This window comes from Aptenodytes patagonicus, chromosome 5, assembly GCF_965638725.1.
Source record: "Aptenodytes patagonicus chromosome 5, bAptPat1.pri.cur, whole genome shotgun sequence".
Classification (NCBI taxonomy): Eukaryota; Metazoa; Chordata; class Aves; order Sphenisciformes; family Spheniscidae; genus Aptenodytes; species Aptenodytes patagonicus.
Window position 1 is genome coordinate 51,397,182 of NC_134953.1, and position 253,981 is coordinate 51,651,162.

General features: G+C 51.3%; 1 protein-coding gene across 2 annotated transcripts; it reads left to right on the top strand.

The window, feature by feature from the left end:
* Positions 1–78,629: 78,629 nt before the first annotated feature.
* PBX1 (PBX homeobox 1) lies at positions 78,630–214,704 on the top strand. Of its 2 annotated transcripts, XM_076339736.1 has the most exons (9): positions 78,630–79,144; positions 81,705–81,778; positions 184,918–185,162; positions 188,176–188,366; positions 189,320–189,455; positions 193,154–193,313; positions 201,160–201,272; positions 202,747–202,836; positions 209,814–214,704. In XM_076339736.1, the coding sequence occupies exons 1-9, from the start codon at positions 78,954–78,956 to the stop codon at positions 209,904–209,906; spliced, it is 1,293 nt and encodes a 430-aa protein (XP_076195851.1). In that variant the 5' UTR covers positions 78,630–78,953; the 3' UTR covers positions 209,907–214,704. The 2 variants fall into 2 exon arrangements, with proteins under 2 accessions (XP_076195851.1, XP_076195852.1); XM_076339737.1 differs by lacking the exon at positions 201,160–201,272 and having other exon boundaries at positions 78,631–79,144; positions 209,814–209,888.
* The last annotated feature ends 39,277 nt before the right edge of the window (positions 214,705–253,981 follow it).

A 253,981-nucleotide genomic window follows, 5' to 3' on the forward strand; every position in this document is an offset into this window, starting at 1 on the left:
AAGGTGTTTGTCACGGCTGGGACTGTCCTCGCCAGGCTGAAGGTAGCTGGATGATAGGATACACAGGAGAGGACACATTGTTCCTCGTCTTGGCCATTACGGCTTTACAAATGACTATTCCAAGCTTAGTTCCAAAATGGTGTCGTGGCTTTCGCTGCTGTCATCAATTGCCATCAACACTGCATTTAGCTGACATAATTACTTATTGTTACAATCAGTGCCCATTAGGTTAAAGCTAAATTACAGTCTCAGTCCTTGGGAACTGCCTATTACATCCATATGAATACGCAAAGTTCATCACTCATGATTAACGTTGCTACAGTGAATACAAAAGGAATTAGTGAGGACCTGTCACTTATTGTAAAGTGCTGCCAGATTATGGTATCAGAAATGATGTGTCAACTGTTAAAACTTAATAATCCATGCTGGAGTGCTGTATCTGATTATAACACTGATCAAAGAAGAGGCCTGATTGGCACTTGGAAACCGAGGCTGTGTGGTTATGAGACCAATAACCTACATGGGTCAGGAGTCGTTGACCAAATGCCGGAGCTGTGGCTCGGTGTGCTCACCCCCCGGCCCCGAGAGCTGTGAGGGCCTGGGGACCCTCCTGGGGGCACGTGCCCGGGTGCTGGCTGTGGTTGGGAAAGGATCGATGGGTTTGTGGTCCATGGGCACGTGTCTGAGCCGGGAGGGTGGATGCGGCTCCCGGCTGGGCACCTCCTTATTCTGTCAGGAGAGAGCCTGGGGGTCCCAGGCTGGGATTCAGTTGTCCTCTGCTCTGGCTGATGGTGCAAATCACGCTGCCGTGGCCAGGACTGCCATTTCCAGACCCTCTCTCTTGCACTGATGAGGCCCGAGTGGGGTGTGGGAGCACATTTCCCCCCATGTGGGGTGGGAGGACCCAGGAGATCTCATCATTTGGTTGGGTTTCGCTGGGTACCTTCCCATGGGGTAAAAGCAGTGTGCAATTGTGTATGTATTGGTGAATGTATATATACCATATATGTGCATGTGTGTGTGAATCTAGAAAAAGTCCTAAGATTTTGTTTTGACATTGCTCAAGGGGACTGTCTGATTTTTCTAATACGAAAAGACTTTTTATTTTGAAATTGATTTTTTTGCATTTTTCTTTCAAACTCTCAAGACTGAAGAAAATGTTTTACTTAACCTCAAACACTGTAATACCGGGGTTTTCTTCCCCCCCCCCCCCCCCCCCCCCCAAAAGCAGCCTACAAGCAAACATAAAGATCTGTTGTTGAACTCTGCTAACAAAGTCCTTCTGGGAAGAAGAGCTGAACCACACAGGCTGAAGCACATGGGCTTGACAGAGGTTGGGTAGCTGTAAATCTGCATCTGGCCCCTGCTAGCCCCCTGAGGCAGGCTCTGGCTGAGCCAAGGGACGGTGTCATCCCTCTGAATACAAGGCGTTGTGCTCCTCATCCAGTGGTGTGCCTGGAGCCAGGATGCTGGGAGGTCCCTCTCCACAGCTGGGGTTTGTGTGGGACTGTTACTGGGTTGTGAGCCACACACCAAAAACCCTGCGTGGACTCTTCCTCACAGGTCCTCATTTTTTTTTGTGGCTACTGGTTGCAGATGGCTGGTCATGACTTGATTCGCAGCTGGAAGCTGGCTACTTCATACCAGCACATTTACACTATCCCTTAACCAGCTTAGGTTTCCTGAAAGCATTTTGCATCTCTACCAAAGAGTATTTAAAACTCTTTTAGGTCTTTGGTCAAAGGCTCCTGGACACTTTGCGTGACTTCTCGCAAGTGCTGTGCTTTCTGCTGTTGCTGTCATGATCGCAGCGCTCCAGCAGATGACAGGGGCACGCTTGTCCTTTTGATATGGGGGTCATCCTTGCTACTAGACAGACCTCGCTGTCTGAGCAGCCGGCAGTAAGGGTTGTAGTTCCTCCGGTTGTAGCCGGTTGTGGCCGGCTCCATCGGTGCATGGGAGCTGGAGGTTGCCCGTGTGCCTCCGGGTGGCTTAACCATTTCTGTTCTTTGGGGAAGGTTCATCTCTATTCCCTTCAGCAGATCTTCCTAGCACCTTCTCTGCTGAAATGGGATGCAACATAACCATCTGGTCTCACTAGTACTTCCGAGCGGAAAGAAATAGCAAGTCTGGGGGGCTTCCAGGGGAGACTACGTGATTTTGTAGTGATAACAATATAATGTATCACAAGCCACTGCAAATCCACCCTGATTCCCACAGTGTCTCTTGGTTTTCAGACCCTTTGTTCACTTCTATCCTTGCAGGCCTTGGAAACACTCAGCAGCAGCAATACCAAAGCAGAGGAAGAAAAGCTGTTCTCTGGAGACCGCCAGCTCTGGAGGGAATGGGGGAAGATCTGTTTGCTAGTGATTTCAATGTCTTTGCTTAAGACCTCTCTGCCACGGTACCTGGCTGAAGGTAAGTCAGGCTGCTGGTGATCTGTGCCAGTGTTTTCCATAGCTGTCCACACCGTGGGCTGCGAAACCACCCAGAGCTGGGCTGCTCCGCTCAGGTTTCTCTACCCAGGACCTGTGTGTCCACCGTAAAGCCACATGGGTTCACAAATGGGCCACGCTGGAAGGCCACGGTAGGTAAATTGGTGCTGCTGCTGGGGTGTCTGCTGTGCTTGTGGATGCTCCTGGCTGTGTGCCCAGGCTGCTGCATGCTGCCTGATGGTGCCCACCACCGGCAGCTTTTCCTGAGATCTCAGCTTTCCCAGAGGTTGTTTGGGCTATGATGTCTTATGCATCCGCCACTGACAACACGAAGGAAAGCCTTTGGTGTACTCGAAGGTGTGTTTGTGTCGTGTCTCCCCTCCGTATTTGTTGTGTTTCCCAGACCTCCAGACATCCTCACCTCTCTCCTCCAGGCTTGCTCCAGTTGTGCTTCATCTTGTTTGAGGATCAGTGGCCTTTTTTGCACCAGTTTGAATCTCCTTTGCCTGCCTGTGGTCCAGTGTGACCCTCGGCTGCTCCTCTCCTGCTCATTGCTTCCCAGCTGGCCCTCGTGCTGTGGAGCTGTTGGACACCCAAGGGAAGAAACTTCACCCCACCTCTCTTGAATAGCATCCTAGCTTTTGGTGACCATGTCTTCTCCTGTTCCCTGTTCCGCCTTGCGCTAGGTACACCTATGCTGATATATATGTTTATGTGGCATCATACAGGGATTGTCCTTTCTAATATATTAAAGGGCCTGATAGCAGTATGAAGGGTCTAAAAAATAGTCTGCAGAACTGAAAAGTTCAGGCAAGCTTTATGTAGCTCTTCCACACTAAAACCTTTCTCTTGCACTGACTCTTAGAGGTTTTTTTTCTTCTTTGGTTGCCTAACTGTGATGGCAAGAGCTGGATTTCTTTCTTTCTTTTCCACTGCAGCTCCAACAAAGCAACATAACTAAAAACACTTGTTTGGGCTAAACTGAAAACTTAAAACACCTTGGGTGTGAACCTGCAAACAAGACTTCGCAAGTCCCGCTCTGTTGTGGTTCAACCAATATATCTGATCTCTGGAAAAAATAATGAAACATTTACTTATCCTAGGCAAACAAAACTCCCTTTAGAGGACCTGAAATGCAATCTGTCATTTCCATTTCAAATCATTTTAGATGTCTGTATAATTTTAACCACAAAATGGAAAGTGTAACTGGCCAGTCACTGCAAATGGAAATGTTCCTTTTCAAAGCATTCAAATTAAATCTTTCATTTATTTTCTTGAAGGTTTCCTGTTTGTTGGCTGGTTTGGAAGTTGGCAATTCAGCGAGATGAAGTTGTGCAAAGTTGGCTGTTGCTGAATTTGCAGTTTTTCCCAGAGGAGAGAGATTTAGAGTGAAAAACATTGCTGTGCTGCATCATTGGGAGCTCCACCCCCACCCCTGTGGGTCACCCCCATCATGCAGGGAGGCACAGGTCTGTCCTTCCTCATCTCTTCCCCCTCACCAAAGTCCTCGGGTGGCGATTCCCCTTGTCCCTGCTCTGGACACAGGATTACAGCTCCGGCTCCTCTTCCCAGTGCATCATCAACATGTTGTTTCCAGGGTCATAAATTTGCACTGTGATGAGACACAACCAGATGTTAGGATACGTGAAGCGACTGGCGAAGCAGCCTGCCTGGCGCAGCCCCCACCTCCGGAGTCAGCCACCCGCTAATGAGAAGCAGGTCTCTCGCCTCGAGCTGGGCCAGGACAGACGGAGAGCATCCCCAGGAGCAACCGCAGAGCTGCCATCTTGACCCCCTTCCTGCTCTCGGTGCCCGGGGAGCATCTCCAGGGCCGGATTCAGGCGCTTTGGTGGCTATTGGCTTCTGGCAGCCATCTGGAAAGATAGTTTGGCCTGGTACAGGAGGGGAATGCACAAGGCCATGGTCCTCCTTGCTAGCAAGGAAGCCGGTTACGATGCTGTGTGATGCTTTATCATGTAAAAATACTTCTGAGATGCATGTTTTGGATTGTTTGTGTGGCTGAACAGGTTTTTAATGGAGAGACCCATGGGGAAGCAAGGTCTTAGCTCAGGATGCTGAACCAGTACCCTCTGCCAGGAGCCAGTGTTGACTTGGGATGCCTGTTTCCAGGTGGCTCCAGCCCATGTGTCCCCATGGCTCTGAGGTGCCCAAGTCCCCTGGGTGGGCAGGGAGCTGGGGCTGGGGAAGGTTGCACTGAAAAGCAAGTGAAGGGCTGCTGTGGGGAATGTGTCCCTTGTGGGCTGTGAGAGTCCTCAGGATGGCTGCAGCTTTCAGCCAATGTCCTCTGCTCATGCTACCGTTTCAGCCTACATCCTCGTGTCCCTTGGTGTATGCTCACTGGGTGATGTTTTGGGGTATGCAATAAGCATCAGGCGATCCACACGCTGATTACAGTGCCTGGGCACAACCATCCTCTGAGTGCTTTCTCAGCGTGTTCTCCTCCTTCCACTGCTGGTGGTCCCTGCTGCCCCAGGTGCGAGGCTGAGCCCTGCATGGGGCTGGCATGGCTCCGTCCACTCCTTTGCAGCATCAGGTCAGCCCCTGCATCGCAGGGTGAGTCTAGGCTTAAAGATGATCCAGTGTGGAGGTCTGGCCTTACAGCTACTTCTCTTTTTCTTCGCTATTCCCTGGCCCATGGGGGCACTGGTGGTACTTCCTCATATACATGCTCCCATTGCACAGGGATGAGCAGGTCTCCTCTCTCCTTTTAGCATCCAGGTAAGCACAGAGGGGAGAGAAGAACTATTTGTAGCAGAACGAGAGTGTTGGTACCAGATCTGAGGGCTAAATGTTGGCCAGGACATCTTCAGGGGTTGCTTCTCACTCGGAGGTTCAGAAATAGCCTCCAAAGTGGAGAAGGAGACGGAGCTTGGTAAGTCCTTGGAGGGGACAAAACACCACGGTGCCCATGACCACGAGCATCCCTTGCAGTCCCAGCTCCAAGGGAGGGGAAGCCCAGCTGTCCCTGGAGGTCTTGGCCACCAGCCCAAGGTATTTTCCCAAGGCCATGCAGGAGGGATGGGATCAGACAGTCCTTGGGCACGTTCCCACCAGCCCTTTCCAGTGATGTGAGAGGGAGAGCAAGCGCTTGTGGCTCTGCTCAGCCTCCCAGGAGGAGCAGCCCATGCACTGGCTGCTGAGCCCCATCTGACCGGGAAGGGTTTCACCACCGTCCAGGAGAGCCGCTGCCCTTCCCATAGGAAGGCCAGGTGAAACAGGGCTGCCTGCCAGCAGCTCCTGGGGTTGCACCTCACCACCCCGAGCGTGTACAGGGAAGGAGGGGACGCCCCGTTACACGGGGTGCGGAGACCTCCGCGTCCCTACCGTGGCGTGGAGCGTCTGCTCCTTTGTGTGGCAGCACGTTGGGAGGGAGTTTGGGTTAAAAGGGGTTAACAGCTCTCTGCTGTAACACATGATTGGTCTTTATGAGGTTGAAACTCTTGTCTGTTTGAGGCCTACAGATGATGCTAAAGAGCACAATAATGACAGCAATTCAAAGCAATCTAATTATGCAAACGGGAGGCTAAACAATTTCATCATCCTTAAATTAGATTGTCCTAATGAGATAAAGACACCAATTAATCCTGAATTAATTTCAATAGCCTATTTCAGGCAAACACTTTAATATGCAAATGTAAATGAGAAACAAAGCCTACTGTAGAATGCCAGAGTTCAAAACCTCTCTCTGCACAGCTGCAGCGGGTGTAAATAGTGTCTAATGAGTTTGCATGGAAAGACACAACCAGTTGAAAATTTTAGACTTCATAAAGCACAGCCGGTGCCTCAGGTACGTCGCGGTGCCGAGCCGGCCGGGAGGAAAGGGAGGACTCACTCGGCTGACGCTGGGAAGGCCATCAGCCGCTCTCCGCAGGCAGGCGCGGGATGGGTCCAGCCGCCGCCGGCACAGGATGAAGGGCTTTAACAAGATGCTGCTCCGTAAAGCCAAACGCTTCATGCTGAGTACCTGGCCAGTCGCCTTTCTAGGACGCAGAGATGATTTTAATTAGCTGTTGCATAATTGTTTTAAATTAGCTATTTTGCTATGCACTCAAAAAAAAAAAATCCACTTCCGTTTTTTTCTCCTAGGCACTTGGCAGGGAAAAGGGCAGAGCCTGGGATTTAGGTTGCAGACAAAAGCAAACATTCTCCCGAGTTTCTCTTGCCTTGCTCCCCTGCCGTAACAAAGTACCATGAGCATTTGCTTTGAGCCATCTAGGAAGCAAGCCCTCACTCCCAGGGCTTGACTGAGGTCTGACTTCCAATCTGCACTTTGTTTTAATTATGGGCACTGGGCAGGTGTGCTGTGTAGGGGTCTGCAAAAGCGACTACAGGAAATGATGGCATCGATGGTGAGGCTCAGATCTGAGTTATTCCTGCTGCTGTGTCTCGTCTCCAGCACGTCCCAGGAATATGCTCTGGAGGAAGCTGTGAAAAAACCAAACAAACAACAAAACCAAACTGTCCCAGAATGAGCATCTCTTGGATAATTTATCCCTCTACCCCTCCTTCTGCTAAATCCATCCTGGGCTGCTGTTAGGGGATAACGTAAGCCCAGAGAGGGTTTGTGTCCTTCCAAAAGTATTTCTTCATATATGGCAACCCTAGATGTCTTCCCCTTTAAAATGCCCATTCCCTCTTTGAATTTCCCCAAGGTTTATCTTCAGCATCACCCTGTGGAAGCTCATGCCACAGGTTAAGGGGGCGGCCTTGGGAGGAGGTGCTGCCTGGGGACTGTCCTGCGCAGAGACAAGGTCCCTCTTGTCCTCCCACCTTCCCCTGCAGCCTTTCCAACAAGCCCTGACAAGCCACCAGCCAGGCTGGAAAGCAGTTACTTTTCTTCTTGACTTCACCCATTGGCTGTTATCAAATGCACTGGGTTGGAGGAGGTGGCGGTGACATTCCCGGGGCCACCAGTGTCAGGATGCACCCTGGGCAAACCCAGCAAGCTGAGCTTGGCTGCTCGAGTGGTGTCCAAGGCTGAGATAAGTCTAGACATGCTGTGAAAGTCTGGGGACAAAGCTGAACATCACTGGTTGGCATCCACCAAGCAGACACCTCTTATCTTCCCTGTGCATTGGAGGGAATTCAGTCTGTGTTTCGGCACCGCATGGTTTTTGCTCCATGTTTCATGGAGCAGCAAGATCCTATCCCAGTCACATCACCTCTTGCAGGGGCTTTCTGGTATGAAATAATGTCCCTGCTGTTTATTATCCCTCCTGCTTCGCTTAGGAGGGCAGCGTGAGTCACGATCAGGAATTTCAGCACTTCTACTGGGAAATCTTGAGTAACCATCATTTGTGCAACATGGCATTTAATCCTTCCTGGGTGGACCATGAACATCCCTTTCCATTTCTCCGGCCTTAATGGGCATGGTGGTTTATTGACAGATGAATTGAGACAGTGAAAGGGCTGATGGCCCAGAGCTTGCAGCATGCCAGCAGATCTGGAGATCTTCTGTCACACATGTTTGTCCTTGGAAAAAAGACAATTGACTCAGTAAATTGCTTAATCTCTGGCACGCTGGGTACCAGCGCCGCCTTTTCCTCTGGAGCCTGGGAGATTTTTTTTTTCCCAAAGCATTTGGCGCTGCCTGGGCTCTGCTGTTGGATCCATCAGCAGGGCAGTGCAAGCTCTGGCTTGGCTGGAGATGCCGTGCCATGGATTGGGACCTGGGCGAGAGCTCACTGCTCAATGCCGCCGCTGCTCCCCAGCCCGCTCCCGGCCAGAAGAGCAAATCCCTCCTAACTGGCACCACGGAGTGCAGGCATGCCCAGGAGCTCTTGGAGACAAGGTGCTGTGTTAGCTGGGTCTTCGGTCCAATTCAGGAGAGTTGGGGGTTACCCAGACCTGGGATGGTACCTGCCAGCAGAAAGGGGGGCAGGCCAGGGGGGAACCCAGGGTGGGGAAGCCATTAGCAGGCACAAGCTGCATCCAAAAGAGGATGACAGATCGCTGCCTAGGGCTGTGGTTTCCCGTTAATTAATACCAGATCTGCGCATTACCCGGTCACCCCATGGGAGGAATTGGGTCTGAATCAGGGGTGAGCACATGATCACATTTTTGCCAAATTACCCGGCTCGTACAATATGGTGTGTATCTGGCTCCCTGCCAGTGGCGGGAGCACAAAACAATACCTGATTCAGCAGAAAGTCTTCCTGGCCCCTTTGGAGATCTTGTGAAGCAGCAGAAAGAGTTTATATCTGTTCAGTGCTTTGCATTGTTTTCAAGGCTTGGACTGGATGCCATAAAATTGGATTTATGGTCACGGGGAAGCATGGCCAAAGGAGCACAGCCTCTCATGCCAGTGCAGTTTAAAACTAGATGTGGGGATGGGTCCAAAAGCAAGTCCTCCTAACTTTCCATCCAGATGTGAGCTTCGTTGCCTGGATCCATCTGTCATTGAAGCCTGGTGATCCCCGGAGGAGCTGGGTGTGCTGCTAAGATCCCGAAACGGGGACACTCAGTCATGTTCTAGTTAAAGGCCTCTAACAGTCAGCCAGGGGACTTGTAAAAATGTTACCACAGGGTCTCCTGTTTATTCTCGCGCTCTCCGTACTCCGCTCACACATTAAAATATGGTATTTTTTTAGCTGCCAGTGCTGCTGTCTGACAAATCCAGCTGTTTTCTTTCCCCCTCTGAAATCATGACATTTATAATCGGCGTTTAGTGGAAAGCCACCTGAGCGGTGTGCTCTGCCCTGGTACTCAGAGAGGCTGGGTGGGCTTGTGGGGATGCTGGTGGGTGCGTGCCCTCCACCTCCTCCAGCCTGGGCTCACCCAGCCGGGCTGGTGCTCAGGCTGCTGTGCTGAGGATGAGCTCGCACCCTGGGCGATTCTCTACCCAAAAAGCATGCAGCCAGCCGGGATGGCAACGGGCTGTCATTTAGCTTGCCAGGGGCATGGGCGTGAAAATCAGCCTCAGATTTGCAGCTGCCTGAGCAAGCTGAACTCTCCTCCCCTTCTTTGTGCACCCCTCTGCCGGGGGAAGGAGGCAGGGAGACCGGCTTGGGTGCCCAGTGCTGCCTGTCCGCTCTCTTCGTGCCTGCCTGGAAGATCCCAAAGGGAAGGCAGAGGGAGCTGGGGATTTCTCTGTCCTGGCATGGTTTTTGGGAAGAGATGGCTGGGAGTAAAAGTCTGATGCAGACTAATGGGGGTCTCCTGATCTTCCTGTCTTCCAGAGGAAAAAAACGCCTATCTCCATTCTAGCTCTCCCCAATCCCTCCCAAAACCCCCCTTGAGAGCAGCACAGAGCAACCTTTGCTCCCCACCTTGCACCTGCCTAAGGAAAAGCCCTTACATTTTATGCATGTGGAAATCCACTTTTTTACACCTGTAAAAGGGGCGAGGCTGGGGCGGAGGGAAGTGGTGAGGACGCAAAAGGTGGGCTCAGAGGAAATAAAGCCACACAGCGCTAGCAGCAGGTTGGTTACTGATGAGCCATCTGAGGCGCAGCGGAGAATCTGCATAAAATATTCCTTGTGGAGCTCGGGTAGCCGGTTCCAGCCCAGATAACAGTCTGACAGTCACCGAGGAAGGATGCCTTTAACCTTCACAAAACTGAGAGGACAGCAGAGAAATGAGCCAGGCAGCAGTGTCATGAAAATCACAGCCTCAGTGGTTTGGATGTGTTTCGCTCTGCAGCACAGTTTTGTGCGGTGGAGGGAAAATAAGAAAAATGCCGGGAGGAAGATGTCTGGTGGGACAGGGGCATGTTTCTATGAGAGCTGTAAAAGTCCCTTGCAGAAGGAGATCATTGCAGAAGTTTGCTGCTGGTGGACCCAGAGAGGTGGAGATGCAGTTGCTGCTGTATACTCACTCTATGGCGCACAAAGGTTATGGGTTTAGTGAAAGACCAGCCAGCGAAGGTCCAGTGAGACCATAACGTGGTGGTCCAGCCCCCATGGGATCAGACCGACCAGCTCTGCCAGGTCTTCAGGGGCTGCTGCTCACTAGCATGAGATTTAAACCTTTTGGGACAACCATTTCTATCATAAAAAGGGTCTCTGGATGCACAGAAGGGTTCATGTGTTGGGCTGCATGCTTATGGTTCAACTTCTGCCTCGTGATCCCTGCCCAACCTGGTCTGCAAAGGGTCTGCATAGTTCCTGGCTGGCTCTCCAGGGGCCTGTTTACAGTTCGCGGTGGCTGCGTCAGCTCCTGCACGGGGCCCCACAAGCAGAAGAGGTGCTAATTCGTGTGGGGATACGGTGCAAAGAGGCTGGAAGGGACCAGGAGCACGGTAACACGCGTCTCAGCCTTCCATCGCACCTGATGAGCTCCTCTCTGTTGGCCCCTGCTGCAGCTCTAGCATCCGTACTGTTTCTTGTGCACAACCCTGTAGTTTTCTTCACCCTGCCTTGTTGGGGTTTGGTGGAATGGGGAATCCACAACAATATTTGGGAAACCCCAGTTTCTTGTGAGTTGTACTGCAAACAACAATCCTTTCCTTGCAGCAAAAGTTTTCACTGGGCTCATCACACCAAGATAATTTGACAACCAGTGTGGGACACCCAAGTGCGTGCTCAAAGGCAAAAGCCCTCTTCTGTCTTCACAGCTTTTTTTGTTTGCCAAACTATGTCCGTGCCTCAGAGCAGAACTCGCCAGGGCAGGCATGCTGGGCAGCTCCCACTCCACAGCCCTTGCACTGAACGATCCAGTATTCGCAGCCAGTTTCCAGCCAGGCTTTTCCTGCAGAGCCCTGGCATGGTGGCATCTGGCTGTCCCTAGGCAAGCTGCTTCCCACCAGCACCAGTGGAAGGCAGCGCTTTGGAGACCGTCTTGTGACACTGAGACACCAAAAAAAACCCCCAAAGGAAAAAAAAAAAGAGGATGATCAGCTCTTCATCTGGAATGGAAATAAAGCTGGTGAAAGGATTGGATGTTTTCTCTTTTGCCTTGAGGTTAGAAAACAGCAGGAAATCCTTGCTTGAAGAAAAGGCACATGGCCACCAGTATGACTTCTGCAGGCTTTGCTGCCTTGAAGTCAGTCTAGAAACAGAGTTTTGCGGTGGATAAAATTTCACAGACTTTCCATGGTTTCTGACTGCAGCTTTTCTCGTGCCTGGTTTGCAGCTAAAGCTAAATTTTTGCCACATTTGCACTAGCTTGGAAGGCGGTGTTCATGCAATTGGTATCACGTAGCTGGACGAAGCAAATACTGGTTTATCTCAACAGCTTTACATGCGGCAAGACAAAATACTGATGTGTGCAAGAGTTTGCAGAAGCAGCCTTAACTGGAGCCTCTGTTTTTGTCCAGGCACCCACCCCCACAAAGTATTTGCAAAGTAAGCGATCCCCTAACCGGTGACCCCACAGCCTGCAGAATTAACTTTGCCTTTCTGGCTTATTAATAAGCATCTTTTCTGAGTAACCAAGATGTATTGAGTTGGGACTCCCCAAGTACGAGCAGTCAGAGATAGCTTTGACTTCTCCTTTTTTTTAATTTACCTTGTGGGGCTGTGGGAAATGAGCAATCCTTCTGGCTGTCAATATTGCCAGCGGCGCTACCATCGCCATGACAAGGAAAGGGGGGTCGGCAGGGGGCTGAAGAAATCAGGCATCCCGGGACCGGCATCTCAGCCTCGCGCCCAACCAGAGCTGACACGTCTGGTGTGACGAGACTTGAGTCAATGGCGTTCTTGCAACTCCCAGAAAATGTCTTTTGCTTCAGCTCTTTCCCCTTCCCAACTTTCCCAGACAGATTCTTCCTTTTATTTATCCTTCCTCAGCCCTTCTCTCTCCTCTCCCTGCCTGAAGGCTCCTCCTGGGGGCTCAGCCACTTTGCAGAGGGGGTCCTTTTCACATCTTGCCTCTTTGCAGAAGAAACCTCCACGTTCACAAAATGCTGATGGTAGCAGGGAGCAGGGTGGCCGGGGGGGGGGGGGGGGGGGGGATCTGCTCTGCCCACTCATGTAGGAGCTGCCATCTTGCTCCACATCCCTGCCTCTCCCACCACTCTCTCCTTTGCCTTGCAATAGCAGCCAGGGCTCTTGCTGGAGGTGGTGCTTTTGGGGTGGCCTGGCCTTGGTGGTGTCTTCTCCCATGCTTTGAGGGCAGGGAGAAAGCAACCTGGGCTGCCGGGTGGCCAGGGAGGGAAGGGAATCACCTGTATCTCAATTAAGTGATAATGAAGCGATATAATACAACTCAGCTTGGTGTGGCTGGAAGGAAGGAGATGGGAAGGTAATATAATGAGCTCTCAGTGGCTACCTATTTTTCTCTGCCTTCCTCTTCTCTGGGGCACTGAGGGGTGCCCTGACGTTGCTCAGTGTCCTGGGACCCTTCTCTGTGCAGTGTTGGAGACCTGAGGGAGCATAGCTATCGGGCCCCATGGGGATGACTCTCCTGCTTGTGGGTCACAAACTGTGACTGGGGTGTTGTGGGGACCAGGGGGTTTGCTGTGGGGTGCTGCTTGGTTTGGGAGGTGGGTGTTTTGGGGGTGCTGCCCAGGTCCCTGTTGCTCCGGTGCTGCTTGTTATTCACCTAGTGTTTTCCAAGCAGGTGATATTTTTCTTGCCTGTTTTAAACTGTTGGATTCCCTGCTCAAATGTGGAAGGATTTGGTACTGTTTGGGTTTCTCTGGTTGCGAGCGGGGTGTGAGCCCTCCTTGCTGGCACTGCCCTGCCTGGGCTGGGCTGGGCTGATAGGGGCGGCTTTGCACTGCTTTTGCTCGTGCTTTGAGACCCTCTTTGAGCTCTCTGGTACCCTGTGGTGTGCTCAGCTCCTGCATGGGCTCCTGACAGCCTTTCCCTTGCACCTGGTGTAGGCAGGAGCTTGTTCCTCTGCCTGTGCTAGACAGGCCGTGGCTTGTGCGAGAGTTTTGGGGCAGCTCAGGTTTGGCTTTGTCTGATGTGCAACAGGACCAACAGCAATAAACACACAAAGGGTTTTCTCCTATTGCATCTCTCTCTCTAGCAATGTCACATGAGAAATCCTTTAACGTGAGCTCATATCTCACTTTGTGTTGCACAAATGTCTTTTCAGAGACTGCTGTGCTGCAGATCCAGTCAAGTGCTGAAGCAGACAGGCATGTGCTTTGCTGTCCTCCTTCTGCTGAAGCAGAAATCACCCCTGTTTTGGGGATGGGGGTAAGAGAAAGGACGGAGGGTGCTGCAGGGGCTGGATGCTGACCCCGGGTATAGTGTTGCTCCTGGTCCAGCCTGGGGCAGGGTGGATGGGGAGGAACCCGGTGGATAGAAGGAAAGGGGCTCCTTGGTGTCCCACCACAGCTTGGTCAGGGACTCGGGAAGCAGAGAGTTAGGAAGGACCTCCTGGTTTGCCAGGTCAGCTCCCAGATAGCATTGCTGTTGATTCCCGCAGGCAGGCTGCAAGGCAAAGAGCTGATTTCCCATTTCTTTCCCATCCTGGTTCTCCACACCCAGCTGCTGGCAGCCGCCTGGGCAAAACTTGTTGCCCAGGTGGCTTTGGGCACCTCCTCTGATGGCTCCTGCAGGAAAAGGCAATGTGGTTTTTGGGTGTTTAATTGTTTTACGTGGCCACTGCAGCCAGGTTGCTCCTGTCTCATGTCCCACGCGTGGTGGGAGGCTCTGTCCTAGTGCCATTTGTCTTCGGTACGTTCCATTTATCTACGGCGAGAAGCTTCAGACCCAAACCATCTTAAGTGATCTACAAAAGACAGTGATAAGTACCTTCCTCCGTCATTACGGCTCCATTTTATCACGGTGGTGATAGCAATAATGGCGGTTATAACCCCCATCAAGTCCACTTAACATGGTTCATTTTCAAAAGTCACTCAATGCCTCCTGACAGTCCGGCCGGGTGGTATGAAAAGATCATTTAACCCTGATGATCCGAGGGAGCCAGTGAGTGGGGGAAAAGGAGCCCCAGCAGCCGGAGAGGAGCTGGTGCGGGGTGGGCAGGGGAAGACCATTGATTTTATGACAAGGGGCAAAACCACTGTCAGCGTGGAGCGGCACGGATCGGGGGGACGTTTCAATTAGCGCTGGCGGGAGAAATCCCAGGGAAGGCAGAAAAGCCTGGGCTGCCTCGCCTATTATTTTTTTAACAGTGAAAAATGAACCCAAAATTAGAATCCCTATTAACAATTAGCGTAATTAAAGGCGACACGTTATAATTTCAGCAGAAAGGCACTTTACGATGATACGGTGGCCTGAGATAATTACACCCGGCGCTTGGCTGAGGCGAGCGGTAAATGGACGGCGCGGCGGCCCACCTGCCACTCACGCAGCCCTGCTATTATCCTGCCTGATGCTGCTCCGGTCCTGCCTTGTTGTTAAAATTAAAGCCATCCCCTCACGACCTCAGAGTCATTTAGAAATTGCTCCTAAAGTGCACTTGGTTTTAAAAGGGCGGGGGGTGGTGGTGGTGGTGGAAATGAGCGCTCTGGTTTGCAGCGGGGGTGCAAGCTGCCCCACGGGCGGTCGCTGCTGTCCGAGCTGTGTCGATGGCTGGGTTTGCAATCATGGAGGAGACCCGTGTCAATCCCATAGCTCTGACTTGCCACCATGTTCAATGCAAGCTTCTCCATGAAGGCATCCAGCCCTCTTGCAAATGCTGTATCTCAGCCCCAGAATCCTTCCATGCATTTGCTGTTCCTCCCCAAATTGAAAGGGCTGGGGCGGGGGGGGGGGGGAGGGGGGAGGTTATGCCTTGGGTTATGAGCTGTCCCCACTTCCTCGCCTCCCCTGGGGCTCCCACTGGGGACAGCTTGGGGACTGCAGCCTGGCAGCTGTCACCTGTGATGGGGGAAGTGCCTACCGATGCTTTGAAAACAAAGTCGCTCAAATTTGGCAAACAAGCAGCACATGCTCTCACTTTCAGGTTAGCTTATCTGAATAATTACATGAGTGAAGCTATCCCAGAGTGTCTTGGAATATGCAGAAATATATTCCATCTGTGTATGCCACAGCATCAAAGTCAAAGAGCTCTCTGAAAGGAGGTCAGTCTTGCTAATATTTGAATTTGGGGTGGGGGATGGTGGAAGAAACACTAAAAATCAGAATCATATGCTGCCAAAATGACCCATTTGGTTTTAGGTCCAAAAGCTTGAATTTTGAGGGCTTTTTTTTGATTTGAGATCATTTTGGATTATAGTTTACATAAGACAATGTGAACCTTGAAAGCATTCAGCTGGAAGCAGAGCTGTCAATTCTGTGGCAAAGCAGCACTTTGATCACCGGGAGAGGAATTTTTTTGAGTTTTTCCTCCACTGAGGATCTAGAACTTGCTGGGGAGGTTTCCTTTGCATTTGGAGCAAAGTCGGGAGAGCGGCTTTTTGCAGTCCCTGCCCCTCCGGTCACCTTCCCTGGTTTGCAGGAGGATAAATACAGGAGCTCTCAGGCTCCTAGTGCAGGGAGCATCATTGGCTGCGGTGCTGCTCCATCCTGAGGTGGGGAGAGTGGGACCATGCTGGGGCTGGAGCCGTTTGCTGCCGGTGGAAGGCAGTTACTGGCAATTTACGGCGTGTTCGAGGAAGTCCCCTGGAAGCGGGTTTAAGAGTCGTTGAGGCAACATGAAACGATATATCAGTTAATGAAGTTTAATAGCACTGAATAAGAACTGCACTGCGGCTCTGGGATCCTCTTGCAAATGCAGTTACGGTCTGAAAAAGAGAGGCTGGAAAAGCAGTCCCTTGCTCCTGTCCATATGTTGTTCCCTCCGTGCTTTGCAACTCAGATGCCTTTAATCGCAAGCCAGTCCCACAGAGGTGATAACAGGAGCTGGCTGGCATCTCTTGTGCTCCTGCAGCATCAGCAGGAAGATGAGTCCTGGGCATTTCAGAAGAGTGAGTCAGGCCTTTTCCAAATTAGCTCCAAAACCAGCTTTTCAACAGTAAGGCCTAGGGTGGAGCTCTGCTCTCTTCTCTAATTCCTCTGAAGGTCTTTGAGCTTTGCAGGAAAGGAACTTTTCTAAAATAAAGTTTTTCCCCAGACATGTGCACTCAGGAATGAAGATCTGGGCATCCCAGACAGAGATTTGCTGGTGGCAATTTCTTTCTTGTGAAAATCAGGGTATTTTGTGAAAATCTAAAGATGTCTTGGGACATCTGCAAAACTAGGGGGTGGAGGGCTGGATGGGGAGGAAAATGAGAGAGGAGACAAAGAAACTGCAGAAGTGTTCCCAGGATGGCAGATCCTTTTTCTATACCCCATAGCCCTGCCCTGTGCCATCACATGCGACTGCTGACTGCTACGATCCTGAAGGGATGGGGCTGGTGGCACCACCTGGAGTGGGAGGGCAGAAACAAGCCCTGAGCACAGGCTCTGAGTTTCCTAATGTTTGGTGGTTTTTTTAATTAAAAAAAAAAAAAAAGGCAAAAGGGGTTATGGGATGTGCTGGACTGCAGAGCTGTGCAGGAGGGAGTGTGTGCATCCCTCCCATTCCTGCAGCCCACCTGGGGCGAGAGGGCTGGATCCTGCTGTGAGAGCGTCTGGGCAGTGATGCAGGGAACAGCTCATGGTCTGTGCTGGGAGGTGTAAGGAGTTGCTGTCTGTTGACAGGCTGTGTCGAACCCACATTGCTCCTGCTTGCACAGCAACGAGGGTGCTCAGGGGAGCTGCAAATGCAGGAGCTGCCCAAATTGCTCTGCAGCCATGGGGCAGGGTGTGATTTAGGGGCTGAGCGGGGCTGTGTGAGATGCCTTTTTTGGGGCCCCATAATCCAACACATCTAAACTAGACCTCTGAGGATCTCTCTCTGTGGCTTGTCATGGTAAGCACCTCAGCACCTGTTTACACTATCATCCTTCTGCCCAGGATGGTGCACAGTGATGCAGGATTCACTGCATCCCATAAGGTGCTTGGCACGGAGCAAGGAACAGACCAAATCTTCCATGTGATGCTTGAATAGTGACTCAGCCTGCTTTTTCAGAGGCACACATGTTGGTGGGAATTGCTGGGTAGGTAGTGGCTCTGCTGCAAGCACCAGGCATCCTTGGAGCACCTCTGGCTGAGGAGAGGAGGAGGATATCACAGTCCCTCTCTGACTGCTCCATCATGTCTGGCTTCTCCGAGGGCAGAGTCCCACTGTCTCTGCTCACGTCCTGCTCTGCTGGGATGCTGCTTGCTGCGACAGGGAGGCGAGTGTTGAGCTCCCGTCTTTAGAAAATCTTGACCCAGTTTTCTCTGGATCACTCGGAGGCAACGCGTTTAACGAGTGCTGTGTCCCTGCCAAGCTTCCCTGTGCCGCTCTACCAGCAGCCGCCTGGCTCAAGAAAACGCTGCAAGAATTTGTCTGTCCTGAGGAGGGCATCACATCTCCCAGCCTGGCCTCGGCTCTGGGAGGACTGGACTGTTCTTGCAAGAAATGCAACCAAAAATACCACAGTTGGGCAGGTCTGGTGGGGGAGGGGGGGGAAGCAATGACGGGTGTTTTGGGTTGCTCTGGTTTGAAAGCATCTGGGACTCGAGCGCGTGCAGGTGCAGGGGGCTCTTTCCAAAGTCTGTAGCTTGTCCCGGCATCTCTTTTTCCACTCAGCGCTCCTGTGAGCTCCCTTGGAGGGAAAACTGGCCCTGGCTTGTCACATCTCACTGCCGCTATTCAGTGCAGGGGAGGGTGGCCGTGACAGTGACAAAGCGAGTCCCCATGTGCTGTGTCCCTGCTTGGGAAATGCTGACTAAGCAGGTGCTTGCAGGGCAGGGGGCTCGCAAGAGGTGGCCAGACCCCTGGGGAGGGCAGCAATGGGAGTCTCCCACTGCTGCTGCCCTTGGGATGTGGGTGGGAGCAGCACCTCCTCTCCAGCACCTCTCTGTGCCAGTGTCTGCAATGTCCCCTGGCCATTCCCTCATCACCAGGACAGGAGACACCTCCAAACTCACATGGCCACCATCTCTAACCCCCTCTGTCTCGTGCAATACCCTCAGCCTCCCCATGAACACTGGCAGCGGCTAAGAGGTGCTGCAGAAATGGGGGGGCAGAGTCAGTGCCTCACACCCCCCTTGTTTCCCAGCCCATGGTGGGAGGTGGGCAGTGGGCTCCCCAGCATGTGCACCTCTGGGGATGGTGCCAACACCTGCAGTGGGTGTCCCCGCTGCAAACTGGCACCAGTCTGGAGGGGAAGGTAGAAAATTCAGCAGGGCTGAAAGCCCCTGGATGTGTTTTGCTGGTGCTGCGCAGGGTGGGAGGAGGGTGTGCTGGACACAAGGGAGGCTGCGGCACATCCAGCACCCCGGCAGTTTCAGGTGCATGTGTGTATTGGAGAGAGGACATACCCCTTAGTGCTCTCAAAGTTCAAATATTTAGAATAAATTATGTCTGACCCTTTCTCCCTCTCTTCCCTTCCCTCTCTCACCTTCCCCAGTGCCAGTTCCCAGTAACCCAGGTCCAATAATTCGGTTGTAATAAAATGTGACTGCTGGGGCTATTTTTACGGAGCTGGCACTCATTTGCATGCCGGCTCTGTGTGGGGCCCCAGGCAATCTTTTTTTTTCCCTCTCCCTTCCCCCTCCTCTTCCCCCCCACTTCCCCCAACCCTCTGGCATCCCTCTGATCAGAAGTGACAACAGAAACACAGCCGTATTTCCCGGAGATTTACAGAGTTAGACGATGAAAGCTTGGAGAAACAGTAACAATAGGAAGGGGAACGCAAAGGAAAGCGGTGGGGGGAAGTTCCTAAACTGATCGTTTTCAAATGTCAGCTCCACTCTCGGGGGCTCTGGCAGCTCTGGGAGTGAGCCCCTGGCTTACAGAAATGCTGGGAGGCAGTCGAGGCGAAGGCATGTGGATGAAATAGGCCAGCTTGGTCCTACTCATCCCCCAGGGCTGGAGAGCCTTTGCTCCTTCTGGGTAGCTCCATGGGTTTTTGTCCTTGACCCAGTGCTGGTGCTGCCACCCACCTCCTTGGGGGGCTGCTAGGTGCCTCAGGGGGTGCTGCCTCTCTTCCTTTGGGTGCTGCATCCCTCTGCATCCTTTGAGCAGCCCAGGAGCAGCTCCTTACTTGGGAGCTCTGGCCTTCCTCATCCTTCTCGGCTCTGGGTTGTCCCCTGGGGACTGGGTGGAGGAGGGTGGTGGGGACCAGGTTGGGACATGGCAGGAGCAGAGGCTACAGGAGCGGCAGTGGCTGAATTTTTTTCCAAAACTTGCTTTTTGTTGTGATTGCCCCCCTCTCAGCCTGAACAACCCCCTGCTAAAAGCAGGCTTGGGAAACGTGTCGCTCTCCTGATGCCTGAGGCATCTTGGAGCAGGGCTTCAAGCTCCACATCTAAAGGTGCCAAGAGGCTCCCTGAGCTGCTGCTGCCACTGGGCTGCAGTGGATCGGATGGGGGGAGGTGGTACGGGGGGTCCCTGGTGGGGATTGGGGCCAGGTACTGCAACAAGCCCCACCGGTGCATGGGGTACCAGGCAGCCCATGCTGGGGAGCACGGAGGAGTGGGAGCAAGGTGTGTTTGCAGTGCCTTCTCCTTCCACCCTACCAGCTGCATGTGGGTGCCCAACACTCTCAGGCCAGCTATTTTATCAAGGAGCTCTGCTGGTGATGGGGACAAGTAGGACCCTCCCAGCCAGGGCCTGTAATACAGGGTGCTTGGTCGCCCCCGTCCTCCCGCCTGTCCTCGCCCCCCTTCACTCCCTCTCTCTCTTTCTCTGTTTCTCTCCTCAGCACCACTGTCAAGCAACTTGATCACCTGCCAGCCCGTATTGATTTTTGCTTCCCAATCTCCAAGCTGGATGGAAGGAAAAGATTAAAAACAGTTTGTCAGTTTGAAGTTGAATAAGAATTCAGCACAAGGGATATCGCAGTGGCTTGGGGGGTGGGGAGTGTAGAAGGGGTCAAGGCCAAAGATGGTGTCGGGGAGAGCATAACCCTTTTGGCATCCCCCGCTCCGGTGATGCCCCCATGGCGGCCTGATCCAGCACACCTAATACATCTTGATGACCTCCCGGCTGCTGGTGGAAGTCTGCCTTCATCCCTTGCCCTCTGGGCCTGGGCATCCTGTGTGTGTTGCTCTGGGGGTCCTGGTGTCCTGGCACCCCCCACTGCAGCATCTCGGCTGCCTCTTGCTCCTCATCTCCCCACTGCTCCGCCAGTGGCGCCCAGCCCTGGTGCTCCTGTCCCCACGTGTCCCCGCTGCCGGTGCCATTAGTATTCATGTGACGGGTCTCCTGCTGTCCTTGTCAAGACTGAGTGGGCAGACTAAGGAAATTTGCCCTTCAAAAAATGAGAATCATTTGAGTCAGGGAAGCTCTTCCCTTGTGCGTGTGGTTTCCTTGCCAGCCCAAGGGATGACGAATGGTTCACAGCCATCCCTGTGCAGCGAAAAAGGGCTGTTTGGTTGAGATTTGGCAGGTTGTGCTGGGTGCAAGCAAGGGTTGCGTGTGGGCTGGGAGTGGAGCTGCATGCTGTTGGGCCGTGTTGAATTTGGGCTGTGTGAAGGGGATGGTGCGTGCTTGCCCGGGGTACAATACTCCATTGAGCGATGGAGGATGCTCAGAGGCAAGAGGGAGCCTCGCAGGTTGGTTCCTGCACACTCTGAGGTGTTGGCACAGCCGGGCTCAGGGCTGCACCACTTGCCATGCACTCAGAGCTGCTGAGCCCATGGGGTGGGACAGAGGCATGGCAGTCAACGCCAGAGGCACAGTCCTGGGCTCGTGTCCATGCAGTCGTGAGCCTGCGCTGCTGCTGTGGGTGAGAGTTTCTTGTGCTTTTCCCACACTGCCTCCCTGTTTCTGTAAGGGAGGATGAGCGCTGCATCCTTGCTGCTACCATCTCTGGGCTGTATCCAGTAAGGAACTGTGGAGATATATTTGCCTACATAAAAAAAGTAGGGTGGATTTACTTCCATTTATACCTGCAGGTGTATTTCCTTATCTAAATAATAGATGGTTATGTCCCCAGCCAGAGTAAGCTGGCAGAGTTCCTCCAAGGTCAGCAGAGCTGTGCTGGCTGACTTCCAGAGGGGAGGACCTAGTCCTTCCAAGAAATAGCAGTGCAGTGGCTGTGTAGGGTGAGGATGGAAAGGAAGGTGGCCCTGTTCATGGAAGGTTTGGGAGGTCTGGATTGCAGCTCCTGCCTCTGTCCTGGGAGACAAGGGACAAGTTACCTCAGCCACAGGTGGGATCTGCACCTGCCGATGGAGGACCACCACTTCTTAGTCAATGGGCAGAGAATGGCACCTCCTAAGGGCTCTTCTGCCTGTCCTAGGTGGTGTGGGAGATGAGTCAGCTGCTGGCAGCACCACTTGGTCTTTTGATAGTCTGTTTTGCTCTCTGGTTAAATCAAGGTGGTCTTTGGGGAGCACGGGATGGTGGTGGAGGACAAGCTCTCTTCCCTTCAACCCCTGGATCCAGCACCCACCTCCTGCCTGGGGCGATAGGTACCTGAAGATTTTCTTTCCTCCCATACCTCCACCAAGCAGACAGCTCCACTGAGGGTGATGCCCAGTGGAGGAGCAGGGTTGAGCACAGCCAGGGGAGTGCTGCTTGATCTGCAGGACATGATGTTTTCTGTTACCATCTCAAGGCTTTTGGAGGGAGATGATTATTCTCATTCCTTCCTGAAAAAACAAGGCGAGAGAGGTGCCAGCTGAGGCTGGTGGGATGGGCAGATCTGGCTGCAGACTCCCAGGGCACAACAGCTCCAAAGCTCTCGTGTTCCTTCTGCATGCCAATGCCCAGACATGGCACAGGAGGGCTGCCCCAGCTGCAGTGCTGTCCCTGCCATGTGGCTATGAGCTGATATTCCCCCTGTCTCAGCAGCATGCAGAGCTCGGGGAAAGCTGTGTTGCCTCTGCAGCTGCTGCAATGCTAGAGGAGCTGATTTACCATCTGAGACCCAAACCTCTGCCCTGCCCAGCCCCACATTTCCCAGCGAGGGGACTGGCGTGTGGGAGCTGCTGCAGGTGTGCTCTCCTGGGGTGCCCATCAAAGCTGTGTGTGTGCCTGTTGGGGCCCCAGGTGAGTGCATCAACTAATGTGCACTGGCAGGTCGAGGGATCCCTCGGCCCGGGGAGCTGCGGGGCATCGTTAGCTAGCTAATGGTGCTGGCACCTGGGAAGAGGCAGGTGGACTTGCTGCTGGCCTCTGCCACCTGCCGCCCCTCTGCGTGCAAACCAGGGTGCCAGGGTGGGCTGGCTGTTGGCCAGGAATGGCCAGGTGACACTGGCTGAGCTGGGAAGCAGGGCAGCGGGGTAGTCTGCTGCTTGGCCCTGTGCCTGCATCCACACTGCAGCCCTGGCCCCGGGGGAAGGAAGGTACCACGATGCAGCATTGCACTGGGGAGGTCAGCTCGTCCTCCCCGCACTGCTGGCAACCAGCAGATAAAGGCGGACCCCAAAAAGCCAGGGCTGGCCTTGGTGGATGGAGCCCATGCCTCCCCTTCGCCCCAGGGTGAGAGCAAGGTGCTCCCAGGGGGTGGTGGGCAGTAGATGCCAGAACAAGTGAAGCACAAGAGGCTCACAGGGAAAGGTCATGAAGAGTTTTAAGTAGAAATGTCATTGTTGTTCTGTCAAAAGGATAACAGAGCCAACGTGCATGCAGCAAAGTGGCTGCTGCTGCAGTGGGGAAGGCAGGCTCACCGAGCTGTGGCTCACCAGCCCCCCCTTTGCCTAGCCCTGGGGAAGGGGCTTGGTCGGGGTCAGTCCCCTCCAGCCATCACCTCCCCTTTCCATGCTCTCTTCCCAGCACAGTCCGTTCTGGCTCCATCATCTCAGAGTCCCAAGGAGATTGTGGCACCATGGGGAAACCCCATGTTTGCCAATGCCAGTCAGATCATGCCTGGCTAGGAAAGACCAGCTTTCCCCCATACGAAGCATGGCCAAGTGAGCCATCACCCCTCTCTGCCGTGCTGTGACTGTGCCGGTGTCCCCTGCCTGGCTTGCTGGCCAGCCTGTCACCTCCTCTGGCTGCAAACACTCCTCTCCAGCCCTGGGGCCCTGCTGTCATGAGTGGGGAGGGAGAGGGGAGCTGCAGGCTCCAGTGTGGGTACCCGGTGGTCTGGGAGGAGGGGGCTGCTGAAGCTTGTGCATCCCCTCGCCTTTGCAAGGCCCTGGGGTGTGGATATGGGTGGCACAGGCGCCAGAGCAAGCTGCTGCCTGACCCTTTGCTCTACACACTGGGGTCCTCTGCCATCATCCCACCACCCAACAGCAAGGAGGGGATGGGGCTGTGGAGCTGCCGCATGGCCAGCACCGGCTCTGGAGCCTGCCTCTGATTTTTTTCCCCAGCCTTAATTACCAAATTTCCGTATCATCAATTCCCTGCGAGTCAGCACTTGACAGGGAAGGCTGTGGCTACTGTCCTTGCTGCTGCCATCAGAGAGCACCCGCTCCGTCCAGGGGACAGCTCTCAAAACGTTATTTTTATCTCTGTCTCATAAAGCCTGTTCTGTATAAATATATTTTAATTAATTAATAAATGGGATGTAATGAATTCTGGCAGGGTGACATTTGAGCATAAAGCGAGGCTTAAACAGATCCTGACATGTGTTAGCTGGGAAAACACAACACACCCGCATGTGCACCACACGCACACACATATATATGTTTCTTTACTTGTCAGGACTGTTATGCAATGTGGGGGGAGATGGGTTGTGAGGATTGCTTTTAGGAAGCAGAGGTGAGAGCTGCAAGCGGTGGCTCTGCCGGAAAACCACGTAGGCGGTCCCCTGGGTCGCCTCTGTTCTGAGACTGAGAGGAGGATGGAATAGATTGCTTCCTCTCCCAGAGACTGATGAGATCTCCAAAGAATGGGGCTTGCTGGAAACGCCTTGTCTCATCCAGCCTGCGCCATTGGCTCCAGAGGGCCCCGTGGCTCTGCTGCAGGTTGGAGCAGGGGGGACTTGAATTTCTGGCAATATCTGGGATATGAGTCTCAGGCTCCTGCTGGGTTGTGGTCAGTCTCCAGCCCAAGCCAGAAATACAACCTTGTGGTGCCACATTTGCCTGGGTAGGTGATGATGCTGTGGTGCACTGCATGTTTTTTTGTTTCCCTAAAATCGTGTTTTGCAAAAGAATATGACTAAAAAGGACAGGGCAGGGCTGTGCTGGGGCTCCCTGCCAGCCCTGGCACTGATGGGACCTTCCTATGGATCCAAGGGGTGGAGGGGCACCCCAGTGCTGGCCCTGTTGTGGACCAGGGATTGGAGGCTTGAAGAAGCAAGGAAGATCCTGTGACCATCCTGGTCAGGGTGATGTTTCTGACCTGACTTAGTTCTGGTGGCACCCGACGAGGAGAACACAGCAAGAGGTCCTGTGGTCACAGGAAGGGGTGCAAGAGCTGGCACCCACTCGGGCGTACTGGAGTAGTGAAAACTTCACCCATTTCTTTCTAGTACCTCTGCACCATCTGAAGGTCGCCTTTCCTGCACAAAGCCAGTAGCAGATTTGCTCTTACATAGCTGGGATCCAGGTTTTGTTCCACATGTGGACTCTGTTTCTCAAAGCCTCTTGTAACTTGTGTGTCAGGGTCTCGGTATAGCCCACTGGAGGAAGAGTAGGGTCTAATGGTGAACACTGTCCAGTCTCTGATCTTAAAAATAGAAATATTCTCCCTTCCCAAATTTGGGGATGTGAATTTATGGCTCTGCTCTGCTGCAGCTCAAGGAAGAACTAGTCAGAAAATTATGTTAGTACCAATCGTGTGCTCTAGATGAAAAGGTTGCACCTACATATATTACAGTGTGTGTGTGTGAAGGTAAATGCAGTGCAGATGAGTCCTTCAGCAGCACGGAAGTGTTGCCCAAAGACCTATAAGCCTGATAAAACGTTCCTCTGCTCTGCAAACGGCTGCTTCTGCAAGCCCACAGCAGATCTCCCTCTTCATGCAGCTGCCCTCGGTTATTGCCTGCAATGGTGCCCACTGGCTTTTCATTCCTCTGTCTAAGCCCTTGGCTGTCAGGGGACCCAGTGGGCTTCGCTCAACTCTCTGCCTTAGGCTTTTCATTGACAGCATGACTTTTCTCCATCATGTGTTATCCTAGCATGATGCCTGCATCCTGATTTGCCTTTGGGGAATTTGGGGAGATTGGAAGATGAAAGGGCACAGCCAGGACACTTTGACCTATTATGATTGTGTATGTACATATATTTGATCAAATAGGAAGGGCGTGCTGTTTGTCGTTCAGCTCTAGTTATGAGCTTTGGCTGCTGGAAAGATCATGTGGAAGCAGATTTGAGGTTGGTCCCCATGTGGGAGGGGGTGGGTGGGTAGACTGGGGGATTTTAGTGTTTTCCTCTGTAGAACGGGTCAATATTCCTCCCCGCTTCCTCGAGTAGCTAATAATATAGTGGTTGGCTCTTCTTCACCCAGCAGGGTTATTGTCATCCTTGCTAAAGTTTGACATTTTACACTTTAACTAAGCACAGCCTTAGGCAAGAAGCTGCTAAGAGACAGATTTCCTTATTAAAAGAAGATGTCACCAAAAGAGCAAGTCAACAAATATGCCACTGCCCAGAAACAGCCATGCGGCTGGGGGAGCCGAGGAGGGCAGTGGGTGGAGCCGCCATGGCTGATGAGCTGTGGAGTAGACAGCCCGAGCCATCTGGGGACATGAGGTGCCTTCACCCACTGGTCCTGGAGTGGGCACCGTTTCTTATGCCCCATACGTATAGCACCTATTGTGATGAGGCTCTGGGGACCTCATGCAACGTGAACCATCCCCACTGTTGTCTGTTAGCTACAGGGCATTTGTCTGGGTGTCTGTGTGCAGAGGGTTTCTGAGTCTGAAAACATTTTCAAGGATTTTTCACAATATTGCAATTGCAAAATGCCAAACACACACAGAAAGCTGCAGGCAACTGCTCTTTTTTTTTTTTTTTTTTTTTTTAATAATCTGAGCATGCCTGGTAATGTGCCTTTTCCCTATGCTGCTGACAATGGGTTTTTTTGCTCCCCTTTATGGAGTTTAAGTATAATACACTTAATAGCAGTTAGTGATGTCAGTGCTCTTTGGTATAGCAAATCTCTGGTGTGAGATAATCTTAGTTAATGATCAGCATAAAACAGATAGAGGTCAGTATTTTAGCATCGCTATAAATCCCGCATTTACTGTGATAGAGTTGGAAGGAGGCGATCCCATTAACCTTTTCACTGTATTGATAGGGTGTGCATCCCGCCGTGGTCAGTCGGGGTGGAGAAGCAGCGTGGTTCAGCCCTGTGGACCTGCTGCCATCCTCCTCCTCCTCAGGCTCACGGTCACCTGCGAGGCTCAGCTGGGGCTCAGGATCATGTCCACGGGGCGGATGCCCCATCTCCTGCTGCAGCCTAACTCAGAGTGACACCGTGTAATGGGAGAGCTGCGTCTGCTGGACCAGGAGGGGATGGAAAGATGCTGGCAACTTTTACCCCCTGCAGGTCCCACATTGGAAAGGGCAGTGCAATATGCACACAAGCCAGGCACCGGGGAGGGGGGGAGCCCCACTGGTGCCAAAACCCCTGGGATAGCTCTGAACTGTGGTCCAGGTTGGCAGCCACTGTGGATTTTGGCGAGGTGGCGCTGGGTCTCACCAGCTGTGAATCCACCCCGGTGCAGTCCTCTAATAACCTGGAGATATAGGCAGTGTGGAGAGGAAAAAAAATAAGATAAGTCAATGAAGCATTATGGTTAAGAATCAAATTGCATAAAAGTCAGGAAATAAAACATTTAAAGCTCCTACAGGAACGTTAAATCAGTGAAGACTGTACTTGCATAGCATCGGCCCTGTTTTCCCTGGATGTTGGTGCTGCCCCTTTCGTCTGCATGATGGGCAGTGCCTGGGGTAAACCTCACTGCTCCCCATGCTGGCATAAGGCTGGAGTAGCTCGGGGTTTTCTCTGCAGAGCCAGGAGCCGCCCTCTGGCCTTGCTGTGGAGACACTGGCTTTTGGGTTACTTGCCGAGCCTTGGATGCACGTTCCTGGTGCATTTCAGAGGTCCTGGCCTCAGGGAAGGGCCTTTTCCTGAAAACCCCCCAAGGCTGGTCTGAAAGGGCACACGTGTGCCACCTTGGAAGTATTTTGGCAGCTGCCATTAAAAGAAAAACATTTTGACGCGGTCAGTGTGCCTTCAACACACTCAACCTGTGCAGCAGAAGGCGGGCAGTGGGTATTAGTTTTCTTGCTGTCAGGATAGTTTTTGCTTCTCAGTCTCAATTTTTAGAATAAGTCATCAGGGTGGTGGTACATGGTGTGGGTGGGCGATGTGTCTCTGGAGGGACTGCGCTTCTCCAAAAGAGCATCCATGCTCCCAGTTCCCGAGGACTGCTGGCAACCTCGGGGCGCATAGGGAGGGATTTGGGGGAAGACGGAAGAGACCTGCGCAAGGATGGAGGGAGGTGCTGGCACCTTGTAGCCATGGCCAGGAGTGGTCCACAACAGGTTCCATGCAGCACTGTCTTCTTGCAAAGCCTCCCTCCCTGCCTCTTCAGTCCTCTCTCCTCCTAGTTGCTATTAACAGCGAGGATTTGTCGTGCAACATTACTCAGAGACCCAGGGTTTTGCTGCACTTCAAACCACACCTTCTCCCCGATGTCCTTGATTAGTTGCCTTGGTTGTAGGGTAGCGCTAATTTGATCAGCGTTAGAAATCAGTGCGGTGCTGGAACTTTTTCCCTGTCTTTCAACTGAATGGATAGAGAGGGCAGAAATAAAGGCTCCCTCGGGTTCTGGTTCATATGTCACCATGAAGTGCATTAATGAATCACTGGTCCCAGAGCACATTTGTGGCTTGTTACTAGCAGATAATCCTGCACTGTGACCCAATTGCTACTTGGCTGCCCAAGAGGAGATCTTTCTCCACAGCCCCGAGGAGCAAAGATGGGCTGGGCTGGAAGTCGCCTTCAGCTTTGGAGCCGAAGCTGATGCGTTCATTAGGGAGGTTTTTCCTGGCTAGTGCTTGGGTTTGGTTTTTTGCTTTGTTTTTTTTTTTTTTTTTAACGGAGAAAGCTTGGAAAAATAGCCCCAGAAAACTTGCTACCATATCATCCTGCCACTGGAGGATGTCCCCTGCATTATTGTATAGCTTTGCTGGATGTCTCATGCCTTTGATCAGCTACAGAAAGGCTCCCCGATGGTCCCAGTCGCTTCAGGCCTCCGTGGCATGGGGAGGTGGGGTGTGCACAGAGAGGAGGACCCTGGGCACAGGAGGGAGGTAAGGGCTCCTGTAGCAGGAGAGGTGGTGACGGTGCTGGGGCGAGGAGACCACGGGACATGTGGACTCCAGAGGTGCTGAGGGGCCATCAGCAACTGCAGCACAGCCGTACCCGCCTCACTCAAGCTGTCCCCAGGCTATTTTACTTGGGAGGGAGCTGCCACGCATCGTGCCACGAGGCTGGCAGCACATGCCCAAACAACTGCGCTCTGGTCCCAGCAAGCTGGCAGATAATTCAAGGCAAGTCTGAGTGATGCTCCTCCTCCCTGCCCTCCAGAAAAACAGCCAGGCACATTCTCTAGAAAAAGGAGACAGCGTTTTCAGCAAAGGCATTTCTAATCCTGTAATCAGATGTTTTTATCTGGCTCCTTATTTTGCTGAGAAGGATGATGTTATCTCCGGCCCTTGCAGGGAGATCTGGGTGCATTTCCCAGACCTCAGGCTTCTTCTCTGACCTTGAGCAAGGTCACTTCAGCTCCTCTCACCCCAGTGCCCTGCCTGAGAAAAGAAAAGGGGACATGGATGCTTTATTTCGCCCACTCCTCGTCCTGCCTGGCCGACCCACGGGCTCCCCAGAGCTGGCCATAAACTGTCCGATGCACCTGAACTGTGGTGGCCATGGCTCAGCAAGCTCCTCCAGCCCTGTGACCTTCCTCCAGCTGCACTCATCAGCAGGAGCAGGGCAAGCAAGTCCTCCTCCAGCCTCCAGGGAGGTGGCTTGTCAAAGACGACTCTTACTCCACTAAAACCGGAGGAGCTCTGAGGAGATAGAGGTGTGCAAGTCAAGATTTGCTAGCTGGCAGATAAGTTAATATTTTCTTTTATAAGAAGCATCTTTATGAGCACTTTCTCTGTGCATAACGGTTCAGTGGAAGTGACTGTGCAGGTCAGGAAAGTCATCAGGAGTCAGCAAATACGAGCACCCCTTATTTATTGGAAAGTTTATCTCTGCATTAAATTTTTGCTGAAGAGGGTTTCATTAGGCCCACAAGACTGGTATAAACGGGGAGCTGGAACAGTGTTTTTTGCAACCCCAGAGCTAATTTCTTGCTCTGTTTTTTCGTTCCTGTTGTTTGCACGCTGGGGCTGCCAAGAGCATTGAGAGAGAAGCCTGTATTCAAGTCAGATTTTTTTTTTTATTTCCTGCATTTGAGCAGGCCAGAATTTATATTGCTCAGGTCTCCTTAAATTAGTCCGAGAGGATTTCATTTTACAGGCCTGCTTGACTGGGATCCTTTTGGCACGATGGGCTCAGCTTTGTATACAACTGAGATTCATATTTTATGTGTGTATAAAAATCCCAGCCATGAATCTAGCGGCTTAAAACTTCACCTTCATTCTTTACAGCTCAATTCAGAGCACTCTGTGCATTTTCAGCCACTTGGTCTTGCACGCGACTGAGCTGCAGGGAAGTGGCAGGAGATGGGGGAAATGGCTCCGAAGGGCCGCTTTGCTTTCCTTGGTCACCAAAGGTTGCTTGAGAGAGCACTGAAAGCCCGCGGCTATAGCAGGTCTCCAGTTCATGTGATGCCTTTCCCCCATTGGGAGTCCAATTCCAAATCTGAAGTGAGACCTGGGAGATATTCTTGGGAATTAGGGTTATGGCAGCAAACTAAGACTCAGGGGAACTGGGTTCCATCTGTATCTTTGCCCCATTACGGAATGCATGGAGAACATCTGGAGCTGTTGTTCTCCATTGGTGCTTGTAGCAAATCTCTTCTGATTGACCGTGACCCATCAAAGTCGGATGTAAGTGGTGCAGCAATGTAGATATTGGTCTGCAAAGTCCAAGTACCAAATTCAGATCTGGGTCAACAGGCCAACTTGAATGTCCTGGCTGGGAACAGAGAGGTTCTCTGCTGCCCAGGGCCACAGAGGGCTGGAAAAATGAAGGTGCAGAGGATATGGATGGTGGGAAGTGCCAGGACAAGACAGTTGGGTGGTCCTGCATGGACCCAGCCTAAATGCTGCCAGGCTAGTCCCAGCAGGGCTGGTTGTCTTGGGCTCAAGGCTAGCTCTGTGCAGTCAGACTGCCCAGCTAACACCCCCTCCCTCAATGCAGTTCCGTGGGGAAGATGTGCCAGGGCTAACACAGCGGCTGGACTGTTGCCAGCTGCATCTGGTACTGCACGGGTGGCCGTGGTCTCCGTTTCCCTGCACTCCTTATTCTTGGATCCATGTAGAGGGTGTCTCTGCCTTTTCCCTGCATGAGTACAGTGGTGTGGCTGGATCAGGCTGGCAGTGGTGGCTCACCTCTGGAATTACGTGGCACAGCCAACTGGATGGGGAACACCAATGAGCTCGGTGTGGGGATGCCAAAATTGCTTCCGTGTGCAGACAGCAAGGATCCTGCAGGGTCTTCTGTGACATAGTGATGTTCCAAGTCTGCCTCTGTTATGGATAATAGGGTGCTAAGGGACGTTGCTCCACAGGTCTTGCTGCTGGGATAAGCAGAGCTGTGTCCTCATCAGTCATTTTCTTAGAGGTTTTCCTCTTGGCTGTGACTTCCAGCAGGGTTCAGCAGAATGAAATTTTAAAGAAGACAGAATTTAAGAATATGGATGTCCAAATGTTGGGTTTTACTTCAGGCTTCTTGGCAATACCTGGTCTGCGTTTGGTTGGCAAGCGAGTCTGTGATGCTGTGCTGCCTTCCAGAGTTAGTGTGGTTTGGACTGGTAGGTGTGAATCCCCCAGGCTCTTGTCAGCCTCGGCAGATTCATCCTGGTCCTGAGAGAACTGCAAAGGAAACTGGAACAAGAGTGGAAAAGGGATGGGGAGCAAGCCTGGAGAGCAGGTCCCTGGCTTCACCTTGCCGGTGTAGGATGGCCGTAGCAGGAGCATCGCTGCCACATGCTCCAGGAGCAAGCAGCTGAGGAGGGCTGCAGCCTGCTCACTCCCAGCAGCCCGGCTGGTGATCTGGAGCCATTTTCCCACCGTGAGTGAATCGCGCTCCTGCTTCGGTTGTGAATCCGAAGCACATCCACTCCCTCCCCAACCCATGTTTGGCTTTCCAGTGGTTGGGTTTTATCGAGCAGTTCTTTATTGGATTTATCATGCCAGTTGTTAAAGCTTCCAGCTGCTTAAATTTACTTTCTTGTTTTCTCATTTTCTCATCTGTCTTTTCTGTGTTCTTTACAACAAAATCCACACGGCCCTCTATATCATTAACTCCACGGGCAAGTTAATCAAATTTACTGTCAGGCACAGCTATAGCTGTTGGAATGTTTCTAATTTCTTTGGAGGGGGATATTGGGCTTGCAAAGAATCAGCCAGCGCCTCCATTTCTGCCGGCTTTCTCCGTAACGCACGCTGGAGTCACTGCAATTCCCAAGCCAGCTCAGACACTCCGTTTCCCACTGTGGTCTCTCCTATTTCTGCTTTCTCCATGCCACTGCCAGCTGAGTGCAAATTTTGGGTTGGGTTTGTGTGATCTTCCATGGGTGCCACATCTCGGTTGGGGTGATCTAGAGGACTGTCCAAACTAACGACCAACTCTTGTGCAGGAGGGCTGGAAGGTTTACATGAATCAGGACATCCTTCATGAGTGGAAAGAGGCTCTCCAGCCCTCATCCTAGGCTAGCACTTGCTGTGCTGAGGTTGCATGGGGAGCATCATTGAATAATCTCTGCAGCGTCCTTGGGAAGTGGGCCACATCACTGCCTTGGAAGCTACATGGCAGTAAAGATGTTTATGGGCTCTCCAGCCATGTTTATGGGTCACAGTGGGATCTGGAGGCAGAATGGGGTCTCGAGTGTCACGAGTGCTTGGCTGCAATGTGACTGTTTGCTGTTTGCCTGCCCTCAGCGTCCAAAGGCACATTCTGGAGCAAGGATTGGCTTCGGTATTGTGGCAGTCACAGAAAATGGGGGGACCCACTACCGAGGGGCAGATCAGAGGGACCTTACAGTGCTGCGGCAGACTGCATGTCCCCGGGCATGGCCGCTGGTGTCGGAGGGGAAACGTGCTCCTGCACTGAGGCAAAGCTCGATACTGATTTGGGTAGTGCTGTTGTGCAAACACAGCATGCAACCATGGTTGGCATGCTGCTGTCTCAAAGAAAGATGCTTGGGAGACTTACAAATGTACCTGAGGCAGCAGGCCAGGAAAAGGTTATAATTAACCAATGTCTGCAAACGCCTTCTACCTTGGGAGCAGGGTGGTGGGGCTATCAGTGCAATAGGACAGGAGCGGTATGTTTTAGCTGGGGCTGACCACGCTGCCGGACATGCACAGTCCTTGGTGACCCAGCTGCCCCTGCCCTGGGACCGGGCTGCAGCATGGCTCTGCCTCCAGCCCCCTTGGGAGCAGCCATCGGTGGCTGGTCCCCAAGCCAAGCCCCACCTCTGCGTAAAGAGAGTCAAAACCCCGGGGGGGTTTCTCTTTAGGTGTGTGGGCTGTGTTTTTTTGAGTGGGGTCGAGGCACCTGTGCACGTGTGGAAATAAACAGCGTGCATGCAGCGAGAACATGAGACCTTGGTGCATCTTATACATGTTCGCATTCGAGGTGCGAGACAGCTGGTGCATGTGTTGCAGGAGTGGCGTCCAGGGCTTGCGTTCCAAATCACTGGGGGACGGTGGGGAAGGGAGGAGCGGAGTAGGAACGGGAAAGGGGCTGAGAACAGGTGAAGGAAAAGGAGGAAGGAGGGAGGGAGGGGGAGCCTGAGAGAGAGGGCAAAGGGAGGAGGGAAGGGGAGAGAAGTAAACAGGGATGAAATTGCAGGTAAAAATAAAGCCGAAGAAGCCCAGGTGGAATTCATGCAAAGTCTCCTCATCAACACTGCGACTCCCTCCTGTCACGGGAACTGTCATCCGGGCTCGGCTCGTAATGAAAGGGAAAATATTTTATTCAGATTTATTAATTTGAAAATGAAGCCCGCCTGTCGAGAGGGGGACAGTTCTTCTCAATCTGTCATCGTTGAACCACACGCTCTTGACACCGGGATTCATTTGTCTTGTCGGCTCTGACAGTCGGATTCTCCCAGAGCTGTTCCTGGTGGATCGCCCTGGGATTTTAAACCGGATGAAACACATTCCGACAAGGAACAGCCTCTTTATTAATGCAAATTACACGAGAAGGAAAGAGCGCAAGGGAGGGAGAGAGGGAGGGAGGGTGACGCCAGCAGACGCTCTGGTTCCTCTCCTGTATCAGTCATTTGTTATTTACATTTATATGCATTTTTCAGGTTTAATAAAAGGAGACCGGGATTTTCATTGACATTTATGGACGGATTGTTTAAAAAAAAAAAAATGGTACCGTCACCACAAATGTATGCAAAAATACATATATATATATTTATATGCATGTGTGGAAGCCCCGTCTCCCACGGGCAGAGCCGGCTTTGGCCAGGGTGAGCATGTGCATTTTCCCGTGGTGCGGGAGAGGCGTCTCTGAGCTGGGAAGGAGACCTGTGGCAGGCAGCATCGGTCTGGCGAGGCTGCTGATGTGGCCGATGGCAGGGCTGTGGCATCTCCCGGGGTGCCCGTAGGACCCCTCCTCGGTCCCTGGTGGGGGTGACCGGCTGGAGAGGGCTCACTTGGGTTTTGCGGGGTAGGGAGTGCTGCCTGTGCCGGGGTGTGTGTGTGCGGCAGGGGGTGAAGGCAAGGCAGTCCTCCTTCCTGCACCCTGATGTCCATGTAGGATCTCTGGGGGGATGATGGTGGTGGGACCGTGGCTCCTGGGGGTCAGCGTGACTTCCCGGGGCAGGGTTGTCCCTCCAACCTCTGCTGGTGCTCTTCCACGGGGAAGATAATGTGCCTTAAACATCAGCATCTCCCAAACTCACCTACTCCTGCCTCCCTCGTACGGGCGGCATCAGGGCTTCCAGGATGGGTTTTTCTTCACAAGCCATACTTGCCCCTGTGGAGCCCGGCTCTACTAACGGGGGCTGGCACCAGCTCCCCTGAGGTCCCCTCAGCTCATCAGTGCAGCATAAAACAAATGCCAGAGCCAGGAATATGGAGCGTCTGAACGTATGTGTCTAATGATGTCTCCGCAGTCTATAGAATGAATATTTAATAGCGCTTGTCAGCAAGATCTTATAGAGGGATTTCTTCCCTAAAATGCTCGTTAACTCTTGTGATTTCCGTGGCAGCCTCGGTGTTTCTGGTGGCCTCTTGCTGGTTTGTCACCATCCCCCTGGGTTCACCTCCTCGGGGTCCCTTCCACCATCCCTCCTCAGCCACAGCTCGGCAAAGACCACTGTCACCACCCTCAGCAGCCCCATCCCTGGCGAGGACAGAGGTGTGAGGCTGCGGATGAGCAAGTGGGAGCTGATGGATGCCCTTCTCCCCAGGGGCAGGTGGGACCCCCTGTTTTAGGGTCCCAAAGACTCTAAGGTGACCTTGTGTGTCCTGCAGCCCCGTGTGGGTCCGAGACCCTCGCCCCCAAATTTCCCCACCCTACTAAAGCTCTGTTGGAGAGACGTTCAGGCTTGACTTGAAGGCTGCAAGTGATGGAGAATCTACCACGTCGTTAGGCAAATTGTTCTGCTGGTTAATTAGCTTCACTTTTAATGTGCTTGGAGCAATGAGAACAGTAATTCACAGTAGGAACAGGGACATGCAGTGAGGGCCTGGAGAGGTGTGGGAGAGGAGCGTGGAAAGCCAAAGAAAAAGGACTCAAAATTAAGGCAGAGACATTTTCCAGTGAATCTTTAGTCTGTGAGAGGGGCAATGAGAAAAGAGAGGAGGAAAAAGAAGAGAAAAGGGGAGAGAAGAGAAGGAAACATTTCAAAGGCACCAATGTTATTTTTGAATTTGGGTTGGGTTTTGTGAATGCTATTTTTATGACAGAAAACTAAAGAGTAGAAATGCCAAAATGCCATTTGGTAACATCCTTGAAATGCACTCTTCCACTTTTCATTCTGAAATGGCAAGTTTTAAAATTTAAATCTTGGTCTAAAAATGCTTTAAAAAAAGCGGGGGGGGGGGGGGGGGGGGGGGGAGCTTGATGCTTGAAACCTTCCCCGAATGTTTTCCTAAAGTCAGTTGGCTCTTTTTGGCTTGCCTACCCCTAGCTGGAAATGAGACAGATGCCCACTCAAAAAGGAGCCCACAGCAAAAAGGTCTTTGCTTCTGCAAGCTTCCTTCTCCAGATGGACCCATAAGTTGTTCTGAGAGCAAACTCTGTGTTAATCCTCATTATGCAGGTGCATTAACCGAGCACAGGTGGCCACAGAAAAGGAGACCTCGCTGTCTACGGAGCACGGGGCTCATTGGAGCTGTGCCTCATCCATGCTTCCCAAAATCGAGGTTCAGAAACCAGGGGGGATGCATTTGGTGAGATGTCCCCAGAGCTGCTCCATTGCAGGGGTGAGGAAAGCCACGGATGGGGAGATGTTTCTGCACTTTGGTGGATGCAGCTGCCACAAGCCCTGGGCGCATCTGCACCCAGCTGGCAGAGGTGATAGGGTCACGGCCCTGAGAACAACCTTGGGAGCACCTTGAGGAGCCACCTGGAGCCCTGGCCCAAACCCCAGCCTGGTCAGAGCACCTCTAGATGCTGCTTTTAACGACCTTCCCACCTGGTCTACGGGGACTGTGAAAAAATCACTTCTGTCCTTGAATTCCTATTTCCTTGCAAACTCTGTGGCTAGGGCTCAGCCCTGGTGTAATAGGCATCTGCTTGTAGTAATCTCAACACCCCTCCCCAAACCTACTTATAAAATAATGTACCTTGCACCAATTTTATCTGTGACATTGCATAAAAAAAAAAGATCCATTAAAAGAAATAAAAGCAGGTGCAGCCTGGTGCTGCAAACACTCCTTCACTCTCATTCTCTCCCCTTCGTTCTCCCTCTCCTTCACTCCCGCTGTTTGCTAGTTTGTATGATTAATTTTATCAATTTTCCTGACCTGCTTTGCCACTGAAATAAATATGACAGCTGCAGTGCTGCCTCAATTCGTTCTCTTGCCAAGTGAGCTGCTGAGATGTGTTTTCTTGTTGATCGCAGACTTTGGTAAATATCAAGTAAATAGACTGAAGAGGATTCATTTCAGCAGCTTGGATTGTCAGGACTTCAGCCCGAGAGCACATCCTTCACTGGGGAGACAAAGGGAGAAGGAAAGCTCCTGTCCCTCCCCAAAAAAGCAATCAGGAAATTCTTGCGGTGCACCAAGCCGCTGTCAGCCCGGCCCATAATTAGTGGTGTCAGCAGATGTCTTGGAGGAGACTCCTAAAGTCTGGGTCTCAAAAAAGGAGCCCCGTGGCCAGGCAGCCACTGCGGTGTACGTGGGTCAGGGTGGCAGCAGAGATCAGTGCGTTGGGCACTGCCATCCTGGTCCTTTTCTACATCTCAGTAGCATCACGGAGATGGTCCACCAGCAGCTTTTCCACTGTCTTGGTATTGTCTCCTGTCCCTGTGTGGAAGAGAGACATCCTGTCTCTCCTCAGCAGAAGGTGGCCCAATGGGCCGCGGGTTTATGGAGCACCAAAATCATGGCCAGGGCTGGTGACCCAAGCAGGGAATATTGATGACAGGGTGACAACCTGGCGTTGCAACCTGTCTTCAAATGGATCGGCTGTGTCTAGTACAGCAGCAGAGTAGTGTCCCCCTACCCTCCTCTTGTCTCATCCTGCATGTTTTTTTTTCTTTTTTTGTGGTGATGTTCACAATCTGCCTGCCCCTTTTCTTTCACCTTGGCTGACCTCTGGAAACACCCCTGCAACAGAGCTGCGTGCAGACCTTGCACTTGGAAATTGTTGCCCAAATACCTAATTTTTCAGTCCCGCCTCTCCCAGTGAAATTCAGCCAAGAGTGAGCTGAAGGCCTCCCATCTTGCAAGGAGTCTCTCCAGGAGATCTCCTTCTCTGGTGAGGCTGCTCGAACACAGCTATGGATGTAGCATCTTAATTACCACGTCCCCCATCCTGGTGTAAGGTTGTGAGTATGGTCAAAGCAAGTCTTCCAGCCTACACAGATGTTATAGGTTGGTACATACCCTGCACACCTGAGCACCCTGCATGGGGGCATGGGGGGCATTTAAGCCTGAAGCAGAGGACCTGGGTCTGGACTGGTGCTGGCCTTGCACATGGCTTCTCACAGGCAGTGCAGGTTGCTGCAGGGCTGTGCCGGCATGAGGTTTGAAGGCAAGATCCGGGCTCTCTTGAAGCCTAGAGGACTTTTATTGTTGGTTATATGTTTGGTGTATTGTTATGGGGAATTTAAAACATTAGGAGGGAAATTCTTGTGTTAGCATCTCTCCTGTATGGCCTATTTGGCTGATGTGGCAGGAGCGAGAAAGGGAAGGGACTGAAATATCATTGCTCAGTGTTGGTCTTTCAACCAGCAGTATCTCTAACAACGGTGGTCCTTGCCCTGAGGACCTTTAGTCACCTTTCAGAGACATTTGGGAATCCCCCTTCCTATCTCAAAACAGCTGCATCTCCCCTACATGGTGGCTGTGCTTTTTTTGGGTAGGGGTCCCCACAGAGTGCCTGGGGGACCAAAAAAAGTCAGAGCCAGAGCATCCAACCAGCATATAGTGTTGAGGATGTGACATGGGCATACTTTCTGGAGCAGGTCTTGGTGGCGATGTGGACAGGAGTGATATTGCTGGGGCAGCATTCAAGCACTGTGTGCTCTGCCCTCCTGCACGAGGGACTTTGGTCTGGCTCTTTGGAAGTATTTAAGGCTATGCCTATGAAAGTCAATTAAGCAGTGCTGGAGAAGAGTGCTGAGCACATTTTATTTGTTAGTGTAGAAATATTTACTAGCATAGTCTAAGCATCCAACTGCCCAAAAGTCCCTCAGTGAGGACTGCTGTGCTGGGAAGATGCTCCCAGTGTTACCAGCCTCACCTGTGCAAAAGCCTCCAGTGTGCCTACTCTTCCTCAAGAAATTATGAGATTTTTAGTTTAATTCAATTCAGGGACATTGGAGAAAAATCCAGGGGTTGTTTTGTGCCTTTGCAGACTTTAACTTTTGGGTGCAGGCATTTGGCCTTCCCGTGTTTTTCTCAGCAGCTATATAAGTTTATATATAAGCTTTATTTCTATAAACAAAAGCTTTTTGCTGATTTCTAGCAGAATTCTGTATCTTTAAAGACTCTATCAGTAAGGAACACCGTCTTGAAGATTTTTGCAGTCTAATCGAAGATAAGCATTTGCTAGTGTTCATGATCTAGTTAACCGGCAAACAGTAATTACCAGTACAACCCAACGGCCGAGCTCTCTGTATGCTGCAGATCTTAGCAAAGCTGCCTTCAGCTGGCACATACAAACAAGGGGAGAGAGGGAAAAAATAGAAACTTCCAGCCTCTAAAACCAAAAAGAGAATTTGTAAATGTGACCCAGATAAACATGACACAGGATGGCTTCCTTGAATCAGCAGAGAGCCTAAAATACTGGCTCGTGCAACCTCCTCCACCCCAGCGTGTCAGAGAAGCCTGCAAAGGCTGGGAGGCTGCTGCAGCACCCCATCATCCCCCGAAAACTGCCACAGCTTGCAGCGTGGTTGTGCGTCGCTGAGCCAAAGCTCAGCAGCTTGAAACCAGGGAAGAGGAGGAGGAAGGGGGCACCGTAAAATACCTCTAACTGAATATAAAACCAAAGATGTAGGGCTCCCCTGCTGCCTCTGCTCCAATTTCTTGCAGATTGGCTGTGGACCCCTAGCTTTACTGTTTGGAATTATTGTATTATTACCATTACTAAGGTGATCATTTTCATTAATGACTTACTGCTGGAAGCTGCAGCAGTCTAGGACTTTCCATCAGAAAGAAGGTCTAGCTGGCTGCAGGGTGCCCCTGGGGCCATGCAAGGACTCCTCTCTCCTCGTGTTTGAGTTCTGATGGACTAAACTGGCCAAGTAGGTGCCTTCTACCCTCCGCAGAGGGAGACCAGCACTCTTTTAAGTCTGCTTAGCCCAGTGATCTGGGACTCTGACCTTAGGACAGGCTGACAGCCCTCTGGTTGGGTCAGACTGCACCAACCATGGATGAATCAGAGATGACCAGGGCAATCAATGTTGAAATATCTATAGAAGACCATGGGGCACCCACCAGCTGGGGCACTTGGGAACGAGGAGCTAGGGAAAAGTACGTCCCTGCGTTTGCTAGCCTTGGATAGAGTTATAGATATGTGGTGGTGGGTAAAGTGGTGTCATACTGCTGTCACTCCTTGCATGGACATGCTCTTGGACAGAAAGCCTAGCCTGCAAGTACAATGTCCTGTGCAAAGGTTCTGTGCTGCTGCCGGCCCCGGGCTGTCCCTGGTGAAGCCACTCTGTTAAGATGCACATTTTTTGGGAGCGGAGGCCACGGCCCACTGCCAGGAGGAGTTGGACTTAGGTGGGCTGAGTTGCTTTGTGAGTTGTGCTGTTGTCATCCTTGACCGGGTATTTAATCCAGCCAGCTTGGTGCTGCCCAAAGCACGGCCATGCAACCTGGGAGGTGTCCCCAGGGCAGCCGAGCATGGAGCTTGCACTCAGCGTGCCTATGCCAAAGGTCTCCAAACCAGCTCCAAATTTCCCTGGGCACCACGAGCTCCTGGGGTCACTTTTGGCTGTTGGTAGAGCTGCCTGAGGGATGGTAGTGCCACAGCGTGGTGCTTCCCAACAAAACCTTGGTTCAGCAGCATCCATCCCGCTGCCAATCCAACGGGCTGTGTTGGCTGGCAGGAGCTGGGAGCACGAGTGCCTGGGAGCATCACCAGCCCACCGGGGTGTGAAGGGTGGCAGCACTCCCCTCCTTCCCATCAAGATGGTCAGAAGCCCAGCTGTGTTGAGTGGGCATATTTTTTACCGATGCAGATCACCTTGGTCCAGCAAGGAGTGCATGCAGCAGCCGCTCGTCATCAATTCAGATATCCCCCTCCCCTCTTCTCAAGGACTTCTGAGAGCAAAAGGCTTGTGGCTACAAAGATTTACACCCCCTCGGCAAGGGTTAACCTCATCTGGCAGCCACTATTGTCTCAGGACAACTTGTCAGTCTGTGAGAACGTGCCGTAATGGATTTGAAGTGGATTGCTCAGCCCACGGAGAGGGTGATGCTGTATTTATTGAATAGACATTAAAAAGAACATTTCTCAATTTCTCAGCACTGAACTCGAGGTCAATGGATCTTTTTGGCACTGACATGCTGAGTCAACTCCTAGCTTAAAGCTTTTAGAAGGACCAGGGTTAGATGAAAGGATTAGACTCCATCTTTAGCGTTTCCCTGGCAAAATCGTTGGGTGCTAAATCATTTATGTTGCTTTGCTTGGCCTCTCCCTGTTACCTTGGAAAAGAAAAAAAAAAGTCTTCCCTTTTTTTGGATTGAAATGACACAAGTTGATTATTTCCACTGTGCCGCACTGAGATGAGGTGGATACAAAGTGTGTTGGGCTCCTAACGCCGCTGGGCAGTTGCTGAAAGGGCTGCAAAGCCCTTTCCCCTTCCATCTGCAGCGAGATGTGGTGCCACCCCACCAACCCGATGCCAAGAGGGCACACAGCTCACTGCGTGCTAACAAATTCCTTGTGCACTAGTGAGACAGCTTTTTAATAATGAACTAGCGATTGATTACAGCAGCCCTTGATGGTGGTCACTGGCTCAGCAGTCAGCCCAGAGCCGATGTCTGTGGAGGCAGAGGCATGGGCTTCCCTCTGCCCCTGCCTATTGGGCAGGGCTCCAGGGAGCGCTCCCCCAGCGTCAGGGGGATTTTTGCCTGTGTGCCGGGCAGTAAGTAGGAGCCGTCCGAGGGGTTTGGAGTTAAGGGGATGAGGTTATACTCTGCTCACTGTTACAGTAGGGTAAATCTGGAGCAATGCACTGACTGCGATAGATGTTTTCATAGATGCTGACCTCCTTGGTGTCACGCACATTGCTACCATTCCCTGTGGTTTCTGGCAATTTTGTTAAGGTACGTTAGTGTCACACTAAAGGCAGTGCTGGACAGGCGGGTTTGGACAAGCCTGTCTAGTCTGAGAGCAAGCCTTGGGAAAGGCATTTTTGGGAAGGGTACCGACCACAAAAAGAGTGGTGAGCAATGAGAAACTGCCGCTGTGTTCCTGCTGTGCATCCCTTGTCAATCATGCTGGCTGCCAGGGAGAGAGGCACAGCTCCCACATCGATCCCAATCCCTCTCGGGAGGAGCCGGGAGGACCACGGGGCGGACAGAGCAGCATCTCCTCCAGCAGAGGAGGAGGAAGGCAGCCTTCCTCCAAAGCACTACCTTCTCCTGCAGCTGTCCTGCTTGCAGCCAGCGTGTCCCATGCCGGCAGCTCTCCTGGGGTCTGCGGAGCCCCATCATGCAGCCCTTTCTCAAGGCAAATCCCTGTTGCAGCCAGCACTTACCTACCGTTTCAGGCCTTCTGGTAGCGGTGCAACAAATAAAATGCAATCCGCCTGTATCATAAAGTCCAATAAAAATGAAACTGAACATCCACTTTGCAGACAGCAAGTACACTGTAAATTTATGAGATCATATCTCGTGGAGGACAGGGTAGTTAAGGGGGGAAGGAAGGGGCTGGCAAAAATGGAAGAGAGTGGCCAAGGGGTAGTAAATATGTTTTCAATAATGAAGAGGCCCGATTACCCTCTTTGCAATAAAAACGTGCACAAGGCAGAGCTGCTGTAAAAATTACTCCTGAGCAGCCTGGCGTATTTGCACCTTGTCATCTTGTCAGCTCCATGCAAATTTGCAAGGCGCCCGCAGTCGGCATGGGTCGGCTCTGCAGTGCGGGGCTGCTGAGGACTGGGTGAGGGCCCTCCCTCCTGCAAGAGCTGTTTCATTTACAGCCCCCGTCACCCTGGTCCTGTCCGACACCCCCTCCCACCCTTCAAAACACACCGATTTGCCCGTAACCGTAGCAACCAGCACAGATGCAGGATGCGGGGATGGAGCGGAGGATCGCCGGGGTGCCACGTGTCCTGGGCTTCTCCCCAGCTGGGTGAGGGCAGTGGGGAGCACAATGGGATTTGGGATGGGGCTCCCGCAGGCTCCACGGTGCATGGCTTTCTCCGGGCAGGAGCCCTGGCCCCAGCCTCGTGCCCTGGCCTCATCGCCAGGTGGCATTTCTCTTTTTTGGGGTGCCTTACACATCCTCCCTGAGACTGATGGTACCACATGCTGTCTAGGGCACACCAATAGCACTGGGTGCAATTGGGCTTCATGTATTTAAAGCAAAAAATAAGCATTTTGTTTTCTCCCAGCACAAACCAGAGCAGAGGCTGAGACCTCACCTCTTTGAAGATGCTTTCTCAAGAGGTGTTGGTTTAAACCTATTTAAACGAGGTGATGTAAACAGCACAGGAGCAGCTTCGAGTCATCTGAAAATCAGCCTGAGCTGTCCTCAAATAAACCACTGCTGGGCCCAGAAGAAAGCAATTACACAGGGGCTTAACCGAGCTGATTTAACAATGCTGCAGTAATTAAACCTCATACACTTCAGGCTGGGAATTCAGCTCCAAGTGCTATCAGGATCCTGCCTCGGAAGGTAAATCCTTTTGGTATGAGCAGCTGAGTGGATTTAAACCAGGGTAATTCTCCCTTCTCTCTTCCCTGCCTCTTGGCTTAGACATCGCCCTCGTGGGTGCTGGTGGGGTTAGCAAGGATTTCTCTTGTAGAGCAAACCCAGAGTAGAGTAAAACTCCCAGATCTGTTGCTTTCTGCACCAGGACATACAGCCCAGAGCTGTGTTATCGGAGGGCCCAGCAGGCACCTGACTGCTGAGGACAATTTACTAACTTGATCTGGCAGCCTTGGTGTAAAAAATACTGTCCTCCATGGTTCATGAACCCACTCCGAAGCCTGCTGAAGCTAATGGGAGCCTTTCTCTGGCCTTCAATGGGCTTTGAATTGTGCTGCTGAGGCGGAGGGAAAGTGCTGAGTGTCAGGGCCCTATTAAGGATGGAGGCAGCCGGGGATGGGTGCTTCCCTGCGGAGGCAGCCAAGCAGCCCACTGGGGTGTGCGAGCCCTGGCCTGCCACTGGAAGCGCTGTCCACTGGCACTCAGTGTGCCAGCCATCACCGCCAGAGTCACAGGCTTTAAGGATGGAAGAAAGAAATTGTGGTCGTGTAGCTTGACCTCTTCTATTCAAAGCAAGATCAAAGGAGGGCCAAGAAAGAGCAGAGGAGGCTGTTGCGCCCAATAGCTGAATGCAAGATGAATGGGAGAGGAGCGGGGGGAGCTGGGGGCTTTGGCTTGCAACAAAGCAACAAGATGCAATTAGCGGGAGAAGTTGTATTCTGGAATCGCAACATTAAAGGGAAACGGCTGGAGCAGGGAAGGCGGGCAGGGGCATCAGGGAGAAGGTATGTTTTGTGTGTCAAGGGTGCATGTGTTTGCATGGTGGGCCAGGAAATGAGGGGATTAGACTTGCTGGAGGTCTCCAGCTGGTGGTTAAAAGGGAAAACACCAGGACAATTACCACAGAAGTGGGTCTCCAGCACACCAGGTAAAGGAGGCTTTAGTGAGCAGCTGGCAGCATCATTTAGTTAATGTGGGATATCTGTTCCTAGGGAAAGAAGATGCAGAGGACCCAGCGAGTCTTGGGGGTGTGTGGGTGACCATCTCCATCACTAAGGGTGGGAGAACAGGGAAAAGCCTGTTTCTGATGGTAACTCCTGCAGGAGAAGCTGGCTAGGGATGTGGAAGGTGACCTGTTAGAGTTGCTGGGAAATGACTGAACTGGTGCTGAGGAGCAGGAGGGAGGAAGGAGAGTGCTGGATCCATGTGCAGATCTGGTGACTCCGGTCAGTCTGCACCGGCCAGTCATGCACAGGCAAGGCCCCCTGGGAAGCTTATATTGTGGGGGGAAAAAGTTGTTAATGAGAGCCAGTCACAACTTCTTGTGGGCACAGTTCAGGCTATGGTGTTGCAGGAGAAAGGGAGCATAGGGAAAGAGCTCAGATCTGAGAAGGAAACCTGGGGAAAATGAGAAGTAGGTCAGGCCATGAAGATCAAGTAGAGAAGTGCAGCATGCACATGCAGAGACAAGATCAGATAAGCCAAGGCATGTGGTGAGATGCAATTAGCAGGGGACATCAAGTGTAACGAGAGATGACTCTAGCAGTACATCAGCAGTTGCAGGAGGACCACAGAGGTGTTGGTTTGGTACTTGGGCACAGGGAAAGCACTCAGCAGATAATGCCAAAGAAGTGGCATCACATTTGTTTTTGCCTAAGAAGGTCGGCTGTGATCCTAGTTAAGTACTAGGGAAAAATACACCTACCTTTAAAAAGGGAGAAAAGGAGGAGTGGGATAATTATGCAGCTTTCAGTCTAACTGCAGTTCTCAGAAAAGCACTGGGACCTGTAGTCAAGCTTGTGAAAACCTAGGAGGAAACGAGGGCATGAGAACAGGTAACACAGGTGGCTTCAAAGGAAATTGTATCAGCCCGGTAGGATCTCCTTGCATTACTGAGTAGCAGGTCTTGTAGAGTGAAGGCAAACAGCAGAAGCTGAGTATCCTGGGTTTACCAGGTGTGGTTGACAGAGTGGTCTCATAAGTGGGGGACAATCATCTAGATGAAATGCTAGAGGCTGCAAAAGTGGCCAGAAATTCGAACTTGGAGAGCACCTACCAGAGGTTCACTGTTGCACTGAAAGGGTTTGTTGAGTAAGTGTGCACAGGGCGACTCTGGCATCTGGTGATGCTCCATGTTTTCATTAGTGACCCAGGATGGTGGAATGGGGCTACAGGTGTTTCCAGATGACACCAGCCTAGCTGAGAGGGCCAGTATGTTGGAGAACAAGACTAGCATGCAAAATAACTCAAATAAATTGGAGACGGGGTCTGGGAAAAAAAGACGTGATTGGAGCAAGTGTTGTTTGGGGCTTTTAGAAATAAGCTTAGTGGATGGTTTGGTCTGGCAAGTGCAGATGAATAGGTGCTGCTTCCATCTAGGTGAGCAGAATGAGACAATAGACTAAAATAAATAAAGGCCTCCTAGAGGGAGGCCGGCTGAGAGAGAAAGAGGATGCCGTATGGAGAGAAGAGCAAGTGAGAATGGACATGGTCAGTTAGCAAACAGGACAAGGAAGGTGGCTCAGGTATCCCACCTGCTCTCTCCTACTTTGGGAAGGCCTGGGGAAAAAAGGTGAAACATCTGCAGCTCGTACAAGGAAATGTTGTTAATGTTTTGTACTCTTGAGCTGTGAAAACTCACTGCAAGGTCATACAGAAGTACAGCAGGTTGTGCCTTATCTTAAGGCTGCAAAAGCTTGGGGCAGGGGGAGCTCCAATGGTTACGCAAGCAAATATGGTACATGGTTAAGGGATGGAGTTCTCCCCTTTCCCATTGTGACCTTGCCAAGAGTAGGTCCATCAAAACTGATGGAGATACTGTAGTATAAATGTAGAGCTGGTAAAAGGAGTGAATGTCCATTGCAGAAACATTGACAGCCAGCATCGAGAAACACTGAGAACTTAGAAGATGTGTCCCAAGTTGCCAAGTTATTAAAAACCTGCATTTCATAAATGCTACACCATCCTCTGAAGCTTGTAGAGATTTCATGAAGCTGAAACATCCCTGACCAGGTACTGGTGATGGTGTCTGTGTGCTGGTACTGTCTCAGCTGAAAACAGATTGGAAAATAATTTCATGAAAATAGCTGTTGGTTGCAATATCAAGGCTGGCAAACCTTTGGAGGTGTAACTTTGGAATTCTGAAATTAAGAGAGAAAATCTGCCTGGCCCTTCTGAAGCTGAAGCACACTGAAGTGAATGAGGATACCTGTGCCAAATTTATTCATGCAAATGGAGGGTTTTTTCAGGTTCAGCCGGTAAATGGCTAGTTTACCTGCCCCTGCCCCTCCTGTTTTTCACAGTGGATGCAACAGGGTCACAGTTTTTGTTTGTAGTGTGGGCTCAATATGGTTTTATTTGCCTGCACCTCACTCACATGAATTGCAAAGGCGTTTTGGAGGGAGAGAACAGAGAGAGGGATCTTCGGAAGAAGAAGGAGGTGGCAACAGGTTACTGAGGTGCAAGAACAGCTTCATGGTGGACCTTGCCAGCATCTGGGCTGCGTCCCTCCTGGGACGCAGATCTCCTGTACAGCTTTGGCCTGGTCCCCTGGTGTTTTTCAATCCCCTTGCCCCAAGCAGACAAGGGCTCTTACCTCTGCCTTGCAGGTAGGAAAGGACCTGGTGTGAAGACCATCCCTTGCTTGTGGTGCACCTGAACCAGAGGGGTCTCAGCCACTTCTGGGGCTTTTTGTTCTTAAGGTGTTGAGTGGATAACCCCCGTGTTATGGGAGAGCCTGGAGAAGCAGTTTTCACCAGGACACAATTATGCCTGTTGCAGGGAGAATATTTAATTTCAAAGCCCAATAGATCAAATGCAGCTGGGAGGTGGAGCTGTGTCTTATCTCTCGCCTTGTCCAGAAGTTTGAACAGCAGAACAAATGATTTGATCATGTTTTTATTGTGCTTCTCCCCCTTCCTTCTATCAGGGAACTATAAACCAGAGATAATCTACAATTCTCCCTGTCTAATTGTGCTACCCGGCCACCTGAACGCCATTGCCTCACGGAGAAAATGCCCTCCATCTTCTTGTCTCTCCCCGTGTCACTTGGGGAAGCGGGGTGTGCGCCGGCTGCCTTCGCAGCTGGCTGCTGAGTCCTGAGACTGGAGTTTTCCCTGAGGTAATAATTTACTGGGATGCTAATTGGGCCGTCCACAGAGTGAATTAAAAGGACGTTCCTCCACCAGCTCGGGAGCTGTGGGAATCCTGTGGCCGTGCCCAAATGGTAGGGGGGATCTCACGGAGAAGTAACTGGAGCCTGGGAGCCTGTTTGCAGCAAAATTAAACTAAAAACGTGTAGAAAAACAGCCGTTGGGTTTCACATTTCAAACCCAGAGTGGTATCCAGTAGGTCTGAAAAGTTGTTTAACACTTGAGCACTGGCAGACTGCAGAATCTTATTTTTGCTAAAATATTAGCTTTTTTTCTCCCCTTCATTATAATAAAATTAAATGGAAAAGTGACCATTTGCAATTTGCTTGATTCAATCCAACTAAAAACCGACTGCAAACACCCAGTGCTGGGCAGAGCATTTCTCTCCCTGTTCCTTTTTTCCCCCCTCTTGCAAAACATCTACTTCCAATAGATTTAACCCGGAGCTGCCTGTTTTGCTGTGAGGGGCAGGAAAAAAAAAACTCAACAAAAACCACAAGAACTTCAAAATCAATACTTTATATTGTCTGGAATTTTTTTTTTTTTTTAAAAGCTCAACACTTTTGATGAAAAGATGTCAACCATGCCTGGCTCCCCGAGGAAGCTCCCTCTACGGGCAATGCTGCAGTAGCGTTGTTCCAGCTCCGTGCCACGGCCACGTCCTACGCCAGAATCCCGTGGGTCGGCCCCACACAGCGGGCATTAACACTGCAGGAGCAGCTGAGACTTCCAGACTGTGAAACTTTTAGATTAAATTGTCTCTTTTCTTTTCTTTTTTTTTTTTTTCCACTCCCCTGGAAAAATAGGGATTAAAAAATAATCACAGAAGTTTTTCATTTTTATCCAAAGGAGTAGGATGCTCTGGTAGCACTAGAGATGGTATCAGCATGGGGTGCAAGGGGCTGTGCAAACACAGGGCGAAGGGATGGACATGTTCAGCTCTGAATGAAAATTTTCATCTTGTGTTTTTACAGCTAAAAGCTGCAAACCAGCTTATTTGATTAGGAAAGTGCTTCTGAATTTCTGCTCATAAAGGAGATGGGGGTTCGGTGCCTGGTGGGGAAAGCTAAAGCCATTTGCACACTTTCCTCCTCTGCACTTTGGACTCTATCCGGTGGGTTTGCAGCCAGGCACGTGCTAAAGGGCTGAAGGCACTGACGGTGAGCTCAGTCTGCCTTTCCACCTCAGCCACGGTGGACGACCGGCGTCTCGCTTTCACCAGAGCTCCCACCAAGCAGCAGGGGTGGCAGGATGGAGCCCGGCAGTAAGGACACCAGTGGGTCTTCTCCCTCATTGATTGCAAGGGGCTCTGGCAAAATTTGTGGTGGCTCCAGATGTTCAGTTTGGTTGAACCAAATCAGATGCTGATCTCCCAGGGCAAGGCAGGGGCTGAGCAGTGGCAGCCATACGCTGCTAGCATTGCTCAGGACAGCAGATAGGGCAATGTGGGGTGACAGCAACCCAGCTTCCAGCTGTGTGCTGTCCTAGAGACATACCAGTTTTGACTGTTCAGTCAAAATTTAACAGACTCATATGGAATACACTGAATTTTCCACCCCAGGTGCTAGCATGAACTCTGTTAGGGCAGCTGTTTGCTAGGCGGTGTTGGAAAATGATGAATTTTAATCCCATATAAAGGTCTGGAAAATGCTTCTACTTAGCATTGCGATGAAAAGCTGAAATTTCAGAGTCGCCATCAGAATGGGCATAAAATGCTATAGAGATATTTTGATTCTGACATATTGGCGCATCCTTAGAGCAAGTTCAGGGTCAAAGGGAGAAACGTGGCTGTGAAATCTTGCCTTCAAAATTCCCTGCTTTTGTGGAAGATTTGGAGTTTGCAGAGGGCAGGAGGTCTGTCAGAGCACTTCGCAGTGCAGAGCTGAGGCTCAGCAAGCTGAAGCAAAACAGTTGATGGTGGCAGAAGGTTTGGTCTTTTAGAGCAAAGAAGGTGTTGGTTTATAGGTTTGTTGGTACTGAAGAGAAAAGTTGCTGCGTTTTCCTGATCTGTTGTTGTTCTTCTCCAAGAGATGTTTCCTCTAAGTGGCAATGTGATAGCGTGGGCTGAATCTGTGCTCACTGGACCAGAGCTCCTTTGCAAGGTGAAGGCTGATTGTGGGCCACGGCAGGCTGGACGTGAAATACAGGCTTAAATCTGTGACTGCCAGTCCAAATTTTCCCCAAGTTATTGGGGTGTTAGGGGAGGGACATCAAAACCCAGAACTCTTTAAAATGCATGTCACCCGCTCTTGGTCAGCACGTGGCCCTGGCAGTGGCAATGATGGGACAGACCAGACGGTGTCTGAGCTCAAAGATGTCTATGACAACTCTGCAAAGCTGAGTTATGCAGAGTCGTCATGTTAACGTACAGTCAGCAAGAAAGATAGGAGAAATACCGCCACACAGAGATCCATATTTTTCCCCACTGAGTAAAATACTGTGTAATTTTATCTAGTTACTATAAAAAAGTTTATACTCCTTGTTTATAAAAAAGGGGGAAAAAAAACATATTTCACTTCCTCTACTGACAGGCTATGGAGGAAAAATAGATGGTTTCTTCTGCATTTAATATTTCAAACCAAGTAGACCCAAAAGAAAAGGCAGCAATTAACCACAAGTACCAGCAATGTGTTCCTTGTGTTTCTTCTCTCTGGATTCGGCTACAAAGAATCAGTTTGGTACAAACTTATTTATAGTCATGTTAAATCTTTTAGTAATAATTTTCCAAGCTAGACAAGAAAGCAATGCAGCTGCCATGTTCACCTTTCCGGCCACAGACCTCCGAGATGAGACCTGCATCTCACATTTAGTCAGGATTTAAATCCGTTACACTCAGCCAGTTAGAAATGGTTAGAAAACGTAGATTAGCACGTATCTGACCATATGTTGGAGTAAACTTATACACAGGGAAGTAAATTTTATAAGCCCAGCAGAACCCAAAAAAGGGGCCAAATGGTAAAAAGGGTATTGACTGTGGTGCAGGTTCTCTGTACCTATGAACATACACGTGCTTGCACACACAAAGGTACGCATTGCACGTGCAGGGCTATATATTTTCCTTCTTCCACTGTTCATTCCGCGCAAGACCTGCCCTGTGGCTCCAAGTGACAAGAGGAGAGATACCTGAGCATCATCTTGCCCACGTCTCCTGAATCACCTTGCCATCGCTGCTTGGGCTCTTGCCGCCTAAATAGCACAGGCTGTAAGACCAGAGTTAGCTGAATCCTCAGCAGGAATCCAGCAAGGATGCAGGGCTCCTTGCCTGCCACCTCCTTCTCTGTGTAGCCTGCACCCAGGCTGGCAGCATCCTGTGACTAACTCTTCTAGACTGGATTTCTTCAAGGGAGGACCAGGGCTTAATTTGGCTGACTCTGCGCTCTGTGGGAGCTCTCATCCATGCCGGCTTGAGTCCTAGCAAAAACCCATCATCATTAGTCCTGGAAAGGAACAGCTCGGATATTCTCCACCCCTGTTCCTGCAGGCTGGGATATACTGCACGTTCCCACAGAGCAAAATTCCCCTGGTAGGCTCAATTACAGCAATCAGCCTTCATGCTCTTTTCAGTGGCACTTCTGCCTCTGACTCCGTGAGGCCACCATGGTGGGGCCAGAAGTAGCAGCTTTCCGGCAGGTGTTGGGGGAGATGACACCGCTAATTTGGCTACACCAGACCTGCGGGCAGGACTCTGTGGGGTGGGCATGCAAAGTGGGGTATGGGGCCCATGGGCTTGTCTCTGAGAGGGTTGCCCTAATCGGAGCTATTTGGGATGTACCCTGGCTCTGTCCTCTACCAAGGTGGTTACAGCAGAGAGCTGAGCACATGCTCTCCTTCAGCAGGGTCTTCACTCCAGCTTGCAGCAGATTTGCTCTGGTGCAAGGCAGGGCTGGGGTGGTGAGAATCAGGCCAGTGTGCATTTCTCTTTGCTAACACATTGGCAGCCTCTCAATGAATAAGCCACTAGAAAACAAATCTGGAGCAGCCCTCGGCTGCGGTGGCCAGACCTCATCTGTTAACTGGGCTGAAGAGTACCAGCTGCTCTGCTCCTGCCCCGGGGAAGAGAGGCCCTTCTGCTGAGGTCTGGGGACTAGAAATGAGCCTAAACAAACCCCTGCAAACTGGGATGGCTTTTAGACTCCAGCTCCGGATCCAAATCCAAATTTCATGGCTTTACATGCTGCTTGAATGTCTTGGCTCCAAATACCTCCCCACTCTAAAAAGGCAAATAATATGGTGGTGACAAACTTTTTTTCTGTCCACGGCTCTGTATAATGCAAACTTTGAGGTGCTCTGGCTTGGGCTTCCCCAGCTGCATCACTGCAGCCAGGACAGTGCTTGCATTTAAATCCCTTTTTTCACCCCTCTGGCAGCGGGTGCTGACTTGGCAAAGTGACCTGCATGGTTTTGTGCAGCAAGTCGGGGACGTATGGCTTGTGGTTCTCGACCCATAGGTGCTTCCCCATGCCAGGCTATGTTGCAGGAGGAGCTGTGCTCATGGGGGGCAAAGTCTCCCTTGCACCGGGACGGGGAGTCGAGGTGGCAGAAGAGCAGCATGTAGGGTAGGTAATGCTGGGGGTTCCAGTCCCAGGAGCAGCTTGGCAAGGGGGGATGAGGACAGAGGAGGGAATGTATTATTTTGGCTCTTGCAAGGCATTAACTAACCCTTCCTCAGAAAAGGACAGCCTGGAAAAACTCTTGCTCTTCCTGTGTTTTCTAGTAGCGTCTGTGCAGCAGCAGTGTAATGCTGGTACTTCGACACCAGCTGCGGTCAAGCAAGGGATCTGTGTCTGCTGGGTAAAAAAAGAAATATCCCGATTGTAAATGGGAAAGATTTGGTAGAAGGAATTTATTTTCCCATTTGTCTAAATTTTACTGGTGTTTCATAGTTCAAAGAGGTGTTGTCCAGCCTTGCTGTAGGTTGTGTCACCAGATATTTTCTCCATCCTGTTCAAATGGGACATGTTGGATTAATTGCTCACAGTGGCTTTGTCCTGGGTTTGCCCTTTGTGACTGCAGTGGTCCCCAGCCCTCAATGGCCGGTGGGCTGTGATAAGCAGCAAGAAACATTCAGGGTGTCACAATACCCCTGCCCTTCCCTAGTGGCTGAGGACACAGTTGTCCCTGGATGAAAGTATCCAGTGGCGCCGAGCAATGGCAGAGTATATATTGCAGATGTGTTGCAAAATCTCAGGAGTGGGGGAGGAGGTGGGTCAGCCGAAATCCTGAGCAGTCCCCAGCAGCATCTCTGAGCTGCCATCATGACCCCGAAGTTACCACGGTAGGTGGGCTTGTCCCTTGAGCCATGTTCCCTGAGTAAATTGGTGCTCAGCTCTCACCCTGCTGCTGTCTCCCACCTCTTCTCTCCTCCTAGGATTCCCCTCTTAAAGCTGCCTCAACCTGCTGTGGCACCTTCTGTCAAACGCTTCACACGTTTGTCACCAAAATGTTTTGGCAGCAGCAGCATCTCTAGGTTTTGACATAATCCCGACAGGAGACTTTCTCAATTATTACTAATGGAACATTATGCTCCTCTTTGGGAACTCCTGTATGAATAAAAAGGGTCATTAATGACATCTGCGCAGAGCCCGGAAATTATTAGTCAATGCTAATACAATTTTATTTTATTTTTTTAATTTTTACATCTATATTTTCTTAAGCTCCTGGTAATTTCCCACCTTGCCTCCCACCCCCTTCTCCAAAGACTCCTGTGCAAACCGGAGCTGAGCTGGGTTATTGTCAATGTTCTTGCTTTTGTGCAGGTAAATGCTATTCCCCTCCCACCCTTCCTTCCCTTTTATTCCCTCTTGGCTTCTTTAAAGATAGTAGCTCTCATTTCACTCCCAAGAGATGCCGTCGCACCTTTCTATGGGCTTGATTTTATTGCCAATCAAGCTCAAATACTTCTTGGACTTGGAGAAATCAATATTGCCCTGGTCCTACCAAGGTAGTGCTGGAGGGGGAGCAGTAGGACCGTGTCCTGCTGCCTGTGGCCATCAGGGTGGCATGTCCCCCGTCCCGTGCAGGATGCTGGTGGCACACAAGAGATGCTGGGAGAGGGACTGGAGGCATTCTCAAGTGCCACATAGTATCATGCAACAGGGAAGCTCAGCTTGGATCATTTTAGAGGACTTTCTAGACAGCAAACGATTGTTTTTTCTGTCTTTCTGCCAGGTATTCAGTTCCCTCTGCTCAATACTCCTAAAAATGGCCCAAAGTAAGCTGTTTGTTTGTTTGTTTGTTTGTTTTTCCCCGTCCCTCCAGAATAATGCATCAATTTGAGAAACTGCTACTTTGCAAGGCAGCGGACCCAGGCAGTGAGCTCTCTCCCTGCTGGAAATTCCCTGCTGGAAAGAGGAGAGCTCAGGACTAGCCGGGAAGATGTGAGCTCCCCCACCACTCTTGGCCAGCAGCTATTGCAGCTTGAGGGACTGACTGACAATGTGTCCCCATGAGCGCCCGAGATGTAAGCTGCATCTCGCCGGGTGCTTCCTTTCTCTCACCGAAGGAGCTGGGTGCCATGGAAAGACACTGTCTAAAGAGTGGAAATGTTTGGAGGAAGGCAAGGACCTGCCTTCACGCCAGCTCTCCTCCCTGCTAGCAACTGTCTCCTCTCAGATGAGTCATCTTCTGACCCAGCCTCCCCCCCAGTCAGTCTATCTACTAATGAACCATAGCTGGGAATACCAACAGACCTGGATATGAAACCTCACTGTGATAGGGCCGTACGGAGATGTGACAAAAAAAGGGGTCTCTGCCCTGAACCATGTCAAATGGGTCTGCAACTCATGACCGCTGAGGAGGTGACTGCTGCAGGGCTGTGCACAGTGGGTTGGAGGCTGCATCTGTCCCATGTCCTGTGTTGATAACAACATGTGGGTACCAGCCCTGAGCCAATGGTAGTTTCAGTGGCATGTCTGACAGAACAAAACCCTGAGGTCATTCCTTTTGCTGCATTGCTGTGCCAGCACATGTGGTTTGGAGGCACATGTTTTTTTTCCAGAGGGAAGGGAGAGGTTTGCGTTGATGGTTAGGCTTTCGGAGGGATCTCTCATGGCCTGTAGAACACGAGAAAGGCTGATGTCTTCAGTGGTTCAAAGCTTGTTTTTATTTTCTGGGTTGGTATCAGTCAAATAAGCTGCAGAGAAGTTGAAGATGGTGTTGCTCCATACCCAGCGGGGAGGATCTCTGCTTCTTGCACCTCCTACGAGCATGTTATGTCCAAGATTCTTCCCCAAGCCATAGTCTGTAACTGGAGGAGACGTGGATGCTGTGGGGCTTAGCTCGCTCAGCAAGGCACACGCAACGCAAGGGGTTCTACCTGGGGCAAGGGGTTTGGGGTGGGAGATGTGACTATTCTCCCACGGGACGCCCAGGCCCTGGATTCATTGCAGATCTGATGCATGTCCCCAGGGAAGGTCAAGCAGGGATCGCCGGCCGCGATTCAAACCTGGCACTTGGGGTAAAAGGTCGATGCAGTAACTCTAAAAAGAAAACTGCTAAACAAGAAATAGACTCCTTTAAAAAAAGTCCCTTGGAGAAAAGATATTTCAACCCCTTTTTGATTTATGACCTACTATAGGATATTGAGACATTATTTACAATCGATATATGCTCCTGCAAGACTCCCGCTGGAGCCATAGACCCTGCCTATTAGAATGGAGACCGGTCAGCTTGCTCCACTGGAAGTGCCAGCCATGTCCTGCTGGAACAGGCTATAAAGCTGGACGCAGCTGTATATCTTTCAGAAAATGGACCTGGTTACACATGTCTTTGGGCAGCTGACACAGGGATATAGTTTAGGGCTAAGACAGCAGTTCAGTAGCAGAAATCAGCATTCCTCAACCTTGCCAATAATGAAATCTCTTGCGCAACACAGATAGCTCCATGGCCTTAAAGGTGCAAAATGGAGTTGTTCAGTTGACTTATAATGGAATTGGGCCAATTTTGAAGCAAGCGCTGGATTTTAAAGATAAAATCCTGGAATAAAGGGGGATTTGCAAACACTTTAAGCGGGGGGGGAAATTCATTCAGCGTAAAATTGCGCCCTGGCTGACTTCCAGTTTTGGTAATTACATTCTCTTTCTGTAGTGGCTGCAGGACAAAGGGCCATTCATCACGCTCCAAAGTGCTGCAAAGGGCTCCCGTGTTCCACCGGAGAAGTGCCTGCGTTCGAATCCAAGCAAGAAAGTTTTCTCCCCGTGCTCGAGGTCACTCCAGAGTAATGGAGCTTGGCACTGCTTTAGGATCCTTTGGGTGAGATATAGGGGCAAGCGTCTTGTCATGTGCTGCTCAGTCTCCAGCAAATCTGAGTAAGTAGGGCGCTCAGCAAAATATATTCCTTCCAGCTTCCTGTGGCTTGCCTTTCACCCCAAGGGCACGCTTGGCTTTGCAGAGTGCCGCTGGAGCTCCAAGGGATCTCGCTGGAGCAGAGGAGCTGGATTTCCTCTCTGCAAACCTGCCATTTTGGAAATGCCTATAGGCAAGAGACTGGGTTGCATCCAGCTGAGCGGGACTCAAGGACTTGGGGTGCATTCAGAAGTGGTGCTGGGGAGCCTGGAAGGATGCGGGTACTCTGTCTTCCTCCTCCCAGGTCTCCGTACAGCCAGAGAAGAAATTTTCACAACCCTTCCTCCAGCATTCCAGCTTAGAGAGCATCACACTTAAATAGTGGACCACAGTTGTCAGCAGAAGCAATTTAGCAGCAAAGAATAGAGCATTGCTTCCTTATCTCCCTGGTAGCTCTCTTTGCAGCCACTCTCTGTTTGTTGAGGCAGAGTGAGGCTCCGTAGTGGCAGCCCCGGTGCTCAGGTAGAGGCCATGCGAGGAGGCAGCAGCAGCAGCTATGTGGGGTGAGGGAGCATGTCTGCATGCCACCCACCAGCTGACCTGCCAGGGAGCATCCTTGGCCTATGTGCCTTGAGAGTGTCCCTTTAAAGCAATTTGTAGACTGTTATCCTGTATCATTAACCTAATTAGTGTAATTGCCACCATTTATGTAATGAGTATAAATACTGGAGGAATCCCATAATTAGAAGATGTAATTAGGTAATTAATAGATGACATGGTAACAAAAATCCAGGGGAAACTTTGCAAGGTGGACACTGTGTGTGTGTGTGCGCATGTGTGCACGTGGCTATTCAGACACACTGGTCCCGCCGGGGTCTGTCGCAGATGTGCTCTGTGGTTGGCTTCAGGCTGGAGCCCCTCTATACTACACTGCCAATGTAAAGGGACCTTCAGGTGATGTGAGAAGGCTCTCTTAGATCTCTGCAGATCTTGCAGAGGGGCTCTGGAAAGGCAGCTTTTGCTTAAGAGGGAGAGCAGAGCTGTGGCTGTTGCCTTGCCATACAGACACTCTTTGCTTTCAGATCCTGGGAGAAGCAAGGTGAATTAAACAGAGGTCTGAGACTTTCCCCAGCCCTAGGCTGGAAGGTGGCTTGAAGTCATGTTTGCCCCATGGTGCCTGTTTGCTACAAGCAGTGCTGGAATAGCATGAAGGCCAGCTCCTGCACATATAACCCGCCTGGCTGGAGGGATGAGGAGGAGCCCCAGGGTTGTGCTCAGCTGCGTGGTAAAGTCCCATTTTAGTTCTCTTGTGGGTTTGGCTTAGAAAAGTGATCGGAGCTGGAAATTGTGTTTGTGCTGTGGAGAGCTGATAAGGTTCCTTCTGTGCCCAAGGAGCATTTTTTTTAGAGGTTTGTGAGTTGTGAGTGTTTTAGCTGGACCCTTTGTAGTCATTGAAATGTTGACTTTTTCCTGCTGCTCTTTGGCTCTTGCTCCTCATAGCCTGTTTGCACTTCTAGAGTACTTACATGTCCAGATGCATCTGAGGAAAACAAGTCGCAGTTAAGGAAAGGTTTTTTTGGGTTTTGGTTTTTTGTTGTTGTTGACAATCATTTGGATTCCCGGCTGGCATCTGCCAGGAGGAGTCATTACCGCTGGCTTTGTGGCAGGAGAAGTCTCTCCTTCACACGCACATACCTCTCCAATGTTGCTAAGCAGTGGCTGGCTGAAGGGACCATCAGGCTAGGATTTGCACAAGTTTTCCCCTTCCAATCTGAACATACAAGGAAGAAGCTGACTTGGAAATGCCAGTGGGACCAGAGCCAGGCCAACTCTGACCCATATGACAAAAGACATCTTTCAGTCACCAGACTCCAGCTCCCTAAATCAAGTCTCCTCTCCAGTTCTTCAAAAACTAAAAAGGCTTTGCATCCTCCCAACAAAGCAGCTTCCTTTGCCACCCTGTGAGGCATTACAGAGTGGCTGAAGCTCCCAGTCTCCCTTCTGGCTGGCTCTGGAAGGGACCCTCTCCTCCAGCCATTCCCCCAGGAACTGCAGATGGACACTGTGGAGGAGCCAGTTCCCTTCTCCCTCTGACCCTCCTTCCTACTCTTTGCCTCCTAAGAAGATCCAGTGATCTTCAAGCAACCTACCTCCAAGGACCCAGGGATGAGCTCCTCCTCTGGGATTGCTCTTGCTGGGACATTTTGGAGATGATGGTGGCATTTTGATAGCAAGCTCTGGTGCTAGCCCTGAAGATGCAGGTAATGTGGCAACATCATAATGGCAGGTTGGAGACCTGGGGCCACTGGTCTGGGGAACATGTCTCTGGGAAGGCCTGTCTGATGCTGAGCACTGCTTGGATCCTGCTATATGCCGGAGGGAGAAACTTGACTTGGAGGTGTTTTTTGTGGATTTTAGCTGGGCTAAGAGGGGGGATAAGCCACAAGTATCTTGGCTGTAGGATGTCTCCTCTGCAGAGGGTCCTGGGCTCTCTGCAGGCCATGTTGACTAATCCAGCTGGTTTATTTTGAAGAAGCCATTGACCTTGTGGCTTTTACTCTTGGCCTTTCTACCTCCTTTTTGGAATATGTTCTCCCCAAAAGTTGAGCTATTTTGCACTCCTTGGAGAAGCACTGCAGCCAGCAAGAAGTGACCCCAAGACTGCAGCACTGGAAGCGCTGGCGTGTAGGAGAGGTTGGAGGGGAGCTTGTGCAGGCCTTGGGTGGCCAAAGGCTGCTGAGTCCCCAGGACCAGCAGCTAGAGGGAGATATGACCTCACGCTGAGGGCCAGCCTTGCCTATGCCGTGGATTCCTGTCCTAATGCCAAAGAAAATCTTCTTTCTTTCCAGTGTTTAGGGTCCATGTAATGAGCAGCCATAATGCAGACTTCATTACATGGCATAAGTAATACTTGAGATTAAAGATTTTTAAAATGGCTCCTGCTGGAATTTCTGCTGAAGTATTTCTTAGTCCCTGTCTACATGGGAAGTTTTATCAGGTGTATCGCCATCAGTATGTATGGTTCCAGTTACACCACGAAGGCTCTGTCTAGACATTTTAATTCCAGTATAAAAAAGGCCTTCTTTTCCTTTAACTTAAAATCGCTTGCAAATGTCCTTCACAAAATCAGGGCCTGTTTCATCCCTGTAAGAGCCTCCCTGGATGTAGCACTATGTTTAGATCTGTTTGAATTCCCACCCTGGACTGCACCAAAACCCACTCTGCCCTGAGGCCAGGCGTTTCTGCTCCTGCAGTGGCCCTGGCTCATGGACGTGGAGGTAGACTGGGGTTTGGCAGCCACTGGGCTAGAGGCGGCTCTTCATGCCCGAGGGAAACACATGGTCTTGCATGGCACTTCTGCAGTCCTTCAGCTTAACCCTACTCTGCCCTTCTCTGCTTCCCACTCCATTGAACTAAACATTCCCATCCTTGAATTAACCCACATCTTCCTGCCCCAATGGGATGTGTCCCATGGGGCACCATTCAGTGAAGCCTTCCCCAGCTGAACATCCTGGGTTTCATTTAGGAAGCTGGTTTGGGAATTTGCCCACTAAGACCCAAATTTGCAAAAGCCATGTTGCGCTTTGGCTCATTTTCCATGTAGTGAGCTCTGAGTCCCAAATGATCCCAGCTTCAAAACTTGTTCTGAGGCCTTGCAGGCTCTTGAGATCAGCCCACCAGCTTTGCAGAGCTGAGCGGAGGTGCTACGTCTCCTACCCCGCAGTCATGGAGGGTGACTCCTGGATGCTGGTTCTCTGAGCAATGGTCAATGAGGACTATCTGCCTCCCTCTGCTCTGGACCATCACACAGGTGAGGATCGTTGCCATTTCTACATGTGCTTTCCTCGCCTTTGCCTTTGCCCTCACTAGGCACCAAGCATTGATTTATTCTTGCGGCCATGTCCAAACTACCCTAACGCAGACCTCCACCATGAGTGTGGAGCAGCCGTACTTTGTCACTTGCTCTCATTTTATGATGAAAACCCTTTTTGCAGTGTTTCTGTCTCCCCTTCAAGGTCTAACTCTGCCTGAGTCCTGCCAAGTTTCATTTTGTTCCTGTATTTCTCAATTTCCAGATGTGTCTTCCTTTGCTGATCTCTCCTCCAGCTCATCTTTTTTCCTTTCTAGTCCTAATGCTAAGTGTGAATACCCTTTTTCTGTTAAACATGGTTCCAGGCTCAAAGCTTTGCTTGTATGGTTGTTCCACCTGCATTTCACACTCTAATTAAAAGAAAAAAAAAATCTGAAATTTCCTCCATATTCAAGTCCTTAAGCTCTTCAGTCATGTTGAGCATGTTAATAGTGTTGTAGTTCTGGCCTGGCTTTGTGCATCTTCTCCAGTGGATTTGATTTATCAATCTAGGATCAATCTTAAGTTATCTTCTAGAAATGGCCAGCTGATTGCCAAAGCTGTGGCTAAACAAGCATCAGAGGAAAGCCCCAGGAGTGGGTAGAGGCTTCAGTGTAAGGAGCAGCCCCAGTTGGCCTGTTGGGAGCAGCTGTCTGGAGGAGGAAGAGGGTGTGAAGCTTTAACTGGGAGCAGTTAATTATGTTCCTCTGTAAGATTTGCCCTGGTTCAAAGCAAAATGTATCTGAAGAAGTCACATGGCTTGTGTTAGGCGAGAGGACCCCAATGTTGTCTATTTTTTTTTTTCTTCGTAACTATGTCTGTCTAGCGATGTATTGGAAGTCAGGTTGCCACGAGACCGTTACTGAATAATTATCCTGTGCAACCTTATGGTAACCTTTGCAAGAAAGTGTTTAGGTAGAGAAACCGTGTGAACTAGTCATTAATATCTTATAGGTCAGAGTTACGGATGTTGCATTGTGATGAAATATGTATTTCTTCCTATTTCTTAGGAAAATGGGCTTGTGAGACAGAGTAAGATTTATGATGATCTTAATTAGTTATTTCCTAGCTTTCAAAACGTTTGGGTTTGAGAGATGATATGATAGATAATTAACTTGTTGTCACACAGTGACTTTTAAAATGAAATGTTTGTTCTCAAAGTATTATTTATCTCAATATGCATCGTATGCATGCCATAGTACATACACGCATGTATATATAAATACATGCATATGCATCTCTGCAGCATTCCCCCCACCAGCCTCAGGAGTAGGGATCACGGGGTAATGCTGCCATGTTGGGCATCGTCCTGGGCCCTGCGTCAGGCTGAGCAGAGGGTGCAGCCGTTGCAGCCCTGCAAAGGGGATTGCTGCCACACAGCTGCTATTCTTGCTGTGCTTGTCCTTACTCTCCTGCTGGAAGGGGGACCCACAGAGGGGATGGGAATTGGCATTCTGCCCTGCCCTGCTCTGTCCTGTGTGGGTTTATGTGCTAAGGCGAAGGCCAGAGATAAAACATCTTCCTTGGTTTTTTGGTTCACCAGCAGACACAAGACGCCCACATCAGCTCTGGGTGCTTGCTCTCATCCCAGTAATGGGGCAGTCAGGAGGGATGTATTTGTGACACTTTTTTTCTCTGCTTTGCCCTACAAACAGGAGGGGACAGCAGCCCAGCCCCTCCAGGGTCCTGCGCTAACAGTTTTTGGGAAGTCCTCCAGACCAGTAAGCTCCAGGGACACCTGCCAGTAACACAGCACTGCTAAGAGGTAGGGGTTTGTGACATTTTTTGCTGAACTAGTAAACTCTAAATGAAGGGAACTGTATCCCTCATTGCTACATCCCTCAGGGCCAGAGGGGCTTGGAGAGAGCCTCCAGAGAAGGCAGAGGGCAGGTTTGCGTTGACCCCAAAGAATGTTGGATGTGGTCCCTGAAGCCATGGCTGCCGCAATGCCTCGTCGCTGCAGGGAGCAGATTCTGCGTCGCTGCAGAAGAGGAGAGGTCACCTGAAGTTGATTTTTTTTTTCTTTCCCTTTCTTTTGTATTTTTCATCAAAGCTTTATAAATAACAGACAAAACCTCTGGGGAAAAACCTCCCAACCAGCTGCCTGTTGCAAATACTCCAGGAAACGGGAGGCGGGGGGGAAGAGGGAAGGAAGGCTAAATTTGGTGGCTTTTATTTTTAACAAGGGCTATTTCAATCTGTTTTAAACGCATGTAAAGAAATTTAGAGCCATGAGAAACTTTTGCCAGCACTGTAGGAGTCTGTCGAGCTGAGCACTCGCTCTGGCCGGCACGGCACAGACGCGGTTGTCTGCGCCAGCCCCTGCTCCAGGAGATGACGGCTCAGACACTGCCAAGGCCGTCATAGGGACAGGGAGCTCAGGGACAGAGATGAAGCAATGTTTTTTCAAGGCCTCACAAGATTTCTCTAGCAAAGCCAAGAGAGGCTCAAAACTTTCCAAAGCCAACTGAGGGATGCATCTGCAAGCCCTCGCTTTTCTGCAGTGCTGTTATACTTGGGTCTCTGGTGCAGCACAGTAAAGTTTAAGTTAATAAACCCAAACAGCCAAGCAGAAAGCAACCCCCTGCTTTTATTTTGCTTTTTAAAAAATTCCATGATGACCCTTTTCCTTCTGACTGGCCTTTGCTAAATCTTGCTGTTTGCAACACCTGAAGACGAGGCATATAAAGTGACTTGGCAGCATCCCTCTAACATTCCCCTGGCACTCTTCGAAGAGTGAGGGTGTTAACCTTGGTGTCCTGGCAGTGTGCCAGGGTAAGTAATTACATTTGACCTCTATAAATTAGCCCCGTGATCGCAGCCGGGGAGCTGCAGTGTCATTTCCTCCTGGCTGTGTGGTGGTGCACGATGCCTGACACGCTCCACCCCGGTACCGGTTGCATCTCGGTGCGCAGGGTGGCGTGGAGGACGGGCACGGGGAGCAACGTGGACTTGCTCATGCTAATGCTCCATTAAATTGCTCTGGTGCTACAGGTGCTATACAACAGGTCTGGTTCTGGATGCTCCTGCTCCCACGTTCAGAAAAGGGAGAGCGGAGAGGGCAGAGCCGAGTCGGATCAGGCTCCCTACCCCAACAGGGTGACCTGATAAATTGCCACCAGTCAGCTGAACCTCGGTAACAGCCTCTCAGCTCGCAGCTAAAATTAGCTGAAACGGCATGAAGAGAATTGCTGAAACCTCCATGAAAGTGATTTAAGCTGAGGCACGTGACCTTGCATTTGTCATGGGCTGAAGTATGCGCGGGCCTGTGAGCACAGTGCAGGTGATGCACGGTAGCGTGTTAAGCCGTGTAGGCTTGAGCTGTAAGTAACTCTGCGGTTGGATCGCATGTTCTACCTGTGTCCTGGTCCCACGGTTCCCCACCACTGACTCAGGTTAATACCTTCTGCTGGGACCCAGTCTTCAGCTGGTGTCTAGTTATAGCTGGAATGGACCTTGACATGCAGGAAGGGTTAATTTAAGATTAGGTACAATGTGTTGGCCAACTGTGTTGTATTTCCCAGTGCAGATGCCAAGCTAACCCTGCCTAATCAAGTCTGAGCTGAGATGGAGTGTGTCTACATGGAAGAGAGAGATGATAAAGCAAACAGGGTTGGAAGGTCTAAGCAGGAGGAGGCATGGTGGCACGTTCCAGACTATCTTGTCATTGTCCCTTTCAAAGGTTGGCTCCTTGGTCTTTAATTTCCGAGGTGGGGCACTAAGGGGCTGTGGGATCACTGTGCCTCCTCTTCTGAGCATCCAGTGGCCCCAGCATGTGCACCCTTCCCAGGCTGGCAGTGCAGGCTGTAGCTCCCAGGGTTGCCCATGGTGGAACGGTTCCACCTTTGCATGGCTGTTCTGTGTGTGGGAAAGGATTTCAAGAAACAATTGACCAAATGAAACCTCCGTAATGCTTCTAAATACTCAAACACATTAGACATGCCTGCCCAGCTCAGAGATAAATTAGAGCTATTATCACTAGAGCCCAGACAAATAAACGGAAGGCTCTCTCCAAACAAGCCATTCACTCAAGAGACTGGATTTACAAGGGTCACGGAAGCAGCATGAGCTGCAGGCACCTGCTTTCTTCTGAAACCTCTTTAAATTGGCCATATTGACTGGTGCAGAAGGAGGGGCACAGCTCTGCCCCTTGGATATGGGGAGTCACTTCCATGCAGGATTGTGGTGCCGTGACGTGCTAGCTGGTGTTTTGCTCTCCATGTCCGCAATCAAAGCTGGAAGTCAGACTCCGATCCATTTTGCTTTTCTCCCACGTGATGGTTGGGAGATCATAGAATCATAGAATAGTTTGGGTTGGAAGGGACCTCTAAAGGTCATCTAGTCCAAACCCCCTGCAATGAGCAGGGACATCTCCAACTAGATCAGGTTGCTCAGAGCCCCGTCCAGCCTGACCTTGAATGTTTCCAGGGATGGGGCATCCACCACCTCTCTGGGCAACCCGTGCCAGTGCTTCACCACCCTCATTGTAAAAATTTTCTTCCTTGTATTAAGTCTATATCTACCCCCCTTTAGTTTAAAGTCATTCCCCCTTGTCCTGTCACAACAGGCCCTGCTAAAAAGTTTGCCGCCATCTTTTTTATAAGCCCCCTTGAAGTACTGATAGGCTGCAATAAGGTCTCCCCAAAGCCTTATCTTCTCCAGGCTGAACCATCCCAACTCTCTCAGCCTTTCTTCATAGGAGAGGTGTTCCATCCCCCTGATCATTTTCGTGGCCCTCCTCTGGACCTGCTCCAACAGGTCCATGTCTTTCCTGTGCTGAGGGCTCCAGAGCTGGACGCAGTACTCCAGGTGGGGTCTCACCAGAGCAGAGTAGAGGGGCAGAATCACCTCCCTCGACCTGCTGGCCACGCTTCTTCTGATGCAGCCCAGGATATGGTTGGCCTTCTGGGCTGCAAGCGCACGTTGCTGGCTCATGTCCAGCTTTTCATCCACCAGTACCCCCAAGTCCTTCTTGGCAGGGCTGCTCTCAATCCCTTCATTCCCCAGCCTGTATTGATCGAGATGCTGGAGCACATCAGGGATGCCAAGGCTGCTTTGCTTTGCCTTGCCCTTGGATTTTTGTTTCCGCTTCCAAGGAGGGATGGGGAGCTGAGTTGGTCATAAGGTGGCGTTGAGAGAGAGGTCAGTTCAAATCAGCGTCTTGGGCATCAGGGAAACTGCCTGAAAGGGTAAACAGAAGCCAGAGCGTGTATTTTGGGCTTGGTTTTGTGTGGCAGCTAAAGGAAGGAAGGAGCAGATGCAGAGACTAAAAGGAGTAAAGGAAAAAAAGAGGTCATTATTCTGCTTCCCTGGCTGTGTTGAGCAGTCAGTGCTCTGGTGCAGGGAGCATGGCGGCACAGCTTGCCACAGTGGCCAGGAGCACCATGCTGGGGTTGAGCGTGACGGAGGCTAGGTCTCAGAGCCTGGCTCAGGTGGGGTGTCTGGACAAGGGCCATGGTCCATGCAGGGTTTTGGTGCTTGGCTGGGCCCCATGAGCCAGCCTTGGTGTGACTGGGGGGAGCCAGGCTGGGAGGAGAGGCTGAACTGCGAGGCAGGGACTCTGCAGTACCGCAACCCTCACCTGCTCATCTGGCAGCTCAGGCCAGCATCACCTGCGGAGGCTGTGACAGAGGGTGTTATTTTCCTCTGAGAGATGCTCTTGAACCCAAAAACTTGATCCTGAACCAAAGTGTTGCGTTTTGGAAGACCTCCAGTCTCCATGCACGACCTCTGACTGATGATGAATTTGCTATTTCCCTTGGTAACCGGACCTGGTGATTAACTACCCTCACTGTTCAAAATTGCCTTTTATTTCCTATTCAAGGTTCCCTCACTCAGTGTTGTCAACTCTCACTATTTATTTTGGGTTTTGCTGCTTACTGTGCCTTTTACCTGTGAGCCTAACGAACATGCCAATCTCAGCTATTTTCACTCTGTGGGTATCTGGGATCAAGTCACGACAAAGATTTTCTTTGACTGCTGAGCAGACAGAGCCCTTTCAGTCTTTTGCAGGGTTGAGCACAGGCAAAGCAGAAGCTGTGCTCGCCACTGCCTTGAGCATCTCCCAGTGTGTGGGATTTTATTTAAAGTCCCAGCCTCTGGACTCGCACCATTACAAGGACTTTTCACTTTATTTTTGCAGAAACCTGAAAACGTGACCCAAAAGACAAACAAAAATAATAATAATTTGGGGTGTTTTTTTTTTTTGTTAATGCATTGAGAGTTTTGTGATGTTTTGGTTTATCGTGAGCAGAAGGGGTGGTGGGTGCTGGCTTGGTGTGACTAATTAGCAAAGCTGCGAACTCGCCAGGGAGACACCATGGGGCTCAGGGGGTCTCTCCTTGCATGTGTGTGTGGTTCCTGCAGGCAGGGTAGATATCGACCTGAAATTCCCACAGCTCTTCCACCTGCACAGTACCAGAGCAGGTTTAGTTCATGTGGGTGGCCCGTCTGGCCTCAACAGCTCTGAATTTCAAGTCTTCATCATCTGCAGGTTCTTCTGCATTGCTGGCCAGGCTGAAGGGCGCAAGTGGCCTCGCCATCAGTGTCATGCACATGGAGAGAGGAGGAGTTTGTTTTCCTGCTTCCTTCGAGGGTCAGAGGTCTGCTGTGTTGTGTCGACCTCCCTCTGCTGAGCTAACATGCTTCAGTAATCCCATGGCTTGGGCTTTGTCTTCCACCACGTTTATCGCCCTCCCCGTGTCTCCTGGCAGTGTTGCTGGATGGAGCGCTGCGGTGGCCACCTCTGCATGGCTGTAGGGGTTAGGGATGGTGGTGGCAGCACACTTGGGGAAAGCTGGCAGGTTCTCTGAAAGGGGCAAGTATAAACCAGGAGCATTTCAAACTGAAACAGCAAGATGCCTGGTTTAAAAATATTGAAATTATGTGTTTCCCCTTTCTTCATTCCTCTCTTTATATTTCTTCCCAGGGAGAAAACTATTTGTGAAGTTGGATCCAGAGCAATAGTAGCTTTGGTGGCTGAACCCCAGCTGGTTTTCTGTTGATTTAAAACTTCAGCAAGCCCTACTAATTGCAGCCTGCCCCTCTTAAGTTTCTCCAGTCCTTGCAGTGAAGCTCTACCTCATTCACCATTTCCAGGCTTCAAGATTTAGGTACTGTTACCTGCCATTTCTGCTTCTAAAAGGACTCCGGAGGCTGGGAGTTTGGGAGCATGCTTCTAACCACTGTGGATATTGTGCATATGTGTTATCCCTTCCATAAAAGAATCAAGCTGGTGGTCAGGCCCTGAAATGCTTGTGTATTTATTAAAAAAATAAAATAAAAAGCTGCAGCAAATAGGGGTTGATGTCTTAGGGGCTGGGAGAAAAAGAGGGAAGGATGTGTGTGTACATGTTACGCACGCACAGGTTCATGTGGCATCCTAAAAGGTAAAAGACAGACCCGTTGGTAACATAACGCCCATGGTTATTGTGTTTGCTTCTCAGTTATGAGGCCTAAATGAGGGCGTCAATAAAATATTCTATGATGGGCATGTAAGACAGTGGTGACTTGTGTTTTATGAAATGATCTGAGGAGCAGAGGTAGGTTGTGTCCATCTGGCACAACCCAATGAACCGTGGAGAGGCTGCTTTGCCCCAGTTTTCAGAGAGATGCTTGAAGAGGCCCACCTCTGCTCCCACCCTGGTACCCAGGTGCTAAGGGTCAGGAGAGATACTGCTGGGGGCTCAGTTCCCTGGAAAATTATCTTGCTTATTTACATGATGGCGAGGAGAAGTTTGTGTTTAGATGTCAGTGAACTAATGAATTGGAAGACAAAGAATCAAAGTAATGTTCTTTACTTTCTGAAAAGCAGACACAGTCTTGGCTTTCATTTACTGCAGGAGTAATTGAGAGGTTTTCCTAGCAGACATCAGAGCTCCAGCTAGTGAAACCCTGTAAGAAAGAGTCCATGCCTCAGGCAGGAGGCAGACAGACAGACAGTGCAAGGGAAACAGAAGCAGTGATTGGTATTTCAGCACACTTACAGGAGCCAAAGAGCAGAGCTGGGACCATGGGGCCAACCCTGGGAACCCCAGGCCATAGAACTGTCCTCCTTCATCCCACAGCAGTGCTCTTAACATTGACCAAGTCACGTTTGTTCATGTGTTGCCCCTGGAGTCACTGGCTGAAAAGCACTTTATGAGGCAACAGAAACACAATGTGCTATTATTTTTTAGGCTATAGCCATTCACATGTTTTCTCTGCAAAATGGGTACCCTCCCTCTTTTTTTTGTTTAGCTGTTTGTGCTTGCCTACTATTCCCTTGCCTACTATTCCTGATCTTGTCTGGAGAGGTAAAATACTGCAAATTACCCTCATCTGGAAACCCTTTGTGTTTGAACCTGAGTGCTGCGCCTGTGCTGTAGCTCTGTGTCCAAACCAGTGGAGCTAATGACCTGAAACTGTGGGGAAGTTTGGACACTGGCTGCAACTCCATCTCCTGGTAATGCACTTCTCAGTGGATTAGAAGAAGCTTCCCTGGCAAACTGGGAAGGAGTCCAAGCTGGGGAACTGGTGTGATAGGAACTGGCAGGGCTGGAAATTTGATTTCTGACTCTTTGTGCGTGTATTTCTTGTGAAAGAAGAAGAGGGAGAGGGAGCCAGGAGTACTTTGAATCCTGCAATCATTAAAACCAATTCCACTTTTCCTGCCCCTGCCCACCTCCTGATGTGCGTGTGAAACAATCTTTACAGCTACACAGCCATCAGATGGTATCGACCCAGTGGTGGAAATTGCTATTGACTGCTGCTGGTGCTGCTCTCTGCACTTCCATGGCTTTTAAAGCGACACTCTTCAGGTGATTTCACTTTGCACATGATAAAGCCTGGGAAGCTGTGCCTCAAACGGGCCGGGAAGAGCATGTGTGGGATTTGCATGTGCATGCAACAAACACCGCCACTCCTCTTTAGCCAGGAGGGGAAGGGCGTTAGAGTAAGTGGGAAGAGATGCTTGCTCCAGAAGCACTTGCCTAATGAGAACATTCAGAAATTTGACTTTTTTTTGTCTTTAGTCCATCATGAAGGGATTCTTGTGTCTCACCACAGATTTTTCTTGCTGCAATTCCAGCACCAAGCCAAGACCATTCTTCTACCCTTATGAAGGATCCATCTGGTCCTACATCGGCTGAGGACTAGATACATATTGATTTCTTGTTTTAAGGGGCACCTCTGATTCCACATCATGAATTCTCTCTCATCTGCTCTTGGTTCCAAAGAACCAAACCAGGAAGTAATAATATTTGCCTTTTAATGCAAGTGGTTTGTGCAGCCTGAAGAACTCCTTTCATCATGAAGCATGAGAACAAGGCTCCAGCTCTGGACTGTAAAAATGCACATTTTGTTTTCTCTGAGGCAATTTAACTGATGGTGTTTGGTTATTCCAGTGCTTGGGGTTGGAGGTAAGTGGTGGTGAGGGGAGAGGATAAAAGACCTGTGTGAAAGCTAGGGTTAGAATCTGATCCCAGCTCCACAGAGTAAATCTAATGCAATGCCAATCTCATGTCACTGGTATCGCTTGAGTTTCTGGTGTAGAAAGACCTGTGACTGCATCCAGCTCTGGAGCTCTCAGCACAAGAAAGACGTGGACCTGTTGGAGTGGGTCCAGAAGAGGGCCACGAAAATGATCAGGGGGATGGAACACCTCTCCTATGAAGAAAGGCTGAGAGAGTTGGGATGGTTCAGCCTGGAGGAGAGAGGGCTCTGGGGAGACTTTATTGTGGCCTTTCAGTACTTAAAGGGGGCCTATAAGAAAGATGGGGACAGACTTTTTAGCAGGGCCTGTTGTGATAGGGCAAGGGCTAATGGTTTTAAACTAAAAGAGGGTAGATTTAGACTCAATATAAGGAAGAAACTTTTTACGCTGAGGGTGGTGAAACACTGGCACAGGTTGCCCAGAGAGGTGGTGGATGCCCCATGCCTGGGAACATTCAAGGTCAGGTTGGACGGGGCTCTGAGCAACCTGATCTAGTTGGAGATGTCCCTGCTCATTGCAGGGGGTTTGGACTAGATGACCTTTAGAGGACCCTTCCAACCCAAACTATTCTATGATTCAGTGACTGAATGGAGTCAGCCTACCCATGTCTACACAGGGCGGGTTGCTCTAGCTTGCTCCAACATTGAAATGACTCACTTTGATAACTTGACATCAAAATGAAAGTATGTCTTCATCGCTGTGAACCAAACTTTGATCCTGGTGAAGGTGTCTCCTGCTGTTGCTTGTGTCCATCCATTCATAGATGAACAGTGCACTGTGCAGTGAAGGTCTCTGTCCTGCTTGCAGTGAAGATCTGGCAGAGGCTATCTTCTTCCAGAGCAGGCTGTGATGGTGGAGTGTCCCAGGAGTTGTTTTCTTCTGGGATGTTACTCCAGGACTGACGGCAGCACTGCAAGCTCTACCTACGGCTGCCGGTCCACATGTAGTCTATCTGCCAAGCACTGGCTTGGAGAATGCTATGTTATATAGGCTATGAAAATAGGCTGAACATGCTTTGGTAAATAACAGTTCTTTGGTCAAGGAGTAAAGCAGGGTGCTACCTGCAACAGTCTGCCCTGTGCTCCAGACCTGGCTAAGCTTCCATCTTTCTTTTACCAGCAGAGTCGGAGGTGATATTTTAAAAGGAATGGATGTTGCTGTTTCTCTTAGAGCTCTGCCTTTGCTCTTCCTCCAGACTCATGCCTTTGACTTCAACCACATGGCAGTGCCCAGGAGCAGCAGCTGGCCAGATGTGTCCAGAGTACACATGCAAGGAGTCCCCTTTCTTGTCATCTGGAACAGTGACTGCCTAAAGCTTCCGAGCCAGCCCCTTAGCTCAAATGCAAATAACCACTGCTATTAGCTCTGAGCAGTCCCTGACTGATTTTGGTATCAAATCCCTTGATTTCAGGTCACAAGACTGGGAAGCTGCTGAGGCTTAGGAGACATGCCTGCCGTTTCCCCACTCTCCAGCCCAAGCCCTGGGAACTTCTATCCCTGGTTTACATTGAGCCTTGGGGTTCATGTGGTGAGTCTGACCCTTCTCAGCCTGGCTCTGTCTGAGCTGAATGGGAGGAAGAAGTGGAAATAGAAAGGGCTGGATGTTGAGAGCATGTCTTAGTGGGATGGTTTGCATTCCCAGCTCCCAGCATTGAGCAGGCTGGGAAGGGAGATGGAGTAGGACTGGGAGATGGGGTTAACTGGGAGCCAGCGGACTGTGGGCAGTGCTGAGAGCTTTGCAGTAGAGGCAGTCTGAGGTCTGGCCCAGGGGTGGTTTAATGTGCCAAACACTGCCCTGCATGCTTGGGGCAGTTCTCCTCTGAGGAGAAGGTGCAGGCCATCTTTGGGTGAGCACGTGTTCTTTTGCTGCCTTTGCATCTGCTGCCCACCCCTGGGTTGGTCACAGCTCATGGATTTCAGCTGGGGGCGGGGGTTGATGACTGTAAAACACCCACATTCCCTTCCCTGCAAAACCAAAAGGCCGTGGCTTCCTTTGCCTCTCCTCCCTTTCCCCTCTGCTCATGGTGGTCTACATCTTCCAGGACACTGTTCCCATTTCTCTCCTCCCACACCGTCCCCATCCAGCTGCTGGGAGCCTGACACTGCCTGTTCCATGGGTACAGTGGGGACCTGGGACGACTCTTCTCCCTGCTCCTACTTGGACTCTGCCGGTGTCTTTCTACCTTCCCTAATTCTTGCATTGCTCCAGAAATAGATTATCCAACTGGGGAAGGAACAATTAGCTGGAGGAAGGGGCTGAGCAGCCTGGAACACAGGAGGAGTTTTGGCTTTTTTATTTGAGGCCAGGGCAACATGAGCCAAGTGGGGTCTTCCCAGCCCAGGCCTTGAAATTCAGTCTCCCGTGCCACACCCACTTGGGGCATCTAAAATTTGAAAGCCAGGTCTTTACTGTGAGTAAATTGGTACTGCTTCAAATGAGGTTTATTGATTTACATCCTTTGGGGACCTTCCCCAGTATAAAACTGGGGGAAAAGCAGCACGTTAAAAGTTGTTGAAAGCTTTTTGAGTTTTACATGTCCTTTTGTCTTCCCCATTGCCACAACCATGGCGTTCTCATCCTTTTTCCAGCCCTCTGGCAAATATCTTCCACCCCCCCCCCCCCCCCCCCCCGAGAGCCCCATTCCTTGGACACCTTGACTTTTGCAGTTATTAAATGGAGGGTAGGAAGGTTGAAGCTGCTGCTAAATAGACCAGTGTGGGAGGCTGTGGGCTCGTTCCAGAGCAGTGTCTAAGACTTCCACCTCCTTTGGCTCAACAGGACCTCCTTCCAAAGCCACAATCCCACTGAACCTGACTTTCCATTCTCAGGGCTGTGGCTTTCCCTCCCTAACAAGGTGCTGAGCTGACGGGGTCGGTGGGTCACCCATTGAATGTGAGTGCTTAGGTGGCTTTGAGCTCACTGCAAGATGCGAACAGTTTTTGCTCTGCAGGCTTTGCTCTCATTCAGAGCTAGTGACAACTTGTCCTTTCTGGCTTCCCCTCTGGAGAACGGTGCCTAGGGAGGGCAACCTGCTCCCCCAGCCCAGCTTCCAGCTCCACATGTCCCACAGTAACCAGGTGCCACTGGAGTATAGATGTGCCCTTATCAAACAAGCAGCCTTTGAGAGTTTATCTTTCTTCTAGGCTTAACCTGCCTAAGTCTTTTTGGGGTGAGATATGATATGTGACTTGACAGCAATTCTAGGTGAGATTTTTTCCTCCTGGGAAAGCGTGGTAAGAAATTAAGCTTTGCAGGTTTTCTGCCCAGTCGACCAGGGAAAGTAAAGTCCTTGGTGAACTTGGGTTGGGTCTGGGGGCAGGACTGCTGCTGCTGTGATTTGTGGTTATCCTCTCTGCAGCACTGCCTCCTTACCCACAAGTGAGAGGCAAGTGGTTCTGACACCTCTTTATGACCTGGGAGCCACAGGGAAGTGGTGGTGACTTGTGTTCTGGAAAAACAAGGTCATCAACGTGGGTGATGCAAGCATCTTTGGTTCCTCTGACCATACGAGAATTTTCAATCCATAGGAATTAAAATGAACATCCTAGTTTTAGGTTGCTGGCTATTTGAAATTGGGTGCTTCCCAAGGTGGTGTGCAAAATAGGGATATTACTGGGAAAGCTGTTGGTAAGAGCAATAGTGAAAATGGATGTCTGGTTGTGAAGCCTATCTGTCCTACAACCTTCAGGGCCTGCCAGGGGACATGTTTCCTGGGCTGTGAAGAACCAATATGGGACGCAATCATATATCAGTGATTATATCGATCACTGTCTCGGACCCATTCAGTTAAGGGCACCAGCACCTTTTGGAGAGGAAGTGTCGCTCCTGCTCTGGGAGTCTGGGGAGGGTGTTGAATGTGTGGCAGTGACTGCATGCAAGGGGAAGTGACTCTGTTTTAGGAAATGCTGGACCCACGCTCGAACCAATTAGTAGAATGGAGCTGAGCAAAGTACAGGAGGGACCAGACTGATAATAAGCGAAGTGCTCAAATATGAGAAGTTGGGGAAGAAGCCAAATGAAAATGAAATGAAAGGCTAAGGTCCAACTTTGGCAGTCGTGTAGAAAGGATGGGACAGCTGATAATAGGAAAGCCTGCAGGAACACTGGGTCAAAACCCCTGCGAGAGAGACTGGAGAAATCTGTGAGCAAGCCAAGGGGGGCATTTTATCGAAAAGCGAGTCAGCAAATTTGAGCTGTTGGCTTGCTTACCGCCATAGAGACCTAAGTCTCTCACTGTGACCTCTTTGCTCACTGCTTTGTGGTGATGGCCAACTTGAGAGATGCATGGGATGGTAGGGCTCTAGCTCAGAGAGCAGCAAGGGTCTTCTTGGCAGACCTTTACATGGGGGAACACTTCCCACCAACTTTACTTCTGCGGAGTGGCAGAGGGCGTTTGCTCTATCCCTTGATTCAGGGCTGGTGAGAATTGTTTTTAGCAATAGCCTTAAACCCCTCTTTTATGAAGGTGAAATTGGAAACCTGTAGCTGAGCCTCTTCCTTCACAGCCTTTCTCAGCGTTGGAAATCTGTGGAAAGCTCAAGAGAGGAAAACCAACTTCTGCCTGCCAATGAACTCCATAAAGACCACTTGAAGGTAGATGACGTGGTGGAAAACATCCCAAAACCGTGAGTCTGCATCTGAGACACAAAGAAAGTAATTCTAGATACTTATAGTTCACCTGAGGCAGCAGGGATTTCTTTCACTATGCTCAAAGTAGATGCTACGTGATCACCTTTGGGTGATAACCTCGGCTCTTGCTAGTGGTTCACAGAGGTAAGGCCCTTTTTCTTCTTGCTCCTCCATTTCCTCATCTGTAAAAGAAGGCTAGGGGTATGCTGCCTTAGTAAATCATCTGAAAATGGGCTTACTACAAAAGTGAGCCCATACTGCTGGTGGTGAAGAGGAGGTCTCATTTTGAGGCCTGACTTGTGAGATCTCATGGAGAAGCTGTGGAATAGAGTCATGTGTTTGTCCCTCTAATGTGGCTTTCTCTTTTTAAAAGCACTGTGCAGAATGTGAGACACACTAGATAAAAGTGAATTTAACGGCTATTTTGTATCCTTTGAGGAACATCAGTATTGGCTGAAAGAAGGAAAAAGACCTTTGTTGTTGAGTCCGGAATGGACCTGCTTTTATTGGATGATTCTATGACTGCTTTTGTTGATATTTCCTCTGATAGCTTTTACCTGACTTGTTTTCAAAATCCTTGTTGGATTTTTTCAGTCTTCAAAAACTGCATATCCTTGCTGAAATTCAAGTTTGGGGTCTGGAAATATGTCCAAAATGATTTTGCAGATGGCTTGCTGCGATGTAGAAGTCACAGAAATAGGACATTCTGTAAGGGAAGTCACCTGTTTATTTCCAGGAGGGCACAGAATTTATTTTAAACAATGCCATTTTCTTTTCAATTACAGATGTTTTTGTGGAAAAAAAATGGCAACAGTCTGTAAGAAAGAGTATGTGATTACGATTAAAGATGTGTTGTGCTGTATCAGAAGGTAGCACTTAAACCGGGGAAAGACTGAATATTGACTATAACTCATTGTAATTATACCATCTATTTCAAACATGTAAATATGTTTGGTAGCACTTACATGTTTATGTCAGCTATTGGGAAAAGCCGTTTTTTCCTTTTTGGTAAACTTCTGATGGTAAGAATTTTGTTACTTGCATTTGAATAAGCAACAAACAACAAGTTTAGATGCAACAAATTTTTGCGTGAACAGAAGTTGATCCCCTCTCCTGTGGTTGTAGTATTTTACCCGTGTTCAGGTTGTTTGTAATAATTTTGTGAATAGGAAATATTAATAAGCAATGCATTAATCGAAGACATGCATTTCTGAATAGAATACACCATGACCGTGGTAAAGTCGGTGGGATGCAGGGGATTGAGCATGAGGCTGGGAATGGGGTGAGTGGGAATCCATTTCTGGCTCTCCCACTGCCTGGCCAGTTCTTCCCACCTCCTTTAACTGGGATCAGCAGTATTGAGCTCCTTTTGAAAGGGCTTTGAGATCTACAGATTGAGATCACTCCAGAAGACCCAGGTACTTTGCTCAAGTCTAACGCACAAACCCTGCAAAAAACTTGAACACTGATTTAACCTGGCACCGTGAGTGAAGCAGTGTCTCTGCTAAAATTGATGAGAAAACTCCCTTCGCTTCTGGGGACTGGGATCCTTCGCCAGGGGAAATCATTCTGAGCCTGTTTCCCTTCCCTTTGACATTTTCTGTCTTATCAAAAGCCAGAGGAGTAAGGAAGACGGTAATGACTAAATTGACAAATAAACAATCAGTTCAAAGCAGCAACACAACATTTCTGGGAAAATTTAAGAATCTCCTCTGAAAACCAGTTTGGAATTTAAACTCTGCCGCACTTCAACCCAGGAGAGACCATCCATATGGAGCTCACTGTGTTATGGGGGCTGCGGCTCGTGGGAACTAGGAAGGGCTTTGGTTTTTCGATGGAATACATTAGAGGAAAATTGCAGAAGAGGGAGGAAAATCAATTTGGTCAGGGTGAATGGAGAAGGGCATTGCCACAGAGTTGTCTCAGGTAAAGCCCCTCCAAAGGTGTTATGTACAATCTGTACACTGTCTGACTCTGGGATGTTGGGTTTTGGACAGCAAAGCAAAAGAGTCCGTGGCTTTTCTCACCAAAAAGAAAATGTTTAAGGAGTCACAGGCAATGAGACTGCTTTTCAGCCCATTGCGGTGTGAGTGACGATGATGGGGAGATGCTTCCCTCGCGCTCAGAGAAACAGAGTGTGTTTGGCCTTTGTTTTCAAGGGCTCCACATTGCCACAGTAATGGTGCATTAACAACAGCTTGATTTTCATTTAATAAATAATAGGAATTATGCTGCGATGGAGCCAAGATTTTAAACAAGAGGATCCCGTAAACATTTTCTTCAGGAATCTGCGATAAACCAAAGATAGCATTAGACGTACTCGGAGAGAGCGGGGACGCCAGACTTGGAATCTGTCCATCTGCTTCACCATTGAAACAAAAACACTTTATAACAACCACAGAGGAGAGGAAGCGATGCAGCTTGGCACATACACTTACACTATGTGTGGTGGAAATGTTTATTCTTTATTTCAGAAAGATTTAGTGGGTGTAGAGATAATAGAGCATAGCGCTCGCTTGTGTCTTGGGGAAGGAGGGGTGATGGTGTTTGGGTTTTAAGGGAGTCCAGTGTCAGCTCCCATGGGGAGTATTTTCGGTAATACCTATTGCAATCTCATGCACTTGGAAGGCAGGAGGAGACGGTGGAATGAAATGTGCTTTTCAGGAGAGGTGTTGTAAAGGCCCCAGGATTAGTTATCTCTGACAGGAAGGATTTTACAGACTCCAGCAGACGGCAGAGGTAAAGTCCTGGCCATTTCTGCATTGGCCCGATGGCTCCTCCAAGGCCCCATGCTGGGATGCTTCCCTTGGAGCAGCTCGGATCGCTCTGCCCCTTTCCCTGTGAGACACCATGGGGCTGCCTGAGGCTCACTGAAGCTACAGACAACTCGCCTTGCCCCCATGTGTGTCTCGTACCCTACCCATACCGGCTCCCTGAAGGGTCTTCTGCCTCCTGCTCTCTCATGTCTACCTGATGCGCTGAGGCATCATGTTGTGACTTGGGAAATGGGGGAAGGATCTGCAATACAAGAGTCTGCGGGGTCAGCAGGCCACCACATCCCATGGTCCCCAATGTCCCTGTCTGTCCCCCCCAGCCACCATTCCCTTTTCCGCTGTGCACGTTCAGCTCTGCTGCTCTGCCTCTCCTCAGAGCTGCTCAAAATCAAACCCAAAAGACCCTGGATTGACCTCCGGGGATGGGAGAGTCCCTGCCAGAGTTTGAGACAGTGTATGTCTAGACTTGGTGTGTGAGCAAGCGAGTGAAGGGATGACTAAGTGTCTGAAAGTTTGGAACTTTGGAGAGGAGTCCCTTGGCTCCTTGTTTCTTGGATAAAGTTCTGCTTCCTGTGGAGCCGTGGAGATAAAGGATATTTTTCTCCCTTTTTTTTTTTTGCCTTTTCAAAAAGTAAAAAATATATAGATACATCTTGGGTGAGAAAGCAGAAACCTTTGAAAAATTTTGGCAAATCAAGAAACACAAAGAATGTGTTGAGTGAAACATTTCATAGCGACAAAAATCAAAACATCTCACTTCGCCTTCAACCGCTTTAAAACATTTTAATGGTTCGAAAGGAAATTTCAAAATTAAAAGTCATGTTTTGCTTAAAACACTGGAAAGTGTTTCATTAAAAAGGAAGAGTGGAAGCAAAACAATTGCCTTTTTTTTTTTCTTTTTGCAGTCAACCTGATGGCTCTTTCCCCAGCCTGTGCTGAGGTCAAGGGACTGGGGCTGGGCCTGTCTTCCCTTGCATTACGAGGGGCCTGGAGCTGGCAACCCTCAGATCTGAGAAAGGGACGATCTGATGAAATCATCTCCCACGCAAGAAACTCTTAATATCACCATAACTACCTTTTATTTATTATTTTTTAAATATAAATTTGCAGGCAAGCCTGGTCCCTGGGCCATCCCTGCTCACCAGCCAACGCCTACAGAGGTCTTTTTGGCCACAGGACAGTCTCAGATCCTGGGGACTGCAGAAAGGGGCTGGGGAAGTGCTTCTCCTCCGGCGTGCCATGACACTGGGACACGTAGGTCTGAATGGCAGTCTTGGTGGCCTCGGGACCTCTGCTAGCTTCCCCTGCCCTGTTTGAGCAGGCGTGAGACCATCAGGTGTGGGATGCGGCACCGCCAGCCTGTGTGATGTGCTTGGGAAGGCCCTGCTTGCCAGACAGCGTGGGTCAGGGAAGAGGAAGTAGAGAAACAGCACTGTGCGGAGATGCCGGTGGCTCAGGTGAGAAGTAAAGAGCTCCCTGGGGGCTACAGCAGAGGGGGTACCCTGCTCCCACCTGGGGTGCGGAGCTGATGTGGGGACGCCGTGGGGGGAGCTGGCTGGCTGGCGGGGGGCAGCAGGGAGGCACAGAGGCTGCCTGAGGGCGTAAGGGGGGCTGTGGGGAGGCGGGAAGGTTGGCTGAGGAGAGGTTGGGGGGGAGGGCTGAGGGGAGCCTGTGGAGCAGCGGGGGGGAGCCGAGATGAGCCTGAAGGGGCAACGCGAGGCTGAGAGGAGCCTGAGGGGCGGCGGGAAGGCTGAGGGGCACAGCTCTGAGTGGAAGTGGAAGGCGGGCCGGGGCCCAAGCTGGGGCTGAGGAGAGACACGCAGAGCAGAGTATGGCTGCCGCCGAGCCCCGGCCGCGCTGCCCCCTCCCCCTCCGCCCGGCGGCCGAGGCCGCTTTAAGGCGCGGGCGGGGCGCGGCCCCCGGCCCACCTCTGAACCCGGAGATTGACGGGCGGCCGCGGAGGAGGCGGGGCGGCCCGCGGGGGCCGGCCTTCCCGCCGCCGCCGCCAATGGGGCCGGGGGGGCGGGGGGGCGCCGCTGCCCCTTCCTCCCCCCGCCCCCCGGGCTCCTCCGTGCCAGTTTGAGGAGTCCGGAGCCGAACAAAAGCAGGCGGCGAGGGCCGGGAGCGGTGCGCGTAGGCCTGGCGGAGGGGGGGCCCCCGCTACCGGCCGCGGAGCGGTGCGGGCCGCCAGCCAGCCCCGTGCCCGGCCCGAGGGTGGGGGAAAGTTTGGAGCCCTCCCCCGGCGCGCGGGGGCTCCGCCGCGCTCCGGCCCCGGCAGCCCCGGCGCTGCCATCGCAGGCGGCCGCCCCGCTCCGCCCCGCCGCGGCCGTTGCTGCTGCTGCCGCCGCCGCCGCCTCCCCGGGCGCAGCCCCTGCCCCGCCGGCCCCTGCCCCCGCCGGCCCGCCCGCTGCCTCCCCGGGCGCGGGGCTGAGCTGCCCTGCTTTTGGAGTCGCCGCCGTTTCCCCTCCCTTCCCCGGAACCCCCCCCTCCTCCCTCCTCCCTCCTCCTTCTCTCCCTCCCTCCTCCTCTCCCTCCTCCTCCAGCAGCCAAAGGGATTTTTTCCCCCCTTTCTTTTCTCTCTCTCTTTTTTTTTTTTTTTTCATTTTTCCCCTCCTCCTCCTCCTCTTCCTCCCCGCCGCGGAGCCGGGCGCCAGCGTGAAGGATAAATAAAAAGCGAAGAGGAAGAGGCTGGGGAGGAGGAGGAGGAGGAGGAGGGGGGGGAGGAAAGAAGAAGAAGAAAGCGAGCAAGAAAAGAAAGCGAGGAGCCAGGCGGTCAGCCCAGCCGCGCCGCTCCCGGCAGCCAGGGCAGGAGGAGGAGGCGGCGGCGGCGGCGGAGCGGGGGCCGGGGGCCGGCGATGGATGACCAGCCGCGTCTGATGCACACGCACAGCGGGGTGGGGATGCCGGGGCACCCGGGCCTGTCCCAGCACATGCAGGATGGACCAGGCGGGGCGGAGGGGGAGGCAGGCAGGAAGCAGGACATCGGAGACATCTTACAGCAGATCATGACCATCACGGACCAGAGTTTGGACGAAGCGCAGGCCAGGTGAGAGCGGCAGCCCGCCGGCGGGGGGGGGGGGGGCAGGTGCCGGGGAAGTTTCCCCCGCGCCCCGGCCCGGCCTTTGTTGTCCGGCGGGGGGAGCGCGCCCGGCCGCGGGGCGCATCGCGCGGGGACGGGGGTTCCTGCTGCCAGGACATTAGGGACATGGGAGGGAAAAACAGGGGACGGGTCAATTTTTTTCCCTCCCCCAACTTCGTAGCGGTTTCTGGGGGTCGCAGCGCCCACAGCCCGCGCTCCCCCCCCCCCCCCCCCCCCCCAATCCCGCCTCTCCCCGGTCCCTTCCCCACCGGGGGTCCCAAACTCGGGCTCGGCCGGGCAGGCGGCCTGGCTTTTCCCAGCCTTTTTGGGGTGGGCGTTAATTCCGGAGGGAGATGGTTGTTGGAGCAGGCTGGGCGTGCGGGGGGCTCTGCTTTGGGCTCTTCCGAAAGAAGCACAAAGTGCTGCTCCATTTTTTTAGGGGCGTTAATAATGTTATTTTTTTAGGGCCCTGTAGCGCTGTTATTTTTAAGGCCGTGTTTTTGCGCTTAGAGAATGCACATAGAAGCTTTTCCTTTTTTTTTTTTCTCCTTCTTAATTGCAGAGGTATTTAAAAAAGAAAGAAAAGGCTGTAAAAGCCGGTAACCGAATTGCCCCCGGCTTCAACGAGCACAAACCTAATGCACACCTTCAAAGGCGCTAGCAAAAGTTGAGAGGGGAAAAAATAATAATCCACAAATTGAAGGCACAGTTGAAGGAATAGTAAAGAAAAAAAGTTGTCCTGAATGCCTGGGGAACACTTGAAATTTCTTCTGGGCTGCAGAGCTGCTAGGTGTGGTGTCCTTCCCCCTGGCATTCATGCCCCGAGCTGGAGCAGATTGCTCGAATACATTGTTCCTGGAAAAACACACCGCAGAGCCCCAAAACTCGCTTAATAAGAACTTCCAGAAGGATAAACGTATCCCCCAAACCTCGGCTTACATCCTCCCTGCCTCCCCAGCTTGCATAAAGCTCCCGCTTACCGAAAAGGCTTGTTGCTGGGCTGATCTTACTAATTTTCTTATGTTCTTGCAGGGGCAGAGTAGCTGTTAGGAGGAGGAAATCATGCACTTTCTCCCTGGCCAGACCCGAGGCAGTGAGGGGATCTTCCTTCGGAAAGTTGCAGGAATTGTGCGTGTTCCTGCCTGGATAATTTAGTGTAGTTGTCAAATCAATAAAACCAAAGCAGAACAGAGCTGGGAGAAGACTTTATGGGTTTGCCTTGCTGGACTGTTTCAGCTGCTTCCTTACAGTACTTTTTCTTATTATTTTTAATTCTGAGCTGCCAAACATGCCGTATTTATCAGTGATGTTTGGCTTTGCATTTCCTCCATCCATCGCACAGTTGTTTTGCTGCCTCTTTTTTTTTTTTTTATTAAGTTTTAGGAAGATGCAAAGTGCCAGTATTATTTGTAAGTGGGCCTCTACAGCATATGTACGTGATTTGTGTATACCCAAATGTCTGCACCCTTCTGGGTGTGCTGATAAGGGGACTCTGTGGTTCTGCAAGGGTACATACCTTTGAGAGACTTCATCAGATATATAAATCTTTTTAACATGTTGTGGGTGGTGGGGTAAGTAGTGTGAATGTTTGCCAGATGTTCACATCGTCTTCGCGTGTAATTTCGGTTGGTAAACAGAAATCCCGTAACTGGCGCCTGATAGCAACAGCCCTTTATACAACTAGACCCTTGGCAAAATGATTGTATGGCTTAGGAGAAAATATAAAATCATACTGTTTCTTTGCCTCAGCCGATTAAAATCGTGTCCCCCCCTTCCCCCCCCCCCCCCCCCCTTTCTTCAAAATCCACAGGAGAACAGTCAGCTCTGAAATAACGGCAGCTGAAAAGAAAGGCGTTGTATAGCATGCCCTCCCCTTCCCAGAAGCAGCCGGCTGTGTTTTTAAATGTGTTTACTGTCCCAATTGTAAAGAATTAAATTTTAACACCTGCAAATAAGCTGGATGTAAGTAGGATGGAGGCAGAGGAGTGGGTTTCTCTCTCCATATGTGTGCGTGCGTCTCTGCGCTCCCAAGTTGGGCGCTGAAATTCCCCGAATTGACAGCTCCAAGCAGAGGATGTTTCCAGCGCTGGGGCAAGGGGGGCTTTATTTCCCCTCTGCCTTGTAGGATGAACCTAATAAAGCACATGGCTGGGTTTAATATTGGAGGTGGGGGTCGGAGAGAGCCCAGTGCTCTCTCTGTATTGAATAAGACAGTTGAACCAAGCTTGGCTCCCAAAAGCTGCTGGCTTGGGCTCGGCATATCGCTTGGCTCACACCGGCGGTGGGAGACACTCGGTGGCAAAGGCGATTTTCAAGCCATTTCTAAATTGGCGTAATTCATCTCTTCTATGTTAGGTAGGTGGCTCAAGTCCTAGTGGCAGGGGATGGTGGCAGGGCCAAGGGGGCTCAAATGTGTCCCTGTGCCCTCCCTAGCCTCCGGCACACACGCCAGCCGATGTGAATTTGGAAAGTTGTTCCCTGTGGTGACATCCTAACCTCACCCTCCCCTTTTTTCTTTTCTCTCCAGGAAACATGCTTTAAACTGCCACAGGATGAAGCCAGCCCTCTTTAATGTCTTGTGTGAAATAAAAGAAAAAACAGGTAGGAAATCAATGCTGTTGGTTCTGTATTATTTTTCTTTCTGCTCTTTGAGGGTTTTATTCCACCAGGTTTGTGCCCCCCCCCCCCCCCCCCCATGTAGCAGTATTTAAGTGGGGAGAAATAACTCGCTGGTATTTAATGCTTCTGGCAGTGGACTTGCATGATGTGGTTTGTGTCTGGAAGGGAAAATATCGTGGTTTAATTTCTATTGTATAGCCTCTTTTTATTTATTGCTTTTTCTGGGGAGAAGAAAAAATCAAAACGCTTGCAATTTCTCTCTTGCTTTATTTTCTTCTTTAAGACATGGCACTCTTTAAAAAAAAAAATCTAAGTACAGAATGGGGGGGAAAAACCCCCAACAAAATGAAACTGTGCAGTTTTACTACTATTACTATTCAGGTTAACATAAAGGTTTCTTTGTTTTGAAGAAAGGGTTAAAATGCTCTTGTCTGCCAATCATCCAGGCTAGCTCATGTAAGAGCGAGTTGTCAGTTGCCTTTAGTGAAAGCAATATATTAGATTGTTAGTTACTTTAGGGTACTGTTGTTTTATGGCATGGGGTGTTCTCAGGCTTCTAAAGAAGCTAATGGCATGAGAGCGTTGGTTCTGCTGTTTCCCACTTTCCAGACCTCCTACCATGTACTAACACACTTATAACACATCCCAGGGGGGCATTTAAATTTTAAAAGCAACAATTAAAAAATAGCAGTCATCAATCAAGGGTGATCTTAAACAACAGATGCTCAGGGAAGGACATTTAGCAACATGCACCACTTATTTATTTATTTGTTGGAATCTCTTTTTTTTTTTTTAATTAAAAAATGGGGAGAATGATGGAAGTTTGACCGGGGGGGTGGGGGTGGTGGGGTGGTGGTGTTTAATCTCTGCTGTTGGCTTTCTGAGCCGACCAGAGGTGATCGGCGGGCTTTTCCGTGGCGATCCAGCTGCCTTGTTTTAGCACGCTGCAAAGTACTTGACTTCTCCCCCCCCCCCCTTTTTACAACAAGGACTGTAACAGTCAATAATTCATATCTAAACCATATAAGCAAGGGCATGACATGAATGAAAGTGACAATAAATATGATTGCACACCCAGTTGATATACATTGATAGTTACACATAAAAGGGGAACAGCTTTTGGAAACCTGAATCTGGGTCTTTTTTTTTTTTCTTTCTTAAATATATATATAAAACCTCCTAGCGTGAGCAGCTGATTGAAAATACGATTACTTGACTCTTGCAATATATATAAAATGTCTAAGGGGGCCCTTTGTTAAACGTTGTTTGTGCAGCGTGTAGCCCAGACAAAGCACCGACCGATGGCATTCGGCTTTCTGAAGTCCTTGCGGCTGCGTGGCCGGGTCTGACCTTACTGAGAGGTCCTTCCTTATAGAGTTGCCATAATATCAAGCAGCGGGTTCGGTATGGGAACCTCCGCAGAGTTCATGTGACGTAACATGAGGGAGTCTGCTTAGAGATAAATTTTATGGGTGCTTTTATAGTCTTTCCCTGTATGCCACCCCAAAAAAAGGAGCCACCAAGTTCCTTTCCTTCCTCTCTTTCTCCATTTATTTTGTGTGAGCCAAAGAAAATGTTTGTCTGCCTTTTCTCCGCATGTATTTGGTACTGCGTATGGTGTCCGTGCGGGCGTACTTTTTGGCAGGGTAATGGATTAATCCTGGCTCGGCTTTGCCGTCGGTGCAGTCACAAAGTTAGGGGATGGGGAATCCGCTAGGACCAAACCTGATGGGAAATCTGGGCGACCTCCTGGATCCTTGGGGGTGCCGTGGGGTCCCGGCAAGCTGGGGAGGGATGGCGAGCTGTACATACCCACAGTGACTGGGTGGGATAATTCCTGTTTGCTAAGGAAAATTGAGAGATGGTATAGGGCGAAGCATGCTGCTGGAAATAAAGGATATTCAGGTGTGGACTGGGGCTGTCTTACTTTTTTTTTTTTAAATTTTATTTGTTGCTGTTTTGCCTGGTTTGCTTGACTACAGGGCGGCTGTACAGAGGTCTCTGAAGAGGTTGAATTGAGATGGCTTTTGGAGTGTTGTTTATCTTCCCTCAGATAGGTTTACGGTGAATTATTTTACTTTGCAAATTCAAAGACCTCCTCCCCTCTTCCCCATCTGCATCCCCAAAAGTCACACTTTGTAAGGAAGCAAATGGCCAGATGGTTTTGTTTTATTTTTTTTTTTTTTTTTAATTACTGCTTTGTGGGCCCAATGCTAGGAGGAAGTTAGCCTTGTTTTTTTCTGGGGCTGAGGGTACTGCCTGCTTCTGTTTGCTTACTCCTTCCTTGTGGGCAGCGGCGTGAAAGTTGAGCCAACTTCTTTCTTCCCACTTTCCATTTTGCTTCCCAGATTTTTGCATGTGTCGCATTTGAAATCCTGGTGATTGTTTGTGGTCACTGGTGGGTGTTTGAAAGTGTGTGTGTACATCTTCCCCCCCGGTGTTACGATGTGCAGAAATGTGCGTTCGGTTACCCTGCTGCCTGATTTAAGTGACTCCAGAGCCTTACGGAGACTTTACCACTGTCTCTCGCAACATTATGGCTAATATTTCATAGTGTTAACGTTGTCTTGAGCAAACCCAAAGTGTCCATAAAGTTCTTAGAAAAAGAGGTCATCTGTATTGGCCGAAGAGTTCCCTTTTGTACTTGGGCTCTTCAGTTATTTTAAAGCATTTATAAACACTTTTGAAAATAATAATAATAATAAAAAAAGCTCAGTGGGTTGTCTTTTGTCTGCAGCCTGGACATTGCTGCTTTTGGGGTGATGTCTGTTTAACAGTAATAAAAGTTGAGAGGTTTGATCCGAGCAGGAGCACGTAGGGGGAAAAAAATTGCTGCTTAAATATATGTATAAGTTGTCAGCGGCGTTCATTTGGTGTGTTTTCACTTGCTGTTGGTCGCTTTGTTGCGAGGGAAGGGGCAGGACTGCCTTCAAATGGCTGGCTGGCTTTTTGGAATAATAATTATGGAAATAGCAGGCATTGTTGTCCTAAATACAATTGATTCCTCCGTCAATAGGGATTGAAATCGGAAATTGCATTGCTGATTTATAAAAAGTTTGAAGGCAGGGGTAGGGGCTCTGTCTTTATGGCCTTTTTTTTTTCCCCTCTCTTGGTATTTATTTTTTTTTAAGCTGTTCTCTGCATGAGCAGAATAGCTAAGCAGAAGAATCAGGCAAGGCGTACGCAGACGTGGGGTCCTTGGATGGCAAACTGGAAAATATCTGCTGTCAAAATGCAGCAGCATCTATTTCAGCTGTGAACCTTTCCCAACTCCCATCTTGTTCGGCGGGGACTGGCGGGGAGAGGCTGAGCGCAGGATATATGACCATTTAATCTGATTCCTCCTCCTTAAGAGCTTTTCCCATCGTTTCACTTTCTCTGCTCTTTTGGGGGAGGTGAGGGCACGGGGCAAATTCTACTTCTTAAAAAGACCCTGACTTTGTATTTGAAATCCCCCGATTTTTATTTTCTTACCCTCCTTGCCCTTCTGTGTTGAAGGAATTCAGGGTTGAAAGAAAAATGTACGTACCACCAATGGGGGGAATTTACGAAGTGGAATATTTATAGACAGCACTGATTAGCTGTGCAATTGTTGTTGAATAATGGTGTGGTTTTTTTAATTTTAGAACATAATAGCTATATAAGGTGCCTCTTAGCTACCTTTCCCTGTGCATTATCTTCACAAAACTTAACTCAAATCAGATCTTTGGAGGAGGTAGGATTTTTTCCCCTTCTTTTCTTCCTTAACACCCCTTTGTTCTCTCCAGCTCTGTGTTCAATTAACACCCCCATCACAGAACTGTAGTCTTTTTTTTTTAAATGTCTGTTACTGTATTTCACTTCTGACACCTCTCTTATTATTCTTGCCTGCTATTTCTCTTTAATATAGCAATTACGATATATTTCTTCCTCCCTCCCTTCTCTTCCCCCCCCTCAACTAAAACCCCACCAAGAGCGGTACGGGGAGAAGAGGGGCAGCCGTAGTGTGTGCAGCACCGGTGTTTTTGGGGTGTGGGGCAGAGCTGTAAGCAGGGTATGCTGGCAAGTCCAAGGCCCCTCGGATGAAGTTTTTTGCAGGGCAGGATGGGGCAGCTTGCTTTCCTTCCTCCCTAGCCCTTCTCTAGGGTTTCAAACCCTGCCCTCCTTCTTATCCTGCGTTTCCACCGAGAAACACCCCGATTTGAATTTCAATGCAATGCTTGCACCTAAGGCTTCATTCTGCCTCTGCAAAAGCTCATAATGAAAGTGCTCGCACTCCAGCCCCAGAGGATTGGGGTCCCCGCTCTGTTCTTGGCAGGTCTGGCCCTCGCCTGGCTGCTCTCCCTCCCGCCCTTCAAAGGGGAGGAAGCCTTTGCTTTGATATTTATTATTATTATTTTTTTTCCTCCAGTTGAAAGGCTTTGAAGGCAAAAGTGGTGCTTCTCTTTCCCAGCTGGGCAGGCTCCCTATAGGGGCAGGGTCTGCCAGGTCCCTGGTGTGACTGCCCTGGGGGCAAACGAAACATTTTGGGAGAGCAGGGCCTCCAGCCGGCCAGCACTGCCCAAGTAAGCCTCTTTGCAGCTCACAATTAAATTGCTTCCAGAAACCTGATGTCTTCAAGGGAAAGGAGGGAAGGGAATGTGCAGGGGGCTGGAAGATAGGGGTGGTTTGGGAGGGAAGGCACCATCTGGGAGACCTTGGCTTGGTGGAGGGCTGTATTACCGCAAGAGGAGCGGCCACCTCTGGGGACTGGCTGGGAGGGGATGGAAATGAGTCACCCTGATGGGAAGGGGGACATGTCTCAGTAGGTCCTGGTGGCTGGAAGGAGCAGGGTCTTCAGGATTGGACCTGTGTTACTGCAGCAAGTCCTTTTTCTGGGCTTTCCTCTTCCAGTGTGGCGTTGTCCATCAGGGATCTGCTGGGGATGGATAGCTTTGGAGGAGCGTGCTTGCAGGGGGACTTTTTCCTTTTTAATTTTATATTTTCTTCTTCTCCCCTGGTAGCGTGTGGTTGGAGCTCTTTGAATGGAGCAGGCTTAATTAGTTTAATCAAAATTGGCCTCCTGCAATCCTCCAGGGGAGGAGGTGGGAAGCACGGGGCTGCCAGCGGGCTCTTCCTCCCACCTCCTCCCCCTCGGCCCTGCCGGCAAAGCTGAGAAACCAGGCCCGGCCCCGGCATGATGTTACTGCTCCTGAGGGACTCCCCACAACTTGGGGAGTACAGGAGCAAACCTGTTTGGTTTTGTTTCAAGGCTTGTTTTTTGTGGGTGCCTGATGTCGAGTAAACTTTGCTGTGATTGCAGCAGACCAGGAGGATGCTCTTGAGGGGTCTGCTGGGTCCCATCACTCCCTGCCCCATCTGTTTGCTCCTGGGGGATGGATGAGCTTGTCTTCCTGCCCCAGATCCCACGTTCCCAAGTCTCCCAGCCTTTGCTTGCACCAGCCTCCCCTGGTAGCAGGTTTTGGGTAGTGGTGGCTGTTGGGTGCTTGCGTCTGGGGAAAGAGGGCGCTGGGAAGGTGCTGTGCCTGCAGCCTGCTCTTTGGATGCTGCCTCTTTGTGCTTAATTAATGCATGCCAGAAAAATATCTATATTAACCTGGTGTGTTCATAAATAACGGCTAACCAGAGCATCCTCTTATGTGAACGTGTTAGGTGTCTTCCCCACTGCCACAGGTGTCTCTCTGCTCTATCTCCCCTTGCCTCCACATAGTCTTGGCACCAGTCAGAGTGTTATGGGTGAGTCCAGGGAAAGAGATCTTGTTATCGGGCCTTGTAGCTCCAAACGAGAAACTCGGAAGATTTTTCAGGCCTAAATTTCTCCAGGGAAAAATGGTTCAAGTTCCCTTATTTGAGACCTGCAAAGGGATTTCCCCCTTGGAGCGCTGACTGTCTGCGAGCAGAGCTTTTCTAAATGATCTCAAATGCTAGATTTATTCCTGTTAGCAAGCTCGCGTGCTGCGTGCCAGCCCTGGGTTTGGGGGCAGTGGCTGTAAACAAAACGCAAAGAAACTGAGACAATTTCATCATGGCTTTTTTTTTTCCCCCGTCACAAGGAAATTACTGCATGCAGCAACTCTTTAGGGGAGTAGGGAGGTGGTTTAAACGTAAATGGTTTCGTTTGCAGTGAGATACACTCGGCTATGCCGCTGTTGTTGCTTCTGCTGAATCAGAGCTGGGGATTTTGGCGGGGAGAAGGGAGTAATACGGGATTCCTCCTCCTCCTTTGGTTCAGCACCTTATTCCCCAGTTCCTCCTTTAATCCGGGAGCTGCTGCCTTCTCTGCTAATGAAGCTCTGCAAAGGGTTTCGTGATCTCTTGGAAATCTGCTGTGAAGCATTTTACTACTATTTTTTTTTCCTTCCTGCACTTGGAGTTGGGGTGCTTTGAGAGGCAGGAGAGCCTGTCCTATTTGCTCTGTGCACTAGAGGGGTCGTTGCAGCTGGTGCAAAATACCAGCTACCCAGTGGGAGCAGGGGGTGAGTTTGTGTCTGAAGATATGATATTTTCTTTTTTTCCACCTTTTTGATTTTTTTTTTTATTCCTGCCTTGCATTCCCATGGCAATTTTCCTGTACAGTGAGTTTTACCCTCCTGGTAACATGTGCTTTGCTTTGTTTTGGGAGTTGCTGTGGGGAATATGGGCTGTGCAGCCCTGGCTCCATGGACCCCAGAGCAGGATGCTCCTGCCGGGCTCCACAATTCTGGGCTGAATCTTTGGGCTTTTGGGTGCCAGGCAGGGAGAAGTGATGCTCCCTTGCGCCCCCCTAGCACAGGGAGACTCGGTGCTGGTTTGGGGTTTGGAAGGAGGTAATGTGATTTACAGCAATGGATCTGGTTAATAATCTCCAGCAGCTTCTGTATACTCAGGGGCTGCTTGTATTCCCAGCCAGGTGTTTGCAGACTGGATCAATATGGCCCTATTTGCATGGGGCTGTCCATAATCTAATAAACCAACCTCAATCTGCGTCCTTTGCTTTCCCCAAACATCCACCCAGAGATGATCCTGATGTGGTTGGACTGGCAAGTGTTCCCCATGGTGGGAGAAGCTGTTTGTGAACAGTGCCTGGCTCCTGGACTGCCAGCCTGGGGTCACACGTGGCACTCCAATGCTGCCAGCAGGTACCGGGTGCCAAGGCTATACCCTCCACCAGAGCCTGGGCTAAGTGAGCAGCCCTGCTTTTTAGGAGCGCTGGATGTTTGTAGGTGCTGCATGGTGCTTTGCAGACCATCAACTCCCCAGCATGCTCCAGAGGCATCGACATCAGGGGTTTTCCATGAAATCCCTCCTTGCCATATTGCCTTTGGGGATATATGGTTCCATCTGCTGGGAACCCCGTTTGAAACCAAAAGTGTTGGTTTTGCGGGCCGGGTGGTCGGCAGCTTCTGCTGAAAACTGTCTTGGAGGTGTTGCGTCCCCTGGTGACTTAATACAAGGTGGTGGGTGGTATAGGGATAAATTATAGAAAGCCGTGGCCTGAGGAGGCTGTGGGCTTTATACATTAAAGTGTGGTGGTGTCAGGCCGGCGGCAGGGCTGGGGAGGGACTCGGGTGATGCTTTCTCCTGGTGCTGGGGGATTGGTTGGGCTGGAATTACTGGTTTGCAACTGTCGATTTAACAAAAAAAAAAAAAATTAAAACACTGAAGAATTAGATCTCTTGGCCTTGTGTTTGTGAGCTCTGCCGCTGTATTTTTTTTTTTAAGCTGGAACAGAAAGCTGCCTTCACCGGCTCCTTTTCCTGGTGGTGAAGGCAAGGCGGCAGGAGAAATGGCAGCCCGATGGAGGGGACGGCTGGTGGGGGAAGCCACCTCGCCGGGCTGCTGTGCCCGCTAAGGAGTGGTGTGCTGTCACTGCTTGTCGGCGTTTTGGGGCAGTCGCCAGCATGGATAACAGAAATGCCCTGACACCTTGAGCGAGCAGCATGTTGTCACCGTCCTCTCCCTACCCAGCCTTTTATTTATAGGAGAAGCCTTACCCAAAATAGCTTTTTTGCTTGCCCTAAGCTGATGGGCTGTTTTCCACACCCCCCTTTTTTTTTTTTGTAAATATACTGATAAATTGAAAAACCTCGGAACAGCCAGTGCTGTGAGGAGGCACACTAGTCTAAAATAACTTTGCCATTTTACGTCAGCCTTAGTGAAAAACGAGTGGAGCTGCCTTTGCAAGTGGGATCAGTCTGTCTAAATGCTGGTGGCTGGATTTTTGTTTCTCACCCGAGTGCAAGCCCAGAAACTCAGTTCATCATTTCCATGTCCCATTTTCAGTTTCACAGGCAGCGTTTTCTAATGCCACGTTTGGCCCAGCCGGGCTGATCTGCCTGTCCTCGTTATCAGAAGAGGAAAATCAAGTTTCTCTCCTGGTTGGATAACGTTTTCAAATTCCAGAGTGATGTTGATTAGCAAAATTAGCAGTGGCAGGTTAACTGGCAAAAATACCCTTCCAGTTGTGAAGTGTTTGTTGCTGGTCGCTGCTCCTTTCCCAACTCTAGCGGTCCTGATCTTGGACACATCTCTGCAACATGGGGATTTTTCTCTCTTAATTCAGCACGATTGTTTCCTTTGGCATTTGATATTTACAAGGCTGGAGCCAAAATGAAAGCGAATCTGCCCATAACTCTCTGAAATGTGCCTTTTTAATTTCAACATTAATGTTTCAAAACCCAAGTGGCTGGTGGGTGTATGTTTGCTTGTTTACACACAGCCACCTTTTTATTTTTTTTCCCTGTGCAGTGATTCTCTGGTGAAACATTAAGAATGATACAATACCTGGAGCCTCTGGACAGATCAGTCTCTGGCTGTAAGCTTTGAATTTGGCCTTTAACGCTAAGTCTCTAATGTTAAAAGGTTGCAAGTGTTTTTAACTTAGTTTTTTTTTGTTTGGGAGGGGGATGTTTATATGCAAAATTATTATTGCAATAATAATATTGCAAATATTGCAATAATATGATTAATTTGCAATCATTTGCAAGAATATGATTGATTTGCAATAATATGATTATTGCAAATCTCTAGACAAAAGGCACAGTTCACAGGGTAAAAGAAATGAGTTGGAAGCAGTCGCAGCCATCAATCCTGACTTCACAGCACAGGACATGGCCTCCCCGGTACGTTTTGTGTGAAGCTTGTGCTTTCCAGAAAGGGGTTTGGTCTCGTGTAGGAAAGTTGCAGGCAGTGGGACATGTTCCACCACCCTGGCGGAGGTGATGTTTTGAAGGGTTTATGACCCTTGCTTTGCAAGGGGTCACTCATTTATTTCTGATATGAATTTGTGAAGCTTCTGGCTGCTGCGTTGTGCTGTGCATGTGCCTGCTGAGAGCAAGGAGCCTGCCACGGCCCTGCTCCTGGTGCAGTTGCGTGTCTGGGGGGAGCAGGTGGCAGGAATGGTGTTTTAGGCGAATGTATTATTCCCCCGGAAAATCCTGGCTGTTAGATCTGGTCAGCAGATGTGAAGTGTCGATCGGTATCGGTGGTGGGAAGGGGAGTTGCAATCTACTTTGCTAATGGAGAAAAACCCGAGGAACAATTCCCTGATTTACGCTTTCGGCGATGTGAAATGAAGCCGTCTGAAGCGCTTTGCTCAGCAAGCTCTTAGCAGACCGCTTCTTCCTCCCTACTTCATGCAGATTTTTCAGAAGAGGCTGTTTCTCGGCTTTGTCGCTGGGTGGGCAGAGGTGGCTAGGACGGCACGGACCCCTTAAATGCATCTGGAGGCACATAGCATCAAGCATGGGAGCAGGGAGCGAGCGGCACCCGCTGTAGCTTGTTCCAAAGCCCCAGTGCAATTCTGTCCCCAAGCGGCTGAAAAGGTCATTTAGCGCAATAGCAAATGTTTAATTTATTTTTTTTTTTGCACTTCCTCAAATAGTCAAATTAGCATTCTTCCTTTGCTACAGGAGCTTCTGGAGGGGGCGTCCCAAGAAGGATTATCGGTAGGAGCGCCTGGGCCTGGGCTGTTCCTCTCCCGAAGGTCCCCAGCTGCTATTTGCACATCCTGGGGTCTGACTGCGGCTGGCATTTCCCCTGTTCGGTGGAATTTACTTTCTGCCTGGCGAGGGCATTGGGTAACATTTGCGCACCTGGGCTGCTTAAGCTGTGGAGGGGCTGGGGGGACATGGTGGAGAAGGTCAGGGGTCTCTGCTTTCCTTATGGGCAGGAGGGAGCAGGGAGAGCAGCTGATGGGTACTGTGTCCTCTACCTAGGCAGCAAGCAGGAGGGGGAAAACGATGTTATGTAGCGTGATGGTACCTGCGCAACGATCTGGACCCTGATCCAATGTTGGGTGGATGCGGGGTTGGCACTGGGTGTGGAGAGCTCAGACCCTGCTCAGTTTCTTCTTGTGCTGGATGGATCAGTTGGGCAGCTGGGTCTGGGCAGTGGGTGCTTGGTGGGTTTTTATTGTGGCAAAGGGTGCTATATTTCCATTTGGATAGGTTTGCAGCGCGTGCCCGGGAGGCGTGCAGCATGGGGTGGGATTTTTCCTTAGAAATGGCTCTTCTGCATCTAGGTCTAGAAAGCCATGGGGTCCTGACTTGTGGGCTCTTGGGGGTAGGACGACATGTGCATCAGTACGATGGCATGGGTGGAGGTTTAGGGAGACTATTCCAAGGGCAAATGGGGATTGTTTACCGTGAAAAACCCACGAGCAATACGGAAGGAGGTAAGACATAGTGAGGGGTGGTGGTAGGGGAAGTCCCCGGTCTTTCCATGCTCCTGAGGCAGGTGGCAAAGTCCACACAGGTGGAAGGACAGATTTTTATTTCCCTTTTTCTGTCGTGTTTGGTTAGGCTTTGGAAATGTCCTTCAGCAAAGGCAGCGTGCCAGGCTGGCTGGGTGCTCGGGGGGCTAACAGCCAGGGGTCAGGGCAGAGGGTGAGTGCCAGGATGGCTGTGATGGCACGGTGCTTCCAGCCTGGTTGGGAACTGCGGGCACGGCTGGTGGAGTGCGCTAGTCCTGCGTGCTGAGGCACATGGCTGCGGGCAAGGGCGGCAGACGGACCTGCTTCATCGTATGTAGGCTGCGATGAGAAGGGAGCTGCGCAATTAGGAGAGGTCCCTGCGGTTTGTGTTTGAAAGGAGCTCCATTAGGATAATTTTTAAGCTCCTGTTTAATCAGAATGTCGTCTGCTGATGAAGAGGGAAACTACTTGCGCAGGCTCTGCGAGTTGCTGGGATGTGCAGTGGGTCTCTGGTCCCTTTTGCTTTTTTATTGCTTTTGTTTTGCCCTTTGGGGATGCTGGGTCTGCTGCCCCGGAGGCAGCTGGGCTCACATCCAGCACCCTTGGGTAGTGATGCTCTCCTCCCTCGGGCAGCTCTTTCCAAGGATCTCCTCGGCCTCCTGGCCATCACACATAGTCAGCAGCCTGCTGCCTTCCTCTTGCCACATCTCCTCCCTCTATGCAGGCACTGGTGCTGGGTCTGACCCTGATCAGCAATTGCCCTTGCAGACTCCCAGGGGAAGCCTGGCCCTGTGGCTCTCTGGAGGGCTCTCCTAGGCTAAGTGAGGAGCGTGGAGGAGACCTAAATGAAGAACAAATGAGAACCATATAGAGACAAATGGGAATCAGATTTAGGAAGCAGACGAGACAACCCTTTGGAAGGGGCAGGGGGGCTGTTTGCTTTAATCAGTCTCCTTGGGTTTCAGGCAATAATAAAGCAGACTTGTTTTCTTTTACCTTCTCTTCCCCCAGCTCCCTCTTTCCCTCTGTTCCTCTTATTTGCTGTTCTCAAAACAGCCCTGGATCCAGCAGCACCAGCATCTCCTCCCCAAGATACCACCTTCTGCAAATGGGATTACTGGCCAATCCAGCAGACATCTTGTGCATTTTTTCCCTTCTCCTTCGGTCTGGTTCTCCTTGTTGGGAGCTTGTTGCCTCAAGCTAGGCTGCCTTAGCTGGACTTCTGGGGATGGGTCCCTACCACTGTCAGAGGAGCTTTTTGGCCTTTCTGGAGCGAGCAGTGGAGCAAACTCCTCCAAATGGGCTAAGGGTTACCTGCAGAGTTGATTTGTCCTGGCATGCTCTGCTGTGTAATTTGGAGGCAGTCCCCAGGGACTGGTCATGCTTGGAGGAGATCAAAGTTTCTCTGTTGGAGGTCTTGTGCAGTGCCTCCGAGATGCTCGAGTTACCTCCTAACGTGCGCTCCTCCAGGACATGGTGGTGGCTGTAAGGGAGGACCCTGTGTTCCCGACCTGCAGACAGGTTGTTTCCCTGCAGAAATGTGCTTCCTTCCCCTTCTTCCCTCTCTTCTTCCTGGTCATCGTCTCGGTGCGCAGCAGGTTGATCTTGGGAGAGCTGGGGCCATACGTAGCTGTGGGTCAATGAAGCCGAGCCTTTGATCCCTTCCACTTTCAAGAGTCCTGGCGGTGAGTAGTCATCTTCCCAAGCAGAGAGGCCAGACTGGAGCTGGTTTTAGCGGTTCCCGTGACCATCTCTGCAGCTCTCCGTCTCCTGTGCTGGGCACCTCATAAGGAATGAAGTTTCTCCCACCTTGAAGGGGAATGTGTGTCCTGCCTGCTGCTGTGTGCCCGGTTGGGGAGGTTTCACCAGTGCCTTCTGCAGCTGGGCTGCTCTGCCCACTGCGCAGGGCTGTTGTGGTGGTGTCCCAGGCAGAGCTTTCTCATACAGAGTTATTTTTCTATTTGCTGGTGGCTAGTAAAGGGGCAAGGGGTGCAGGGTAGCCTCTGGCATGTTATAGTGGATTGCTTTCAGGTGCTCTTGTGGGTTACGAAACCCGCTCAGTCTTATGTAGGATTCCTCATCCTGGAGAGTAAGTTCAACCATTCTGCTAGGATGTGCTGGGAAGAAGGCTGGTGTGAACGGCCTGGAGTATGGCCCTTGGATTTCCAACTGCTCGTGCCTAAGGCAGAGATGATCAAGGTGGCAGAGCCAGAACTGTGTTCCCAGCTGGCCCGTGGGGCTGTGGGTTCCCTCCCGTGTTCAGTGGGCGATGCTGGTGCAGCATGGTGGGGAGGTTTGTCAGAGGCACCCTTCACCTCCAACACTCAGCAGGTCTTTTGTGAACACTGCAGAATTGCATATACAATTGCAATCATTTTCCTGTGTGGCTTGGCACATCTTGCGCGTAGGCTTTGCTGATAATCCTTGATGGAGGCTGTGTCCAGTCCCAGTGTGGGCATCTTAGCTGCTTGGCAAGAGCCATTTGGGAGAAAGCTTGTGGTGGCTTTACTGCCCAGGAGGGGCTGATTTAAATAATGTTTACAAGACTACCACAAGGTTTTCCCGTTGTAAACTGGTTTGGCTTTGCTCTGAAAAGCAGAGTGAAGCAAAGGAGCCAAGTGTGCCCTGCGGTGGCTTTCCCAGGTCCCTGAGGTCGGCACAAGGAAAATCACCTCCGTTGCAGTGTAGGGTGAGCCTCCTCCCTTGTTCAGCATGGCAGAAGTCATGGTTGTAAACCTTCACCGCCGGTATGTAACCATGCTGTGGGCAGTTGTCTCCCCCAGCTTGTGCAGGTGGGTGCCTTTGGGGCCAGGGGAGTACATGGGTGCTTCGGCACCCTGGATGCACCCCAAAGCTCCACGCCCTGTGCTGCATTTCATCTTCCTGTGCTTCCAGAGAAGTCTGTGCATAAGATACTTCTTGTTGCTGCCAGCAAGCTTCCCTTTAACCGTGTCACGGTGGGGCTTTTTTTAAAATTTTATTTCATTAGGAAACTCCCATTTGGTTGCTTTAAAAAGCAAGCCCTTGTGGCTGGCCCCTGGCCCGCCGCTAACAGATTTGTTTGAGAAAAGGCTGCGTTGGCATCCTGCTTTATTGAACATGCCTCCTGGGAAGGCGGTTTGAATATCCTTCTGTCTCCTCGGAGCAGGGAGCTCTCAGGACTGCCTGCCGCCATGGGGATGGGGAATGCTCTCCTCTCCTCTGCCTTTCCCTCCCACCCCTTCCCCTTGTTCAAGCCTCCCTTTTCTTTTTTTTCTTTTTTTTTTTTCAGAGGAGAGAGAGTGCTATGCACGGTGTGTCCTGCTCCATGCAGCTTTTCTCTTTCCCCACGGAGTTCATCCAAAGTTCGTATCCAGACGATGAACAAAGTAGCTCAGACCTTTTCCTGACTCCTCACCCTTTGTCCTCATCACTTAGTGACAGACAGGAATCAAATGCCACAGACAGGCTGACGGGACAGGGCTGTGTGAAAGTCCTTGGAGGAGGAGGAGGAGTGGAGCAGTGCTGGGTAAATGGGGGACTCATGTTTAAACTCTTCTCCCTCTCCCTGGGTAAAGAGCAGAGCTGCTTTTACTTTGAAGGGCAGAGGGGAGGTGCAGCTTGCTTTTTTTTTTTTTGGCAGAAATCAGATAAATTTTTAGTGACAATAGATGTAGGGAAGAAGGACCGGATGGAGTTAGCCTCAGTGTTTAGCATTGGGTGTGCCTCCCGTCGGGAGCAGGGGAAGGAAGGGGCTATGGGCTGTTACGGATCGGAGGGATGGAGGCTGCTGGTCTGCCTGTATCCTCTATCTGCTGGAGCGGGAGGCTTTGCCATAGGGAAGAGGGGGTGCATGGTCCCGGTCCCTATCCATTTATAAGGGCTGTGTTGCCCTGGCTTGGTCTTCCATCTCACCAAGGTGGCTTGGTCTGGTCTTGGCTTGGTCTTCCATCTCACCTGGTTTCAGGGCTCCCCTCTGGGCGATGGGTGGTACCCCAGTGGGCGTGCAGGGGAGTGGGGTTTAATGTTGGAGGCCTCCCTGTGCCAGTGGGCAGCATGTGCAGGCTGGTTTAGCTGGGTAGCTGCCCAGGTTGGGCTTCTCGCTACTACCAAAAGCTGGGAAGGGACCATTTTCCAAACTGGTGTTTGGGGTGCTCAGGAGACTTGATTCAGCCTGTCAGGAAGGAAAAAGACAAGTGCTAATGAACAAACAGGCTAAATTGCTCCAACTCATTCAGCTGTCAGAATTGGGATGACTCCTGATAGGTATTTATCCATCTTCCAGATGTCCTCCCCACCATTCACCTTCTTTCCCTTTTTTTTTGTGAAAGGTAATGACAACTAGAATGTCTGGAAGTCCCAGACGAGGAAAGGATGGCAGCACCTCATGGTAGAGATTTTGTGGGGGCTTTTATGGACGCTGGGTTGGCTGTAGCACCAAGTTTAGCAGAGGTTGGAGAGTAAGGATCTCATAAGCCTCCAGGCAGAGGAGATCTCCATGAAATGTATGGTGACCCTTTGCTCGGGGCTGTTCCTCAAGAGGTGCTGTGATCCTGCAGAGATGTGCTGGGCCAGGGCTCCGCTTCAGTCCTGGATCTTCTCGTGACTGAATGCCTCACGTCTGTCTCCGGAAAGCAAGGACCTTCCCCTTGGTCTCCGAAGGGGATCCTCCTGGTGCAGACAAGTGGCTGCAGCCTCCCATAACATGTTATCTGTTAAAGTCTCTGGGACAAGCTCCGGGGATGTGATTGCGCAGGGAGGGGAAACGCTGCTGTCAGAAAAGGACTTGAAAAGGAGCATTTATGTTTGGTCCTTAAATCCTGGGAAGTGCCCTGGAAACTGTGGGTGAGAGGAGGATCTCTTGGGTTCAGTCTGCACGTGGAGGGAGACTGCTCACGGCTTAAATGAGCAAGAGCAATGTTGTCTCCTCTGGCAGAGGAGAAACCAACTTGCTCAGCGAGTCCCAGGACTGAGCAGGGAGCTGGGGTGATCAGCTCACCCCAAGGCGCGGCAGGTTGAGCCTCTGTCCCCAGCCCTGGCTGCAGCATCCCACGTGGCTCCAGCCACTCTCATCAACTCCGCTGCTGGCTGCCAGGGCCGCTTGCAGGGGTCATCTCTGAGGCGGCAGGAAGGGGCTGGGGAGGTCCAGGTTTTGCCCTCTTTTGTTTGCTGATTTTGCAGAGCTTGCTGATCTGGGCCCTGGCCAGCTCTTCTGACTCACAGGAATCATCTCATGAGTCTCCTACACCCTCCATTACCTGATCCGAGCGCTTCCCAGCGTGTCAGCTCTTGCTGCTGTGCCATTGCAGAGCAGTGGCCGTGAAGGGAGCTGTGCATTTGTGCAGCATGTGTCCACTGCCGGCTGCCGCAGCATGCGGTGCTGGAAGGGACTGGGGCCTGGGTCTCCCCCTGTCACCCTTTGTGATGCATGCTTCCTTTGCTAGTGACCGTCTTTCCTGACCCCGCAGTCTCTAAATTGATTGCGAGGCAAAATAAAAATCTCCTTGCTTGTTAAGAGGAGCAAGCTTGATGGCTTTGTTTTTTCCCTGTCCCTTGTGCTGTGTTGCTGGTAGCAGCAGTACTGGGTGCTGTAGGGCTGCTGTGTTTCTGTTCATAAATGCAACAAGTCGGACCTGGGGGAGGATTACGGCGATCTGCAGGCTCCTTCCAGCACTCCCTATCTCTGGTAAGTGCAGTGGGTCAGCAGAAGGTGACCAGAGTCGAGTCAAAACTCCATGTGCCGATGCTGCAAACTTGAGGTCCCTGTTGAGCAAAAGTGGGTGTGAGACACGCTTGGAAATCCCCCGCGTTGCAAGCTGGGAAGTCTCCTGGAGTTCCCGACTTGCCTGTCATGCTGTGAATTTTTTGCACGCGGCTTTACCTCCTCACCCCTGCAGGGAAGCAGCTGGGGCGTGTTCACATCCCAACCTCGTACCCCTGTGAGGTGCTTGGTTTGGCAAAGGGCTGCTGTTGCATCAGGCTGGGCTGTGCCCAGCGGGTACGGGGGGAAGGTGCTTGTGGCAGGAGCATCGCTCAGAAGTAGTTTAGTATTGTGGCTCCTCTGGGGGCTTGGGTAGGTCTGTGTTTTTGTGGCTTGTTTCCATGTGCCACATGTGAATTTCTGTCTCATGGGTCCTGGTGACTTGCAAGATTTGGGCGTTTTGGTGCCTTTCTGGCCTGTGTGTGTCTGCCAAGCTGTGTGTGATGTTGTGCAAACGGTTTGCATCTTGTGTTAAGTTTGCAGGTACCTCGTGGAGAGCTTAAGAGAACAGGGAGGTCCTGGTTTGATACGATCAGGGACTTGCATCCCCAGCAAGCTATGGAGCAAACCTCTCTTCCGGACTGGGTGCCCATGAACAGCCCGGCTTGGTACGGTGGCAGGGAGGCATTTTTGGGCTCTGCTGAGCAGTGTCAGGGTGGCTCCTTGTGTGACAGGGAGCTGTTGAGGTGCCTCACCTGGCTGGTCACCCACAGAGAGGGGAGTCCTGGGTGCCCCCGGGTGCCTGAGGAGTGGGAACAGCCTTGTGCAGGACTGGGTGGTGGAGAAGCAGCGCTCTCCCCTCTTGCAGAAGGGTTAAGTGAGCAGTGGGGTGTGCTCTTCTAGGATGGCAGCTGAGGTTTGGGTCTCCCCTAGCCTGAGCCTTCCACTTGCAGGGCCTCAGTGCAGCCTCTTGCTAAAAGGGGAAGGTGATGTTCTGAAAATGCCCTCCCAGGTGACTTAGGCACTGATGTTTTACCACCTTTTCAGCAGAGCTGGAGTCCCAGAGCTGGTAAAAATTAGCCACTTGTTTGTGGTTGTGGGTTCCCCCCTTGGCAGGAGTCTGTGTGCATGGGTCCTCCCCATCAGAAGGGATTTAGGGTGCAGGTGGCTTTGCCGTCTGCCTTGATATGTTCCCTATCGTATGTCCCAGCCTCATCGAGCACAGCAGTGTCCCACAAGATGTGTGATCTGTGCTGAGCTGGCCCTGGAGCTGAGCTCTCCTGCCCTCTCCCCCTACCCCTGCTTGCCTCCTCCATGGCGGTGCCTTTGTCAGCCGGCCAGAAACCCGCAGCGCCGCAGCCAGCCTCCCTGAAGTGCCAGCGATGCGGCGTTTGGGTCCTAGCCCCTCTCCCCACCTCTGCCCCAGCATTTATCTGCAACCTCCCTTCCCTCTCAGCCGCCAAATTCTTTCTCTGTGCCGTCATCCTCCGGCCAGAAGCCGCCCCATCCCGCTTTCCCTCCCTCCCTCTGAAACCAGCCCAGAACTGCTGGGCAAACATTTTGCCTGTTGTTATTACAGTATTCCCATCTGCATACTTAGTCATAAACCCCTTTTAATTCCAGCCTTTTTCTGGGGCGGGGTTAAGAGTTCAAACCCATCATTTTTCTTTTGGGGCTGGAGGCTTACAAAAGCAGCCTGCGGCGAGATTGTTCGGGAGGACGGGGCTGAGAGTGAATTTAGGGGGAGGGGAAAGGGGCGGTGGGGAGGGGGGTTGCACACAGGGGTGCTGGCTGTGCAGTCCCCCCTCCCGGGGGAGGGCTTTGGCTGAGGTTTGTGTGGGGCTGGCCATGGCAGGGGGGGTGCTCTCTGCCAGCCCCCCCCCCCCCCCTTCTTTCCCTTTCCTGCGGCTTGCTGGGAAGCCAGAGGTGGATGGGGCTGGCCCCTTCGCGGGGAGGCGTCAAGTCGTGCCGCTGCTGGCCTTGCCTCGTTTGCCGGAGTCTTTGGATAATGGAGCACTGAAAGCTGGAGAGGAGCATTCCCAAACGTGCGGGAAGGGGAGCAGCCCTGGCTCTGTGCGAAGGCCCCTCCAGGAGAGCCTCACAGGCACAATGTGATGCTGCTGTTGCTTTAGCGGTGCAAAGGATGCTGCAGGGCTCCCTTCGCCCAGCTCACAATGTCCTTACTTTAAAAGGCTGTCCCCTCCTCACTTGGGGTGGTGAGGGTCCTGCTCCAGGAGCACTGGCAGTCCCTGTGCTCACCTCCCACCCTGTCCAGGCATCCCTAGGGCTGGATGAGCCCAGGTATCTGTGCATTTTTCCCAAAAAAACACTGGGGTCTGTTGCTTGTGACCCTACCTGGACTTGGTAGGTGGCTGTAGTAACTCTTCCATGCTCCCCTTTGGAATCTGGCTGCTTTCAATTCCCTCCGTGGCAACGGTTCCTGCATGCTGGCACTTCCTACGAGCTCGATGCCACTCCATCATGAGGTCTTCCTGCCTTCCATCCGCTTTTCTGTGACCTGGGTGGTATGGGCAAGGCAGTGGGAGGCAGAGGGCTCACAAGGGCAGTGCTTAATTCCTGTGCCAAGGTTAGGTGCCTGCGTCTTGCCCGTGCCGCTGCTGCAGAGCCCCCAGACTGGATGCTGACCTGGGTCCAGTGGGAGATGCTCCCTCCTCCCTCTCGCCTGTTGCGGGTGGCACGCTGCATCCCTGCAGGATGGGGTATGGACTGGTTGTTGTTGATGGACTTGAAAGGCATTGGCATCTTCTTTGTGTCTTTAGGCAAGATGAGGTCTTCCCCCACTCTCCCCCGCCAAATTAAAAGGTCTTGAGGAGGAAAAGAAATTATAATAATGTGTGTTTGGGTTGACAGAAACATTGTACAAATTTTTGCAGCTCAATTTCCCAACATGTTTCAGTAAAGACGACTCTCTTGCTTTGCTTTTGGGAAGCATAAAAAAGGTGGAAAAGTCTCATATTTACATTTTTGAAATTAAGGTTTTGCCTTTTTTATTAAAAGTATTTCTCTGAAATTTGACTTCAGTTTTATATTACAAATACCTTGATGACAAATCCAGCTCTCAAGTGGTGCTGTTTTAAAAAAAAAAAAAAAAAAAATTCCTGAAAGAACAGGTATTTGGGCAATTCTGTTTGAAAGTTACTCAAAGGCGGGAATGCCAAAGTGAAGTTTGCAGGAATAACCTCCACTTCTCTCCCTGCATATCCCACCATTCAATCTGTGGTTGTATGATCACACAGTTACCCCGTTTACACTGTGTGATGGCTTTTATTGTATGTAGTTTTTTTCCCCTCTGGTTTTCTTAGATGCGTGGTCTGAGGGTTTCGTGCTGCTATGGATATTGAACAGCCACAGGAAAATAATCTAAACAACATGCCCAACGTTTTTAGCGGATCAGGTGGAGGTTTTCTTAAAAGCTTGCCCCAGTGTAGGTGGATACCATGATCTTGCAGGCCGGTGGAGTTGCAGGGCTATCCCAGGCAGGATGACTGGTCTGAATTTACATCTAAATTACCTTTACTGCATGATCCCCTGAATTGCTTTGAGACTGCACTTCTAGGTGGAGAGATTTTAAAATTTTTTTTTCTATGTGGATGGTGGATGGTTATTAAGCTGCGGTAGAGGGAAGAGAGCTTGTCACACAAGAAATTTAGTCTGGTTTAGTCCCCAGTAAACTCAGAGGCATTCATCCTTCTGGCCTGAACTTGATGTGATAAAGAGCCTGCACGCATTACACCTGCACTTTGCTGTTTGCAAACACAAGGATGGAAGGGGAAAGGCCCTGCTGTGAGCAAAAGCGGCTTGCGAGCCTTTCCCCATGCCTCTGCCGCAGGGAGCAGGAGGGGGAACGGGTGGAGCTGGAGGGCTGTGACGGCTTTTTCCAGCTGTGAGCACGCTCAGGATTGTGTACTTGGAACGTGGGGCTCTGCCTACCTGCCCTCTGCGTGCTTGGCAAGCCGTGGCTTGCAAGGCATGGCGGGTCCTGTGCGCGGGCTGTGTTGCTTGCTGCAGCCTTCCCCTCCTGCTTTGGAGTGGAGCTGGGTGGGTCAGGGCCAGCCACCCGCTTCGATTGCCTTTCTTGAGGGGTGCTGCTCAGCTTTGCAAAGCTGGGTGCAGCTCTTTCTACCCTGCTGCATGGAGTTTTGGAAAGGAGTTTTTCTCTCTTGTGGTCAGAGGCAGTGGGTGCTTTGCTGAGCTGTGCTGGCTGCTTGGAGATGCCTGAGCAGAAGCTTTGCAGAGTGCATGCGGTGTTCATTAGACCTGTTTAGCAGGAAGCTTACATCTCGAAAAAGGACTGGCTGGCGTGCCTGGTGTGGGACAGGAGACCAGGCTCAGCCCTTGCGTGGGAGCCAAAAGAGGTGTAGGTTTGGTTTCTGGGCACTACACGTTGTTGAGTGATGCTGGTCAGGTCACTCTGCTTCCTTGCTGGCCTGCCTGTGCGGCAGGGACATATGCATCTGCAGATCTTACGGGTCTTTGATCGATTAAAGCAGCTCAGGTTGTTGCAGAAAAGGGAGCCTGCCAGTTGTCCTCTGCCTGCAGCCTCGTGTTGTGCAGCAGGGGTCTGGCTGGGTGACACAAGTCCCACACCTTTACTAGTAGGGACTGGGTGGGATACTGGGCAGGAGAGGAGTACTGGTAGAGTTAGTTTTGAGTTTCCTTCTGGGGAACAGAGACCGCTGATCTTGGAGGTGTTTGAAATCTTTCCCGCTTTCACATCTCCATCCTCAAGGTAGATACATCCTCAGGATTTGGGTATTTGCAGGCATTGCTCACCCAGGGTGCCAGGGCTGCGCATTGTAACACCGTCTCCTATCTCCCGCACAGAGCTGCCTCCAGCAGGAGGAGAGCTGGTGTGTGGAAAGGCACTGGGGTTACGTGACCTATGTCTGAAGATTTCATTAAATCAGGATGAATTTTCTGCTGTTTGTGTGTGCGGTTTCCTATTCTCCTGTAAACAGGGGCCTTGCCTGCCCCAGGAGTTGGAAATGTGGAATATGCATGCTCCTCCTCTTCCCGTCTTTTTTTTTTTTTTGTGTTGAAAACGAGAGGGCTTGTGAGATTTCTCCCTCCCCATGCTCACCTGTGCCTTTTGCCTTTCTGCTGCCGAATGCCTTAATTACAGCTGACAAAATGGCGTGCCAGTAAATCTTGGGAGAGGTCGCCCCTGTCACATGCCAGCTCGGGATGGGGAATGCACCATCCCCACTCCCTCCCGACCATGAGCACGTTTCCATCACTGCTCCTTCAAGCTCTCTCCCTCTCTTCTTAACGTGCTGCTTGTGTAATTGTTGGCTGTTTGTCCACTAATGATTATAAATTAGCGGCTGAGTGTATAAAAAGTTAATGAAGTTCTGTCGGTGGAACCATTACGCCTTCCCAGGCTGGCACGTACAGGTCGGCCGAGCCGGTAAGAAAAGCCAGACACTGAGTCCGGCCTTTCAGGGGATCAGGTTTCAGCTTGCTCGCTCTTTCCTACTGGATTTTTTTCTTGCTGGATGGAGCCAAAGTTGAGTGCTGGGAATGCCAAAAGGTGGCAGGTGATATTTTCTCTGCTACAGAGTGAAAAATAACCAAAATACTTGCATGCCCCCCATCATTACTTATTTCCAGCCCTCTCATTCCACTGTACCAAGGGCATATCCCCTACTTGTCCCCCTTCCTGGCTATTTCAGGCCCAGGGTCTAAGGGCTCCCCAGACCCCTCAGTTCTGCCCCATAGCAGTTTTTCTTCTGCACGTTGGCTTCTCGGGTGGAAACCAAACATCTCAGACCCCTTCAGCTTCTGCTGCTTTGCCTCTTGAGCATTCGACCATGACATGGCAAGAACAGCTTCTTCCACTGCAAGCACTCGGTGCTCATGGGCAAGGTGTAGGAAGGGTGTTGGAAGAGACAGCATGATCCTACAGGTATAAATCTTCCCGCTATAAACCTCCCCCCCTTATTTTTTCTCTTTCCTTTTTTTTTTATTGCTCAGAACTTGGCAGGACTCTGTGTGCCCTGGATTTTCTCTGGGTGGAGGCAGGTTTAGTGTAGGGCTTGCTAAAATGAGCCGAGTGGCTCAGAAAAAAAAGCAATGCAGAAAAAAGAAGGCGTCCTCCTCACAGCGTGTGCAAGCAAGATTTTGGAGGTGCCTCTCCGCCTCTGGCACCCTTCCTCTCTGGAAGACCTGTGGAAACTTGGCAGTGGGGCTGTCTTGTGTCATCCTCATGAACATTCAATTGAATTGGGAGCAGATACCCGTCTGCTCGGCAGGTTTCCGAGGAGCCTGTGCAGTGTTTTGGCAGCCAAGCCCTGGAGAGCGGCTGCTGGCCCAGGGCGCTGCAGGCTGGGCATCCTCTCTGGCCCTTCCTTGGTGGAGACTTTTCCTGGGCAGCAGCTGCCGTGGAGTGGGAACGGGGGGAAAACGTGGCTCATATGGAGCTCTTGGGAGACAGGACAAGGTGTTGCAGGATCAGAGAGACCATGGGACCCGGTTTGGGACGACCTGTGGCCTGGCCGTGCTATGTGGTGCTTGAGTGCCTCAGAGAAGGTGCCGTCTTTTCCACCAGGCTCAGTTTTTTCCCAGATGGGACTATCTGTGCTCTCATGGTGCTTTTCCCGAGTTTAAGGGTGTGAACACTAGTCTCCTGGCCACCTTCCAGGCTGAACAATTGCTTTCGGCATCCCTTATTTTTTCCCCCCTGCTGCTAGGTTGTGCTCAGCATGGCTCCTTCCTGGGGCTGGTGGGCTCCCTCCCTGCAAGAGTAGCCCCATCCTTCTCTGAGGAAGGTGCTTGCAAGGGTGCTGGGAGGATGGCAGGAGGAGCATGAGCCTTGCCAGACCTCTGGGATGTGTTTCAGGGTGGGCTGGAGCTGCCAGCCAAGCTGCCTGGCTTGGCCTGGGGCAGGCTGGATGGTGTTCTCCCTCTCCCCTTGACCTGTGCGTGGCCTGGTGCTGTGCTGCCTGCGGGCAGTGGCAGCTACTTTTCCCTCTGCTGTGGGTTTGCTTGGTGAGCCAGGGTGCTGCTGGTGAGCACGGTTTAAGCAAGGCATGCTTTGCTGGGGTGCATGCTCCTGTTCCCCCATCTGGATAGCTGGCGCAAGGGGGGAGGCAGGCTGCTTGAAGTCAGCAGGAGCCTTCCCTTTGATTTGGCTGAGGCTTGTATCAGCCCCTGGATTTTGGGAAGGGCTTGGCGAACCTCCGTGTCCAGCTGCCGGCACGGGGATTAACGCTGGGAGGCGTGGGTGAAAGCTGGAGCTGTGAGCGGTGTGGAGGGGGCCTGGTGGCCTTGGGCACGTGGTGGGGATTATGGGCAGACGTCCTCCCTGCTGCCTGCAGCCCCGGTGCTGGCCATGCCTTTGGGGCTGGGATGGGGGGGTTTGGGGTCTGCACATCCCTCCCAAAGCAGAGGAAACCCCCCTGCTGTGGGTGAAGGAGGAGGGGGCCTGTAGATCTCTGGTTTCGGGTGCAAACCCCTTGCTGGCGATCCTGCAGAGGAGACGACAGCCGGGAGCTGCTGCTCGCTGCTGGGGACCTGCCCTGTGTGAGCTGCCGGCGGCAAGGAGGGGAGGCTGGTGGCAAGGAGGGGAGGCTGGGGAGGGCCCCCAGCCCCTGAGACAGATGCGTGCCTCTGCCCTGCCCGGGGCTGGTTTTCGGGGGTGCAGGCATTCCAGGAATTTGTAAGGAATTAGGGGGCGGGCGGGGAAGAGCAGGAAGACTCCTGCAACACGAACCATCTGGCCTCCTCGGTCTCTCCGCGCTGCAGTGTCTGGGATAAAGGAACTGATCGAAAACAGACATTGTTTGAGGCAATAAAACCGTATTACACGTTAATGAGAAAATACATTTGAGAGCTGAGGGCCTGGGGCAAGCTGGGTGTTCTCCTCCCTCTCCCCTCGACCCGTGCATGGCCTGGTGCTGTGCTGCCTGTGGGCAGCGGCAGCTACTTTTCCCTGTGCCATGGGTTTGCTCAGCAAGCTGGGATGCTGCCAGGGAGCACGGTTTAAGCAAGGCATGCTTTGCTGGGGTGTGTGCCCCTGTTCCCCCATCTTGCGGCGGAGGAAAGCATGATCACAGCAGGGAGGCAGAAAGTACCCTGCAACCCTGCCCTGCACTGTGCATGGTCCAGGGGGGCTCGCTCCATTTACACCCTCTTCATTCCCACTTGCACACTCAGCCTGGGAGCCTGTGGGGCCTCAGGCTCGTGCAGCTCCTCTCTCCCGGTACGTAAAGCAGGTTAGGGCCTGTTCCCTGGCCGTGGGGCGAGTGGCACAGCCTGCCTCCCATCCGCCAGGCACAATGCTTCCCAAGCGGCCGCAGGAGAGCCCTGCAGCCTGCGCCCGGCCCTGCTGAACTCATAGCCTCGGGGACCCTAACGCGGTGCATTGCTGATGCTGGTTATCAGATCTTGTGGGCCCCCATTTCCTTCTCTCTCCTCATTGGCTCATGCCCGTCCCCAAGGGATGGGCAGACACTCTCTGCCTCTGCTCCGGTGGGGTGTGCGGGCTCACTCAGGTGGTCGGGCTTGGCCGGACCCTGCCGGCTCCCCTTCTTGCTGTTCGGGTCCTGGCCTTCCCCTATTTCTCCTTCCTGGAGCTGGGTGTGGCTGTCCATGCATCCTCTGCTCCGCATCCTCTCCTGTGAGGGAGTCGGGTGCCCTTGGGAAGAAAGCCAGGATGGATCCTCACCTGGAGGACACTTTTTGAACCCATGGGTTGACTCATCCAGGCTTAAAGTCAGGCTTTAGTAATCCTATGGCTGGGCTTTCAGGCTTCCTGGCACCCTGGTTTTTCCACGGGGCTGACTTTTGCCAAGGGGTCTGGGGGAGAAGGGAGCTCTGGATCAATTCCTGGTAATGGCAGAAGTTTTTAAGTAAGGGAGAGGCAGGCGTTTCAAAGGTGGGGAAGGAAAGGGGCTGTGGGGGGAGCGCGCCTGGAGTCTGTACCTCCCAGCTTAACATTTTCAGAGATCTTTCTTCACCTCAGGCAGGAGCAGGGAGCTGATGGTCCACGACAAAGGCCCCTTTTCTTCTCTGGGCTGGTGTTTTCATAGTGTTGGGTTACATCCCCCTCGCTTTGGGGGTGGGCGGGAAGGGGGCATTGATAGAACCTGACACAGCCTACATGATGTAATGTTATTTTTTCAGTACTGAAACGAGGCAATTTTTCATTCGAGGTCAGCAGAATTTGTCGAGTCCTACTGGAGGGAGGGAGCCTGGGCTGGGGGTACGGGATGGGGTTTCCGACCCTTCCCTATGCACCCCAGCACCCCCTCCAGCCCTGCTACAAACCCTGCTGCCTGCGCAAAGGTAACAAGCACATCACCCCCGGACCTTTCCCCGCTCCCCCTACCCCTCGCCTCGTGCTCGAACAGAAATATTTTAATTAAAATGGATTCTGTCGGGATTGTGGAGCCAGGGAAGCCTGCTGCAGACCCTGCTTTCGGTGCTCAGGCCCTTGACATCTGTTTCCTATTGAAAGCTCTTTGGAAAGGAGAGCTGGCCCCTCCTCCCATCCCCAGTTTCAGTCCCTTTGGAGACCAACATGCAGCCCGGCTTTCCAGGGGTTTATCCCCCTCCCAACCTCCCCCCAGCCTATGTAAAGTTTTGCTCAAATAAAAATAAACAAATGAAGTTGATTGCGGGCAGCAGGGAAGCTCACATCTCCCTGCATGTGTGAGGCTTTATCAACGTGCTCGCCCCCAGTGCGGCCAGGGGGTGAGGATGGGGTCTCCACAGTTGCCCAGCAAGGAGGGCAAAAAATCAGTAGGCTTGCTGCTGGGGGAGCTGCAAAAGTAGGGTTTGGTGGTGGTGATGTGCATAGGAAAAGCTGTTTGTGTCCTGTAAAGAAAAGCTCTGCATGTTCCTCCGGCTGGGAGCAAGTGATGCCACCAGTGTGAGCCCTTCTGCTTGTTGGTGTTGTGACTGTCCTGAGTCATGGTTTGCATCTTAGCCGTTAGCATCTGTTCTGCTTTCTGTCATGCTCTTTCTAGCCGAGATGGTACAAGGCATGAGGAGCTCCGGGTTGCCTTGGGTGGCTGTGGTCTCGGTGGGAGGATGTTTGGAAAAACCATCCCAAGTGAATGGAGTGGTTGGTTGTGGGCCCTGTTGGGATGAGGTCTCCTGTTCCACAGGAGCATGACTGTGGTCTTCCAGCAATGCGTCAATGTGTTAAAGTTGTTGGTATTTTGGGAGAGGCAGCTCCCATGGAGAAATGTGGCTGTGTGAGTTGCGGGAAAGCTGGGGCACATAGAGGAGGGAGTGCTGGACCTGCATGGGAAGGGGACACGATGTGGTATCAGTGACCGTCTGGTTTGGCCCATGCGTGGCTTGGAAAAGCCAGAGCAGGGACCACCTTGTGCTGGACTGGCCAGGGAAGGCTGAGGCACATTGGTATGGCTGTGGAAGGCAGTGTTTTACTCAACAACCTGGTGAGATCTGGTGGACTCGCGCAGCACAAGAAGGAAGAAGACCCACCAAGGCTTTTCCACTGCACCGATAGATGTTGATGGGTCTGTAACCTCTCCTGGCTGGTTGCACGATAGATGTGCTTGATAAAGGCAGTCTGCGGTGGCAAGCGCTCTCCAGGTGATCACAAGTGAAATGGCTCTAGGATTTGAACGGATTTGTTGCTGTTGAGGCTGTTTGCTTTAGTTAGTTAAATCTGGCTGATTTGCAGTCAGGATTCTCTTTCTCTTCTCTCTGACCCCCTTCAATCTCCCAAGCAAATACGCCCTGGATTTGGGCCCGTGAGAGCTGTCAAGGCCCTGTCTGGAGAAGTTGCACCCCATGTGAGATAGTGCTGTGTCCCCAGCCTGGCCAGGGTGGAGGGTGGTGGAGTTCAGCGGAAGGACGGGAGATGGGTGGGTCAGAGAAGGGAGGTCAGAGGACCGTGTTTCCGGGAAGGTCGCTGTGCTGCTGGCATTTGCCATGGAAAGCTGGAGGTTGCAGCCATGTCCAGATGTGGAGAGGTCAACCCCGTGCCCTCCTGTACAGGGAGGGGAGAGGTTCCTCTCTGGCCATTTTAATAGAGCGCTGCCGCCATTTGGGAGTGCGGGAGGGAGTGGGAAGAAGATGGAGCATGGAGCGGGGGGGTAAAGATGGTTGAAAAACTACAGGGAAAAATACAAACCTGTAGCCTGTGAGAGCTAGTTCTCACTGCATTAAAGGGTTTAAAAGAAGGTTGTTTCTCTTCCCTTTCCTGGAACTTTTTCCTGACCCCTTTCAAATCAAAAAGCTGTATCAACTGTTAGTGGCTTTTTTTGTGATTGTTGCTTTTGGCTTGAAAGGCAGGAAGCAAACAAAAGCAGTATGTGCTGCGCTGACTGCTATAACCCCCTCTCCCCAAAACAGTGGATGCTTTCCAGTGTCCATATTTCAATGCAGTGTTATGGTTGGGGCGGCAGGGAAGGGAGGCTTCTCGGCTGTGAACAAATACATCTGCTTGCTTAGGGACACCTCCTGGTCCTGCTCTGGGGTGTTGCTGACCTCCTTGCAAAACGCCTGGGTGAGCGTGGTACCTAGTTGTGTGGTGACTTAAGGGAGATTTGGCTAAAATGATGGTGTGATGAGCAGGTCTTGCTTTCCTGGTCCCCCTCCATCTCCTGGCTCAGGTTAGGCACCTGTATCACCATCCTAATGGCAAAAGGTGAGGCACAGACACCCTGTGACTTTCCCAGAGCCTTTCCCAGATAGGGGTGGTAGGGAATTAAGCCCCTTCCCCAGGATTTCTGTTCCTGTAGGCTACCAACTGATCCCGCACACTCCTGCCCTGTATTTTATCTTCCTGGTGATAGTTTCCTGGCTGCGATGCTCCTCTGGTATCGGGACCAGCTGCTGCACAAAGGCGCCGCGCATGTGCAGGACACAAAGGTTGTGTGTATGAATGAGTAAAAACTCGGAAAGAGTCTTAACACCGCATTTGTCTCATGGAAGAGGAATTTTTTGATGAAGAGTCGCAAAATCATCCATCTTCCCTCTGTTGTTTCAGTAGTGGTGGTGTCCACGAGGATGCATCCTACCTGTTTCTTAGGGGTGTGTGTGTGGATGTCTCTTCAGATGCGTGGGTAAAAAGCCCATGGTCTGCCTTTGCCGAGCTTGTTTTATGTCTTTGTTCTAATAAAAAGTTGTGTGTTGCTTCGTATTTCCAAGCTGTTGCTGCGGTGGTGGTGGTGTTCACTCTCAGCAGCTGAAGAAAAGCTCTTGGTTGTTTCCTCCCCCCCACCTTTGCATTAACATCTGGACAAAGATAAATGCATATGCGGGTTGTTTTCACTTGCTTTGACATCCTCACAGCCTTAATGAAAAGATTTCTAGCGTGGAGGGGCGGTGGCCCGGATTGCAGTGGGGTTCACTCCCCACCTCTCCCCAGACAGAGCGCGGCGTGTTGGGAACAAATTCTGCAAACTTGGCGCAGGAAGTGTAAGTGAAAGCTAATTGGAAGCAGCCCTGACTCACACTCTGCTGGAGCTATTTACAATATCTTTCATGCGGTGACTTATTGAGTTATTCACTCAAAGGAGAGAAAAAAAAAAGTCCCCGCTTATTTATAGCAACGGTGGTAACCACTGATACATGAGCTCGCTTGGACATGGAAGCGTCTGTCCTGGTCAAACCTTTGGCTGTTAGTTCACATCTTTCACCTCCCAGCCCTGGATGCATTGAAGCACATACGCAAACATTGGGGGTCACATTTGGGTGCCGGAGACCTTTCAGGCCTTTCTTTTACGTTCCTCACCAAGGTCCTGTGTCATTGCACCATCCTGGGCTGCTGTCTCTAACACCCTTGATCTCCCTCTGTGTAATGACTGGTGGGTGGTGGTTTTTCGTCATTGGTTTAACTGGGGTGGTTGCTCAACGAGGCGTAGTCTGAGCTGGCTGGGTGAGGGTGGTGCCTGGCATTGCATTGGACCTGTTTTATCTTGGGGCTGGGGAAAGAGAGCGCTCAGTGTTGGTTTCGGAGGGAGGAACGTGCATGTGTCTTGCATTGGATTTTGGGTGCAGGGCGTTTTTGTGTGGAGCAGGGCTGGGCCAAGTAGGTGTGAGGGGTGTCCTAGGGTCAACCAGACAGGGAAGGGTTCAACTGGGGACACAGGTCTGTGCCACGGGGCTCGGGGCTGAAGTCCCGTGTGGACCCTGACCATCACTGCCATTTTATTCAGACCCCGATGACGGTGTGTTCAGGTTTGCAATCCTGACTCATCCCTGACCTGCGCCGTACCTGGATCATGGGGATGTTATTTTAGTCTGGGGAAGATGCGCGGTGTATGTGAAGTATCTGCCTGCCTGGAGATGCTTGTTCTACCTTCCACGTCACCCCAGTTTCCCAGCGATTGGCTTCTGCCCTTGCCTCTTGCTGATCTTGTTATTTTTTATACGCCTGGCACTGATGCTTTTGATGTTCCCAGCCTCCTATCTCTGCACGGCTCCTGCAGTACCAGCCCCGTGCCTTTCATTACCGCATTAACAAACTCGAGTCGTGCCTAACGAGGACGCCTCATACGTTATGCTAATGATCAAGAGACATGTTAATGATATTTTAGAAGCCTAATTAGTGGAATATATAACTATATGCAATTTGGTAATGGACTGTGACAAGAAGTTGTTAAAAGGGGGCTTGACAAATCCAGTTGCATGTGGCCTCAGACAAACAGTTGCTGAGAATAGATGAAGAGAAGCGGGGTCTCTGTGTGCGTATGCTTGCGTCTTGCCTCCCCATGCTCAGGGGTGTGTTTTTTGGCGCCTGTGCTCATCAGCCTGACTGACACAAGCTGGTTTTTTGGCTCTAAATTTTCTATTCTGCTTCTTGAACTGACGTGACCAAAGCTTCGATTTATGGGCACAGTAATTTTCTCTCTCCATCTGTCGATATCTGCACGCATACGTATAAAATACAGTTGGTCTGTCTGCGTGGGGAGGCTGCACTGTGTACGGCCGGAGCTGTGGTGGACCTACTGTTCTCCACCGCTTGGGAGGAGCCAGAGGAGTTGTCAGAGCAGCACCAGGTCTCTTGTGTGCTGTGTGTGTCCCTTGAACATCTCACTTAATGGCAGCTCTTCCCAAGATAGATACACAGCTGTGCATGAGCATGCATGACTTCTGTCAAGCAAATCCTGAAAGCACCACCTTAGATGTTAATGTTAGCAGGAGGTGGGCTCCTTGGTACCTGTTTCTCTTCCCTGAACAGTGGAGAGACCAGTCTGGCTGTAGATACCTCTCCATGGACTTCTCAGGTTTTTTTGGTCGACGTGCTTTGTACAAGGCTTGAAAGCTGGTTGCCTGGTTCAAGGCCAGGGCTGAGTGTTTGGAAATCTGACCTCCTGTCTTGGCTTGGCCAAGGGTGGTTTGAGCCTTAAAAAACCACGCTGGATACGGGCTTGAAGACGTGCCAGCTGGAGGGTGTGATTTGATGGTCAGCATCTCTGATGATTGGACTCCATGGCCCGTCTAGTGGGGATGTGAAAAACACAGATCTGTGTCTCATGCTTCCCATGTCATGGATGGGAGCAGAGGTGACCTGCTAACAACAACAGGGTTGTTATCCATCCCGTTTCAGATTCCCTGAGGTTATAGACTGCTTCTTTGTGTGTCTGGCATCTCTTCTGCTTAGTAGAAGAGGAGCCTTCTTTTGGCATCCCATGGGAGAGGAGAAACCTGATTTCTCTTCCAGGCTCTGCTCCATCACTGCTGCATGACCTCGGGCAACTTGTGTTGCTGCTGTGCTGGAACCTCTCATGTGGGGATAAGGTGACTGTCCTTCTCTGACAGCAACCAAAAATAAGTTGAAGAGTGGGGGCGAAGGGTTAATAGTATTAATTCCCGTTGCTTATGAAGCAGTGCCAATTATTAGATCTTATTTCTTGATATGAAGCCTAATTTTTGTCCGTCCTTAATGACTTTCCAGTTTTCCCAGCTGTATCCTGAGAGCTGCACCGTTTCATTACTTTGTGCCTCTTTGTATGTATGACTTACGTACCTGCCCTAAAATCAAGACTTTAATAAGATTAAATTCCCATTTAAACTCTCACTTTCTTATTATATGAATATATGCACAATACCTCTCTCTGGGAAGGAGGCACTGAATTGAAGGGACAGGGGAAGATGTACGTGACCTTTCGAAGGGTTTCTAAGTGGAGGGCTGGGTGAGAGGAGTGGGATCAGATGGTCCTGCTCGGTGTGGAGACGTGCTCCTGTCCTGGGTGTCCATCTGGGCTGTGTGGGCGTCTGTGGTCCGGGGGACACTGCCTGTTCTGGCCAGGAGCGGCGATGGGTCTGTGATGGGGAGCTGACCCCAAGGCAGCTCGCTGCCAGTGGGGCTGCCTGAAATGTTTGAATCGAGAATTTGCAACTGCTTTGAAGCTTGGAGAACTTTCATCCTGTTGATTTTTCTCCTCCCTTTAAATATTTAAAGATGTTAAATTTTTTACTTATTTGTTTTTTTTTTTTCTCCCGGCTAATAAGTAAATTATAATGAGGTACTCAGTGGGATTTAAAAATATTAAAAAAACACATAAAAAACCCTGTAGAAATTATTCCCCCCCTTTTTTCTTTCCAGTGCAATCCATTCTGCATAATAGCTCTTTGTCTCGCTGGTGGATAGGCACGGGGGAGGCCAGGAATCGGCGGCGAGGCAGCGGTGGCGTACAGAAGAGTTTTGTGCTGTCCTCGGCCAAATGGCACAAAGTTCCCCTGGGGGGGGGCGATTGCAAACTGTGCACCCCCAAGCCCCGGGCAGCACGTGGACTTTGTGCCTGGGTACCACCCTGCCTAGTTTGTGCTGGGGCTCAGATGAGCTCACCTCGCCCAGCATCCCTGCCGTGAGACAGGTATAATAAAGCAGGAGAATCTTTACACTCCGCGATTTCATTCCACGGATCAAAGATCAAAGCAGAGGAATACACAGTGACCATAAAATTAACTGCTTTTTCAATTTTACAATGCTTTCAGTGATAAAGAATCATATAAATTTAATATTAATTAAACACTTAGCTTTTAACCTCGTCCTGCATCTACTTTTGGCTCCTTGTTGGGGAAAAATTAATTGGGCATCTTAAATCTTGCGTTACTAAATGCTTTGACAGGGGGTTTCAAAAGCACTTAGAACTTGAGCAAAATGTATTTGCACCATTCGTCCTTCCACTCACTTAATTGAAAACCTTAGAGGGGAAAGGGAGGGGGCAGGGAAGAAGAAAGGAAAAAAAAAAGTACCATTCTATGCGTTTGTTTCTTAAAAGGGAAGAAAAAGGGGGGAAGGAAAAAGGCATAACTTATAGCTGCTCTTATGGTCTCGGCTTTAATTCAATCCTCGTCACACTTAACACCTCACAAAATGGAAGCGATTGATCTTCTATTACAGATGGCCTATTGATCCGGAGACGGGGTGCTCGCGGTGTGCTGCCGCTCACTCCTGTGGCGTGATCGTCTCACGCACTTCCCGCTGTCTCCAAATTCTGCTCCAAAAAAACCTGTCCGCGTTGTGCGTTGGTTGTGTGGGGAAGATATAAACATCAGTGCACGTCTCTCCCTGCCTACCAGTATGGTAATGTATATTATTAGCTTCCCGACCATTGAAACGCAGCTGCCTTTGGGGTAGAGCCCAGCAAGTGGCTTTTTAGTGGCAAACAGCAACACTTCATGAATGTGTGAGGAAGGAATTGCAAAATACTACCGTCACGATCCAAACCGGAAAGATTCAGTGGGAGGAAAGCTCTTGGAAATCAGTAATGTTGCAAAAGACCTAAGGAGCACAGCGGAGAACAAATTAGATGTGTTATTTGCAGTGTGGTTTGGCAAAAAGGGTAGCAGTGGGCTTTCTGGGCTGCAGAGGCCACACTTGATAGAGCAGGAGAGATCTTAGTTCCTTTTCCTAACTGGGTATAGCATGTGTCTCCAGACATCTTATTAATGCAACGATACTGGTGAAATAAAGGGAGTTTCAGGAACTCCAGATGTATGGGATCGGAGCTAGGGGGTTACAGAGAGAAATTCTCCCTTTGTGGTGGAGCCTCATTAATTTCCGTGGCAGACCAGGCGACCTACCAGCAGCCACTCTCCGAGGGGCTGTTAGGTGCTAGCACATGGTAGGAAACACCTGGATCGAGAGAAACTTAAGAAAATAAATGAATGAGTGACTCCAGGATGCTGAGTAGAAGCTTGTTCGATGAATGGCGTTTTACCTATTTGTACCATTTCTTTGCACAGCACCCAAGTTTCATGGGGTCTTTTGTAAAACCAAAGAGTAATAGCAGCAGAAGACCTTTTAAAGGCTTCTCTCTTGTGGTCTTGGCTGCAAATTACAGAGAGCTGGTCTCTCTGAGCGCACGTTAATGGAGCTGTGCAAGCACGATGCGGGTAGCTTGATGGTGAGACCAGCAAATTAGAGGCACCCCTAAACCAGGTTATGTGGGTGGACGTGGTCCAGGGCTAAACTTCTGGATCGGGATTTTTGAGCAGTGTGCAATTAATGATTGTCTGGTTGGTCCTCTATTTGGGATTCTTGATCTGAGTTTGAATTCAGACTTTCCCCTTGATTTTGGGGGTGGTTAAAGAATTTTTTTTTGAAAAAAGAAGCTCCTTCTTGCCAAGTTCAGGGAGCAAGTATTGCCGCTTTGCTTCTCCCTGGAGAAACTGATGAGGGGTGTGGGTGTCAGATGGTGAGGAACTATTGAATGGGTAACACAAAGCTGTCCCTGGACTAGGAACTGGGTGGTGAAATTCAGGATGGACAAGGGATGAATCGAAAAGTGAGGCCAAAAACAGGGTCTAAATAGCATTGCTGGGGATTATACTGCAGGGGGCAAAAGCTGTAAGGGGCTGGAGGGATTTTGCAGCATACTGTGTGGTTGGTGCTGTTTTACATACCTCTTCTTCTATTTTGAGCTCCCGATTCTTTGCAGGGTTCATTTTAAACTGAGGAAATTGGGGGAAGCAGAATAACCTGGTGCAGATCATCATGGACAAATTCCAGGAGGCTGTTCTGTTGGTTTGTTTTCTTCTTCTCTTTTACATTTCTTTGAGGGTTTCCCCATCCCGTTCTTGGCTGGTTGGCCACTTACACTTTTATCTCATACTTGATGCTGTCCCTGATGAGGATGCTGAGAACCATCTGGTCTAGCAGACCAATTTAAGGACTAATCATTTAAAGGACCAGTGTGACATAGTGCCTGAAGTAGGCAAGGATTTTTGCTGGAGGGACACAGCTTCTGCGCACAGCAGCATTCAGATAACAAGGTAGGGCCAACAGGATCTTTTCTGTACCATTTTAGGCTGCTGGAAAAGCACCTAAATCATGGCATTGGTCCTTTATGGCCAAGCAGTGCCCCGTTTTCTCTCTCCTGGGCCATACACCTTGGAAAGCAGGGGCTGTGCCTCTTCCCATGGTGACCCTGGATCCCTCAATTCAGCCCTGGGAAAATGAGCTGTGACGTGTGTGCGCACTTTGCCTGCTGGGGTCTCGCCCTTTCCTCATGAGCGAAGGGGCTGACACTCAGACTCAGTGTTTTGATGGATTGATTTATTCTAAAATCTCTTGGGTTAGATGGAAGGTGTTAGTGAAGGACCGGGTAGTGTTGGTGCTGCAGTGACTCCACAGGGGCTCTCACAGATGGTATTTGGGAGGGATGAGGGATGTTCCCACCTTCAGGTGTGTAGATAAATCCCAGGCTCTGCATATTTTGGATTTGGGACTCAGTCCTTACTTGTAGACCGATTGTTGGTATGTTTAATAAACATGTTGCAAGTCAGGATGTATTTTCAAACAGGACTAGATGAAGAATGTGCCAATATCCAAAGACACCTCTGAAGTTTGGTGCGAAGCATTCTATGTCACCACGGGTGCTTGCTCGCTTCCGTCTTCCCCCTAAAAACTACCGGTGCTGGTCTAGAGGCTGGCAGTTGCTTAAATAAAAGGCTTAGGTTACCCCCAGCTCTCTGTATGCAGCTGTGGAAACGCTTTGATATGGCTTATCCTCCAGGATCCATAAGAAAAGTCATTGAGAAACATCATTACACCAGTGAGGGTTTTCTAAGTAGTCCTTTGTGCTTCAGAGTGTAAGATATGTTAAGGGGAGGACACCGCACTGTGCTGCTTGCCTGCTGTCCCCAGCAGTGGCAATAACGAGAGGAGGAAAGTGCTGCGGGGCTGTGCTCTGCTTCCCTCTCCCCGATGGCTCCAATTTTAAAGGTTTCCATTTCTTTAGGATTGCCAGCAGCAGAGGAAGGTCTTGTGGGTGAGAGGATGCCCTCGAGGCATGGGTGGAGACCGTGCTGTACGCTACTATGGTACAGAGAACATAGAGGGACCTGGCATGATGGCACAGCTTGTGCCCAGGGCGTTGCATGGTTAGAGGGGCAATGCTGTGAAGGACGTGGGGCGTTTGTTGAGACCTCAGAAGATACTGGGAGGGATTGGCAGTGGGCTTAAACCAGGGTATTCCTGCTGATGATGGAGGAGCTTTGCCCATTTATACCACCTGGGACTTGTCTTTGTTTTTCTGCTGCATGCCTGCAGCTGCGTGCGGGGCAGTGGGTGCAGAATTGCTAGGTTTGGCTTGTGTTTAAACCTCTTTGGTAATGTTCCTGGATTGTCCAAGTCTTGCTCTTGGGAGAAGCTGGGAAGCCTCATTCCTAGCCAGGTTTGAAAAGCAGACTTGGGGTCTCGAACAGCTGGAATGCTTTTAAAAATGTTGGTGGTTCTTCAGGATCTTAATTCTCAAACAGATGTGTGCAGAGTGTGTGCCTACAGCGTGCCTATGTGCACGTGCAGCTTGTGGTGGGTGTAACTCAAGCTTCATCAAAATGATTTCATGCTTTAATGAAACTTAGACAAATTCAGGTTTTGGTAAGAAGAGGAAATGTTTCAACTTCAGTTGGTGCCTGAAGCAAAGCAACTTTGGGTAGTGGAGCTGGGAGAGGATTGCGAAGGTGCCAAAGAGGCCGCGAGCAGCATGGGCGATGGGGATGTTCAGGGCATGTTTGCAGATGCAAGAGCTGTTACAGTAAGATTTAAAAAAAAAAAAAAAAAACCCAAAACCTCTTGAATTCAGTGGGAGCAGCATATAGACCAAGCCTGAACCTTCTTGGCAAGGTGATCCCACAGTACGCAGACCACCTGGTATGAGTGCTTGAAAACGGGGCACGGCTCACCCCACCAGCTTTTACCCCGGTGGGAGCCTGCCGTCCTGGCAAAGCTCTCCCGGCTCGGCATATCCCCGTACTTTTTTGTTCTGTGGGGTGTGTGGTTTATAATGAATCCTGAATTGTTGGTTTTCTCCCTCCTGTGTTCAGGCTTTTAGCGGTGCAGCGCAGCAGGGGCCTGAAGGCGGATACGGCTCAGTACTGGTCACTTTGCCAGCGCTGGCAGGAGGAAGAAAGTGTTTGAATTTGGGTCAGTCACTCACCGGTGCTCCTCGGGGAGGCTCTGGTTTCTTGTTCATACGAGAATGGGATCGCCCTGTTATGTTCAGAAAGGCTTGCAAAATGTGCAGGAGCTCTTGTTACCTGCTCCAGCCATGGAAAATTAACTCTGCGCATGCAGTTTGCTCTGGGGAACTTTGCAGTCTTTTGTTCTTAATTCACGGTATTTTCTCTAGCTTCTCCCTCTAGTCCCTCTTCCATAAAAGTAAGTAAAAGAAAAAAAGAAGGCAGGCAGTGGAGAGGAGAAAGTGGCTGCAAAAGGGCCGATCCGCCAGCAAGGGGCATAGACCTGCTTGTGAAGCCCTCGGTCCCGCTGGGAGCAGGAATGGAGTGTAACCAAGCCAGGACCGGCAGCACAGGCAACACCTGCCCATGCTGCTGCCTGCTGCTGAAGGAGTGCTTCATTCCTCCACGGTGAGAGTGCGCACACTCCTTGGCCAGCCAGGGCTACTGAGCCCTGAAAGGGGAGTTGAAACCAGCCTTGTCCCAGCACCGGCAGCACCTCCAGCCCTGCCTGTGGTGGGGCTGCCTGCACCCTACCCCTGTGCCTGCCTCCTCAGCTGTGCCTCATCTCCATCCCCATCCACCTGAGGCCCATTTCTCCTTGGCCCCAACATGTGAGGCATCGTGTCCCTGTCATATCCTGTGTCTCTGTAGGGTGCAGAAAGCTCCATGCTGCGGCTGGGCGCACAGAGAGGGAAGGAGACCCTGCCACCCTGCTTGGGCAAAGCCCCATCCCCAGCTCATGGGACATCAGCGCCAGCCTCCCCTGTGTGCTGCTCATCCCCCCTCCCGCTCTCCTTCCTGCCATCGGAAGGAGGGAAAGAAAAGGAGGAACAACCATATGAAAAAAATGTTAATTTATTAATCACGGAATATATAGTAGTTCATCTGAAATGCTGTTGCTATGCCAACACCCTGGGAGTTTATTTTCTTAATCCAGGAGCGAAGCGTTTGGTCCCCTGCTCTCCTGCTGAGCTATTTGAATATGTTGCCGCCGCCGCCGCCGTATCTGTTTAAAAGGGGGAAGGAGGGGAAAAAGGGAGGGGAAAAAAAAAAATAAAGTAGGCTAAACCACCAAAGCAGTCAGATGCAAAGCAGTAAGAAGCCTTTCTCAGTACGACTTAGTAAAAATGACACAAATTAATATACTCTACTTAAACCAGACCAAGATTAATGCTTCTCTTTCAGAGCAGCTTAGTCCAACTGTCACTCGACAAGCGTTCGTTGGACAAAATCAACACTAATCAACATTTATTCCTCTCTTGCCCTTGGGTCTGAGGAGCGTAGAGCGGGCTGCGCCATTCTCCGGCTTGTCTCGCCACGCTTTTCACCCTCTATCCAGCTTTGCCATATATCACCCTTCCTCTCTGTGCTTCTGCTTGTACGGATCCACACGCTCAGCTATCAGGCTACATTAGAGGCATGATAGATTTTCTGTTTTAATTTACATCTATTATATTACAACATAACAGATCTTGATTCAGTGGAGACCAGTGTCTCCTATAGCCAGACTCTTTGGGAAGATTTCTGTGTTAACTTATTAAGGCTGGTTGGAAAGTGGCTTCAGATAGACTCTCCTTCTCCCTCCTCTCGCCTCCGAGTGCTGAGCAAAGGTGTCGTGGCACACTTTGCTCAGGGAAGCCTTTGGCTTTCTCAGCCGGCTTGCCATGGAGCTGGGAGGCGATGGCTTCGGAGGGGATGGGCTGTCGAATGCTGTCAGCTGCTGTTGCTGCAGGTTGGACACCAGGCTGCTTTGTAACCAAAGCCTGGAGGAGACCTTGCCCTGCCTTGTGGTGCTGCCCTATGCCCTAGACCCCATAACAGGGTGGAGGGGAGAAGGCCTGAAACCAGCTGTTGATGTTGGGAGGATGAGGTCCCAACATACCTGTAGTGCATCTTCCCATTTCTTGTGCAGGGATGCTGAAGCCATGAGTGTCCGGCACGCATAGGGTGGCAGGGTTTTGCTAAGATTCACGGTTCATTTCTCGTGGCCAGGGTACCATTTCCTGCTGTACTTTCTCAGCAGGGAAGGGATAGGTCTGATCTAAGGTCTGGCTTAAGATCTTGGCGGGGCTGTGCTCCAGCTGACTTTCTCTTTGAGCATTAGGTCTGTCTTGTCTGGTTGTCCAGAGGGTCTGTGAGGAACAGAAGAAAGCAGAAGAGTGGAAGAAACTGGAGCATGTTGTGTTCATTTCCTCTCCGATGAGCAGAAAACCAGTGAAGGTCCCAGCTCGGTGTAGTTTGAAGAGCTCTTCCTGTCCTTGCAACCTTGAGTTATTAAAATGGAAGGGAGGGGAATCCCTCCTCCATCTTCCCATTTTTGCACCTTGTGTTCAATGCTTTTTTCCCTGATTTACCTGGCAGAACACTCGCTTGGGGTTTGGATGATCTATACTTGACTTTTTTCCAGTGCCACAGACAAGACTTTGTCTTACAGTCTCCTAGAGGGGAGTCTGCTCTTGGGCAGACTAAAATCAAGGTGGTTTTTGCTCTCTTTAGTCCAAAGAGGACAGCAAACATAGTCTTGCTTCACAGACTGGAGGAGTAAATATAAGACCAAAAGCCGGGTAAGAAGTAGTAACAAATGCAACGTTCAAGCAACCTTTTCTTCAGGTTGTGTGTGCAAGTGTAAATCTGTCTGGGAAGGTGGTAGACTCACCTTTGTGATGGGTGTCCAAGAACAGGTTAGAAGAATATCCGACAAGGATGCTCTTGTTGCAGTATTGGAGAAGGGGTCAGTCCGTACGCCCACCCATTCTAGCCTGCTGATTTGGGGTGTGAGGGGCCAGTCTGGTGTTGGGTCTCCCAGTACAAGGTTGGTGCTGATGTGGTTAGCATTCGTTCTGCTCCTGCCAATCATGGCTAAGAGGCCGAGGTCGCCCTATATATCAATGGTGTGTGGGGTAGCCCTAAGTCTAGCGATCGCTCTCATGGGTTCCCTGCACCTGGGGGTCCAACACATGATGTCCCCGTTGCTATTGCTAAGCTTGTCTCCATAGCATGCTGTGGATGATGGATCAGTGGTCCCAGGGATGGGATCCAGTTAGAAAGTTGTGGTCAGTCTCTCAGGTCAAAGCACAGCTTGATGATTTTGCTGGGAATGCCATGGCCCTCTTCTGCCATAGGTCCTTTTTGCCCGTGTTGCTAAACCTAGTTTGGAGAGTTGTAACTTCTCCTTTCTTCCTGGGAACACTTAGGTCTGTGAAAGCTGCAACACAGAGGCTTTTGCTGCCCTTTTCTGCCGTCGTGGTCTCCGTCACATTGCGTGGAGGCTGCTGCCTGGCAAAGTACTGGAGCGTGCTTCTTCCCAGCCCAGGTGGACTGAAGGCTGGGCTTGGGTAGCTGGTGGGATCTCTCTGCATTTCCCTCTCTGCTGGTGTGAATGAAGATTTGATTAATGTGGGCACTTTAGTACAAGTGCCGTTTTCCAGGCTGTAGCTCTTGGCACAGGGAGCACTGCCGGACTGGAGCAGAGGAGAACTGTAGGCAGTATCTGCGTGCCTGCGCGTGCCGGGTGCTTTACGGCATGCTGGGAGGGGAACGCCCTGCTTCCCTCCCCAGTCCTCATTGCTCAGCAGTAAAGTAAATGACGCTTGGTATAACTTTGCACTTACAGGACTGCAACTCAATTTAAAAACACGCTCAAACTCCAGGAACGGGAGGGGCTTTGTAGCGAGCTTGTCTCTGCAAACCCACCTTGTTAATTTTAATGGTGGGAGAAATTCTCCAGCTGGGGAGAGAGACGAGGCAGAGATGCTGAAGTTGGAGGGCCAGCAGCCCTCGGGGTGGGAGGACAGCAGTAAGTCCCAGCCTGTGGGAGACCGGCTGGGAACAGACCTTGCTGGGGATTCCTGGCCCTTTTGATGACTTGTAAATTAGCCAGGCTCCCACTCCAGCTCCAAACAATGGTCTTGAGCAAAGGCACGGTGGGAGCCTAGATGCGAGCGGGGGACCACGAGGCTGGGTGGGGTCTGCTCACTCCAAGGCTGCTCCAAGCTGTGGGGCTTTGCCGGCTCTTCAGGGAGGTTTTTGGAAAGGAGATAACATGCGCAGGAATTAATGCTGTTTGTAAAGCACTTGGAAGATGGGAAGAGTTATAGAAGTGCTGTAATTAATAGAGGCTGGCTAATTTAATGTTCTGCCTGGACACCATCTCAGCTGATATATATGTAAGGAAAAGCACCTCTATTAGTGCTAGGGAAAATCATTCCCCCTTCCCTATTAGTGCTGGGGCTAAAGCAACCAGATTTATTTCTCTTAATTGTCTCCAGGAACCGAAGTCCAAAAGTCCCTGAGCCTTGGAGTGCCTGTGAGACAGCAAAGCTTTGCAGAGTGTCCTTGCTTTTGACAGATGCCCAACTGCCCCTTGGTTGAGATGCTGTCACCTCTGTGGCAGAGGACAGCCCGGGTCGGGACTGGCAGAGAAGTTTGGGGCGAGTATGATCCATGAGCTCTTAAGGAACACTGCACAGGTCTGGAACAAACTGGTTGTTACTGGGAGGAGGGGGCAAGTTTGCCATCGGGATGGCTCTGTGCCAGGCCTGAATGGCCATGGGAGTGAGTGCTTTGTTTGGGTCCTGGGGAAACTGAGGAAGAAGGCATCTCCTTAGTGGTAGTGTATGAAGTAGCAACTGAGAGAAGATGTTTCTGCTCCCCCGGGTGGGATACCCAAGGAGATTCGGAGGCAACCAGTATGAAATGGCTAAAAGGGAACTGGTCCTGTCTACTGGGCATGGATTGGGATCCTTGCAAAACTGAAAGATTGAGGTACTGAGCGTTTTCGAGCTTGGATGTCTCAGGTTAATCCAGATCTGGGCTGTTGTGAACATCTGCTGCTGCAGTACTGTTTCTGAGAGCTGTGCTTTTTAATGACATATTTATACTGCAGAAAGTCTTGCTTTTGTTTTGTTTGAGGATCTAGCATAAGCTGCTTCTGTTTAATTCGTGCTTTCATTTACCTCGCTGTGCTGGGAATGGGGTGAAGTGAAGGAGACCTCCACCTTTTGCTTTTCTTTTTATTTCAGTTTTCTGGTAACGTGTTTCTGTAGCCATGTCTCAAGAGTGCTGGTCAGCACAGCCCTCCTGGCCTCTTCTCCCAGTGTGAACTGGGACGGGGCTCCAAAATCCATATATAGCTCTTGGAGAGGTTTTCTGAGATGCTGGCTGGTTTCTGTCCAGCTTTGGATGTGCTTGGCTCACTGGGAAGCCGGCTTATTCCCTGCGCCTGAATATGGTGTTGGGGTCTGCCCAAGTCTGAAGGCATTGGCCTTATATGCATAGGAACAGGCAGTTTCTATATAAATGTTTTTATAAGGGTTATGAACCGCGGTGCTTTGGAGTGTGAGCCAACCGCTGCATGCTGAGCTCAGAGGAAACTTCCCTGCGAACATCTCGTCCCGAGCTCCTTCTCCACCAGGCTTGTTGTGATGGTATCTGCAAACTCGAGAGCTGCCTGCACCAGGAAGGGGATGGCAGGGGATGGGCGAGCCAGGGCAAGGCTTGCCCTGCTCCTGCCGGCGGCTGGGTGCTGTTGGCGTGGGGAAGCAGCCCTGAAGGAGCTGTGGTGTGAAACCAGCCATCTCTCCTGGAAAGTTTGTGGGTGTCTGTGTGTGTGTGCACATACCCACGCCCCGCCAAGGGCGTCAGCTCCCCCCCGGCAGCCGGGGTGACCTCAGAGGCAGCAGATAGCACAGCAGGACTCGATAAGTGACCTTCTCCTGGGTCGCTGCCTGCCAGGGTCAGTTGGCTGCTCAGCTGCATATCAGGGATGCTTTTCCCTGCTGGTGAAAGAGCAAAGGAGAGATCCTGCTGGCGGAGGAGGGGAGGGCTGGCGGAGGAGGGGAGGGCTGGCGGAGGAGGGGAGGGCTGGCGGAGGAGGGGAGGGCTGGCGGAGGAGGGGAGGGCTGGCGGAGGAGGGGAGGGCTGGCGGAGGAGGGGAGGGCTGGCGGAGGAGGGGAGGGCTGGCGGAGGAGGGGAGGGCTGGCGGAGGAGGGGAGGGCTGGCGGAGGAGGGGAGGGCTGGCAGCCCCCACGGACCTGACGTCCTGGGCCAGCTGTGTCTGGAGCTGGTCCAGAGGAGGTGAGGGAGGAGCCGGGGTGGAGGGGAGAGGGAAGGGGGGCAGATGTGCAGCAATTGGGTTGGTCAGTGCTGCATTTCATGAGCCTGAGCTGGTCTGCGAGGGTTGCCTGTGCCTCAGTTTCCCCAACTGTAAAGCAAATGATCTTGCAAGCCCTTTTTTTTTTGTGCAAAATGCTGTTGAGCCTTGGTTGAAAGGTGCCAAGGGGGCCTATGCAACATGTGGGCAAGGAGTGACAGGCTAGATAGAAAGCCTAGTCACCAAGGCTGACTTTTTCATGACAGGGATGCAAAGCCACGGCTGGAGCAGGTCTCCCCACAGGAGGCAGTCCAACCCATCTGTGTTTAATGGGGACCACACAACACGGCAGCTGGCCCCAGGCCCGGAGATATTCTTGTGACTTAATAGTGCCCTGCAGAGACAAACAGGGCTATAAAGGGGGTACAGATTTTTTAAAAGGTATTTAGGAGCCCCGGGCTACAGAGAGGGGTCCTGTGGACTGTTTAAAAGCTGCATGCTGCCCACCTTGATCGTCTGTGCTTATATATTCCCAACCTACCGGGATCATGTTCCTCCAGTGAGTGCCTGGCTCAAGGCCACAGGGATAACAGGTGCTCTCCTCTGCTGAGGTCTTGCCTCCGGGCAGGGGGTGACTCAGCCCCGAAAGGTCTCCGAAATCTGGGTCAAAGTGCCTTGGGAGCATGCGATCTAGGGTTTCCAGCAGGACGGGCGCTCCGAGTCACAAGGGCTCCTCATCTGATGATTTTGCCTAAGACGTGTTGGGGGCTTGTTGACCTTGCACAAGGTCTTCTCCACTGCAAGCGTACGGTGTCTGATCAAGGTGATCCACCAGGGACGGTGCTCAAGGGCATGTATTTCTCCTTTTTGTTAAACAGGGCAGGGGGACAAGCCTTCCTCGGCGGAGGGGCTCTGTGGAAGGGGTTTGATAGAGCTCCTAAGTGTGCTTGGGGTTTGCAGGGGGACCTGGCTCTGCCTGGTAGCCCAGCACAGCTGCTGTGGGCCATGTCCCCTGAGTCTGGAGGGGGATGGCTCTCAGGAGGAGCTGGAAGGAAATGTGCCCGGTCTGCCAGGTGGGGACGTGGGGAGTGCTGGGGCTGGGAGCTGCAGGGACATCCATCAACCTGCCCAGCTGGCTGCTGGAGAGGTGTCAGAAGGCAACAGCTTTCTGTTGCTGCTGACCTGGGCTGGGGTTGAACTTCTGACCCGGAGATAAAAGCCTTTCCCCTCCCTCCCTGGCTCCAGTGCCCTTTTCCTTGAATTGCCCAGGCTTTCCCGCCTGCATCCAGCCAGGCTTACAATGGAGAAAGGTCATTTATTGTGCTGCTGCCCTTCTGCATCCTGTTCCCTTTGGTACCTTCACCATGAGGCCATCTGGCTCCACCAAAAGCCTACCTGCCTCCTACTTTCCTTCCTCGTCCTCTGTTCGCCATGACTTTCGCTCTCAGCCCACAGAAACGTGCCAGCGGATGTGGCGTGCCAAGGTGAAAGGAGAAGGGCTGGTGGTCCTTTGGCTTTAGCGGGAGCTGTTGGAGAGCCCTGATGGACAATGTAGCAGTGCTTTCACCAGCCCTCCATGCCGCAGAGGCAACTTCATGAAATCCATGTGGATTTTGGGTTTTGTTGGGTCCCCAGAGCCCACAGAGCTGGAGGGGCTTAGGCATGGAGTTGGGAGAGGTCTCCCCATGCTTCTCCTCCCTCCCCACCCTGCAGAAGGGAGAACTGAGCTGGGGAGGGAGGAACAGGGTCTGTGCAAACACACGTTAACGTCTGCCACTAATTTTGTGATTGGAAACGAAGCAACAAAGGGAGGTGGTGCAGCATGAGGATGGTTTAACCTTGATAAAACAGTGATTTCACCAATGATGATGTTCTCCCATCTATCTTCATCCATCAAGGCGCCGTTGAAATATGCTGATGAAGCCTGTGGATAGGAGTACAGTGCAGTTAAATGGGGCGTTGCAAACGCTCTCTGTACCCCCATGACAAGGTGGCGTTACTTACTGTCCAAATTTAGTACAGGGAACAGCATGAACTGCTGCCTTTTGCTTTGTGGGCTGGGGCGGGATGCAGCCAGGGCTGTGTCCCCTCTATGGAGAGTTGGAGACGGCAGTGGCATCTCAGCACATCGCTTAATTTTCCCCTTTTCTTTAGTGCCACTGAGAGTCATGAGTGCAGAAGCAGTAAACAAATTCAACGTCACTATACAAATGCCTTCCCCTCTCTAGCAGAGGGAGAAATTTGGTCATGAAAGATGCCAGGTTTGCAGGTAAGGCAATGGTCTTGTTGACTTTGGTTGAACATTGGCTGGAGGGTCTGGTCTGCGGAGGAGTCAGGAAATCCCAGGGCTTTGCTGTTTGTTTGGCTACCGCACGTTTTGCCTGTGTGTGCTGTGTCGGAGTAGCAGCAATTAAGCTTTATTTATATGGGTTTCTCAGCTTGCAAGGTGGGAAGTGACGGTACGTGGGTGTGAGCGCTGCGTGCGAACTTCTCCTCAAGTTTGGGGATTAGCAGCACAGGCCAGGTGCCACAGTCTTTTTTTGGTCAGGTATCTGAAGGCGGTTTACTGGCTGCATGCGAGTGTAAATGTCGATAGGTCAGCAGTAAACCGAGCCCTGTAACCCAAGCTGCTGTTGTACCCGATCCCGCTAGGACCAGCGGCATTCTGCTGGGGCTACGGTGTTGCACGTGGCTCCAGCACTCCCAGTTTGAGTTTCAGTGATGGTGTCCCCGTGTTCGAGCTGGGCTGTGCCGATGCTGGGGTGAGCCGGGATCTCCTCGCCTTGGGAAGGAGCAAGGTGGAGCTGGCAGGGAGAGTTGCTCTGTTCCTGCTGTGCTGTGAGAGCTGGAGGGAAATAAAAGACTGGGTGCTGCTGGTGGCATCGGCCCATCCTGACACTAGGAGGAACTGGGGGTTCAGAGTGCTCTCTGAGTGCAGGCATGGCTCATCTCCAGCCAACTCTTCCTCTTGCAACTTGGTTTATCTTCCTGGATTGTCCTTCCAAGAACTGACAAGGTGTGAGTGTTACCTCCAGGCCTCCTTCCAGACTTGTGCTTGCAACAAGGTAAACCTATCTGCAAAGCTTCTGCAGTCAGCAGGGCTCTGATACGGCTCCAGAGCTCTCCTCCATAAATAACCCAGACAGGCGGATGCCTCCTTACAGACAAAACGCATGGTGAAGGCTGGATAGCTCGCTCTGAACCCAGAAAGGATAACTGTTGAAGGACATGTCCATCCAGCGCAGCGCAAGGCCGGCATAATCTGCTATGAGGAAGACAGAAAGCCTGATTGGAGGCTGCCACCCCCTTTGATTCAGGGACCAGAGCGCTGTGATTTCATGCCTTCAGAGCTCCCTCCATCTTTGGTCTTCTGGGCACTCTGGTGCCCCTGCTCCGTGCCAGCCCTGGACCACTCTTTGGGCTCTCAGTTGTCACTTGAGATGCTGCTCAACTACAGCAAGACCATCCTCAGCTGGACTACCTCCAGGTATAGACAACAACATAGACATAACACAAACTTTCAGCCCACAGGTCTTCTCTGTCCTACCAGCAAACTCACTGCTTATTGGAAGCTCAAACTTCGTGATGGCCTCCCTCCCCCTCAGACATCTTGTGGGACACCTTGCGAGCCGGGGGTTGGAGTGATGGGCTGGTACAGGGCATAGGCTGGTCAGCTTATAGCAAGGCCACTTCTTCCCTCCCTCAGCCTCTTGTGTTCCCATTCTCCCATTGCTGCTTCCACTCCTGATGCATTCGGGAGCATTTGGGCAGGGGGGGGAAGTTGACAAAAGAAATGAATTATGCATAAGGAATTAATTTCCTTGATGAATAGGGACTTACAAACTCAATTGCCATTCGCTTTCAAGGGATGCTTGGGGGAGCAGGGGAAGGGAATAAAAGCAGAGGATGGAGCAGAGGGTGAACGGCTGAGCCTGGAAGTGTTCCTTGGCCTTTGAGTGGACTTTGGGAAACAGCCCTGGGTCATTTAAACCATATGATGGGTCCAATATTCCCGTCAACGTGTGGGGTTCTTTGCTGGGGTGAAAATCAGGGTGGTGAAGATGCAGCAAATCTGGCAGTGCATCTGTCAGTGAGTGCCATTCTTTGCTCAGAATAGGAGGAGAAAAGGGCCAGATGAGGATTTGGCTATTTTAACAGGTGGAGAAACTGAGGTAGGTGTGTACGTGTGACTTGTTCAGATCAGGTACAGGCCAGGGGCCAATACAGGAGTAGTGCTCGGGGCTCTTGTGCTCCAGAAGTTTGCCTGTTTTTTCCCTCGTGTGCCCTTCCCTCCTGCATACTGCTGTGTCCTGGGAGCAGAGCCAACAACTGGGAGCACTAAAAGCACTGGAGTGAAGATGCTGTAAAAGAGCCTTCTGGAAATTTTGCCCAGCCAGAAAAACTTGCCCCCAAACCCAAGCAGAAAATTAAGATTCCTGATGGGAAGAGAGCATGTGTCAACCCAAGTGATTTGCCTGGCATCGAGCAGATGAGCTCTTCTGCTGTGTGTTGGTGGGCATGGGAAGAAGTCTCTTCCCTTAGTGGAGGGATGGGGCAGGTCAATGTTTTGGAGGAAAGAAGTCTGCTTGTGATGCCAGTTGCTCTTGGGTTGAGAAGTATTTCACCTTGCAAAGCATCAAGGGTGTTGAAGGAAAGTCTGAGCTGGCTGTTGCACTGGCTGATGAATTGGAGAAGTGGTGGGCAGAGCGAGGCACAAAGGGGAGCCATGCTGGGCCCTTAGCTCAGCCTGACATCGGGCAGAATTAATGCTGGGCAGGTTAGTTCAGTGGCCCTGTCTTCCCCAAGATCTGGTTTCTCAAAGCCCCACATGGCTCTTTCTGATTCACTGCAAGTAATGCCTGCTTCTCTGATCCTCCTGTCACCTGTGCAGCTTGGAGCAGCCCTATGATAACAAAGAGCCTCATCCTCCTGAAGAGTACCTTCAGGAGAGGGGACTAGGAGCTGGGTGAGGAGGGTGCTGGAAGTGGTGTTTGGAGTTGGAGGACAGGCTGTGCCATGCCGGGGGCTGTGCCAGAGGCTGAGCTGGGCTCCGGCTCCTTGCTGGTGGGCAGTGGTCCTGCAACCATCCTCTCGCATTTTAGACGCAGTGGAAGACCTCAGTATCGCCTGCTGGTCCTGCAGGCGCAGATTCTGTGAGGGAAGCAGGCAGGGACCATCCTGGCCTGGTGTTCCTGCAGTCCAGCGTCAAAACTGGTGAGCTCATGTAGATAGTTTTGTCCTAGAGCCTGCAGTTTTTCTGCCCTTTGCAACTTGCATATTGCCCTTTAAACGTTGCTGTCAGTAGGACTGACGTACCTGGGTACTCATGGAATTGGGCTGAAGGTTTGCAAGTGAGCAAAGTAAGGTGTTGCTGGCTGCCTGGGTATTTCCACAATCAAAGAAGATGGTGAGTGTTGGCAGAAGTTGTGCTAGAGCCACGGTGCCGGGTTCGTATAGCACCGTGGCATGCCAGGAACACCGTCTGTGCCTGTACACGTGCCCCTGTGCTGCACATCAACCCCGTGGCACACTGGAGCTTGGTCCTCTCCAGCTTGTTCACTGGTGTGATGAGCCTGGGGGATTTGTGCAATACTTGTCTCACCCTGCTCCCCCTTTCCCTGTGCTGTTAGGGAGAGGGAGAGGTGTACCCCAGGCAAAGATAGCATTCCCAAAACCCCCACCCTGGGAGCAGCTGCACGGAGTTTGGGATTGCGCTGGCTGGCTGGAAGGAGGTGGCACGAGTTCCTCCTGCTGTGGAAGGGGACTGAAGGAGTGCAAGTGCCTGGGGAAGGGTGGTTTAATCGTGGGAAGGGTAGTTTAATCACGGGAAGAGTGGTTTAATCACAGCTTTTCTTTTCCATCCTCTTCTTGGCCACCCTCCCCTTTTCCAAGCAGAGGGCAGAGGGGATCCACGGGCAGGGGGCTTTGGAAGCTGTCGCTTTGCATTGCGTGGCTGGGCGTCTCTACCTGCCTTATTTTGTCCCTTTTGCTGTCAGGGCTGACAGTGCTCATGTTTATTTCATCCAGCGTGGCGGCTGTCTCGTTTCCCTATCCTCCGATGTCATTAGCGTGCCGAGAGCGGGCCCTGCAGTGCTCAGCCTAATGAATTCCGCTGTGGCTCTTCTCTCCCCACCTCGTTACCAAAGCTCAAGGTGTCAAATTAAACCCAGCCGAGGAAAGGAGAGAGAGAACAAGGCGCAAAAGGAGGAGGGGAGAGGGAGGAGGTGTGTTGTAGGGGTTCCTTTGGTTCTAGGGTTTCCCCTTTTCCAGCTATTTTTTCCTTTTAAGCTGTTTCCTTTGCAGCTGGGGTTTCCCTTTGAGGCTGGGCATGCTGTGGCACCGGAGGTGGTGACTTTGTCTATGGCCCTGGGTCCTCTTCTGTTGGGGTGGGAGGAGGGATGTCCTCTTTTTTGTCCCTGCTGCAGAGCACATCTTGGCATCCTCTGCCCCTGCTCAGTATTGTCCACGCTGTGTGGCCACGTGGGAGACAGTGGTGGGTGGGAAAGTGCTGTTTTAAAAACCAAGTGGCTGTTTCTCAGCTCCTAGTCTACCTCCTGGGTTGTGCCCTCAAGCTGGGATGAGTTTTGCAAGTGGCTTTAAATGAAAGCTGCCATCCCCCATCTCTGGAAGCTGGTGAATTTGGAGTGAGCTGCTGCCCGTCCTGAGAGTTGGGGCACCAAAAGCCATGCCAATGGTCCACCACCATCTCCACGGCTGTGCTCTTCTGGGCCATGTTTTGTTTTTCTTCAGTATTTCTCACCCCTAGTTTGTCCAGCCCCTGGCGCAGGAGGCTTGGGAGTCCCCTGCCCCCCGGAGCCAGGGAGTCTAGCCTTCGGAGGTGGCCGGACTGTGGCAGGACACTCAGAGTGACGGCAGCCCGTCCCCAGCACCCCCCTGCCCATCCGTCTTGGCTCTCATTGATTTAAAATAGTTTTGTAATGTAATTATCTCCTTGTGGATGGGCTTTTTCATTACGTCGGCTGCTTGAGCTGTGGTGAGCATATTAATGTGGGATTAGTGCCACGGCGGAGCGTGTGTCAGCGGTGGGGAGGGAGAGAGGGACAGCCTGGGGATGGGGACCAGCCTTTCGAGGGCGTTGGGACCCTTTTGCACCCCGGGTTTGGCATCTCAGGGTTGTTGGTGGGTGCTGCTGGGAGGATTTGGCTTGGAGAGCACCAGCCTGGGTGACAAAGTGGCCCTGGGGTCCCTCCAGCAAGCTCCTGTCCTGCAGCCCTCTCTTGGGGGGGGAAGCCGTAATGGTGTGTCGTGTTCATTTTTGCTTTGCTTCGTTTACTAGAGGGGATGCATGGTGAGAAGGGGGGACAGATGCCTGTCCCTCTGCATGGGATGGAGCTGCGTCGCTGCTTGCCTGGGGGAACCTAGGTCTTGGTCCCCCAGCCAGGGGAGAGGAGCAGGGACCCCAGATCTGCTCCTGCCTCCAGCTCCGCCACCCACACCAGCAAATTCTGGGTGAAAGGAAGAAGACGCAGAGGAGGGAGAAGCCAGATGTGGCTGTCCCCTCCTCCTCACAGCTCGCTGGAGGAGTGAGTGCAGGACATGGGGCCATTCAAGCGGATGGGCTCAGGCTACAGACTGGACTGGTGGCCTGGAGCTATGGCTTATGGTGGGGGCTTTTAACCTTTGCGGGCAGCCAGGACGCAGCTGGGTGCGCCAGGAGGTGAGGAGCAATTTCATGTGCAATTGGAACTGCAAAGGGAGAGTGGAGGGAGGCGCGATTTAATCACCTCGGCTGGCCCTGGGCCAAGACCACCAAGGTTCAAACACCTCTCTGTTGCAAGAGATGCTGGGGTAGTATTAATTGGCATAATTTGTCAACTGTTTGGTGTCTCGTGGTGTGTTGTCCACGCAGCGTCCCCGGTGCTCCGGGCCGGGGGGATTTTGGGGAGCTTTGAAGCTTTTCTGGAAAGCGGGTGAAACCTGCTGGCCTGGGTGGCTCCCAAGGCGGTGGCTGTGGTGTTGGGGGTTGGTGGAAGGGCCTCCAAAACCCCCTGCCTGCAGGTGAGGAAGGGAGACCTGGTGGGTTTTGTCTGCGGCTCCTGGTGCATCGGCTGCTTCCTCGACAGGTTGGCACAGGGGTTGAAGGGGTGTTTCAAGCCCAGCCCAAAGGCCCTCCTTGCCTGACCCCGCTTGAGGACTCGGTGGCGAAGATGCTGCGGAGGCCGGACAAGCCTCTCTGGCAGCAGGGTGGGCCAGCGCGTGGCTTGCTGGCTGCCGTGTTTTGCATGGCCTCAGTGAGCTCCCTGGACCGGTATGGCACTGAAGATCTGAAGAGGAGTTAAGCGATGTGAAAGCTTGCTGAAGGGCAAGTCTGCGATAAAGAAAAATTGTTTCCCCTGCACTGTCCTGAAAAAAGGCAAGAGAGAAAGAAAAGCAAGCATCCCCTCTGATACAGCTCTCTGTTTAAAGGCTCAGCCTGCTGAAAGAATGAATGACTCCCTGTGCAGCAAAAAGGGGTACGTGTGGCCTAAAATGGACTCAATGTGAGTATCAACCTGGTACGTAGAGATACTGCCGCTTTTCCCGACCATGGGAGGCGTTGAAATGCAGCCAAGTCATCTTGATTTGAGTGGTTCATATCGCGTCCTCTCAGTTGGCTGGGAGTGGTGCAACTGTCTCCTCCTCCCCTGAAGACCTGGGAGATCAAAGGCTCATGTGACCTGAACAGCCTCATTTATTGGGAAAGCATGAAGGTGTTGCATGGCAAGTACCTGTGTGCTGTGGGTATCTCCAGGGGTTTCGGGGTGGCTGTGCCAGGCCAGGCTGAAGGTGTACCCAGCTGGGCTGCCCTCATTGCCAAAGCCTGGTGGCAGGTGCCAGGGGAAGGAGCAAAAAGGGAAAAGTCAAGAGGTAAAGTGCCCCTTCTCCGATGTCTCTCCCAAACCCCAGCAGTGGGCAGCGATAGAGCCAGCAATGCTCAGCACAAGTTCCCTCACCCAGCTGGGGGGCTTTTGTTTTGCTCTGTGTGTAAAGCTTCTTGTGTGGCAGGGGACAGGTCTCCCTGCATTGTGCCTCAGTTTCCCCATCTGGGCAGAGGGGTTGATAGGCGATTGTTCCTGCTCTGGAGTGTGGTGGAGACAAGTTCATTCAAGTACTTTGAAGTCCTCTGATGAAAAGCGCTGGAGAAGGACAGAGGCTTATTAATTGTTGTTGAGAATATCTGTCAGCCCCATGTGAGGAGCTGCTGGCTGAATTTCTGCTGTCTGCTCTGTCTAGGAGATAGTGACAGTACTGAGACAATGAGAGTGGGGCTGTCATTCTCATGGAAATCAGTCCTGCAACCTCTAGGTTTATAGGAGCAGTATATCCAGGTTGTGATGAGAGATAAGGCTCTGTGCTGGTGCGTTGCTGTGGAGGCCTGGCCAGCCTTTGCTTTCAGGCATGTTCTACATGAACATGTAGACACTATTTGCTTGGTGGTGGCCTTCCTTTTCTGGGAAGGAGCTGCTAGCTGGGTTTTGGGTGCTTGATGTTCCTGTTGACACCAGCCCTTGGGAGACTTAAAAGACGCAGATCAGTTGGCAATAACGGGGAGTTGTCATTGTGTGTACAAAACTGATGGCTCTTTGGGGTGATGGATTTGTGTCTGACCAGTACCCAGACTCAGTTACCTGATAAGCCTTTCCAGAGTACTAAAACATAAGTTTCTCTGAGCTATTAGACCCATGTTGGAGCAGTGGTTAACCTCTCAGCTGTCTCTCACTCTGGTTTGATTCACATGCATCTCAGGGTCTGCAGCTCTGCTGCACAGGCGGTTGGGGTGGGAGTTGCGGGCGCAGAGCTTGCTGGGTGCTGGTGTCCATGTTTGTGATGCTTGCCCAAAAAGCCTGTCCCTTACGACTTGGGGAAGGAGGTGACTCGTCTTGGAGAGCCATGGAGGAGGAAATTACTGGGGGACAGAAAGCTTTCTTCCCTCAAGCCAGCTCATCGTCACCTCTGTGCTTTCACCCTGTTGAAAGGCTGTAGCACTGGCTTGTCTCATAGGGTCTGACCCTTCTGATGGGTGGTTTGTCTTGCTCAGTGTGAAGTGGCCCAGAGTGATTTTGGTGCTGGGAACTTGACTGTTGCAGATGATGTGTCTTGTAGTTTTGAAGCAGGGAGATCTCCATGCTCTGAGGTTGAGGCAGACAGGGAGAGCAGGAGTACTCCCTGGTGACAAATCTTGGTGGGATAGCACAGTGTCCCTGCCAATGAAGCCCATGGAGAACCGGCTGACCTCAAACATCATGTGTGGGTGAGCACTGACCCTGCGATCAGAGCCTGCACTGTGCCCCTGGCTCTGCTGAAACGCCACCTTCCTCCTGGATGCTGCTGTGCCACCATGCATCCCCACCCACTGCTCCAGTCAGGCTGCGGGGTGCTCTTCTGCTGTGGATTGGGATCTCCCAAACTCATCTCCTCATTTGGTGATGGGTGAGAGCCTTCAGAGCTGTCTCCTTTCCCCAGCCCCGTCCCGCACTCTCCCACCCCTGCCGTGACACTTAACATCTTTCTTGTGGATGAATTTGGCAGTGCTGGGCCGGGCTTTCTTGCCAGTGTGGCAACATCCACGGCTCCCAGCTTGTTAGACTGAAAGAATGTGCCGTTTTAATTAATGATATGTAAATATCCTTGAATGGGCCACATTTGCATATTAAGAGAGATTTGCGGAATCTGCGGAGTAATATATTTTAATTAAGGATTAATTAAAAATAATGGGAATTTCATTTCGCCTGGCAGAATCCGTTTAGATCTTCGCACACGTCTGCTTGGGAGCCTGGTCGGAGCGCACTGCCGGTGCCGTGGTCCACAGCTGGGGCTGGTCGCCAGTGCCGCTCCTCTCCTGGCCGGGTCCTGAAACCACCAGTGGAGCCAAGTGGCCGGTCCCCTTGGCTGCACAGCCCGGCTGCTGGTTTTTGGGCTGTTTTTTGATATTCTTTATGGCAAAATAAGCAAATGGCTGTGAGACACGGAACACTAGTTGTGTTGGCAATTATGTTAATAGCATGCTATTAGGCTATGATTCTATATGAGCAATTGGGGAGAAGAAATGCCTTACTGAGAGAGAATGATACAACAGACGTCTGTCTTATTGATATAGCTCCGGAGGAGCTTTCTGCGTAATTACACTCGGCCACTTTTCGGAGGTGGGGAAGAGGCTGCGGCCACGAGATGGAGGGGAGAGCGGCCCCCTGCATGTGCCTGCATCCGAGGCAGGGATGTGTTGGGATGCCCTCGTGGTGCTCCCAGCAGGGATTTGGTAGCTGCCTGTGATAGGCTGAGTGTCCAGGCGTCCTGCGAGCTCTTTGTGTTGCTCTGGATGGTCTTGCAGAAGGGATACGTCCTTCATAGGTGGCCGAAGGGCCACTGTAGTGCTCTGGGGACCTCGGCAGGACCCCAGGGCTTGGTGGCTGGAGCCCAGGGCTTGGTTGCTTGAACCACAGTGATGGAGAGCATCAATGAGGAGCCTTACGGCTTCTTTGGGAAAGTTGGTGTGACCGGGTCATGCCAAGCCGAGAGACAAGTGGCTCCATTGGCAAGGAGTGGGGGGGCTCTTGAGGGGTTGAGATGGGTGGGAGGCAGGAGGGGAGAGCAGGGGAAGGGCAAGGGTGCTGGTCCCTCCATCCCGCCTGCCTTTTCCCAGCGCTAAGCCGGCTGCAGCATATCGAATGCAAATGGAGAAAATGCAGTTTGTGGTAAGTGTCCGCTAATAAATAACCTCCGAGTCTTCTCCCTATCAGGCAGTGACATCCTGCATTTCTCTTCCCTGCCGCACCAGCCCAAGACATTTAATGATGTGGTGCTCCTTACGGGATGTGCCGCCCATGCTAAATATCTCCAGCCTTCACAAAATGGTGGGCAGAGAGCCCAGTCCGGCTCTGGCAGCCCTGCGCCTCTCCCCTGCAGCCCTGGGCAGAAAGGGTGGCGGCGCGGCATCCCCCTCCCCATCCCCGGCGCCGGGCGCGGACCCCTCTGCTGTGGTCACTGGAGGATTTCATTAACTGCATGAAGTAAAAAATAATCAATTTCAGATGTTCCCAGTGTTTGTGGTAATGGCCTCTCTAACCATTCTGATTAGCCGAGTGAAATGGAATTTTTCTTTTAAATTACAGCGCGTTGACATTAAATATAGGCAAACTTTGTGTGCGCAGGGGGAGGGGACAGGCTTTTTACATTCATCCCTGTCCTTCTCCCTCCCCGTCCATCACTCGCCTTATCTTTCCATCACCCCCTCCCCAGTCACGCCGAAATCTCCAGCGACTTCTTTCTGCTGCCCACCAGACTGGGATTTTATCTCCCCCCCCCCCGACTTCGTGAAATGTTTCCTGGGGTTGCAGGCTGGTGGGGGTGCATTTTTCCCTTTTTTTATAAATTTATTTTTTTAATATTTTCCATGGCGTTTTGGGCTGGGACCAGTGCTGCTACGAGGCTGGGCTTCTTCCCCCCATCCTCCTGGCTTCTTCCCTCCATCCTTTCGGCCACGTGCGCGGTTTCGCTTCGGTTTTGCCGCTCTCCCTTTTTGCTTTGCGGTTTCCTTTTGGCATCCCGAGCGGCGCAGTCCGCAGTGAAATCGATAGCGAGAGCTGTGGCCGCGTGCCTTGGGGAGCAGGCTGGGCTCCTTCCTCCTCCAGCTCTCTCTCATACCTACCTCTCCTCCCTGCACCCCTTCTCTTTCCCCAGGCTGAATTTTTTTAGACTCCGAACAAGACTGCAGCAGCCCTTCCATTATTAATTTTTTTTTCTTTTTATTTATTTTTCATGCATTTTCCCCCTACCTTCCTTTATTCCTCCTCTCGCCGGTGCATGGCAGTGGCTGCAGGCGGGCGCCGGTACGGCGCAGCCCTGCCCAGGCTTTGGACTTCTCCTTTTGATAAGCTGTCATCCCCCGGCCCCGCACCGGGATTTGATCAGAGCGCTCTCTCGACCCTGTGGAAGACATTAAACACCCTCCCAGAGCCTTTTCTCTGTCTCCATCTCTGAACCTTTCACTCTCCTTTAATGAGAATTTCTCCTAATTATTTCAGTGGCTGCAGCACAGGGACCGCAGTGTAGTTAGATCTTGATACCAGGACGTGACTGTTATGCTGATAAAGGCAAAAGATCAATAATTTAGGCCCTAGCATTAATGGCAGAGCTGAGAGCTTAAGTGTCGGTATTCAGGTTTAGTCCTGAAGGTTCCTGGAGTATTAATGATTTCCAGAGGAATTTCCCCCCCTTTCCTTGTGCTGCCGTTGCTTTTTCCCCGAGTCCTGTCTCTTTTTAAAACCCCTCTCTCCTCATTTTTTATTTTATTTTTTGGGGGGTTTTTTTGGTTGTTTCCCTACTCTGCAGCCATTCTGCTTTGCTTTTGGGTTGCCCCTGACTTGCCCTTACACAATTTATGTGGGGATATGGCAGTGGTTAGAAAGCAAAGGGAGGGAGGGGAACCTGGGAGGGGAAGTATTGAAGGGGGGGTTAAAAAAAATACCTATCTCTTTCTGTTTTGCTTTGGAGACTGCAGGATGGGCCCCGCTCGGGAGGTGAGCAGCATGGCTGCGTCTGGGCGATGGCTTGGGTCGGTTTGCCTTCTGCAGGAGCTGGAGGCCTCCATCTCCGATGGAGGTGCCGTGTAGCATGGCGGTGCAGGTGGGGTTACCTTCAGCCCCGTGGCCATGCTCCGGTCACCCACGCCGTCTCCCTTGCCACCGTGCCCATGGATACATGCAGAGGGGGAAGACCCCCCCGAATGTGAAACACTGCTGTTCCCTGTTTTCTTGTCTCTATTTCCATATACACCTGCCAAGCCCTCAGTGCAGCCCCTCTCCCTCTCCTCTGTGCCCTGATAGACCCATTTTTGCTGCGGAAACTCATGTCCCTGCCCGTTCATGTCGGCTTGAAGGGGGCAGCTGGCAGAGGGGGGGATGTGTGCCGCCTGTCCTGCATGGAGGATGCTCCAGCATCATGATCCCTAGCAGCTTTCCTGCCTTTATCCTTTGGGAAAGGTCCTGGCAGAGGGGGGGATGTGTGCCGCCTGTCCTGCATGGAGGATGCTCCAGCATCATGATCCCTAGCAGCTTTCCTGCCTTTATCCTTTGGGAAAGGTCCTGGCACCGCTCGGTGCAGGGCTGGGTTTATCCCAGGGACACTGGGCTGATTTCGGGTGGGATGGGGAATAGGAAATGCGTCTACCGGAGATCCCAGTGCTTTGTGCTTCTTTCTTCCCAGCACTGTAATCCATCTGCCTTCTTGCTTGCTGCCTTTCCTCCCCCAGGCCAGCGCATCTGAGCCGATCCGTGGCTGTCTGGGAAGTGTTTGGAGGCCCAGGGTGGAAAGGGGGAAGTTTGAGAGGAGAAGGGAGAGGGGTGGGAAACATTAACCAGTTCTCTAGTGAGTCACAAGCACTTTCCTCCTTGGGTTTGTTTTTTTTTTCAAGCCTGTTAGTACTTGAGGGTTCAGGAAATACTGAGTTGATTTGAAAGAAGGTGACAAATGATGAAGGGAAATTGGGGGATAAAGACTGTTATTTAGCCACGAGGAGCCCTGGCTGGGAAACACTGCTATACGCATTAGCTGGTTAATGGGAATTTTGCTTGGGTTATCTCCGTCCTGATTAGGGGAAAGAGGCTGGGGGTGCGTGGATTTTGTGGCTTTTTGGTCCATTTGGCACCCCAGGCTGTCCTTTGCTGCAAAGGGAATGGGAAGGATTTCTTCAGCATTGCAGAGCATCCCTTTCTTCCAGTGCTCTGGGTCTCTCCTGAGGATCACTGCCCTTCCAGCTCGACATTGAGCTCACCAGTCCTCTGCTGCTGTCCCCAGTCCCCGATCTGGGCTGACGTGATGCAGGCAGGAATTGGCAGAGCATTGTCTGTCCCTAGCAGTGTCAAGAAGCATGTGGTGTGTCCCAAGTGCCACCAATCAGACCCCACAGGGAAGCTGGAAATACTGATTTGTGCTTTCTAAGAATGTCTTAAGCAATGGGGGAAACCTCACTGTTGAGGCTTGGTCTTTCCTGAGGATTAGCATTACTTTGTGTAGTGCTTTCTTTTCTGATACCAAATTCTGTGAGTCTCATTGCTCCCAAGACTCCTGGAGCTTTGAGGGGAAAAAATGACCAAAAAAGCGAGTATCCCACTGAAGTGGAAGCTGGCAGTACTGCGAGTGCCATGAGCTCTTCCGTCCCAGTGGCAGATCTGAGATATCTTCTGGTTTCTTCCCTTTCTCTTTGCTAGCAGCTGAAGGGTCATGCTGGGGACATCATGCTGCTTTGTATACCTGTGCCTTTGCTGGGCTTGGACAGGCAGGACAGGCTGGGGCTTGGTAAAAGGTCCTGTAGCTCCACAGTCCAGGTGGCTCCTCCTAGCCAGGTCGCCCTGGCAGGCCTAGCCAGGGTATAAATTAGTTTCAGCTTATTGTAGTCACTGAAGTATAGAAATATAGCTGAGGACAGGCGGGGAAAACATCTGGGCAGTGCAAAAGGGCTTGTTGGCTTTTATGTGATGGCATTATTTGGGGCTGGGCGTGAAGAATCTTAAAAGCAGATTTTTTTCAAAGAATGAAAAGGTACTTCAATGCTGCCTAGTTACATGCTGTTTACAAAAATACATGTTTATGTATACAAGTGTATGTATGCATATATCTGTGTATGCACACATATAATCACATATATAGAAATGCAAATGTGGGATGATGGGAATCTGAGCTGTTGGCCTGGTAGATGCAGGCTCTGTTGTAGAGGTGCTCCAGGGAGTAAAGGAGCCCCATGGTTACATTTCTTCATGCAAGGTAGGGACCATGTGTCCTCACCCAAATCCTTTCTTTTGATTATTGAAAAAACGGAGACTGACCTTGCTGGATGTGTGGCCATGTGGGACCCAGGGCCAGTTCCCTGGTGTCACAGGTGGTCGTCTCCTGTTATCCAGGCAAGAAACTTGAGCACCGTCTTCAGGTTCACTTCGGCTTTCCTTCTTGCTTTTCCCAGTGGGTCTCCATTTATTCTCCTGGGCAGGAGGTACAACAGCCACCTGATGTTCCTACCTGAGTGTTTCCCGGTCGGGTTACGTGTTTACACCCAGGTGTTTGGGTGCCAAATTCAGCTGACTTCAGTAGGATCTTTCTTATCCAAGGCTGCCCAAGGCATGTGTTGGATTTGCCAGGCTTGTTTAGGAGGTTGATTTCTGGATGCTCTGGCCTTAGGCTGTGTGGGTTGAGTATTTGCAGCGCTTGTCTCAGCAAGCTTTAGAGAGGAGAGGACTTTAGCTACTCGTATTTGTCCCTGTAGGTTTTTCTGGCCACCAAACTGGTGGTGAAGTATTCCCCAAAGCTCTGCTGATATTTGTTGCGGGTAGCCCTGGGGAGCAGGTATTTGTATCTGAAATGTTAATAGAGAGACTCAATTGAATCGTGCATGCTGTCGGGGGAGCGGTAAAAGCCATTTACAAAAGAAGCCAAGAGAAGATCAGTAGAAACACACACAAACTCTAAAAATCCCAATGTGATGCCTGAATAATCACCCATTTGTCTGGGGAAAGAGATTAATCCAGCCAGGGTTCAGTTTAACAGGATTATTGGATGGGGGGGGGGGGGGGGGGGGGGGCAGAGGGAGGGAAGGCTCTGGGATTTTCCATATGACTTCAGACCATGGATCTTTCTTTTCCAGTGGCCTCAGCAGGATGGGGAAGCTTCAGGAGTTGGTGTGGCTTTGCTGGATGTCAATGGGTGAGCTGTAGTGGGACAGTTGGGATCATGGAGGTCTGACCTGGTCCTTCCCTCCATTGCCCTTCTCTGTCCACTTTGGTTAGACAAGGAGCTCTTTGGGGTAGAGACCAGGCCTGATGGTATGTGCTCCTTGTGGGGAGCTGAAATTGGAAATTTGGCAGTTTTTAACCCTACCACAAAGAAATATATTTTTCATCCAACCAACAGCACAAAGTCTGACTGCATCTCCATGACCTGCCATCAGGTCAGTCGTGTCCGTTGCAACGCTACTGGAAAAATCTCACTTTGGAGAAGTCAAGACAGAGGTGTGGGGGGAATTTTTGGGAGCGCCATAGACCCTCATCAGCCTCTGATGAAGGGTGAGGAAGAGAATTCTGATGGGGCTGGATTAGCCATTGAGTACCAAGGGACAGTCCTGCCTCCTGAAGCAACTGGTGTTGATGAAAACCCTTTCATTGGGATCATACTCCAGAAGGTGTTTGGGTGCAAGATGGTTTCTGTCCTTGTGGCAACTCTCCTGTTGTAAACTCCTTTCTAGGCATTAATGTGTTTTCTTCTTAAAGCAGCTTTTTACTCTGAAAAACAAGGAGATGCATAGATGAGAAGGGAGACAGTGCTGCTGCCTATACAACATCCCCACAAAGCAGATCACACAAAATAAAGCGAAAGGAGAAATGTTTTTATGGCATTGCCTGCATTTATGTGGAGCTAGATAGGAGCGTGTATGTGTGTCTCTGTCTCTTTGTGCGTGCTTTATAATATAAAGCAACCGCAATGTCTCTACGGCGTTCCCAGAGAGCTGTTGATATGTTGTCAGATACTGTAACTTCTTTTAAGTCTACCCTGTGTGTAGGGTATCTTGCATATTTGGTGATCAGAAAAAAAAGCAGGAGAATAAAGTGGGAGGAAAAACAAGGGGGCAGCTCTGGCTGTCCTGGTGTGCGGTGTCTCCCTCCCTGCCCTTGCCTGCCTTGGCTCTTCAGGTGAATATTTGTTAGTCTTTTGATGGGACCTCTCTCTTTTTTGGAAGGGGGGAAACTGTGCTGGAGCTCCCCTCTTCCTTTTGGGTGGTGGTGAGTGTGTTCAGGGAGGGGTGGGATAAGCAAAACCCTTGGCATTCACATAAACAACATGTCACTATTTCATAAAGGCATCATTTTCCTATTTTGCTGTTTCTGTGCGTCTTAACCCACAGATTATTTGTTAAAAGCCTTTCTGCAGGCAGCACTGCCTCTTATAGATACGAGAGTAATAAAAGCGGTGTTGTCTTTCCAACCACTCTTTCTTCAGCCTGTCCTGCTCTCATCCGCTGTGCAGCAGGACCCCATGTCCTCTTCCAGGCCATATTTGCTTCCCATTTTCCCACTCTTGGATGTCCCCACTCTCCATGCCCTGGCCCCTCCTTGTTCCCTCTGCTGCACAGTTTCTGCCAGCTCCATTTATTTAGTGGTGCATGCGAGGAGCCAAGGGCCAGGGATGGAGAGAAGACGCAGTCACCTGCAGCCGTACCTGCATTTCCCTGGGGAATGCTGTGAGCACTTTCTCATGTATAGCCTGTGCATCTCCAAAACCCTGTTGAGGGGTGCAGGCTACTGATGAGCAAATCTGCCCAAACAGTTGAAGCCAGGACCTGGCTGCAGGTGTTACCCGAGAACAACGTTTGGTTTGGAAAGAGATACATGCGATAGGTCATCACCAGCACATCTGGTTTTCTGTCCCTGCAAGGCAAGTGTATGGACCGGGCAGGCTGTTTTCTAAGCAAGGTCTGGCTTTTGGTACCGGACTGAGAAGTCTTTAAGAGACTGCTCTGCAGCACCCCCCTGAGAAAAGCACTGCTGTTACTTTCATTTAATGGGGATGCAGAGGTGGAAGGTGCAAGCAAGAGAGGGCTGTGAGGAGTCCTGGAAGATCCAGGAGCCTTCCAGCACAGACGTTCTCCTTCCATCCCTGGCACATCCTGTGGTTCGTCGTAGCTGCAAATACTCATTGGAGCCTGTTCTCCAGGGACGGTATTTCCCCAATGTAGGCTGGGAGCCTTTCTCTGATGATACATGGGATGGCTGAAGGCTGCACCCCAAGGCAAGCAGCCAGGTAGAGCCACCTCTTTCCTAACGTCTGGTCCTTCTTAAGTAATTTAAATAGCAAATAAACTCCAGCAGGCTCTGCAGGAGGGTGATGTTGAGGCTCTGCTTGTCCGTTGTTTCCCTATGCCCGGGCTGTGCTGAGCCAGGAATGAATGATTGGGACTCAACAAAGTGTTTAAACACCAGAATTGAAATTAATGTCCCCTCATTGCTGGTGAGGCTGCCAATACATTACAGCGAACACCTTCCCAAAGTGAAATGAATGTTTGTTTATCCTCATGAAATATACATCAAAACATGTTGGTGGGAGAGGCTGCTAACGAGGGTACGGGCCGGCTCTCCATTAATTCCCAGCTGGGAGCAGACACTGCTCCTCTCCTCTTTTCTTTCCTCTCTGGGCTTTATTTTTGAAGCCTAACCCGTCCACAGCTGTGTATCCAAAAGCATTAATATGGCTTTAATGAAAACTCCGGTTGATCTGTCCAAAGATATTGATGAGTGGTCCTCAATCGTATTAATCTTCTCGTTGCGGGAGGAAATGAAGGCAGCAAGCGGGGCCATCAGGTGCCACTGGAAGAGGAGGGTGAGCTGGGAGCAGGGATGGTCACCGCCACCTTGTCCTGCCTCTAGGGTTGCACCTTTTCCTGGCTTGGGTTGATTTTTTCCAATTTTTTGGTCCTTTTTGAAACTGGAAACAGCGACCACCCCTTGGCTGGACTGCACGCTGCAATTCCAGGCCGGTTTTTAACATTCAAATCATTAAGTTTCCGCCAATAAATCCACTACTGTTAATTATATTGAAGAGGCTAACGATCCGTCGACAGTATTCTGCCATCGATTTCCATTCGCGTCGAATGGCCGCCTCACCTTCAATCCATGCCGGGATGCATTTTGAGGGGTCCCCCCTCCTTTGCAGCTTTTGCAATGGCGTGATGCCCCTGCCATCCCCTTTTCCCCGAGCACAGGCTGCTCCTCGATAGGAACACGCTACACTTCTTTATGGCTTATGGCAAACTGCCTTGATTACTTCTACTGTTGTACCCATTATGTGAATTAAATATGTATTCAGTTGCATGCTGCTTGCGTTGTTATTGCAGGGTGACATATGGTAGTGACTCAATTAGAATGAAACTAGCATTAGATAACCCTTCTGATTACATGCATCCCAGCCCGCTCAGCAGCCTGGCTGCTGCCGCCACCACCGCTGTTTTGCCTGATCTCCCGTTATCGGCGGGCCGTGGGTTTCATTAGCCGTTATCATCTCCAGAGATGGGCTTTAGGCAGGAGCATGGCAAGAGGAGGGCGTGCAGGATGAGGCCGCGTCCTGTGGGTGCTGTTGCACTGCCCACAGTTCAGCTGGCCCTGTGGCCTCTTGCAGGCAGGCTGCGGGAGGGATGCTCGTAGCGATGCTTGCAGCAATGCATTGCTTGCATGCTGGGCCTCCCACACGGCTTTCCATCACAACCCTCTTTACCTTTCCTTGGCAGTAGCGCCTGGGTGAAGCTTGCACTGTTTGAGGATGTCCTCAAAGCAGCAGCAAAAAGGGCTTAAGTTTGGTTTGGTACATGGCTGCTCCTGACTCTGGTAAGCGGCACCAAGCTTGCTGTAAAGGAAAGGGATCAAATGGCTGGTGATTTTGTTTTCCTGCCTCCTATTTCTCCGTCTAAAGTGAGTGCCTGGTGAGAACTGTCTTGATAGGAACTGGGCATTTTCGCCTCTGCCGGGTGGTTGGGGGTTGCAGGTTGCAGGGCAGTGGTGGGTGGCTTTGGCACTGCTGCCCTCTGGTGCGCATGCTGGCTGTTCCCCAGGGAGCCCCGGGGCTCTGAGCCTGGGGTGCCGTGGAGGGCTGCATTTGCTGTAACTGGAGGATTTTCTGCTTCCTCAGTTCCCTTCTGCCCTGCAAAAAACAGCCCAAATCTTATGTTCTTGAAGCTAGAAAGGATGGATTTCCCTGCCCCCATGCACTGCTGCTTCCGTCATTTCTGGCCATCGGAGGACTCTGCTGCGAGCACGAGTGGAAGATGCTGCTAGTCCTGTGAGCAAGTCTCCAGCCTTGAAGTTTGGCAACAGCAAACCTGGAAGGTTTGGCTGTTCCACACAACAGCCAAACTTACCGTGTCTATCCACAGGGCGTTGTATCTCCCTAGAGTTTAGGGAGTAAATAAAACAAGTTGTGAGCCCTCCCCCCTGCTCCCAAACCCACCACTTTTACTTTATAGCTTTGTGAACTGTTTGTCAGCAAATCCTGATGCAAAAGTAAATAGGAAATGGATTAATTATATAAATGTGATTGGGTTCCAGAAACAAATCTCAGCCTGTGAACTGTTTGCAAATGTTTCTTTCCAAGGGCTGCTCTCCGGTCACGCTGTGATCGGTTCCAGTGCCCAGTTTCTCCTCTCGTGTTGGGCACAGGGAGTTTTTTTTTAAAATCAAATAACGACAGCGATCAAAGAGCAAATAACACACTTCCCGGTGACAGGGCTTACCTAAATACAAATTCTATTTGGGTACGTATATAGCTATTGAGGGGGATATTTATGAATGGAAAATAATACAGCTCGACAAAAAAAAAGCATTTGTGCGTTTTTTCACATCAAAGCTTGGAGTTTGGTTTGCACCTTTCATTGCTCCTTAATTCTTTGTATTTCTCTTGCATGTTCCCCTTGCGAGCGTGCCTGTATAGGGGGGGGTGTGTACACATGGGCCTGCATGCATATTATGCTGTCAGACCTCTGTGGGAAGCTTTATTCTTGCTTTTGCAAGTGGGAAGTTTCTTTTCGCAGCGGAATAAAGGCCCTTCCCGGCGGAGGACCAGGAGTCTGTGGCAAAGATAGTTGCTTCTGGAGTCCTAATCCTTTATCCCATTCCAGACGGTAGCCCAAATCCCATTAGCATCCTTCCTGGCTCAGGGTTTTCTGAGCGGCTCTGGGGGCTTTACAGCAAAGCCCAGCTTGTGGTGCGGAGGACAGGCAGGGTCTGGCCAGCGAACCTGAACTGTGGTGGGTGCCACATGAGCCACCCCTCTCCAGGTGAATCCTGGAGGGATGCTCAGGTGCAAACGTCCATCTCTGGCTGAGTTCTTCAAATTTCGGATGCTCAGCAGAGCTGTGTTGGTGTTCCTCAAGGATCCCTCCTGCAGTGGCGATGCTTTCCCTTGCAAGGGGTCAGAGCGTGCAGTTCATTCTCCAAACCCAAAGCCTTTCTGGTTGCTCAGTGTGTTTTCCTCCCAGAGCAGAGTTAGCAGGGTGAGCTGAGGGAGTGGCGTGGGGCTCTCAGGGCAGGATCTGTCCCTTTATTGCTTGCCTTGCTATCACCTGTGTTGCTTTCGGCTAGAAAACCGTCAGCTCATACAAATGACTGACAGCAGCCAGCGTCAGCCCTTGGCAGGTATGTAAACAAAGGAGGGAACCGTTTTCTGCTCGCTCTTTTTTTTTCCTTTTTTTTTTCTTTTTCTTCTTCTTTTTTTTTTTTTTTTTTTTTTTTACTTGCAGTCGTTTCAAGTAGGCATGCGAGATGCGGGGTGGTGTAGCCCCATGCATGTCCCCATCTGGGGCTGGCCCTGTCTGGTGTTAAGCTGGAGGGTGTCAGCTTGATTTCAGAGCTGCTTGACACAAAAGGGACTGGGGAAGTGAGTAACTGGGGGGGCTGCGAGGATGGTTACCTGCTGTCCATGTTTTCCGAGTCCTCCAAACCTCTCTCTCCTCTGAGCATCCCCTCTGGCCCTTGCACGCGTTTCCTCCTCATCTTTCTGCTGCGGGCGGGTGCATCCCTGCCGGTTTCCGTAAGCTGCCTGGTGAGCACAGCCCTCATGTCTGCAGGGCTGTCAAGGGCTGTGTCTCTCTCCGATTGACTGGAAAAATTCTTGTCCATGTTTTGGTTTTTATTTCCCCCCCCCAATGAAAAACACCACCTGAGCAGGTCTGTTTGTCGAGCCTGCGCGGCTCATGCAGAAGGCAGGTGAGCTTGCAGACAGTGACTTAAAATAAACACCAATGTAGTCCTATCAAGGAAAAGCAAAAATATTGAAAAGAAGTGGAGTTTTTTCTTCCTGATTTTCACTTTCTAAAGCACCAATTTCTTAAGGTGTTTATTATTATTTGCTGGCGATACTTATTTGGGTGTGGTTCCCTTTCACCCTCCCTACTGCTGGGTGCTGGGGTCGCCCGTGCAGCTGCAGAAAGGAGCAGGCAAACCCCGGAGCTGCAGCCGTGTGCCTGATTCTGGCTCCAGAGAATTTCACAGGAGTGAAAGGAGATGGAAAACACTGTGAGGCCACTAAGCCACGAGCCAGAGTGGATTATTTAAGTGGATTAGTGATTTCTGACTGGGGGCTGGTGTGGAGCAGATGGGGTTTTGCCTGCCATTGCTGCGGGGTCTGTGGGGGTTATGGTGGGCAACGGCAGGTTGAATCTTCCATCTCTGAGAGCTGCAGCATCTCTCCCCCTTGCTGCCCGGTCTCCGCTCCCCCAGATAGCCTCTGCAAGCGCTGCCCAATACATTCCTGCGCTTGGGTGCAGGCAGCTGCCGGCCTGCCTGCCTGTGCTCACCCTCGGCTGGTGGAGGCAGAGCCGGCATTGAAGAGGAGCCGGTCCCCTGCATCCCCCTCCCCTAAGCCACCGTGTCCCAGGGGTGAAAGGGGTGGCAGGGTGGGGGCAGCGGGCTCCCCCTTCCTCTGCTTTGGAAGTGCTGTCCTCATCTCCGAGGGTCTCCCAGCCCTTCGTTTGGGTGGGAAGGAAACTCCCGCCTGTCTCTCTCAGCATGTTACATGCCTGCACTTTTTTTCCCCTTTCTCTCTCGCTCTCCTTTTTTTCCCTTCCTTTCCCTTCCTCAAAAAAAACCCCAACAAAACAAAAAAAAAACCAAAAAAACCCAGCAGAAAGCAAGCTGTGATACTGTCGGGCCTGGCGTTGATGTTATTTATTTTCCTCAGTTGCTGCTCTGGAAGCCCGGAGTTGACAGAGCGGTTTTGTAGAATAGAAACATTATAGACTGTTACTGTCAGAGTGTTAAATGTGATGGATAGAGAAATACAGGGGAGGGAGGGGACTTTACACTAGCCATGTCTGCCAGCGAGGGTGCTCATGGGAGAATAAACCATCCGCATATAAGAAATGAATGAGGTAATGTGGCGGGAGGTAATGGACTCTTGCAACAGAGATGTGCCTTGCCGGCTGGACTTAACCCTCGCCACTCCACAGGCGGGATGGGGGGGGTGCATGCCCCACTCACCCGAGGCCCTGAGATCTGGCGGGTTCAGGGCCCAGGATGCTGAGGTGTGGTGGAAAGAGCTGGGTTGTCCCCATGGAGCAAGGGGAGCGCTGCCCAGCTCCCTCCAGCACAGCTGGGCTTGCCACAAGCCCGGGATGGAGCATCTTCATGGTGAGCACCAAGAGATTTATTCATCACTTGTTAGCAAAGGGGCTTGTGCTGCTCAGGAGGTACAAAGGGATGCAGGCGTTGGCAAGCAGCAGCCCGATGGCTTGCTTGGGGTGGCTCTGGGTTTGGGGTCCTGCTGAGGGTGGGTGCAGAGGTCTTGGGGGCTCAGCAGGTGAGGTGAGGAGCACAGGCCTGGAGCAGGGCAGGAGAAGAGGTGGCCCGCGACCTGGCCTTTCTCTTTTGTCAGTGACAGGGGTGCTGGGAAGCTGAGGGGCTTTGTCTTCATTCATGGCTGGTTGTGCAAAGTACTAAACTGGGGTCCAGAACTGAAACCCCATGGTTACAGTGCTCAGTTTGTGTTTCAAACATCATTTCTTGTGTCTGGAGGGATGGGATGAGTGGGGAGAAGCCGTGGCGGTTGGTGCCCCTCCAGCTCTGTGGTTAAACCCAGGGAGGGCAGGCTGCGTGTGTCTCTGACCTCTTCTTCTGGTTCACATCAGTGGCTTTTCCAGTTGTCCATGTAACTACCAAATTGTATTTTGAAGGCTAATGAGAGTTCAATGCTTGTTTTTGTCCATCCTCCTTTCAAAGTCTCTCTGGAGCTTCCTCATGAGGGGACCCCATGGGCAGCATTATCTCCTGCCTGCGGGACCACAGAATCACGGAGTGGTTTGGGTTGGAGAAGGGACCTTCAAAGATCATCTAGTCCACGCCTTTGCCATGGGCAGGGACATCTTTCACTAGATTAGGCTGCTCAAAGCCCCATCGAACCTGACCTTGAACGCTTCCAATGACGGGGCATCCACAGCTGCTCCGGGCAACCTCTTCCAGTGTCTCACCACACTCATCCTAAAACATTTCATACTTATATCCAATCTAAATCTACCCTCATTTAGTTTAAAACCATTATCCCTTGTCCTAGCATTACAGGCCGTGCTAAAAAGTCTCTCTCCATCTTTCTTACAAGGATGATGGGCTTGCAGGGGGTGAGAAGCCTCAGGGCGAGGGGCAGCCTGGATGCGGGGCGTCGTGCAGCCCTGGCAGCTCTCACCGCCCCTTCCCTTCACGCTTCACTAGGCGTCCAGCCTGACCGCGCAAAGTTTGTCATAGTCAGTGTGTGTGAGTAATTGAATTACTTCCTTGTGCATTTTACCCTTGCTGACTTTTACCCACCATCTTATCTCCAGCTCATGGAGCTTCGTTCACACATCCTTGGAGGAGTATCTCAGCCTTCGCGAGTCCTTACTAATCCCCGTTGTTCATGTTCTCAAACCTACTGCTGCTCATGCTCTTCTCCTGGCAATAAACTAGTAAGCAGCAGTGAGCAAACCTTCTGCATTCATGGCCTTGTTCAAAAATCCATTTATTTCTACTCTCTTCCATCTGTTAACCAACCTTTAGTCCTTGCTTTTGCTGGGAGAAGAGTTAAATTTGTCAACTGATGAAACTTTGGGGGAATCCAAACAACACCGACTGTGCTTCGTGCCTCCTGTTGCTGGGTGCGCAGCAATTGTAATAGATTAGTGAGGTACGTTTTCTTCTTCCTTACGGGCACTGCTAGTTAATCTCAGTGGTATCGTGTCCATCTCGAGGCTTTATCCTATCTATTTATCATCTTAGCCGGTACTGAAGTGAGACTCACAAGTCGGTGAATCTGTGGCTCATCTCACTCCATTTTTTAAAAATAGGGTATGACACTTTGTGTCCTCTAGTGTAATGAGAGATTGAGCTGCTAATGAAAATATGCAATCATTTTATTTCTGAGTCCCTGCAGAACTCTTAGGCAGGTATTATCTGGTCCTGGTGACTCCTCATTTTTCATTTTCCAAACGTGCTTTAACATCACTTCTTTTGACATCTCAATCTCTGATTGAGCCTCATCTTTGCCACCTGAAGGATGGCCCACGGTCGGGTATCGCGTGGTGTTAGATTGCTGAAGGCTGAGGATCGGGTTCCCCTGTATCCTTGCATCCTGGGGCTGTGGCTGCTTGCAGCGACTCCTTCAGAGATCAGCCCTGCATGGGCGATGCCGAGGTCCAGGCTTGCTGTAGGTCTCATGACAAAATTCATCCTCATCTTGGTTTGTGAGCTCCCAGCTAGTTAAAAATTGCAACCGATTAAAGCATCGTCCATTTGTGAAATGGATGAGTTTGAGGAACTTCCTTGTATTTACCTGCTGCTTCTTTGGGGTCTGGATCAGATCTCTTTGGGATTCAGCGAGAATCCCCAAAACATTTCTGTCCAGGAGGCATCTGGGTGCTCTGACTCCAACCGCTGAACTTGGGGATGCTGGTGCTGGACCTGCCATCGCCTTCAGACGGTGGCGGAGAAGCAGGAGGAGCCAATCTTGAACCAAAATCTTTTTGTTATGAAAGAGCAACAGGGAGCTGCTGCCACTTCAGGATGCTGTCTGCCCTGGAGATGCAGCCACGGTGTCCCAGGGAGCTGTGGAGACAGCAGCATCCCCAATCGGTGGCAGCACCTCTTACCCCTGGTGCCTGCTGCCTTGAGAACCAGTCCACAAATCCCTGGTTTTTTTGAGCTTTGTGCTCCAGATCAGCTTGATTTGGTAAAAGGCTTCCATCGCAGCACGTCACAGGTAATTTATTCCCGGGTGCTGTAATCTGAAGAAAAGCAGAGTGAAGGACCTCCAGTCACAGCCGCGCGCGCACGCACGCAAAAAGTTAAGTATTCTTGCTTTCGCTGACAGTACAAAGGTGTCATATACGAGAAGGATTGACACAGACCAAAGGGTCTTGTGGGAAATATGATAATAACTATAAAGAAGACAGATTATTCCCCAGTTGCCAACATTCAAACCTTTTTACAGTCAGTTCAAACATATAAAACTTTATTGCTGTAGCAGAAAGGGGAACAATTTCTGGTTGCACAGCTTTCCCAGGGCTGGGTTTATACTGTCTGTGTTATTGCTCTATAGTGGCATTTTAAAGTTTATTGAACAAGACTTTTACAATTGAAGGAAGTATATAAAACTGTAAATTTATTAGATTTTTCAGGATAAGTGCCCTTTCTAGTTGTGCTCAAGAATTCGGAGCTACGAGAAACTGCTAGTTACAAGACTTATTAATATTAAAGACTGAGAGAGCGCACATTTTATACCTTAACTGATCTAAAAAATAATATTATGATATTACTGAAAATCTGAGCTGTCACCGAGCAGGGTGCGTAGAGTATTTGTATAGTTTGTGTATGTATAAATAGTCTATAGACTGTGCAGAAAAGTATTTATGTATGTGTCTGGGTATGCCTTATGGGGCCGTATACACACGTGCTGTATGAGGGTGTATGCACATATGTTATGTAAACAAGTACATGTGTGTGTTTGAGCATATATGTATATATAAATCTATGTGTTCCTATGCAGTATTTTATTTTTATATGGATTTATTTTCTATATTGTGCAGTGCCTTCTAGTATGGAATCTTGGTGCACATGTAAGACTTTTAGGTGATGTGGAAATACAATTAATAGAGTGCCTGGGTAGATTTGATGGTTATATTGTGGTTGGTTGTGTGTGGTGTTCACGGGCATCTCTGTGTAACTTACGTATGAAGATCTGCAGTATGTAAACTACACAATTTATACCACATTCAACATTCATCTGATATTTTGTGCCTAAAGCTAGTGAGAACGTGAGTGATGGTGGGATGGTGTGTTCCAAAGGGCTGGGTGTCTGCCCTTGTCCCCTGCCTCCTCCTTGGGGCTGTGGCCATGTAACACTGATCATAAATTCACAGGGACTGGATTCTCTGGTCCGCACTTTTGCTCGGGGCTGCTTATGCAGCAAAACCAGGCTGCAATGCTGCCGGAGACAGCCCTCAGAGAGCTCATTGCGTGTACAGTCCAGGGGGAAACCTGCTCTTGAGGAGTCCCTGCTGTAAATTTTCTTTTTTCCAGCTTGGGGATGATTTCACCTAAATGTATGACTTGAATTAAAATAACTCATGAATCTGCTCTTCTGCCCGCTGTGCGTGGAGCATTACCTGCTTGCCACGGTAGCCAGTGCTGCCAGAGTGGCTGTGGGGACATCTAAGAGGGGATTGTTCTGGGGTGGGGATGTCCACTGGAGCAAAAGGTCTTCTGAAGCACCTCTCACCAGGGCTGGGGACTGGGAATACATCCCCCAGGTAGGGAGAAGAGCCTTCCTCCACCGCTCCGCTCTACCGGTCCAGCACAGCCGCCAGAAGTAGATATCTTCAACTTTGGCATCTGTGATGGCAACTTGCAAGGGGTGGCGGGTGCTTTGGAGGCTGAGCAGGAGCAGGCAGGAGAACCACGAGCTGGCAGCGAAGGCAGGGAAGTCAATAAGCCCTGAATCTTTTATGAGACCTTGGATATTCTGATCACAGCTCCGCTGGCACCGCGATAGGAATACAGATTATCTGAGAAAGCGTCCGTGACTTGAAACTTAGTCCTGGGTCTTCCTAAGGCTTTTAGCTTGCCTCCCCATATTAACATTTTGCTGTTGGTTTTGGGGGGGGTTTCCCCTTTTTCTCCTGCTTTTTCCCTGCAGGGGGGATGGAGCTCAGGCGCAATTTCTGGGAGCCGGGGCTGGCTGGAGAAGAAAGTGGGAAGAACGTTAGTGCGGCTAATGGGGCTAAGAGCCTTATCCCTGGGTATTGTTAATAAAAAAACCAAGCAGCAACACTGCATGCCGTGAGTCAGAAGAAAAGGAAAACCCTCAGATCCCTTGTAATCCCACGTTGCGCAGCGCGACGGTGCTGGAATTGCAAGGGTTCTCGCTGAATTCATTTCGGGTTTGGAGAGAAAAGGAGAAGGGAGGAGAAGAAGGAGGATGGGGAGGAAAAAAAAAAGAAAAAAGACCCCTTCACTGAGATGAATTTATGCCTAAGCTTGTCTTGGGAATGCAAATGTGTTTAAGACTCTCTGAGCTAAACCACCCCTTTTGGGAAGAGGGAGGGGGGAAAGGGGGAAAAAAAAAAAGAAGTATGACACAGAAGGGACACCGGGAGAATGTGAAATGAGGGTTTGCTGCCCCTCCTCCCGCACCCTGCCTGCTGCCGAGCTGGCACCCGGGCAGGCAGTGAGGAGCCGCCGGGATGCTGCATGGATGGGGGCCCCAGGCGCGTGGGTGCTGCGCTGTCCAGTGGGGACCCATCACTCTGCTTCCATCCCCCGCAGAGAGGCGGGCATAGGTGCCTCCCCGCCATCGCAGTGGCCTCACGCACCCTCTTGCTCCCTGCTCATGCGAGCCAGGCCGCAAGCACATCAGGTGTGATGTGGCCACACTTGTGCCGCCACTACTGAGCACCCGTTTTCCACCTGTGGAGATAAGGAGGGTGCTGCCTGCCCGCTCCCCCCTGGCCCCATGGGGACTGGGCAGGGCTCTCCCCGCATTGCAGGGATGCTCACCCAGGGGTCTGCAAAGCCGAGGGGAGGAGGGCTGCGGGGAGAGGAGAAAACTGGCGGCGAGCAGGAGGGAGGAGGGATGCAGGAGGAGATGCGAACCCACTGCCAATTGGGCAGTTGTGTCTGTTGTCTGGAGGCTGCTGCTAACCACTCGTTACAATTAAAATGAAGTGTCCGTCAGCGGCTATCTTCGCTGTGTGGCCCATATGTTTCTGAGCTGATACTGTCCGGATTATTCTGTTTGGGAGAACGATAATGGCTGTTTATAACCTTGGCAAAGACTGAGCCCTAATCAGGCTGGAGCACATTTTCACCGACTGGCTGATAACGGGCTGTTAGCTGCCTTATCGCTGGGGAGAGATAGGCCAAAATAAGCAGATCTGTGAGCACAGGAGCCCAACCAAGAGGCACATGCTCTGGCCTGGCCTTTATTTTTAGATGCTCTTTTCTTTTTTTTTCTTTTTTTTCTCCTTTTCCTGGCTGATTTCAGAGAGAAGGGGGGATTATTTCAGCAGAAGGGGAGGGAGGCGGCAGGTTTTGTTCACATCAGTAAATGGGGTGGCAAGAAAGGCATGCAAAAATAATGCAGGTGTGTTGTATCGCTTTCCGTGTGCCCCTCAATTACCCTATGGCCCCCCCAAACCCCTGAGGGCATCTCCATCTTTGGGAAGAAGGGTCAAGTGTGTCTGTCCTCCCTTGCAGCATCCCTCCTTCCCTTGTCTTCTGCTCGCTTCGTCCTCTTTTCTCTAGGGCTGGCTCTCTGAAACAGGGGAACAGGCTGGTTTTGGGGTGGAACTGGTTTTGTGTGGAGGAAAGGCATTTTGAAAGAGGGCAATTGTGCTGAGTTTTCTCCCCAAAATGGGGTTACGTGGAAAAGATTATGTTCCTGCTGCAGACGCTACCTTGGGCCAGAGCATCTTGAAATCATGTGTGGTTGGATACCTAACGAGCCCAATTTCCTTGAAGGCAGCCTCTCAAGGAGGGTGGTTAGAGCATCTTCCCAGTCTGCACTGGTACTCAGCTATTCCCAGCAGCTGGGTTAACCTGGTGCTCTTTGTGGTGTAGGTGCATGATCCCGGCCGTGCCATCCTCTTCCTCGGCATAGCCTGAGCCTTGCTCCATCGTGCCCGCGTCTCTGCTCTCGAATCTTCCAGTGGAAACAGTCCAGATCTCCTGGTGCCACTCCTTCCTCCCTCCCTCTGCTGCTCAGGCTCCGTACTCTGCCTTGAAGTCTCAGGCAGGTGTTCAAATAAATAATGCAGCTAAAAATACCTTTTGGCAGCAGCTGGGAGTTGTTGTGAGCGGTGCTGCCGGAGTGGTGGGAATACAGCATCCCGGCTCCGCGGGCAGGTGTGTCTGCGTGCTTCGGAAAAGCGAGAGCAAGCGCTGCAGGAACAAGGGTCTGCCTGCCTCCTGGGTCCACTGTAGCCCTGCCGACAAGCCGAGGCGTTGATTCTGTTCTCCCCGGCTTTGAAGTAGGCATTGCCTTCTCCGAGGTTGGCTTTCAGTGGAAGGATGCTGCCGAGAGGACCTGCCAGCTGCATCCTAGCTCGTGGAGGAGTGTCACACCGGCCCCATGCTCCGGTTGCATCGACAGGCGTCAGGAAAGAATTGTTTGCCCTGCGGTAGCGTCTCAAACCATTTCCCCTTTGGAGAACACTTTGCAGGCTGGATTGCGCAACTGCCTCTGGGGAAGGATGCCAAGCCCTTCCCAGCCACCCAGGTGCTGCAAGAGCACTCGGCACCTTGGGCTTTCGGTCCAGTTTGCTGGAACTGGTTGTTTTAAAATGTCCCCCAAAACCCTTCTGCTGCCTGCCCTTTCCTGGGGAGTTGTCCCAGATGAAGGCAGCTCCTGGTGGCTTTTCCTCCTCCCTTCATCTGCCTGGGCCTGGACGTGGCAGCCCGGACCCCAGTGGGTGCAGAGGGCTCCGTCTCCACTAGCACTCATCTCCTGGCTCTGCTTGGAGTCCTTTTGAGAACTCCCCCGGCAGCAAATTGTCGGACGACAGATTTAATTATTGTAGCAGGAATGTTGCTGGGGGCAGAGCATCCTTCAGCTGGCCACAAAGAAAACTGACCTTGGTTTTCCTCTCACTCGACTGATAGCAAACCCTTTGCTGTGGGTCAGAGCTGCTCTCACTCCAATGCGCAGAGGAGGAGGGATGCTAGGCTTCTCCTGTGCTTGTGGTGCGCTGGTCACCTTCTGCACCAGCTGTGGGCCTTTCAGTGGGTTGTCCTCATGCACCTCAGCTTGGAGAGCAAAGTGGCTTGGTTAATGAGTCCCAAAGCAATTGTGCCAGAGTGAAAAGATAGGGGCTGGGGAGCCGGGATGCTCCTGAGCTTTGTGGTGCTCTGCGTGGGCTGAGACCTGGTCCTGCTCATAGTGCTGGCCGAAACCATGGCATACCTCAGTACTGGCTGCCCTTGCTTTGCCCTTCCTCTCTAGGAGCAGGGGGAGGGTGTTGGTGGGGCTGGCGTGGTGGCCGAGGGTCACCCGTGGTCTGAGCGTTGCTTGAATGATGCTTGAGCCCCGCAGTGCCACTGCCTCATTGCAGTTTTGGCCACAGCTCCCTTTGAGGCCCAAAAAGATGAAGCCAAATGGCGTGCTGGAAAACCTTCCCGACTCTGAGAGAGATGCTATCTAGGAATTGCTGGCTGCCTTTCCGTGCTTTTTGGGTGTATTTGGCCTGTTCTGACAGCAGAAGTGTAAGCGCAGTGCAAAATCAGCTAAGGGTTGGACAACTTTTGGAGTGAAAACATGGTCCAGCTATTGTGTGGTGGTCCAGCGCGTGCCCCCACAAGCGCATCCGCGGTGACTTATCTCAGTCCCCAGGGCTGGGGGGTTTGCTGTGGCTCAACAGCCTGCTGCTGGCCTGTGAAATGCAATCAGAGCTATGCAGATGCCATGAGCCAGGGCAAGCTGACTCTTCCCATCTCATCCTGTGGAGAACAAACAGAGCTCAAGGTAAAGCGCTGAAATTTCACCGTGACCTTTTCTTAAAGCATTATAATCAAGTTGAACGTTTCCAGTTGTCCCACTAATGTTTGCCCCATGGGAGAAGGCGTCCTGCTTTGAGGGAGGATGTTTGTGGCGATGACTGCGCCTGCCCCGGGACCTCGTGGCGCTGGATGCCAAATGCCTGCTGGGGGCCAGGGAGGCGGGGGGCAGAGGGCCGGGGCTGCTCCCTGCCTTCTGCTGTAATGCAGCCAGGGGAAGGAATCTGCTGAACGCTCTGCATCTGCTACAGACTTTGCTCAGGGCCCTTCGACACATGGATTGTAAAACACACACCGCCTGGCGTGTCGCTGGGCACCCGTAAGGCCTCCCAAGTGTGATTTCAAGGCATTGCTGTTGGCTCGGGCTGTGGGATTGGCAGCTCCTGCCTGGGGGCAGGTTGGGGTTGGCTTGAGGGAACTTGGGGCTGGAGCTGGAGGGGCTTGATCCAAGGATATGCAGAGACCTGGGGCAGAGAGAGCCTTCAAAGTCCAGCCTGGACACAGAGGAAGCCTTTCTGGGGAGAAAGGACGAGCTGTGTTTATGCTGCTGCATCTGCTAGACCCATCTTTCTCATGAGGTCATGGCCTCTTTATGCTGGTGTCTTCTTGTGCTGGGTCTGGGGACATGGTGTTCAGCCTTCTGCTTGCAGGAGCATCTCACTTCAGCTTGCACAGGCAACTGCCCAGCCTGTGTCCCCTGGTCCCTGTGGCTTGCCTGGCATAGAGACCAGGGTTTCCGTGTCCCTCAACCAGCAATGGAGAAGGTGACACTGTCTTCCTCAATGATGAAGGGGACAAGGTCCACTTGGTGTCCTGCTCTGTCTTCCAGAGCCACACAAGAGGGGTGACCCAGATGCTCTGTGGAGGTTGCCCATCCAAGCACAGCTGTGTGTTTCCTGCAGGATTGGGAAGGTGGCCCAGCTTGTGCTGGGGAGGGAAGATGTTTTTGCAGACCCTTCCCCAGCCAGGATACTCTCACTGGGGTTGGCTCAAAATGCCCATGACCTTCAGGCATGCTTTTTTGGTCCCCACCAGATTTTTGAAAGATATTTAAGGGATGAAGGATGGAGATACTCCTCTGTGTGTGGGAGTGGTGGTGATGGGAGCGGCAGTGCTGGGGTGGGGGCACAGGGGCTGCCGGACCCATCCAGGCACCCACGGGGCTGCAAACAGCCCTTTGCTGGAAGCGTGCTTCGATCTCACCAGCCTTGCTAGCTTGCAACTGCCTTCTGAAGCAGCTGGGTGCCCATGACCGCATCCATGTGTAGGGTGAGCCCTTCTCCCCCCTGAGCCCGGCCGGTCCATGCCTCCTGTACCCCAAAGCGCCTGCCTTTGTCCTGCGAAGCGAGGGTCCCCTCTGGCTGTGCGCTTGTGCTGGCACTGCTGACATTTAGCTTGTGCTGGCTTGCAATGATGCATATGTATGAGGAGCAGGCAGGAGGTTGATGGGGGGCTGGTCCCGGCCCCGCGTCCTCCACAGACATGGAGCTGCTGCCACATGTGGCTCCAGGGGGTTTGGTTTTATTTTTGAAATTTCTCATTGAAATGTTCCAACAATCCCAATTCAGTTTTGGCCGGGAAGGCAGGATGGCTGGGTGGGGTGCTGCTGTGTCCCAAGGGTTTCCTCTAGGCAGCAGCTCTGTTTGCACAAAGCATTGGATGCAGCTGTAACATTCCCAGCGAGGATCCGTTTTAAGCATGAAAAATTGAGTTCACCATATTGCTGAAGTCTTGCCTGAACCGTCTGCCATGCCATTGGGTACCCTGGGTACTGTCGTCTGGGCGATGCTTGGGACCTCTGGAGAAGCACGTCTTGTCTGTGGTTGGTCCCGAATGGTGGCACAAGTGTGGTGCTAGTGCTGCACGGGTGGGTGGCTGCATGCTGGGGGGTTTAAGGGTGACACCTCCCAAGTGATCGTGCTTTATCCCCCTCCCGTACATACCCAGAGTGTCTGAAAACATGATCATGCCCTACTTGTTTCCTTCCTGAGGGTGGATAGTGCTCACCGGCAACCTGCCCCTGAATGCAGCGTTGCCTGCTGCTGCCTGCAGCTGCCCTTGAGAGGAGGGTCCAGCCTGGCTTTCGGCGGCAGGTAGCTGCGCATCCTGGGGCTGTGCTGTGAGCAGAGCGACCTTGGGAAGCTGCTGCCACGTGAGCATGGTCCGAGTGGTGATGGTGCCTTCCGGGGCTCGGATGTGGTCATCCCATGGGAGGTGGGATGGTTGGGAAACCAAAGTGCTAAGGGGCATAGGATTACAGGCAGTGGTCTCCTTGAGAGCCCATGGCAGGGCAGAGAGGTGAAGCATGGTCCGGAGAGCCCTGTGACAGGCAGGCAGGCAGCGCAGGCAGGCAGGTAGGCAGGTCTAGTCTGTGCATATGTGTCTGCTTGGGCTGCGCCTCGTTCCCAGGCATTAACTGTTTGCTGATGGAGTGGCCTCCCAGGCCAGCGTGCAAGTGTGCCCTCCCCACCTCACTGCCCACCCCCATGTTCCCCCATCTGGCACCAGCTCTGGGTGCCCCCCTCCACCTTCCTCACCAGGGTGGGCAGGGGACACCACTCCCTCCTCCTGGGCAGGTCTCCTTTGCACAAAATGGCTCCCTCTGAGATGCCCCCTCTTCCCCTTCCTCCCCCTCCCCAAAACTTTCTTGCTCTGGGGTTCGCTGCAGAGCTGTCCTCCGTCTCGGTTGTTCCCGGCTGTCAGAGGTTATATATATCCGCTCTGCTCATGCTCATCCTCTGTAACCATTTTCTGCTACAGAATCTTCTGGCTGCTCGTTGAAGCCTTAATCCGTAATGCAGCGATCAATGGGTGTGCGCCTTTACCACTCGGATGCTCATTTTTTAATCCCCACTGCCTCCTTCAATGTCATCCCTTCCCATTTTTCTTTATAGAATTTCAGGTCTACTGTACCTGCTGATTACTTAGCGGAGACTGCTGGACATCTCCCTTAATTAATTCCATCGATTTCTCAAATCCCACAAGGTTTGGGGTCCTTAGATTTCTGAAGCAGCTAAATGGAATGTCTAAATTCCGACATTTTCCCTCTATAAATTGTTTTGCCAGGGAGACGCTGGGAGGCAGTGCTCTGGCTTTATTTATTTGGAGGCAATGTTAGCCCCGGAGCCTTCCCCGTCCTTGCTGCGGGCGCCAAGGAGGGCGTTGGGAGGGGGATGCCGCTCACCCTTATCGCCTGGCCATGCCCCCCGTCCCAGGGATGCTCTTGCACGGTCCCAGTCCTCCGCTGCCATGCATCCCGGGAGCAGCATCCTCCCAGCAAGGGAGCAGGGTGGGACCAGCCTCGGGAAGGGAATAAAGCTACTGGAAGGGACCTATTTACCAGTTGGGCCCTCACCACATACGGCTGGGGAAGACTCTGTTGCTATGCGCAGGGAGCTTAATTTTATTATTACTCTCTGCTATTTAATGTCTGTCTCTCAGGCAGCTGGTGATGTTTTAATGAAGCTGGAATTGCATAGTCTGTAGCGCTGGATAATCGTAAGCTGCCGAGTCAGAATCAAATTAATAATTCATGAAATTAAAGTGTATAATTAATTTGAACTGTGCAGATGAGGAGGGACCCAAGTCTTCGGCCTGAAAGGAGCGCACACATGTCCGTAAAACGTGCGTGTGTGCGCGCGTCCGTCTGCAATGACAGGTGCATCCACGCTGGGTCCCTGGCAGGGCTGGGCAGATCTGCCGCCTCTTGCCTCCCCAGCCCCAGGTCCTTGGGCCATGTTGCCTTCCTGGACTGTGAGGCATAGAGGCTTAGTTTTAAATGGTTTTATTTGGGAACTTCCCAATGCACACATTCTGTTTTCAGGTTAAAACTTCCACACTCGCGTTTGGTCCAAAAATGGTGATATTTGATGGCTGGGGAAGCCCACCTGGCTGTGTTGCTGGGTATGGCCACATCTCCCTTGCCCTGGAGAGAAGAGAGATGTGCCTCCCCCTTCACAGCATCGTTAGTTTTTCTGTGGTTTTATTTGTTTTATCATTTGACCTGGTGCGAAACTACTGGAAGTGGAGAAACCACTGGGTTTCTCTTTGAAGGGCTTCTGCAGTGAAAAGCCCCGAGGGGCTATTTGGGCTTTAAAAGGAGGACAGAGTCAACTTGGTGGAGTTAACAGTCACCCCACCAACGTGGGAGGGATGTTTCCCTTGGTGGTTTCCCAGTAATTTGTAGCGCAAAGAGCAGGAACGTGTATTCCCAGCCACATAAGTAAAAGCCAGAGGGACTCATGTTGCTACTTACGCAGGTTGGAGCCACCATGAAGGACGTAGGCTTGAAAGTTTGAGATGTACCAGTTGCAAGCAGGTAGGGCAACTGGGCTGAGCACACTGGAGGTTTAGGGAGCTTTTAGCTTTGGGTCTAGTTGGACCCAATGGCAAAATTGCTGATCCATCTTGTAGGAGGCACTGACCTAGTCCTCATATTCTTGCAAGTCTTCACCAGCATTGAGAGGAGCAATGGGCAGGTGATCAGAGGAGACTGCACCACTTCACCCGCGCTGTCTCCTGGGGAGAGGGGTCTCATCACATCCCAATCCAGGCTGGGACAGCTGGGAGTTGTCTTGGGAGCCGTTTCTCTTGAGCCTCTCAATGCTTGGGGAAGGGACTTCCTTGTGTGTGCAGAGATGAAGCCTCGTAGCCAAGTGGGATTGGAGGAAATTTGGATACAAGGACATGCACAAGCTGAGATGAAACTTCTGCTTGGGTCCGAAATGACTGTCTTCTCAAGAGTGTTGAGTTGCCCATGCACTGAAAACTTGGTTATTCACCCAAGTTGAGAAGTTGAATATTTTGCAGCTTTGAAGGCCACATCTTTAGCATCTATGGTCTGTACAGATAGCTGTTGGGTGATACCTGCGGAGAAGGAGGCCCAACCAGGCTCTCCTGCCTCCACCATTAAACCATCTGAGGTCATTGCTGCTTCTGTAGCGGAGCGATGTCCTGCACTCTTTCTGCCTGGCTGGAGCAGGCTTTGCTTATTTGGCTACAGCTTCCCAATTCACGTTATTTTTGTGCAAGGCAAAATGTTGGCATTGTGGATTTGGGGGGGTGTATTTCTTGAAGACGTTTGTGAGGAATCTTTTATTCATATGAATTTAATTTTTTTTTTAGCCAAAAATCTGGCTGCAGCAAGATAATGTGATTTGCTGTAAATGCCATAGCTGTGAAGGATCTGAAGTACAAAGCTGATGGAATATCTATTTAGAAAACTATTGATTGAAAGCAAAATTGCACTGAAAGGACAGCGTGAGTTCATTTTGGGGATGTGAATCAGGAACCCTCCCCACTCTTTTAAGTTAACTGCAAAATTCTTTCCCCTCCCTGGTGGGCACATGTTGTTCTTGTACCAGGCGCAGCCATCTCGAGGTAGCATCCGTGTTCAGAGACCTGCCTACTTCAGGAAGGTGAGATTTGGAGGAGCATCACTTCAGCCTACTTAATTTTTCCTGCTCCGTTTGGCAGCTGTTGGCCCTGGGGGCTGAGGGACACCTCGTTTCTCCTTGGGAGGAGGGAAAAGCTTTGAATTCCCCTTTCTCCAACCAAGACTTCGACGGCAAAGTGCATTTCTGGGGCAGACAGGCATTGGACGTTGGCTGGTTGGTGGCTGTTTCAGGGCTTGGCTGGATGTCAGCAGTACGGGGGAATCCTGCCTGATGCAGAGTCAAAGCGGAGGTGGGGAAACCACATTTTTTCTGCAAGGCTCTTCTGTGCGCAGGAGATTCAAAAGGTTGCTTTTATTTTGCAGTTAGGGGCAAATGTAGCTCTTTTCCATGTTTCATAAAATGAGGTTCTTCTGATTGTTTCCGGGGCCTGCTGCAGCTGTTGGCTTTGGCAATTCTGTACAGTTTTAGTTCCAGAGGAGAGACAATATTTCAGTATCAAAGGGTTTTTTAACACTCCCTGCCTAGGCTTCGGGAGCCTAGGTACACCACCCATCCACCCTGTACTGTATGATTAAAAGGCAAGATACACAGGACCTTCATGCTCATTAATTGAGTGCAATTAAGCCCTGAAGCTTTTGCGATAGCTACTGAAATTGGGCAATTGCATTTGGACCATCACAGTTGCAGTTCTGCTCTTGAAATCCCATTGACATCTCCCTATCTTGATGGAAATCCTTGTCCCAGCGTTTGGGGTACTGGTGACTGGCGCAGTTTGAGGACCAGAAGAGTGCCAGATATTTTCGTGAATTTTCCCCAGTATTTTTCTAATAGCTCAGAGCCAACCATGCGTCCTGGCCACGTGGGATAAGGCCACAAAACCGAGTCAGGACGGCACCATTTGCTCCCTGAGCTCTTTCTTTCAGTATTCAAACCTGACAAGCTGTAGCTGAGCCTCTCGTACCGTTTCACCTCTTCGTCTCGTGGTTTCTCCATTGTAGGAAGAAAGGGAAGGGAAGGATTTCCCCCTCCCTGTGAACGTGGCTAGACATCAGCAAAGGCCTCCGACGTTGCACGGCACTGGGTAAATGCTGAGTGGTATTAATAATAACCTGCCCATTTTTGCTAATGTGCTCCCCTTTGGAGTCCAGATCTTTTATTATTATTATTATTATTATCATTATTATTGTAGCTGTTACGACGTGGGACGCGGGGAAGCTGAGGCGCAAAGCTGGCTGCCTCCATCGCTCTTCCTCCATCCTGCTCCGTCATCCCCTGCCCGGTGCCTGCCTGTGGGGTGGGTTGTTTATATACCACCCCCTGAGCAGCTCCTGCTCTCCGGAGGGTGCGAGGGAGCCTGGCACCTCTCTAGCCCCGTGATGGCTCATCCCCACTGCCCTGGGGTAGCCTGGGCTGGTCGGGGGGGACGGCTGGGAGACCCTTGGCTCTTGGGTTGGAGCTGCTCCCTCCTCCTTGCAGATCCACACAGCTCTTGGGGGGGAGATGGGGAAGTGGGGAGGGCAGGGGGAGCAGAGGTTGGGGGTGGGAGCCCGGCTGAAAGGGTTACTGCCAAATGCAAACAAAAACACGATGCAAATGAGCTGCTTGCAACAGGTAGCCTTAATCAGATGCTGTCAGATGAATTCAGCATCTCTCCGATTGTCGCCTGCACTAGCCTCCCGTTCGGAAGCCCTCATCTGCTCCAGATGTGGTTTAATTTACTGCGACTTGGCTAATTACTGTAATTAAGGATTAATTACTGTTAATTACTTTCACATAAACTCAACGCCAGTCAAAGAGCGGAGCCTTATGAAGCCTGCCACAGCAGCGAACACAAGCACGGCAGCCTGGGTGGGCCGGCCGGGTCCTTGGGACAATCCCGAGCTGGTACCCACCACCCAGCCAGCCCCTGGCCCTAGCACTTGCCCCGCAGGGTCACCCCCTTCCCAGTCCTCCCAGGGCCGGCGAGCACGCGTGGCAGGGCTCCAGATGGCATCCAGCAAGCCAGCCACCGTTATTATCATTAATAATTAGATAGAGCGGGGATTTGCTGTGCAAACCCTGGTTAGGAAGGGGAGGCCAGCAGCGTCTCTGACAGGCTCTTGAAAGATGCAACAGATTAACCACCTTTCCCATCCCCAGCCCTTCCCGATGCTCCCACTCACCTTGTCCTCCACCACCCTGTCCCCAGCTGGGGACCTTGCTGGAGATCCTTAATATGGGAGAGTCACAAAATTGTTATGCTTCCCCTGACATCATGCATGCAAAAAGGTGCGTTAGCAAACAAGGGAAAAAATCAACTCTGTATCTAAGGGAACGGGAGCTGCGTGGAAAACCTGTGGTGGGTGCAGGAAGGAACGCCAAAATGATTCATGGACAGTATGGCATGCGGTATTCCTGTGGGAAGCAGGGGTCTGCTGGTGGTGGAGGGCCTGCCCTGCTTCCCTGGCTCCCTTAGACTTGTTAGGCTTGGTATCTATTGGGCTTATTAGTTTTAAAAGTCCTGGGGCTTTTTCCACCGCAGCAGAGGGAGGAAGACCCTGGCATGGGGCGGGGTGAGGTGTGGCAACGGTGGCAAAGCCAGGAGCAGGCCGTGCCCCATCCTCATCCGTTGCCTGCGGCCCCAGCTTGGTCTTGTGGTCGCGCGTGTAATATGAAGGCAGGACGGGGAGAGAAAAATCGGCATGATTAGATGGGTATTGTTCTATTAGATCTCTGCCTGCTTGCTGTTGTGTCTCAGCATTTGAAGATGAAACATATTCATTTAGCTCCCAGGATGAATGGTTTTAATAAGGGGAGCAAGATGAGGTGGGGTAGTCCTGATGACTTCAGAGACCCATCAACTCTCCCCCTAAGGCCATTTCGGTGATGACATGGGCCACACGACCATTAATGCCGCAATCAGGACAAGTTTTCTGTGTCCTTGCGAATCCTTCAGCTGGGAAGAGTGTGTTTTGGAGCCCAGGAGATGTGTATCAGCAGTAATCGGATTGAGCCTGCGGGGAGGGCAGGCAGGGGGTGAAGCAGGGGCTCCCGGGATGCGATTCCCGGGAGGAGGCAAGGGAGAGCAGAGATGCAGGCTGGCCACCCGGGGGGGCTTTGGGGGACGAGTTGCCAGCCGATGTCTGCTGGATTACCACCTTCCCTGCATCCCAGCACCTGGCTGATGCCATCCTGCATAGGAACTGAGACCTTGCAGCGCTCATTAGTTATTTCAGCACGATCTGGCGCCTCTCTCTGCCATCCCACCCAGCCCTGACTGCTTTGCTGCTGTCCGCCTCCAGGCTGGCCATGGCCTGCTTAAGTCCCAAATCATGATAATTCCCATTATTGGGAGCATTTCTGGGAGCAGGGGAAGGGACACCATGCTGCTGCCGGTATCCGCATGCCCTGGCCTTGCCGGTTTGGAGCCGGGGGTGCACAGGGGGAGCATGCTCCGGTGAGCGAGACAGGGAAGCCAGCCGGCGCTCCAGCTGTCAGCTCCGCTCAGCCCGGCTGTCAGGCACAGGGATGCGGAGGGCCTCATTGCTTTAATTGACACCTTCCCCTTGCATCCCACGCTCAGCCGTCCCAGCCTCATCTTTCCTTTCATCTTCCTTCTCCTCCCCAAGAGGAAGCGGGGTGTGGTCCAGCCCTCCTCCTTGCCCCTGCACCCCTGGAGCCAAGGCTGGGGGAGTAGTGGGGAGACCAAGGGCTGGACCAGGCTGGGTTCAGGAGCACGGTTGGCATCCCTCACATGACAGTTTTGTGTGCACTGATCTTCCTGAACGTCGGAGCATCCCATGTGGATTTCCTTGCCCCTGTCCTTTTCCAAGGCTCTGCAGAAATGTTTCATGGCAGCCCTCCTGGGTAATTGCTACCCACAGAAGGACCAGAGCCTGAAGACCTGTAGGATTTCTGGTCATGCCTTGCTCTTCTGGAGGCATCTCTGTACATTTCGTCAGCAAGAGGGAGCAAGGGCTGATTGATTTGCGGAGCATGTACTGGCCGTGCTGCAAGGCCCTGTGAAGCCCAAAGGGGAGGGCGAAAGGTGGGGGCCGGAAGAACTGACAGGATCATCTTCCCCGATCATCTCCGATGCAAATTGTGCCTGGCATGTCAGGATGTCCTACTGAAAGCCAGGAGAGTCTGCTGCTTTCTGGGCCAGGAGGGGGGACAGAAGGCCATGGGGTGCCAGTGGTTTGGGGCTGGTGCCCCTTTCCTGGAGGGGACAGCAAAGACATCTTCTCTCTCTCCCAAATGAATGGGAAGCAGCAGATCTTGGGTTTCTTGTCCATCAGGAGCTGCAGGTGCAGGCTGTGACTCGGCCCGAGCAGGGCCAAGGCTTCTTCTACAAGGTTGCTCTTTAGAGTGAAGAACCTGTTTAGAAAATCCCATCTCAGGAGCTCCAGGTGCAATGGGTGTATTCAGCTCTGGGGAAACTGAGGCACGCAGTGCCCGGGGCTGGTGCTCAGACCAGCTGTGATGGCAGCCACCACTGCCTGGCGTGTGGCAGTGACTCCTGTCCCATCCTCTCCCATAACCTGACCTTGGCTGCTCCATCCAGCGCCCCACAGCTTGCCCACCCCAGCTAGCAGACAGGCTTCATAGTTGGTCCTTCCCTTGGATGGAGGCCTCAGAAAGCTTGGCTGCGACCATGGCTGGTCCTGCAAGGACCGACGCCCCCCCCCCTTGCCTGTGCCTGCTGGGAACGTGCCATGCAAATAAAAACTAGCTGCCCCCCTCTTCCCCTGGCTTTTCTTGCTGGGGATCTCATGAATCGAGTCACCTCCAACGTTCAACCCAGGCAGCCAGCACAGATGACGGGGAGAAGTCTCCCACAGACTGTGCCATCTTTGCTCTCTTTTAAAGTTGGGAGCCCTTTGATGTCTGCCTTTGCAGCTCGTATTCTGCCAGGAGGCTCAGAGCATCCTGTGTAATTAGCCCAGAAAAATGCCGCTTTCATGTGGGTCGGGGGACCCAAGTGGAGAAGAGATTTCCAAGGGCTTTGTTCTGCTGCGGAGAAATGTTGTTTGGGGTTTGGTGGGTTTTGACAGAGCTCTTCTCGCCCTTCCCTTTTTCTCCTACTGTAGGGTGGAGCTCGGGGTTTTGGCAGGGAAAGCACACGTGGCAAGCTGCTGCTCTACAGAAGATGGGCTTGTCGGTTCTGGGCTGGGGTTTCGGGTACGTGCAGAAGAGTCTCACGCTTGGGCAAGGGATCAGCTAGAGCCACACTCCAGCTGGCCCAGGGGAAGAGTCAAACAACCCAGATATTGCAGGATCATTTCCCACAGCTTCAATTTTTTCTTTATTCCCCCTCAAAAGCATCCAAGGCAGGGCACTACTCTTTCCCAAGCTCCGTTGGTCCCTGCCTGCAGGCGTTGCTGTCTGCACAAGTGCACGCGGAGGGGTGTAGAGCAGACTGATGCAATCCCTCGCTGGCAGTGAGTCTGTGCTCTCAGTCGGCTCTCAAGCCAGTGATTGCCACAGGTGGGTTGTGATCAAGGACGACAGGTCCGTGTTTGCTGTCCTCCTGCTGGGGTGGCAAGAGCTGCTGCGGTTGTGCTGTGACTCTGGGCATCCTTTCTTGCACCAGGGGTTTGCAAAAACCCTTTGGGTTACCTTGGCACAACAGGTTGCAGTTTCAGCCTTGCCTTTTACCTGCCTTTCCCTCTGCCCATAAATCAGCGGTGGCAGGTCCGTGGCCCTGGGGAGCTTTTGCAGCAGGGTGGGTACAAGGTGCTGAGGTCTGTGTCGCTGCCTGCGTGGCGGTTACCCGTGTCCCTGTCTGCACAGAGGTTACTCGCATCCCTGCCTGCATGGCAGTTGCCCACTGCTCCACTTGTCTCACTGGCACCTGGCTGCAGCATGCTGCCTCTGCTCAGGGTGCTTCCCATGACGCCGAGGCTTCCCAGTGAAGCAGTTTTCATTCCCAGTTGTTAGTGCACACAGCCCTGGTGTCTTTTCTCCCCCTGCCTTTATGTCCTGCCCTCTGGGCACATGGGATGTTTGCAAATAGGCCATTTGCTTTCCTCTAGCTTTTTGGTGTGGGTAGGGCACTGCCGACCTTACCGCACCACCATGTCCACCAAACCTTTTAGCTTCATGCATCATCCTGGATGGTCCTGGATCAGCACAAGAAGCATCTTCCTGCAGCTGCTGCTGCCCTGGAGGTGCTTTTGCCCCTTTCCTGCCTTTTCTGGGGGGCAGATGAGTTGCTTTTCACATCTTTTCTGGGACCCATCCAGGTCCTCCCAATTGCAGTGGGACCAGCAAAAAGGGGCCAGAGATGCGCCAGCGGAAAAGGTAGAGATGTCCTCCTGCCCTAGGAGGTTGATGCATTGGCAAACTGGTTTTCAGGATCCTGGGGACTTGGCTTGGGAACATATCTGTGTCAAGGTGATGGTGAGGGGGTGCTGTGATCTTCCCTGTGTGATAGGATCTCCCCATCCTGAAAGCAGCAAGAGGCACAGAGCACATTGGAAAATGAGCAGCGAATGGGTTTTATTTTTTCCCCCACTTTTTCTCCCCTGGAACTTAAAAAAGTCCCACAACAAGCAACCCCAACCACCCAACAAACCCTAAGCCAACAGATAATTACACTTCCTCCCAAACCAGGGTCAACGTGCAGAGCTAGCTGCTATGGATATGGGCAGAGGTCTTACCTTCTCCCTGTTATTTCTCATGTATCTCATGCTTAAAGACCTTGTGCCATCTTCCTGCCTTGAAGGGAGCCATGGGGCCTCCTCAGGGAGCCCCCTCCTCTTCCCGGGTCTGATTCCTTCAGCTTACGCCTGGGGGATGAACGGATGCAATGGAGCCCCCCACACATGGGGCATGGGTCCCCGACGCCTGCACGTGCCGTGCGTGTGTATGTGTAAAGTGCGGGTTATATATGGGAGTATGGTATTTAGACCACGTTAATGAGCATGCAGGAGAGTGGGGAAAATGGATCATTTATGGTTATGATCTGGCTACTGTCAAAATACAGTGTTATTTTGACGGTTGCTTTGTCTTTGCTCTCCGAGCAATATGAAGGTAGTTTCTTAGCAACAAAACTGTTTTCGCAAACAACACCGGTGAAAAACAACTCTCCAGAAGAAGAGGAGGCGGCCTCGAGAGCACTGCTCGCGTGTGTTCCCTGGCCACACCAAATTAGATGGAGAATGTCTTACTGGATGGATGGCAGGCTCTTGCCCATGGTGGTGGTGCCGTGCAAGCGCTGCCCTGGTCCCCCCTGGGGTGGGTTGCTTGGGATATGATCACTGTCCCTTTTGCAGATGGGTAAACTGAGGCAGCCTGGGGGGGAGGAGTGTCATGGGATGGTCTTTAGGTGACATGGGAGGGTTTGAGCTTCTGCTGAGTGATGCTTGCCACATGGTGGCTGGCAGGCACTGTCTCAGACCTCTCTTGACCAAGGTCTTCTCCAGGGTCTTGTCCCTGCACCTCAGATGGATCCCAGAAGGAGGGCGGGAGGGAGCTGCCTGCAAACGATTTTGGCAATGGTTCTCCCGTGCAATTTGGAGTGTCTCTCCTTTGAAGGCGGCGCTGGGCCTGGTGTATGTGCTGACGTTGGAGTCCATGAGAGCAAGTGGTTCCTCCAGCCAAGTATCTGCCAGGCTGTGTCGGGAGAACTTTTATCATTTCTGTCACAGACATCACAACTCGCTTGTCTTACCATACATCTTCCTAAATGTGACAGAATATTCAGCTGTTATTAATTGAATACTCTCTAATTTAACTGCTTAGCACGAGGGAGAGCGACTGGTTCGTCTCAGCACGGAGAGCTGCCATCGGGCGCACAGGAGGTTTTGGGGTGCGGAGAGGTGATTTGGGGAGCGAAATGGGGCTTTTGGACTTTTTAGTATGGGTGGCTGCCCCCTGCATGGGCCTGATCCTCATCCTGCCAGAGAAGGGCTCCAGCGTCTGTTGTGGCTCCTGGTCCTGGGGCACATGGCCAAGCCCAGGTTGGAGATGCTGAGGACATCGCTGCCTCTCCATCCCCTCCTGGCGCTACCGTCTGGGGATGGAGGGAAAGGGGCACCCCGGGAGCATGGCCAGGAGCTGGTGATGCTCCCTGGGTGCCCGGGAGGGAAGAGCGGTTTGGACCGGGTTGTCCCAACCTCCATTCAGGTGCCTGGAGGTGATACCTGTGGTGGGTAAATCCCTTCTTCTCTGCTGAGCTGCTGGAAGCATAGCTCAGCCCCTTTGGTGGGCTCCTCGCCTGAATCGCAATGCCTGTCGTGGCCTGGCCATCCCCTCAGTCCCCAGCAGATCCCAGTTACGGCTCCTTGTCTTCCTCCTCCTTCTTAACATCCACCTCCAGAAGCTCCAGAGATGTCCTATGTGCAGACTGGTTGTTACTGTAGGGTTGCGGAGAAGCTCGGCTCCTTCGGAGGACATGGGAGGCAGCCCTCCTCACTCTCACCTGGGTGGCAGGCTGGTGGGGGACCATCCTCTCCAGCCACCCCAGCCCCGTGCCTGCTTGCACACGCGCGTGCTCACATCTCTCTCTGCCACTCTCCCAGAAAGTTCAAACCTGGAGTCAAGTTTATTGTTTCTATCTCGTTTATTTTAAGTATAGTTTTACACTTTATTATATGCTGTGACATCTTAAATGGAGCCTGTCACTCTATCTTGACTACTGCTAGGGGCTACAGCCACTTACTGTGTCAGGCTTTTCGGCAGCCCTGATTAACGATATCAAAACGAATGGATCCCGGTGCAGGCACAAGCATGAAAATCAAGGGATGATTTGCATATTCAAATTGTGCACAGCATCGAAAGGCTACGGCTCGTGCAAGTATTGCACCGACACACCCCATTGATGTACATATGTGCTGCCATGCATTCCTGTGTATGGGACCTGTACGTGTTGGTAAGGTTCGTGCACACCTATGTCTGTTTATTTAGTATCTTCAGCCAAAAGGAAAAAGCCTTGCCCTTTTTTCCCCGAGTTTTTTCATCTCCCCGGACAATATATCAATTAGGATAGCTAAATGGAGTAATATTTTTTTTTTTCTCGTGAGCCTGTTGGGATATGTTGCAGAATTACCCATGCAAATGCTTTTTTTTCCTGAAAGTAACATTTTGTTAGGTTAATTCACACACTGGAAAAACAAACTTTCTGTTCTTCCAGTCCAATCTCCACTTACAAGTCAGGTTTTTGTAACCCTGTCATTAAAATGCGAGGTAGCCTACAGTAATTTGAATATTTCATTCTGCCGGCTGCTAATGCACTCTGCATTACAGATGGTACTTGCTCCATCCTTCTGGACTGGGTTCAATTATAAATGAAAGTAGGGAGCTGAGATTTGTCTTTTTGTCTCTGCTTAGTTGGAATAACACAATAAAGCTTGATGGGTAGGAATTCCTCAAGCTGCCTCCTCTTTGCCTGCGACATCTCCCGTGTAGCTTTCTCCTCTCGATAGCAGATCCCGCTTGCCTTTCAAGTCGAGCCTGAAGTATTTGGGTTGGCAACGGTCGGGGTTTTTCACAAGTCATTTTTGGCTCAGATGTATTGTATCCCCTTTCTGGAAGCACTCAGTTCAGTCCTCCTCTTTCTCTCTGTTTATTTGCTGACCTCTGCATCCCCTTTTGCATCCCAGGCAGGGAGTGGTGGTAGGAGAAACCTGCTTGAGCTGGGGAAGGAGGGTGCTGCATGGCTTTTGTGATGGTGGGGACATCTTCCCTTCCCAGTGTGTCCCTTTCTAAACTGGGACAGGGACGACAACCCAGTCCTCAGCTGGAAAGAAGCAATGGGGATGCAGAGCAGCCGTCCTCCATCCCAAGGTTGCTGCTGTGGGCTCTTCCCAAAGCCCCTGGGAATAACAGGGCCCCTGGAGATCCAAAGAAAACATTTACCTCTGCTTCATGATTAACAAAAAGGGGGGTCGCAAACCTATAGCCCAGCTGCACAGGGGCTCTATATTACATACAGATGCCTTTTGCGAGCTCCTTCCCCGTCCCCAGCCGGTAAAAGCAATATTGCCGAGGGAGTCGGAGGAGGTGAGGGCAGGGCTTTCAATTTGGTTTTACATTTACAAGGACCAGATGGCCTCGCTGGAGATGATCTTTGATCTGGGACGCAGCCGGAGTTGGGCAAAGATTTTTTTTTTTTTGCTCCCTTTTTAATCTCCTCTCTGTTTATGGCAGGGGCCTCTCTTGCAGGAGCAGGGGGGAGCTGTGCGTCTGTCTGTCTGGCCAGCACTTCATGAGGCTGGGTGTCAGCCCCCCTCTGCCTGAGGGTGCTGCCGAACCATGTGAGCGGGTGGGCTTGGTGGTAAAGCCCCAAGCGGGGTTGTCCGGGGTAGAAGGCAGAGCCGGATCCTGTTACACCACCGCGTCGCAGCACAGAAATCTGTGTCAACAACCTCTTGCATGGAATATAATTAAACACACGCAGACGCCTCAAAACAGAAATACCACTAATTGATCCTTTTTAATTATTTTTCCCCATTTTCTCCGGTGTCTCGCACCCTTCCAGCACTGCGGAGGTGTAGGGGCTCTCTCCTCCCCTCTTGCCTTGCCAGTTTTGGGTTTCTTTCTTCCCCCCACATGTTTTGAATGGAGTGGGAGCAGCCGATCCTATTTCACAAGCGCTTGGACTCTTGCAGCACTCTCCCTCCTGTCCAAACAGATCGTTTACAGAAGGGGCCTCTATTTAAAGAAGGAACTGAACGTTCAGAGCTGTTTTCTGGCCTTAAAACGCTGCCGACCGGCTGTTGCCTTTCAAAGAGTCAGGCTTTGTCTGGTGCGCTTGAGGACCAGGTTTGATGCCGGGCTCAGCAGGTTGGCACGGTGGTGTGAGGGACTGAGCATCGTGCAAAAAATGTGCTCATTTATTTGCCCGAGATCATTGAATCCCGGAAAAATTGGGTTCAGGATTGTATGTTAGCCATGCGAGATTGATGGACTATCTAGGCTTGGGCAAACTTGACCTCTCTGTGGTGCTGTGGGTGGGACAAGCTTGGAAACCAAGCAAATGGAAGAGGAACATTCAGGTAGGCTTTGGTGTGATCTATGTGTAGCATAGAGAGAAAGACCTTGTGTGTAAGGCAAGTCTGCAAGGAGTTAGAGGAACATTTAGTCCTGGAGAGCTGTGGTACTTCAAAAACATACGGGGCGACATGCATATCGGCTCAAGGGAGGCTGCCTCTGGTCGTGTCGTCTAGGTGACATCTGTAACACTGTGAAGTGGCCTGATATTGTCCCAGTACAGGCCACCACCGAAAGTAGGTGCCTGAAGTTGTCCAGTGGCTGATGTGTTGCATCTAAATGGTGGCTACACTACAGGAGTTGGGGTGGGATTTCCGATACCTTCGGTTATGCTTGCTTCTTGTGCTTTGGATTTGACCTATCCTCACAGGCATATAACTTACTTTCAGTTCAAATTTTTCATGGAGAAGGCTTTGAATCACTTGGTACCATGGCTGGGGTAGAGGTGGACATGGGGAGGGATGGTTTCTAATGCATCTGGAATGGAAGACCCCTGTCTCTCAGGGAAGAGCAATGTCCATCCTCCATGAGGCAGAGACCCTGGGCCATGGCTGACCTCAGAGATGATCACCGATAGTAGGCACTTCTGATCTACTCTTATTCGGCAGTGGCTGCAATCTCCCCTTTGCCAGGGCAGTAGGTTTCCTACTGCAAAACCCAGCCCTGAGGATTCACCCTGAGTGGAGAGTCCTTGCTTAATCGTTGCTTCTTCCTTCTCTTTTGCTTCCCTCTTGTCTGCATGCACCAAAAAAAGGATATACTGTTCCTGCAGCCACCTTCTCTAAGAACCGAGGAATGAGGCTGCCTTCAAGTAAGCAGGAGTGACAAGGACCATGCTCAGCTCTTGCCTTGCATCAGAAGGTCACTGCTGGAAATGGGAATGTGGTTCTGGGCAGAGAGCATGCCAGTAAGCAGGAGGCAGGGAGTTCCCTTGGCAGTGGAGGGAGAGGACATGGCCCCAGGGTACTCTCCAGTGGGAGGCTGTTACATGTCTGTCCCCAGCTTTTGGTAGATGTCTGTCATGGTTCTGTGCTGCCTGCTTTGTGAGGGAGGGAAAAACCAGTGTATTTCCTGTGATGGCTTAGCTCTGAGACTTGGAGCTTTGGAAAATCTATATTGCACAAAATCCCAAATCTAGCCTATGGCAAAGCCATCAGCTTGGCGACAGAGCGACTGTCGCCGCTCTCAGCTGTGTGATGGGCAGTGGGTACCGTCAAATTATTTAGCAAACCCAAGACTTGAGTGGGACATTGCAATCTAATGAGCTCCAAGCCAGCTTTCCTTGGATGGAGTCTCACGGATCATCTTCTTTGAAGGATGGCAGGAGAAGGGAATCTGAAACGCAGCTTTTCAGCTTGGGCTCTCACCAGTCTTTTCACCTATGACTTTCTTGCCCGGGCCGCTTTGTGCATCGGAGCAGCCGTTCGCAGGCGCTGGGTGTCCAGGGGAGATGACCTTTCCAAGAGGGAAGCAGGCTGGAAAGGCAGCTTCCTTCTGGGGAAAAACTTCTCTTTGTTTGTTCTCAGATTTCAGGGCTTGGCCTGGGGCGGTCGAAATGGGACCCTTGTCCTCAGAGGGGCTCTGGAGGCCCCGGCTTCTCATTAGCAGATTCAACTCATTCAAAGGACTCATTTCTTTTCAGCAAGGAGAATTCATATGCAAAGCACTGCACTGGAGCAGGAGGCAGATCCCAGCCTCCGGGGGGGTGGGGGGTGGGGGGTGTGTGGTGTGTGCAGGGAGCGTTATGGCTGGACCTGTCCTGGGAGCAATCCCATCTTTTGTTTGCCGATTTGTTCCTGCAGGGCTTAGGGAGCCCCTCGTCCACTATACGCTCTAAGCTGGGATGCGTCTCCAGGCGTAACTAACGCCAGGTCCGAGCCATCTCATCTCCTGGGGTGGGGACGATGGCTTGCTCTGTCCCTCAGTGACAATTTACTGTCTTGGTGCTGCGGAGGGAATTCTGGTCCATCACCCGAACTCCAGCAGGAGAAGGTGAGGTCCTGGTACAGCAGGTGCTGCCATTGGAGGGACAGAAGCAGAGCCCTGTCCTTAATCACCTATTCTTCTCATCGCAATAGCAAAATCTGATTCTTTTGCCCCATATCGCAATCTAGGGTTGGAAAAAATCCCAAATGCACTCCAAGAGGTGTGGGAAGGGGCATGTGTGCATGTTTGTGTTATCCTCCTCCCCTCTGCTGCCTGTAATGCCAATTTACCATCCCAGCCACTGGCTTTTCTCCGTGGCAGATGCTGCTCCCCTGAGCCAGGCCAGCCCATGGTCAATTAGCTGGGTTACATCTTCTGCTCAAATCTGGCCCAGCAGCAGAGCAGTGCTGAAATCTCGCCCTGCTTTCCTTTATCTTCTGTGGCTGCTGCTCCGAGCAGCTGGAGGTATGTCCTGGTCCCCATCCCCTGCTTGCGGCAGGGGCTGGGCTGAGATGGAGGAGGGTGAGATGGAGGAGGCTGGGTGGCCGCGGACAGTCTCTCCCTTATGGTGTGGTCAGTGCAGCTGGAGGATTTGAGACATGCTGGGTTTGCCTATGCAGATAAGGGCTTGATTATACTTTACAGCTGTAACGGGAGCCTGCTAATTCTGCCCTGCTTAGGAAGGGGAAAACTGCTTCGTGAGATAAACCGAGCGTGGGATTGCTCCAGCCCACTTCAGCATCGCTCCCCAGTGTCAGCCTGCTTTGTGGCCAGACCATGAGCCTGGCCTGGGGATGTGTGGGGTGCTCACCGCGATGGGAAGGGGACCTGTGTGTGGCCAAAATTTATCCGTGCTCTTCCAAGGGAAGAGTGCCAATAAGACAGGGTTGACCTCTCCGCACCCAGAGTTTGGCTCTGGCATGATGGGTTGTTTGCAGAGTGTTGTTGGGGGAAGTGAAGCTGATTTGCTTAATTAGGTGGAGCTGTGAGGGTTTGCTGCTCCGTGGGACGTGGCAAAGGTGGGCTTGAAGCTGCTGCAACTGGGAGGGGAGGAGGTGGTTTGTCCACTGGTGGGGCAGTTGGCTTTGGTTGGCTTGTTTTTAATGTTTGCAAGCACTTCCAGCCTGCTTTCTGCTGCTAAACCGCCTCTTGTTCAGTGATCTGCTCGTGGTGCAAGAGGTTCAATCGGCTCTAGCTTCTGAGTGCTACCTGCCCCCAAATCTCAGATGTGAAAATTACAGCTGGGAGTTTTGCTGCCAAAGCCGATGGGAGTTGACCACCAGCCTGCAGCGAAGCATCCATGAGTAGACACAGCTTGTGATGTCAGGACTGTAAAGAGAAAAATAGAAAATACTTAAATTTGATCTGCAACACTTCGTTTCACCACAACGTAGCAATAACTGGGCATGTGGGGACGGGGTCAAAAGTTTTCGTACCTGGCTCAGTTACTAACCATGAGCTAAACTGGTCGGCAGGAGCAAGACACAGGGAAGGACTGGAAAGATGAGCTCATCTATGTTCATTCAGCTTCCCAGGGAGTCACATTTCTCGGGGAATCTGGTTTTCAGTAATCACTGCAACATTGTGCCTTATTTTTGTGGAAAGGGCTATTTGAGATCATTTTCCAGTTGGGGGGGGATTTTTCCCCCCCCAATGTGTTAGTGATAATTTTCCAGACCTTTTGAGCATTTTGCTGCCAGATCCTCGCTCGCTATGGCAACCCGTTTGGCATTTGGGATGGGGTTAGGAGAAAACTGGTGCAGACTCTTTGCCAGCGCTATGAAATACGTGTCTCTCTTCTGCAGCTTCCGTGGCACATGCAAGCTGCATCTCCTGAAGTGATGGAGAGCTGCTGCTGGGAGCTGAGAAACTTTTTGGCATGTGATAAATTCCCCTCTCCCATTCCCCACATCCCAAAATTACAGTTTAAGGGTAATTCAGACTTTTTTAAAAATTTGGGTTGCATTCAGCAAATAATTTGGACTCTTCCACCCCGGAAAGATGGCAAGTTACTGTTTTTTAAAGCAGTTTGGTTGTTTTTAAATTGACCCAAATTTTGATTTAAAAAAGAGGGAGGGGAGAAACGATAACATGAAATGGAAGGAGAAGATTTCATTTTTGATTCAGGAAACATTTTTGATTGATCTGAATTTGGGTTGCGATGCAAGTTCCCAAACCTGGTGGTGGGTAGGAGGGTGCTGGAGGAGGTGCCAGTGCCCTGAGCATCTGATACTTCTGCTGTTGGTCATGGCCTTGGTTGGGTCTCCAGCAGGGCTTGTTGGCCACGGCTGGAGTTGGCCTCTGGGGCTAGGTGGACCATTACTCTGACCTGATGTGACTTGCTCCCGTCTCTCTGGGAGTATGTATCTTACCACAATTTTGCATGCTTTGTGGGCTGAAGGAACACTTCTCTACCTTTCAAAGCATCTCTCACAAAATTGTTTAAGTAAGTGCTTTGTTTCTAAACAGCCCTGATGGATACTGCCGTGTTGGGAGAGGAGGTGGGTTTGTGAGGGTCCAGGGTGGCTTTGCAGTGCTTGTGGGTACAAGCCTCTCTCTCTATTTGTTGCTGGGATTTTTTGTTTGTTTTATGGCTTTAGACTGTGAAAATTCGTGACAGAAACGGCCCATCGGTTTTACAGTATTCCTCCTTTTTCTGGGAAATAAATAAATAAGTAGATGCACAAAAAGCCATTTTGCCAGCTGAAATTTTCCATGCCTCATCTCACGACAGCCTGTTTTGGAAAATCTGAGCAAAATCTGTTCATCCAGTTGTAAGTTTTGGAAAGGTTGGAACGAGGAGGGGAACTTTTATGTCAATTGTAAGAGAAAAAAACCCAACTTCTCTTAATTCCTGCTTCCTGGAAGGGTGTGTGTCAGTGTATTTGGAAATTCCAGCTTCCATTTATCTTGGAGATAGGTATTTGTGTTTTGATGTTGATTTTCTCAGTGGCTTTATGTAAACATGATGAATATATCCAACCGAGGTTTAAAACTCCCTGTGATTCCTTAACATTGAAGTGCTCCACCTTGGTTACTGACATCGTTGATACCTGTTTAACGCGGACACCATAGGCTTTGCTGAGAAGACATTTAAATTGCTGTCTGTCACGTGGACCCTGGAATGGGCGGTGTGAAGACCCAGCCAGAAGTACTTTAGCATCATTCACAAAGCTCTGAGAGTTTATGTATTCCTTCTGAGCACAGGGTCTTGAAGGTGACTTTGTGTTTAAAAAGAAGATCCAAAACACTGGATTTTCCTTTGTGTTTGGGGTTTGCTCTTGCAGAAGAAAGTAGGCTGCAAATATACTTGCATAGGAAAAAAACAGGAGTTTGGGTAGGTGCATGGGATCTGGGAGCTTTTCTGCACAAAGAACGTTTGGGAAGAGCAACTCAAGCCCATGCCATCATGGATCAGCCAAGGAAGCAAAACCCAACTCTCCTGCGTTCGTTGTGACTACACGTATTGAGTACAGACAGACAGCTGCAAGCCACTTAATGCGTAACTGTTCTCAAATATGAGGCAGATGGGAATATTTTTGTACCAGGTTCAGTGCTGTTGATCTTCAGCATTCACAAATGTAGACTCAGGCTCCAGAGAATATTGAGATCTGCTTAAAATAACGTGATTAGTTACCGGTTTTGTTAGCAGGGGCATTTGCTGGCGTCGCGTCTGTCCCTCTGTTTGCTGGCTGTTGTCTTAGACCTGGAGGTGTAAAAACATATGTTTAAAGAAAACCAGTGAGCTCATATGACTCCTGAAGCTGGGTGTCCACGAGCCCAGGCAAATATTGCAGATGGTGGTTAAATTGCAAAAGGTCGGAAGAGGGCTGATATTCAATGTGTGTTTCAAAGCCTGGCTGTACGCTGCGTGGGTCTGTGCAGGAGTTTTGGGGTTCCCAAGGAGGAGCTGCCATACCTTTGTTGTCTGTATGGCAGGGGCACCCACTGGTCCAGGAAAGGATTTGGGCAAGACCTTGTTCATCTGATGCGCAGGTGAGGTGTCCGTGCTTCGGTGGCAGATCAGTGCCTTGGTGGGGAAGGAGGCATCTCACCCTGCTTGTGGCTGTGTGAGAGGACAGCGAGAGCAGCCAGCAGTGCTCCACCAGCGGCATTGTCGTGCCGGGCATCTCTGGTTTCCCCGTGGGAAAGTCATGCCAAAGGGCAGCTCACAGCCTGGTGGCCTTGGCACAGGAATTGTCCACCTCTCTTAAAACTCTGTTGTTGGGTGGGTTGTTCCCCCTCCCCAGTACATCTTAGGCACAGTGGAGGCAGGAAAGAAAACCCTTCTGAAAATCACAACCTAATTACTCCCATCTGCTCCAGCACTGCTTCCCTTTTCTGCCTGCCAGGATGCTTGTCTCTGATGCTAAGTAGCACATTATTTTCGATAAGTTGCAATCATTTACTTGAAATCTCCTCCTTTAAAATGTCCCCCTGGAAAGGCAATTCAGCAAGTTGGGAATGGGCAGAAGCAACCATGAGAAAACCCATCCAGAAGCAGCCCAGCTCAGGCGGGAGGGCAGCGTTCCTCCTGTACTCATTAAAACCATGCAGCAGGTTTCTTTTTAGGGTGGGTTTGTTTGAACATCCAGCCGCTGGGACCAGCCCTTGGCTGGTGGTGTCAGCAAACGGAGCTGTAGAGAAACTGCCACCTCGTGTAGTTGGAGGGGATCTTAACCAGCTGATCACAGCAAATTTCTGCATTGACCACTGAAGTTGGTGGAAAGTCGAGGAACACTGGTCCCGTGCAGCAAAGCCCTCACGAGCGGCCATGCTGGCTCTGGGGACCTCTTCTTTCATCATTACAACATGGGTTGGCTTTGTGTCGTTCACTGTGTCTTCTTCCAAGATATCCTGATTGCATCCCTCAAGAGGCTGCTCCACCTTGCCTTAGCTTCCTCCGGTGTCTTCTGCTTGGCCATAGCTTCCTCCAGTGTCTTCTGCTTGGTCTTCAGCTTCCACCCCATGAGTGCACACACATGCAGCGGCACCCAAGGGGAGACACGAGGATGAGAAACAGTGGGGAGTGCTGTACTACCGCAGCCTACATCCCCTTATAAGTGGATATATCCCATGCTGGGAGTCTGGCCGGGACAGGACCCTGCTTCCCACATCTCCTCAGCTTGAGGACACTAACCACAGTAGGATAAATTGCCCTTTCTAGAAGACAGGTAGAGCTTGGAGGTTTGAGCATGCCTTTTCTGCTGTCACTGCTGAGCCACAGTCTCCTGCTAAGCTGCTGCCATCACCCCCATTGTGTTTGATTGCCTTCATGGTGGTGTTCTGCCTGTGTTGCCTGCCCATCTCTGATCTGGAGGGTTTGGAAGGGATGGAGAGCAAAGAGTTGCTAAGCATTTTGGGGTAGCCTTGGAGAAGAGAGACGGCTGTGTGCTCGGCTCCTGCGCTGAGCTGGCTCCTCAGGTCCCTTTGGAAAAATGCTCCCAGGAAAATGGAGTAAATAAGGGAGGGGATTGTGGTGTGGAAGACCAGGAGGAGCCTGGTACCCACCTTTGTGGATTTCTTAGGTGTCTTCACAGCCTCAGACCATCCCCAGGGTGCAGTCCATTTTGAAGGCATGTGCCAGCACCATGTCTGGCAAAGGCTGTTTCTCCTGCCCCATGCCCCCCCACCCTGGCTGCATGGCTGCCCCTGTGCGTGGGGACACCAGGCACAAATACCGTGGTGTGGGGACACAGACATGTGTGGGGTGCTGGCTGCCTACCTTGTGTGAGTGTGGGGCTGGCTGCTCTGCAGGCACTCCTCGGGGATGCCCAGGTCGGTGGGAAACGTCTTGGAGCATCTGAAAGCTGTGGCGACTCGATGCAGTTTCCATCCCGCGTCCTTGAATCACAAGGCAGGCAAGGAGCTGGGGAGCTATTTTCAGCTTTGTCTCCTTGTCTGATTCTCCGAGGCCAGTCTCACCACCGAGCCAGCCCAGGACTCGGACGATGTCCTCTGCAGACGGTGGCTGTGATACCTCGCTCAGGAGGAAAGAGGAACGAGCGTGTGAGCTGGGAGCCATTTCCCAGCTGCTGGAACGGGTCTCCGTGACCCTGGTGGCATCCGTGACCGGACCACAGGCTGGTGGCTCGGCGGTCCCCAGCTGCTCCCACTGCTGGTGTCGGTGACCCTGCCACGGCCACGAGCCATGGGGCAGCCATGCTCCTTGGTTCCCCTCCACGGTCACTCAGGGAGCGTTTCACAGCGGTGACAAGGCACGTGGCTTGGCTTTGCTTTTAAAATATATCCATATATATATATATATTTGCATGTGTCCGTATTTATATATAAAAATGCATTTTGAGGCAGCGGGGGACCTCAGCGAGGGCTGAGCACCCTCTAGCGGCATTTGCCACAGCTCCGGGGGCTGCCGAGCCAGCAGGAAAGCGGCCAAGGACAGAAAGTCTTGCATGAATTTTCCTCCCCCCCGGCTGCCAGTCGCTATCTTTCTTTTTGTTCTTCCTTTTTTTTTCCCCTCTTTCTTTAATCAGGAGCAGCAAATGGCGGGTCCTAGGGATGCCAGGGCACAGGCCAGAGCTCGCCCGCAGCCCCTTGGCTCCGGCTTGCTGCCGGACCGCTGACGATCATTATGCTTAATTTATTTTATTTTAATTTGGTGGGAAAGCCGGCAGCCTGGGGAGAGCAGGGGCCTTTCACGATCAGCTGCCCAGGCACTGTGGGTTGGATGCTGCCTGTACCGGCTCACCCCAAGCCCCCCGGCCCGTGGAGCGGGGACTGCATCCCATCATGGGAGGTATTTTGGAGGGTCGGAGCTGCCAAGGAGCTGAGCACCTCGGGCACCCTGGCAGGAGGTGCGTTGAAGCTGGGGACGGCACTGGGAAGATAAAAAAGGAGCTTTTAAATAATCATTTTGTCTTCTTCTCGGCTGAGCACAGCCTTCCAGGGATAAATAGGTAGCATCACTTCTGCTTAGACACATTGGCCTTTCCATTTATTTACTCCCTAGCCTTCCTCTGAGCAGGCAGCCAAGCCCAGGCCATCTCCGCACGGTCCCCAGCTGTGTTCGGGTCTCTGCTGCAGGGACACGTGTACATCCATCCGTAGGATGCTCAGGATGCACACACCCAGTGGGTGCTGGTCCGTGAGTGTTGCATGGTAATAAAGTTCAGGGGTTATACAGCGCTTTTCGTTGGGAAGCAGCTTTCTAAACATCAACTAATTACTCACTTGTGCCCACCTGTCGGGTCAATGATTCCTGAGATTTTTAATCTAAAAATATTTCCCTTTTGAAATCCAGATGCACCTGTTTTGGCAACTCCGCTTTTGATTTGTTTATTTGGGGGGGATTTTTTTTTTTTTTTTTTTTTTAAACCTGTGTTGCTTTCCATTTGTATTTGGGCTTTTGATGTGCTTTAATGTAGTGAGTTTTGGGTTTTTGTCCTGGAAGAATAGGAGTTTATTCTCTTTTTTTTTCATAGCAAGTTTCTCTCTCCTTTGTAGTCTGTCACCTTTCCTCTTCCCTTTTTAAGGATTTTGGCTACCTTTACCTCTTGTTTCAGTTTATGGACTGCAGACCCCAAACCATTTTCTTGATGAAATCTGACCTCTCCCCTTGGATTTATTCATTGGCGAAGCATGTGGTTGGGTGCTGGTGGTACCATGGGAAGCCTCCCACGGTGGAGGGGGATGCTGGACCTGTCTCCTCGGGGCTCGGAAATTGGCACCCGGCTCCAAATTTGGCACCATGCCCCCATCCCTCCGTATAGAAATGATCCTCCCTAGCGTGGAATTATTATTAGCTCATCTTATTGGCAAATTTACTGTTGTTGGGCTTTTTTCTATCTTTTCTTTCCCCCTGACCTTCCCACCTTTGTTGACAGCGAATGTTTTAATCTCAAAAATGCCAATAAATGCTAGTCCTGAAAATAATTATTTCAGTAGAGTTTGAGGCTTGAAAAAGAGCTCTTTTCAGTGTTAGCCAAACCTCTCAACAGGGTCTTTTACTTCCATTTTATACTGATAATAGCTATATCTTTAACTTATTTCAGAGTGAGGAAGACCATACTTGGTGTTTGCCCGGGTTTTTTAGCTGCTCAGGTTTTACTTCTTATTGCCAACTGATTTTAGACTTTTTTTTTTTTAAATGATGGGGAAAATCATTTGCTCTTGTTTGCGCTGCAGATTCGGGGGGTCAAATTCATCTTGGGTGTAAGTGGGCACAGCTTTATGAAAATCCACACAACATTACCCAGCTCTGGATGTGCATGAGTGTGTGCACGGGGGGTGTGTGTGTTTACAAAGTGCTTTGAGCTCCTGTGCCAGACGAGATAGGGAAATACAATTCATTTCTCTTAGGAAATGCTATTTTTGTTCACTCATCAAGGATTTATTTTATTTATTTTACTTATTTTGCAGCTGCGCACACCTGTGTGTGTGCATGAGGAAATTTCAGGTTAGACTTCTGTGTTCAAACACAGACCATGGGGGAGCACGTGGGGCACTTCCATCCTTCAGACCTGGGATGTGTCCCTTTGCCAAGCCGGCCCAGAGCGGTTGGGATGCTTCCATGTGGTTTTTCCAGGAAAGCCCTCGCAGGAGGATGACTTTTGCTGAAAGCAATAATTGAGGTGGGAAGTACAAAGAGGGGGGAGAAATTCTCTCCTTGGCAAGTACTCCGGGAAGATTGATTTATTGTCACCCCTTTTCTTAGCACGGTTTAATGTTCACTGGAATGACCAGATTCTAAAAAAAAGGGTGTTTTCCAAAGAATAAAATGTATTTTGCACATTTTTTGCTTGTTTTTCCACTGGGTGGCTAAAAACACGGCCTTGCAAGCCCTCTCCATCTGTATTTAAAGATGGGGAAACTGAGGCACGGTCAGCTGTGGGCTCTCTGCTTCTTCCTCTACCATCTGGGGTTGACGGCTGATGCAAATGGTGCAGGATCAGGTTGTAAAATTACATGTTAGGTGACATGAGAGGGCCCCTAGGTGAGCTGAGGTCTGGGCTAGAGACTCCTGACTTCCCATCCCATACTTGAATTGGGATACGGTCCCTATCACTTCTGGCAGCAAGAATGGGTACATTTATTTGTTTTTTGGTTGGTGTTGCTAGCAGTTTCGCTGCGTACTTGAACGCAAAGTGTGGTTTTCTGGGTTACCTCTGCAGTGAGCTCTCTGCTGGTTCTGCCCTACTTCTGCCCTGCGGGAAGGAGAGCAAGAGGCAGGGAGGGGAGCAGGGAGCTGGAGTGCCCCCATTACTGCTGCTGGGCTGGAGAGCCGAGGCGCTGCACTTGCACTCAGAGCACTGGGATGCGGACTGCCTGTTGGGGTACCCTTGGGAAAGGAAGAAAAGTCCCATTGATGGGGACTGAGCCCCGCTGGTCCAACCTGGGATGAGCATCCCCTTTTGGATGAGCATCTCCTTCCCTGAGTTAAGCCCCGGGTGCGACTCAGCCTTTCCTCTCCCCTTTGTGTCTCCTGCAGTGCTGAGCATCCGGGGAGCGCAGGAAGAGGAGCCCACGGACCCCCAGCTGATGCGGTTAGACAACATGCTCCTGGCCGAGGGGGTAGCGGGCCCTGAAAAAGGAGGTGGCTCAGCTGCCGCTGCTGCCGCTGCCGCCGCATCAGGAGGAGCCGGCTCTGACAACTCGGTGGAGCATTCCGACTACAGAGCCAAACTCTCCCAGATCCGGCAGATCTACCACACGGAGCTGGAGAAGTACGAGCAGGTAACAGGCTCCTTCACGACGGAGGGCAGGGCTGCCCAGGGGTGGTCATCGGGGATGGTGGGAGCAGGAGCCGGAGAGCCGCCGTCCGGTGCCGGCACCGCAGCGTGGATGTGTGCAGCGTGGATGTGCACAGCCTGGATCACTACTGACATCTATTGTTAGGAGTGTACGGGCAAATGCAAGCTGTTGCTTGGTATTGGAGTGAAAATGTGCTTTTTTAGGGTTGAGAGGGCTGGGTTTTTGCGCTGGGATGTGGCGTGAGAATAGGCTTGGCATGGGTTGCCCCTTTGATTTTCACTTTTCACTCCTCCCCTAATATCTTTCCAAAAATTGGCCCTATGAAGGGGGAGTCCTCTTTGAGGCGCTGGCCTCGGTGCAGGCAGTTTTCCAAGCAAGGCTTGAATCAAAATCTTCCTTGAATATTTTTTCTGCTTGAAAAGTTCTTTTTCCAGAAAAAAAAAAGTGTCCTTTTTCTTGTGGAAAACGATTCTTAGAAAAAAGAAAAACTATTTGAGTCATGAATGCAGCTATTGGTAACACTGACAATTGCGTGAAAAGCTTCGCAGGCCAATGCTCAAAACCGGTTTCTTTCAAACGCTTCCAGATGTCTTGCAGACCTCTCTTCGCTGCCACATGGCTTACCCTTGCGATGAATGTGGTTTCTATCCTGAGGTTGTGGTTTATGGAGTGCGAGCAAGAAAGCATCCCTCCTTTTTGGGTGCAGGATGGGCTCTGCGGCCAGGGGCTGGGCGGGGTTTCAGGTCTCTGATTTAACGCCGTCTCTGCTGATATGACGGGGCTGTGAGCGGCTGCCAGTGCCAGGGTCTGTATGGGTGAGCCAGCCCGGCCCCCATTTTACCCAGCTAACTGGATGCATGGTGGGGCTGGGGGATGTCTTGCCCCTTCAGGTGCCACGTTGGCCAAGCTGAGGCTGCTGGGCAGCATCTTCAGACCTACACCCGGGGGTGGTGTGGAGCTAACTTAGATGGGTGCCCCTGGGTTGGAGCTGGAGTCAGGGTGGCCAGGCAGGGCTCTGGTGTTGGAGAAGCCGAGCATGGTGACACCGTGAAAGGTGTTTTGGCAGAGCATTAGAGGAGGAGGCGTGGCAGGGTGCAGGGAGCAGGCAGGGGCAGGTTGGAAGGATGTCCTTTGGTGCCTGTCCTCAGCCGTTGCTGTCACTCCCTTGAGGCACGGATGCGGGGTGATGCGGCATGAGGGAGCCTCAGCCATCTCACGTGGGTAGGAGTGGAGAGCACGTCAGGGCTCATCTTTCAGCTCCCAGGCTGAAGAGGGGGAGAGAGACCCCGTGTCCTCTGCCACCCAAGCCCAAGGGAGAGACCCACGAAGGGCAGAGCCAGCAAGGACCCTTCTCCAAGGGCACAGCCAGGGACAGACTTCAGGGAAGGAAACCCCTTCTGCGGGGGGTTTTGTTTGTTTGCTTTTCTGGTTTTGTTTCTGCAACATTCTTGCTCCCCAAAGGGACACCCAGGTGAGAGAAGCCTTTACCCCAGCCCCGTAGTGTGAGATGGGCCACCACATCTTTCCTTCTCACAACCCACTGACGGGGTTGGTTTTGCCACCGAGTTGCTTTGCAAAATGGCTGTGCCAGGCCACATCTCCAGTATTGTCACCTGCAGTCCTGCAAAACTAGGGTTCAGGGTTTCTCAACCTCCGTCCCCCTCTCTCCAGTCCCTTTGTTGGTGGCTGGGGGAGCTCAGCGCCTGGCTTCACACGGCGTTTGGCTGCTGCTGTGACAGCACGGCGCTTGCCTGCAATTTTGCCTGCAATGCTCTTTATTTCACGCCAAGAGGAGACGAGCTGAAATTGCTTGGGCATCTGGGAGCAAAGAGGCGCCCAGCTGAGAGCTCTCGTAGCCAGCACTCACGCTGGGAGTTGGGAGCTGTCAGCTGAAGCTGGTGATGGGCAACTGGAGGAACTCTGCTGGCCTCGAGGATGTCTCCTTGTTGGGTCTGAGCCGTAGGTGGGGATTCAGCTTGGAAGGGTGGGATGGGAGATAGTAAGTCAAACCCATGTCGCCAGTCCACCAAATCAGTGTTTCTTTCCCCTGCTAGCCCCTTTTTCCCCATCATGGGGTGGCAACTGGGGGCACTGTCCCCAGAGCAGCTGCCTGTGTCCCAGGAGCACCAAAGGCTTCTCGAGCCATCAGGGTCTGAGTGCTGCTCTCAACCTGGTTTTTGGGGCTTGGATCCCAGACTGGTTCTGGGAATTGGAGGATCCTGTCATGCCTGCAAGGTGCTTGTGGGGGTGGAGGAGAGTGCAATGAAGTGGCCTTCATCTGGCCTCAAAATCCCTCCCTTGTCCCCCCTGACTCCTCTCACTGTCCTGTCCTCACAGCACAGCATGGGGGACAGCAGGAGCAGACAGGCAGTGCTGTGCCAGCAGCAAACTAATTGGGATTATTACCTGCTTAGCCTTACTTGTCAGGGCTTCTGCCTCACTCAGGCTTTAATTATTGTTGTTATTTACTTCTTATCTGATGTGCTAAGAGCACGGAGCAGGGCCGTGTCTCTCTGGGAGCTGCTCCTGTGAAGCACAAGGGGCTCTGCAGGACACGTGGTGCTGGGGTCCAGCTGGGGCAGTGGGAGGAGGGACAGAGGGTCAAAAGGTTTATGGTCCTCTTCAGATACATCTATAGCTCCTCCAGTCCCATCCAGAAAAACAGTGTAAGGGCTGGGACTTCTTCATGCTTCACATGAGTCCTTAGGGCTTCACCTGCCCCAGCTCCATCCATGATCCCTGAGAGCAAAGAAATTGGCTCCTGCCTTTCTCTCTCTGTTTGCTGGGAGTCTCTCAGGCCCTCTGCTTGGCAGACTAGAGAAATTTATCTCTCCCACAAGAACCAGCACACCCTTGCTCTGGGTCTGCCCTAAAAAAACCCAGCCATTGAAGCCTCTGCGTGCATCTCTTTAGCAGCATTGCCTCTGTACTGTCCTTGACGCCATCGAATGACCTTCCGATCCTGGGGTTTCTTTTGCTTTTCTTGCCATCCCAGGCATGCAACGAATTCACCACCCACGTGATGAACCTGCTGCGTGAGCAGAGCCGGACCCGACCTATCTCGCCGAAGGAGATAGAGCGGATGGTGAGCATCATCCACCGCAAGTTCAGCTCCATCCAGATGCAGTTGAAGCAAAGCACGTGTGAAGCCGTCATGATCTTGCGCTCCCGATTTCTGGACGCACGGTGAGTTCACCCCCTCAAACCTGTCTCCCCACCCAACATGCAGTATTGTTCAGGCCTGAGAGAGGTGTTTTGAGGTTCTGGAGTGAATCCAAGTCCATCTGAAGGGCACTGTCTCCTGGTCTTGAGCTGCAGAGGCTATTTACCTTCCTTACCCATTAGTTGTGTGTGGCTCAGCAAGGGAGGGGACAGCAATTCAAGACATCCAGCCTCTGTCTCGGGGAGGCTTCCAGCTGTACCTTGAGAATTGCACATTGCTGGCTTTGCTCTGGCAGAAGGAAATTCTGTGGCATATTCCAGCAAACCTCTGTGGTAAAAATGTGCGCTTCAGTTGGGGATGAAAGCTAATCCTCCAGCCCGTCCTGTCCCCTCTAGGTTCTTATTCTTTTCCTTCTGTTTCCATTGTCCTAGATTTTCAGGGTGCTGTAGGTATATTTCACTCCCCAAGCTGGTTACGTGCAGGCTGCGGCTTGGGATGGGGAGGAGAGGCAGCTACACTGGGGTACGAGGGAAGAAGTAGCAGACAGATAGCGCCCAGCTATAAATGGAACAAATTTCCTCAAGGATAATATCCATCGCTGCTTTCTCAGCACAGATCTTTGCAGAGAGTAGCAGTGACGTCTTTGGCCAGGGCAGCCAGGTGTCAGGAGTCACCTTCCCAGGTGGAGGAGCTGAGTGCCAGTTTTAAGACTCTTCTGTGAGCTGGAGGATGCAGTGATAATTTGAGAAGGAGACTTAACTTGCTTTGGAAGGTGCTGAGAGAGGAGTCGCCAGCAAGGTGCAGATGAGCAGCTTCCTGGCCATGAGTCTATTGCACCTCATGCTGCCAGGAGCAGGGGAAGGAGGGAGGGAAGTGGGGAAAGTCAGAGTATCTAAAATTGCATTCCTATTTCTGGATCCCTGGCACTGATTCCCTTTCCTTTTCCTTCTGTTTTCCCCTCTTTCTTCATGCTAAGGCGGAAGAGACGAAACTTCAACAAGCAGGCTACAGAAATCCTGAATGAATATTTCTATTCCCATCTCAGCAACCCTTACCCCAGTGAGGAAGCCAAAGAAGAGCTAGCCAAGAAATGCGGCATCACAGTCTCACAGGTGAGAGAGCCCAGAAATACAGCAAAGACAGCTGCTGCTAATGGGAAACCTTAGCATGGTGAAGGGCACTCAGTCAAGTCAGTCATGTCCCAATGTTGAGCATTTAATTACTAAATGAGTTTAGCGCAAGTTAGTGTAAGTGGATGGGAGAGCAGACAGCAGACTTGCAGATTGAAGCCATGGATGGAAAAGGAGAGTTTGGGAGAGGATTTAGAAGGGATGAAGACTTCATGGAGCAATGGCTGTGCGTGCAACCAAGGTGCTAACAGCAGAGAAATTATGTGGCGTGACCCACAGAGGCAAAGTCTTCTCCTCAGTGAATTAGTGCTGAGCTGGCTTGCAAGAAGAGCTCATTTGAGCTGTAAGTCCATTCTTCAAGCCAAGGGATTCGAAGGCAGTAGGAAGAGTTGCACAGATTTTGCTCAGTAAGGTAGAATGGACAAGGTCCTGGTGGGAAGGGTTTGGGTCAGACAGGCTAATGGTTATAGTTTGTGCTCAAGGAGGGTGGGCTTTCTCAGAGTCATTTCTCTCTGTCATTACTCTTGTGCTGCGGAACGTGACATCTCCCTGACTTGCTTATCCCTCAAAGAAAGGTGGTCAATAAAGACAAATTGAATTATTTCCATACATTCAAGGCAGCCACATAGCTCCTGGAGTCTGTAGCTTTGACCTGGAGGCTGCTGGGATTTGTGAGGAGTGCAGTCAGTCCTTGAAGTGTTCAACCATACGTTGCTCAGGCCTGTCCTTTATTTCCTCTCTTTTTGGAGCAAGCTGCGTGATTGAAAGCCAATCTATATGGCCTCTGGTAGTCTTGTCCTCATGTGAGCTTAGTGCTCCCTCTAGGCTCCCATTGCATTCCCCATCTTGGGCCACTTCCCAGCCCCAGGCACATGCCTGTTCATCACTTGAGTAAACTGAAGACAGCAGTAGCATCTGGTGTCCTTGTGAGAGCATGTCTGCCTTCAGCAGGAGCAACAGCATCCAAGGGTAGGTGTCATCACCGTGTTGAATGCCTGCTGAGCGACTCCGATTGCATCCCCTGGGTCAGAAGACCCAAACATTGATTCTGCCCAGAGTTACCTACGAGAGACAGCCCATATTGGCTTAAGTAAAACTACAGCTGTCCTGATGCTTCCCTTCTCACTTTTAATTCATCTGTTCGCACTTACAACTTCTCCCTCGCAGAGAGAAAATGCCCAGGAGAAATGCTGCACTTAGGATATTTTTTGACCGTGCTGTATCAAGGCTGCATTGTGTCTGTCTCCAGGATCTCCCTCCCTTCTTCGTCCAAAGAAGGTAGAAACAAACACACATCCAAGTCTCTGTTTTTTGCTGAGGCTAAGTGGGAACATGGGACAGCATGAATCTGTGCAAGTCATGAGCAGAGTTCACCTGAACTCAAAGGCTGACTGGGGTTGGCAGGTTTTTTGCTTCGCAAGTTTTAAGATGAAGATGGATTGTGGTGGCCATTTATTCTGACTTCCTTCCCTGTGGTGCTCAGTGGAGTTCAACCACCAGCTACAGCGTTTGAAGCCAGAATAGCTGTTGTAGAGAGATCACCAGGTGGGAAGATCACGAAGGAGCACATTGTCATTAATGAGAAAGCTGGACCAAGAAGTGGAATGGAGCTCCTCACAAACAGCACCTGCTTCTGGTGCCATCAAAATATTCGCTCCCAGATCTGGGTTGGGTGCTGATCTGAGTTGCTACCTTTTGCCTCCCGGGAGTCTCTGCAGGTTATATTTTCTTTTTCCAGCTCTGCAGCAGTGCAGGATTGAATACGTGCAGTTCAGTAGCAGGTGAATTGGTGGATGAAGCCACTTCTGTATAGAAGCTGCTGAATCTCTACGAGGACTGAAGATAGAAAACACCATAGGAATAAAAGCATATGGGTTTCAGTTATCAACACCCAAGCCAAAACAACTTCCCTAAGATGAGGAAAAAATTATGAGCTTCCCAGGATGAACAGTATTTCCCAGTATTGTCTTCTGTGTCTTGCTGCTTGGGCAGTCCATTTGGGAGGGGGAGCACTGATGTACTTGCTCACCAGCAAGCAAAGGGAGAATGTCCTTGGAGTCCCACCGAAGAGGTGATTTGCTAGCTCAAGATTGCAGCTCCAAGTGATCCTAGGAGTGTTGGAGCTCTTCTGGGAGAGCTGCAGCATCCTCTGGCATTTGCTCATCCTCTTCATCCTGATGAGCTTTCTCAAATAAGGTCAGTAGCGGCTGGAAGTTGTTTTCTGCTTAGAGACCTGCACGTAGGAAGACATTCCCCTGATTCTCTGTGTTCAGTGTTGTCAAAGAAGCAGCTGAGAGCTGCTTCCCAAACTGTAGGTTGAATACTTCCCACATCTTCTCTGACATTGTTCGGTGTGACATAGTGCCCACAAGTGAAGAGGGTTATCATCAGCAGGGTACTGAACGGGATTTTGGGAATGCTGAGTTCATGGTGGTTCAGGAGGTACCCTGACATCTTCCCTGGGAAGCAGTTCTGGCCAGATACCACAGCCTGGTTTCACAGACTTCAGAGTTACCCTATCACTGTGCTGAACCTCTGACATGCAAACTTTGGGGTATTTATCCAGACACCTGTCAGTTTGTCCAAGCAACCTTTCTGCCAAGCATTCATACTACTGATCCCAGGATACCACCCTGACAGTCTGCGAGGATTACTGCTCGGACATCTCCTTGGGGCTTTCTGAGGTTAATGCGTTGCACTGCTGCAGGCACAGGGAAACAGCTTTCGCCAGGGCTGGCATGAGCAGAGCTGCACCGCTTCATTCTGCCTTCAGATCTGGCCCATCATTTTCAGCCATCCCCATGACTTCTGAAGAAGTTCAGCCTGCTTCTTTATTTTTTTTAAATAAATCCACTAGCCTCATTTAGCACACTTCTAGCCACTTAGACACATCAGGCCCATACTGGTCTCTGGGCAAACACAGTGGAAACATCTCCTTCCCCTTTCCAAAGGACACACTTGTTCCCTGGGACCAAAGTTAGGTCTTACAACGAGCCCTGTGCTCCCTGTCCAGCCTTCCCCTGAAGCTCCTGGTTTATGTAGTGGCCCATGGTAAACCATACAAAGCCATGTTTAGCTGGGTGAAAAGCATCCAATTCCGGCCTTTTGCACTGATTCCACTCAGGTGGATCAAAAGCAGAGCTTCAGTGATATCAAGGCAATTTTGTGTGTCAGCCAGGCCCAAGTAAATTCGTTGGGCGTTTTCCCTGAAAGCCACACTTGCTTCTCCAGGGGAGGAGAAGGGGGATCTGGGAATCGGGGCATCTGTCCCTGTCAAAGGGACACCGAGGAGGGGGCAAATAAAAAGTTCCAAAATGACACATACTCATTTTCAGATTGTGTGATTTCAGGGTCATTTCACTTTCCCAGTTTTTTTTAAACCCATGTGATATTTTTGTGGGGTGGGTCTAGTGGTTCATGTGGAGCATCCCCTTAGTGGACGTTCCATCCATAGAGGAACGAGATGCATCCACACAAACCTGGCCCTCCCAAGGGGGTCCCACCACCTTTCCTGGGCTTGGTCTGGCACGCGCAGTTAGAAGGTCTTCCTTCCACAGCTAGGAAACGGGAGGGGGGAAGAATATGCACTGCTTAACCTGAACTAATCCACCTTCCTCATCCAGCTGCAATCTCCAGAGTCGAAACGTTAATGTCTTTGTCTTCTCTTAAACTCGCTCTAGGTATCAAACTGGTTTGGAAATAAGAGAATCCGGTACAAGAAGAACATAGGTAAATTTCAAGAGGAAGCCAATATTTATGCTGCCAAAACGGCTGTCACGGCTACCAATGTGTCAGCCCATGGAAGCCAGGCTAACTCACCCTCAACTCCCAATTCAGCTGGTTAGTTTTTTGTTTTTTTTTATTTTGGGTCATTAGTGTTCAGTTTTTTGTTCGTTTTCCCCCTTCCCTCTAATCTCTTTCTCTTTTTCTCATTTTGGTTATTTCAGTTTTTTATTTTCTAGTTTTGGTTGGCTCACTTTTGTGGTCTTTAAAAAAAGAGAGATGGGTTTGGGTTTTGGGGTTATTTTGTGGGGGTACTTTGTTTTCTTTGCCTTTTTTTTGTTTGGTTTTTCCCTCTTTTCTCTTGTCTTCTCTTCTTTTTCTCTTCCCTTTCCCTGTTCTGTTTTTTGTTGGAAAAGCAATGTGATCAGACCTTGTGACTGATGGTGCCACGTTGGGGGTTATATGCATGAATGGTAAATACAAAACCAGAAAAATTATCTGGAAAAAGATTGCTGGGATTGCTTGCACTTCGGGAGGAGAAAAAAAGTGGAAAAAAAGTCCTTGCATAATGGTTCTGTTTCACTGGGGCTGAAAGCATGAGTGGCCCTAATGGATAAACCCCAACGTTTCTGGGATGTCCTAACTCATGCCATTTTGGGGGTTGTTTTGGGTAGATTTTTATACTTTGATTTTCTTTCTGTTGTGATTACCTTTGATTGCTTACATGACAGTATCTGGATCACCTGCAAGAGTGTGCTCTGTGTGAATTTTATTTTCCGTTTGTGTCAGTGCGATCCAGGGAAATCCATGGGTCGTTCCCTTCCCTTTCCCACTTTCCTGCCCATTTGCTGTGGTTTGCATTTGTTTGTTTTGAGGGTCAAAGGCACAGAGCACTTTGCCCAGATTTCAACTCCTCCGCTAGAGAACAATGCTTAGTTCATGCGTGGTACCTGCCACGAGGACGGCCGACCCACAAATGATCCCAGGCTGTGGTCGGCTGGTTGTGCTCCGCTCCCAAGAGCAATGGAAAATTAGGACTTGATTAAAAGGAGGAAAAAAAGGGATCTTGATGGGTGCCATGTACTTCATTCTCCATACAAATATCTGTGTGCCTCTTTTCTTTTTAGGGGTGGGAGGGAGAGTGGGAACGTGTCACTCTTGTGCCTTTGAGCTCAGTGTCTGCTCATGGTACCCTTTCAGTGGGGCATGATGCTTGCTATTATCAGGTAGGCTACTAAAACGAAGGAGACGTTGTGGGAGCAAAGGGGATGGTGAGCAGCAGGAGAAGCTGGATGTTAAATAGACCGCCGGTGGTACCCCACACTGGTTGCTATCAGGATGTGCTTCTGTAGTGAGCGCAACCCAACCTGTAACAGGTATCAGAGGAATCACACCCCAGAAACACCCCCAGATCTGGAGGATTTGGGTGGAAGGTGGAGAAAGCAGAGCCAAGGGTCAAACAAGGGGAGAATCCACCGGTGTGGATCTATAGCTGATCTCCCAAACCAACCCCCCAGTGCGAGGGCAAAGGCAGTCCGTTATCCGCGAGCTAACGTGGTAAGCAAGTGGTTGAACGGTCTGTGCTGGGGAGCTCGTCCACACCTCGCAGGGACTCATGTAGACGGCTTGCACAGAAGCAAGTGGTAGAAGGCTTATTCAGTTGGGCAGCAGAGAGAAGTCCCTGCGCACAACCCCTTAGTTTCCAGGAGACATGTTACTTGCTAGGGGTTTGCCCCCCAGAGCCACGTAGAGCAGAGATGTTGCAGCTTTTGATTGCAGGTCAGAAATACTGCTGGAAGGCATCTCTCCCTCCTCGCCCAGGGCTGCCTGTGAGCAAGCTGTGCTGCCTGTTCTGGCTCGGCTGAGGTGCTCAGAGGGCTCAGGTGGATGCGGCAGAATTCTGCAGGGACAGATGGTTTGCAGGAGTTTTGTTTGATTCTTTTCTTTTTGTTTTTTTTTTTCCCTTTTCCTTCCATTGTTTTAACTGCTGTTAGCTTCAGTTTTAAAAATGTCATCCTTTCCAAACAGCTCACTCAAAATACCTGGTCAGGTGGAGTCTCTTGACATTGAAACTCCCGTGTAGAAAAGGCTGGAGGGTAGAGAGCAGAATTGCGTGTGTTGAGGGAGATGCCTACTGCCTGTGATGCTGTCCTGCAGTCCACATCAGCTTGGACCGAAGAGACACAGCTTTCCTTCTTTTCTTCTTTCTTCAAATGGAGTCAGATCTAAAGGTCTGGAATAGCAAGGGAAGAGCTTCAAATTGCTTAAACGGGTTTGGATCTGGCCTGCATGTAGTGGAATAGGCATTTCCCCAGTGCCTGCCCAGTTAAATAGTGCTCCGGTGCGAGGCTGCTTCTTCGCCTTCCCCACAGGCAGTAACACGGCTGTTTCAAAGATAAATTGGCCGGTACCCTGCAGTAAACAGCTAAGATAATCCCTGGGTAACACTCCACTTTCAAGGAAGGACAAACAGTCTTGTTATTAACGTGTAAGACTTGAGCTCCTGGGTCCTCTTTCTGGCTCGCTTGTCTGTACTCCAGAAACATTGACCTCTTTTCACATGCCTAATGTGGCAGCGGTGCTAAAGCAGCACATCAGTGCGAGGGGAGCTCGCAGGCCATGGAGATCTTTCTTCTGCTAGAAGCAAAGTGTTTCTAACCTGGCCCAGATCCCACCACCCTCCCTGTATGCTGCAGCAGTGGCAGAGCAGCAGGGAGTCCTGCTGTCAGCACCGCAATAGTCTCTGTGTCATCTTGCAGAGATAGTGGTTTTGGATGTCCTTGTAGTCATCTCCTGAGAAGACAGCTGGAAGGGCCTCAGGATTTTGTCTCCAACAGTGGCATCCCAGGTTGAGATCTCCCCAGCTGAGCCATGCAGATGTAACAGCTCAGTCAAGCATCCCTGCATTGCCACATTGTGGGGCAAAGGCACATCCTGAGAACATATGAAGTTGTGTGACCTCCCCTGCTTCAGGTTGTCCTGGAGGTGCTAGCAGCAAGAAGCACACCTGTACACGCTAGATCTGAAATAACCTGTCTGTGAAAGATTTGGAGGATGGTGTCACGGGCCATGAGCCATCCAGATGTGCTGAATTGCCCTGGGAGGAATGTCAGAAGTGGATGAAGAAGTGAAGGACTAAGATGGATGATGCCTCTCCTTTTATACCATGGACTTTTTTCTGTTTTCAGATCATTGAAACTGAGACTTTGGTGAGGAAGGAGCCTGAACAAAGGCTGGATTTGTGGAGAATTTTTAGGACCTTCTAGTTTAATTACATTGTAGGGCATGTGGAAAGGAAGAGAGTAGGCAGAGGATAGGTCATGAGAAAGAAGCGACCAGCAATGTAGTCCCTGGAGGGCCATGATATTGGAAGAGGAGGTGGAACTGGGTGCGATGGGACCTGGGACAGGAGCTAAATTCATTTCTGCTGTGGCTACGCAGACCCATCTGTTCTCTGCACTGATGCCCATGTTACTGGAGATCGGTGAATGGCTACAGTCAGTCAAAGAGATTGGCCACACATTGACAAGGGCAAGGATTGCATCTGTCTAGCCATCTGGCACGTTCAAAGCAGGGTCCCCCGTCCTCAGTCACCAAGGCCTGAATGTCAAACACCTTTTCATCCTGAATATGCACAGTTGGGCTTTATCAGCCAGATGTTCAAATAAGCTGAGATGTCTGGCTCATTTGGGCTAACAACTCCCCATCCTCACTTTGATTGCCTGGACAATCTCAGCACAAAAACCACATGGCAAATGAAAGCTATTTTATGTGGGCAGACCCTTTTGCCAACCAGACTCCTCAAGGGCCACACACAGGTGATGACGTCCAGTGAAATCTTCCATGCAGAGCAGCCAAAATTGTCCTGAGCTGGTTTTTTCCTGCTCACCCTTTTGTTTTGTAAAAATCTTCTTTCAAAGCTGCTAATGGAGGGGATCATGCTGTCTGGAAATGTACTTCATGAGGCACAGGCCTGATTGCTATATCTTCTCTCTTTGCCTTCCTCCATTTGTGGCAATCACTTGTCCAGAGCGCAGCACTGGAGAGGATCCTGCTTCAGCAGAGAGGCTGTTCTGATCATGGTCTCACTGTCTTGAGTGTTGGTTGGCAAGTGAAAAAGAACAAATGTCCTGGTGGGTGAGCCCAGGCTTTTAGACCTGCTATCAAACTCGGTGGCTTTGTCCAGCTGAGGAGCTACATGGTCCATCAAGTTTTTCCATCATCTTTGGCCATGGTAGAAACACAAGGAAAAGTTACAGGGGGGTTAAATTCTGTGCTCTCAATGCATATATATCATTGCCACTGACTTCAGCTAGGAGTCTTGTATATGTGACCAAAGTTGACTTCAGTGGTTCAGTGTGCTGGATCTCTGTCTCATTGGTGGTAGGTGGTATGAGGAAGCAGATGAGGATGGCTTGATTCCAGCTCCAATGAACACCATTACCATGTTTGTTTATTCTTGATGCTGTTTGAATTGTCGGATACTTTAGAGAAAAGGACTTGTTAGAGGTCCTGGAAAATTTGAGGTGGAAGTGGAGACTGTCAAAACGTTAGAGAAGACATTAGAGAAGCTGGAGAAGCAGCTCTCTGAAGAGCTGGAGAAGTAGTGCAAGAAATACCAGCAGTCAAGCTTGTGAAGATTTTTAAATTGAAGGCAAACTTGAAGTGGGTTTTGTTCATCAGAAATGTTAGGGGTAGAAGAGATCTCTTTGCAGGCATTGTTTTGATGTAGGCTTTCACCCAGCGGCAAGAGCTGAGTGCCATGGCTTGTTTAAACATTTCCACCACTCTTTCTGAAGCTGGTGATGCCCTGATAGAAACTCAACAATAAGGAATAGTGTTGATAGGTCTTGGGTTTGATAAGATGTCTGGATGCTGAAGATGAACCACTGTTCCACACTGCTACAAGTCATGAAAAGTGTTGGGTTTTCTGGTGGTTTTTATTGTCTACACACAATAGCATCAAGGGACTTCCATGCCAAGATAAGAACCCTTTCCTCCTGGGTTCACAAGCTCAAAGATGGTTGCTACTTCTCAGTTCTTGAGAAGCCCCAGATCAAATTATGACCACTGAAAACCTTTGGTGTGTTTATAATGGAGCCTTTCAGAGGGACAGATTAGATTTATGATGGAGCCTCCTCTAGTGGAAGGATTTGACTTGTATTACTGGATCTTGTCTCCATGGAGGATACCAGAGTCTTAATTTTCAGGGCTCTTCACCTTCCTGCCCGCTCTCCCACCCCAGTGCATCAGCCCCTCTTAGCCTTGTCTCTGAGAGTTTGGGCCATCGTAATTTTCATACATGGCTAATACGTAGACAGCGGAGTGCTGATGCAGCAGAGCAGCAGCACATAGGGCTCTGCAATTATGCCTCTGATACAAATGCATCCATACATGCAGGGCCATTGGTATGTGCATATTTATCTTTGCATCCACAACAGCGGCAAGACATATTTACCATTTAGATATGCACATATATTGTAAAAATACCCTGTGCCAATAGCAGCGTATATCTTGTAAGTGACATCTTCAGCGCTCCTCATGATTTCCAAGACACCAGCGCTCTTCAGAACTAGTTTGTGGCTGTTTGCTTATTTTTATTTCCTCCCTCCCAGTCTCAATTTTACGGCCAGGTTTGTTAAGTTTCAGTAAAATATCAATTAAGTTTATGGCATTTTTATTTGTTATTATTGTTATAATTTTCTTTTGGTAGGGCAAGGTGGGATGAAATGTTGCTCTGCTGGAGGCAGAGCAATAGCAGTGCCCTGTCAGGTGCTCAGGGATTCCCGAGTTCTGTTCCCAGCTCTGCCACTGATTATTTGTGTGATCTCAAAGGTTTCTGCTCACCTTAAAAGAATAGGAGAATATTCTCTGCTTCTTGTGAGTGGTAGCTGCAAAGTTCTTAGGTTCTCAGCCACTGCAGGAGTACGAAGCCACATTCCTGCCCTGTGCTTTTCGTGCCAGTGGTCAAAGCGATCATTCAGAAAACCTGGTAGGAAGCATCTTCGTGTATGTGAAAAGTATCCATCTTCATGCTTAAAGTTGAGCAGTGTCAGGCTGGGCTATCCTCAGTCTGCCAGCTCATTTCCCTAGGTTTTTTGCCTTTAAAATAACAAGTAACCTGAGAGGTCGGGAAGTGACAGGAGCCCTTCGCCAGCTGAGCAGAGTAGGTGATGGTTACAGCTGCCTTCTGACTAGTCCCGGTTACTTTACACTGTGCTGTGGGATTGCTCTCTGAAACAGGTTGGGCAGGGTTGACAGTGAGCACAGACAATGAGCTATTCCTGGCTCTGCTCTTTTCAGGCACTGGTGGGAGGGTCCTGATCCAAGACTCACTGAGCTCAAGATGAGTCTTTCTCTTGACTGTCTTGGATGTTGTATCTAGCAATGATGTTTCTGCCTTCCTTCAATTCTGAGAATTGACAGCACCTGACAAAAGAGCCAGTTTCAAAGAGAGCAGCAGAGAGTTTAGTGAACATGAAGTCTCCAGCATAGACCTCCCACCTGCTCCCTGACCTTTCTTGGAGGTGGCTTCCTTCAGAGGAGCCTTCCTGGTCCACCTCCAGGGCAGAGCTGGGGTCTGTCCAGAGTGTTTCTTCGCTCTCCAGCAAAGGGAGGGGGATTGCCAGGCGTTTCTCAGAGTGTACGCATGAGCCGTAGTTGGGCAATTCCACCAGGACTGTGGTTGCCAGTCTTCCAAGTTGGAAGTGGCAGTGGAGATGATGAGAGTGTATTTGGGGTTGGAGCTGAAAGCATAGCTGACCTGGGCCCCTGAAGTCTCTCCTTTCCAAGGCTAACGTCATGTATATAACCAAACCTTGCACGTTGAGCTGTCTCACACTTAACGCGCTGATCTGCACGATAAGTTCTGAAATAATCCCATAAAACTTTTTGTTTATTTTTAACCCCCTTCCCTCCTCCCCCGCCTTCCAGTTACATGATGGGTTTGCTTCTCCTGTTCAGTAGTTGAGGAGGTGCTCAGATATCTTGAAGCTGGAAGCAGAAAGCCTTGTTTCTGCAAAGGCGGGATTATTTTTTTTTTCTTTTCATTTGTTTTTTTTTTTTCCCTGATCCCACCCAGTTGTCTTCAAGTTATCATTTTTTAGCGTAACGTTGGCGACTGGTGCATGCGGTGGGGAATTTGCTTACAGAGCTCATTCTTCTGGGGCAGCTGGCCCAGGAGGGCTGTGACACCCTTGCGTTCTCTCATGGCCCATCACGATGAAAGACCTTGCTGACGTGATGGGTACTGGGAGGCTAGCCCAGGTGCCTTCATGTTTTCATGAGCCTTTGCTCCTGGTGCGCTGCAGTTCCCACCAGTGATGGGTTCCTGATGTCCTGAAGGCACACCCCATGCACCGCTCCCTCACAGAGCTCCCCGTGGCTCAGCGGGAGCTCCAGACGTGGAACTGGATGGTGTCTGGATGTGCTCACCCTGCAGAGAGCAGCGCAGTATAGACTTACCCATGCTGATCTGAGCTTCTTGGAAACAGCAGTAAGTGTGGGCCTGGTTCGCCCTGCTGAAAAGGCTTCCGCTCTTGATAGTGAGGCTTGTTTGGGTAATTCTGTTCTGCAGTGTAGTCTGCCAGGTGGACACCTCCAACAACCAAGATTTTCAAAGCTGCCTGAAGGATTTTGATGCCCTGAAATGAAGGGAAAGGGCTGTCCGAGTCCTCCAGGCTGGGTTTTGTTTGTCTCAGTTGAGAGCATGAAGAATCCTTCCTCCAGCTGAGGAGCTGTTGAAGAATGTTCTTGGCATTGAGCTGTAACAACATGTGGCTTTGAATAACCTCAAGAGTGCATCCTTTTTTGTTTTTGCTTGCTCTGTTCTTCATACTACTAACCTGACTGTGTGTTTTGGTTTTGTGGTTGCTTTGCATGTTGTTCCTTCCTCTTGGCTGAGAGTCATGGGGTGGATCTTTTTCCTTTCTGTGATTCAGGTGCCTCACTCTTTCCTTTCCAGGTTCTTCCAGTTCTTTTAACATGTCAAACTCTGGAGATTTGTTCATGAGCGTGCAGTCTCTCAATGGGGATTCTTACCAAGGGGCCCAGGTTGGAGCCAACGTGCAGTCACAGGTAGGGACCCATCCGATGTACTGCCAGTGAATGCATTAGTGTTGGAGGAGCCTTTGATTGTATTGGCACTTCTCCCTCCCGTCCGAAAAGAGCAAATCTCAACCAGCACAAACGAACCAACCAACACTTAAAAAGGCAAACCAAACCAAAAAAACCAACCTACCAACCAACCAAAAAAAGCAACAGCAACAACCGCCAAAAAAAATCAATCCAAAAGAAACCAAAACCAAACACCCAACCAAACCAACAACCATGGTCTTGAGGAGACTTGCCCACACTTTGTGAATGCATTTGGCTCTGGCTTGATAGTCGTAGGAGGAGGAGAGGAGGTTCAGGAGAACAGGCACGAACTCAAATGAAAGCAGCTGAGGTTTAGGTTCTGCTTGCTTTATTCTTCCAAGGGAAGGGGCCAGATGTTTGGACTGGTGTCTCATTTTACAAGGCTTCCACTTACTCCTTTGATGCCAAACCAGGTGTCTACTGAAAGACGAGAAATGCTCAAATAAACAGCTAGATTTTTTTTATTTTTTTTAATTAAAAGCCACCCCTCATCATCTCCCCACCTCCCCAAAGCACAGGCACTCACACCACCCATGTACACACCAGCAAGAAAGAGCAAGGGAGCTTTGAGCAGCGTTACTGAAACTTCAACCCGTGCTTTGGGCAAAAAGAAAGAATTTAAAATAGCCAGGAACTCACTCAGATCTCCCACCTCCCATCCGATGTCCAGATGTGCCATGAGTCCACTCTCCGGCGTCTAAGGCTCTGTACTGTTTTGAGAGATGACAGCCACTTTGACACTTCTGCATCAGGCAAGGAGAGCTCTCTAAAGCTGAGGTTGCTCCCCTCACAGTGCTGGATGCAGAGCAAGCGTGCCGTCCGTGGGCAACAAGATGTGCTCACTGCACGTACCGCTGCTGGGGCTGGGCTGGGGGAGTGGAGGGAGAGGAACCGGGTGTCCGGAGGAGAGCTGCCAGTGCCTTTGCCATGGTAGGTATATTCCCTCTCTGGGCCCTCCAAAATGAAGGCGCTTGGCCAGCTCCGAGGATCTTCTTCCACTGCCGTGAGCTTCCCAGTGCTTGGGGCTGAAGGGTTGAAGGGGGGTAGGAACGTGGGTCCTCGAGCATGATGGTGGAGCCGGCGGCAGCGATGTGCTCCAGGAGGTCCCACCCCATGCTTGCCATGCTGTTCTCCCTCTCTGCTCTTTTTGTCAAAAGACTCGGGACCAAGGAAAGCGTGACGGGGCCACCGGGGCAGGCAGGGGGTGGTGAGGGAGGCAGGAGCAGTCCTCTGGCTCAGCTCTCACCACGAGACCAGCTGTGGTTCTCTTTTCCCCCTCTTTAAATATATACCTTTATTATTATTGTTATTATTACTGTTTGTTTTTATCTTGCCAAAGATGAACCGAAGTGGCTTTGCCCACTAACCTTTCATTCACTCTAATTTGTGTCTTTGTTGTCGTTGGTCTGTTTAGGTGGATACCCTTCGCCATGTTATCAGCCAGACAGGAGGATACAGTGACGGACTCGCAGCAAGTCAGATGTATAGTCCGCAGGGCATCAGTGTAAGAAAAAAAAAAAATAGGCTTGGGTTCTTGTTTTATTTTTTTTTTTTTTCATTTTTATTCTCTCACTACCAATTATTTCAAAGCCATAGGGCTCAGAATGCCACTTAGTAGGACTTGTCTTTGCTTTTACGGTCACCTAGTTTATTGCTTCTGTATCGGTCACGCCAACGGCAGAGCTTTGCCCACAAAAAAAGTGGCGACCGGGCAGGCTTTGTGCAGGCAGCTGGCGTCTAGGACTGTCAGAGCCGATCAGCGTTCGTCCGGCACCTGCGGCCACACGTGCTCGGCCGAGAGGAGCTGCTAAACAGGTGACACCTCGCCTAACCGCAGTGGGGAATGTCACCACGAATGCCCCGGTCCAGAGATGGCTCCATGCAGAGGCCAATGGCACCATCCCGGAGCAACCATCTAAAAATAACCCATCCCTGGCCAGCATCTGAAAGCACAGTGGTGATGGGGTTGGCGGCAATAACGGTTGCAAATAAAAGGAGAAAAAAAAAACCAAAGCCAACCAACGTCAACCCAAGAAAACCTCGCCCAACCGGACTCGGGGAGGATGCGAGGGGGAGGGTGGTCTCTGGAGCATCTTCTCCTTGTTCTTGGGTGTGCTGGCGGGTTCTGACTAGCATGAAAATTCGTAGCGACAAGCTGTGTCACACAGGGGGAAATCGATCAGACACACACAAGGAGAACCCAGTGTAGATTCGGGACAGCAATCCAACTGCATTTCTCAGATCAATCGTCTGCCATCTCAGCAGCGGTGACAGCAAGCTGGGAGAAGAGGGCAGCCTGGAAAAGGAGGCTGTGAGCGCCGAGTGGGTGGTGGCGGTGGTGTCTGGGGTGGCACGGAGGAGGGGGTGGCTGGCCCTGGATGTGGCTAGCTGCCGTGGTCCCCATCGAGGAGGCTGAAGGTTGAGGTGGGGTGGTCTCGGGCTGGGCAGGAAGGCGGTGGTCCTCTGGATGGGACGGTGGTCCTGCAGCTGAGCACCCTGGTGGGGTGCACCGTCCAGTCCCATCACCCTCCTGGCCGAGGCTTGTGCCATTTGTAACCTTGCGTGTAACCATCTTCAGGCCATCAGCATGTGAGCAGCCACTGCTGGCACAGGGAGAGGGTGCAGGGAAAGGGGTGCAGCAGGATGGGGGGTTGTGCTCCCCTCTCCTGCGGGCGCCGGGGCTTAGCGGGCAGCTTGACGTCAGGAGGCAGAGGCAGGGAGGATTTGTGAAGTAATGTAATTGAACATGTGCAGATAATTATGTCTCATTACATAAGCCCGTTGCAAAAACGGCACTTGGAAATGCCACATGAAAGAGCCTATCGTTCCGCATTAATTTTTCCGTGTGCTGAATTTATTCCCTTTCTGACTTTTTAATACTTGGAGAGTAAATGAATCGCAGGCTGATCATGATAAGAGATGATACTTTTGTATAAATTAAAATACCCCCAAGGAAAGAGGCTGAGCTGATTATGGTTGCAGTTGGCTTGGAAAATAACAGTGGGCTGGGTTAAGCCAAAATTTGGGGGGGAGGGTTGCTGCCGGAGATTACGAGGCAGGGAGAGGGCAATGGGGGAGAGGAGAAGAAAGAGGTAGTAGAAACTCAAAAGCCGAATAGGACGAGGAGGGCTGGGCTGGTATTTCTGGCTGTGGTACTGGGAGAACCACAGTGCTGTTACCACGAGCAGCACTGGGAACTGGTGGGCTGAGAGCGGCATGGGCTCAGCGGTCCCCCCTGCGCTTTGCAAACGGGGACCCGGGATGGTGGCATCTGATGGCTGCTCAGGCTGGTTTCCTAGGAGGGCAGGAGCCCAAATTGGCCTGAATTGGATGTTGTTCAGACAAGGGCAGGGTGGCAAGTGGGCAAAGGGGCCACCTGGGTTTGGGGGTGACGCCTCGTTTCCCCATAAAGCTGTGGTAGGCATGGGGAGCAAGGCAGGGAGTCCAGAGCTGAGCAAATAGTTTAGGAAGCATCTTCTAGGTTGTCTCTCTGTCCCCGAATGTTTTGCTTCCCCCGTATCCCAGGCAGCATGCTTGTCCCTGTAGCTTTTATTGTCACTTAATGTCTTCCTGTCCAGCTAAGTCCCTTGACAGACCTCAGTTTGTCCACCCCCAAAGTATGGCTGCCCTCCGGGGAGCATTGGTCCTGGGCAAGGTCCTGGAAAGCTGCTCAGTGCAGGCAGGGTGGCTGTCTTGTAGCAGGCAGGGCTTCCCTGCCTCTCCCCTGAACCCTTTAATGCCAAGGACGGGCAGCGGGATGTGGAGGAAAGCTGCTAGTGACACAGAAAGCTGCCATTCCCATGCCACCCTAGCATCCCTGTGAGCTGCTGAAAGGAGATGAGCCAAAACCTAGTTGAGAGCCCTGTCACAAAGATGTCTGCACGGGGCTGAGGTTAAGTCATCCCTGGAGCCCGTCAGAGCTGGGAAGTCAGTGGCAGGTTGCCCAGCTCCACCGCTGCGAACCTTGGCAGGGGAGACAACGCTTGGGGTTTGCCTTCCTTGATGGAGGATGAATTTTTAAATGCGTGTAAGTCATGACAGCTGAGGACAGGAATCTACCCAAAGCTCAGTTCCCTCCGTGGCTCTGCTGCTCGATGGCTGACAGACTGCTCTGCGGGGCGAAAAGGGCTGGAGTCGGTTCTGCATCGTTAGCAGGATAATGGGCGATGTCCCAGCCATCACGATCTCATGACCCGCAGTGATGGCTGAGGCAGAGCAAGAACAGCCGCCTTCTCCTCTGCAGGTGGAGACGGCGTTGGGCAGTGCCGGTCCCAGCAAGGGATGGGGATGCTCTTGGTGATGGAGGGGTGGTAGAGGCAGGAGCCGTCTTGAGGATACCCAGCCTTGGGTGGCACTGATAGGAAGGAGGGACCCCCCCAGCTGAAAGGAGGGAATGTTTGGGGCCTGATCCAGCCCTTTTTGCAAGCTTTGAGGTTGAGGGGTTTTGCACCATTAAGTGAGAGGTGTTAAGTGTCTGGTCCCTCTGGACAGTGCTTGTTTGGGGGGGTCCGCGTGTGTACCCAGCCGGAGGTCCCTGAGGCTAGGGCTTTCAAAGCATTTAGATGTCCAGGTTCTGGTGGGTTCCAGTAGAAGTTGAATCTTTATTGCCATAATCCTCTGGAGGGTCCCAACCCAAAACATTGCCCTTCCTGCCGCTGCCCAGTGGCCATAAATCCACAAAGTGTTTTAGTTCCCCCAACTGCTAATGAATGAATGAGCTATAGTAATCTTAAAGAAAAACTCTTTCAGAAATTTCTTTTTGGACTTTATTTAATTTAATTTATAGATCATTTAAAAGTCTAAATTGAGGGGCTATTTTTGAAGTTCATCAGAGTGCAAAGTTTTTGATTTAATACTGCTGTTGCGCAGAGCTGTGCCTATTTACAGACCAGTGTGTGTGACCATGGTGGTCGTGGTCAGTGGCAGGTTGTGCCGTTGAGTTTTGCAGCCACTCTTGTCAGCGAGGATCACCACGCACTGGTACCTGTAGGAGGTGAGACCTCCTCGCTTGTGCTGAGACCCTTTTCTCTAAGAATTTGAGCCTTGAAAAGAAAGTTGTTGCTCTGCTCCTCAGCAAGCTACGGTTCACCATCATGATTAACCTACGGTTCATGATCATGATCATGAGCTGGGATATGGAAGTTGGTCTGGCAGCGCTTCAGTGCCCAAGCTCCATCCATCAGGGATGCCTTGGTGCGTCCTGAAGACTGCCACTGTGACCCTTGGAAAGTGATGGCCAGACAAAGCTGGATTCTCTGGTGTGTAATAAGAGCTTTAGTGCGTATCATAAGGAGACCCTGATACAAGCTCTTAAAAGCTCAGAGGTCTGAAACCTATTTGAGGCTACTCCCCATCTGTCAGACTTGCTGGTATTTGGTGTGTTTGGAGGCTGACCTGACACCCTGTCCCATCAATGGTGGGACAAGGATTTGGTCACAGAAGGTGGGACGTCGAGACAGCCTCCATGCGAAGCAGAAGATGCCTTTAAAAATTGGCAGAAAGTCATCTCCCAGCCACACGTAGGAGGCCCGGGCAGAGAGCCAACCAGACTTGCTGGAGGTGACAAAAACGCTGTGAGACCTATGGAAACGGGCACCAAAACCAGTTGCTTCAGCAATCCATCACCGGGGCTCCACCACTTGGACAGCCACCAAGGCCTTGCCTGTGCTCTGGCACCAGAAGGTGACGTATGAAGAGATGTCCTGGAGACTATTGCTCTGTCTTGGGCTTCTCCCCCTCCTGAAGAAGTCACAGCTGTGTGCAGGGGCTCCTCAGAGGGTCTGTGAGGAGCAGCAGCCTCCTCAGAAGACTCCTTCATCTTTGAGGGAGATCCCAAGGGATTTACTACAGTCAGATCCCAAGGGATCTCCTTGCTTTGGAAAGAGGCAGGGCCGGCTAGGTGGAATCAGATGCATCCTGCACGTGGCTTGGTCCATGCAGCAATGGGGCGAACTCCAGGAAAGGAGGGATGAGTGTGGATAGTGCCTACATGCCCTCTGCCTGGGGAAGGATCCGGCCTCCTCATGGACAGCTTGTCCATACTGAAGGATGGCATCAAGATGATAAAGTCATGGCCAGCCTTGAGGCCTCCTTTCCATTGCTTGACCCGTAACTTGGGGCCTTCCCAGGCTGGGGGATCAGGAGGGTGTGGGGTATGTGGAGGGTGCCACAGTCCGGGTCAGCCTCTCCCCAACATCCTCTTGTCTGTCCACTGGATGCCACTGAGGTGGTCATTGGCAACACAAACTCCTGCAACACATGAAGGCTCATTCCCAATCTCGAGTGCAATGGGGGTCCCCAGCATTTTGGGGGGCACCGCAATCGCTGTCTGCAAGACACTCTCCCTCTCGCTCCTTCCAACCACGGCTGGCACACAAAAGCCTCGCTAAAAATAGTTGAGCACAACAGGGATGGAGCCCTGCTCTGCACGGCCCCCTCCACTCTCCCCCCTCCTGCTCGCCGTAATGACCCTGCAAACACTAAATGGCATCTGAGTGCATTAAGCAGCAAACTCTCCGGTGACATAGCAATTACGGCTCTGAAATAGATTTGGTGCGTCACGGAAGATAAGGGTTTTGAAAGTTTCTGTTGTGATTATAGCTTGTAACTCCAACAAATAACAGGCTTGGTAATAAGAGGCTGCCAGCACAGCTATTGTGGTTCTCTCTCACTGATGGCACGTAAATTGCTATTAATGTCCTAAGTGTACTTGAATATGCCAGTCTCAGGGCGGTGGAGTTGGCTCTGTGTCTCTCTTTACGCGGCCTGTCATTGTCGGGCTGATGATCTACAGTAATTGCTGCCTCTTGCAGCGGTCCAAGACGTGTAAGGGTGGGTATTGCATCTCGGGGAGCGCAGGGACGGTGGGTTGGGGCCCAGGTGTGGATGGAAGCTGGCGGGGGTGGTGGGCACGGCAAGCCCAGGGTCTCTGCAGGCGGGGGGCATGCGGGGCTGGTAATGTTTGTGCATAGTCTGGTTTCATGGTTGCACCCAAGGTGAAGTAGAACGGGATTTGCTAACCTGCTAGCAAGCTCAGGTCACGGTTCCTGTCTTCCTTGCTGTTGCCTGAACCCCTTTGCACCCACCTGCACATGGAAGAACAAACAAGCCTGTTGTGTGTGTGCACACCTCTGTCTTCTCTGCTTTGTGCGTGTCCCACTGCGAGGTGTTTTCATATCTCAAAATGTGGGTTCCCACGTCTCGCCTGTGGTCAGCTCTTTGCTCCCATCTCGGCTGCCTCTAGGGCAGGCAGGAGCTGATCGACAGCATGGACAACCCGCTGGCAAGTCCCGGAAGGCTGCTCAGTGCCTTGGGGCGATGAGGCTTTTCCTACCCTTACCCCACTTTGGGGGTCTGCAGGGTCCCGGCAAGCAGGGACTGTCGGGGGCCAGTGATGAATGCCCTGCACCGGAGGCAGCGGGATGGGCACATCTAACACTCAAATGTGGGCAGGAGTTGGGAAGGATTAATTAGCTGAGCACTGAATCAATGTCAGAGCGAGCAGAGGAGGTTGGGTGCGACATCTGCTCCTCTCTGAAGGGGATGGCAGCCGCGGAGGAGCAGCTTCTGTGCGCTGCTGGCTCCTGCCTGCGGCAGCCAGGGCCCTCTGGGTAGCTCTGCCCTTGAGAGGCTGGAGAATTTGGCTCTGCGTCTGTTTTTAGGAGGAGAAATGAGTTGCCCACCCTGCTTTGCTGTACGAATCCTTGGATGGGCTATGGTGGTGGCACCTCCATTACTCTGTGGCTTGGGGTCCCTCGAGGAAGGGTGATGGGGGGCGCAGAGGACCAGCCCCCGGCCGGCAAAAATTTGCTTGTGGTTTTACTGCAAAACAAGGAAGGGAACGCTCTGCACTGGGAGCAGAGGGGTGGCCCAAATCCCCAAATGTGGTCTTCACGGTGGCAGGAGAGGTGTGTGGGCAGCGTGTCTTCCCCACGACAAGGCTTGGTACTGATGGCTTCCCCACACACAGGGACTGTGCAGGAGGAGGGGTGCCCGGAAAGGTGGCAAGGGAGACATGGAGCGATGCTGGGGGACACGGCACGGCTCAGAGGTCCCTTGGGACCCATCGCTTGTTCTGCGTGTTCATAGCACCTAGGTCCAGATGATGTCTCAGAGTGGGGTTTCTGGAGTGAGGTGTTTGCTATTTTCCTCCTTCCGTATGGGGAAGGGTCCTATTTGGGGGTAAAAAAAAATCCAAACCACCAGAGTTCAGGGTTTCTGCAGAAAAATATATTTTTTTGAAGGACAGAATTTCCATGAGCACTTGCAATTTATCAAAACCCTTGTTTTCGACAGAACTGGCCCCATCCCACTGATGGAGCCCTGCAGTTTGTGGTGGCATGGGGGAGCCAGAGGGGACATCTTTGCCTCCTACATCGACCTCTGCCGAGGGAGAAGCAGGCGGGTCCGAGGCAGATGGGTAGCTTGGGTAGGGCTGGGCGTGCCGTTGGGTGACTAACATCTCTGTGTCCCTTCCCGCAGGCTAATGGAGGTTGGCAAGACGCTACTACCCCGTCGTCGGTGACCTCCCCCACAGAAGGCCCTGGCAGCGTTCACTCTGATACCTCCAACTGATCTCCCAGCAAATTGCATCCCTGGCTGAGCCGGCCCCGGCGGGGGCGGGAGGGGAGGGGGCCTCTCCTAACACCGCAGCAGTCAGACTGGAGGTGAACCCAATCAGCACACACAAGAAGACTCCTTCTCTTCTCTTCTCTTCGTCGGGATGCTTTTTTCAGCCAATCTGGACACTTCTTTATACTCTCTTCCCTTTCTTTTCTGGGTAGAAGCCGCTCTCCCCCTCCCTGCCACCGCCACAACACCACTCCCTTCCCCTCACCCCTTCCCACCGAAAGATGTGTCGACAGGTAGAAGGATTTTAAGGAGGAAGAGCAAAAATCAACTGCCACCACACGAAACAACCCCAAAGCAGTGTACGGCCTCACGCTGGGCATCTTTCTGAGGAGCCACAAACGTACCTCAGTCCCTTTACTAGCAGGCAGCCCCTCTCGTCCCCCCATCTCTCACGCTACCTCTCCATAGGGCAACACCACCGCAGCCCCGCTGCCGCCTTGTCTCCGCTGGCCCTGGCTGCAGCCAGCACATCGCCTCCCCGTGCCCAGCCCTGCCTTGGTGAGCTGTCCATCGGGCACTGCCGGTGATGGGGCGGGTGGATGCAGCCCCCTGTGCACGTAGGAGAAGGAGCCGGCGTGCTCTTTGTCGCTTCCAAAAGGTACCGGCCCATTCCCAGCCCCGGGGAAACTGCCAGTACTTCCCGGTCCCTGCCCTGCTCCACCGCACATCCCAAAGCTGGATGAGCCATGAAACCCCGCCATCCTCCCTGCTCGCTGTTGAAGGGGAGGAGAGGAGGGAAGGAAACGAGGCAGAGGTGGACAAGAAATGGCCATCGCTGATGACGAAGGCACTGAGCACCTCCGCGGTGTTGTACGGGATCAGGTGTAGATGGTTGATGGGACCCCAGCAGTTCTCTCACAGCACCTAGGGAGGCCAGCGGTAGAGTTTTTCTGGCAAGGAGAGTGTCACAGTGTGTTGGCTTGTGTTTTTGGGAGCGTGCCATGCTGCGGAAGAGGAGGAGGTGGGTTCCCCAGTGCAGGCAGGACCCACAGAGGTTGGTGGCACCCACTGCGTTCCCAAAGCCCTGCCAGGCAGGCAGCAAGGGACAGGCAGCAGGATCCCAGGGGCTGGATGCGGTGGGGTGATCACGTTGGGTGCTTTTGGTAACGGTTAATGCAACAGGTTTGCTTGAGGGTGAAGGCTCTGCAAGATGGGTGGATGCCCTGCTTGGGGATGTCTTTCAACTGACGCTGCTGGTTTTACTGGGGGAGTGGCATTCCAAGTCACGGGAGCACTCGTGGGGTTTCTGGTCCGCTTTTTGGACAAGTGGTGACGGGTGGTAAGCAAAGCTTTGTCCTGCTGAAACACCCCTTCGAGCAGCCGACATTGGGAGGACACGGCTTTTGTTGAAGAGCGGGGTGCAGAGGTGCACCAGTTTGCCGTGGGGAACGGGCTGAGCTTTGTGCCGGAGTGGTACTTTTGGCCGCCGATTCTTCCAGCAGGTGCGAGGAGGCTGAGCCAGCCCACGGCAAGACCCTGAGTGTTGTGGGCATCAGTGTGGGTGCAGCATGTCTGACACCTTGTGATGGATCCAAATACCTCTTGGCCGCATCTCATCCTCTTGTACATCCATGCCCACCCTGCCCGTGTTGGTGCCAGCCATCTCGAGATGGGAACTGCCCGCGCAGAGCAGCGTTAAGCAGGAACCATTTAAAATTAAAGCTCTGCCAGAAAAATTTCCACCTTTCTGCTGGAAAAAATAATGGTGGTTGGTCTGTAGGCACAACTCCTGCCCATGGCTCCGACATGCTGTCACCTTGCGGCGTGGGGCCAGCAGCGTGACTCGCCTGAAGTGGAAGTGAAGCCTGCCTTTCCCTGGGGAACAAGCCCAAAAGGCTCCAAAGCATCTGCTCAGAAATTTGTGACCTTCCCCCAAATACGAAAAGACCCAATTCGGTGGATTTTTTGTTTCTGAGCTGGTGGGATCAGAGTAGAACACAAAAGGTGGATGAGAAACAGCACAAGCTGCTCCTTGCTTAGTCCTTGTGTCTCCAGCGGTGAGACCCTTTCTGCTTCTCCTTTCGCATCCGTGCCTGGGGACAGGGACCGTGCTGCAGAGCGTGATGCGATGTGCGAGGTCTAGGGCTGCCTCCCAACTGGGAATATGTTAAGAGCAACAAGAAGGTTGTTTCCCCGTGAGGACGGTTAGGAGGTGCTGCCCATCTTTCTGAGCTGCGCACCTTCCCACTCTCCTCCTCTTCCTCCTGTGGCCTCCCCCAGTGCAGCCTTTTAACCATTTCCAGCTTATTTTACATGAAACTGTTCCAGCAAAGCATTTCAGGGACATGGGACTGGGTCAGGTCTGTTCTCCGGAGCGGCAGCGGTGCCGTGTCTGCAGGAATGCCACAGTACCTCTTGGAAACCAACCAGGGATGAGCCAAAACCACCCGCTTACTGGAGCCAGCCCGTGCCGGGGCTGCCTTCCCCTGCCCTGCAACTGCTGCCCCTCCTGTCTGCACCCCCTGCCCGTGGCACCCCCTGCCCGGGCAGGGCACTTGCTCCTCCACGGTACTTTGCAAATCACCTCCTGGGTTCCCCGGTTTGTCCCTCCGGTTCACGTTGGCGTAGCTGCTCGCTTGCCTTTTTCTTTGCTTTTTTATTTTGGGTTTTGTTTCTCTTCTCCTTCCCCCCCTGCTCAACTCCAAGTGTTGTGGGTTTTTTTCTTCTTTTTTTTTTATTTTTATTTTTTCTGCCCAGAAAAACCTGACTTCGATACCAAAAAAACAAAACAAAAAAACAAAAAACAAACAAAAAAACCTGCAGAAACTCAAAAAAAATAAAAACAAAAAAACCACAAAAAAAACTCGACGACTCTTTCAGCTTTATTAACATTTTCCATTGTTTCTTGCGATTTGTGTCTCGTTCTTTGTAGTATTGATGATAACGAACATTTGATAATGAATGTTCTTGTATATTCAGATAAAGGAGAAAAAAAAAAAACCAAAAACGCAGTCGGAATTTAATAGTGTTTATAATAAAAGAATAAAAAATGACCCTCTTAGCACGCAAAATTGAACAGGGAGATGGTCCCGTCCCTGTTCTTTCTGTGGCAACAAGCGCTTCATTCCTGTATAGTTTATAACATCAAACTACCTACATTCATCTTCTTTTTTTTGTTGTTTGTTTTTGCCATGGTTTTTTTTTTTTTTCCATTTTCTCGCATTTGTGAATTAGTTCAAGAATACTAGAAAAGTGTAGAGTTGTGCACACTCATTTCTTCTTACACAATGTTTAAAAAGTGACGGTAATTCATTTTGTAAAACTTTAAAAAGAAAAAAAATGGTTGGAATAGTGAGCATTAATAGGTACAGTCTAACACTTTATGTTTCTTAACGTTGAGACCCAGAAATTACCTTTTATTTTATTATTTTGGCATTATTTGGGAGGGGAGGGGGGGCTTTGATGATGATGCTGAGTTTATTTTGACCTGTCCGAGACGACGGCCTTGCCGCTTTCTCTGCGCTTTTGGGCTGTGACCCAAGTGATGTGAAAAGTGATGGTGGTGGTTTTGGGGGGTGTTTCTCTTTTCTGGGATGGGGGGGTCCCCACTCATTTTGACACCCAACCCCAGAAGATCTTGGGTGGCTGCTCTGGGGCTGAGCAGGGAGATTACGTCTCCGGAGAGGGACTTAATCCCGAGGGGTTTTGGGGAAGAAATGCTGAGGGCTGACGGGGAGTTGGGTGCTGAGCCCCTGTGGGTCTCCATGCCTGGGGGCGAAGCTGGGCTGCCTGGAAGTGATGAAAGGGCATGAATCCTCCCCAAAATGCATAGGCAGTGGTGGGCTTCAATGCCATTGTGCTCTGCCCCGAATCCCGGTGACACCCTTGCCCCGAGGGTTTGCTGCAAGAGCCCTGGCTTGGAGGCACCCATCAGCCCAACCACAGCTCTTGGCCCCAAAATGACGGGTTTGGAGCAAAGAAGGCACCAACCTGATTTCGACCATGGACCTCGTTGAGGATGGAGTCCCACAGTCTGGCCCCAAGCCCCAGCTGCACAGGGGCGCTGGGAAGGATGAGGGACAAGGGATGGCATGCGGCAGCCCCCCAGCCATGGTGGGACATGGCCAAAATGCTCCCAAATATAGCCCGAAATCTCGGTGGCTGCAGAGTGGGGTTCAAGGAGAAGCGCTGAGGAGGACGCCGGTTGGCATCGCTTTAGTTTTCTCTTAAAACAATTTCCCTGCTCCACCCCGCCAAAAAAAAACCTGAGCTTTTCACATCACTCAGTGGTTTAGGGTTTGGGGTGTTATTTTTAATCCCAAGGTTTCCTGGAGTCCTTTTGTTTTCATACACCTTTATTATTATTATTATTATTATTATTATTATTATTATTATTAAGACGATGTAAATCAGATGTTGCCTGGGGGGGTGGTTTTGTCGGTTTGCTTTTTTGTTCTTGCAAAGCCCTTTCTATCCCTTGTAAAGATGATCCAGTTGTTCTGAGTTGCTTTTTCTTTTCTATTTTTTTCCCGTCTTTTTTTTCTCTTCCTAATGGATTCCAAATATTTAAAAAAAAACAAACCCTACAAAAAAAAGACTCTCTGTTCCGACCTGGTTTTGAAACTTTAAGCTTTTCTGCTTCTGTAAAGAAAAACAAAGGCCTCTGTCTTTCTGATCCCAATTGAGACTTTTATGTTCTATGACGATACTAACAAGGTGTAGGTTTTACAGTTTCCTGATTTGTACTGGTAATGCATATTCCAAATAAATAGTTTCTTTTGTTGCAAAAAAAAAAAACAAACCTTAAACCAAACCTGGCGTTTTTTTTGGGAGGAAAAAGAAGAAAGCAAGATGCCCTGGGGGCTTCCCCCATGGGGATGCAGGGAGCAGGAAGGGTTTGGGGTGCAGCGGGGGGGTGAGCAGAGGGAATAGCCCAGCGCTCAGTCCTGTTCCTGGTGGTGGGAGCTTGGGAGCCGGAGAGATGCGATTCAGGGCTGATGCCTGATGCGCAGCATCCCCGCTACTGACGGCGCCTCGCCCCGCACCTCAGTTTCCCTGAGGACATGGATTTGTCCACACAAAAGGCATTTTCAGTCTTTCATTTTCATTGCTTGTTCGCTGCTTTTTTGGACTTTTTAGTGTGCTTCTTTCCAAAAAAACTAGAATGGGGATTTTCTTTATCACACCCAGGGATGGGGCAGGGCTGGGGAGCAGGGGAAGGGTTGGTGTTTTCTTGTGTTTTCCTGGGGGCTTTAGTTTAAAAAAAAAAAAAAATTTTTAAAATGTTTCTGAGCAAAAAGTAATTTTAAATTTAAAAATAATTTGCAGTTTAAAAAACAGTCTGTGTGTGGGGTGAAAACCAGGACAGCTCTGCCACGTTGCCGGAGACAGAGGTATTAGATGAAAAAAGGGGCGTCCGGAAAGGGTGGCTGTGATTCCCTGGCTCCCAAGCTGGAGAAAGGCGAGCAGGATCCCTGCCACAAACCCCTCTGACATCCCACAGGGACTGAGGCGGAGGGAAAGAAGCCCCCAGGGGAGCAGCACAAGGATGCTGGAGCTGCTGCCCCGCTCCCCCATGGATTTCTTGTCAATGATTATTCAATCTCCAGCCTGACCTTTCTCTTCTAAATAACACGGCAATATCAGTGCGGGCCAGCCTCCAGCTCCGGCTGCAAATTAACTGTATCGCTCTCCGGCAGGAGACCCGAGGAGCCCCCCAGCCGCCACGCTGCCAGACTGCCCCAGAATTATCTCCTTCCAACGGTGCTCTCCTAATACCAGTTTAAATATCATCTCGCTCCCAGCTGTTTAATTCTAATAAATGTTCATCCTGGCTCCAAACAGAGAAATGCTAAGTCTCACTGGGCCACGATGAGAAAATCGCCCCAAAAAGGCAGGTGGCAGGAGGTGATGCTGGGAGGAGGTGATGTGATGCTGTCCAGGCTGGGGGGGTCCCGGCACGCATCTTTTGAGTGCCGGGGTGGGTTTGAGCACGTCGCACCTCTCCCAGCTCAAGTCTTTCCCGTCCCCTGCAAAGAAGAGATGATTTTAAGGTGGGAAAAGCGCACATGCAGCCTCCCAGAGCATTTGGGGGGCGGGCAGAGGAGCCGCGCTGGGTGCAGCACCCTCCCTCACTCGCTAGCTGCTTGTAGCTGAAAGAGAAAACAAATCCACATGAAACAAACTGGATTGTTTGCGTTTTCCTTGCTTTCATCTCCTTCCCCGTCTCCACATCCACCCTTTTCCTTCTGCTGGTGCTGCCCATCCTTCTCCCCCTGCCACTCACTTATCAATGGGATTTCCCCCTCCCCCTATTTCCCCCTATTTGGGCAACAAAGTTCAGCCCTGGGCAAGGGCAAAGTCTGAGGGCAGGTTCCTGCACTTTTTCCATTTCACATTATAGTATTTTAGGCCAAGAGGTGGAAAAAAAAGACAAGGCGTGCACCAGGCCCTGCGGATTTCCACAGCAGAAGCTGCAAAAGGCTTTTGGTGAGCAGAACCCAGCAGCTTGGTGACATGCCGGTGCCCTGGGATGTGCCGGGTCCCTCACAAGCTCCCTGGGGCATGTCCTGACCCGTGCAATGCCTCGTGCAGCTTTTTCTCCCCATAGGCAGCTACCAGCATCTCCCTGGTCCCTGCCTGCCAGCCTGGGGTCCCCCCGGCCCTCCCTGCCTGCTCCCACCCGTCCCCATGCCAGGAGCTCCAGCTAAGGGCCACCACCAGCCACCACAGGAGCAAACCACCAGCGCGCAGGGCCTGGCGAAGCACACCCCAGTTATTAATAATCCTTCCAGACTAACCAAGGGGTTGGGAGGCATTAAAGTTATAGTTTGCAGTAAAGCCCCCGTCCGTTTGCTGGAGAGTTTAATATATGGCAGGAAGTTTCGCCTATAAAAGGCAAGGGTTATGTTTTTCTCCAGTTCACCAGGAGTCTATAACTTACGACCACCATAAATGTGAGTGGGTCTCGCAAGTCAGCCCATCACTCTTTGGAGTAATTCTGCTTTGTAGTAAAATATTTTACAGTGCCTTGGATGCAGGCAGCCCACCCACCCCTCCCCGCCCCCGCTGGGTGGGCAGGGGGGTGGTGCCTGTCCCCGGGTCCTTCCTCTGCCTGCACTGTGGGAATGATGTGGAGGGGTGATGCTGCCCATCCTTTGGGCATGGTGGGTGTAGGAACCTAGGAAATAAAATAAAATAAAATAGAATAGAATAAAATAAAATAAAATAAAATAATAAAATTACCCTGCCTACAGGCATGAGCTATTGGGAACATGTGCTACACCTTTTAATTATTGCTAATGAGGTAGAGTTTTAATAGCTTTATATGGGAATTGCAGTGTCCTTCTGTGCGCTGACTGTTCAAGGTGCCGGAGCAGCAGCACTGCCCCAGGGGCTGCGCAGGAAGGGGGAACCCGGGGACGGTGGTGTGGGGGTGCTCGGTGCTGGGAGAGGAGCAGGGTAGGGAGGAATGAGCCCAGAGGAGGGGGCAGATGGATGGGCACAGGCTCTGCATGGCCACCGGTGATGATGGCACAGAGGCAGGGCTGGACCAAGACCAAGCAGAAGAAATATATATCAAAAAACAGAAAAAAAAGAGGAATGCCATCACATCCTTGCCAGGACTCCCATCCTGTGGGCCACTAAAATGCTTCATTCACCCCCAAAATCAACCCCATTTACATATAGCCATCACTGGCCCCAGGGCCGGGCAGCTGAGAGGCACTGGGAGAGCCCAGCTAATTAAAAATGCAAATGAAAGACGGGGCCACATGGCTGCTGTCACCTTCCGAAGGTGCAAATTACAAGAGGGGTTTATTGGCAGCTTCTCATTCGGAGGCGAGTCCCTGTCCCCCCGCAGCCACCGGCCTCGCAGGATGGGCAGCCCCTGCCTGCACCACTGCTGCAAACGCCCAGCAGCTGGAGGAGGTTTTGTCTTTCCTCTGCTTGAAGCAACCTCCAGACCAGGGAAAACGTGATAGAAAAAAGGACGGGAGAAAATAAAGATGATTTAAAAAAAAAGAAAAAGTTTCTCTGATTTTTTGGTTTTTTTTTTTCCCTTTGTTTTCTTCCCAGCTCTTTGTGGGAAAAGGATTTTTCAAAATGAAAAGAGAAAAGAAACATAGAGGCTCACTAAAACAAATTACATACATAGGGAATAAAGCAGCCCAGTCTCCTCTGCCAGTGGCACCAGGCACATTTGAGCCCACACCACAAATACCTCATTTCTGCTCCATTCGTCACTACATGGCTTGGTGGCATTGCCCCTAAATATTCAATATATGCTTGGAAACATATGCTAGCTTGACCCATAAAATCCAGGCTGCAATGCAACCAGCATGGGGAAGAAACTAAGGACGGTGGCTTTGGAGTGACCCACGCAGGCTACATCTCTCTTGGGACAACCAGAGCAAGACCCTGAGCAAAGCTGGTCCCCCTGGTCCTTCCAGAAATGTGCAGGGTTTGCCTGACTCTCCTGGTTTTTGGGGCGATTTGGAAGTGGCGGGCAGTGATGGCAGGGATGACTGCAGCGTTTGCCAAAGGCTGTGCCAGCGCTTCTCCCACTCGCTGACTCAGCTCCAGTGTGGCTCCCTTGTCCTGCTGCTAATTAGGCTCCAGCCTCTCATCTTGTTAATAAGCTTCCAGTTCATTTGCATACAAAAAAAAAAAAGAGTGAAAGCAAGCAGCTCGTTTTACCTTCAACATGTGGCTAATGCTTATTAAAATATTTAACCTTTTATTGCAGCACAGAAGCATCTGTTCAGGCAGAGCCTGGTGTGGGCAGTACGGCGCTTCTCCTGCCCGCCAGCCTCTCCCGGGCAGCTGCCCAGCAGCGAGACCACGCTGCTATAAGGGACACCCTATGGAGGGTCCCCACCAATGCTTGCCAGTGCACAGCTAATGCAAGCCCCCAAGGCGGTGTGAAGATGCTGCAAAATACAGGGAATTTCAGCTCCTGAAATCTGTGTCCATGGTTTGCAGCATTTCCAGAGCCTGACTGGGGCATTAAGTAGGTAAATCCCATTGAGCTGTCTCAAAACTCATCCTTTGGGCCATGTGCAGTTACTGCATGTAATGCCTTTCCCAACAAAACAAAAAGGGCCGTGCTAGCTAGACCCTGCTCCTATCCAGACCCCTCTCCTATTGAGACCTCCTCTATCAAGACACCCCCCCCCCCATCAAGACCAATCTGCTATCGAGATCCCCCCTCTCCTATTGAGAGCCCTTTCCTAGCGAGACCCCTCTCCAGGGGCTGCATTTCAGCAGCAGCCCCCTCCAGGTGCTGGGCACTCACACCCGGCTAGCCCTGTGAAAGGCAGCAACACCACCGGGACGGAGCCCAGCATTGCAGGCCGAGCAGGAGTGAAGGTGAAGCTGCCATCCCAGCTGCAGCCACGCAGGTTATTTGATGACGATTAATTAACGTGGGACTAAGAGGTTTGCGAGGGAAGCGGGGAGCGCTGCCTGGAGCCTGGCCAGCACGGGGCTGGTGCTGGGACGGAGGGCTCCCAGTTGCCGCCGCTGCCAGCTGCCCGGTGCTGAGCGGGGGTCTCTGATAAATCGCCTCTACTTCCAGCATGGCTGGGCTTGTGGAAAAGTCTGCTGTGCAAAAGGGCTGGCAGCTACACAGGTGTGACCTCTGTATGAAATAGAAGACATAAATATAATCATCTATATTATGTATTTGTGTCGGTGCGTGTCACGATAGCATCAGTGCTCTGCAATGCTGCTGGCGGTGCAGCCTGGTGCAGAGTAGCGTGGGTACAAGCCCTGCTGCAGCCGCTGGATGAGGAATTTGATGGAGGGGAGGTGGTGGGCTCAGGAAGGCTGCAGCTGAGCATTTTTGCTCATGCACTGGAGGAAATGGGGAGGGACAAACATAATCTGCAGCCACTTAAACCTCAGACTGGTTCCTCCATCCCTCTAATTACAGGCAGAGGTGGTGGCCGAGGAGTTTGCAGGACACTGGGGCTTCGTGCTCGCTGCAGGGCACTGAAAGGCAACGGCCCTGTGTGTCCCAGGGAGGCAGCCACCCTCTCGCTCTGGATAGCCACAATGCTCCTCTGATGCTTCGGATGGAGCTTGGGCACACAGCGTGCTTTTGAAGCTCCTCCGTACCAGCTAAGTGGTGTCAGACATCACGGCCGGATGGATCCCTCCGGGGTCACCCACCATGTGGTGGCACTTTCCTGTGTGGGGCAATCCAGCTATGCCATCCCTACCCACCCACCCACATTTGTACCCATGTCTCAAGACCCATTTTGCTCCTGATTGGAGGAAAAGGCATCCAAGGAACCTCCCTGGCTCACTGTGAAGCAAAGCTAATTAAGCTTTTTTTGGCATATTAGTGGAGACAGCCTTATTAGAGATATTTGGTGCTAATGATATGCACGTACTCCGCTCCCATGGAAAACTGCATTTAAATAAATGGATATACAGTTCAGCTGCTACCATGTCTTTAACCAGCGCTTCTCTCACATTATGCAAACTTAATTGGCTCTGAAGACCAGCTTGTTTTTTGCTTTTTGACATTTGCTGACAACCCGATCCCCCCCTTCATTTAGCCCTGGCCACTTGTTCCTCTCCAGCTCTCCGTGGGGAGCTGAACGTGGGGATGATGGTGCTTCCCCTGCTCTTGCACACACTACCAACACCTCCCCAAGGTGAATTTGGGCCAGTTTAAAGGCAGAGACCAGAAACCCAGCTAGGCAGTCATTTTTGCTTGTCTACAGGTGGTTTCTCACCATGGCATGGGGATGCCCTTGAGTACCTTCGCTCCTGTGAGGAGAGGCAGCACAAGGACATTACAAGAACTCCTTGGGTTCAGGTGTCCCAGAGGTGTGCTGGGACCATGCCGGTGTTTCAGGCTCCAGGGATACAGCCAGCAGACCATGATCCCTGGCCTCAGGGCAAAGCCTCTGGCTCACTCCCCCCAGGTCTTTGGTGCTCTTGCCTTAGCCTTGATCCCCAGTTATTATAAGCAGGTTCCTTGCTAAGCTCCAGCTGCCAGGCAGGGGCTGGAAAATGATGCTTTGCAAGGATATATCCAAACTCCAACATTAAACTGGATACTGGCACCTTGCAGTGGCTAAGCGCGAACAACAACATCGCCTCTTCCTCCTTTCAGAAACCTGAAAGCTTGACGTTCGCTGGAAGGAAAAAAAACCACCCGGGCCGGGGGCTGGCGAGGAGATTTTGAAGCTGATTGTGGCTGAAGGCTTGTGGGGAGCATCCCGGGAGGCTTCACTGCACCGGGCCAGGTGGAGGGGTGCCCAACGGCATACCTGTCTGGGGTGATCAGGGCTTCAGCCTGTCTGCTGCGCGTCCTCTGAAGGTCATCAGGGCTGTCCCTGTCCTCGGGCTCTCTCCTAGCTGTGCAGATGCTGCCTTTTGTTAGAAGGTAATAGCTGGTGTGTGACTGCAGCAATAACTCTTCCTCCCTCGCCACACTTCTCAGCGGGATGGCTGCGGCCAGGGCTGCTTATCGGGCAGGCTGATCCGTGTGCCCCAGCAGCATGGCCATCTTGCCTGGCTTTCTCCAAGCCATTCCAGCTGATGGAGGGCAGGGAGATACTGCCCCATCCCACTGGAGCGGCAGTGGGGGGAGAGATGCTGCACCCAGCAGCGCAGTAGGAAGCATCTGGAAATGGGAGCGCTGAGCCAAATGCAAACCAGGACTGTGCCAGCGCTGCTGCGAAGTGGAGGAGCCGCCTGTGTACTGCTGCAGCCCCTGGGGACAAGGGTATCAGGAAAGGGAACCTTGAACCATGCTTCTCAGCGTGGCACAGCCTGCAAACGTGTGTGCTGGGGCCCATCCTGTTGGCAGCATCTGAAAAAGCAACCCCACCACACTGTACCACTTAACCTTTTGCATCAGCAAGATGGGGGTCTCATCCAGGTCTTCCCTTCAACCCTCGGTAGATGCCAACCAGCCTGGGTGCAGCAGCATCCTGGCCAGGGCACAGGAGGGTACGGATGCCCAAAGGGACAGGTTGGTGTCCCCGTGGCTGTTGTGGGAGCTGTGCACCCGAGACCCACCTTCATGTCCCGGTTTATCACACCTGGGCCACCTCCCTACAGCACGGGGGACAGCAGAAACCAGCTAACACTGGTCCAATGACACTGTCAGCATGAGCCCTCCCAACCCATGCCAACATGAAGCTTCAAAGCCAAAGGAAATCTTTTCCAGGGGTCCTGAGAGGGGCCAGCACTCTCAGCTCAGGCACTGCCTGCACCGTCCCTGATGTGGCAGGATGATTTTCTGGCCACAAAGCCCCACAGGCACCACCCCACCACCCCCCCCCCCCCCACTGGGCATCTGCATCTCCAGCAGCGGCCCGGACCCTTGGCAGTGGGACAGCCCCTCTCCCTGCCCTTTGATCCCCCCTGCTGCTGACAGCTTCCCCGAGGATGTTTTGTTGGTGGTGTCACCCTTGACCATTAACTCTTCACGCATGACTATAACGTGACATCTCTGATGCGGTGCCGCCAGCAGCTGACGACTTCAGGGAGCAATTAAAGCCGAATGAGTCACTGCAGGCGAGAGCATCTTTGACCACACATCTCCATCGCCATCTCTGCCCTGGCCCCACACCACCCCCTCGCCCCAAACTGCCCCAAAATGCCTTTTCCCCACCTCTCGGGTCGAGGTAGCCAGAGGGAAGGGCTGTAGGATGGGCAAGATGGATTCAGCGGGTCAGGAGCCAGGTCCAGCACCAGCAGAAGGTGACGCATCCCTGGGTACGGGGTTTTGGGGGCATCCTGGCTCTGTCTCGGGAAGTATCCCATCCTGGTGGGCTTGATCAAGATCTTTCCTGCTCCTGCTCACATGCTGTCATTATTTTAAGACCAGGGAGGCCAAGGCGGTGGGTTTTTTATGTGATTAGCTGCTAAGATGAACGTTAATTAGTTTTCAATTTCCATAAAGTACCCCACTGACAGCAAGATTAGTTAAACCTGCTCACGGCTGCAGAGGATCACTCAGAAATTGGGAAGGGGAGGAGGGGAGAGGGGGCAGGTAACAGGGGGAGGATAGAAAAGGGGGTCCGAACCACGTCGCCGAGCCTTGCCAGGGGGGAAAGACAGTGGGACTCTGCTGGCTGCCCACGTGCAACGTGAAGTATATAGATATGTGGTGAGAGGAGGGGAAAAACAAAATCCAAGGATATTTCTAGGGCCAGACCCCACAGAAAAGGTGTGTTGCTCTTCCAGGTCTCTGCTGACACCACACACCCCCGTCCTCTGAGCCAGGAGGGGAGGCTGAGCCACCTCACCCGGCAATAGCACCCATGGCAAACACAGCCCCCAAGCTCTGGGGATGGGGAGGTCGTGTTTCGACGCTTTTGCACATTTTTCCCCTCTTCCCAAGACCCCCTCCAAAGTAACACTCCTCCCCGTGTGAGCCGGTGCAACCCCGGGGTGCTGTGGATCCACCACGTGACGGCCGTGGAAGTGAATTGCAAATGACATTTCATTAACGGCTTGAATAAAGCTGTTTTCCCTCTTTTCTGCTATGCCCAAAAGCGACGGTAATCTTTCGCGCAAAGTGCTCTTCAAACCCCAAACCAACCCAGCTGAGCTGGGGGGACTCTTCTGGGAGGGGTTTGCCCCCTACATCCTGTCCCCACTCAGTGCCTGGCTTTTGGGATGGAGAGATGCTCCTTGCAAAGGGGAGGAAAATAGTGGGTGAAAAGGGGCAGATGCCCACGGAGGGGTGTCGGTGCCCCAGAGAGAGGGGCAGGAGGATGGCCAAATGCTTTTGGGGCAGGTTTGGGCTCCCAAAAGGGAGGGAGAGCAGCTCACCTTGGGAAAAGGTATTTAATGTTCAGGGCAGCCCAGCAAAGCGCGGCAGAGGAGCAGCCACGTGCTGTCGGGTAGCACACCCGGGACGTTCAGCACATGTTTGGTGCCGGAGCCTGAGTGCAGCGGAGTGGGGATGCCGGGGCATCAGCAAACCCAGCTAGGACCACAGCATCCCTCTTCCCCACTGCCAGAGAGGAGAGGAGGGATCTCAATGGGAAGCAGCAAGCACCAGTGGTTCCCAGGCTGCGGATCCCAGGCTGTGTGGCCCTTTGCTGGGGCCATGCCCGGCCGGCCGGGGGGTGTCAGGCAGTGGGAGGGAGGGATGGGGCCGCTGTGCCCTTGGAGAGCGCGGCGCGCAGCTGGGCACTGCGTGGCTTCCCCGACGCGGCCCCTTCCAAAGCCAGCTGAGACCCCGGGCGCCTGCTCGGCATGCTGCAGCAGGGGGAGCGCTCCCCCAGCCAGCATCCCACGACGCCCACCCAAAGCACCCCCGAAACACCCACGATGGGGTCCCTAAAGCCACAAGTGTGATTTTCCCCCCACGTGGCTGCAGGAACCCCACTCTGCGACCCAGGAGGCCAGGCAGGGGCCAGGGCCCCTGTCAGGGTGAGCGTCTCCCGTCCCCGCTTTCGCCTTTGATGTTATTTGGCTGGACAGAGGGATGTCTGGGCGAATCATTTTCAACGCTCTTCCATATTCATAATGGGCTAAATATAGGGGAGCAAAGTGGGACCTGGCGGGCAAAGCCCTCCCCGTGGTCAGAGCTGATGACTTCTCTGCCAAGATGAAATGCCGGCGTCAGCCCCGCCGTGGCCCCGGGGGGGACACGGGGAACCATACCCCGCCAGCCCCCCGACTAAGACGCAGTTGTTCGGGTGGGTTTTTTTTAGCTCCCGGTGGCCAAATTCAAAATCATATTTTCAGCCAGTTGAGGGACTCGGCAGAGCAGCCCGGGAGGGGGTCTGCCGGCCCCGGTACCCCCCACCCTCCCCCCGGTCCTCTTCTTCATTAAGCGAGAAGGTTAATGATTTCAATTAGGGAGAAGGCAAGCAGCTAAATGAGTATAAATAAAGCTTTTTCTGAGCCGCAGTTGGGAGGCAGCAGGAAGGGTGTGGGGGAGTGGGGGCTCGTGGGGCGAGTGTGGGGCTCCCACAGGAAAATACCCACCCAGAGGACGCAGCGGGAGAAAGTGCCGCCTGTCCTGCCGAGCCAGGCCCTTTGCTGGCCCCAGGTGGATGTGCTTACAAAAAATACTAATAAAGTGATGACTTTTGCCCCCATGCCTCCCCTCCTGCCGTTCCCCAAGGAATAAAGTCTCCATCAGTGGGACCCTGGCTTTCCTCCAGCCCTGGCAGAGCCCCGCTTGCTCACTGGCCCCAGAGGTCCTGAGCCGTGCCCATGGCCAAAGGCATCCTTGGCTTGATTCACGCCAAGAAAAAATACCGTGGAAAGTTAAAAACAGTCCCATGTTATGGAAAAAGGTACCGGCTCCCTGCGGTTTCACAGGGTCCTCGCAGCTCTAGCAAAACCGGCACTTACTGTACACAGAAAAGACCGTGAATAATATCGAGCCCAGCAAATAGTATTTGCGGTATTATGGATAACCTCTAAATAAAGTTTATTCATCAGTAAATCTGCTGGTATCCCTCACCAAGGTGTCCCTGCCTGTTTGCGGTGAGGTGTGGAAAGGTGAGCCCTGGGCAGAGCATCCCAGGGGGGCTCCCATGGTGGGAGTCCTGGGGGCTGCCCCTCCTTGTCCCCACTGTGTTAAACGCCACCATCGGTTTTCTGGTTCGACAGCAGCTCCTGTGCTGGGGTTTTTTGGCAGGTACCTGCAAGCCTGTGACATCTGTTCCATTCGATGGCTCCTGGGGACAGAGGGAAACCCCAGGCTGCAGCAAAGGTGGGCGGCTAAGTCCTAGGTAGAGTCACACACAGGGGTACAATCGTGGGAAGCAGGTTTAATTTCTTGTCCTACTGTGAGTTTGCTATTCAGTGTGAGATGAAGCGAGAAAAAAAATGGAGGGGGTTTCTGTTCTGGCATTTGAATTAACGTATTTTGGGGTACCTGGTGTTTGAATAGCAAAGTGTGTCCCTTCCAGTGCAAATAGATCAGCTCCTGCACTGGGCCGGCTTAGCAGAAACTCGGAGCTTATGCTTAATATGAGCAGTTTCACTGAATGCAAAGCAAGAAAGGTACAGGAGGTTGTATGTGCATGTGTGTGTGTGTGGCTCCTTCATACCACAGCACAGAAACACAGGCACCAATGCCCAAACCTGCTAGAAACAGCCCATCAGTCCCTTGAGAGGTTCGGTGCAGGTATGTCTGCTGGTGTCTCAGGGATCCCAGAGCATCTCTGCCTTCTTTAACCCAACCGGCACTCACCAGTAGTGGATTGCTCCTGGTTTAGAGGTGGGGAAAACCCCCGATTCGGCTCACCAGTGGGGGGATAGGAATGGGCTGTCAGGTTGGCATTGGCCACTGAGGCATTTGCAGGGCCGCAGGATGGTGGTGGCAGAAGGATGGTGGTGCTGCCCAGCTGCTGCGATGACAAGTCATGCCCTCGGCGTCCTTCAGCACATTTTCCCCTTGTGAGAAACTCAGCAATATCTTTTCCCTGAAAAAAAATGTATTCTGTGACTCATGGAAAAGGTAAGATAAAGTACAGCCCCCACACTTGAATAGATATGTGGCTATTTTAATAGATGAGGCAATAAATAAACCTGGTAGATTTTTCAAGTTTTCATTAATTTTTAATAGAGAGAAATTATTCCTTTTCCTCCATAAATACAAAAAAAGTTCTCACTAGGGAGCTGGGGGCTCCCAGCACAATTTCCAGATCCCCCAGCTTCACTCCATGGCACCCAAAGTGCCTTTTAAAGCCCCAGCTCCAGGAACTGAGGGCTTAAGTGAGAATAACTTGCATTAGAAATCAACCATGGCAAAGTTTCCAGCTGTCTGGTGGAAGAAGAAAGCCAAGCACCCTAAAAGCCCTAACCCGGGGAGGATTTATTTTAATTAGGTTGACTCATTTACAGCATGCAGTCTTTAAAAATAAGCATTTTAAGCCAATCCCTTGATTTCAGAAAGGCTGAGCTCGGCAGCACAGGGTGGCCATGCCTGTCTCCTCTTTTAACTGTCAAACACGGAGACATCTCGAGAGGCTCAGAGAAAGCAGCTCTCTTCTCTGCTGCGCTGCCAGCAAGAACCTTCTCGGTGCCGGCCTCAGCACAGCAGAGTCCCGAAACTCAGCCCTGGACCTCCAAAACGCCTTTCAGTTCACCTTTGAGATACATTTAGTAACTCGCCTTAATATTGATGCCCTCCATACACATTGCCACGGAAGGACTCTCGGCCTTGGCTAGCATAATTATATGTTCAATATTAACGGTCTTCATCCGTCAAGCTCGCCAGCGTGTGCCCATCCTCATCCTGCAGGGCTGGGCAAATGCTCTACCACTCCCAAATGCCGCCTGCCAGCCCTCGGCAAACCCTCTGGAGAAGAAGCCAAGGATGGTTTTGAGACCATCTTCCAGCACTGGTTTAGGGATTACACCAAAACACAAGAAGGTGCAAGCCCCCCGTTCAGAAAGGCTTGTTTCTCTTGACTCGTTAGCCTCCTCCCGCCTGATGGACCAGGGAAGCACCAAGGTGGCTGCTGGCATTGGCCAGACCAAATGAGATTTATACCTGATGGCCAGAAGACCCGACCAAAGAGGATGATGCAGCTAAGGACCTGCAGCCGTATCTCAAGTGGCATCAGGGAGAGACAAGGAGCCTTCTTGATGTGGCATGCTGCAGGTGTGGGAGACCTTAGAAGAGCTGCAGATGGCCCCAGCCATGCAACCCCAATTTATTCTTCCCCAATACCTCCAGCTCCATGAGACCTCACTTGTTTTGAGACACACTTGCTAAGCCCATGCAAGGACTGGGCAATGTGGTGGCCACAGAGAGGGGCCCAAGGGCTCTCCCTCTGTCCCACGTGTGAGCCCTTTGTGTTGCACAGAGCTATGCCAGTGACCTTGTCAGGGGAAGTCACACTGTCATCATCAGCAAATCATGGCCAGACCGGTGGCACAAGCATCCCCCATGCCAGCCGGGACCCCAACCCACTGCAGAGGGTCCAGCGCAGGCTCGGGGCAGGGGCTGCAGTCCCTGGCACAGCAGTCTCCATGGGAGTGGCAAAGCGAGATAAAAAGGTTTGGTTTTTTTTTTTTTCCTAGTTGATCCTTTATGCTATTAGGGCCTTTTCCTCTGGGTAAGCATGAAGTCTGCCTCTTTCCTGGCTGTTATTAAAAGTCAGGGCTAAAATCCCTTTGGGAGCTGGGAAGGCAGATAATCCCCGCTCCTCCTGACCTTCCTTCCCTCCTCGCTTTGCAAGGTTATTACAACTCCCCAGGAGAAGCTGCTCTACATGATATACTCCTTCCCCGCCAAAAAAAAAAAAAAAGACATTTGCACCCCAGGAGCCGTTCAGCCAGAGGGGTCCCTGCGGCTGGAGCCAACTGCCCCCCAAGCGCCCCATCAGCCATCCAGCCTGGGTGGTTATTCCTCGCCTCTCCGTAAACAGCAGCTACAGAGTCAGTTGGCAGTATACATCTTAAAGCTGCTAGAAGGGCAAAAGAGGGGGGAAAAAAATACGGAAAAAAAGATCGCCTTAAACCACCAAACTTCTATCCTATTCCTCCTCTGCAGAATAAACAGCTAAAAGCGGTTTACTCTTCTCTTCTCCAGTGTCGCAGACATCTGTCCCCGAGGCTGAGAAGCTGCATGATGAATTCCAGCAGCAGAGGGGGTTTTTGCCTCTGCTTTTAAAAAGCCCCCAAACTACAGGGTTTACACCAAGAAAGCACTGATGCAGCCTTCACCGCTGCAGCTCTCATGGAGCGGGGGATGCGGGGATGGAGGCAGGGGAGAGGAGCCACGCAGGCAAGGGAGAGCTGTGGACGAACAACCTCCTGCGCTGGGATATATGCCTTTAATGGCAGGCTAATCACTTACATCGATGCTGATTTAGGGCTAGAGATGTGGAAATCCCAGGCCTGTTGGGCAGGTTGTGTGTGGCTCCAGCTACCTCTAGTGGAAAGCAGACAGAAGCGTCTGCCTTCGGCTGCACCACTTCCACATCAAGGGCTTGTTTTATTCCAAGGGACTTTGCAGCCACCTACTTGGAAGTCTTATTGCAATATTTAGCTGCAAGAAACACTTCAACCCATCACTCTCTGCCCAAACATAGATGTATGTGACTAAGGCTAGCAATTGTCCTGATTTTGGGTGGCCTTTCTCTTCCAGAAAGGCCAGGACCTGCTTATCCCTCATGGTTGGGCTAGGTACAGAAGCTCCATGTTGTTTAAGACCTCAATGAGCTGCTCTTGACAGCCCCAGCATTTCGGGCATCACCTCAGCAGAGTGGCCAGGGGTTTTTGCAAGACCACAAGCAGGATCAGAGGCCCATTTTCCCGGTACGTGGCATGGGTGACTCGGTCCCTTGAGGTCTGGTGGGGCTCTGTGACCTCTCTGTAAGGACACCCAGTGAGGCTGGGCACAGAAGGATGGGCACCTTTCTCCTCGAGCATGCTGTGCTGTCACCAGCCACTGAGACATGTTCTCAGTTAGCATTGCAACCTGGATATAAATTAGGAAAAATGGTGTTCAGTGGAGGAGCCTTCACTGTCACCATTGCAATAAGCACACTCTCACTGCAAAGGTGCATGGTTGCAAAGAGCTGACGAAAACAAGTGATGAGCACAACAAGCTTTCCTCTGCTAGCGAAGTGCTTTGGTGGCATATATATGCCCATGGGAGAGGCCCCTTTGCTGGATCTTCTAGGTGTAACCCCATGGAGACCAAAACCACTTATTGTTCCCTTCTAGCCTCAAAACCCATTGTATTTTCCACATGCACTATAGTGATTTTATCTCAAAAAAGAAAGAAAAGAATACTTATTCACATGAATCCAGGAGCTAGCGCTTTCCAAATGGTCCCCAGATTGACTGCTCTTAACAACAGCAAAGCAGCAAGAGGAGGCAGCAGCTACAGTCCGAGCAGGGGCTCTGCTCCTCGACTCTCTAACGCCACACGGCCCTGCACCCAAAACCAACTGCTATAAAGAAACAGAAACTTTTTTCAGTACCTCCAGCAAGCTCTGGCCTCGCAACCTTGGGGTCTGCCTGGGAGACACCTCTTGCAATAAACCTGGGGCAGGCAGATGGAAAGAGCAGCAGCTAGTTGCACCCAAACCAGAAACCACTTTTTCACGTTCTTCTTTGCACTGTCACCCAAATGTAAGGGGAGAAAGCAATGCCATCTCTCCCCAGCTTCAGAAGCCCCTGAAAAAGTTGCAAAAAATGGTTAACAAGCTCTAAGTGTCAGGGACAAGTGGGGCTGATGGGAAGGATTAGACATTAATGAGAGCCATCTTCCAAAGCATCCATCACTCCGCTTTCATGAGTTTCTTAATGTGGTGGGAACTCTGCCATGGCTGGATTCCTTTTATTTAAAGCAGAGATAAAAAGCTGGGGAGGTATTAATATTAATTAAGAGACAGACATTTGCAGAAACTTTCTTTACCCCACGTCACACCCAGCTCTCAGTCCCACTTCAGGGAACAACCAGATTTTTTCCAGAAAGAACTAAATTGTTCTGCAGAATTTATGAGTATTTGCCACTTCTGCTGTGACTTTTATCCCACAGGGCAGGAAGCAAAGGCTGCACCAGATGAAAGCTGCTCACAACCCAATTCTCTGTCCCGGGGCGTGTTGCAAATGTTTCCATTTTTCTTGAAATTCCCCATGGAAATTCTAAAACGGGAAAAAAAATCCTGCCCTGATGCTGAAATAAGGTCTTACATTTTGAAAAGCAAGAAAATACAAAAGTTGGGGGGAAATCAGTCTGCACGCTTATCTGGGGAGATGTCGCGAGGGGGAGCTCCAGGCGTGGGGCAGGCACTGCTGGACTGAGCCCCACAGTGGTGGGGACACGGCTGGTGGGACCTCCACCCTGGGGTAGGGTATGGACCACGAGGACACATGCAAGAGATTTCCCATCGCAACGTGGTGCTTGGCCTGTTGCAAGTCACCCCATGTCACCCCATGGTCCTTGCCGGCCGCGGGAGGGTTAATTCCCAAGCCCCCAGGACACCACGGTTTTAATTGATGGATGGCAGAGTTGCCCAGCCCTGGTCGGCATGCTTCGCTTTTCACTGCCATTTGTCTCTTTGGGTTTTTGTCAAACTTTGTCCTTGATCTGTGCAAAACAGACTTCCCAGCCAAATGCTGTCTCGGGCAGCCATCTCCAGATGACAGCGGGTAAACTGATGAGCTGCGGTTGGGAATTGTTTAAATGAAATGACACCCTGGAAGCACCCGGGCAGACGTGCCGTACCTGCGCCAGTGATAACAGATGGGGGAAAACGAGAACCAGAGATGCTGCTTCTCCATGAGAGCACCACGAAACCTGGATCATCCCTCCTGATTTTCTGTACTGAGCTTAAAAGAAGAGGGAAAGCAGAAGGCAACTGCTGAGGTTAGCACAGGCTCCTCTGTCTGCAGGTGTCCATGGGGCCATGCGGGTGTCCCCTGCGTAACCAGGGTTTCCAAATCTGGAGGCAACCCATGCAAAATCCATTGCAGGGGAGAATTAGGCTAGAAAGTGGGTAGCATCATGGTCTCCTTCCCCTGCAAGTGTGGTCGGACAGACAGTCCTGCTTGGCATGATCTGCCCTGAGCACCACTGAGGCTGCAGGACCCCAAGGTGAGCACAAATCAGCCCTGAGAGAGCCACGCAGCACAGGTGGCCAAGTCAGCAATGAGCCGCCCTATAAAAGCTGCCACCTTGCTTTAAAAAAAAAGCTAGAGAGCTCATTAGTTAAGTGAGCTGAGGATTTTAGGTGAAAAACCTGCTGGATGCTGTAAGGCAGAGCTAGCCCCTATGTTAATTAAAGGGGTTGGAATAGCGGCTGGGCCGGGGGAGAAGCAAAGGCAGAACAACGTCATGTGAGATAGGGAAACTGAGGCACGCAGGCCTGCCTCACCCTGGGCTAACCCTGATGCTAACAAGGTTAGCATCCCACACCCTTCTCGCATTCACATTTAAGGGATGAGAGAGCAGGAATGCAAATGTTGCAGGAGACCTGGCTGTTAAAGGTGACGGGCAAATCCTGCCCAGGCACGGCCCCATTCCTGATGCCCCCAGCAAGGGCCAGCAGAGCCTGAGGGGACGGGGACCCCCGCACAGGGAGAAGTTGCTTCAGGCTGGTGGAGGGCCCCCCTCTCCTCTCGTCCCTCAGCCAGGGATCACGCACCCCAGGAGCAGGCAGGGGAGCGGGGACACACCACTGCCTAATTTCACCCCACTGCCTCCTCGGTTGCCTTGAGCCCAGGTTCAGAAATAAAAATTGGGAGGGGGAAAAAAAACCCAACAAACCAAAAAACTTTGCAACCTTCTGGAAAACTTTCGACTGTTGACAATTACATGCACGGAAGAGATCAAGAGTGATATATAAAAATAGCCAGCTCAATGGGGGGGACTTGATGAATTTGCAGCGGGGGAAAGCTACTTATATGGTCAGCGATGAAGAAGAGGGCTGGGAGTCGGTGGGGCCCCTGCTGCAGCCCGCGAGGTGAGGACATGGCCCCATGCCCCGTCCCTCCTGTCCCAGAGCCCGTCTGTTGTTCGGGGCTCGGCCACGAGATGGAGGCTTCTGCCCGCAGAGAGGAGCCGGGGCAGCCCCGCAGAAGCCCCAGAGAGGTCTCCAGCCAGTTGTGGGGTCCCTAGCCGCTGTCCCCTGTTTCCTGGGGACATGCTGGTGCTGCCCGGGCATTGCAGCGCTTTGGGGATGGATTGGGACCCAGCCCCAGAGCATCCCCAAAGGTGACCGCTGTATCCTCATCCTCCTTGTGCGCAGTCCCCGAAGCCTGGCCACCACTGGGGTTTGCTGCAAAATGCTTCTTCCCACCCCCAGCACCACTGTCCCCCCTCAGGCAGGCAAAGGGGGCTGGTGTGGCCTACCCCTCGCGAGATGCTCCTGGCTGGGGGAAAATTGTCAGGAATTTCAGTGAGACATTCCCAGCAAAAAAATCAAGTTTCAGCAAAATTGCGACACACTCCACGTGGGATTTTTTTCAGCTGGCTAGCAGGGAAATTGGGAAAAAGCGGTCTGGGTGGATGCTTGCTATTTCTGTGCCTCTTTGGTGAGCCGAATTGGAGCAGCAATGCTTGGCTTCTGCTGCATGTGCCAGAGCAAACAGGAAAATACCCCCAAACTCCCATTTTTATCAACATTTTTCTGCAAAAAAGGGCCTGCTCTCTGTATTATTTAAAAGTTGCAGGTCTTGCCCAGGGGGAAGGGAATCCCCTTCCATGTCTGCCCGAACCCCTCCCAGCTGCAAGCACAGACACCACATCTCCTTTTCCCCTGGGGTGCAGGTGAGGTGCCTGGGTCTCAGGGTGCCCGATTTCCCACGGGGTGCTCAAGCCAGGGTGGTGCTGGGGAGGGATCCCATTAAATCAATGGGTAGCGACGTCTGTGCAAGGGACAAGAACAACGCACCCTGCCTTTCCAACCTCTTTCTTACCCAATGGCATTGAAGCTTATTGGCGGAGTGACCCTTCTTCTCGCCATCCCACAGATGGGACGACGTGGCTCAAAGGGACAGCACGGGGACAAACACCCATCTCCACCCCGGCGGGGCCACTGCACCCCTCGTGTGGGGCAGGGTGCCATCACGGCCCTGTGGCAGAGGTGATTAATTAGTGGCGTGGCAGCAGCAAACATGTGTCGGCCTCCACATCTGCCCCTCGACAGCAGGGCGCCGTAAGCGAAGTGTCACCGCTTTCCTGCTCACCTCCTTCCCCGACGTAATCGGCTGCGACATCCGTGCCAGCTGCTCCGAGAGGCGAAAATGCAGGCCGGTCCCTGCCCGGTATGCTGACCGCAGGCAGCTCCTGCCACGGCGCTACCTGGTGCCTGGAAGTGGGTCCCCGTGGTCAGCCGTGGGGTCAGGGGCACCAAGCGGTGGCACCTACGTGTCCCTCCCAACGGGTCCCTTACTCCAAGGCAAGAGGAGAGCAGAGCCAGGTGAGCAGCAGCCATTCCACACCCCTGTTTGCAAACCTTTGGATGTTGGGGGAGTTTGGTAACGCACTGGTTTCTCATGCTGCATTAGTGATTAATAAAAACGTTAATAGCGTGCTGGGCGTGATTGGCTCAGCAAAACCGTTTGCAGCTGCTGTTAGATGGGGTGGGACAATGAAAAGCGTTTGGAACCGTTTAGCCGGTGCTCTGCAGGCAGAGGGGTGGCTGGCACACACTGCACTGTACTGGTAACTAGCATGCACGCAGACCGGGCTTTTTATCCTTAAGAAATTTTTAAGGTGCTGATGGGACAAGTCATACCTTCATTATCCCCATGCGAGTTCCTTTGTGGGACGCACTGGAATCTCACCACTCTTGGGCATACCCCATGAAATCCCATCCTTCGCCCAGCAGACCTAAAGTGGGAAAACCCCTGGTTAAGCATCATTCCCCAATTTCCCAAGTCAGGTCTCAGGAAAGGCTTCCCATGAGCTCCGCAAGCAAGGCAGCCGCCATTCCCTGGCTCGGCCTCCCCGTCAGGAGACCTCCCTGCAGCATAAGCCCTCATCACATCCCTCTCCTTCGCCTGTCTATTTTCACAAAACTTGTAGGAACCTAATTATCTTTGAGACTTCTCCCCCTGTCAAACCAGGCTGCAACGGGCCAGAAACCTTCAAGAGATAATAAAGGGGACGGACAGGCGGTGAGCACGGGAGCACTGTCTCCTCCACAAGCAAGGTCAAAACTGTACCTCCCTCCCATTGAAGCCCTGGGCCAAACCCAAGCGCGAGGGCAGGGTGATCCCTTCCTCCATGACTCACCGCTCCCGTAGCCACAAGTGGGAATTGGGAGGATGAAGAGGCGAGAGATGCTGGTGCTGGCCGTCAAGCAGCAGGCCAGTAATAACCTCATTATGAGGCTGGAGATGCCGGGGAAGGGGCAGATGCCATCCTTCTGCCGCCCACGCGCCACTGGCAGCTTGCAGAGCCAGTAAGTTGTCAGCCCGTCTCCTGCCTCTCACCTTGCTTCTCATTAGCTCCCTGCCGCGCTGCTGTGCGGGCAGATGGGGCAGGTCCTGCGTCCGCCTGCCGCCGCCGTGCCGGGGGGGGTGCCAGGGAGCACCGGCTTCTGCACCGTTCCCCACCACATCCCCTTGGTCTCCGCAGCAAGGCAGAGATGCCCTCCCCAGGGCTGGGTGGGGGCACAGCTGGTCCACATCATGTTTCCCAGGTTGCAGATGGGTGGCTACGCTCACCAGCTGCCTGGCCAAGGCGACTCCACTGCATCCCGGCGTGCTATCTCTCTGCCGGGAGAGCGAGCTGGACACAGGAAAGGTCTTGCCACTCTGTGCAATGCAACAGCCTCAGTGGTCCTTGCAGGGCCAAGATGCTCGAAGTGCCCGGGCAGTTTCATCCAGCATAAGGCAGCCAGGCCCATGCCCTAGGATGAAGGGACATCCCACTGCAAGACAGCATGCTGCTGTGCTTTGGGTGCCCAGGGTGTTGAGCGCAACGAGTCACCTTAGGGACCAAGGGTGCTCTTGGGCAGTCCCAACCCATAGCACATGCAGGATGTGTTCCCTGCCAGAGCAAGGCAGAGACATCCTCCAGCAACAGCAGCCAGAGCTCTGGGATACAGCCCAGGCAGCCCCAAAGGCAGGAGAGGGACCAAGAGAAACATGAGCCCAAGCCAGGAGTCACCAGAAAGGACAAGCACAAGCAGAGGGAAAGGGACATGGGGCTGGTTGGTCATTTCCTCCTAGATCCCATTTCCAGGAAAGGGGCTCCTACACACATCCCTAGCGTCCCACACACCCCCTGTCTTTCCAGGGCAGGAGACACATCTCCTGGGGACACAAGCCTGTGCTTTCCACAAGAACAAAGCAAAGTACAAGCCCCTGTATTTGTCCATAATTAGCAACACTTCCAGGCTGGATGGATTTTCCCAGCCAGAGATGTGACATCCAACAGTATTGCAACAGTATAGCCCTCTCTTGAGAGCAAGGGCTCCCCCCTAAGTATCAAATTGCTTAAGCATCTCCAGCAGGCCAGATCTGGCAGGAGCATCACCAGTTGTGGTGGTTTCTGCCCCCGCCTTCCCACAGAGTTACTGTTCAAGGCTATGGGCTCCCAACACCACAGTGTGACCACTGCAGTTGTTCTGCCAAGGTGACAGTGCAAGACCCCCAGACCCATGTGCCACAGGAATGAGAACCTTCAGAAAGCATGGATGTTCTTCCCAAGCCTAAGCACCCCATGGTGCTTCTCCACTGCCGTTGAGGACTTGCTCTGGTGATCTGAAGGAAGAGCACTGAGCAGCCCCTGGGCAGGAGGGAGCTGCAGGAGGGTGATGGTGGAGCCACATCACCATGGGAAGAGATGATGCCATATATTCCTCTTATCCAAGTGCCCAAAGCCTGGGCAATTTTATCATGCTCAGGATATTCAGCCACCCTGATACCATCTTTGGGCTTGGCTACCCAGCACCACCTGGATCAGAAGTACCAAAATATTGAATTAAGGTGTTGAAGGGAGGATGGGGGGGACCCCTCCACACCCTTGCACTCTGCTGGCCTTCCCACCTTCTCCTGTGTCCAGCTTTTTCTGCCAGTCCTTACCAGAAAGGTCCAGCTCTCTTTCTAACCATGATGATTTCTCCCTCTCCGTGGGGGATTTCTGTGCTGCTCCCACTGCAGTGACCCACACAGCCCAGCACAGCTTCTCCGGGCTCCTGCATCCCTCCCAGCCACGTTGGGGGCTGGCCCTCCTCTTGCTGCAATCACATCAGTGTCTCTGCCGAGAGTGGTGGCCCAAAACAGGCATCCTCAGACTAACATTTGCCTAAAGCAGTATCCAAGCTCAGAATGGATGAGCCCTCCCAGTTGTCCTAAAGCAAACTGGGACACCTCCATACCGAAACTGCAGCGGCCCCAACAGCAGCCATCTGCGAAGCCGTGGCTCTTCACATCAGGGGAGAACCTGGACATAGAAATAGGATTTTTTTCTGATGTTATCATGCACTTGGATAAAGCCAACGAGCCTTTTTTTGAAGCAGCACAAATGCCCCCTTGGTGCCCTCCAATTCCCCCGCATCCAGCCCACGAAGCCAGCGCAGCCCTGCCAGCCCCTCCCTTCCCACAGGCCACCACAGGGATGCCCCAACCACCAGCAGAGCTGCAAAAACACCTCTGCCCCAGAGCCACCACATTTATTGAAGTCCTCAAACCCCAGAGAGGGGAGGGGAAATGGGGGGCAGTGAGCCCTGGCTCAGTCCAAGGGCCAGAGCCGCAAACGAGCAGCGTTTCCACACAATTGGGGCAGAATGAGGCTTTTTTCCTCCTTTTGTCCACGCGGGCTGCGATGCAAGGGAAGGAGCTTTAAAGGCATGCGGTACCTGTGCGAAGCGGAGGGGGTAGGGGTGTGTGTGCAAGCGTACAGAGCTATTAATTAAAATTGCTCAGTCAGATGCTATAGAGAGATTAGTTGTCACATTGTGTTAATGGCAAGCTTGGCAACACCGCGAGAAGGGGCAGGACTGCCCGCCGTCCCCTCAGCTGTTCAAGTGCCACGTTTATACCCAGCCAGAATGACTAATTGGCAGGTTTTGTCGAACAGAAGCCCCCTTGTTATTGGGAAGAGATCGGTGCCTTAATGAAGGAGAGGGATGAAGGGGACACACGGGTACCAAGCTGCCTCGGCCACCTCCCTGGCAGAGGTCCCATGGGGAGGGACAGCTGCAGTCCTGTCCTTGTGGCGAAGGGGCACTGAGAGGCTGGAAAAGCCCAGGGCCATGGGATGGCTCATCAATGGGCTCTTCACCAGTGCTGCAAACCCCTGGTCATCCCCAGAGCCAGACCCCACTGAAGAGGTGGAAACATCTTCCTGGACCCCCCAGCCACAGGGCAGGACCCCCCTGCTCTGCAGTTCATCCTCCTCAGTTTTGTTCCCTGCCTCCTTTTTCCTGCTACAAGGAGGAAGGGAGCAGAGAAAAAGGCTTGGGGAAGCTCCCAAATGGCAACTCCAGGAGAGCATCACAGTCTTAGTCACTGGAGGATACTAAGCACAGGCTGGGCAAGCACAGAGTCTGCCTTGCCTTGCATTAAGGCATAGGGTAGGAGGCTCACGGTACCTGCTCTAGTTGTCATTTCTCCCCTTCTTCCCCGTTAGGGACCCTTCCAAATTTCTACCCCCAAAATTAACTCCTCTGTGACATGGGAAGAGCTCCTAATCTAGGCCCTCTGTCCCCTCCCCACCAGCTACAGAGAAGTGCTGAGCTCTGTGCCTGGGCACGGCTCCTGGCAAAGGTTTTGGTGAACACAGATGTTGGTGATGCAGGAAAGCCCAGAGATGTTTGGTATTAGTATCACAGACTTCAAATGGCTCGGCTGCAGTGGACAATGTTTCTGCCCCCTGAGGGACAGCCTTGCACCAAACAAGTAAGAACCAGAGGAAAACATCCTTCTCCCCATTTTGCAGAGGAAGGAAACTCAGCTGTGGAGCCACAAAGCTACACAGGTGTCCAGCACCCTCAGAGCCTACATGATTTATGCACCTTGAGATCTCATCTAATTGATTTGACAAGGTGTACCTTGGAGAAGTGACTGATGGGAAACTGAGGTACAGTGTGACTGTGGCACCGAGCCCAGGGGCTGACCTAGATGGCCCCATCCAGGTGTTTGCATGAGGTTTTCAATCTGGTGATCAGCCTGTTTAGCCTAACCAGCATAAATCCCACAGGTCTGCTTCTGCCTTGAATAGCTGGTTTCCCCCCACCCCAACTCTGGCTTTATTTTGCGGATTCAGGCTTTCATGGTGCACAACAGGGAGCACATGCAGATGCTGCCATTGGGCAGTAAGGCTTTTCTTCTCCCACCAGCCCCAGTTTGAGAAACACTAGAGAAATGACACTTGTGTTAGGGGTAACAGCAAGTTTCCAAGCTGACCTGCTGCCTCAAGCTGTAACCTCCGATTGCCATGGGTGAGGACAGATGAACCCCCACTGCTGCTGAACAAGGCCAGACACACTCAGTGGGTCTGCAGTGGGAAGGTGACTTCCTTCCCATGGAGGGGTGGCACAGGGTGGCAGGAGGCTGTCATCCCTCTGCCACCTCCAGGCAGCTCTTCAGGCCAACAGCATCTCACCATGCCAGGCTGAAGAGACTTCGGGGTGCACAGAGTTTATCAGTAATCTTGGGTGAGAAGCAGCTTTTTACCTGGACAAAATGGCATGGCTCTGTGGCAAGATGAAAGCTGTTCAGGCATGTTGTGTGCATAGCAAAACTGCAATTTCTGCATAGTAGCTATTCTACTCCAAAGCTAAGCTTGACATGAACTTAAAACCATAGCCAGGTGAAGTCATTTCAGCCCGAATCTGAGCTCTGTGCTGCCATACCTGTTTATTGCTACCCAGCTAGGCTCACTTGAAGTTAGCTCAATTATATCTACCCTCCAGCCATCAGGAACCTCAGCTGTGTTTCACAGCCATGACTGCAACCTGAACATTTCTCCCAGCCTCCAAGCTGCCTGTGTATGAAGATGAGGCAGAGAGGTCACCTTTAACACCATTTGCTCACTGAGGCCTCGAGGCCAGATTTGGGTAGGGTGATATGGTAGCTGGAGATGCAAAAATGCCCACAGCACTGGTGTCATTCACACCTCCAAACAGCCTGGCCCTAAACAGTTTTTGGGAGGTCACTGCATAATGCCTAAACACAGTTCTGTGAGTCATTTCCCTTGGCCCCAGGGTCTACTTCCAGATGACCCATCAACCTGGTGTGTTATTCCTTAGCACTGCTCCAAGACAGTTCACAAACAGAATACATAGCTTCTCCACGTACTTCCCCCTACTGCTAGTTTCCTGCTATTTTACTTTTTTCTAATTTTACCATTTCACAAGTCCTTACTAAGCAAATTTCTGCAAGTTACTCATTGCCCATCAGCAGAGACAGTAAGGGAATGTGTCCTGAAGACTTTGCTTCCTTTGCAACTGAGACTTCAAACATGTGCTTAATCTTTTGTTCCCAAGATGTCATACTGACCTGAATAGACCCAAGCAAGGAAAGCATTGCAGTGGACTAAAAAAAACCCAACAGTACTGGACCCAAACTTTTCTTTTGTTCTCTGCTTTTGACTACTTTAAGTCATGCACTGCCATCTCCTGCGCAGCAGTTACCTGTCACAGAAGACACTTTGTTCATGTATTTGAGGCCAAGTTCTAATCACTGAATGTAATAGGGCAAGATGATTGATAGATTGACACAATTAATTTTCATGTTCCCATTAGTAACATTGATTTTAGGGCATTCAGTCTTTACAAGTCACTGAATGCAAGGGAAAACTTGGCTCTGATCTTTTCAGTAAAGGTCAAAAGGGTGCTCAGATCTTCATATGGGAGCTCAACTGTTCAAATGCCCTTCAGGGTTTTGAAGTCTGCCCCACTCACATGAATCTAGGAACTGCCAACTCTGACTGCAATTGCTCAGGGAGGACCCACTGAGAAGGTCGTGTGGACACATCTGTGGTACTACTTGAACACTCAAAACTTTCCTGAGCCTGTCTACAGAGCACGTGTAGAGCTTGAGTTTCACCGGCTGTTGATCTTCTAAAGACTGGCTCTAGAACTCAATCCTTTTCCATCTTGATCTAACCAGGGACTGATGGTGGCCAGCCCTCTGATTTGTTCCTGCTGTAATAGCCCTTACACTGCACCACCAGCTCTCACTAGCAGGATGTCTAACCTTACCATCCTGATCCAACTGGAAGGACACTGGTCCCGTGAGTGCAGCCATGAACAGTCAGTGGATGCATGGGAGACAGGTCCCACCTGGCCTTTACACTGATGGAAGATTCTCAGAAATGAACCAGTCCGAAGGAGTCTATTCTAGCCCTGCTTATGGCAACAGTGGTTGTATCCTGGCTTATGGTTTGGGGCCTCCAGTTTGGGATCTGGCCTGATTTTTCTCCAGGCAGAGAACTCCACAGTCCCATGATGCTCAGTGAGAGGGTGGAGAACGTAAAATGCTGTTACAGCAGCCTGCGAAGACTGGTTTAATCATTCACATCAGATAAATATAGCCCAGCTTCAAAGAAACTGAGGACAGAGAAATAACTAAGGTCCACACAGTTTACAGCCCCAGCCCCTCTGAGGGGAACTCTGACATCTGATGCACCTTCCCCGCACACAGTCTTCATGACCTGCATTTCTCCAACCTTCCTTTCCATAAGCCCAGCATGGAGACTTGTTAGGACAGCCCCAAACACATGGCCCACCACCATCTCCTTTCCCAAGTCCCTGCTTAGTTTCTCAAAGCCCCATTGCCCTCTCATCCTGTTGTGTGTGTGTGTCTTATTTGCAGCCATTTTCCCCCCATCTCATTTTTTACACAAATCCATCATATATCTCTTGAGACAGAACAGCTTCTCAAAGATGCATTTTCTTCCACGTATAGTCATACACGCAGTTGTCCTCCCCTCCACCACACCTTTCTGAAAGCAAGGACCCCAACTGGGGAAACCAGAGTGCTTTAGACACACAAGCAGGTTGAATCCAGTAACAAATGGAGAAGCAGATTATTTTCAAATCCAGCCTGGATCCCTTCTTGAAGCATCCAACACAAGCTGCTGGGCTCACCAACCTGCTGACCAAGGATGTTCCCTGACTCCGTATCCCCCCATCCATCCCTAATGCTCCCTGACTCCATATCCCCATCAGACCTTTCCCTGTCCTCAGGCTGCCCAGTCCTGCCCCATCCTTTCCTCTCCACCCCTCCTCCATATCCTGCTGTCAAACAATGCCTGTGCTAAGAAAACCACCCCACAAGCAGGTGAGCAACCGCAACAAAGCAGCCCTGCTATGCACGGCATCCCCGCTCGCGAGCCAAGCCGGGAGATTCACCTGTGCGGCCCAGACAGTGAAGAATTGTTTGGAGCAAAATACTGTGCAATCAAGTGGAGATAGCAGAGGCAATGGGGTCAGGCAGGCTGCCTGGGGCATCTTTCATCTCCGACTTCGGGAGGTGGGGTGTAAAGTGTGCACTGGCCAGGCCCGAGGTGGGCTCAAAGGCAGCCTTGTTCTGCCAGCTATCTGCCATCTCTCTGATGTCACACGTTTCATTTGGGCAGCTCACTTCAAAGGCCCCCTTCTTGTGCTCCCTCCCTCCCCTCACCCCTTTCTCTTCTGGTTTTGGATTTTGCTATTGGAGGGATAATAGCCCAGCTGTCCAAAAAGCATTTTGCTGTGCAATAAAAAAATATCAAAGATGCTTAAAGAGCAGCTGCCCAAGTTAACCCAGTTCAAGCAGGGCAGGGCTGGGACAGCCACCGGGAAACCAAGGTCTCTCACTCTCCTTCCTTCTCATGCTCAAGCTTTCTACGAGCAGCAGCAAATCTGGGCCTATCCTGGCTCCCCCAGCACCCCAAATCCTCCTTCATTGACAAGGGGCTCCCCCTTGTATCTGCATTCACCATACATTTGCTACGGGGACCTCTGTGTCCTAGCTCCTGCCAGCCACACATGCAGCTCCAAGCAGAGGTCCGGTTTTGGCTAGAATTTCTAGTGCAACTGTAAAACCTCTCTTTGAACCATATCAAACACCACCTTGGCATACCCATGGCAACAGGGTACACAGCATCCACCTCTGCAGCACTTGCTGGGTGCCTTGAGGCACATCCTGCAGGCAGGAAGCCAAAATACCAGCCATGATGTGTTGGCCATGCCAAGACAAGACATCTTGCTCAGCTGCAGCCTCTTGTTGAACAACTGTATCTCTGCCAAGCTACACAAACTTGTCCAACACTGCACAAGAGAAAGATGGCATTTCAAAAGGCTAATAAGACTCTGGATGCAGGTTGCCTACTGGGAGAACGTGCATCCCAGTAAGCAACACCTAAAGAGCAGAACGTATTCAGATACAGCTTGGGAGAAAGACCCTGGCCAAAAGCCATTTCCAGTTTTTGTCCTAAGCATGCAAAAACTCATGTGCCCTCAATTAAGTACTGGGTGACTTCTGTCATCCGGTTTTTGAGTTTAGGGAGTTTGGCAAAGGCAGTTGCAAGCTTTTTTCCCACAACTGGAAAGTGTAGCAAATATCTTCTTTCACCTTAGAGGGTGAAAAAGAACAACTGTGGGAGGTATGCTCTAAAGATGTGGAGGAGGGCTGATACCCAGCAGGGGCCCAGGAATCCTGGAGAGAAGCTGTTTAAGTTGCACCACCATACAGTTACCCACATCAGCACACCCACTGTCATGCACCACCCCCTTCACATGACAGCCCCTTCACCACATGGACATTTGATGGCTATTCATTCCTTGGTTCGCCTCTACACTGATGTTGTTTCAGTTTTGGTGACAGTAGTAGGAAAAGGTGCATCAAAATTCAAATAAAAAGATGTAAAATTCAGTATAAGGAAGAAAAATCACATCTACTCCAGACCCACCAGCCTGCTGACCGTTACTCAGGGTGCATGGACTCCAGGCCATGACTTCCCTAGAGCAAACCAAGCCTGCCTGAAGGGCAGCTAACAGCTTGTCTCACTCGAGCCATGCTCTGATCCTAGCCATCAGACTGCACAGGCAGCAGCCCCTGAGGGTCCCCCAGATAACCCTGGCTTCTGCTCACACCCCAACACCCTCCCCTGGACAGGCAGGAGCCAAGATGTGCTGCTGTCCCTCCTTTGCCCAAATCCTGTGGGGGGACCTCCAGCCCCAAGCCCCTTCTCAGCAGCACTTCACCCCATGGGGAGAATGGATGCAATTTGCATCAAGGAAGCCGTTTTGAGGCCTTGGGGAACATAATGTCAGAAATCCCTAGAGGTCATTTCTTAATGCTGACAGCTTGGAGAGAGGCGGAGGTACACTGAATACCAGCCGTGTAAGCAGCAGCCTTTGCTCCCCAACCCGAGCATCCACAGGAGGATTTAAGGGACTCACAGAACTTACTGGCAGGTATTAAAAGTTCACTGGGGCTGTAATAGCAATCTGTCAGCCCGCTGCTAATCCATCTTGACAGAAACTTTATAAGAAGCTGAAGCTTGTTAAATAGTCCTGGAGTTTAAGCAGAGCAAACACAAGGAGGGTGGTTTAAAGCAAAGGCTGTTTTCCTTGGACCTCTGACCAAAAGCCCAAGGGCCAGCTCAGGGTTTGACTCTGTAAATGGCTTCTCTCCTGGAGGATAAAAAGGAGACACACCTTTAGAAAGCACCGTCACTCAGACAGCACCAAGCAACGCCCTGAGCACCCAATGGGCTGTCCTGCGGGCAGCTGGTGTACAGGCAGCGACGCACAATAGCGGCTCTGTGCACTTGCCCAGCCGCCCACGCCCCAGGAGGTGGGGGACAGCACACCGGAGGGGTGCTCACAGGGACCATCTGATGCACCTGCGCTCACCTTAGAGTCAAGAATGCAAATAATTCACATCTGCAAATCCTGGGAAACCCATTAGTGCTGAAACTGGATCCGTTCACCCCGCAAGGGAAGTTTGCCCAAGTCCGTGCGTCGCTGTGGTTTCGAGGACGGTTTTATCGGCTGGTTATCAGAGCCCTCAGTCTGGGCTGCGTCATGCAGGTGGTGTGTCGAGAGCAGTATTTTATGTCCTCCAATCCATGGATGTTAACAGACAAGACAACCAGGTGCACCCTCCTGGGAAAAGCGGCTCGGAAGGTCTCTCCCAGGACAGCCAGCAGCATTGGCGCAGCACACCAGTTATCCACCAGTATGCAGAACACCAAAAGCACAGCTCAGAATAATAGTACTGCAACCTGCCTGGCACTGAAGGGCAGCTTCCCATCATTCCCCAAAAGAAAGGTGAGGCTTCCAGGTACACTGTAGGTTTTATTAGGGACCAGCAGCTGAGATGCCGCATCCAGTGGGTTCCCACACCAGCAGGACTGCAAACACATTGCAGGAGCAAGTTTGTGTCTGTTGGCACTGCTCTGAATATTCCCTGCAGCCGGTTTGCTCTGCAGCAGATGGCAAAGTTTCATCACCATCTCTACATTTCACTGCTCTATTTCCCATGGACTTCCCAAGCCTTTTGCCTTTTAGCTAAGGGTCCTGCTCCCTCACTGAAGCATCCCATGCAGCAGAAAGCCCCACCAGGAGCACAGTTATCATTAGGATGACTCAAGACATACACAGAAAGAAGTTTGCACACTGTTAAACCCTCAGTGAGAGCCTCCAGAGGACTTTCACCCTCAAGTTCACTAGATCTTGCTGCTGAAAGAGGGGTGGAGAGCAAGATGTTTAGCTAGAAAGAAGAGTAAAGAACTTTCTCTTATGACCCTGCCAAGACACCAGCCACCTGGATCAGAGGCCAATAAATAACAGCATATCCCTGACCCATTTTGACCAGGTCTCCCAAGAGAGGGAAAGAACAAGTCAGTAGCAGTAATGCATCTCCTCCACCACTCTAGCACGTCAAGTGTACTCATGGGTCTCAGCTCAGCTGAGAAAAAGTCACGGGGTTTCTCAGGCAGAAAAACCTGTTGGCCAGAAGGACTCAGTAGCAGCCCAGCTACAGGAAAGCCTGATCTGCCAGGGCTTCGGTGGGCAGCCGTGACCCCTGCCTCACACCTCAGCTGCAGGTATGACATGGGTAGCAGCACTCGCCAGTGCAACTCCTGAAATCCAGCAAGGGCTGTGCTCATACTGAAGTCTCCCCATGGAGGGGAAGAGAAGTAGTGGACAGATTTATAGATCTTTTCACTGTCCCTTTAGGCAAGATATATAGAAACCTATTTTTTCACCTATCAAAATTGACAAAATTAGACAGCAGCCGCAAAAATTATTTTGGCAGGAAGGTGACAGGCCAGGCAATTGCATAAACCTTGTCTGAGCAGAAAAGCAAGGTAGAAACATTTACTGGGAAAGAAAAAAGAGCCACCACCAGTCTTGCTGGGAATGAAGAGTTGGACCTGTAATAGCAGCTAAAAAGGAGTATGTGTCCTGGAGGGGTTGCAGTATAGTACAGCAAACACCACAGAAGTAAGGATGTAAGGCAAGAGCAGGTAGATGCAGACCAGGTAATCCGCTATAAAGCCCTTGCATGCAGGGAGTCCGGTGACTTCTTCCTTAGGAAGCACCTTGAAACAATGCCAGAGGAATTCACAAACTGGCATTGTCATTTTTTTTCCAAGCCCCCCTTCCCCCCAGCATGTTGTCATCATCTTCCCCAGGAACAGAGTTGCTCCCAAGTAACCAGATCCCCCCCAGGCACAAAGCGCCTACTGTATTCGCCCCGATGCTATCAGGAGGGGCTGGCCGGGTGCACACGGTCAGGCAGCACCTAAGCTCGGGTGGCCCAGGGCTGTGGGATGAAACAGGACTCTTCCTCCTCCCCCAGCACACCACAGCTTTGAGGCCATCGTGGGGAGGACTGAAAATGCAGCATCTCCTCTGCTTATTCATATTTCACGGGGAAGCTCTTCCCCGCCAGCTCCAGCCCTGGCTAATACACTCTCCACCAGACACTTCTGTCAATCCCTTCACAAAAGCCAGCACAGCCACAAACATTTGTTAGCTCCTCATGAGCTCCTGGCTGGAGGTGAGCTGGTCATATCAACAGCAGATTTTTGTTTTGAGGAAAGGAAAAAATAAGCAAGTCAGGGAAACAGCTGTTAAACTGCAGGAATAATCAATGAGGAGGCAATTTCATCATCTTGAATAAGCTTGCTTGCACTTAAAAGCTTTCTGAAGGAAGTGGTTAGCCTCTAATTGATGGAAACTGTAAAGCCCAGGAAAGAGGCAAAGCAACTCAGTTTCTACAACCATTTCTGGGGCATGGCATGGGCTATTAGTCCCACCACTGTTGCCTAACAAATTGCAATGTCTTTGAGGATAGTTTCTGCCTTCGGGCTTCTTCATGGGTCTAACTCCTTGCCAAAGACTCACTGATACTTTTCTCTGGATTCAGTGTCCCTTCCCCATCTCACACTTCCAGGTAACCCAGCTTGACATGGGAAAGCCACTGGTCAAACACCAGCCATGCTGTTCTCCTTCCCTGCCACTGGCTGCAGAAGCCTGGCCATGATCAGCCAACTGGTGCTGAGAATTGGCCCCATTTCTCATACCTTAAATTTGAGGATCAAAACAGGCTTTCAGATGGTTCACGGTGCCTCTCCTTAGGCCCTCTGGTCACCCATGGTGGGGTTGCTCCTTTTCTCTTAACAGGGAAGTGACTGCCTTATCTTCCCCAGCCATCTTGGTCCCACCTGCAGCTAACATCCCCTTTTTTAGATGAGCTGCTCTGCCACATTTGCTACTGTCCTTTAACCACTGTGTCCTGCCTGAGCTTCTCACCCTGTCTCCAGCTCTCCCACCCTAGCCTTTGTCGAAGAGCTCCCTGCAAAGGCAGTTTTTGCCCCGTGGGATGAGGCTTCATGTGCCCCAGCCCCCAGGTCTTCTGCTGGCAGTGCTGGGATGTCACCGCTCCTTCCTCACTCCTCCACCTACTCCAGGAGGAGACAGAGCAGCCAACAGTCAGTTATAGCTTCTGGCAGGCTCCAACTAATCCTTTTGGAAGAGTTTCACCAGTATCCTCTTCCCAAACTCCTCAGGGGCTCTCCAGTTACTTCCCAAATACCTACATGCACTTGGCTGCAGAGTCAAACCCTCCAACCCTGGGACACCAGCTCAAGGTTGTCAGGACAACATAATCAGCCACCCAAGGCACAGGCGTTACACTACATCTCTAGTTCCATGACCTCATGCTATATTTTCCATACAGTCCCTGCCTCGTTCAGCAAATGGGTGGTTGCTCACTGTTTCCCATCTCCTCCTCACTCTCTGTGCGCAGCCTCAGGGCCCTCCGTGCTCACATATTATTTTGAGCTTGTGTTGAGCACAGACTTGTTTCCTCGCAGATGCTCTTGGGAAAGCGCAGAGAAGCCTGAGGCTCCATGGATACCTCCCTTCACAGCCCCTCCACTCCGAAGCAGATATTATTGCATCCGTACTGCAAGGAACAGAGGCACGAGGAGAGCCAGAGCTGCTGGGGTCAGCCAGTTTCAGAGCACTGATCTGAGATACCAAAGCTCAGCTCTCCAGAGCATTAATCCTGTCTGGGCTCTTTAAGAGTCCTTAATAAGATTGGTCAGAAAAGGGTCATTAGCTCTTCACCCCACTTGAAGCCACCAAGTTGATAAGGACCATAGGGCATTGCTTGCTGGGGTTCACCACCAGCTCCCCATCTCTGTGCCACAGGGTCTGCCTGCCTCCTGCCATGGATTTACTCTGCCCTGAGACCATGATTCAATCCACCAAGCATCCCTCTGAATAAGCCCCCTGTTCTTGGGGTCATCAGAGGAGAAATCTGATCTCCCCTCTGAAGCAGGGGCTCAGAGGGCCCGAGGCGGTAGGAATCTGCTGTTCTTCACTGAAAGTGCTGTCAGTATTTGATCACTTGGAGTGTTTTGACATGGTTTGCAGTTGGATACGCTCGTCCTCAGCCTGTGAACTTATACATGTCAACCAGGCAAGCACATGTCAGCCTCCACATCAGTGTCTAGGAGGTCTACAGCTGACAAGATAACCTTTTCATGACCAACACATTGCTACTCAGAGGAATGGAGACAAGAATTTGGTCTGATCTCCAACAAGATAAGAATTTATTATTCACCTTTTTACACCTGAAGAGCTTCTAACCCTTTTCCTGCCTTTCCATTGCAAGTCTTTACCATTTCATAAAGCATTGTTTTAAAAATGAACTTTCCATGCAGATGATGAGTAGTGGAAGAAAAGACTTAGCAAATGCAAGTCACAGATTTGAACAGCTGGTGTTACCTGGGACCTTGCTCACAGACCTACCATAAGGCCAAGACACTCATCCTCAGTGGTTTGAGCCCTATCATGTGTCAAAAGACAAGCATTTTCTAATGGTGGGTGACATTTTGTGCCCAGAACAGCATCAGTGTAGATATCAGACATCTGGCAAATGATTTCACTCTGGAAAGATGACAGAAGCAACCAAAGCGTTGGTCTTTTCCCACCAGAAAAGCAGCATTTGCTACCTCCCATGTCCAGTTCCAGGAGAAGACCCGACCTGTGGTTTCCCTGGGATTCGTGCCCTCTCCACCTCAGGTGTGCAGAAAGACAACCCACTGATGTGGGTACATAAGAAACTCTCCTGCAGGCTCTTTTTGTATATGAGTGCATGCCCACATCACACAAGAAAGCAGCCCCCACCCTGCCAGCCTGCAAACACCCTGTGCAGCAAGGGGCTGGGGAGGTGCTTGTGCACTGGGGTTCATACATGGGCCTCCTCACTGCACCAAGCTCTTCTTTGCTAGGAAGCTGTCCGCTTTGGGGTCTCTTAGTGCCCACATCTCAGCTGGCAGGAGCCAGCACAGCTCCACTGCCTTCAGTTATATGCTGAGCCAGGTCATTTTGAGCAAGGCAAGGATCCAACCCTTCAACTGGAGGTGGTTTTCCTAGACAGCATCAGCTACCAAAATGACATGCTTCCAGGAAGGTTGCTTGCTCCAGCTCCTATGTCTACGCACTACAAGTCTCCCACAAATACATAAAAATACCATCAAGATTTAAATCTCCAGATGCAAGCCCAGGAGTATTGGCCAATACCATTTTGAGTTTCACTCCAGTCTGCATCTGCCACAAACTCCTGTACCATCCATTCACAAAGAGCAAGTTAATTAACATAATATCACTCAGAGCTAGCTCATTCCTGGTTATCAGTATCATCTAATCGGTGTCCTCAACTGAAAAGTAATCTCTGATTTGATCTTTCCTTGGCCACCAAGCAGTGCTTGAACAGAGGGGGCTTTGTTTTGAGTCATATAGAGACACGCTCCCAACCTTTTCCTGGCATTGCCCTTGCCTTGGAGAGCAAGGTAGAGCCTGTTTTCATGTCAGACCTTGTTCTTTTCTTCCTGGCTTTGACAAGAAGGTATCATTTGTCCTAGGGAGTCACTCCCCAGGCTAAGAGCAGGCTCAGACATGGAGCACAATATGGCGAAGCAACACCATGAAAGTATATCCCAGGGGGGCCAGTCCTGAACATAGCAAACCCACCATCCACCCAGGGACATCCAACAACCCACCCGGCCTGACAAGAAGTCATCTGCCATGCAGTGACTCCATCACTTGCAGAAGATAAGGCCCAGCCAGTTTTGCTTTAGCAGGATCTGTCCACACCCCGAAATAAGGCACAACAGAATATGAAATCCAGATGACAGGAGGATCTGCTACCACATTGCACAATTGCACATCTGCTACTGCATTGCACAAATGCAAGCTGGACTTGTGTTTGGGTTGTGTCAAGCACACAGGCCAACTTGCAAAAGGAGGACAGGTTTAAGACCATGAATTCTGCTGATTTTACTAGACAAAGATCTGCCCCCTTCCACAATACTGATCCTTCCCCAAAATTATATACTATATATAATTTTATACGTATACACACAGATACCTTGAGAAACTGTTATTATAGCATGTCATTACATTTTTGCAAGATTTTACAAGTAGGCAACCAGTTTGTATGACATGGGTTTTATGGAGGTTTTATTTTGGGGGAAGTAATTTGGTAAGTGTAAATTGATAGTTTTGTGATGGAAAGCCAGACTGATGTAGGTGAATATTTTTCAAATAGGAGATAGCTGTGGGTGGGGAAGACAAGCCTTTTATCTTTAAAAGATTTTTTTCAAAAAAAAACCTTTAAGCATGATGTTTTAAGAAGCATCCAAGTGAGGAGAATTTTTAAGGCAATTTTAATAACCATTAATGAAAACATCCATTTTTCTATTGCAAGCCTGGGTGGTGTTAACCCAGCCATTACCTACAGCTGGATCCTACAAACCAGACTCATGCTGGCTTCATGGGTCACACCAGCTCCTCCACGCTACACATACTCCAACTCCCCCAGATCTGCCCCCTTTCCACAAGCAAAGCACACCTCCACTTCCAGCCCACTGTGACTACCAGCCTCACCCCAGCCCAGATGCCCTCCTGCTCCATTAGCACCAGCCAGCATTTCTCCAAGACCACCCAGCCCAGTGACAGAGAAACCCCAAGCCATAATTTCACTAACCTGTCCATGCCAGGACAGGTCCAACTCTTTTCCCTGCTGCTGTGAAGCCCTTGTGTGCCAAAAATCCCAAACTAAAAAACAGGATTTTTGCCTTTCCATGTCAGCCACCCAGAAGTTGGATTTGGAGACAACCAGCTAAAAAATTATGCTTAGCCAACATTAAAAAAATACTAGCACTTATAACAGGTATCACCTTTGTGCTTTGCAAGAGTAAAGTACAAACAAATATCACAGTCTCTACATAGAAATTCCCTAACACATAATTATCTCTACAAAAGAGCAAGGGCTTTAGAAACACAGCAAAACTTGCACACAGGCACCTGCCCTGCTGTCCTTCACAAGATAATCTCAAATCAGGCTAGGCAGCTTCCTATCACACATCTTCCCACCTCCTCCCAAATCTGGGCAACCTGTGAATCCTGCTTTTGTAGGGTTTTACCCTCCCTTCTGCAACACCTTTACCTGGTGACTCGCTAATTACATCCCAAATGAACAAGCAGGCACAGATAAGATATTTCTATTGGAACAGAAGACCTTGCAGTTCAATACAGCTTATTTAATTCTCTATGGAAAGCTTTCTCCTACATGTTAGACATTTCTCCACCCTTCTTTCTGTGCTTTTTCAGCTCATGTTTGAGGCAACAGAGGGCAGGTAATGGCTCAGAGATGTTTTGTAATCAAAATGTTATTGTCAAGAGAAAATAGAGCCTGTGCAGTGATTAAAAATAAGTCTTCATTTTGGGGAGCAAGGGGAAACACTCAGCTGCAGGATGACCAAGAACACAGTCCTGAGCAGTTTGGGTCAGGCAGGCTGCCCAGCACCCCGTCCCAAGACATGAACAAACTGGGTGACTGGAACAAACTGTACTGGGGCTGGGGCTGCTGGGGGGGGTTTTGCAGCAGTTGCTATTCATAGGGGCAGATGCCATACTCTTCTGTCCCAAAATAGAGCAAAACCCCAAACCCACCTAAGAAATCCAGGCTGTTCCTAGGAAACTACAACTTGCAAAATAAAAATCACAAGTTTTCTTCACACAGTCACATCATTTTAGAATATTTTTTTTTTCTGCAGGTTGGACTTTGAAAACATTTTATAGCACAGGAACAGCAGAGCAGTGACAGATGAAGGGCAGGAAGGAGAACACCTTGTTTTGAACATCTCAGACAATGAGTTGTGGATCCCCATCCCGAATTTGGTGGCATCAGCACATATTCGTGGAACCTCTCCATGTCAGGGAGCTGTGATGAGAGCAACTCCTGTTGGGAAACACCCACCCGTATCTTTTAGGCAGTCCTAACATGGAGTTACCCATGGCCCTGCCATGGAGGGTTGGAGTTCATGGTGAAGTGATAGTCCAGGTGAGAGCACTTATGGGGTAACCTGGCCTGCAGAAATGCTTTCCCACTCCTGCAGTCCCCCTGCCCTGGAGGAGGGCGAATGCCTCCCAGCCATGCTCTGCTCAGTGAGCTGAGATGACAACCAGGGATGTGAAGGTACCAATGAGGTCTGCAAGGCGTTTTAAGCCAAGAGCTCATGTGTTCAGGAAAATGTTTTGCCAGTAACCTGGCTGTCCTGGCTTCTCCAGCTCTCCTTCAATGCTAAGAGCATAGAAACACTGTAGGTAAACATGAAGCAGAGTTTTCTGGTGGTACAAACACACATGAGTCCATGCGGAGAGCTGGCGAACATGCAAAACACTTTTTCTCTTTTTGCCCATCCTTTCTGCAAGATTCCTCCTTGTTGTAAAGAAGGTTGCCTGGTGTCTGGCCTCCCTTTTTCTTTTGTCATTTTGGCTAGGAGTCATCTCCACTGCCTACAGATGTCTACAAGTTGGTTGTTCACAGCTGAGCTATCCCTCCACAGTTCTGCTGTGCTCGGTGGAGAGCCTCAGCAAGCCCTGCACTGCCACCTCGGGTGGGAGCCAGAGATAGGTGTGTCACCTTCCAGATCCACCAATCTCTGTCTGTTGGCCACGGAGGACCCTCAAGGGCCAGTTTAGTCCCAGACCAGAGAATATTTGATATTGAAAACCCAAGGAACAGAAGCTTCCCCTGTGGTCTCGCTATACCCTACCCAACACCTTGCCAACTTTGGAGATGATTCAAACCCTTCCCTCTCCAAGTCAAGGGGACACCCCACGCAAGAAAAGACCAGGCTTTTTTTTTTTTTTTCCAGAGATTTTTTTTGTCTTTTTAATTTCATCTTGGTACGCTATTTCTGACAGTGTGTCAGCATCTCCTGCCGGGTCAGCCATCTCCAGACCCCGCTACATTCAGTGTCAGATTGTATGGTGGCGATGAGCCAGTGTTTTGAGCCTCACAGTCACTTGCATGTCTTTACGGGTTGTCGCTTACATCATTTGCGAACAGCAGCACAAAAGGACACAACGCATGAAAACAAGAGTGGGGATGAGGTGAGGGTCAGCTGAAGGCTCAACCCCAAGGAGAACTGTCCCCAGGTTCCCACAGCTCCTGCAGGGATGAACCTGAGCACGGGGGGGGGAAATGCAGGGCTCTCCTTCCTTTCTCCTTCGCCCAAGGGGTGGCGATACCAGCTGCAGTGTCTTCCAGAGCCAGGACAGCAGCTCACACTGGTCTAGCACACATATTTGAGGGTACGGGATGGGGTTGCTGGCAGAGGCAGGCTGGGTCCTGCCACAGGAAGGAGAGAGGTGATGCAGAGAAACAGAGCTGAGCCCCGATGGGCTGGGATGTCCACCAGCTCCAGCAGCGTCATCCATCCCACACCAACCTCCTGGACACGTCCAGCGGTGGGGACAGGACCTGGCCACCGTGCTGTCCCCATCAATCTGCTGGTAGAGGAGCAGGTCCCTGGAGCCAGCCCTGCTTTGGATTTCAACTGCACCTCAAAACCAGTGGGGCAACCTGAGAGCACCAAAAATAACCAACCCCGAAACCCAAACCTATCACCTGAAATGAACTGATGTTCCTTCCCTGCCACTGGGCTTTTGCAACCTAAACATAACGTTTATAAAAAGTAAATTATTTCATCTTATAACTTAAGTGCATTGAGTATTTCCTTAAATATGGTTCACGCTGAAAATAAAGTTACTTTTGCTGTACAGTAAATTTCTGATAGTCTTAGAAATAAACTTTGTTGATACAATCTGGCAGGTGTGGCTGTGCAGTACATCACCCAC

Excerpts from the sequence above, each read along its gene's own strand:
- PBX1 (XM_076339736.1), top strand. The coding sequence starts at position 78,954 with ATGGATGACCAGCCGCGTCTGATGCACACGCACAGCGGGGTGGGGATG. Across the intron at positions 79,145-81,704 it reads TTGGACGAAGCGCAGGCCAG|GAAACATGCTTTAAACTGCC; the intron begins GTGAGAGCGGCA and ends TTTTCTCTCCAG. Across the intron at positions 201,273-202,746 it reads GAGCCAACGTGCAGTCACAG|GTGGATACCCTTCGCCATGT; the intron begins GTAGGGACCCAT and ends TGGTCTGTTTAG.